The sequence below is a fragment of the Hyperolius riggenbachi genome, chromosome 12, assembly GCF_040937935.1.
Source record: "Hyperolius riggenbachi isolate aHypRig1 chromosome 12, aHypRig1.pri, whole genome shotgun sequence".
NCBI lineage: Eukaryota > Metazoa > Chordata > Amphibia > Anura > Hyperoliidae > Hyperolius > Hyperolius riggenbachi.
The window spans coordinates 21,141,531-21,352,106 of record NC_090657.1 but is presented as its reverse complement, the minus strand read 5'-3'; the positions used below and the strand labels follow the sequence as shown (position 1 = coordinate 21,352,106).

Sequence of the window (210,576 nt, the reverse complement as noted above, 5' to 3'; positions counted from 1 at the left end):
TTTGAAAAAGTTCCCTTCAGCCCAGGAGTTAGCGGATCTTTTCATTGAACATATCTTCCGCATTCATGGGATACCTGTTAATATTGTCTCAGATAGGGGAGTACAGTTTGTGTCCAAATTCTGGGAGAGCTTTCTGTCAACATCTGGGTATGACACTATCCTTCTCCTCAGGCTATCACCCTCAGACCAATGGCCAGTCTGAGAGGATGAACCAGTCTTTAGAGCAATTCCTGCGCTGTTATATGGCTGAGTCCCAACATGAATGGGCCAGGTTTCTCTCCGGAATGCCTCCTCAAGTGTTTCCTCATTTCAGGTGGTTACAGGGAAATCACCAAAATTGTGTCCGTTACCAGCGGCCAATTTTTTTTTTCCTGCTTTAGAGACGTGGCAAGTAGCATGTAAGAGAATTTGGGCATTGGTAAAAATCAATCTGGAAAAAGCCTTTGATGTCCAGAAGAGACAGGCCGATCGGAAGCGTTCACCAGAGTGGAGCTTTGCTCCAGATGACATGGTGTGGGTCTCTACGAGGCACATCGCTCTGAGACAACCTTCTGCTAAACTGGGACCTAATACATTGGGCCATACCCTATTGCTGAAAAGATCAATGAGGTAGCTTACAAAGTAGCACTTCCAGCTACGATGAAGGGAGTAAAATCCTTTCATGTGTCTTTGATCAAACCAGCAGCTTAAGCGGATTCCTCTCCCCCCCCCCCCCTGTGGTTATTGATGGAGAACCCGAATATGAGGTAGAGGAGATTCTGGACTCTCGCAAAATGCGAAACTCTGTGCAGTATCTGGTTCATTGGAGGGGTTATGGTCCTGAGGAAAGGTCTTGGGTACCAGATCGCCGTGTGCATGCAGAGGAGTTGAAACGGGAATTTCATGTTTTACACCCTGAAAGACCGTTCAAGGCATGTCCGGAGTCCATGCCTCAGTCGGGGGGGGGGGGGGAGTAATGTTATGCCGGGTAAAGATGCAGATAGCGGCGCAGCCGCCGCTTCCGCATCAGGCATCACGGTGTCTTCCGCCGTGACGTCTCTAGGCCTCCCACCGGCATCTGGGAGGTCCGGGCTGAGTGGTGGTGTGGGCGAGCATCAGGCTCGCGTGCGTGCGGACTTCCGCCGCACTTATTAGTTGAGGAAGCGTGTAAGCTGACCCGGTGGTCAGCTGACAGTTTTCTGCTTCCTGATTGGCTGGGCTTCTGGGCGGCGCTGGTGAGTGCTCCTCAGTATTTTAGGAGCTGCTGGTCATTTGCTCCTTGTCTGCTGTTGCGAATACTTAGATTAAGCGCTCAGACCTTTGATAGCTGTAATTTGTAGCATTCATTACCATTGTATTTCTTACTGTGTTTGAACTCTGCCGGTTATTTTGACTATTCTTCTGCCTGCCGATTCTGTACTTTGCTTATCTGGTGCCGATTTCCTGCCTGAAACCTTTGACTCTGCTCTCTGCCTCTTGATATTGTATATAGTACACACGTCTGATTTTTAATATAAACACAGTTATGACCCTGTTTTGAGACAATATTAAAAAGTAACTTTTAATTCACAATAGTATAAAATATAAATTTTATTTTTTTTGGTTTATTTTTCCTTTTATTTGTTTTACAAATATCCGGTTAGGCAGTAAAAATTGCGTATCTCCCCCATGGAGACCCTATGTACAGCTAGGTCACCTGGGGTTTCTGCCCATTACCAGATAAAAATGCTGATAAGATTCTACATAAATAAAGAAACCTCCACCTAAACCAACATGTTTCGGCTCATAAAGCTAGAGCCGTCGTCAGGGCATGAATAAGTAAAGTGCTAGGGTGCAAAGTGCATTATAGAAGAATCATATAGCCAATTATAAACATATAGACAAGGAAAACAACAAACGAGAGATGTACTCTCAAGCTAAGTCAGCCAAAAAAAATAAAATTTATATTTTATACTATTGTGAATTAAAAGTTACTTTTTAATATTGTCTCAAAACAGGGTCATAACTGTGTTTATCTTGATATTGTACTCTGCCTATCTGATTGTTGCCAACCCCGGACCGACCCTGCCTCTGAGATTGACTGCTGATTTTGTACCTCCGCTCATCTGACTTGTTACTGACCTTGCCTGTTTACCACCACTCTTTTGTCTAACTATTTTGTATTGCCTCTGACCGATCCGTTACCAACCTTGCCTGTACGACCAATATACCAGTGAAGGTCCCTACAGTCAAGGACTATCACGTAGGAGTACTCCTGTATTACTGTGCACAAAAATACATGTGTGATCACACGCTTATTAAAGTACTGACGTTTGAGCTAGTGCGCTGTACAGATCATTACAATTAGGTGCTCTAAAATCTCCATGATTTTGCACTTGATAAAACACAGTGGACCAACACACAGCAGATGACATAGATCCCAAATCATCATTGGCTGTGGAAACTTGACTTCAAGTAACTAGTATTCTGTGCCTTCTCACTCTTCCTCCAGACACTGGGACCTTGATGTCCCATGTAAATGCAAAATGTGCTTTCATTTTAAAAGAAAGCTTTGGACCACTAAGCAACAGTCCAGTCTGTTTTCTCCTTAGCCCAGGTATGACGCTTCTGACACAAGGAAGTTGTAACTCATGTCCAAGATACCTCTGTGTGTGATAGATCTTGAAGGACTGACTACAGCTGCAGTCTTTGTGAATCTCTCCAAATTTCGGAATGGGCCTTGCTTCAGAATACTCTCAAGACTGCAGTTATCACTGTTTGAGAACCTTCTTCTGCTGCCTTTTTTTCCCTTCCACTCAACTTTGCATTAATATTCTTGGATACGGCACTATGAACAGACTTTTTGTGGCTTACCCTTACCCATCTTGTGGAGGATGTCAATGTCTGGACAACTGTCAAATCAGCAGGCTTCCCCATGATTGTCCACAGGTCAAAGGAGGAATCCGCACACAGGCTTCTTGGCACACGAAGTAAAATGTATTGTTCCATCACACACATGCAATCGATATCTGACTGGATGGCCCTGCTCGCTGGATGCCATGTGCTCATGTTGCCCTGGCAATGTTATGGCGTGGCTAAAGTGTCAGCGAGGAGTGAACAGTTCCCATGGCAACAGGCACAGCGTGATGGTGTCATGAGTGATGCCGCATGTTGCCGTGCTGCAACAATAATGTGGCGATGTCCACATCACACATCGGAAATGGGCGACCAGCGTAAGTGTTGCCATAACTATCATGTTGTGAGGCATGGCGCACACAGGCGCCTCATTGGTGGATAGTGCAATTTCCCCACAATGTTTCCATGACGACAATTAAATCACGATGCTAGTCCCCTTGGTTGGTAGGCCAAGTTGAAAATGAACTGTGAAGATAAACAATTTCATCCATCCTACTCCTGCAAAATGGATTCATCTTTTTAGAACCTCCCAGTTTTAATTTTCTGTTTTAAAAAGCTAAAAAAGTAGGTTTAATGCTATTGTCTCATATGATGATGATTCAGCTTTTCCCATAGTCTCGCAGTTAGCAATCATGTGACCCCCAACAAGACAAATTCAGCAATCATGAGGCCCCCAACAAGACAAATTCAGTAACCATGAGGCCCCCAACAAGACAAATTCAGCAGTCATGAGGCACATAAATAGACAGCATTTCACATGAATAGGCAGAATGCCCCCTTAATATGGTAGACACCTCTCACCTGGCTTCTGAATTCTCCTCTCCTGGCTGCTGTGCCTGGCAATACTGTTTTTGGATGGCTTGGGGATGATGTGTGTGAAAGACCTGGCAGTGATGCTATGACCTGGCTGGCGTTGATGCTGGGCTGGCCTGGCCGGCGGTGATGCTGGGCTGGCCTGGCCGGCGGAGATGCTGGGCTGGCCTGGCCGGTGGAGATGCTGGTCTGGCCTGGCTGGCGGTAATGCTAGGCTGGCTGGCCTGGATAGTTTAGGTAGTGACAGGTGCCCTCCAGTTTAGGTAGTGACAGGGCCCCCCAGTTTAGATAGTGACAGGTGCCTCCTAGTTTAGGTAGTGACAGGGCCGCCCAGTTTAGGTAGTGACAGGTGCCTCCTAGTTTAGTTAGTGACAGGAGTCCCCGAGTTCAGGTAGTGACAGAAGACCCCCCAGTTCAGGTAGTGACAGGGCCCCCCCAGTTCAGGTAGTAACAGGGACCCCCAAGTTTAGGTAGTGACAGGAGCCCCCCAGTTTAGGTAGTGACAGGAGCCCCCCCCCCCCCAGCATTGTTGCCAACTCATCCCTTTAATTGCGAGGAGAACGCCAGCGCACACCACTAAGACTGCATCTGAAATGACCACCAGCTCAGTGTGCAGCACCTAAATAGATTTTCTGCACACTTCGCATTCAATACAGATGCAAATCATATGCAAATCTGCTACTAATCATGCAAACAGGAAATCAGAGGCCGGGGATCGCCGATCTCCTTTACAGTGCCGTATTGATGTAAACGTGTTTACAATTAGCCTGCGAGCCGCGATCGGAGGCTCGCAGGCTATTCACGGAGACACCCTCTGTGAAGTAACATGGAATGGCTCCATGTAAAACCACTAACGACCAGCCGCCGCCAATCAGCGTTAGCTGGTCGTTAAGTGGTTAAGGTACGCTTTTTCCACTGTTTCTCTCTATGGGTGGCCACTGATGCTTAACTAGATTTTTTGATATTTGGAGGTTACAGAAAGGTGGTTTTAGAAATGTATGGAGAAAGATGGTCTAACCAATGGATATACAGATATCCTGATTGACAATCAATTTAACCAATGGGAGAGAATATTTTGGTTGGGAGGTACTGAATGTCCGACCCCACCCACTCCTAGAAGTATATAAGGGAGGATGTGAGAATCCTTCACTTGATTGCTGACATTGCTAGAGAGCACAGCTCTCATTTTTTGTTTTTCTCGACCATGTATTTGTAAATTACTGCCTATATCTTCTGCTATGCACTTTGCAGCCTAAGCACTTTTTCATAGTTGCCCTGACGACGGCTCTATTTCTAAGGAGCCGAAACATGTCAGTTTATGGTGGAGGGTTTCTTAAATTATTTTGAAGTAGCTCAGCATGTATAGATTTTATGCCTAAATTAGGGCGGTGACGAGAATTGACCAAAAAATCCAGAGATTGGTCTTTCTTGACAGAATATATTTTTTCACCACCCAACTAGGTTTTCTGTAAAAGTTAAGAAAATAATAAAACAAAATATGTTTTATTAAAATAAAATAAAAGTTACGTTTTAGGAGGTCTCAGACAGGGTCTGAAATTGTGTTCACTGAAAAATCAGATTTGTATATTACATATGAATTATACAGGTTTTGTGGCTAGGTAGATGCAGTTAAAGAGACTCTGAAGCGAGAATAAATCTCGCTTCAGAGCTCATAGTTAGCAGGGACCCTGCTAAAACGACGCTATCCCGCGGCTAAACGGGGGTCCCTTCACCCCCAAACCCACCCCCGCAAAACTTGGTCGTAAATCTTCTCTTCCTGGAGGCAGGGCTAACGGCTGCAGCCCTGCCTCTCAGCAAGTCTTTCAGACGCGCATCGCCGTTTCCCCCCCTGCCCCTCTCAGTAAAGGAAGACTGAGAGGGGCGGGGGAGAGGCGGAAGTACGCGTCTGATAGATGCGCGGGAGGCAGGGCTGCGGCGGTTAGCCCTGCCCCAATGCGGAAGCGCTCCCCGGCTGTACGGAGGGGATTTGAGGGTGAAGGGGGGATAGCGGCGTTTTAGCAGGGGCACACATGCCCCTGCTATCTATGAGGTTTATTATCGCTCCAGACTCTCTTTAAGGCACTGATTATGCCTTTCTTTTTTAGCTCTTTCCATGCCTGTCTCCTATCTCAGTTGAATTGGCTGTATACTGCTGTTTATTAGAGCTAATTGGCGGTGTTCCAGGTTACAAGTTCCTCCAAAAAGATTTCACTTTCGTTGGGGTTTATTAGCAGGGCACCAGGATGGCCTATATGATTTCAAAAGATGTAGCTGTTGAAATAGAGGTGACATTTTCAGGAAATAATCAGGATGTCAGATCTAATGATATAGCTGATTTAAAAAATCTATTTAAAAAACATGGAGCCCTGCTTTACAAACAACGCAAACTAAAGTGGAATGTGTCACTCTTGGAATCATATTATAAGGCAGGTGTTATTCCTGGTGGCCTGTTGGAGCGGGTTATTCCTGCTGAAAATTTGTTGACTGAACGATTTGTGACTAATTCGAAGGAGCGAGCTCTGGCGCGTGGCCTGGAGGTTCTGCAAATGATAGCATAGGAGGAGAAATTACAGCTAGAGGAAGTAACAGAGGAGAACTCTGAAAGTTTTGAGGTTCTTAATGAATTTAGCAGTCATTAGGCATCTGGGGGTTTGAATGATACTTTGAGGCAATCAATTGAGCAGAAACAGGCAGCCATAAAGAGACAAAAACGTGAGAAGTTTCAGAAGGATCTAGCTGCATGGGATTCTGATGAGGCATTAAATCCTAAAAATCGTGTAAACAATAGGAATAAAAAGAAAAGGAAAAGGAAAAATACGGGAAGCAGCATAACAGGTGAACAGTCAAGAGAAGAGACAGATGTGTCAGTTGAGTCAACATCGAGCAAAAGATCAGTCTCCTTTTCTGGTGGAGACACAATTATAGAAAATTCAGGAGCCAATAACAAAAAACAGAGGAGGAAAAGAGAACAAAAATACAGGAAACCCCCCCAAAAAATTTAAAAAACGATGTGACAATAGACACAGAGCAGGACAGTTCGGGGGAAGAGAAAGAGGAGGACACGGGAGTGATGACACGCAGTGGCCAATCACAGAAACAGAAATAGGTGAGGATACAAAATCATCAGGGGTAGTGATTAATCTATCCAAATTTAAATTGGAAAAAAATCATGTCCAGGTGTTGGAGAGGGGCCTGTCTTTCTCACCGGCTTCTAAGGGTGATTTATTCGATATCTATAAAGATGTGTACATGTTTATAAGAAAAATAATGTTGAGGCTTATGTATGGCACAGGACAGGAGATGCCAGATAATGCCCCTTTGTACACAGGACTAACGACACGTGAGAGAGATGCTCTCATCACCCTTGAATCACTGTGGGATGAGGCCCATCCAATACCAGATGATTTACTACCATCCGCCCCTGAAAACACTGATGAAATATTCCCCCCTAAAACCCATCTAAAGAAAAAGTCCATGTTTATACCCCTTTGAATAATAATAAATACTTGTCAGTATTTTTGGAAGTAGTGGAAAGGGACCTGCGGAGTGGTGATTGGTCTATCCCTGTCTCTGGTTATAATCTAAGCCCTAAGGAATTTAAAGCACTGGAGGAATTACAGAAGGCTCCGGGTGTTATTATTAAATCAAGTGATAAGGGTGGCAACATAGTCTTGCTCGATGAGGAAGACTATGTGCGAGAAGCCTATAGACAACTTGGGGATTTGGATACTTACCAGAGACTGGATGAAGACCCTTTCCCACAAATAAAACACAGGGTAAATAATCTTCTGGATGAAGCCCTATATACAGGGATAATTGATCAAAAGGAATGGGAATACTTGAAGGTAGATGAATATAACATACCCACCATCTACTTCATCCCAAAAGTTCACAAACAGCTACCAAATCCCCCAGGACGCCTAATAGTGTCCGGAAACGGGGGACCTACAGAACGCCTTGGCCAATACATAGATATAAGGTTGAATCCCATTGTGTCATCACTCCCATCCTATGTCTTAGACACTGGAGATGTTTTACGTGTATTGTCTGATTTTGTGGCCCCGCCTGGGTCCCTCCTGGTGAGTATTGATGTAGAATCGTTGTACACGTCTATCCCTCACCAGGAGGGACTTAGAGCTTTGGAATTCTTTACATATGAGTTCTATCCACATGCATATGCCCATAATGCTTTCGTGGTGGAAGCTATGTACTTAATATTGGATAACAACTGTTTTTCATTTACAGGTCGTTATTACAGGCAGGTGCGGGGGACTTCAATGGGCGCATCGTGCGCGCCCATGTATGCTCGCCTGCACCTGGGCCTGTGGGAGCGACAGGTTGTCTACCGAGATGATGAGTTTCAGGGGGGGGGGGGGTGGCCCTATGGGTGAGATACATTGATGATGTGCTAGTGGTGTGGAGAAAAGGCGTGGACGAACTTGAGTGCTTTGTCGGCCGCTTGAATAATGTGGATAGGAATATTAGACTTACGTAGTATAACTATAGTGGCGAAAGCTTATCATTCTTGGATTCAATGTTAACTCTAAGTGAGAATAGGATAGTTACGTCGTCTTATCGAAAACCGACTGCGGGCAATAGCCTTCTCCACGCCACCAGCCATCATCCAGACCACCTAATTAAAGGGATCCCATATGGACAATTCGTCCGTTTACAGAGGACTTGCTCCACGGATGAATGCTTTAGAAATGAATCACGAGAAATGTATAAAAGATTTCAAGAGCGGGGTTACCCACACAAAGTCCTGCGGAGAGCCTTAAAAAGGGCATGGGATAGAAATAGACATGAGCTTATAGGTGTGGAAAGGAGAGCAGAAAGGGAGACATCAGAAAAAGGAAAAAGACAAAATGACAGGATTCGGGTGATAAGCACATATGGAGCACATTGGAAAAAATTGCATGAGATGCTAGATCGTCACTGGCATATATTAACAGGATCTGCAGAAATAGCGGAGATAATTGATCCAATTCCTAAGGTTACAGCAAGGCGTGCAACTAATCTGAAAGATATGTTGGTTACAAGTGAGTATAGGCGGAGTCCAGCACCGACAACTTGGTTAAATAAAATCTCGGTGGTTGGAATGTACAGATGTGGTAACTGCAAAGCATGTCCCTATATACATAAGGCCCAAACTTTTTTGGACAGTGGAGGATCAAAGGAATATAGGATCCAGTCATTTATTAACTGTAATTCAGAATGGGTAGTATATATGGTCACCTGTCCCTGCGGCCTTATGTATATAGGGATGACAGAAAGAGCCTTGAAGGCATGCATATTAGAGCACATGGGCAATATTGTGAACAAAAACATGGATACAACATTGGGCAGGCATTATGCAGAGCAACATGGGTCGAGATTGCAGGGTACGCTTTTTAAGGGGATTTATAGATTGAAAATTTCGGGGAGACGGGGGGACTGGAGGAATGAACTCCTCTGCAAGGAAAGTATGTGGATCTTTAAACTGCAGACTTTATCCCCATGTGGCCTCAATAATGAATTTAGTCTTAAACCCCATTTAAAAAAGGTTGCATACTCTTGAAATGGCTCTGACCATAGAAATAGGTGTGCCTGTATTTTTGAGGTATATGAGATATTTGCAAGTGGTAAATGTTTTGTGCTTAATGTTCCTTTCAAAAAATTGTCATGTGCTGTGTTGCCATTATCTGCCTCTCTTACCCTCCCCCTTTATGCTGTTCGCTGTCCTACAATGTCTAATAGATGCCTTTGCGTAAATTTGAGGCTGTAAAGAGATAAAAGTCTCTGCCAAATTGATGATCCATGCTGAAGCATTATACTTACATCGTATGTGTTTATGTGAACAGTCGGAATCAATGATATGCCTCTTTCCCCTAAATTATATAGGAGAGAACAGAGGCGCCAAAAGGATAAAAGGGGTTTTAAAGGAGCTTAAAAGCCAAAAATTTGGTAATTAGAGGAGGCAGTGGTGGACTTACCTCCTCCAAGCAGACACAACACGACTGTACATTCAGTCTATTTATTAATGAACTCCAGTTAAAACAAAGCAACGCGTTTCACGGGTCAGCGTCCGCTTCCTCAGGCAATAGAAAAAGGAGTTACAGCATCAAGCCAAACAAACAACACTCGGCACCTCTGTGCAGAGGTGCCGAGTGTTGTTTGTTTTGCTAGATGCTGTAACTCCTTTTTCTATTGCCTGAGGAAGCGGGCGCTGACCCGTGAAACGCGTTGCTTTGTTTTAACTGGAGTTCATTAATAAATAAACTGAATGTACAGTCGTGTTGTGTCTTCTTGGAGGAGGTAAGTCCACCACTGCCTCCTCTAATTACCAAATTTTTGGCTTTTAAGCTCCTTTAAAACCCCTTTTATCCTTTTGGCGCCTCTGTTCTCTCCTATATAATATTGTATCCACCCTGGGTGGAGGGTTGTGACCCTTTTCTACCATCTACAGAGAGCAACTTCTTATTCCTGAGTGGGGTCAGGATAATCTCCCCACCTGCCTTTACAGTGGTTGCCTATTGGTGACCCATGCTTGTGAGTATAACAACTATTACTCTTTGTCATTATCCCCTTTGTCAATACATACTACACTATTGGGGCTCTTGGTGTTCCTCTGTTTATCTCTTTCCCCTAAATGTCCTAGTGTACTGTACCGAATCTCCACAATGAGGCTGTGAGAAATACGTAGCTGGGAGGGGAGGGGCCAGCAGGAGGAGGAAGCTATAAAGAAAGACTGCTGAATACCTTAATCTACATCCTGACGAATCGCCCAACTTAGGGGCGGGAAACGTGTAGATGGGCGGAGTCTGTGCGTCCATGTTACTTGCTCCACACTCTGCACGCTGACCAATTGCGGAAGTTACCGCTGGCGTCTAGGTAATCTGTATGATACGAACACACGGGGGAGGGTTCAGCGCCTGGTTGCTGGAGTGCAAGTTATTGCACCGGCATATACAGAGCACAGCGGAAGTCCGTCCTGAAGACCCAAAACCCCAGTGGCAAGTTGTTGACAGTGTGGCTACCCACTGAAGGAACTACATGACAGAGGTGGTGAGATAAACAGCGTTATCATCTGCATATATGGTCGTTAGCTGCTGCTGTACTGCTACCTATTGAACTATCTCTGTGAGAAGTACAAGACTGCACTATACCTGCTGTTTACTGCTGTTATACAGTTGGATTCCTCTGCTCCCTATGGGATGCTTAATTGCTGGCCAAAGCAACTACCCACTGAACTGTAGCTATTGAAGTGTGTTTTGGCGCCCTGGCTGCAAGTGAGTGTGGAGGAGTGTAGGAATTGCCGGCTTAGATTAGAAGGTTATTGGTCAGAGCCACGTTCATTATTATAGTGCCGCACAGATACTCCAGCGAGTTTTTAAAGTGTTTTAGATGGCTGATTTTTGCATGTAATTAAGCCTTTTTGTACAGTGTCACAATAAATTGGTCTACCTGGCAACATATTGAGAACCCTAGCCTTATATGAAATTTTTGTAGAGGTCTCAGACAGGGTCTGAAATTGTGTTCACTGAAAAATCTGATTTGTGTATTACATATGAATTATACAGGTTTTGTGGCTAGGCAGATGCAGTTAAGGCACTGATTATGTTTAAGTAGCCCCAGAACCTGTATAACTTAGATGTGTCAGTAATTAAAGGGATGAGTTGGCAACACTGCCCCCTAGTTCAAGTAGTGACAGGGACCCCCAGTTCAGGTAGTGTCAAGGAGACCCCAGTTCAGGTAGTGACAGGAGCTCCCTCAGTTCAGGTAGTGACAGGAGCCCCCGAGTTTAGGTAGTGACAGGGACCTCCCTAGTTCAGGTGGTGACAGGGACCCCCCAGTTAAGGTAGTGACAGGGACCCCCCAGTTTTGGTAGTGACAGGAGTGCCCCCAGTTCAGATAGTGACAGGGACCCCCCAGTTTTGGTAGTGACAGGAGTGCCCCCAGTTCAGGTAGTGACAGGGACCCCCCAGTTCAGGTAGTGTCAACTGACCCCCCAGTTTAGGTAGTGACAGGAGCCCCCCAGTTCAGGTAGTGACAGGGACCCCCCACCCCCAGTTCAGGTGGTGACGGACCCCCCACCCCCAGTTCAGGTAGTGACAGGGACCCCCCACCTCCATTTCAGGTAGTGATAGGGACCCCCCAGTTATGACAGTGGTGGGGAAGGGGGGACGTCTCCGCCCTTCCCTCACCTTGGGGCTCACCCTTCCTCCGTTCCCTACACGAGAGGGAGATCTGTGCGTCGCTGGTCTGACGTCACTGACTAGACCAGACCAGCTGCGCACAGAGCCTACCACGCATGCACGGAATAGAGGAAGTGTTCCGCTCTGCTGCGCCCGCCGCTAAATTATGGAGTGGGGAGTGAGTAAGGGGGAGCCCCAAGGTGAGGGAAGAGGGGGAGACGTCCCCCTTCTCCGCTGCTGTGCCTGCTGCTCCCCATTCACTGCGCTGAGTTGGGTGGGGAGTACGGCGGGTGCGACTGATCCGGACGGAGGGCGGCGGGGGGGGGGGGGGGGGTTGGGGCAGCGGGCGGCCAGGGGGATGCAGCCGCCCCAATTTGCCCGCCGTGCGGACACCCATGGCTGCTTTACAAATTTGTAGAACAGAAGCAGAGTTTCTCTCTGCCCAGGAAGACGAGACAGCCCTAGTAGAATGAGCCTTTACATTCTCTGGCGCTGGCTTTCCTGCAATCTCATATGATTTCTCAATACAAAGTTTCAACCAATTGCTGATCGTACTTTTGGACGCTTTTAACCCTTTCCGGGCACCCTGAAACTGGACAAACAAATTATCTTCCTTTCTCTAGGAAGAAGTTTTGTCCAAATAAAGTAAAATTATTTTTCTCACATCCAGTGAGCTAAATGTTTCCTCTTTTTTGTTTGAAGGATTCTGACAAAAAGAGGGAATGAAGATTTCCTGTTCTCTGTGGAAATCAGACCTCACCTTCGGAATGAATGAAGGAGGTAATTTAATTGTATCTTCTTGGATAGACATAAAAGGCGGCTTGATACAAAGGGCCTGTATTTCTCCGATACGCCTGGCCGTACTGATCGCCACCAAAAAAAGAAGTTTTTAGGGTTAAATCCTTAATGGATATTTGATCCACAGGTTCAAAAGGAAACTGAATAATGGAGATCTCAAGGAGGGACGGTAGTTTTCTTCACTACTGTCTTCCTTTTAACACCCTTGATGAATCTTTTAATCAAAGAATTTGATGTGAAAGGAACATCAAAATAAGCCCCCAAAGCAGCAAGCTGTACTTTGACATTTTAACCCCATACCTAGCCCTTTCTGTAGGAAATCTAGGATATTAGGAATTGAGAAATTAATTAAATTCTCCGGAGAGTTTTTGTTAAATTCACAAAAAACTTTCCATACTCTAAGATAGATAGGAGGTAACAGGTTTCCTGGCATGAAGCATGGTTTCAATAACATCTTGAGACAAACTTCTGTTTAGAAGCAAGCACTGCTCAAAAGCCACGCCTTCAGTTTCAGACTGGCCACTGCAGGATGGTACACTTGTCCCTGCTTCAGAAGCCGATCTGAAATTGGTAAGATCCTCGGATCTTTTACCATCAGGGAGAGTAGAAACGGATACCAGGCCTTCTTTGGCCAGTCTGGAGCAATCAGGATCAAATTGGCCGGATCTTTTGCAACCTTCTGTAGAACCCTCCCTATCAACTTAAAGGGGGGGAAGGCATATGCTCTCTCTGGTTCCCAGTCCAACAGAAAAGCATCTACACATTCTGGGGAGCCTCTGGGGTTGAGGAAGCAGAATCTGGGTAGAAGCGTGTTATCCCATGCAGTAAACAGGTCTATGGATGGAAGACCCCAATTGTTGCAAATCATTTTGAACACATCTTGTTCAGACACCAGTTGCTCTGATATATTTTTTTGCGGCTCAACCAATCTGCTAGAACATTGTCTTTTCCTTTGAGTTGAACCAATTTCATGGAAAGCACTCTGTTCTCTGCTCAACCAAATATTTGGAGGGAAAGAAAGATTAGGGGTGGACTGAAGGTCCCTTCTTGTTTATGTGAGCAACAGCCGTCTGATTGTCTGACTGGATCATCAATTTTTTTGTGCAACAACAGGTCTTCCCATTTCTGCAGAGCTTTCCAGATCGCAAGCAATTCCCTGTGGTTTGAAGAGAACGTTTTTTTCTAGGGGAGACCATCTGTCCTGTAGGTAATACTGTTTCAGATGCACTCCCCAACCCCAGAGGCTTGCATCTGTTGTAATTACAAGGGGATTTGGATTTTACCAACTTACGCCTCTTTGCAGGTTTGGACGACAAGTCCACCACTCCAGAGAGAGTCTCAATGGATCCGACAACCATATCTTTTTGTCTAGATCCTCCTGTTTGCCCGACCACTGGCATAGGATCGCCAGTTGAAATATTCTGAATATTGCTTGAGCCCAAGCAAGGGCTGGGATACAAGCTGAAAATGTTCCTAGGAGACTCATAGCCTGTCTTGTTGTGACAAACTTTGTTCTCAGAAGTACCTGAGTACTTTTGATTAATGGATCGACCTTTTCTGGCAAGCAGGAGATCTGCAAGGTTGAATTCAGTGAGATTCCTAGAAAGGTCTTTTTCCTGTCCTGGAATTAGATTGGATTTCTGAACATTCAGAATCCATCCCAGATCCTTCAGAACTCCAAACACAATCTGGATATGCTCCTGGAGCTTATCTTTTGTTTGTGCCGCTATCAGAAGATCGTCTAGGTAGGGAACTAGAATAATCTTCTGCATTCTTATAAAGGCAGCGACCTCTGTCATGATCTTTGTGTTGTGAAGATCCTGGGAGCGCTTGAAATCCCAAATGGGAGAGCTTTGAACTGGATGAAAAGGATCTGGGATTGAATCTTTATGGCAGCTCTCAAATACTTCCAGTGCATTGGATGGATGGGGTTATGGTAGTATGCATCCATCGGGCCGATGGCGCCATGAAGTAATTCTTCCCTAGAAGGATTGTGGAATGAATGGACTCCATGCGGAATCTCTTGTACTTTACAAACTGGTTTAGAGACCGAAGATTTATGATAAGGCGGAAGTCGCCGTTCGGCTTCGGAACCAGAAAGAGAGTGGAATAGAATCCTTTCCTCCTCTCTGGTGAAGGAACTTCTTCCACAACTCCCTTCTGAAAAAGAGATCCCACAGCCTTGTCCATTGCCGCCTGCTGGATTGGACACTGAAAAGAGCCCGTTACCCTGAAAGATCTCGGGGGAACTTGCGTAAATTGAATTTTGTAACCATGTTTGATGGTTCTGCAGATGTATTTACTGTTTGATACCTTCTGCCATGCCGGAAAGACATTTTTTAGCCTGCCCCCCACCTGAGTATAGTCATTGTTCTGACTGTGATTTGGAGGGGTTTGTCTGAGAGTTTGGAGTTGAAGATGAAACCTTTTGTTTTTTCTTTTTTGTTTTGCCATTTTTTGCCAGAATCAGTTTTCTGACTCCTCCTAGGGGCCCAAAACTTCTTTTTGGAAGATTTCTTTCTCTTACCCACTGAAAAAACTTTTTTCCCTTCTCCTGCTCTTTTTCGAGTACCGACTCTAAAGCAGAGCCAAACAGCAATTTCCCTTCAAACGGGAGGGCACAAAGTCTTTGTTTTGTGACACCATCCCCATCCCAATTTTTTAGCCACAGGAATCTCCTGACAGAGTTAATTAACGCTAGACTGAGGGCAGAAATTCTGACTGCTTCGCTAGATGCGTCCGCAAGAAATTTTGCGGCAAGTTTTAACGTCGCCACCGACTGAGAAATATTCTTTGGCTGAAAACCACTCTTCAAAAGTGATTGCAATTCCTGCAACCAAATGATCAGGCCCCGAGCAGTACAGGTCGCTGCTAAATTTGGTGCACATGAGGAGGAAACTGCTTCCCATGATTTCTTAAGAAGAGCTTCCATTTTTCTGTCAGATAGCACTGGCGAACTGAGGGGGCTATTCCGGGTGTCTGGAACCTCCCCCCTGCACTGAGCTGTGTATTCAGCCAGGGAAGCCCGCATAATATAAACAGCCTCATTCTCCCTCCCTTCTTACTTCTGGTGCCTCCCTCCAGCTAATAGAATGAGAGAGGCAGCCCAGCTTCCCTCACAAGAAGATGCAGCCTGCAGTGAGAGAATGTTGATTATGGAGTCCTGGACTCTCCACAGCACAGAAGTGTCAGACATGATGAAATTAGAGTGCAGGCAAGCTGGTAAATATGCACAGCATGATGCAGAGCTTGCCTGGACTCAGGGTCTGTGGGCAAACATCTGTCTGGTCTCTCCCCATTGTTATAATGACTGCATGTGTGGGTAAGGTGTTTAACAAGCTGAAAAGTTTTTGACAGTCCCTAGACTCCAGGAGGGCTTCTTTCTGACTTGTGTGAGAGACTGACAGGGACAGGAGTCCGATTACAGGCAAGTAGCCTGTGTGATGTGGGACTGCAATACAGATAAGTTCTCTGCTCCATCTCAGGCTATTCTCAATTTCTCCACTCCTCTCTCTGGGCTAGTGCACGCCAAAATGACAATAGCAATCGCTAGCAATTTGTGAGTGTGATTTTGTGAAGTGATTTTCAGAGCGATTTTTTAATGAATTGCTCAAAAACATGCTACATGCAGTATACCTGCAATTTTGAAAAAATCACAACGCTGCTGTGGGAACACCCACATAGGGTAACATTAGCCAAGCGCTTTTCAAATCACTGTTGATTTGAAAAACGCTCAGAAGCACTCTTGGTGTGCACCAGCCTCCTTCATTCACCTTTGTTTCCCTCTTCCCCTAGAGCTGGCTGTGTGTTCTTGTCATACAGGAAAGCTAAATAAAAGTGCAATCCTGGTGAGGCACATTATTATTATTTAGTATTTATATAGCGCCGCCATCTTCCGCAGATGCATATATCCCTGCATCATATGGCTACCGCTTGCGCTATGTGACACTATGTAGCATATTCCACTGAATTGTCCAAACTAAGTCTATCTCCTGTTCCTCTCTTGGGGAGTTGTTCCAGCGCTGTACCCCGTTCAAATTTGCTGCTACCAGAAGCCCTCAGAAACACTCGTGTCCTTGAGTACTTCCAAAGATAGGCAGCTCCGTAATATGCCAGCGCACTTTTGTGCATGGGCAGTATGGAGCCACCTGTATTCGGAAGCACTCGGGGACATAAGTGCTTCTGGACCTTTCAGGAACCCCCCCCTTAAAAATCCTGCGTTTGCCCCTGGATATATCTCTGAGAGCACCTGTGTCTTTCAATGGGATGGGTGCATCTTTGGATAATTTTGAAATGTCTAGGTCTAGTATTGGACATTTTGCCCATTTAGGCTCCCTGCACACTGCAAATCCGTTTTCCGATTCCGATTCCGATTCCGTTTCCGATTCCGATTCCGTTTCCGATTTTCCTTGAATACATTCAACAGAAAAACGGATCAAAAAACGCAGCATGCAGTTAAGATTAAAAATCTGAATCGGAATCGGATGTAAAAACAGATTAAAAAGCGGAATCGGAATCTGAAATGCATGCAGTGTGCAAGAGGCCTAAGACTGTTCCTCTTCATTGAATGGATAGCGTCTTTTAAACACTTTGATAATTACCAGCTTTTTATCTGGTTCCTTCCACTCTATTTCCATCAAGTCACGCAGGGGCGTAGCTAGAAATGACTAGGCCCCATAGCAAATGTTTTCATGGGGCCCCTCCACCCCCCCTTGCTTCCGGACCTCCCACCCCAACACACACACTCCTCCCGGACCCCCAGCCCCGACAAAGATTTTACATCTAGTCCGAACAATATTTTTGATTGCTTTGTGGTTAAAGGAGTTATCAGCCAAATATAAAAAAATGAGCTTTACTCACCTGGGGCTTTCTCCAGCCCCTTGCAGCCAACTGTCCCATGCTGACCGCTCCGCTCTCCGCCACTGTCCCGGGCTCCCCGCATGCTGTTCAGGCCGACCTCAAGGTCATCCTTACTGCGCCTGCGTGAATTGCCACTGTCAATCAAGCCCACGTTGTACGCGGTTTACTGTGCAGGCGCAGAACTGCTACCACCTGCGCAGTAAGCCGCGTACAATGTGGGCTTGATTGACGGCGGCGGTTTGCACAGGCACAGTGCGGACGACCTCGGGGTCGGCCTCCACACCGTGCACGGAGAACAGGATAGCGGCACAGAGCAAAGTGGTTGGTGTGGGACAGTCGGCTTCAAGGGGCTGGAGAAAGCCCCAGGTGAGTAAAGCTCATTTCTTCCAAAAAGGCTGGGGGGCGAAAATTGTGGGCGTTTGCGCCGCACCGAAAAATGGGCATGGCCATGACATTGTATGGGCGGAGATAACATAATGATGTAACAGCGAGGCATAAGAAAGCAGCATTTCCGCCATGATGTGGTGAAACAAGGATTCGCATCATGGGTGTGCAGAATCTGTGTGATGCTATTTATTAGTATACCGTAACACCTAAGCAGCAAATATAGCCAACTACGACCGTTAAATAATAAATGCAGCAACAGTTTCTCCAGACACCAGAAAATAAAACACAATGTGGGCAACATTTCAGCAGTAAATAAACGCAATGTGGGCAACATTTCAGCAGTAAATAAACGCAGTGTGGGCACCAATTCAGCAGTAAATAAACGCAATTTGTGCAACATTTCACCAGAAAATAAACGCAATGTGGGCAACATTTCACCAGAAAATAAATGCAATTTGGGCAACATTTCAGCAGGAAATAAACGCAATGTGGGCAACATTTCACCAGAAAATAAACGCAATGTGGGCAACATTTCAGCAGGAAATAAACGTAATGTGGGCAGCATAACACCTGCAAAAAAAAAATAATTTACTCACCTGACATAAGTCCCCTCACGCGGCCGGCCTCTGGCATGCAGCTCCTCCGAGATCTTCCTCCTGCAGTCTCCCATACTGATGGAATAGCAGGGCTACAGGAAGATGGCGCCCGAAGCCCTGTACTGGAGACACAAATAGTCTACAGTACAGGGCTTCGGACGACATCTTCCCGTAGCCCAGCTCTGATCTGCCGAACACTATGCAGGCTGAAGCGGGGCTGCGGGCTATGAACTGGCGCGGCGTCTAATAGAATCCACTGCCAGTTGCAATTACGGTGGCCAGAGTCCCGAGGCCGGGACGTGCCGCTGCTTAAAGCTGGGACAGCAGACCCCGAAGGCGGGACGCGTCCTGGGTAAAGCGGGACGTCTGGTCACGCTACATACACATATCAGATGAAAATTGGCTGAGGCGGTTGCTTCCGCCTATCTCGGCCGGGAATCATGTGTGTGTACATTTGATCCCATCAGCCAGTGATCTGCAGGGCAGGTCAAGTTGACTGATAGCTGGCCAAGAGCATTTTCTCTCCACTCACCCCGTTGCTGCAACATATCACTCTGCACCGCGGCGGGGGAGCGTCACTATAGAGGACTTAGGGGAGCGGCAGAGAGTGACAGTTTACATGTAAACAGCCTGCACAGCGGTTTTATTTTGGGGGCACAGCAGAGCGCAGGGGTAGGGTGCTTGGGGGGAACAATATATTAAAGAGAACCCGAGGTGTGTTTAAAGAATGTTATCTGCATACAGAGGCTGGGTCTGCCTATACAGCCCAGCCTCTCTTGCTATCCCAAACCCCACTAAGGTCCCCCTGCACTCTGCAATCCCTCATAAATCACAGTCGTGCTGTGAGGCTGTATTTACATCTGTAGTGTCAGTCTCAGCTGCTCCCCCGCCTCCTGCATAGCTCCGGTCCCTGCCCCCGTCCCTTCCCACCAATCAGCAGGGAGGGAAGGGATGCAGGCGGGGACTGGAGTTCTGCAGGAGGCGGGGAGAGCAGCAGACTGACACTATAGAGATAAACACAGCCAGCTCTGACAAGCTGTTTGTCAGCAGCGTGGCTGTGATTTATGAGGGATTGCAGAGTGCAGGGGGACCTTAGGGGGGTTTGGGATAGCAACAGAGGCTGGGCTGTATAGGCAGATCCAGCCTCTGTATGCAGATATTATTCTTCAAACCCACCTCGGGTTCTCTTTAACAGAGGCTGGGCCCCCATGGACATTGCTCCCTCTTCTTGGCGTTGTAACAGACCCAGTCAGGCGAGCAAGGGGCGGGGCCATGCCCAGCACTGTGCGTGAGAGGTGGAGCCACGAGCAGGAGGGGGAGGAGTCACCCGCGGGGGGCGGGCACAACCAGCGCTGCTCTCCTGAGTTCCAGCGAGGCAGGCCGAAACTATAAATTAAGTGTCGGGAAATGAATATGCAGAGAGATGGCGGATGGAAAAATAGTCCCATTCCACCTGCCAGCCTCTCTTCAATGAGCGCAGCGGGGGCCCCTGAGGTGGGGGGTTTCAGTCTGGCAAAACTGGCCAGCTGTGGTCCCATAGATTAAAAAAAAAAAAAGGCATAAAAACAAAAATAGGCAGCAGCCAGCAGGACAGTCAGGCCCCCTGTTGTGATTAAGGGCTCCGGGCCCTATAGCAACGCTATGATTGCTATAGTGATCTCTACGCCAGTGAAGTCATGCATGGTTTTGTGAACCGGAAACACTAACCCTCTAGACACTAAATGTTCCGAATACATTTCATCTTCAACTGTAGAGGGTTTCAGAAAATCAGACTGAATATTAAGAGCGGAATAAATAAATTCCAATAATTCATCTGATTGTTCAGGGAGTAGTTTTACCCCTAGAGGAGCACCTAGGTGTCTTGTCTTCCTGGCCAGAAGACCCCTCAGCTGGCTCCGCTTCCTCCGAAGAGGATCCCAAAACCCTTAGCTGTTGAAATGGCCTAAGTAAGTCAGCATCCTCATCTTGCTGAGATACCTTAGACTAGGGGTCTCAAACTCAATTTACCTGGGGGCCGCAGGAGGCAAAGTCAGGATGAGGCTGGGCCGCAAAATGGGCGTGGTCATGACATCATGTGGGCGGGGCTAACTAATGTAGTTGCATAAAAAAAATATGAAGTAAATGCACATCATGACATACAGCGTTACCCCAGTAAATGCACATAAGAGACAGCGTTACCAGTCCAGGGGAGTGCTCACTCAGAGTCAGGCAGGCCTGATGGTGGTTGTTGGTGGTGCCTGCTGCTGGTGCTGCTAGGCCGCTCAGCACAGGAGGGCAAAAAAACAATTTGGAAGTTGGCTGGCTACAGGACAGGAGTCAGGAGGACACCCACCCACCTACCCACCGCACCCTGCACCCACCTTCTCTCGTCGGAGTTCCGACTTAAGTTCCGAGTCCTGCCTGCCTCTGCCTGGCTGTCTAGCTGAGCTTCCGGGGGGCTTCAATAGGGGCTAATGATGCGCCAGCCGGAGCTGAAGCCTGGGTAAGCCCCAGCGTGGCGCCACCCCTGGCTGCAGAGCCCCCAATTCCCCCGAGGGGCAATCTGTCCGGCATTTCCTGGAAAGGGCAGAGCTTTCAGCTTCAGCTCTGCCCCTCCTGACGTCAATCGCGGCGGATCGCCGCCTCTGCCCGCCCCTCTCACTCTTCCTTCACAGAGGGGCGGACAGAGGCCGCGATCCACCGCGATTGACGTCAGGAGGGGCAGAGCTGAAGCTGAAAGCTCTGCCCCTTCCAGGAAATGCAGGCGAATTGCCCCCCGGGGGAATTGGGGGCTCTGTAGCCCTCATCTTGCGGCGGGGACAGGCGGATTAACTATGGAAGCACTGAAGCGAACAAAAGTAGTTCGCTTCAGTGTCTTGCCGGCACGGGCCGCAAATCGATGTAACGAGGGCCGCAAATGGCCCGCGGGCCGCGAGTTTGAGACCCCTGCCTTAGACTCTGATGGTAAAGCAGTGGAAACATTTGCATTAAGAAAATGTTCAGATAACTGATCTTGACATTTTGAAAGCATACTATTAAACATGTCTCCCCCTTCATGCTTCACCACAGACAAAATGCAAGCCTTACATAAGGGTTTTGGATAGGAAACAGCAAGTTTTTTACGACAGATCCCACATATCCTGGATTCAGCTTCATCCATGGAAGAAGCAGGTCTTGGGTTCTGCAATACAACAGAACCATCATAACTGAGCTGTCACAAACTTGCTATTCCTTGCCAGTATCAAGTGCTTACCTGGCTTGTACTGGCTTGTGCGGCTGGCCCCATGGCCTGAGAGGAGGAAAGCTCCATGGTGGCAGAGGGAGCAGCAGATCTTTCAAGCAGCGTCAGTCTATGACTGCTAAAGCTGCTATTTCTCTCAAAAAAGTGTCTATTTGAATAGATGCCGCACAGCGCAGCGTCCCACGTGCAGCCTGGTCCACCCCCAGCTGGTGGAAGAGCCGGGATTGAGGACTTCCAGCGGATGCCATCATTGTGTGACGCACGACCGCCCTGGAACGCACGCACACGCCGCAACAGACGAATGAACTTCTGCATCCACTAAGTGGAGCGGAGTTCCGTGCTTAGGGGAGCGATGCGCCTGACCAAGAAGGTCGCCTGGGATCTCCTCCTAAGAGGGATGCTAACCAGGCGGCCACAGCACTCCCCCGGACTCACCCTCTGGCCCCGGCAGCCCAGGAAACTCAGTTTGTCCTTCCCGGGGACAGGAAGAACACTGAAGGTAGGCGGTGGGAGGTGGCTATTTAAACTTTCTGTTCTTCCTGTCCCAGGGATGGGAGTCCTAGGAGTCCTGCACCAGAATCCACCATTAAATTAAGTCTAAAAAATATTCCGCTGCACCAAATGGCGTAGTAAGGTGAAAAATCTTTATTCTTCAATCCAACATATTAACACACAGATAAAAGCTCACGCGTATCGGAGTGAGAATGGCTTCTTAATCATAGCTTACACAAACATGTATTGCACTGATTATATAGGTAGGTAGACACACCCATGGGTGTTACCCTAATTCTTAAAGAGACATATACATATATCATTAAAACAGTGTGATACACTACCTAATTCCATTAAAAACCTACATAAAAAAGACCTCCACCAAATATTGTTTGCATCCTATTATAAGTAAGATAATAGGTATTACAAAAATAGAACTCTGAACAATCCTATTATTATTCACCCCACCCCACACCAGTGCTGGGCCGAAATTACGCATGAGCGTAATTATGCATTGAAATTCAATGTAAATTTACGCGTAAGCGCTACGCGTAACTTGCGGTCTTACGCGTAATTATTTACGCGTAAGCAGTAAAGTGGTATCGTAATTACACCGTCTATTGCTAGGTATGCGTAATTTTATGAACACTTACGTAATTACTAACGTAAAAACTCCCCTTTTCTAAAAGTAGCCAATCAGTCAACATCCTAAGCAACCAATAGTATCTTCTCCCGCCCTTCAGTATAAGCGTACTTTTTGACTCATACGAATGATATGTACGCAATAACTGTCACATTGACGGCTATTGCGTACATATCGTCCGAATGCGTCAAAAAATACGCATTAATGGGCATTACGGCACTACGCGTAACATCGTAGTGTAAGCGCCTACATTACGGTATCCTTACGCGTAACTTCGTAAGTTTACGCGTAATTACAGTGATGTACCGTAGATAATTTCCTACGCCGTAACTGTAATTGCGTAATAGCGTAAAATTACGCGTAATGATCCGTAAGCGTAGATTTTTCCATTACGACCAGCACTGCCCCACACACATGAAATAGCAATCGAGGGAAATCCACTAGAGACGAGAGGAGAAAAAGTCCAAACAAATCAACACCATTTTTATGTGTTATAATACATGTTCAAATCTAGTTTAGAGTTCAGGCCCAAGGGGGTACGTGTCCCTAATTTCCATATCCAAAAGGCTTCTCGCCTCAATAGAATTTTATATATATTACCCCCTTTTACTGGGACAAACACTCTCTCTATACCCTGAAACCTAAAACCTGACATATCACCCGAATGGGCATTTAAAAAATGTTTTGATACACTAGAGATAGAAAGAGGAGAGGGGCGCCCTAAGTCCGCTGCATCACTATACTATGCATCAATAGGACAGGTCTCACCTGTTTACGATGGGGCTGGCACAGCGTACACAGCCCGGATTCGCCTGGTCCCTCTTAGCCGAGCCGGGGACTGAGCTCTAGCGCGGGGCGGAAGTGACGTCACTCGCTCCAGGAAGTGGTGGATCAATTGCCAGACGACGCTAGGCAGCTCTATACAGAGCTTCTGGTGCTGGAAAGCGTGTGTCACCAAACTATAAACTTCACAGGAGTGAAGATATGTGGACTGGGAAGTAGTTAGGATATAAAATTTTATTAAAACAACGCGTTTCGCGGAGATACAATATGAACTTCTGGACCACACCTACTGCAGTGCAGATTGGTTAATCTGGATTTTTGTAGGGAGGGGAGGGTATTTATTTCAGAGAGCACTTTTTGTCATATAAGCATTAACTTGAAAAAGCGGAGACTGTATCTCCGCGAAACGCGTTGTTTTAATAAAATTTTATATCCTAACTACTTCGACCAGGCGAATCCGGGCTGTGTACGCTGTGCCAGCCCCATCGTAAACAGGTGAGACCTGTCCTATTGATGCATAGTATAGTGATGCAGCGGACTTAGGGCGCCCCTCTCCTCTTTCTATCTCCACTACAGTGTTTTCAACGGGAGCAGCCGAGTTCAGACTGCGGGGGCCTGATCGCCAAATAGGGGCACACACTAGCTCCATATTTCCTTGGACTTGATACACTAGAGGCATGAGTAATATACATACTCTTATTCAAACAACGACCCGCCCCATTACAATGCTCATAAATTCTTTGACGCATGGGATTAGTGGTACATCCAACGTATTGAATCCCACAGATAGTGCACGTAACAAGGTAGACCACATTATTGATTTGACAATTTATATAATGCTGTGTGTGTCTACCTACCTATATAATCAGTACAATACATGTTTATGTAAGCTATGATTAAGGAGCCATTCTCGCTCCGATACGCGTGAGCTTTTATATGTGTGCTAATATGTTGGATTGAAGAATAAAGATTTTTGACCTTTCTATGCCATTTGGTGCAGCGGAATATTTTTTGGAGTTCGATATTCCGTGACATGTAATCTTCCTGCTCCCACATTGGGGTGAGTGTGTGTGTGTAGCGGCCTTTTCCAACCTTTTTTGCACCATTAAAGGAATCATCAGGCAAATGTAACAAAATTAGCTTTACTTACCCTGGGTTCACAGACAGCTTAGGAGACTGACCATCCCACAATCCTCACCAGAACATCCTTCTCATGTCAATTAAACACTGCTGTGACTCATAAGCATAATCAAAATATACATTCCATCATAACATTACCAGAATGTGTGGACTCATTCTCCCCAGAAAAGCAAGGCATCTCCTTTGCGACCAACGTGTTAGGGCACGTCTTTCCTTTGCTGCTACCAAACTGAGGCCAGCAGGTATCTACGAACAAGGAGATTAAGTCAACCATGTTCCATACCTGTTGTGGATTGGGCAATAGCAGTGTCATGGAGAAGACCTATGATAGGTCATGATTATTAGCCTATCAGTGTGGCCATGATTGTAATCCCGATCACAGACTGTTCAGCAGCAATGACGTGTTCGGGAAGCGTATGGGCTAATGTCCAGTCTTTGGTGTGTACAGGAAAGGTGACACTTTTTAGTGCTGGATGCAAGAGTGAGAGGAGCTGACCAAGCTCTAAGCAAGTTATTTTGGCGTACGCTCTTCCCCTGACCAGGTGCTGCTATAGACAAAGTTGTTATGTCTATGGCCATGCAGCAGTGTAATTTGGGTGACGGCGATCATCAGACCCGGAATTACTTTTTCCTCGGAGTTGCTATGAATCGGAGGAAGATTAGTAATTAACGCCACCCTGAATTTGTGTAGCAGCAGAGCGAGCAGTCATTTGGCTCACCCTGCGCCTCTTCACAGGTGGCGAACATCCACGTACGCAACCAAACTGGGGGACGGGAGGGTTTCATGGGAGGAGCATAGATTTCAGGTGTGATGGTGTCAAGAGATGAATGAATAGTAAGGGGGGGGGGGGGGGACTTTGCCAAGAAGAACATGAACAGAAGCAACCAGAGTGGGATGTGTGGTGAAGTTATGAACATGCCTATGCAACAGCAAACTTTTATAGAAGAGGAACACATAAAATAGAACCCACCTGAACAGCAACACTAGAAAGAGTACTTGAGAAAACAGTTCTTTGCATTTCTCTGTAGGCTATGCATTTACATCAGAGTAAAATGAGCAGAGAGGGTCTAGTGCTGTATCTACTGCACGGTGTAGACGAGTTCTAAACCACTGTTACTGTCCAGGGCTGCATGCTCTTATGGCTTATTCTGCCAAATTCAGATAATATTACAACATGTAGGGAGTGGGAATTGTATCTAGTTAAAAAGGGAGCTTGTAAGTTAACTTGAGCTTGTGTATAATATACAGTATATAAAACATACAGAGATTTGTATTAATGAAAGCTACTGAGATACAATCAGGTCAGCTGGTCACACAGTTATTAAAGTAGAACTTTAAAGTACAAAATAAAAAGTATTATTTAATAGTTGTGGTAACATCAACCCTATTTTTCATAGAAAAAAAACAATAGTTCCAAAAGCTGTACATTAGTTTGTGTCAGTCGCCGATCGTTTACGAAAGATTATTTGTATGATCAGAAATGAACGTTTGGAACCACAAATGGACAAAAATCTTCTAACCAATCTGATCAGATTGACGGGATCTATCCAAAAATCAGATTGATTGCATGAATCTGTAAACAGTGTGCATGTAAATGTGTCATCTTAGGAATAAGTAGTGCAAAAAAAAGGAAGGTGCTAGAAGATGTAAGGAAGGATAATAAGGAGTGAAGATGGAAGGAAGCAAAAGGCAGAAAGCAAAAGAAAAAAGATGGAAGACAGCAATGGTAAGCTTAACCCATTCGCGTTCCGTCGTTTTCACGTGAGAAATGTTCACCTCCCATTAATTAGCCTATAACTTTATCACTACTTATCACAACGAACTGATCTATATCTTGTTTTTTCCGCCACCAATTAGGCTTTCTTTGGGGGGTACATTTTGCTAAGAGTCACTTTACTGTAAATGCATTTTAACAGGAAGAATAAGAAAAAATGAAAAAATTCATTATTTCTCAGTTTTCAGCCATTATAGTTTTAAAATAATACATGCCTCCATAATTAAAACTCACGTATTGTATTTGCCCATATGTCCCGGTTATTACACAGTTAAAATTATGTCCCTATCACAATGTATGGCGACAATATTTTATTTGGAAATAAAGGTGCATTTTTTCCATTTTGCATCTATCACTATTAACAAGTTTAAAATAAAAAAATATAGAAATATTTCATCTTTACATTGATATTTAAAAAGTTTAGACCCTTAGGTAAATATTTACATGTTTTTTTTTTTTTTTTTATTGTAATGTTTTTTTTTTTTTTTTATAGTTAACATTTTATTTGGGTAGTTTTGGGAGGGTGGGAGGTAAACAATAGATTTATAATGTAAATGTGTGTTAATTTTTATTTTTTTTAACTGTCAGTTGTAGTATTACTTTTGGCCACAAGCTGGCGGCCATGAGTTTGTTTACATGACGTCATTCTAAGCGTAACACACGCTTAGAGTGACACATCGGGGAGGGAACAGCCAGAAAAACCACAGCTTCCGAGAGAAGCTGTCGCTTTTTCAGCGGGGGAGAGGAATCAGTGATCGGGCACCATAGCCCGATACATTGATTCCGTGGCTACCAAATCCGCGGCCGGGAGTGCGCGTGAACGCGCGCGATCGGCCGCGGTAGCGCGCATGGTTCCTGGACGTAGTTTCTACGTCCAGGAACCAAAATAGGTTAAAAAAAGAATTCAAGTATGTGTGTCATTTCAGAAAAAAAAGGAACCACACAAAAGAAGGAATATGCAAGTTGGAAGATGGAAAGAGAAGAAAAGGGAAGACATCAGAGGTTGTGTTGCATTGCGTGGGAACACATTTTGAAAAAAATAAAAAAAGTTGTGCTGTGTTGTACCACAGTTTGAAAAAAAAAACAGAAAAGAAAAAAAACAGCTGTGTTGTATTGATACATATTTAAAAAAAAAAACAGTTGTTCTCTGTCTTACCACATTTAAGAAAAAACAAGAAAAACAGTTGTGTTGTGTTGTATCACATTTTGAAAAAATAAAAGACTAAATGTGTTGGTATCCTTTTTGGAAAAAAAAAAAAGCGTTTTGTTATTATTTATGTACAGACTTAACAAAAAACTGTTGTGTAATTTTGGTTTATAATAAATGTAAAACCACTTTGGTGATAGGTGGTATGGTGGTAGGGGTGAGGGGAGGCCTTAAGTGTTTTTTTATATGCATGCATTAATATTCCCCTGAGTTTAGCACTGCAGTTTGCAGTACTTTGCAATAAAGACATTGGTCTTTACATTAGATACCAACATTGTGGCATTTACATTTTGTTTAGGAAGTGAAATAAAATTTTCTGTGTCCCTATAATAGGCCCATAATAAAGAAGGAAACGGAAACCCCAAAAGGTAAGTCAAAATGTAAACAGTGTGCATGTAAATGTGTTATTTTAGGATGAAGGAGCAATGCACAAGAAATGGAAGGTGCTAGACGATGCAAGGAAGGATATGGAGAGAAGGAGGAAGAAGGCAAAAGGAAAAAATATGGAAGACAGCAATGGTAAGCATGAAAGGAAAAAATATGGAAGACAGCAATGGTAAGCATGAAAGGAAAAAATATGGAAGACAGCAATGGTAAGCATGAAAGGAAAAAAAGACTGTGAATATGTATGTAATTTCAGAAAACAAAGAAACAAGACAAAATAAGGAATATACAAGTTGGAAGATGAAAAGAGGCCAGAAGAAAATGGAGGACAAAAGAGATTGTGTTGTATTGTATTGGTACACATTTTGAAAAAAAAGAAAAAGAAAAACCAGTTGTGTTGTACCACATTTTGTAAAAAAAAAAAAACAAAAAAAAAAAACAACAGTTTTGTTGGTACACATTTTTGAAAAAAATACAGTTGTGTAGTGTTGGTACACATATTGAAAATAAAAAAAGTGCCGTAATGTACCACTGAGAAAGATATACCCTGAACCTCCGCTCCTAGCATTTCAATATTGAACAAGGATACCAATTTCTTAAATTGGTATGAGGTTGATGATGATATTTAATGTAATAATTCTTTTTCAGACAGACTAATTGCATCCATTCTGCTTCCAGCTAACTCTTGAACTAGGAATGTACGATGCCTGTGTGCCAGGTAGGCTCAGTTGTGTGAGCATTTAGTAAACAAAGGGTCTTATCTGTTTGTAATATATCACCTAACAACCTCTGATCCTGTTGGGATGTTTTGTTTCAATGAAGGCATCATAATGACATGTATTTATGTTTTCTTAAACATGCATGTACAGTGGGATGCCAAAGTTTGGGCAACCTTGTAAATTGTAATGATTTTCCTATATAAATGGTTGGTTGTTACGATAAAAAATGTCAGTTAAATATATCATATAGGAGACACACACAGTGATATTTGACAAGTGAAATTAAGTTTATTGGATTTACAGAAAGTGTGCAATAATTGTTTAAACAAAATTAGGCAGGTGCATAAATTTGGGCACCACAAAAAATAAATTAAATCAATATTTAGTAGATCCTCTCAATGCTTCCTGTAGGTTCCAATGAGAGTCTGGATTCTGGTTGAAGGTATTTTGGACCATTCCTCTTTACAAAACATTTCTAGTTCATTCAGGTTTGATGGCTTCTGAGCATGGCCAGCTCTCTTTAACTCACACCACAGATTTTAAATTATATTCAGGTCTGGGGACTGAGGTGGCCATTCCAGAACATTGTAATTGTTCCTCTGTATGAATGCCTTAGTGGATTATGAGCACTGTTTAGGGTTGTTGTCTTGTTGAAGGATCTAACGCCAGCGCAGCTTCAGCTTTGTCACCGATTCCTGGACATTGGTCTCCAGAACCTGCTGATACTAACTGGAATCCATGCGTCCTTAAACTTTGACAAGATTCCTGGTCCCTGCACTGGCCACACAGCATGATGGAACCACCACATTTTACTGTAGGTAGCAGGTGTTTTTATTGGAATGCTGTGTTCTTTTTCCTCCATGCATAATGCCCCTTGTTATGCCCAAATAACTCAATTTTAGTTTAATCAGTCCACAGCACCTTATTCCAAAATGAAGCTGGCTTGTCCAAATGTGCTTTAGCATACCTCAAGCAGCTCTGTTGGTGCTGTGGGCGGAGAAAAGACTTCCTCCGCATCACTCTCACATACAGCATCTTCTTGTGTAAAGTGCACCAAGTAGTTGAATGATGCACAGTAACTCCATCTCCAGCAAGATGATGTTGTAGGTCTTTGGAGCTGGTCTGTGGGTTGACAGACTGTTCTCACCATTCGTCGCTTCTGTTTATCTGAGATTGTTCTTGGTCTGCCAGTTCGAGCCTTAACTTGAACTGAGCCTGTGGTCTTCCATTTCCTCAATATGTTCCTAACTGTGGAAACAGACAGCTGAAATCTCCGAGATTGCTTCCTGTACCCTTCCCCTAAACCATGATGGTGAACAGTCTTTGTCTTCAGGTCATTTGAGAGATGTTTTGAGAACCCCATGTTACTACTCTTCAGAGAAAATTAAAAGAGGAGGGAAACTTACAATTGACCCCCTTAAATACTTTTCCTTGTAATTGGATTCACCTGTGTATGTAGATCAGGGTCACTGAGATTACCAAGCCAATTTGAGGTTCAATAATTCGTTCTAAATGTTTTGGACTCAATAAAATGACAACAGTGCCCAAATTTATGCACCTGCCGAATTGTATTTTAACAATAATTGCACACTTTCTGTAAATCCAATAAACTTTATTTCACTTCTGAAATATCACTGTGTGTGTCTCCTATATGATATATTTAACTAACATTTTTTTTTATCGTGACAACCAACAATTTATACAGGAAAATCATGACAATTAAAGGGATACTGTAGGGGGGGGGGGGGTCAGGGGAAAATGAGTTGAACTTACCCGGGGCTTCTAATGGTCCCCCGCAGGCATCCTGTGCCCGTGCAGCCACTCACCGATGCTCCGGCCCCGCCTCCGGTTCACTTCTGGAATTTCAGACTTTAAAGTCTGAAAACTACTGCACGGGGGACTGTTAGAAGCCCCGGGTAAGTTCAACTCATTTTACCCTGACCCCCTACAGTATCCCTTTAAGGTTGCCTAAACTTTTGCATCCCACTGTATATAGCTATTGTGTAAGCATACAGAATTCAGTCTGATGATGGCTCAAAAGCCGAGAGCTTACTCAGATAGATATATATATATATATATATATATATATATATATATATCTTTAAGTTAGCCAATAAATGGCATCATCCTGATTCAAAACTTCTTGAGTTTATATTTATGTGTTTGATAGCCTTTTTTCATTCAGCATTGGTACTTTTTTAATTCCATCTACTGAGCTTAATATATTTACTCTAAATATTGATAATATTTCTTGTGTAAGGACTGCAGGGATTCTGATCACCTTCAGTTTGTGGGTATTTTTTAGGGGTTTTTAATATTTTATTCTCTAGTAGCATGTTCAATACAATGTGATACTATCTCCATTACATATAGAAATTTGTGATTTTGTTCACAGAGAGGCTCTTTATCCTGGAATTTATAAAAAAAAAAAAAAAAAAAGGGTGGGATCTGGCTAAGATCAATTTCTCGTATTTGTTAATACAGCTGGAGGTACAGAAATACCTACATGAGTAGGTAAGGCAATGCACGCTGACATATAATACACAGTGCATAACGCCAAAGGAGGCCGAGATGATAGGTGCAGAGATTGCAGGAAGCCTGTGTTGGACTATGGCCTATATGCAATTAACTTTTTCTCCAGTTTTCTCCTAGGATATATTTCATCTTCGATTTAGAATACATTTTCAACCCTTTGCAATGGAAAAAGTATCAAAAAGTAGATGAAAAAGTACTATTAAAATTACTGAGCATTTTTTTTTGCTTTCTGGTGGTTTAACCCTTTCCACTCTGAGTTCTTTCCTAAAGGAAGTAGTTTCTACTCGGAGTTTTTTTTAAAGAAATGCGCTCTCCCTCTTAAGGTGCGTACACACATGCGACTATAGTCGTTTGTAACGATCGTTCCCCGATCTTTACCAACGACGATCGTTATAAAAAACGAACCACCGACTATTTAGGCAAACGACGAACGAGCCAAATCGCTACAAAAGAAAGTTCTGTCTCGGCGGATTTTAACCAACGACGATCGTTTGCAAAAGTAGTACATCGTTGGAAACGGTCGTTCGTACTAGGCTTGACATGCGCATTTCACTATTTCTCCGTGAAACTTCTCATTTTTATGCGCAGGCGCAATAGTTGCTTTTTGTGATGGAATGTTCGTTCTAACGATCAGATCGTTACACACCTTTTAAAACTAACTTTACTCAGGTCGTTCTTTCATCAATTAAAAGCTCGTTCGTCGTTCTCAACAAACGATCGTTGTCGCATGTGTGTACGTAGCATTACTCTCTCTCTCATTTTAACATGAAACATAACACCGTAACATGGTATATCTTATTTCAAAGAATACATTATAACGTTTAATTTGATACCTTATTTGGACAGTTTGGCATCTTCTATTGGCTGGTAGCAGAGAAGAAAGCCAAGGTATGGTAAATTGAAAAACAGTTTCCTGGGTGTAATCCATGCCTGCGTGAGCAAGTTTCGCAATAATAGGTTGTTTTATGCCCGCCACCCAGGGTCTTACTGTCCCTTCACACAATGCAATTGTTGGTATTTCGATTGGGCAGATTAGCAACAAAATACTGGCTACTATTTACACCCTCCCTCAGTCCCTTCAATAGGATTCCATTTATTCTATGTGCAGCTTTGCAGGCAATCTGCAAGAAATCTGCAAAGGAATCTGCTTGGAATCTGTAGATTGAAATCAGCAACTACTTTTTATTAAAAAAAAAAAAAAGTAGTGACATTTAACCATTTCAGCCCACAGGGATTTTTCACCTTACGCATCGGAGCAATTTTCATCTCCCATTCATTCGCTAATAACTATCACTACTTATCACAATTTATTGATCTATATCTTGTTTTTTCCGCCACTAATCAGGCTTTCTTTGGGTGGTACATTTTGCTAAGAATTATTTATTTATAAATGCATTTTAACAGGATTAATAAGAAAAAAATTGAAAAAAAAATCATTATTTCTCAGTTTTCGGCCATTATAGATTTAAAATAATCCACGCTACCATAATAAAAACCTATGTATTTTATTTGCCCGTATGTCTCGGTTATTATACCATTTACATTTTGTCCCTATCACAATGTATGGCACCAATATTTTATTTGGAAATAAAGGTGCATTGTTTCCGTTTTGCATCCATCACTATTTACAAGCTTATGATTTACATTTTTTTGTAGTATATCCCCTTCAAATGCATATTTAAAAAGTTTAGACCCTGGGGCGTGGCTGGCGCGCTAAGGAGATGGCTGCTTCTTAGCTTCGTCCGCATGACCGACTGCTTTTGCTAACCTATTGCAGCTGCCCCGGCAACTCACCCGGCTTCTCTCTACCACCGATAGTACCCCGATACCTCCGTACCCCGATGGGTCGAAGCTCGCAACCCTCCAGGGAGAGTTCTCCCATCCCTCCAGCTACTAAGTCTAAGCGCCGCCACGGCACATCAAGCATGGCGTCTTCGGCTTCTTCTCGCTCTGATGCGACAGTTGCTTCCCGTCCATCCACCCGTTCCAGAAAATCTGGCCACAGGTCCTTCGATGCAACACTGGATTGGACCCCGAAAGATTCCTTGATGCTGGACCGTTTTAAGGCCTTGTTACATAAGGAATTGGACGCGGCCATGGTCAAGCTTACCAGCCATCTGAAGAAGGAGATCAAAGACCTCACTTCCCGCACCGGTGACCTAGAGGATAAGCTGGACAAGAATACCACAATCGTAAATGCCCATGAGAAAGAGCTCACGGAAGTTAAATCTGAACTCGCTGAGGCTAAGCTTCGTCTAGAAGACTCGGAAAACCGCTCACGGCGTGGCAACTTGCGGCTTCGTGGTCTCCCAGAGTCCATAGAGGACCTCACCTCCACTGCCACCGGGCTATTCCAGGAACTGACCCCCCAGATTCCAATAGAACGTTTGGAATTTGACAGGATCCATCGGGCCCTTGGCCCTAAGCGACCTGATGGCTCTCCCCGTGACGTGGTAATCAAATTTACCTATTATCGCACAAAGGAAACTATTCTGCAAGCCGCCAGAGAGAAGGAACCGCTCACCTTTCAAGGCCACACTTACCAGGTCTTTGCGGATCTTGCCCCGGTAACCATCCAGAAACGGAGAGTGATGAAGTCCTATACTACCGCCCTGCGAGCAAAGGACATTAAATATAAATGGGGGTTCCTCTTCAAACTAATCTTTTCGGTGTCTGGGAAGACCTACGTTGCCTCGTCCCCGGAAGAAGCACAGATTCTCTTTGAGCAGCTTCATCTTCTCCTGCCGGCTAACAACAACAGCGGATCCCACCCTGACGGAGCTCCGCGTAGATCCCCGTCCCTGCAAGATTCCTGGCGCCAAGCACAACCAACTCGGAATCCATCGAACCTCAGCTCAAGTCCCCGCAATGTGCGCCCACCATGAGGCTTCACTCCACCATCCTGCATCTACCTCCCATGATTCGCCCTTTCGATCTCCAGGACCGGACTCCTCATTTTCTTCGATAGGCTCAAGTTCTAAGCCTATTGCTACCGCCTACACTGTTATCACCTTTGCAAAAGGTTAAGTTACTTGTTTCCCCCAAGTTAAAGTTTTCTCCTCGGCACATGGTTAGTATCCACCAGAGAGGAGCGGTCCCCCTTCGCCGTTTTGACCTCGTTGGGTAAGACTTTATTTTATTACTATACGACACTTGTAACTTCACAAACAGTTTACCCCCTTCATTTTTTGATCGTTCATCTTGAATTATATTCTGAACTCTCCTTTTCCCACTCGAACACTCCCCTTTGGGCGCGCTTCCCCAGCCCAAGACGCTACGTATGCCCCGACTCATGGCCTAATGGGAACTTTAATAGCCAGCATCTGTTTAGAGAGCATAACGGACCTCGCTCCTCCAACACAGCCTTGGTCATGACCACCTCGTTTTTTATCGCTGTTCACTGCAGTATACCATCTCTAAATGTTCAGATGTTATTTGCCTTAATTGTTCAATGTATGGTTCTGGTTTAGCCCTACTGTATGTATATTAACCAATATATCTAGCACCTGTCCTAAACTTGTCCCCTCCCTCTTTCCCTCCCCCCATTTACTGCCTATACCCCAAGGTCACCTCACGAGGCCTTCCGTCACTGGGCACTCCTATCCCTCTCTCCCTAACCACCCTATCCCCCCCCTCTTCCCTCCCCCTTAAACCCCGCCTTTAGGGCGTAACCATAACGCTAGATCATACAACTGCCTGGGCTCAGCTTCTCTGACCGGCACAGGTTTACAGGTCACGCTAGACCCGGAATGTGGGTGGTCCACCGGCCCTCTGGTGCTATGAAAATTCCTCCCGCATCCAACGCTTAACTCAGCCCCGTCTATTGGCTTTTTAGCTAGGACACGGCCTTTGGTTTCCACTGGATGGAACCAAGGCGCCTCCATACCTTAAACCCCTACAGCTAAACTCTTATGATCCCATGAGAGATCCTTGGACTAAATCCAGGGATCTTCCATAACTGCAGCCCCCGTGGGGCGGGTGGACCTCCCACACTAATATTTCTCTAGTGCCTCACTGACGGTGTTCTTCAAACTTACGGACATTTGCTTTGATCCCCCCGAGGGGTGCATTTCCAGCGAGGCATTTGGTTGGGTGTCACAATATAAGCAACCTCAGATTCAGAACCCCCTCCCCCCCCCCCTTTTTTTTTTTTTTTTTTTCTTCTCCTCTCCCTCTCCCCCCCCCCCTCCCCCATCCCCTCTCCTGTCGGGTGAAAAGTTGCTAGGCTTCTATAGCACTTCTAAACTTCCATTTAGCCAGCAGAGCAGTCGGTCACCTCACGACCCCCTGATGTATTTACTAGAGTTCCCCACCATCTGGAACTCATCTCTCACCGAGATTACTCGGTACCTGTCCTGCTCCTGGTCAGTTGTACTGATACTTAGGGTCCTAGGACCCTTCCCTATTTACACATTGCTCTTTTTCTACTCTACCTCATGCTCTCTGTCCTCTCCTCCTCTTTTTCTCCTTTCTCAGTGGGTCTCCCGTCCTGTGGCCTCTCATTTGATTCACTTCCTTACATTGAACCTCCATGACCCCTCAAACCTTTAAAATTTTTTCGCATAATGTCCAGGGTTTCGGATCACCCCACAAACGCTCTAAAGCTTTCACCTACTACAAATCCTGCCAAGCAGATGTAATATGTCTACAGGAAACCAGATTAGATCAAACTTCCTGCCCCAAATATTTAAGTAGACACTTTCCCAATGTCTTCTTCGCCTGTGCCCGCACTAAAGTCAGAGGTGTTCTCATTGCCTTCAGGAAGCAATTCCCATTCATATGCGCTAAACAGATTGCGGACCCCACAGGTAGGTACCTTATCCTGACAGGCTCGATATATGACAGGGAAATAACATTTGCATCCTACTATGCCCCCAACGCCCACCAATCCAATTTCTATTCACACTTTCTTCAGGTCCTCACACGACATGGTGTTGGACAAATCGTAATGGCTGGGGACACCAACGTCACTCTTAACCCCAAGCTGGACAGACAAAGGAAGTCTGCCCCCAGCTCCACCTCGGAGGCCACAGACCCACATGGCGCAAGAATTAAGGCATTACTCGAAAAGCATGGCTACGTGGATGTTTGGAGGGAACTTCACCCTACCGCCAAGGACTTCACCTTTTACTCAAATGCCCACGACAGCTTTAGTCGAATCGATCATATCTTTGTCCAACAGCAGTTCTTACACCTAGCCCCAGCGGCTAAAATACACGCCACCCCCTGGTCCGACCACTCACCAATCTCAATCTGCTGCTTACTATCAATCCCAAACTCTAAAGCGTTTCATTGGCGACTTAATGACTCTATGCTTTCCAAAGAAGAGCTTGTCAATCAGCTAAAAGACAAAATCTCTGATTACTTTTCTGATAACACTGGCTCTGTCTCCTCCTCCCTGATCTTATGGGAGGCTCACAAGGCCACTATTAGGGGTTCTCTAATTAGCATGGCCAGCACACTAAAACGCCAACGTAACCAGAAAATCTTGGAACTTACAGCTAAATACGAGAGCGCAGAACTCACCTGGAAGCAATCTCCCTCTCGCATAAACAGAATAATTAAAGATAAATTCCGCACTGAATTGGATTTACTCCTTACGGATAAAGTGGAGCAACAATTACGCTGGAGGAACCAGCTTTACTATTATAATGCCAATAAGCCCCTGACCCTTTTAGCTAGACGGCTCAAAAATAAACCTCTCCATTCATCCATTCTAAAGGTGCGCGACAGCTCTGGCCAGGCCACAGCGAACCCCAGTAAAATAGTGGACTTGTTTGCCACATTCCTCTCTAAGCTTTACGCTAAACCTCTCGCTACTACTGATAGACAGATAGCTGAGTTTCTAGACCAAATATCCTTACCTAAGTTGGACCAATCCACAGCGACAGTTCTTAGCGCTCCTATCTCCACTCCTGAGGTTCTTTTTGCCATAAAGACTCTGAAATTAAGCAAAACACCGGGCCCGGACGGCTTCTCGGCTCAGTATTACAAAAAATTAGCACCTCTCCTGGCCCCCACTTTGACCAAATGCTATAATGAGATCTGGGAAGGTACACTCCCCCCTAGTTCCATGTTGACGGCACATATCTCTATGATACCTAAAGAGGATCAAGACTGTCATGAAACTCACCAATTCCGTCCCATATCACTCATCAATGTTGACCTTAAGCTTCTGGGGAAAATACTGGCTCTACGCCTCAATAGAGTCCTCCCAGATTTGGTCCATCGAGACCAAGTGGGATTTGTCCCAGGCAGGCAGGCAGAGGACAGCACTAGACGCGCGGTCCTCCTAACCCATTATTTACATTCCCGGAAAATCCAGAGCGTAGCCCTTTCCTTGGATATCTTCAAGGCTTTTGATACCCTCTCATGGGACTACCTAAAACATGCCCTGAGTAAGTGGGGTCTAGACCCTTTTTTTTTTAACTGGATTGGAGGCCTATATTCCTCTCCCACTGCCTCGGCGCGGTTCTGGGGACACAGCTCGGCGCCATTCCAAATACAACGTGGAACGCGCCAGGGGTGCCCACTTTCCCCTCTATTGTTTATCCTGGCCTTGGAACCCTTTGCATGTCTCCTCCGTGACAATGTTAACATAAGAGGGGTCGAAAGAGCAGGTATCTCCCATAAATTACTAATGTTTGCAGATGACACCCTTCTTTTCCTGACACAGCCCCATATCTCCATCCCAAATGCCCTACAAGCCTTTGAATCATTTGCTCGGGTCTCCGGCTTGAACATTAATATAACTAAATCCAAAGCTTTGGGTATATCTCTATCCCCGCACCTTTCTACGCAGCTTAGAGACTCCTGTCCCATGAAATGGGTCCAGTCCTTACCATATTTAGGCATCACCTTAACCCCCAACTATGCCTCACTCTTTGCAGCTAATTACCCTCAGCTACTCAGATCCCTCACTACGCTTACTGACAAGTGGTCCACATTCCCTCTCTCCTGGTTAGGAAGGATTAATTCAATTAAAATGTCCTTTTTACCTAAGCTCCTTTACTATTTCCGCACCCTCCCCGTTAAAGTCCCCAACCACTACCTCCGTATTTTTCAAAACCGGATACAATCCTTTATTTGGGGCCACAAACACCCAAGAGTTAACAAATCCACCCTCTTTGCCCATAAATTAGATGGCGGTCTCGGAGTTCCTCAGGTTAGCTCTTACTACCGGGCAGCAACCATTTCTCAGCTCACCAAACTATTCCAAATTCAGGACACTCCCTTGTGGGTATTTCTTGAGATTCCAGACAGCGCCCCTCAACTCCCAAGCACTCTCCTTTGGTTACCGCACAAATTGAGACCCCCCTCCCTCAGCCCCCCCTTACTACATAGCCTGCAGGTTTGGGACTCGATCCGATACTCGGCCAAACTCTTGTCATCCCATCTCCCTCTCCTACCACTTATTAACAACCCTCTCTTTGCCCCGGGCCTCGAGAACCCATTGGCATTCAAATGGTGGGACGAAAAGGGCCTCAATAAGGTTACGCACCTTCTCACCCCTAGAGGGATCTATTCCTGGCCTGCATTACAGGAAACTTTCCAGGCTCCTGCCAAAGAATTTTTCCGCTATCTACAGATTAAACACTGGGTACAGTCCTTAATCCACAGTATACACCCTCCATACGACACTACACCATTTGAAAACATCTGCCTACACCGACCCAACTCTAAAGGACTAACATCCACACTTTACTCTTTCTTAACCCGCCCTGACCGCCCTTGCATCCATGCATATGTTACCAAATGGGAGGCAGACCTGCCGGGCACGAAGGAGAGAGAGGACTGGTTGGGCATTTGGAGCAGAGTGCCCAGCTGTTCCTCTAATTTGCATACAATCGAGGCAGCCTATAAAGTGATGACCCGGTGGTATCTGGTTCCCGCTAGAGTAGCGAAAGTGTTCCCCTCCGCGAACCCTTTCTGTTTCCGTGGCTGTAGGGCTCTAGGCGACATGCTACACATTTGGTGGACTTGTCCACGACTTACCAGATTCTGGTGTCAGGTTTACAGACTTCTCTCTTCCATGTTTCACAAATCCATCCCCAAAGACCCTTGGCAAGCTCTTCTTCACGAGAAAGTGGGTTCTTTGACTACGCTTCAAAATAAACTAGCTTCCTTTGTTTTTTCCGCGGCAACCATGACCATTGCCGCTAATTGGAAAAAACCTTCGGTCAACATTTGTGAGGTAAAGTCTAGACTTAATTCTTTCATGATCAATGAAAAATTAACCAGCATCCTGAAGGACTCCCTTAAAAAATTTGAACGGATTTGGGACCCCTGGATTCAACTCGAACATGCATCAATGGATGGTTCTATGATAACGAGGCTATAGGACGGGACTACCCACTACTCTCTCTTTCTCTCTTCCTCTCCCTTCCTCTCCTCCTTCTCTACTCTTTTATTCTTTCCCTTTCTCTTTCTGCTTTTGTTACAACCCTTCTCTCTACCAGTAGAGCTAATATATGAGACCTCCTCGGTGGCTCGTCCATCGCTGGACGACGAGCCCCAGAGGCCCTGAAAGTTCCTGGTCTTTTGCCAGGTTTTCCCCCTCAGATACCCATAAGCATGTCTCAGGTAGTTGGGTTTAACCCCCTGGGACACATCCAACACTGTTCTCTGTAATTCCTACCCCGTTGAGTACTGCTGTTAATGTTAATGTACATCCTTATATGTTTTTGTATGCTCCATCTGGTTCCTACTGTTGATCTTTTGTATTGTCATCATTATGAAAATTCAAAAAGTAATAAAAATTTTGAAAAAAAAAAGTTTAGACCCTTAGGTAACTATTTATGTCTTTTTTTTTTTTTTTTTTTTAATTGTAATTTTTTTTTTTTTTTACCATAAAAAATTTTATTTGGGTAATATTTTGGTGTGGGACATAAACAGTAAATTTTTAATGTTGTTAAATGTGTAGATTGTAATGTAAAAATAAATTTTTCCGGGCAGAACAACTGAAGCCTCACGGGTGAGCACTTCGTTTTTTCTGCGGGGGACAGGGATCGGTGATCGGGAACCATGTTCCCTTTCACTGATCCCAGGGCTACCGGGGGACACCACAGGGACACGGGGGCGCATGCTAGCAGCCGCCCGAACGTGAGCTTCACGTCTGGGTGGCTGAAATGGTTAAATTAACATGTCACTTCCTGCCGGCCAGGATCGCGGAATTCCGGTATGGGGACGGGGGCACTATGTGTGTGGGCAAGTAGTATTACATGCCCACAAACCGGCGCACAGGGATCCCTGCAGCGGCAGTTTGCGGCGCATCGGGACCATCGCTGCAGGGATGTCTCGCATAGCGGGACATACGAGTGCAACGCGGAATTCGCGATGTCCCGCTATGCGGGACATAAGAGTGGAAACGGTTAAAACGCATTTTATTGACAATTTTGAAAATAACACCTGGGAGAAAACTCAAGAGAAAAAGTGAATTGCATATGGCCCTATGTCTCCAAAACATGCAATCTACTTCAACGCTGTTGTATGGGGTTAATGTATGCCCTGCATGACTTTGCAAATGCTCAGTAGCATTTGTATGCTATGCTGTCGGGTATGCTAAAATGTTGGAACACCGTACGGGGACAGCTCGGTCACTGAGCTGTCCCCTCGATTGGCCCAAAAAATGATTGCCTTTCATAGGCTTATGCCTATGCGAGCTGATCACACTGATTGGCTCTCTTGGGGAAGGAAGGGATGCTGGGTCGGGAAATGCAAGGAAAAATAAGATTTTGTATTAAAAAGTAATCACAATAGAATTAATTTACAAAACCACAAACAGTGTCATCTGATCACTGCTGCTACAACAGAAAGCTCTGTTGGTGGCAAGAAAAGGGGGCAAAATTCATTTGTGTGCTAAGTAGCATGGCCCTGCAGCAAGTTTTTAAAGCTGCAGAGCACTGAATTGTAAAAAATAGCCTGGTCACTAGGGGGGTGTAAGCCTGGGGTCTTTTGCTGTTCTAATCTGGATTCCCTAATTCAGAAATCCAGATAATGCCGTCTGCAGCACTTCTGAACCATTACTTGCGAAGAGCGTGACGAAGCTGCCTTCCACTTCGTGACAGATGCTTCCTCCTTACAAGCAAGAAAAAGGAAGCCTTTAAAGTTACGTGAAGGATGACGTGGAACGCAGTTGTATGACTCTCCGCAGGTAATGGTCCTGAAGTGCTGAGGACAGCATGGTTTGGGTTTCTGAATTAGGAAACCCAGATTCCAACAGTAACACCAATTAGACATACATAATTAGCATCAACTCAGTATTACCAGCATCTTATTGATCATCCCCACTAATAAATGAGATGCAAATTGTTCTGATACAGAATTATGAAAATGTATAAGGCTTGAAAATGCACCCGTCGAATTCTGCTAGGGTGGAATTCACATGGTGCATTTTCAAGCTGCATAAATTTGCATGCAACATCTGCATAATCCTGTACCTGAACTATTTGCATCTTATTGACTATTCGTAATTGTAAGACCTCAATCTTCCAAAATGAAACTACCTAGTCAATAAAGAACTTGAAGTGAACCTGAGATGGGGATACAAAGAAGAAATGTACATACCTGGGGCTTCCTCCAGCCCCCTCTGCGCAGGTCACTCCCTCGCAGTCCTCAGTCACCGCCTGGTTCGTCCGCAACTGGCCCCAGTAAGTCGTCCAGTCGGCTCAGGCACAGTCCGGCCGCGTGCGCTCCCTCGTCTCACTCCCACCTGGAGTGTTCTGCGCATGTGCAGTAGTACTGGGCAGGCACAGAACGCTCCCATCAGCAAGAGTGAGATGAGGGAGCACATGCAGTTGGCCCCGGACCAGAGAACTCTCTGTGGCTAATTGCAGAAGGTTGACAATGGCGGTGAGGGAGCGATTAAACCGTACAAGCCCCAGGTATGTATATTTCTTCTTTGCATCCCCATCTAAGGTTTACTTTGAGACTACATTCACAGTGGGATGTTGCATTGTAATGCAACGTTGAAGACGCAACGCATTAGGGCCTGTTTCCACTACACGCAGATTTGATGCAGAAAAACTGAAATTCCTATGGGCCTGTTTCCACTAAACGCGATTATTCTGATGCAGATTTTCCCATAGGCATTCATTGGAGTCAGTTTTTCTGCATCCATTCTGCATCCAATCTGCGTGTAGTGGAAACAGGCCCTTACAGCGCAACGTAAAAAAAAGTGGTAGCACAGATTAACACTTCGTTACCGTCACATTCAGTAGGTACAGTAAAGCATACAGAAAATTAAAAGTGTGCTTTCCTCTACCTGGTAACGTGTGCGTTTAGAGGTAACGCACTGCAGCAGCGCGTTACCATAACACTACACGTCACAATGCAATGCTAAAGTCGCACTGTGAACGCCCCATAGGCCTATCATTGCAGTGCGGTGAGCTGCATTATAAGACTTTATAACGAAGCTCTGCAACGTCCCACTGTAAATAAGCCCTAAGTCTGTTTGGATAAGTGCACAACTTCAGGTAAGCAAAAAGTACATAATAGGTTTCTGAATAGGAAACACTCAATACTTACAATTTATACTAATCCAGACTATTGAGTTCTTCTGTTATCAGTATTTTAGCTAAAGTATGGACACAACCACATACCTGTGAAGAAAATACGCACACACAAAAAAACCAACATTAGTTCTTGTTATATTAATTTTATTGTTCATTTGGCAGGTAAAAATCAGAGTGGCAGAACATTAGCTGCCATGTTTCCATGGTGGTCATGTGACCATGTACAAGGAAAGGAAGAGAACATCGCAGATAGAATTCCATTCCAATCAGCCTAAAATCACATGTACAGCAATCAGCACAACCTGTGTACTGCCATCTATACCTGAAAGCAGCAACTAGCTGTTGGGTTCCTGAGTATCAGTATCTCTGACCACCTCCTTCATTATTGCTAAACCTCAAACTAGCATCCACTAGAGATAAGCATCTCACAGACTATTTTTCCTAGTTAATTACGTTAAATGTTGTGCAGCTTGGAACTGTCCAATCACCGCTGGCAGGGTGTTTATTTCATTGGCCCAATTTCAAGCTGCATAGAATTAGCATTCAATATGACCGCAAGCAGGAGAAACTAGCATCTCACTAGCCATTTCTAGTATCCAACAGAATCCTATGCAGCAAGTGCTGTAGTGATTGGGAATAGAACTTCAGCCATGTCAACTGAACGAAGTAAGGGTGGGATCCTCACTTGTGATTGCCCAGACATTTCTAACCAAGCATCAGGCTGACCAACAGTTTCAAGTCTCTCCATCTCTCAGAAAGCTTCAGCCATTCACAGTCAATGCCTGATGGTGAATTCAGTCAAATCAGTAGCATGTGATATAATAAAAAGGGGTTCTCATAAAAACAAGTCACTGGATTTTTCTGTACATTCATCCAAGCAGCTCTGTATTTCCAGTTGGTTGCTTGGATACAATTACATGGCAGGATACACAGTGGAAGACTCTCATGCCCAGGGACATGTCTTTTTGTCATGTTGTACTCCTAACTCCTCCAACCTGGTCTTTATTTGATTATTTGCATCTCAATGACAATCTCTAGTCAAAGCATTTGTAAAAGGATAAATGCAATCTATACTAATGCCTGGTCCACACTATAAGATTTTCTGGCAGGTTTACTGCCAGATCAATTATTTCAACATGTCCGATCTGATTTCTGATCGATTTTCCGTTCAATTCTATGGAAAATCAGTTATCAGATGGAGTATGTTGGAAATAATCGATGGTAGAGATAAGAGACTGAATCCCATGGGTGACAGTTCGGGACCGAGTCTGTATAGATGCAACACTGGCCTATTGCCCACAGGAGGAGGAGTGAAAGGGCTGATGGGGCAGGGCACACCGGAGTGGGTGTGCTGAGGAGAACAATGCCCCTGTTTGAGACAATCTGGCAGGCGGATCACCTGCTAACACACCGAGGGAGATCGCGGGCTGCTGTACACATGCTAGATTCTCGACAGAGGCGACTAACTTCCTGCCTCGGTCCATTAACCATCTAGAATGTCAACAAGACCTAACTCAAAGGGGGGCTGCTAACACGGTGTCCAACATTTACTTCTGCTAAATTTTCACCAGAAATGATTATGAACAATGGCTGTTGCTGTATGGCTCATCATTATTACTCTGCTCTTCAGACTGCAAGGGGCAGAGCATAGACTCTTCTATCTGATAAGTATGCAGCCTATAGCTATACGGGTCTTTGAAGCAGGAAGTGGCTGGCAGGGGTGCTCTTGACCAGGTACCTTACAGCTAAACCCACACTAGTGTCAACCGCCAGCACTTACCCATCGGCGGGAGAACGCAGGGTAAAAAAATAATACAATAAATCTCTATGACGACATTCACACCAACATTCGCGCTCGATGTTGGATCAGTGTTGCATTTGGTGAATGCTACATGCAGTGTTTTTTTTGGCTTATTTTTGTGCTCCAGCACCATAAAGGTCCGTACACACGCCGGACTGCAGGCAACGACAAGTCTGTCGTCACCTCCCGCTGGGTGGGCGTGCCAGCGACAGTCCGGCGTGTGTACAGTTTGTCTGCAGACTGATACGGCTGTTTCTGAGAGATCCGCCGGGCAGATCGCTCAGAAACAGCCATATCAGTCCGCCGACAGACTGTACACACGCCGGACTGTCTGCTGAAAACCCGCCCACCCAGCAAGAGGTGACGACAGACCCGTCGTTGCCTGCAGCCCGGCGTGTGTACGGACCTTAATAGACCTGCAATGAGACTGCTGCCTTTGCAAGGACTGATATAGAACAAAAAAATTCCCATTAAGCCTCTCCCCGTCTGATTGATAAACACTATGGGCTTCACTGATCAACTGAGGATATATAATTCAACTAAAATGAATTTGATCCAAGTCTTAATTTAGATTGATTTTATGTTTTTTTTTACTGAATTTCTAATTAGTTTACAAAAGAAAAATAAATCATTTAGTGGACGGAGGCATTTAGTTTCTATCCTCCCCCCATCGGTTTCTCCATCTGTATCCCCTCATACCACCAGTTCCCTCCACACTAAACTCTCCCCACAAACCAGCCTCCCTACCTAGTGGCAGCTATGGGCAAAGGTGATGGGGTGGAGCTTAAGACATGGCCACACCTATTTCTATAAAAATTCTCAAATTATTTTACACTAAAGATAACCTAAAAAGACAACTCCATCATGCGCACTTTAATACCTCGCTCAATATTTGAAAGTGACACCATGGTCACAGGAAGTGGAAGGTGTGTGGTCCATGCATTTGCCTTGTGCAGTTTCTTTAAATATGACTGTTGGATCCTTTTTCGATCTATTGACATTTTTTTTTCTGTTGTATTACGTTTCACAGCTTACATGCTCAAAATGCTACACAGAGACCACAAGGAAAGATTGGTAAATGTCTTCAGGTAACCCAAAACAAGTCTTTAGAGAAGAAATCTTTCCATTTCCACAAAGCAAGGCCTCATTTGTGAAAAGTATTTGTCCTGGTTGCCCCAGCAGCCAGTTACCTTCCTAGCTTAATATTCAAACAAGCACTCGAGGGCATGACTTGAGAGCAACAGCCCCACCTACTAACCTTTCCTTCCTCGGAAACAGCGGACTATACTTCACATCAGGTATTTTGTGGCTACACCACTTGTTATGCGTTTGAAGATCATGATGGCCATACTTGTTTTATGACCCTTGTGAGATTGGCCTCAAGGCCGTGAAGGGCACCAGGGGGAGGAAAGGGAAGAGGTGAGAACATTGGGAAGGGGGGAAGCCCCATGAATTGTAGATACGTCACTGCCAGCACTGTAAAAATGACTGTTATAAGGACGATTCACCTTTTAGAGAAGCCAACAGTCATTCTTACATATGCTAAGGAACTCCGATGCAGAGGCAACACATTTCCCACTTCTTCGGACTACATTCAGAAATTGGAGACTTCAAACATGAATTTAAAAGCTTACCCATCACAACAAAAGAAAACCTGAAAAGTCTCACCTATCATTATCTGTACAAGCTTTTCTCTTGCGAGACACAGGAGTCACTTTAAACCAAGACAACAAGATAATAACCTCTGTAAATAGCTTATTTTTTTGGGCGATGCTTTCTTTTTGATCTTTAAGATGCCTTTCTGACAACTGACCATGTTCATATTCTGCTTTGTGCCATGTACAAACTATTAAAAAACATTGTAGTCGGGTCTATGTGAACATTCAGTAGCTGTCAGCAGAACATCAGAGATGAATGGAAATGGCACAGAGCAAGATGTGAACATATGCAGTAAGGCCGGGTTCACATTAGGACGCATCCGCCCGTATGCTTGCGTTCCGCTCCGTTAAGGGAGCCGCAACGCAAGCTCCCGACATGTCGGGAACGTCCTCTCTGATGAGCGGAACGCAGGGAACGGAACGTAGCAATGTGAACTTTCCCATAGGGAAAGCATTGCTGCGGCTGCTGCGTTCTGCTCATCGGAGCGGAACGTAGGCTGCAAACAGCCTAATGTGGACCGAGCCTTAGTCACAATGAATGCAGTATATGACCACTTCACCTTATCTAGTTTAGCACTGGGGGTCTTCTTCACTGAGGCCTCCCCAGCAGGGATAGTCGTAGTGATCCAGCAATCACAGAATGGATTTTTTTGGAAACAATTGTGGCGATGGGTTGTAAAAGCCTGCAGCCCTCTCCGGAGGTTTAATGAAACAAAATGTGGGGGTTCACAGGCACCTCAGCAGATCAGCAGTTTCATCCTGCTGCCTCATACAGGCACAGTGCAGCAAAGACTTATTTTTTCGGCCAAAAAATTAGGCCACCCTTGGGTTAATTAAAAAATACAGAAGTTCCATTGTGGATCCTGCATATCACTACAATCACACAGTCACTAATTCATTAACCTCTCAGCAACAATGACTAGGATTTGACATGACCCAGATGGTTGGATGATATCAGATCATGTCAGATTATAGATCATACCGTGTTTGCCCACAAATAAGACGTATATTATTTTTTGCTCCAAAAGATGCGCTGGAGCTTACGTTCAGGGGATCTCTTATGTTTCCATGATAATCAGTCCGCATTTGTTCTTGAAACAAAGCTGTTTATTCAAATAGTCGTGTCACCGCACTTCTTGTGACCATGTCCTTTTTCATGTACAACAATCTGCGTTTACAAAGAGCCCGCCACTAGCCAATCCTTATTGTTTTGGGTCTTGTGAGATCTTCTGAGCGTGATCCGTTCGGGGGTGTGCTTTTCTTGGTGAAGGTTCAATCTATCCTGCTGCATTCTACTGCCAACTGCTTTTTATTTTTTTTATATGTATACCAATAGCTGCCTGGACACTAAGTCTAACTAGGGCTTATTTTTGGAGTATTAACTATTTCCTGGGTAGGGCTTATATGCAAGGAACGGGGTATGTTATCAGCAGGCAATGTTTAGTTATTCCTGGTAAACTGGATGACTTTGGCTGGAGAGGTTTGGAGATCTCTTAGTAAAATCAGATCCATTATATCTTACAATGTGAATGGCTGCCATTGACATCTGAAGCCCACTCGCACACCTTCTACTGCCCCTTAATGACAAATACCCTGTCAATAATACTACTTCCACCTTGTTTTATACAGTTTTCAGAAATATTCTGTAATAAATTAAATACTTTTTTATATTATATCTATAAAATCCTGTGGCAGTTCGCTATTAAACCAAAAAAGGAAAAGTTAATGTGTATTAAAAAACAGAGAGGACACAACCCCCCTCAACTCCTTCCATTGTGCAGGTTAGCAGAAAAGCCCCAAATGTTTATTTCTGCTACTGGAACTAGTAGGATACCCTTTAACACCGGAGTGAACCAAGTCAACCAATCCCAGCTCACGAGTCGGTGTTACCAGATGTTGCTATGGAAATGGTTGCTAGGAGTTAACAGTAGAGCATCAGCCTTTGCATTTACATTACTGAGATGCAGATTGTGTCTCAATGGACACCATTCTTTAAAAATCTACAACAAAATGGCTGCCTGCATCACATGGAGACAAGTGGTTATCTATAGTGTTGTAAATAGAGTCTCTGTGGCCTTACTCTATGAGCAGATAAACATGGTCTCTAAAACACAAGCAGATAGACTAGGGCTTCCCTGTGGGGTTGTAAGCGTGAGACTAACCTCATGGGGTCAGCAAGCAGGAAGTATTAGTCAAAGAGGACACCATAGATGTAAAAAATATTTATAGAAATTAACCCTTAATGTACTGGAAGCATTGGTAGGAACTGATCCCAGCTTGTTGTGGCTGAATGAGGCTTCAGTGATCCTCTGCAAGTGGAGGGAGTGTCAGGGGGGTGGGAGTCAGAGCAGCATGGTTCCCTCTACATGGCCTTCACTTTAATTTGTTTCATCTTCATCTGCTTCTTTTCCATCTTCTTCTGCTCGCGGCGTTGTGCGGCCTCCTGAGACAGATGCAGGAAACAGAATTCAGCATGGCACAACTACAACACAGATCATAGCGGAACAAAATCTGCACTGCACGGCTTGTGGATCCTTCCACTCCAACACAAGAACGTAGTCACACACCTGTTCAATTCAAACTAAGTATATGACACAAATAATACCTTCACTGGAAGCTACGCACTAAGGAAGCCAATTATCATCGTAGGCGTAATGTACTAAATGCTGACAAAACTGAGGTTCTTGCTACTGGAGCTCAGCGTTCGACAGCAGAGCAGCTCCTGTCCCAGAGACCCAGCCAGCACCACTAAGGATAGGGAGTTCAGACCTGAAAGTTTGTGCGCAGCCTGGGTGTACTGATTGATGGAGAATTAAGCTTCAGGAATCAAATCTCAGCGGTTGTGAAAGATTCCTTCTTTCACCTAAGGGACATTGCAAACATTAAGCACCTCATGCCTCCAGCAGATCTTTCAACCCTGGTTCATGCCATCATCACATCACAGTTGGAATACTACAAGGTTCTCTATACAGGACTTCCAAACAAAGACCTGCACTGCCTGCAAATAGTACATAATGCTGCTGCAAGGCTGTTAACAAGCCAACCCCGCATTGCCACATAACACCAACTCACTCCACTGGCTACCAATCAAATGGAGAATTCTGTTTAAGATGGGCTTACTGACATTCAAAATTCACAATCGCACAATCTGGACAATGGATACCTGAACGACTTGATGTAACTGCATCATCATCACCCCCCTCAAATCTTATATCAAAAGGATCTAATACCTTGGTCATCTCCAGAGTCCACCTCAAAACCTTTGGAGACAGAGCCTTCTGTTATGCTGCCTCTACACTTTGGAACTCCCAGTCACACCCAATCAGGACATCTCCATTCCTGGAAGCATTTAAAGAGAACCTGAGGTGGGTTTGAAGAATATTATCTGCATACAGAGGCTGGATCTGCCTATACAGCCCAGCCTCTGTTGCTATCCCAAACCCCCCTAAGGTCCCCCTGCACTCTGCAATCCCTCATAAATCACAGCCACGCTGCTGACAAACAGCTTGTCAGAGCTGGCTGTGTTTATCTCTATAGTGTCAGTTTGCTGCTCTCCCCGCCTCCTGCAGAACTCCAGTCCCCGCCTGCATCCCTTCCCTCCCTGCTAATTGGAGGGAAGGGACGGGGGCAGGGACCGGAGCTATGCAGGAGGCGGGGGAGCAGCTGAGACTGACACTACAGATGTAAACACATCCTCACAGCACGGCTGTGATTTATGAGGGATTGCAGAGTGCAGGGGGACATTAGGGGGGTTTGGGATAGCAACAGAGGCTGGGCTGTATAGGCAGATCCAGCCTCTGTATGCAGATAACATTCTTTAAAACACACCTCGGGTTCTCTTTAAGTCCAAACTGAAAAGCCACCAGATTAACACACACACACAGCCTGTGCTCCACACTGCATGATTCGAAACAGTATAAAAAATAAATAAATATCTCTATCCATGGCTTGTCCTTACCTCCAGGCGGCGCTGTTTGTCTGGATCTTCCTCATTCATGATGCGTTCCTTTTCTGCACGTTTCTTCTCCTCCCTCCGGCTCTGGGCTGCCTCTTGGCGCTGCACATGGGTGAGTTTCAGGAAATTCTCTTCCACCCGAGAGCGGTTCTTATCAGCTTTCTGCTTGCCCTGAGGTAAATGTACAAGGACAGATTTAGAGAGCCCACCTGCTGACGTCACTGTGGACACAAATAAGAATGTGAAATCTGCGCAGAGCTGATGGTCAGACTGGCAACTCTATGATGCAGTTTATGGAGACATCTTCTCTTTAGTAAAGAAAATCAAGGCCTGGTTATCATCCATTAAAGAATGAAGACTATTCTCATTCAGAATGTGAGGTTTTGAAATCTCAATTTCTGTGAAATACATGTTCATAGCAGCTTGTGCTAGTATAGTGCCTGACACCAGCCTCTGCTCATCTCTTATGCATAAAACTCAACATGGATGATCTGGGAAGAGAACTCTGCACCAAACTAAAGCAATAATACCCCTTTCTCTGGCCTGTGCTACCACCTCCAACCATGTTTTATTACTGTAATGTTGGGAAAGGTTGTATGACCTCTAATGTTTTTCCTACTTTGGGAGTCACAAAGTCACTCCTTATTGAACCACCCCGCAGCTAAATCTAGAGGGCAGGAAACAAGCTGTAGTGCACTGGCATGCACATTTGATTTGTAAAAAGGGATTTTGGGGCAGGATCATGATGCTATAAAGGAGACCTGTGTTCACTTTTGTGGTCAGACAGTCATCACTTGGGAAAGGAGCTGCGCTCCGAAACGTTGTGTATTTACATGACTAAGCTGAATAAATAATAGCAACTGAAGACGGTGCCGACTGCTTTACTGCATATCTGATGGGATTGGTTGTCCTTCCAGCCTGGCACGTCACCTTCTAATTGTCAGGGAGCATAACTACATTTGAAGAATACTGTAATGTTGGGAAAGTTTGTATGACCTCTAATGTTTTTCCTACTTTGGGAGTCACAAAGTCACTCCTTATCGACCCACCCACCCACCAGCTAAATCTAGAGGGCAGGAAACAAGCTGTAGTGCACTGGCATGCACATTTGATTTGTAAAAAGGGATTTTGGGGCAGATTCATGATGCTGCGCTGCTATAGCAGTGCGATCTCCATGACAGCAGGACAAGCTAATACAGGGCTGCACACTACACTTGGTCATGCAGTGTAGCGTGCCTTCCTTAGTTATGCACCTTGTTATCATAGTCATGCGAACTCCTGGGTGCTGAGTTATCGCGACCGCCATACTTCACTACAGCGGCTGCTACTATGTGAATTAACATTTAGTTAAGTTACTATATTAGTAACTATGTTAAATAACAAAATAGCAGCTGCTCTAGTGATGTATTGCAATCGTGATACTTCACAGCACCCAGCAGCACGTGTTACTATGTAAACAGGACGCGTAACTAAAGACGGCATGCTACGCTGCATGACCGCGCGCAGCATGCAGCCCTGTATTTAGCTCGCGCTGCTGTCATGGAGATCGCACTGCTGTAGCAACGCAGCCTCATTAACCGGTTCAGGCTTATACCCCCCTAGTGAGCAGGCTATTTTTTTACAATTTAGTGCTCTGCAGCTTTAAAGGGACTCCGAGCACCTCTCATGGGCATGCCTTTAAGCCAGACGACTTCCAACAAAGTCTTGCTATGACCCCTCTGGAGGAGCCTCTTGCAATGGCCATGCGTGTCACTTCCTCTTCCTGCTTCATTCAGTGATGCACTTCTCTAACAGAGAAGACAGTGGTGACCCGGAAGTTATAACATAGCCACGATGGCAGCCGCGATGTCTAAACTGAAATCGAACGAAAACTATTTGGTGTAGAATGGCGATTCAGGCATCAAATGAAAGAGGAGAGCACAAGCTACAGGAAGGTATGCATCTAAGTACTCTTTGCAGTTCTGGTCGGAGTCTCTAGGCATACCCATGAGAGGTGCTCGGAGTCCCTTTAATAGCTTGCTGCAGAGCCATATCGCTTAGCACACAAGTAAATCCCCCCCCCCACACACTTTTCTGCCCACCAACAGAGCTTTCTGTTGGGGGGCTCTGATCGCTGGTGTAATGTTTGTTTATTTTTGTATTTATTTGTATTTTTTTTTTAAATAAATTTGTCTATTTTTTTTATTTATTTTTACCACTTCCTTCCCTCCCCCGACAGCCAATCAGAGCGATCCTCACACATAGGCATTAGCCTATGAGAGGGGATTGCGATCGGAGACTCTATGGACCTGCCGTGTGACACGGCTGTCCCCAGTACAGCGCTGCAGTAGATTGCAGCGCTGTACAATGTAAATAGATGGCGGTTTCGGCGTCTAACAGTCTACTAGCGGCGTTCACTGCTGGTAGACCTCTGTCACTCAAGCGGGGATGCGCGCGCATTGGTGCACGCAATCCCCTGTAAGACCCCGCCCCAGGACTTGACACCTTTCAGAGTTGGGCGGTCCTGGGGCTGCCACCTATCGGCGTTAGGCGGTCAGGAAGGCGTTAATCTGCCCCTTTGTCTACTACTTTCTACGCACTGTTTATATTAAAGCAAACTGAGCATCTATAATTAAACCCCTTTTAAAATGAACCTCCCCATATGGGGAGTGTTCCATAATAGTGGCTGTCGGGGAATGGAAGATGGTGCACATGTAGACAGACAGATGTGTGGGGAGTCACACATGCTGTACAAGAATATGTGTGCGCTCACCTCTCTGTTCAGACGGAACTTCCTCACTTTCTCAATGCTGTACATCACCATGTTCATCAGTGGCAGAAGGGCCTCCATGTCCTTTACACTTGCGTTTCCTCCTCCAGGCACTGCCAGAAGAGATAATGAGTCACTACAGAACAAGGGGTGTCACCTGATTTATAGCACACTGCCTTCTATCCTTACCATTAAATGTAAACAGAAGTGTCTTCTTAGTCTCTGGCAGTTTCAGTGGCTGCCCCTCCCTGAAAAAGAGAAGACAGTGTGAGCTGAAAACATTTCTGTCAGAGGTAATTAGCTGATGTGGATTTCCACAAAACATGTATGTTGATGGTACTTGAGGACAGAGTTGGGAAGACCTGCCTCAGAGCACCCCGTTCCTCTCTGCGTCCCCTTGTTCCAAACTCTCATCTACGGAACATTAAAGAGACTCTGTAACATTAAAAAGATCCCCTGGGGGGTACTCACCTCGGGTGGGGGAAGCCTCCGGATCCTAATGAGGCTTCCCACGCCGTCCTCTGTCCCACGGGGGTCTCGCTGCAGCCCTCCGAACAGCCGGCGACTGTGCCGACTGTCAGTTCAATATTTACCTTTGCTGGCTCCAGCGGGGGCGCTGTGGCGGCTTTCCGCTCCGAACTACACGGAAATACCCGATCTCATTCGGGTCCGCTCTACTGCGCAGGCGCAGGAAACTTGCGCCTGCGCAGTAGAGCGGACCCGACGGCGATCTGGTATTTCCGTGTAGTTCGGAGCCGACAGCCATCAGAGCGCCTGCGCAGGAGCCAGGAAGGTAAATATTGACGTCACCGCTGCACGGACTCCACGGAGGGCTGCAGCGAGACCCCTGACGGATGGAGGACGGCGTGGGAAGTCTCATTAGGATCCGGAGGCTTCCCCCACCCGAGGTGAGTACCCCCCAGGGGATCTTTTCATGTTACAGATCCTCTTTAAGGCAGGGGACACAAATGTCTTCGTTTTTTGTGCGCATTTTTCTGCATGCATTTTCTGCATGTTTGTATGCAGAGAACCACACACTTTTTTTTTTTACAGCAGCTAATGGATGTCAGTTTTTTTTCTGCGTACAAAAAAAACATGTGAACTAACCCATTGATTAACGAGTTCTCAGTTTAAGGCTTTCTGCACACTGCAAATCCGATTTGCGATTCTGATTTTCCATGAATGCTATCAACAGAAAAACGCAGGAAAAAAAAATGCAGCATGCAGTAACGATTAAAAACTGGAATCGCATGTAAAAAATGATTACAAATCGGAATCGCATGCAGTGTGCAGGGAGCTGTGTTCCCTGCCTCGAAGGGGGGGCTGGCGGTGAAACGAGACGGCGCAGAGAGAAACGTGGAGGCTCTAAAGGATCCAGACCCCTCCTCTTAGGTGTGTATCTAACTTTTGTTTTAGAACATTACAGTCCTTTAATGAATACTTCCAGGGGAACTGTAGTGAAAATAATTTAAAGTAAAAAATAAAAAAGCTATTTTATTCAATGTTAATTTACAAATTATGTAGTCCGTGTTTGCCCATTGTCATGGGAAAAGAATCTGTGTAAAGTCCTAAAAATACAAACATTTTAATAATCCTACAGAGGTCAGTCTTTGTTTAGGAGCTTTACCTGCTGGCTCCACATGGTAAACAAGAACTACTTATACGTTACATTTCAGACTTAAAGAAAACCTGAACTGAAAATGAAAAGTCAAAATAAGCATACACGGGTCACACTTACCTTCCATGTAGTCTACTCCTCAGTGTCTTTCTCCTGTGCCGCGTCCTGTTTGTTCACTGTGATCAAGGGAATTTTCCGTCCTCCATATTGAAAATGGCCATTACCCATAACAGCTTTCTGGTCAGCACACAGTTAAACTGTAACATTGCCCACTTGAGCCATAGGGAAACATGGACATTACCTGGTACCTCAGTTTTCCTCTCAGCTATAACTGACAGCAACTGATATTTTACTGACAGCAACTGATATATTTTAGATCTGACAAAATATTGTCAGAACTGGAAGGGATTATTGTCAGAAGAAAATGGTGCGCTTCTGAGAGGAACTGATGACAAGGTAACTATGTAATGTTCATTTGAAGTTACCTCATGTGTTTATTTTAAATATTTTTACTCAGTACAGGTTCTCTTTAAAGGACTACTGTAAGAAGGTAGAGGGAAAAATCAGATGAACTTACCCGGGGCTTCTAATGGTCCCCCGCAGACATCCTGTGCCCACGAAGCCACTCCCCGATGCTCCGGCCCCGATTTATTTCTGGAATTTCAGACTTTAAAGTTGGAAAACCACTGCGCCTCCGCGGCCGTGTCCTTGCTCCCACTGATGTCACCAGGCGCGTACTGCGCAGGCGCAGACCAAACTGGGCCTGCACAATACACTGCTGGTGACATCAGCGGGAGTGAGGACGCGGCAGCGCAGGTGCAGTGGTTTTCCGACTTTAAAGTTGGAAATCGCAGAAGTGAACCAGGGGCGGGGCCGGAGCATCGGTGAGTGGCTGCGCGGGCACAGGATGTCTGCAGGGGACCATTAGACGGGTAAGCCCCGGGTAAGTTCAGCTCTTTTTCCCTCTACCCCCCTACAGTAGTCCATTAACTAGTTTACGGCTACCTACACAATATAAGAAACAGAAGTACTTACTCTTGCATAACTTTTGGACCAGAAAATTGGTCCGAGAAATGGATGGATTCAATCTTATCAGCATAATGTGTTAGGAAATGAACCATCTGTGGAAGATATAGAAGGAGAGAACATGTAGCAGTCTCAGCAGAGGGAAGGAAAGAGAATGGCTATAAAGGAAACAGGTCCTCACCTTGGTGTCCAGGACACCGTCCGTCACCTCCCCCATCTCGGACAAGATGGCCAGAGACTCCGGGAGTCCCAGCTTGGCTGCAGACTTGGGCTTATCACTGCAGAACTCACTCTGTAGGAGAAGAATAGAATTATCAGCAGCACAGTAATTACCCAGAAATACCTGCCACCCATCAGGCCTGAGACCCTTACCAAGTCCTGCATCTCCTTCTGCAGCCGAGCAAGGGTCTTCCGAGTGCCCACAGCAAACACATAAGTGTCCATGTCCTCATCATTCATTGTTACTTTGACTTGCTGAAAGAGAAGCAGAAAACATATTTGTATCTTTAATGGATACCCCAACAGTGATACATGAAACCTGTATATAAACCAGCATGGGCCACAGAGCAGACAGACAGTATATATGGATCCCCAAGATGAAGATGTAAATACTGCCTGATGGTATCACAGCCTTTATCCATCTCTGCAAATGGCAGTTACAATACAGAGATCCTGATAGAGACTTTACCCACAGCTGTGAAAATACTTCATTTCAGCCACCTAAACTCTTAGGACTGTGGTCTGCCTCTGTCTAATCAGTCAGGTCTCCAGAGGTGTCTGGACTAACAAAACTGAGCCCTGCTATTTAGACAACATTTCTGTTTCCCTCCCATCCACACCTTCCTCCTTAGCCCTACACTGGAGAGAGGTTACATGCCGCACTGCCACAGTCCTTTTCATGGCATACATATTGCATGAGTTAGGCATTGAATGGTGCCGCTGGTTAATATATTGGTAATTTACTTTACCAATATAACCGCTATTGTATTGTGAAATTGTAGCTCCTTCTTCCTTCCCTACCCAGTATCCGTTGGCTACTTCTCTAGCCAGTTGGTTACCATTATTATTATTTTTATTTATAGAACGGCAAAATATTCTGTAGCGATGTACGTAGTCCAAAAGAAATAGTGGGGAACATAGATGGACGGGAGGTTCAGAACTCTTCACAATTAGGACATCCAGCAATAAAAATACAAACGTTGAGTGGTTTGAGACCTCACCAATACTGGTGCACGTTCATATGAGGAGTTACATCAGAATAAGAGACACTAGAGGGGGCTCCCTGCCCTTGCAAGCCTACAACCTAGAGCAGGGGGTTTCAACTCAATTGCGTAAGGGGCCAAAATCTAAAACATTTTCTAAGTCGTGGGTCAAATTATTTTTTAAGATTAAACATTTATTAAACATACGGTAAGTGGCATAACTATAGCAACCGTAGGATGCCTGCTCCTCCCCCTTCTGCAGAGTGGTGCACTGGAATATTAACCTGATCCAGCTCTGCATCAGGTTTCCTCTAATCTTCTAACAGACACGCTATGTGCAGCATACCTCTGGTTCTCAATGCATGCAACATGATTGGAAGCTGGAGGTATGGAAACACTGAGTGCGTGGCTGCTGGGAAGAACAGAAGCGACACAATGCATCGCTGGAGCTGGTAAGTCTGACATTGCTCCGCTGTCCTACTCTGCCATGTGGGGAGATGGTGTGTAGGTGTATATGTGTAGCAGGAGGGAAGTCTAGTAGGGAATAATTTGTGCACATATTATTTATACTGAAGCGAACGTCCTCCTTTGCTGTACCTGTTTTGAATGCATGTTGTGTATTTTAGTCCACAATTGTGGAGCTCTGCACATCTATTGCAGGTAGTCAATTCGGGTGCAGCCTCTGTTTGGAAGCGCTGCCAATGTCTCCTGCTGTACAAAACTTATGTAAGTATACTTATGGCTAGCTGCATCCATGTGCATTCAAATTATAGATTAGGACTAGTACATGATTTGCATCCGATTTGCATTCAAGGCATGTATTTAGCCCTGTGGGGCTCTGCATGCCTCTGTTGGTCTACAATTGTAGTTGCAGCCTATGAGCGCTGTCATATGTTTATGTGTGTTTTCTCAGTTACCTGGGGGTTAGGATCCAAGGGTTAAGTGGGGTATTGCTGCACACCAGCTCACACTGACCATGTTCCAATCACCTATCTGCTACTCTGCATGGGAAGGCAGCGTGCTGTTCTTTTACTGCTTACAATGATGAATATTTGAAGCTCTTGAGGGCCACCTAAAATGGCAAGGAGGGCCGCTTGTGTTTGACACCTGTGATGTAGAGGTAGGGGTTGGAGACATTAGTGAAGGAGCCTCTAATGCTATTAGTATCACATTGGGCGCCCACCGCACTACCTGGTTGCTGCATTACTGATACTTCTTTCAGGGGTCTATTAAAGGTCTGCTAATCCCTGCGCCCAAATCACCCGATCCGCTTTCCATGATGCTATATACCCTGTGCAGTGTAGCCAACCCTGCTATATATCCACACCCCTTCATGGCCAATAAATGGAGACTGGAAAAATGCCAAGGCCATGGGAGTTGGTGACTGGTATGTACAGAAAACCCCGTCCAAGAAGGCTTTACTGCCAGAAGACCCTGGAGACCTTGAAGTTATGGCCAAGAAAAGAAAATTCTTGGGTTGTTTGGAGTGCTTATGTGGTGGAAACCGTAAATTGTGGGTTCTACTGAACTGTGACTGAAGCTGTCAGACGATACTCACCACTTGATCACAAGTTGGGCGCATCATCCTGGCCAACACATTCAGCAGGTCCTGGCGTTTCAAAAACTGTGAGATAAGTAACAGAGAGAAGTAGTCAGCTTCAAGGACAACAGAAGCAGATCATTTGCACTGCTCACCATCGGAATGGACAAAATAAAACGTTTGATAAATCTAAGCCTGGAATTTTTGGTGGCTTTTTTTTTTTCCTTTCTAAAGAGCTATTTCACACTACAGACTCAAATTCAGTCAGACAACCTCTGGCCATATGCAAGATTAATGCAACAGTTGCATTTGAAAACAAATGTACATCTTTTCCCCATAATGCCGAGGGCTAGTTTACAAAGAGTATGTTTCAGTGCGTTTTAGCACAACACATGCACAATGCAGGGGTAACTAAGAATTCCCATGTTTCCCTATGGTGGGTGGAGTGCACGTTTGTGGTTTAAAGGAATCCTGTAGGTGGGGGTTGGGGGAAAATGAGTTGAAGTTACCCGGGGCTTCTAATAGTACCCCGCAGACATCCTGTACCTGCGCAGCCACTCAGTGATGCTCCGGCCCCGCCTCCGGTTCACTTCTAGAATTTCAGACTTTAAAGTCTGAAAACCACTGTGCCGGCGTTGTTGTGTCCTCACTCCCGCTGATGTCACCAGGAGCATACTGCGCAGGCCCAGTAAGGTCTGTGCCCGCACAGTACACCCCTGGTGACATTAGCGGGAGTGAGGACATAGCAACGCAGGCGTAGTGGTTTTCAGACTTTAAAGTCAGAAATTCCAGAAGTGAACCGGAGGCGGGGCCGGAGCATCAGTGAGTGGCTGCGCTGGTACAGGATGTCTGCGGGGGACCATTAGAAGCCCCGGGTAAGTTCAACTAATTTTCCCCTGACCCCCCTACAGTATCCCTTTAACAGAAAGTTTTTTCCCAATGTAATGCAATACATACAAAAGTGCATGGAAATGTGCAGCTGAAAGAAATATGGAGCTAAAACAAAATATACATACCTGGGGCTTCCTCTAGCCCCTTCCAGGCTGATCACTCCTGCACCATCCTCTGACTCCCCGTTCATCTGCAATTGGTCTTAGAAAGTCAGAGGCCAACTGCATGAGCAGCCTGGCTGCACACGCTCCAGCTGAAGGGAGCGTTCTACGCCTGCGCAGTACGCTACCAGCGACAGGAGCGAGATGGGGGAGTGTGCCTGGCCGGACTACACCTGCACCGACTGGCTGCAACTAGAGGATTTTCCGGGACCAGTTGTGGACGAACTGGGAGTCAGAAGAAGGACAGTGTGGAAGCGATCAGCCTGGAGGAATCCCCAGGTATGTATAAATGTTTTATGTGGCCCCATCTCAGGTACACTTTAAGACAGTACACCTGATTTGCATGCTTGTTCAGGGTCTATAGCTAAAAGTATTAGAGGCAGAGGATCAGCAGGACAATCTGCTTAGTTTAAAAGGAAATAAATATGGTAGCCTCCTTATCAGTCTCACTTCTGGTGTCCATAAAGCTTTTTTTGAATTTTATTAAAAATACACCATGACAAGTAACAAATGGTCATGACAGATCAGAGCAGCACCTTAAGCTGAATCAGCATGCCCTCGCAGCACAGTCTCCCTGAGCACCACAGATTGTAGATGTGTTCATTCTCTTGGTTAAGCTTTCCAGTGCTGACTGCTTCTTTACTCGTCCCGTCATCTCCTACAAACAGAAAGAGAATAGATCAGCTGACAATACTGATTCTGTAATCCTTATTACTAGCAGCCCATTCACACTGGGCCACTTTTCTGCAGCATTTCAGCCCTTTGCTATTCGCCGGAAATCAGCAAAAGCACTGTGCAGCTCTCCTCCCTTTCATTTGCCTTCAACTTTATCACTACCCATCACAACAAAATTATCTATATCTTGTTTTTTTTCGCCACCGATTAGGCTTTCTTTGGGTGGTATATTTTGCTAAAAATTATTTTCTTCTAAATGCATTTTAACGGGAATAATAAGAAACATTTTCAAAAATAAATGTGTTTTTTCTCAGTTTTCAGCCATTACAGTTTTAAAATAATACATGCTTCTGTAATGCAAACCTAATTATGTTATTTGCCCATTTGTACCGGTTGTTACACTGTTTAAATTATGTCCCTATCACAATGTAGGGCACCAATATTTTATTTGGAAATAAAGGTGTATTTTTTTTAGTTTTGCACCTGTCGCTAATTACAAGCCTTTATTTGCAAAAATAACAGAAATATACCTTCATGACATACATATTAAAAAGTTGAGTGCCAAATGTAAGTATTTATGTTTTTTTTTTAAAATAACTTTTATTTTAATAAAAGTGTTTTATTTTGGTAAGTATGGGAGGGGAGGTAAGGAGTTATTTAATGGGGTATTTTATGTAATTTTATTTAAAAGGATGCATGTAGGTGTAATTTTACTATTAGGCCACTAGATGTCCTTCCCCCATTTTATTCTTTAAGTTTACTGTGAACGGCATACATGTATTACAGGAAGTAACTCGTGTGTTCTTCACTTTCACTTTTGGCAATGACCACCGGCATCTCATTGATGCTGGTGATCATAGATCACAGGCTTTTAGATCGGAGATTGGGAACCGAGTGCCTATTCACTGATCTGTGTACCAACAGGCGGCGTCACACAATTGCGTCGTGGCGAGATACGTATAACAACAACGCCAATCACTGCACAACGGCTCTCACACATGCAATGAAACTGATACTCACCCACCAGGGAGAAGTTACTCTCCAGAAGCTCTCGGTGAGAGTTGAACCAGGCCTGTGCCAGGCGGCTGTTCTTGTTCTTGCCAATGATATAGTTCATGATGTATGCTAGAAGGCCAGTTACCATGAGGATTTCCATATAGTAGCTCTCCCAGCTGTTCTGTAGGTGAGCAGGGACCTACAAGCAAGAAACAGAGCTCAGCATATGCAAAGACACACCTTACAGCATACACAAATCAGGGCTATGAGAAACAAGTCAAAGATTTCACTAATGAGCAATAAAGACCATTGCTCCTTCTATAGAATAAAGGTTAGGTTAGAACATCAAGAGATTGACTTTATTTGGCGAGCGAAAACAGTGTGTCGATCGAAAGTAAATAGACTCATAGCCCACTCACTGCAAGCGAGATCCTGGCAATTCTCCTTCACCAATCGATCTGAACGATATTATGGCTCCATGCTCTGAAACCAAAAATCGATTCTGCGCTGACCAAAATCAAGTGAACATTATCAGATTCCTTTGTAATCGTCTGATATTTTCCATCCTGCTTGAACGGGTAAATTTGTTGATTCAGGCAGACATTGGCCAATTTCGATCAATTAAGCAGAATGGAACCTAAATCGATTCTTTGCTGGTCTGTTAAATTGATCGATCAAACAGGAAAACGAGCAGCACTACTGATCAATCATTCAGAATGGATTCTTAACAATGAATCTGTTGCCACAGATGAGAACTGGCTCTTCCAACTACTGCATGTTGTACATCATTAACCAGTGCTACCTTCACTGCCTTACTAAAGGAAATCTGAATCTTATTCATTTTACACAAATACCAGTCATCCGGCTGTGAAGCTAATCTTTTGGCTTCTGAGTCCCATATCTGAAACAAGCATGCAGCCAATGGAGTTGCAATACCCGATGTGCATGCATTGCATTAATGCTGCAAGAGCTTTGATCCCAGCGCACTGGAAATCCCCTAAGTTTCCCTCCGCTTCTAAGTGCTTTCAGAGGACAGACCTTGTTTTGCGGAAATGAAGGAGGTGGTACTTTCCGCTTAGGACCGCCTCGATCGATACATCCTCACCTGGTCAGTCTGGGAGGAATTTAAATATTCAGATGATTATTTAGGGCTCTTAAACAGATCCAGTAGATTGTTTCTGTAAGCCACTTACTGCTGCTCTCTTCTCTCTGCCATTATACTCCCATTGGGCACCAGAGATGGCACAAAATAATTCAGGAAGAATGCCAAGGCTCAAAGTTATTGTTCAGACTAGTGATATAGACCTCCAGGCAGCAATAATGGTAACCAGCGCTCACTGTAATTTTGGGCAGTGTTACACCCCAAAATTGGGGGAGCCTGAGGAGTGATATGGAATCTAGACAATAAATTTTGTATCACTCAGTCTGCAAATAACACATTGAATTTTATTAAATCTGCATACAACCCCCCCCCCCCCATTAACCCCCATAAAACATGAGCCTTAGAATGTATTACGACCTGGCATACACAGCCGGCCGTGTCACTCTCACTGTACAGTCATACACCACACACATTCAGATATTGCACTCCCGGGAGTAAAATCAATAGCAATATTCCTCTGTCATGTGTGGGTTGTTGCTTCAGATCCGACTAGCGTGACCACTGCTAATCATGGCAAGTGATGTATTGTCCCAGTTATTCCAGGTTAACAATCCACTTTGTATATATACTTTATGCACTATAAGCAGTTATAGTCATAGATGGACGTAGGGGGAGCGGAGATTGGCATGCAGCAGTGTTAGTCCATACAACGGGGGCCCCCGGATGTTAATCCGATATATATTCCATACAGAAAGCATGTGTCGGCATACTTAGCAAAGCAGTGTTCAGCAAGTACTGGAGGGCTCACACCACCTCCACGCAAAGCTCCTCAACTCAGCTCCTATGCACACTCTATATGCCATGCCCGGAGGGCTCTCACCACCTCCTTAGGACATTCAGACGTTCCTGTGCGCTCCTCAGGACTCCTCCGGCTGCTGCTCACTGCTCCTCTCAACCCCTCTCACACACATCAAAGTCCACGCTGAGACGGATCCATGCGCCCTCAAACGCGCAGCGGGTGACGTCACTCCAGGCTCACTTCCGTAACTAGTATCGCCCGCCCCTCGGGCTTCCTCAGACGGTCACGTGAGCGGCACCGTCCTATTTCTTTTAAAAGCCATCCTTCCCTGCTATATCTGCATATCTCCACCTCTACTCTTTGACCATTGGTCCGACCTCTCCTCCACAGTTAGTATATCGGCAAATACGTGCAACATTGGAAACTCCTCCTAGTAGTCCATTCACAATGGGCACATATAAGGATTAATCACTTCCATCTATCAAAAGGTAAGAATGAGGAATTCATGTCCATTTCACCTCCTTGTATATATAGCTATATTACTGTGAACAATGCAAAGCCTGCAGCGGATGTCCACTGAGTGAACATTTCTTAGGGGTCACAATATTAGCCACACACACGTTATTCAAGTTGCCCAACAGTAATAACAGCATCCAGTATTGTTTTAAAAGATCACTGTCAATAAAATAACATATTAATGCACAGCAAGAGGCACTCGTATATAACCACACATTCCTCATTCATGAGATCTCACTCCCATATCTAGGTAGGTAGAAAAGGTGCCAGAGGAAGTTCAGAATTTAACCCCCTGGGGATTACCGTAGCCAGTCTGAAAATCCAAGTTGATTCTATCTGACATAGTCGTCTATCCAGATTCCCCCCCCCCCCCCCCTTGATGGAATGGGCATCTTAATTATCCCCTTAAACCTTAGGGAGTCGGGATCCATTTGGTGGAGTAGTCTGAAATGCAAGCCCAGTGGGCTAGTTTCATCCCCTTCCTTAATATTGCCCACGTGTTGTTGTATTCTTTGTTTTAGCATACGCGTTGTTTTTCCGATGTACTTAAGTCCGGATGGCTTTTAAAAGAAATAGGACGGTGCCGCTCACGTGACCGTCTGAGGAAGCCCGAGGGGCGGGCGATACTAGTTACGGAAGTGAGCCTGGAGTGACGTCACCCGCTGCGCTTTGAGGGCGCATGGATCCGTCTCAGCGTGGACTTTGATGTGTGTGAGAGGGGTTGAGAGGAGCAGTGAGCAGCAGCCGGAGGAGTCCTGAGGAGCGCACAGGAACGTCTGAATGTCCTAAGGAGGTGGTGAGAGCCCTCCGGGCATGGCATATAGAGTGTGCATAGGAGCTGAGTTGAGGAGCTTTGCGTGGAGGTGGTGTGAGCCCTCCAGTACTTGCTGAACACTGCTTTGCTAAGTATGCCGACACATGCTTTCTGTATGGAATATATATCGGATTAACATCCGGGGGCCCCCGTTGCATGGACTAACACTGCTGCATGCCAATCTCCGCTCCCCCTACGTCCATCTATGACTATAACTGCTTATAGTGCATAAAGTATATATACAAAGTGGATTGTTAACCTGGAATAACTGGGACAATACATCACTTGCCATGATTAGCAGTGGTCACGCTAGTCGGATCTGAAGCAACAACCCACACATGACAGAGGAATATTGCTATTGATTTTACTCCCGGGAGTGCAATATCTGAATGTGTGAGGTGTATGACTGTACAGTGAGAGTGACACGGCCGGCTGTGTATGCCAGGTTGTAATACATTCTAAGGCTCATGTTTTATGGGGGTTAATGGGGGGGGGGGGGTTGTATGCAGATTTAATAAAATTCAATGTGTTATTTGCAGACTGAGTGCTACAAAATTTATTGTCAGTGATATAGACCTCAGTGACTTAGTTTACTGGGGCCTTTTCAGTGATCTCAGCACTGTGATTTTTTTGTTATGCATTGCCAAATCTAGCTATTGTAGCTAGGGACTAGAATAATGTGTTTTATTCTGTTTTCTAGTTTAAAATTATACTCTATGCAAAACAGTTTTCATTTTATTGTACGTGGAAGCTATTCTTTGTACGTTCACCTTTTACTTAATAAAGCTTTAATAATGAAAAAAACACAAAAACCAAAAAAAAACCAAAAAAACAAAAAACCCTGGTGTGCATCAGTGATTGACAAAGAAAAACAGGCAGGGGTTCGGTGTAAAAGCCAGGCAGCTGATTCTTTTTTAAATTAGCAAATGGGTCTTTCATATATTACTCTATTCTAGTTTACTCTACCATGTTAGTGTACTTAAAGTGGATCTGAGATGAACTTTTACTCATTGCAGAATTGTGTTCCTTTCCTATTGTTTATAGAGCATTCTTCAAGCCAAATACTTTTTTGTTTTTGTTTTAATACTCTAATGCCCTATAAACTAAGCAAGCCACGCCCACAGGTTTTCAGAGAGCCAAGGCACTTTCAGACAGTAGCAAGGGCTCATGGGAGCTCAGTCTGGGCAGGAGGAGGGGGAGGTATTACTAGCCAGAGATTTCAGAGGCAGAGGGGAGGAGGGAGGAGAAAGGGGGATTAGGTGCAGATAAGTCTGCCTCTGTGTAATGTTTACAAACAACATGGCTGCTGTCATTGTATCACAGGATTAAATAATCATATTCTATTAAAGCTGTTTGCAGCTAGATTTGCTGTGTAAACTATCTAAACATTTTGATAAGATATATAGACAAGTTACTTGTTCTAGTTAGTTTTTAATCTCGGATCCGCTTTAACGATATAAATATACATACATTACTTTTTTTAAAAAAATCTCAGTTATAAAATAAAAGCATGTCGCGCCTACTTGCTATAGTATAAAAATGACTCAAGGATGAAAAGGAGTGGAAGTGAACAATACTTACAAAGCACATTTTGCAAATACATCAGCACACACTGTAGTTAATTTACTATCAGTGTGATCACAGTTGCTTAAATTATATGTTTTGTGGATGAAATGTCCGCATTTTAAAAAGTTTCAACAACAACACTATACTGTAACTGCCTTGATTTTTACTGAATCCTGTTTTAAGGTACTTTAAACACATCCTGTAGAGCAGTGGTGTCATACTCCAATACAAAGTGGGCTTAAATTGAATACAGGGACCAAGTTGTGGGCCCACCTCAATGTCTAGTGGCCACCGCTTTCCCTTATAAAGTTCCCTGCTGTCTAATCCCCCCCCCCCATACAATTTCCTGGTGTCTAGTGCCCTCCTCCCAATATATAGTTCCTGTTTTCTAGTGGTCCTCCCTCCCTCATACCGTTGCCAGTGTCTAGTTGTTACAATCTGCATCTGCTGGTAGATTCCTGTATGTACTACCTCTGCTTCACCAGCAGATGCCACCAGCCTCTATGAATTTACAGCCTGAACTTTCCTCTGCCCACCAGCAGAGGGTGGACTCTCTGGATATCTCTCCACAGACAGGGAGGAGGCCTGGACTATCACATGGCCTTTCAGCATGGTATTTAGGCCACACCTGAACACTCAGAACTTGCTAGCTCTTTGTTCCTGATCCTAGCCATCCTGACCTGAGTTCCCTGTTCCTGGTGTTAGTTCCTTGATTCCCTGCTGTATTGATCTCTCGTGTTTTGACCTTGTGCCTTGTATACCGACTACTCTTTGCCTAGCGATTATTGTACTGTTTGATCTCCTGTGTATGACCTTGCTTGCCTGACTATCCGTGTGTCTCCTCCTCGATTGTTATCCTGCATATATATATATCTATTGTGCTTATTATTTTGATCCAGGTTCCGTGTGCACACAGTTCTATACACTGGACCTACTCTGCATAACTCGCTTATGCAGAGAGGTCCTTGTATAAACCCTGATTTTCATACCTTTCTGTATGCTTATTGTTGTATCTACCTGTATTATTGGTTGCAGTGCATGTATGTGTATAGAATACATTGCCTGCTAGTCTATGCTGATTGTTTTCATGCATGAGGTTAATGCACAGCATTATTCTATTGTTATTTAATAATAAATTCTTATTATTCATTTAATCCTGGTTTGTCAGTCTTTTCCTAAACCGTGACATCTCTGCCTGGTTGCGGGTTTGTGCGTTGTTTCTGTTTGCTCCAGGTGCAGCGCACAAACTCCATGCAAATCGTAACACTAGTGGCCCCTTCCTCTAAACAGTTCCCTGTTGTCTAGTGACCCCCCCATATACAGTTCAATGGTATATAGTGCTTTCCCCTTCCTTCCCCCATATGGATTTGTCTCCAGTGTAGCTTCCATAGAGGTCTACAGGGTGGGCCATTTATATGGATACACCTTAATAAAATGGGAATGGTTGGCGATATGAACTTCCTGTTTGTGGCATATTAGTATATGTGTGGAGAAGATGGGTGGTGACCATGGCAGCCATTTTGAAGTCAGCCATTTTGAATCCAACTTTAGTTTTATCAATAGGAAGAGGGTCATGTGACACCAAACTTATTGGGAATTTCACAAGAAAAACAATGGTTTTAACGTAACTTTATTCTTTCATGAGTTATTTACAAGTTTCTGACCACTTATAAAATGTGTTCAGTTGGCCACACATAATGCAAAGCTGGGAAACCACTTGCAGGCCAAATCTGATTCTGGCTGGAGTTTGACATGTATGCTGTAGAAGATTTCCATAACAGGATAGCGATAACAGTGGTATATCTAAGTGCAGCTTTGCCACCTTAGTAGTACAGGCTGCTGCCACTAGAGAGACTCCAAGCCCTGTAAGACCTGTAATTTGGATGGACTTCCTGGTTTGAAAGCCTAGTTACACCTACCTGCCTCAGTCCTATCCTTTCCCATGTCTACCTCATGTTGACCACACCCACTCCTGTTCCCCTGGTGATGTCACCACATGACTTGTGATCCAGAACGGCTAAAAGGCTAAAGTCTTGAAAATTTGTATGGGAAGGTAAAACTATCAAAAATGTATTAGAACACACTGTCGTCTCCCATTCATCATGGCGGATTCATGCTAAGTTGGCATCATCCTAGACTTTGGGGCCATCATAACATTAGGAGTATCAGTTGTAACTGCCTTTGAGCGATTAGAATTACCTTGTAAACACAAGAAATCTAACATTTGTACAAAGCATCAACCCAACAGTGTTCCTTGAGGAAACGTATGGATGGAAAGGTTATTTTGTGATATATTGTATGTCTGGCTGGCTAATTATTGTTCTTTATAATGACTTACATCCACAATGGTGATGGGGTCCTTGCTCTTGCTGCCGACTGAGTCAGGCTTATCATCATAACCTTCAAACTCTTCATCATCATATGGTTCTGTGTCTGTATCCGATTCCTGCAATCAAGATGCACAGTTTCAGGTTACCATCATAAAACACAGATAAAGGAGAAATGCAGTTCTTTTAAGCTGTTCTACCAGGGCTCATAGGTTGTCCCATTTCCAAGTTTCTGCTATGGGAGCTGACAGCCAAGTTTTCATATGCAGAGCAGATAAACCGAAACCAGGAGGTGAGCTGAATGCCAGTTTGCCAAGACCAGCACATGTATAGTGTAAAATAGAGTACAAGCAGAAACATTGGCTGCAGAAGAATATGAGTCTTTTATCAGAGATACACTAACTACTTCACCCTTACTGCCAAGAGCCATTTTCCCATCAGCGGTCCTCCAATTTATTTGCCCATAACGTTAACACTGCTTATCACACCTAAATGATCTATATGTTTTTGTAGGCGATACTTGTTTTCATTAATTACTTCATGTTTTATGCATTTTATAAGGGAAAAAAACAAGGAAAAATTAAAAAAAAAAACTACACCATTTCTCCAATTCCATCCCCTATAGTTTTAAAATTAACAATGCTACAGAAATTAAAACCTAAGCCTTTTATTTGCCTATTTGTTCTGGTTATTACAACATTTAAATTATGTCCCAAGTACAGTTTATGGAGACAATATATTGTTTGGATATAAAGGTGTATCCGTTTTGTGTTCTTTTAGTACCTCATCAATAATTAAAAGCCTTTTATTTGTTAAAGTAACAGTATCATACCCTTATTACATACATATTAAAAAAAGCTCAGACCCCAAGTTAACTGTTTATGTTTTTTTTTTAAACTGTCACTTTTAAAAAATAGTTAAGAAGGTTTTAATAACAATGAAATATATTTTTTACTTTCATTTTACTTTTTGGCCACTAAATGGTGCGATACACTATCCTGGAAGTTACCAGGAAGTGTTCGATCATTTTTGTAACTACGTTTCTTACTCTGTGTGGTGGCTGGATAGTGTACTGGTTAAGGGGTCTGCCTTTGACATGGGAGACCAGGGTTCGAATCCTGGCTAGGTCAAGTACCTATTCAGTAAGGCGTTCAAGGCAAGACTCCCCTAACACTGCAGGGTGGCCTCCTGAGCATGTCCCAGTGGCTGCAGCTCTTGAGCGCTTTGAGTCCGACAGGAGAAAAGTGCTATACAAATGTTTGGATTATTATTATTACTCTCACTTTGATGAATGAATATACCTTGTGATTTTAAGCATGCTTATACATTTACGGCACTTTCGACGTCACCACTTGCTGACGTGTAAATCCCGCATATGCATCCAGAGTGATTTATTGCAGCTCAAACTATGCATATAGGCATCCAGTTTGAATTAAAGACGATCTGTTATGCATTTACAGAGCCGGGACCAGGTCCTCCAGCACCCAAGGCTGAGACACCAAAGTGCGCCCCTCCACCCCTCCCACCCCAGCCGTCACACACTGATTGCTATTACACCAAGAGGTGCCACAGGGCCCACAACCTCCCCAACACCTTAATATCTAGTTATCTGGCTTGCAGTCACTGCCATGTATCCCCTTTTCTTATTTCTTTCTGCTTCAAACACAATTAGGAATGACAGCTGAATGAATTATGCGCCCCCTCCTACACTGCGCCCTGAGGCTGGAGCCTCTCCAGCCTATGCCTCGGCCCGGCCCTGTGCATTTACACCAAAGTAAAATAAACATTATCGTTTCCCCCGTCATTCCCCCTCTTCATTTTGCCTATTTTAGCCGCTCCTCGCTGCCAATAAATAGCCTAGTTAATAAAATATAACTTTTAATCATTTGGCCAAGATGGCCGCAATGCAAATTGTCTCCGGAAGTGCTTCCGGGTCATAGCAGATGATGACAGAGGATGAGAGGAAAGCTCTGTCCCTTACTATCTCCTTTACAGGGACGAGCTGTGCTGAAGCCAAACAAAGCAGCTCTCCCCCCTGCTGTCAGCCTTAAAGAGACACTGAAGCGAAAAAAAATTATGAAATTATGATTTGTATGTGTAGTACAGCTAAGAAATAAAACATTAAGATCAGATACATCAGTCTAATTGTTTCCAGTACAGGAAGAGTTAAGAAACTCCAGTTGTTATCTCTATGCAAACAAGCCATTAACTCTCCGACTAAGGGCTGGTTCAGACGGGCGTTTTTGTGGCGTTTAAGGCAGCGTTTCAGACGCAGCGTTTTTTGGGATCTACTGCCATCCCATGCAAGTGAATGGGAGCGTTTAGAGCTGGCTTTTGCAGGCTTTCATGAAAGCCTGGCAGTAGATCCCAGCGTTGCGTCTAGTCTCAAAAGCAACATGCTGCTTTCAGAGGCGGTAAACGCGAGGAAACAATAGCAGAGACCAGAACTGCTAGCCTTGAACGCTTTTCAAAAGCCTTCAAAAGCTAGCTTTTAAACGCTGGCGTTTGAACGCAATGCCAAGCAAAAGCTCAGCAGACGCCCGTGTGAACCAGCCCTAAGTTTAGTCGTGGAGAGGGCTGTTATCTGACTTTTATTATCTCAACTGTTTTCTTTTTCTCTGCTAGAGGAGAGGTCATTAGTTCACAGACTGCTCTGAAAGACTCATTTTGAATGCTGAGTGTTGTGTAATCTGCACATATTATAGAATGATGCAATGTTAGAAAAAACACTATATACCTGAAAATAAAAATATGAGAATATTTTCTTTGCTGCTAATCTTCTAGTAATTATTCATAGTACACAACCAATTCACTATATCAATTTTTTTTTTTCGCTTCAGTGTCTCTTTAAGGTGCGTACACACGGCCTACTTTTTCAAACGATGGGTCCATCAGACCCTCCCGCAGTGCGGTCGTTCTGCCGACAGCTGTAGGCAGACTGATAAAACTGTTTTTGACTGATCCGCTCGGCAGCATGTACTCACGTGCAACTGTCAGCAGAACGACCGCACCACAGGAGGGTCTGACAGACTCATCATTTGAAAAAGTACGGCGTGTGTACTGCGCCTTTACAGGAGAGAGGCAGACCTTCCCCCTGCGCACATCAAGGTCAGCGATGACTGATAGGATAATGTGCAGGGGGGGGGGGCCCAATATTTGTCTAACTAGACGAATAATTAGAAAGGAGCAGGAGAGAGACAGCACAGCTGTTTCTACACGAGACAGGGAGAAAAAGATTTGTATATATGAAAGGAAGATATCTTTTCATTTAAATTGCATTTTTAAGAAGTGCCACAGAACCCCTTTAAGTGGTTAAACAATGTTGACGTACATCTCATAATATGAATTGTATTTCTGCATGGACTAGGGTTTTAAAGGGAACCTGAATTGACATGTAGCAAGACGAGAACATGGTAGGTAGGGTATTAACCCTACTCACATCTTGCATGTATTCCTTTACTACTGGGCACAATTATCTCCAACGACCTGAGGTGGAAAGCCAACACTGCCTCAACACAGAGGAAAGCCCAACAGAGGCTTTTCTTTCTCTGCCAACTGAAAAAGTTCACTATGGACCAAAAGCTTCTGACAAACTTCTACTCTGCCACAATCGAATCTGTCCTATGCTTCTCCTTCCTGGTGTGGTACGCCAGCTCCTCCGCCAGCGACAGGCTCAAACTGCAGAGGATCATTAGATCAGCGGAGAAGATCATCGGGAGATTCCTTCCCACTCTAGACCTTCTCTACCACTCTAGGCTGAACTCCGGAGCTCTAAGGATCACCCAGGCTACCGCTTCTTTAGTCAGCTCCCCTCGAGACATAGGGCCCGGTTCCACTCCATCTACACCAGGATTCCTCCTCAAGACATAAGAACAGTTTCTTCCCCTTGGCTGTCAACCTTCTGAACCCTCTCCATGGAAATGCCCACCCCCACCCCAAATATCATGCCCGCACTGAAGCACTCTGCATATAGACGATGCTCCAGCTTAAAGAGACTCTGAAGCGAGAATAAATCTCGCTTCAGAGCTCATAGTTAGCAGGGGCATGTGTGCCCCTGCTAAACCGCCGCCATTGCGCCGCTAAACGGGGGTCCCTTCACCCCCAAACCCCCCACTGCAACACTTGGTCGCAGACTTGGTCGCTCCTGGAGGCAAGGGCTAACGGCTGCAGCCCTGCCTCCAGTCGCGTCTATCAGCGGCGCATCGCCGCCTCTCCCCCGCCCTTCTCAGTGAAGGAAGACTGAGAGGGGCGGGGGAGAGTCGGAGATACGCGCTGACAGACGCGCGTGGGGCAGGGCTGAGGCGGTTAGCCCTGCCCCAACCAGGAAGCGCTCCCCCGCTGCACCGAGGGGATTTGGGGGTGAAGGGACCCCCGTTTAGTGGCGGGATAGCGGCGGTTTAGCAGGGGCACACATGCCCCTGCTATCTATGAGGTCTGAAGCGAGATTTATTCTCGCTTCAGACTCTCTTTAAGTGTATTTTTTTGGTTATTCTGCTAGGTTTTTGTGTGGTTCTTATGCCACATTGTCTCCCTCTGTATAAATGCTATATAATGTTCTGTTCCTACTGCATGCCCTGTCCTGTGACTATTTCATGTACCAGTACCCCTGTACGTGCCAAACCCAATTCCGGGTTCCTGATTCTTTTTAATTCTAACAGTTATGAATCCAAGGCTATAAATCACACTTTCCCTGCAGCATAATTCTCTCTGATATCTAATTAGAGGTGATTAAACTTTTGTGCCAATTCACACAGGAAATGATGCCTGGCACTAACCAAAACGACTGCAATTGCCAACAATCCCTTGCTGTGCATGCTAACTGACAGCTGCATGTTTGCACTTGTAATGGATATTTTTTTTTTTTTTTTAATTGTCTACAAGGTTTTAGGGCTGGAACCCACTACGAATTGCTGCAGCGCTTTTAACTCATGCAAGTACTGTGTGCAGCAATTCCAAGGCCAATTGTGATGACCTCTGATTTGAATCACTGTATAGTAAACGGTACAGCGCTTCCGATTCGCTTTTTTTTTTTTCCAATAAAACTTATTATACTTACCAGGTCTGGTTTCTGTCTGTAGCCCCGCCTCCTAGCGGAAGAGGTCACAGGCGCTTCTCTATGACCTCTTGTGACCTCTTCTGCTAGGGGACAGGGCTACGGGCAGAAGCCGGACATTGAGACACTACAATTAAAATCACTTCTATACTTAGCATTGAGCGTAAACGTGTCCAAAATGCTTCATGTCCTGCGATTGTGATAAACCCTAATCGCAACCCCACTAATGGGTTCACCACCATTTATATTGGCAAAGTGTTTTTTGGAATCACCGGCGATCGTCAGTGGTCCAAAAACACTGCTCTAGTGGGTCCCAGCTCTTACTCATAGGCCTGATGCACTTTCACACGAGTTACTCATTTCTCCCATTATTTGTATAGTATCTTATCTGTATTATACAGTAAATGTAACAAAGCCGAGATAGGTTTTGTGTATACAGTGCAGCCATATCTTTTCCATTTGTAGCACTGAGGAAGGACAAAATGGCCCAAAAGAACGTTCTATAAGCAGAATTCTATGGACTCCTCTATAAAATGAAAAACTATAGGTGTACTATCTAGTGTCTAGCTAGTGGACATAATAACCACAGCATACAAGGCTAATTTTCAAAGCTCCACCCACTGTTTTGCATTATGATGCAGGTTCACCACTAACCTCTCATGAATTTTTATTACAACTTACTTGTCCTTCTGCGTCCAGGTCAAAGTCTTCCTGTCCCTCCACTTCTACTGTGGCCTCTTCATCGTCCTCCTCTTCCTCCTCCTCTTCCTCTTGTAGGTTCTGCTGAGGAGGATGGGCGGTGGTGGCCTCCTCTGGGCCATCCTCAAACTCTGCAAAGTCATTGTCATCATATTCAGCTACATCGTCACCGTCATCGAACTCTTGGAACTTGGCATGGGAGGTGGCCACCAATAGCATCAGGACGGCAAAGAGGAAGCGGGGCAACATCTTCACTGGTTGATGACTAAATAGGGGGGAAATTAATGTATAATGGTTATTTGTTAATTCTATTTTACATTTTTTTTTCTTTAGAAGGTTGAAAAGTATGTTTCATCTATATTTTGTGTTACAGAGCTGTGTTCTCCCCAGAATTGTTTTTCCAGCCAGGTGGCATGTAAAAGTAGCCGTGTGAGGTTTGGGGGTAGGAGGGGGGTGTTTGCAGGGCCAGTGCAACTCTGCTTACAACATAGGAGGAGGAGAAAGAGGAGGAGGTGAGCCGGGTCCTAACCAAAATTAGCCAGGTGAAGCACCTAGCTAAAAGGGCATGGGGAGAACTCCACAGGGTATCCAGCTAATCATAGAAATCCAGATCCCAATCTGGCACAGCAAGAGGAAGAAACCTAAACTACTGGTAAATATCTTTAAAACCCCCGTCACATAACTGCAGCATGGGGTCGGTATCACAACAGTGGCCCTGAATTCAAACATGCGCAGTTCTGGCTGGAGTTCTTTTGAGCCAATCCATTTTCTTTAATAAATAGGTGCCAGATTTGGAAGGCCTCCATCTCATTTTGGATCTAGGCATGGTGACAACTGTGGCAGTGTAAAGGATGCAGAAAAGCAGGTTAGGTTTCCGTAATGAAGCAATACCCAGAAGACCTGAACGACCTTCACAGAGGCCTTTCATTGTTCCTCTGTGCTATGAACCAGCAGTTCTGGTTACACACTTGTCTTTTTATAGACACTGAATAATGATTTCCATATTTTCTCACTGTGCTGAAGAGATGCATGATGGGGGTTATTGCTCATTTTTGAAGTTGGATACTTGCAATTACCTTTTAGTGCGACAATATTGTATACTTTCTATGGAACAAATTGAAATGATGGAAGATTGTATCAAAGATGCTTCTCCATGTACCAGAGATAGGCTGCAGCTGATGCTCCACATCTGAGCTGCCAGTCCACCTGCTTATGTCCATTCTTTGCTACAGAAGCTGTATATTAAAAAATCAATTCATTTAAAGTGGAATATAACCCTGCATTTCAACTTTGCTCTAAAACATTATTTACAGCATATTATATGCAACCAGCGATTTTTTTTACTAGACCAGCATTGTAAGGAGTAAGTCCTATAAACTGTGTCAGTGCTATGTAGTATTTTGGGAAGGGGAGCTGGATGTATGGAACTAGTTTCGTATATCTCTAGCCAGAGGCTACCCCGACACTGGCCTTAAAGTCGGAATATAACCCTGCATTTCAACTTTGCTCTAAAACATTATTTACAGCATATTATATGCAACCAGCATTTTTTTTTTTTACTATACCAGCATTGGAAGGGTTACACACAGAGCTTTAAAGTTCCGTGGAGAGAAATGCAGACGCATCCGAAGTTTAGATAGATACATTTAAAGGAAAACTTAAGTCAAATTAAAAAAATGACATTTACTCACCTGGGGCATCCCTCAGCACCCCAAAGCTGGATGGTGCCCTCGCAGCCCCGCTCCGATCGTCCTGTCCCCGCCGGCGGCTACTTCCGGTTCGGCGACAGCCGCCGACAGGCTGGGAACGCGGCTGATTTTCCGCGTTCCCAGCCGCTGCTATCACCCTCTATGCTGCTATAGCGTATATATAGACGCTATAGCAGCATAGAGGGTGATAGCAGCGGCTGGGAACGCGGAAAATCAGCCGCGTTCCCAGCCTGTCGGCGGCTGTCGCCGAACCGGAAGTAGCCGCCGGCGGGGACAGGACGATCGGAGCGGGGCTGCGAGGGCACCATCCAGCTTCGGGGTGCTGAGGGATGCCCCAGGTGAGTAAATGTCATTTTTTTTTTGACTTAAGTTTTCCTTTAAGTAAACACAATGTAACAAGTGGTGAATTTGACACACACACTGACTGTGCAGGAGTTGGAGGACAGCCAGAGAGTGTGTAACATTCTTCACTTGTTACATTGTGTTTACTTAAATGTATCTATCTAAACTTCGGATGCGTCTGCATTTCTCTCCACGGAACTTTAAAGCTCTGTGTGTAACCCTTCCAATGCTGGTATAGTAAAAAAAAAAAAAAATGCTGGTTGCATATAATATGCTGTAAATAATGTTTTAGAGCAAAGTTGAAAGGCTGGGTTATATTCCGCTTTAAGGCCAGTGTCGGGGTAGCCTCTGGCTAGAGATATACGAAACTAGTTCCATACATCCAGCTCCCCTTCCCAAAATACTACATAGCACTGACACAGTTTATAGGACTTACTCCTTACATGTATAGTAAAAACTAAACAAAAAAAAAACAAAAAAAACACCAGCACAATTCTGATTCAATTACTAAACACAATTGTTAACTCTATCGAGAGAGACTATCATTAAAATGTTTTTATTGTGATCTCTAAAATTGTGAAATTAACCAACAAGGAATAGGGGAAGGTACATATTCTGGATCCACATACACTTAAGTTCATTTAGTATGTGCTGGGATCAGAGCCTTGTTCACTAAGAAACTGCTATATAAATACATTAAACCTCCACCAACCCAACATGTTTCATGGGGCTTCATCAGGGGAAAAAAGTGCTCTGTGCTAAGGGTGCCAGTGCAATGTAGCATTAAATATACATTTCAAATAAATATCAAATACTGTAGCCGTTCAGCTCTGTCAACAATAGCTTTTCTGCTCCGATAGTCGGATCGAAGATTTGGCATCATGTGACCATGGGTAGGCTTCCTGGGATTTCAGCCAACTGGGCCATGTTGCCTCCAGCAGTGTAATTCGGAAGGGGTAAATGCCCTGACTTGTCCCTCTCCCACTACAATTGGTCGTGGGGAATGAGGGAGACAGCAGGAGAGAGCAGGAGGGAAACTGACAGCCAGCTAAAAGAAGCAGTCACATCTCTACAGTGTTTGAGGGCCCATTCACACTTTAGCGTTTTGCCAGTGATTTTGGCAAAACGCTCAAACGCTAGAGCTTTTCAAAGCACTAAGGTAATGAAAGTCTATGGGCCTGTTCTCATTTGGGCAATATGCGCTAATCGCCACAAATCGCCCAAAAACGTTAAACACAAACGCTTAGTCTGCACCATTTTCGAGCGATTTCCCGACGATCGCGGTTTAGTGCTATAGAAGCGCAAAACAAGATCGCTAAAAAATTGCCAAGTGTGAATGGGGATTTTTTGGCATTAATCACCAAAAAACGCCAGAGCAAAACGCTAGCAAGATAGCTAGCGTTTTGCGATTAGCAAGTGTGAATGGGCCCTAAGAGAGTGTGTGGCTACAATTCCATTAGAAGCATACAAATTGCCTGTGAATTTTCAGATGCAAAATTTGCATGTAAATTAGAAAAAGCATATGCATGTACGCAATTTTTACATGCGAATTTGCAACTTTTTGGGGTTTACAAAGCGGGAAGTCCTATTACAACTATTGATCCATATGTAAAAACTGCATCGCAGGCAATGTTTCTGCATGCAACAACTGAAATATAGCAACATGGTCGTAATTTTTTTTTCTGGATGCGCATTGCGCATTCAGTGGAAACAAGCACATAGGAAATCATTGCTGTGAAAATGTGTGCAAAAAATAAATAAAATAAAATGCACAAATGCATATCTAGTAGAAACAGGCCCTTAGACCAGTGTACCCCAACCCTGTCCTCAACGCCCACCAACAGTGCATGTTTTGTGGCAATTCACGCAGGTAGTTAATCAGCTCTGCTGAGACACCTCACCGTTGTTTGTGGTTTCCTGCAAAACATGAACTGTTGGTGGGCTTTGAGGACAGGGTTGGGGAGCTCTGCCTTAGACTGCATGGCTTGACTGGCATATGTGGTGGTGGAATTTGGTGCACAATTTGCTTTTCTTATACAGAATCTAGAGTTCCACAGATTCCATATCCTTTACAATCAATGCTAGCAATAATCCAACACACTAAGGCGGTGAATAAATCCATATAATCTCCTTAACGGTTAATCTGTCTGTGGCTCATTGTGTCCTACATAACACACCTCACCTGAGCAGTCACATAGTGATCGGCATACACTAGTGAGGATGTTTGGTGTGATCTCATACAAGCTTAAAGGGGTTTTGTGGACTGTTTAAATAAACAAAAACTGCCACTTACCTGGTGCTTCTACCGGCCCACTGCAGCTGAAAGGTCCCACGCCGTCCTCCTCCGATGCTCAGTTCCCCGCGGCCAGTCCCATTGTAATATTTGTCTAACAAGACGAATAATGCTCGCTCCTGCGTGCGTCATCGGGAGATTACTGCGCAGTACAAAGTTTTCTTGTACTGCGCCTGCCGCTCAGCCGCAGTCTAATCAGATGGCTGACAGGGACAGGCGGCTGGGAACAGAGCATTGGAGGAGGACGGCGCAGGACATTTCAGCTGCAGGGGGCCGATAGAAGCCCCAGGTAAGTGGCGGTTTTTGTCCTCAGAACACCTTTAACAGGTAGAAGGTTTTATTAAATCCTTAAAGTGCCCACACATTTATCAATTTCCCTGTTTGATTGCTTGCAGATTTGATCGATCTGCAGTGATTCAATTCCCCTAAAATGTTTGATCAATCGACTTTTGCTTGATTTTGACCAAAAATCATTTGAAAGTATTTATCGGACATGGCAGAAGACCTAGGTTGATTGGGGGTGGGGCAGGAGCGGAAGGTAGATTAATGACCCATGCAGGAAACTGCTGACAATTGATTTGCAGTGTGGTAGTAATCAATTCCTTTCAGAGAGGAATCAATTTATTTTGCCACATTAGGTGGTAATCTATACAGTGGCTTGCAAAAGTATTCGGCCCCCTTGAAGTTTTCCACATTTTGTCACATTACTGCCACAAACATGCAAACTAACACTGCACATCACTCTGAACACACCATCCCCACTGTCAAATATGGTGGTGGCAGCATCATGCTCGGGGGGGGGGGCATCTCTTCAGCAGGGACAGGGAAGCTGGTCAGAGTTGATGGGAAGATAGATGGAGCCAAATACAGGGCAAACTTGGAAGAGAACCTCTGCAAAAGACTTGAGACTGGGGCGGAGGTTCACCTTCCAGCAGGACAACGACCCTAAACAAAGCCAGGGCAACAATGGAATGGTTTAAAACAAAACATATCCATGTGTTAGAATGGCCCAGTCAAAGCCTAGATCTAAATCCAATCGAGAATCTGTGGCAAGATCTGAAATCTGCTGTTCACAAACGCTGTCCATCTAATCTGACTGAGCTGGAGCTGTTTTGCAAAGAAGAATGGGCAAGGATTTCAGTCTCTAGATGTGCAAAGCTGGTAGAGACATACCCTAAAAGACTGGCATCTGTAATTGCAGCAAAAGGTGGTTCTACTAAGTATTGACTCAGGGAGCTGAATATTTATGCACACCCCACTTTGCAGTTATTGATTTGTAAAAAATGTTTGGACTGATGTATGATTTTCGATCCACTTCTCATGTGTACACCACTTAGTATTGGTCTTTCATGTGGAATTACAATAAAATTCTTTCTGTTTTTAGAAAGCAAACTTTTGTTTTTCCAATAAAATGGATTCATGTTTCTGGCAGTAATGTGACAAAATGTGGAAAACTTCAAGGGGGCCGAATACTTTTGCAAGCCACTGTAGGTGTATGGCTAGCTTTAGAGGACAACTGTAGCGAGAGGTATGTGGAGGCTGCCACATTTATTTCCTTTTAAGCAATACCAGTTGCCTGGCTGTCCTGCTGATCTTCTGCCTCTAACAACATACATAATAACCGACAAGAGCAGTTATTCAGACACTACTGTAGCCAAAGTGATCAGCAGGGCAGCCAGGCAACCGGTATTGTTTAAAAGCAAATAAATATGGCAGCCTCCGCACTCATATCGCTACAATTGTCCTTTAAAAGACACAGCAGATTTTCCAGATGGCTCCTCAACGCAATCACTCTGAGTAATTTCCCAATCTAATTAATAGGACAGGAAAAGAAAAATTGCATGATAGCACTTCCATCCTATGCTCTATTCCTGAGTTTCCTATTCCTGTCGTCTTGGCCTCATTCACTAAGCTTTACAACGACACCACACATCAAGATTAGCGGGCATTGCAATAAGTGTGTGACACACATTACACAAACAGCGTAACTCCCAACCTGCACACTGTAAATGTTACAGCTATCACATGTGTTACTGGTATACAGACAATCAGTAAGGGCCGTTTCCACTACTGTGGAAAACGGGTCAAATCCGCAGAGTTTCCCCGCAGGCAAATCGCTCGGGGAAACTCTGTCATAGGAAATAATGGCGCCGCCGGCTGAATCGCTTGCCCTAGCGATTCGGCCGGCATTGCCCGCAGTTTTCGCACGGGAGGCAGCGAATCATGCACGGCTTCTGGGATTCATCTGTGTTCCCGCAGACCCGGAAGTGCAGCTGCACGCGGTGGCCAGTGGAAACGGGCTCTAACCCTCTGCACCCAAGACACCCACAGCAATCTGGAACTGTAGCAGCATTAAAAACGACTAAATTATGCAAATTTAATTTTTTTACCTGCAAAATTATGTGATTGCAGGTTATGAGCATGAAATGTTTGCTTGCTTGCTGACTATAGGTAGAGTAGGGACCCTTCCCATAAGGGAAAACCTCATCGCTGATGAAAGGGTCTAGAACGCAATGCTTTAGCATGCAAGCTAATGACCCCTTTTGGCAAACGCATAATTTTGCAGCCTAGTTTTTAATGCTGCTAGTGCCAGCTTGCTGTGTCTTGAGTGCAGAGAGTTAATGATTATTTGTATGTAAACTAAACACTCCCCTCAGCACCTGCTTTTTCCTATAAAATCATGGTCCTTAAGGCAGACCTAAACACAGACCTTCCTCTCTGCTCTAAAACATATGCAACAGCATAATAGCCTTTAAAGAAAAACATTTCTTTGTTAAAGGGGAACTGAAGTAAGAGGTATACGGAGGCTGCCATATTTATTTCCTTTTAATCAGTATTTCTCTGCGCTTTGAGTCCTATTGGAGAAAAGCGCTATAGAAATGTTATTGTATTGTATTGTATAGTATCTGAATAACACCAGAAACAAGCATGCAGCTAGTCTTGTCAGATCTGACTTTAAAGTCTGAAACACCTGATCTGCTGCATGCTTGTTCAGGGGCTATGGCTAATAGTATTAGAGGCAGAGGATTAGCTGGACAGCCAGGTAACTGGTATTGCTTAAAAGGAAATAAACATGGCAGCCTCCATATACCTCTCTCTTCAGTTCCCCTTTAATGCTGATACAAATCCTGCAATAAATCTGCAGTGTGTATACTTCCAGCTTTCATGGGAGCAGACATATTGTTAACATCCCGTGCTTTCTAATTGGCCTCTCTGCCATGGCTGTCAGCTGACACAACTGAGAGATCAAATTACAACCACTACTTGTGGTTAGTCACAAATGAGGAATCAGACAGGCTAAACTCTCTGAATACATACAGGGTGCATTTCTCTATGTTTTCTTTCTGTCCTGTACAAGAGTTCAGGTCCACTTTAAGCAGGAGCAGCATAACTCTCCTCCTTTTGTATGCATCACTGGTATAAAGAACATACAATGCAGCACTGCAGCAGCATATATATTGGGTGTATAACGCAAATTACTTTATGTAATGCCCCCCTCATCTTTAGACATGCTGTCACTAGTGCATTAACACCACTTTCTTTTGGGGGTTCAAGCGTTCACACAATGCCACATGTGTGATCAGTCAATATTTTCCCAACCTCTAATCACTCAGCTGACTGTCTGATGCTGTGCAAGCAGCCACTAAAATCATGCAAACTTGGCCCTGTAATAAAGGAGGGGGGGGGGGGGGGGAGATGCAAGGATGTCCTATTTCCCCGCCATCCCGGTAGACATGCACAGTGTTCTTTCCAGAAATTTGTTCCACCCGGGTGGCATGAAAAAGTAGCCGGGTGGGACAAGATGAGAGAATGCAGGGTTAGTGCTTTTCTGCTCAACTCTGCTTACAGCAGAGGAGAAGTGAGCTGATGACAGCCGGGTGCTCACCATAACTAGCCGGGTGGAGCACCCGGCTAAAAGAGCCTGGGGAGAACACTGCATGCATTTGCTTTATTGTCAGAAGGGTTCAAAAGAATAAAAAAAAGGAAAGTGCAGAAATACTAATCAATCTAAACATTACTGTATTTGGAATGCTTATCCAGAATGCTCATCAATATTCCCTCCACTCTCTGTCCAGAAACAGAGTGTCATACAGCTCAGTACATACAGCTAGCTACAGAGTGCTGCATCCAAGCCCTTGTGAACTCTGCCTTCAGTACTGTCACACATTAACCTGCATGGCTGTACAGCTAAGAGGACTGCTGACCTTGTGTGCTCTATATGTGACTCCACTAATGAGACAAGGAACTGATCTGGAATCATTATAACCTGAAAGCACAAATAAAACCAAACTAACACATAAATGAATATCAACAGTAAAGAGAAGCAAATTGATGGAAAGAATACCAGTTTCACAGGCCCAACACCCCCCACTTCAGCTCTCTTTCATTTATTGTTTTTTTTTTTAAACTCCCAAATTCCTATTGGTACAGATAAATACACGGAAAAAATACTACAAATCATCATTTATAAAGCTAAATCCTCACCACCTGATGGAGGAAGATGGATCCAGCGACATCCCTCTGACAACGAGCGTTTGTTTCACCATCCATCTTTCTGCCGGTACACGCGACAGGCGCAAAAGGGAAGTCAAGTGATTGCGGTGCTTTGCGCGGAGTCGATGTGGATCTTAAATATCCAAGGTGATGGTCGCTGTTGCCGGGTGACATGGGAACAAACCCGGCTAATTGCACGCCAGTACACATGTCAAGAGGTCGCGGAAACAATCGCTCCTCTGGAAAATCTCATAGTTGGTACGGGCTGGAGTTATCACAGGTGTTGCCTGGTGTCTGACACAAAGACCAGGTATATTTTGTACTGCCCTAGGAACTCTCAGTAAACAAACATCCCACAGAGATCACCAGTGATAGGGCTGGTTCACACGGACGTCTGTCCGGCTTTCTGTGGCGTCACGTTTGGTAGCGTTGCGGCGGCTACGCATTCGGGCTTTCAGCAGCCTTCACGTAGCTTTCGAATGCGGTCGGCGTTTTTCTTCCCCTAGGGGAACATTACCTGTGGCGGTTAACCGCCCCAGGACGCTACATGTATCATCCGGGGGCGCCTTGAACGCCAGGAAAATCGGGACCCGAACGCCGCGTTCGCGTAAATGCCCGTAAAAGCCTGGTGCAAATGCTCCTATTCACCTGAATGGGAGCGTTTAACGCCAAGTCCCGAACACTGGCAGTATACGCTCCGCAGACGCCCGTCTGAACCAGCCCATAGATTCCAGAATGTAAATCAGGGAGAGGAAGGATTTTAGAATAGGTAAACACTGACTAAATCATTTATAAATACTTTATAAATATTGCAAAAAATAACAAAAAAAATTATTCACTACAGTTCCTCTTTATGGTGCTGTTCCCCTCAACAAGCAATCATTTACTTAGCTGCACTACAGAAATAACAGGAGAATTAATTAGAAGCAACAAAATCTCTCCCAGTTTATATACAATAGCCAAACCGTGTCTAAGAAATCAAAGGTCTGGAACTAAAAGCTATGTAGTACACATATATAAAGCCATTACACGTTTGTTGCCCATATAAGTGGCAATGAAAAGCATTAGCTCAGGGTGTGACCACAGACTAACGGCATATCGATTCCTCCAAATGAATGACACAGAGAGACAGCTGTAGTCTAAAAACAGACACAGAATCCCAACAATCACTGAGAAGACACTCTGAGGCTCAGGGGTCACCAGACCAGGGGAAAATGGCCATAACCCACCAATCACATTACAGACCAGGCGGAAATGGCCATAACCCACCAATCACATTACAGACCAGGCGGAAATGGCCATAACCCACCAATCACATTACAGAATAGGGGAAAATGGCCATAACCCACCAATCACATGACAGACCAGGGGAAAATGGCCATAACCCACCAATCACATTACAGACCAGGGGAAAATGGCCATAACCCACCAATCACATTACAGACCAGGGGGAAATGGCCATAACCCACCAATCACATTACAGACCAGGGGAAAATGGCCATAACCCACCAATCACATTACAGACCAGGGGAAAATGGCCATAACCCACCAATCACATTACAGACCTCACTGTTTAATACAGCAGGGACAGCCATACTATCCTAGGAAAAAAAACACATATACAAGTAGATAACTACTTGTTCTACTTACATAACAGATGTATTGGACTGTCCATGTTGATTTCAGTGAATTTTATATAGTAAATAAAGAGAATTCTGTTCCTGGCATTTTGCATCTCGATTCCCTCTGACTGAAGCCAATCCTGATGTCATTTCCTCCCTTACTTTTTCCCCCCGTAGAAACTGCACTGTCATATCTAGCTTGCTTTGTAAACACATGTGAGCACAACATAGATCAGATTTCAGCAGCTCACTGAACTGCCCTCAGCCAATCAGTGAGGAGCAGGAATGTGGGAGGGGTGAGGAAAATCTTCCTTTTCGTTGGCAATGGCAAAATAGAGCCAGACTGACTGAGATAAGATTTATTACGGCAGAAACATTTCTGAATATATTAGAGTGCTTGCGATGCAGGGGCAGGTTGCAGGCTGCATATTAAAACACAGCGAAGGGGGTAAATGAAATTTGATTTTGTGGCTGACAATCCCTCTTTAAATAGACATTCTACCTTTTTTCCCACAAAAAGATAACCCCTACACATCAGCTCTATTAATGCAACACGTTATTTCAGACTTACTTTGTATAATTAAATTCAAATGCTCAGCCGCGCCACACAGAATGGAACAAAGTGTGACAAAACGAAGTGTTGGAGCTTCCCGCCAGTCACAGGTGTGGAAAACAAGTAACATTTATTCCTGGTCTGTCCAACTAATTATTCCTGCATGGAGGAGGGTAATGTAAATACGCTGTCTGTACTGAAAACAAGAGGCACACAAGTACGGAATCCAGATTAGAAAATGAACACAACTTGGGTGTAAAGTCAGTTTGAGCAGGTGTGGAAAACAAGCATAACTGTTTCTGGTCAGTGTTGGAAATTCACAGACAACTGCAAACTGAACTGTAAAGCTAATTTTTAATAATATTAATGTGCAAAGTCATTTCTGCAGCACAGATATAGCTTTATAGCAATTTTTTGTAGTTATGCAGTTATTAACTGTGCCAAAAGACAGCTGCACACCTGCACACCTAGGAAAAACACTCTGCAAATTAGTTTCTATATTGACTTAATTTGACAGATTTTTTTTAATCACAACTACCTTTGTAGCTATATATGAATATTTAAAGAATACCGATGAGAACAGTGACTTGATTTAGAAGTATAGGGACGATGTTGTGGCCACAAAAATGATTAAGTACAGGTGGCTCCCTGGTGGGGGGAGAGAGTACTTATGATCCGCAAGATCCTTCCCATAAGATTGCACAGGAAAGGAAGGAAAATGGGATCTCTCACGGTCGAAATGGGGAGGCTGGATCCACATCAGCTCATTCCAAGCAGCCAGGTGGTCAGATAGGAGCCAACTGACCTGACGGAATACCACTGCAATATTATTTATTGAATTTATATAGCGCCAACATATTATGCAGTGCCTCTGGACAATAAATAAGGTTACAGATAACGATAAAAGGGGTGACAGACAACACAATTCCATGAATAAAATGTAAGATAAACAATGCCAGATCATACACTGGAGTAGTAGTCCCAATAATACAAATTTACACAACTCTGTGGGAAGAGTACACAATCAACTGGGATACACAAGGAGGGGGGTTCTGCCAAAGGCCTACAATCCAGGGCTGTGGAGTTGGTACAAAAATCCACCTACTCCGACTCCTCGACTCCGACTCCTCTAATTTGCATATTACGATCTTGTTGATTGAAAGTATGTAACATGAAATTCGTCTCTTAACTGCCAACGCTTAGGAATTTCAAAAGTCAACTGAAGTGAGAAGGATATGGAGATTGCCAAATTTATTCCCTTTAGTCATAGACTAAAACTAGTCCTTGGTAAGAGTACTTGTAAAAGGTACAAACTGGAACAAAGAACATCTATCAGGCCCTAGGCAATGTGACTGTGAGTACATGTAAGAGTGATGTGCAGGTACTCTGCAGGGGAATGAGGAGATTCTTCCTCTATTACACATTCTTCATGCACAATCTGAACATGGATCAGGCCCTAGGCAATGTAACTGTGGGTACATAAGAGTGATGTGCAGGTACTCTGCAGGGGAATGAGGGGATTCTTCCTCTATTACACATTATTCATGCACAATCTGAACAAGGTTTATGGGTGACAGACAACACCTCTCTGTTCAATGTGCACAACATTCTCAGTGGATTCCCTGCATATCTGTGGGGGTGCATATGTAGAGTATAGTACTACTGTGTAACAAAGTAAACCTGAGACAGATGAAATTAAAGTTTTATACATACCTGGGGCTTCCTCCAGCCCTCTTCAGGCTAATCAGTTCCTCGCTGTCCTCCTCCGCCACCTGGATCTTCTGCTATGAATCCCGGTACTTGAGCCAGTCTGGTGTAGTGTGCATGCACACACTCTGCCGCCGGGAGCATACTACACCTGCGCAGCACTATTGCGCAGGTGCAGAACACTCCTGGCTGTGGAAGCGGCAAGTGGCCGGACAGCGCTGACTGGCTGAATTACCAGGACTCATAGCAGAAGATCCGGGTGGTGGAGGACAGCGAGGGACTGATTAGCCTGAAGGGGGCTGGAAGAAGCCCCAGGTATGTATAAAACTTTTCTTTTCATCCTTCTCAGGTACCATTTAATTTGTAGTCACCAAACCACATTTTAACAACATATCAAATTATTTGATTTAATGAGCAAAGAGAATGCATACATTTGCATAAATCAGAATCAACACAGAATTATTTCCATCTCATTGACCATCTTTATTAGTGACACGGCTACACATCAGGCTTTATACTTACAGCATAGATGTTATTTAGTATAGAAGAGATTCCTGTGTACACATCATATATACTGTGCAGTCACAATCAGATATGTATATCTGACTTTAAAAATACGGGGACTGCTTTATTGAAGCAGCACAAGTAACTAATTTTGATTGGTTTATTTCATTTTTGTGGACTAAGCACAGCTATTACTGTATGTATAAATTATTTATGATGACTATTATCTGAGAAATAGAACATTTTATCATATTTTCTATTTTAATTACAGTTTAAATTCATTAGGAGTCGGAGCCGGTGCATTTTTTCCCGACTCCGACTCCAGGCACCCAAAATTGCTCCGACTCCAACTCCACAGCCCTGCTACAATCTAAAGGTAGCCATACACTGGTCGATTTGCCATCAGATCGACCGACAGATAGATCTCTCTCTGATCAAATCTGATCAGAGAGGGATCGTATGGCTACCTTTACTGCAAACAGATTGTGAATCGATTTCAGCATGAAATCGATTCACCATCTGTGAAGCTGCCGCTGTCTCCACCTCCCCCTCCCCCCCCCGCTATACATTAACTGTCCGGCCGGCGCGTATCTCCGGTCTCCGCTGTCTTCTTCTCCACGCTCGGCTCTAGCTTCACTTCCTTGTCCGCGGGGGTAGAGGGCGCTCTACTGTTTAAACTTCCTGCCGGGACAGGAAGAAGTAAAGCCTGCCGGACTCGAAGCCCAGCGGAAAAGGAGCAGCGGTGACACGCGCCGGCGGAACAGGTAATGTATTGCGTCAGTCGTCGGACATTCGAACACTGCTATCGACGCACTCCTGACCCGCCAGCGATCGAGGGAAATCTTTTGCACGGACAGGAACGACGGGAACGATCGATTTCGGTCGGAAAACGATCGTTCGGTGTACATTTGCGCGTCGATTTCACAGCAGATTCGATCAGTGATCGAATCTGCTGTATATCGGTGGGAAAAATCGCCCCTTAAAGGGGTGGGGGTGACACGATAAGAAAGGGGCTGTATAAAGAGAAGAAAGGGGCTGAATCAAGAGGTTTTCAACAGAGAGTTGGGCAAGGGCTTCTTGAAGAGGTAATTTTGAGTCCATACACACATTTGAGTACATACACACTGCTGTATGAGGCCACAGGTTGATATACAGGGGTACAGCAGTGGTAGCTACAAGTCACATGACTCCTGTCCTGTACACTGTACATACACACTGCTGTATGAGGCCACAGGCTGGTATACAGGAGGTACAGCAGTGGAAGCTACAAGTCACATGACCCCTGTACACTGTACATATACACTGCTCTATGAGGCCACAAACTGGTATACAGGAGACAGCAGTGGCAGTTACAAGTCACATGACTCCTGTACACTGTGTACACACACACACACACACACACACACACACACACACACACACACACACACCTGTATGAGGCCACGGACTGGTATACAGGAGACACAGCAGTGGCAGCTACAAGTCACATGATCCTGTACACTGTACATACACACTGCTGTATGAGGCTACAGACTGGTATACAGGAGACAGCAGTGGCAGCTACAAGTCACATGACTCCTGTACACTGTACATACACACTGCTGTGTGAGGCCACAGGCTGGTATACAGGAGACAACAGTGGCAGCTACAAGTCACATGACTCCTGTCCTGTACATTGTACATACACACTGCTGTATGAGGCCACAGGTTGGTATACAGGAGACACAGCAGTAGCAGCTACAAGTCACATGATTCCTGTACACTATACATACACACTGCTGTATGAGGCCACAGGCTGGTATACAGGAGGTACAGCAGTGGCAGCTACAAGTCACATGACTCCTGTACACTGTACACACACACTGCTGTATGAGGCCACAGGCTGGTAAACAGGAGGTACAGCAGTGGCAGCTTCAAGTCACATGACTCCTGTACACTGTACACACACACTGCTGTATGAGGCCACAGGCTGGTGTACAGGAGACACAGCAGTGGCAGCTACAAGTCACATGACTCCTGTACACTGTACACACACACTGCTGTATGAGGCCACAGGCTGGTGTACAGGAGACACAGCAGTGGCAGCTACAAGTCACATGACTCCTGTACACTGTACACACACACTGCTGTATGAGGCCACAGGCTGGTGTACAGGAGACACAGCAGTGGCAGCTACAAGTCACATGACTACTGTACACTGTACATACACACTGCTGTATGAGGCCACAGGCTGGTATACAGGAAACAGCAGTGGAAGCTACAAGTTACATGACTCCTGTACACTGTACATACACACTGCTGTATGATGCCACAGGTTGGTATACAGGAGACACAGCAGTAGCAGCTACAAGTCACATGATTCCTGTACACTATACATACACACTGCTGTATGATGCCATAGACTGGTATACAGGAGATACAGCAGTGGCAGCTACAAGTCACATGACTCCTGTACACTGTACATATACATTGCTGTATGAGGCCACAGGCTGGTATACAGGAGATACAGCAGTGGCAGCTACAAGTCACATGACTCCTGTACATTGTACATACACACTACTGTATGAGGCCACAGGCTGGTATATAGGAGGTACAGCAGTGGCAGCTACAAGTCACATGACTCCTGTACACTGTACATACACACTACTGTATGAGGCCACAGACTGGTATACAGGAGATACAGCAGTGGCAGCTACAAGTCACATGACTCCTGTACACTGTACATACACACTACTGTATGAGGCCACAGGCTGGTATACAGGAGGTACAGCAGTGGCAGCTACAAGTCACGTGACTCCTGTACACTGTACATACACACTACTGTATGAGGCCACAGGCTGGTATACAGGAGATACAGCAGTGGCAGCTACAAGTCACATGACTCCTGTACACTGTACATACACACTACTGTATGAGGCCACAGGCTGGTATACAGGAGGTACAGCAGTGGCAGCTACAAGTCACATGATCCTGTACACTGTACATACACACTACTGTATGAGGCCACAGGCTGGTATACAGGAGGTACAGCAGTGGCAGCTACAAGTCACATGATCCTGTACACTGTACATATACACTGCTGTATGAGGCCACAGGCTGGTATACAGGAGGTACAGCAGTGGCAGCTACAAGTCACATGACTCCTGTACACTGTACATACACACTACTGTATGAGGCCACAGGCTGGTATACAGGAGGTACAGCAGTGGCAGCTACAAGTCACATGACTCCTGTACACTGTACATACACACTACTGTATGAGGCCACAGGCTGGTATACAGGAGATACAGCAGTGGCAGCTACAAGTCACATGACTCCTGTACACTGTACATACACACTACTGTATGAGGCCACAGGCTGGTATACAGGAGGTACAGCAGTGGCAGCTACAAGTCACATGATCCTGTACACTGTACATACACACTACTGTATGAGGCCACAGGCTGGTATACAGGAGACACAGCAGTGGCAGCTACAAGTCACATGACTCCTGTACACTGTACATACACACTACTGTATGAGGCCACAGGCTGGTATACAGGAGGTACAGCAGTGGCAGCTACAAGTCACATGATCCTGTACACTGTACATATACACTGCTGTATGAGGCCACAGGCTGGCAGTGGCAGCTACAAGTCACATGACTCCTGTACACTGTACACACACACTGCTGTGTGAGGCCACAGGCTGGTATACAGAAGACAGCAGTGGTAGCTACAAGTCACATGGCTCCTGTACACTGTACATACACACTGCTGTATGAGGCCACAGGATGTAAATAAAGGAGAATAAGCAGTGGCAGCTATTAGTGATGAGATACATGGAGAAGTAGTGTGATATTTCCCCCAGCAGAGTTGTAGTGAATACAGCTCACAGCAGTGCTATCAGCAACATACACTGACTCCCCCCTCTTTATAAGTGGTACGTTCCGGTGACTGTGCTCCCCCTTTCCCTGCCTGCAGTGTCGCCCGACCCGTACCGCGTACATCGCCAGTCATATTCCAGCTCTCACCTCTGCTCTCCTTCTGCTCTCCCAGGCCACACTGGATGTGACGTCAGCGGCCCCTGCCCTCCCTGCCGGGGTCATTTCCGGGGCAGAGCGGAAGCGGCGGCTTGCTGGGCAGACAGCAGGAGGGGGTGTGTATGCTATTTACTGGGCAAGAGGGGGTCCTATTCCATTCTATATTCTCTGACCGCTGCAACTTCCGGCATGCACCCGGGGGCTATGTGGGCACTACAACTCCCAGCATGCATGTGTAGTTCCCTATTCAGTAACCTATTCAGTAACCTATTCAGTAAGGAGTTCATTGGGCAAGTCTCCCTAACACTGCTACTGCCTACTGAGTGCGCTCTAGTGGCTGCCTCGCAAGCGCTTTGAGTCCGACAGGAGAAAGGCGCTATACAAAAAAAGGAATTATTATATGTCTGTATTGTTATGGGGGACTATAGGACAGAATGTAGGAGGCTGCTATTATTATTATGTGTGGTTTGTAATCACTCTCTGCAATGTTATGAGGCTACAAGACACTGCATGCTCCCTGAGGGTGATATGTCTGTATAATGGGGAACTACAGGTCCCAGCATGCAGAGGGAGTTCATATGTCTGTATTGTTATGGGGAACTATAGGACAGAATGTAGGAGGCTGCTATTATTATGTGTGGTTTATAATCACTCTCTGCAATGTTATGAGGCTACAAGACACTGCATGCTCCCTGAAGGTGATATGTCTGTATAATGGGGAACTACAGGTCCCAGCATGCAGAGGGAGTTCATATGTCTGTATTGTTATGGGGGACTATAGGACAGAATGTAGGAGGCTGCTATTATTATGTGTGGTTTATAATCACTCTCTGCAATGTTATGAGGCTACAAGACACTGCATGCTCCCTGAGGGTGATATGTCTGTATAATGGGGAACTACAGGTCCCAGCATGCAGAGGGAGTTCATATGTCTGTATTGTTATGGGGGACTATAGGACAGAATGTAGGAGGCTGCTATTATTATGTGTGGTTTATAATCACTCTCTGCAATGTTATGAGGCTACAAGACACTGCATGCTCCCTGAAGGTGATATGTCTGTATAATGGGGAACTACAGGTCCCAGCATGCAGAGGGAGTTCATATGTCTGTATTGTTATTGGGTACTATAGGACAGAATGTAGGAGGCTGCTATTATTATTATTATGTGTGATTTATATCACTCTGTCCAATGTTATGAGGCTATAAGACAATGCATGCTTCTGAGGCTTATGTCTGTATAATGGGGGGCTACAGGTCCCAGCATGCAGAGGGAGTGCTATTATCACGTGGTGTCTTTATTTTCCAGGTGATGGGGAACAACAGGTTCAAGGCAGCATGCAAGGGAACTACTGTTGTCACTTGATATCTATATGTCAGCCCAAACTAATGGGGGGGGGCTTCAGGTTTTAGGATGCAAGAGAACTGCTTTAAATCATTTGGTGTCTGCATATGTGTGACCCCTAACAATGAGAAGTACAGGGGACTGCTGTTATCCTACAATATGCAAATATATCTGTCCCAGGTTATGGGGTACCACAGGTCCCAGCATGCAGGGTAAATGCTGTTGCTACCTCTTGTCTGTGTATGTCCTAGGTTATGAGGGGCGGAGCAGTGCTTTTCAGCGCTGCTAGATTTGGGCGCAGCCGGCGCCTCCATAGACTTCAATAGGAATCCCTCCTATTGAAGCGCTCAGTGAGTAACGTCGGCTCCGTCAGAAGACAGAGCCGAAGTTGCTTAAAAACATAATAATTCAGCCTCCAGCAATCGCTGGAAGCCGAATTATTTCATTCCCCCTCTATTAGTGGTCGCAGCATGCAGGAGAATATCAATATATGCCTGTCTCAGTTTACAGTGACTTGAGCTGTGAAATCACATTGCTTGCAAGCAAATGAATGGCAGTGATGTTCCTGTTTGACGTCATTAGATATATTTAACAGATTTGATTGCCCTAAAAAAGCAATATGTGTATACTGAATACATGAATATACTAAGTATGGAAGTTTGAGTCTGCATTTGTCCTAGATTACTGCAGGGCTGTGGAGTTGGAGTGGAAGAGCAATTTTGAGTACCTGGAGTTGGAGGTTTCATAAACTGAGGGGTCAAAGTCAGGAGTCAGTCGGCTGTTTTTTTTACCAAGTCCACAGCCCTGGTAAGTATTAGACCAGTGGTTCCCAACCTGGGGGCGATCGCCCCCAGGTGGACGATTTGGGTTCTAAGGGGGCGGTAAATTTGTGGGGGGTGACAGGGGGGCGATAGGGGGGGGCGATCAGTATGAAAAGGCAGAAAAAATAAAGTGTCGCAGTTTCACTCGTTTTTAAGAACATTATGGGCAAAGAATATGATCTGTATAAAATATGCAAGTGTGCATGATAGAGTTGCGTAATTCCTCAGGGCTTGGTCACGCGCCGGTGTAATGTCAGATATTGCAGCCCAGAAGCAGCCTTCCTCACTGAGTATCGCACATGCTCAGTGGGAAGTTAGATATTATTTACCTGAAATATCTCCGCTTCCGCACCACGTACACTCCCGAAATTTTCAGGGGAGGGAGGGGACCCCCAGATCTAGCTCTGTGTCAAATTGCAGCCCCCGAGCCCCGCTAGTTCCCGAGATAGGTTTGCTGCAATCAGTCTCGGGAACCAGCGGGGCTCGGGGGCTGCAATTCGGCACAGAGCTAGATCTGGGGGTCCCCTCCCTCCCCTGAAAATTTCGGGAGTGTACGTGGTGCGGAAGCGGAGATATTTAGGACGTTTTACGTGGCTGCACAATTTAATGGGGCGCAGGCTCCTACTTCGCATGCAGGGCTGCACAACGTGCGGGGCTGCAATAGCTGACATTACACCGGTAAGGGAATTGGCGCAAAGTAGTTGAGTCACCGGCTGTTTTTAGCTGGCAAGGTCACAGCGCTACCCCCTCCACTGGCACCACCACCTGGCGTAAGGGTATACTGTACTAAGAGAAGGGGGGCGACAGGGGTGAGTTGTCTTCCCCTAAGGGGCGATACCTCATAAAAGGTTGGGAACACTGTATTAGATTAGTCAGAGTCAAGGAGTCCGAGCCATTTTGGGTACCTGGAGTTTGAGTCAGTGGTTTCATAAATTAAGGAATTGGAGTCTGATAATTTTTGTACCGACTCCACAGCCCTGGATCACAGGGATGGCAAGGCACAGTGTTTAAAAAAACTTCTTGTGGGATTCATATATCAGTTCCAGATGATAAAGGATACAACTTTCAGCATGCAGGGAACTGTCATTGTCATGTGTGAAGGTCACTATCCATCTGGTTCAGAGATGGAGCTTGTGCCTGTAAAGCAATATGCACTACTATTCAAAGCAGTGGGGGCATTATGCTTCCTAAAGTCTCGACATTTAACAGGGTTACTTTTGCTACTTTATGGTATGCATTGCAAAGGTGCCAGCACAGATTTTTTGCTGTGTCGCTGCTATCGCACATCACCACCCAATGTTTTCATAGTGAGTGTCACATAATGAATTCCTACCTGTTTCTGTTCCTAGTAGGTCAGCTGAGAGATGCAATATTATCCTGCCAAAACAAGTATTGTCCTGGCTGTCTCAGTTTACAGTGACTTGAGCTGTGAATGTACATTGCTTGCAAGCAAATGAATGGCAGTGATGTTCCTGTTTGACGTCATTAGATATATTTGACAGATTTGATTGCCCTAAAAAAGCAATATGTGTATACTGAATACATGAATATACTAAGTATACTACAGTATTGAGCCATGACCCAAGAACAGGCATGGGCAAACTTGGCCCTCCAGCTGTTAAGGAACTACAAACCCCACAATGCATTTGCGTTTGAGTCATGACTGTGGCTGTCAGACTCCTGCAATGCATTATGGGACTTGTAGTTCCTCAACAGCTGGAGGGCCAAGTTTGCCCATGCCTGCCCTAGAAGAAGCAGCTATGAGATCTTAGTCAAAGCCATGGAAATGCCAATTTTTAGGCTTCTTTATGATGAAAATAGTCTCATTCACCAGCTGGGTGGTTGCTAGCACTTGGCATGGGCAATGTATTGGCAGCCCCTCTATGGAGTTGCATATGAGCACGGTGGTTGAAGTCCTCAGACGCGGCATGAGACGGTTTCTGGCCACTGGGTTGGGCCATGCCAGCAAGGCTGTGGAGTTGGCTGCCATCCAAATTGCATGCGAAGAAAAACCGCACGGCATGCTTCACATTCCCGACTCACACATGTGAATCCCTATAGCCGTGTTAGCTTAAAAGGAACTTTAAGGCCTCTTTCACACCAAGATGTTGCGTTTTAGGGGACGTTAAAGCCGCATAACGTGCCCCTAACGCAACGCATGGTGGTGTTGAAGTTGGACGTCAGATTGAGCCGCGTTATGAGGCTCTTGGTGCTATCCTGGGAAGTCCGGATCTTTTCAATGATTCGGATGATTTAAATCGGATCATTGAAAGATCCGGATCTTTGAACCAAATTTTGAATAATTTTACTAGGGAAGCAGGGGGTGCAGCAGGGTGAGAGATGCAGGAGAATGAAGGCACATTGAGGGTGCAAATGGGGAAGGGAGAGATGCAGCAGGAAGATTGTGCTTGTGCTCAGAAGCTGCAGTTCCTGTTTCTTCCAGACATCCGCTGTGAACCAAATCCTTCATTGTGGTGATCCCGATGATTCGACTCTCAAAAAAGATCCAAAGATCCGAATTGTTCATGATCTGGACAACACTACAGTGCAGTGAAAATTAATTAGCCATGTGGCTAGGAACAATAGCGGACTCTCCCCTTACTGAGCATGTGCAAACAGGCTAACGCAGCTAAAACCACATATAACGCACAGCATGCTGTAACGCAACATGGGCACTGTGAAAAGCCCATTGATTTTTCATTACTGTGAGTTGGGCTGCGTTACAGGCTGCTCTAACGTGCGCCTGTAACGCCCCACTGTGAAAGCAGCCTAACTGAGAGGGATATGGATGTTTTCTTTTAAACAATACCAGTTGCCTGGCTGTCCTGATCTCTTTGGCTGCAATTGTGGCTAAATCACACACCTGAAACAAGCATGCAGCTAATCCAGTCTGACTTCAGTCAGAGCACCTGATCGGCATGCTTGTTGATGGGCTATGGCTAAAAGTATTAGAGACACAGGATCAGCAGGAGTGTCAGGCAACTGGTATTGTTTCAAAAGGAAAAATCCATTTTCTTCTCAGTTAAGGTTCCCTTTAAAGCAACCCTAAGGAAGAAAAAAAAATTAGATACTCTTCTATGTATGCCCTCCCAGTCCTCTCTTCGTGCTCTTGTTCCTTCGCTGTCCCCCCCCCCCCCCCCACAGTTATTACAGTTTTTCAAGCTGTAGGTCAAATACGTCTTCACCCCTCCTCGGGCAGCCTTCAGAAGTATACACATGAAGAAAAACACCGCTCATCGCCACTTGTGCCTGTAAGTACTTCTGAAGACGATCAGATCCATACTGCCAGTTTGAGCTTGCGCAGTATGGATGTGCCTGTCTTCTGAACCACTCGGGCTAGGCTAGGTTTGCAGTGGGACGGTGCAGTGAGGTTTTATGGGGGCATCTTAATGCAGAAAGTCGCACTGCAATAGTAGGTCTCGGTAATATTCACTGTGCATGATTTTTGTTGGGGTTCAATGCACTACAGTATCCCAACACACTGCATAATGCGTCCACTAACCGAGGCAGTGAAGCATATTTTTCTGACTGTATGTCACCTAAAGGTCACGAAATGTGCAGTGCAAGTTTCTTGTTGCGTTCCTGTTATACAGGAAGCCCACAGCAACATCCCACTGTGAACCTAGCCTGCGAGTGCTTCCGAAGTGTTCTGAGGACTCCCAAAGTCACAAAATATGAACGGAGGACAGGTGTGGAATGAGGGGACATAGCAATGACCAGGAAGGCTCAATGCCTTCCTTCTCCATAGGTGAGTAGCTAACTTTTTTTCTTTAAAGATGGCCAGTCAGTCCTTAACTGGAAAAATGAGGACCCTCCTTCCCTGTCATTCTGGAAAAAACTGGTCAACGACTCTGTTCACCTATACAAGGCCGCATATATTGCTAGGGGTTGCCCCCAAAAATTTGAGAAAGTATGGAAGCCATGGACGAGCAACAAATTAACGGCATAAGTGACACATGAGTAAACAGTTTAACACATTGTCATATAGCTAGTTAATACTGTAAAATACTGTGATAAGCCTATGGTAGTACATATGTAATTCCCTATATTCTGCATTTTGGTGATGTGCTGGGGGGGAGGGGGTGAAATGCTTTATAGGGCTAGAGTCTTGTAAGTCTGGTAAATGTGTATGGAGTATGTACCCCACCTGCGAGTGGGAACCTTCTATGTTCGTTGTTTAATTTTAAAACAAATAAAAAGAATGTTTAAAAAAAAAAAGATGGCCAGTCAACCAGAGAAGTAAATCCTTTCTACTTGCAGTAAAATGCTGTTAGGAGAACATTTTTAGCTGCTGCTGTAGTTGGTTTATAGCGAAATGACTACTTTTTTTTTTGTTTTGTTTCAGGTTCTAGTTTATGGCATCTGAATGATCATTTGACATAAAGAGGACCTCATGTCTTTTCTGGTAAGTTTTCCTCTGGCATATTTGAGTTAATAACTGTACAGTCTGGCAGGTTATTTATTGTACCTCTTCTGATGCAGTTCAAAGCTATGTAAGGCTAGTCAGACTATGTAGCCTGCTGCATCGTTAATAAAGTGTAAATGAACATATCCTGAAGAGCAGAGCTTCGATTTCTACAATGCTGTTGGTAGATAACTGGGTTTGTGGATATCTAGCTCTCTTAGCGGTCTTACAGGTTCCTCCTTTATCAATGCTTGCCGACATGTACATTGTATGTCAGTTACCAGGTACCTGTTAAAGAGACACTGAAGCAAAAAAAAAATGATGATATTATGATTTGTATGTGTAGCACAGCTAAGAAATAAAATATTAAGATCAGATTTATTATTATTATTATTATTATTATTATTATTATTATTATTTAGTATTTATATAGCGCCGACATATTACGCAGCGCTGCCGACATATTACGCAGCGCTGACATCAGTCTAATTGTTTCCAGTACAGGAAGAGTTGAGAAACTCCAGTTGTTATCTCTATGCAAACAAGCTATTAAGCTCTCCGACCAAGTTAGTTGTGGAGAGGGCTGTTATCTGACTTTTATTATCTCAACTGTAAGTGAACTGTTTACTTTTTCTCTGACAGAGGAGAGGTCATTAGTTCACAGACTGCTCTGAAAGACTCATTTTGAATGCTGAGTGTTGTGTAATCTGCACATATTATAGAATGATGCAATGTTAGAAAAAACACTATATACCTGAAAATAAAAATATGAGAATATTTTCTTTGCTGCTAATCTTCTAGTAATTATTCATAGTACACAACCAATTCACTATATCATATTTTTTTTTTCGCTTCAGTGTCTCTTTAAAGGATAACCTGTATTGCTTAAATAGGAACTTGAGCCTAAACAAACATACGGTCATTAAGTTACATTAGTTATGTTAATTAAAATAGATCGGTAATATAATCTCTTACCCACCCGGTTTTAAAAGAACAGGCTAATGTTTGATTTCATGAGGGCAGCCATCTTTTTGGTTGAAAGGAGGTGACAGGGAGCATGAGACACAGTTCCAACTGTCCTGTGTGCTGATCATGCCTCCCAGTTGCTAGGCGACGTGAATAACAACATAGGAAATCCCATCATGCTTTGCACAGCATCAGGGAAAAAAAGCCCGGGCAGTTTTCTTTGATGGGTGGAGCAGCTAAAAATTATGCTTTGGTAAGAAAAACAAAGTTCTGGTGCTGTGAAACTGATAAAGAAACCCCAAGCCTTTTCAGTGCTGCTGAGTAGATTTTTAGTCCGGAGATTCACTTTAAAGTGAATCCGAGGTAAACTTTTAGTCATTGCATAGTTGTATTCCTTTCATATAGTTTATAGGGCATTCCTCAAGCCAAATACTTTTAGTTTTTTTTGTTTTAATACTCTTCCCTCTAAACTAAACAAGCCACGGCCACAGCTCCTTTTGTCCTTTGGCACTCTTAGAGCAATGTAGCAAGGACTTATGGGAGCTCAGTCTGGGCAGGAGGAGGAGGAGGAGGAGGAGGAGGTGTTACTAGCCAGAGATTTCAGAGGCAGAGGGGAGGAGGAGATGGGAGTGGACCTTTTACAGGCTGAGGGCTGGGGATGCTATCAGCTTGCCTGTGTGTAATGTGACAAGCAGAACATGGCTGCTGTCATTGTATCACAGGAAGAAATAAACATAAACTATTAAAGCTGTTTGCAGCTAGATTTGCTGTGCAAACTGTCTAAAACTGTTAAATTTTAGATAAGCTATATAGACAAGTTACTTGTTATAGTTAGTTTTTTCATCTCGGAACCGCTTTAAAGCTGTGAGCAAACATTAGAGTCTCCTCAGCTGAAATGATCATAGCAAATTCTTTCAGATGGAAGTCTTCAGTATAAAAGGACAGATATCTTTCAAACAATGTAATTTGATAGCAGTGTGATACCACTTGCACATCCACCCCATAGAACAGCATGCCATGCCTGCATAGGAGACGAGCAGCATCTACAGAGTCAGAAACCGGTAAAACAAAAAAGTACCCCAACAATGGTTTTGGGTGACAAATATTTCACAAATATTTAAAGTTTGTACCTAGCTTACTTACACCGTACTTACACCGCCGAACTAACCTACATCCTACTGACTTTACTATCCCCTCCCCCTTCCTAACGCTAACCCTAACCCTCCTGCCTATGCATTTGTCAGTGCATGTAGGCAGATTCGATGGGTAGGCTATTTCGTCTGCAGACCGGTAATAACTATAATTTAGGGCCTATTTCCACCAGGTGCCGCATCTGTTTCCGAATCGGACGCAGCACCTATGCTGCCGCTAAGCCACAGCTGAGTGTCTGTAGCTGTGCCATACACAGCTATAGGGACATATAGATCTTCAGTAATGTTTGCCTCAAAAGTCTGAACTAAGAACTACCTCTGTGCTCTAAAAGATAAGCAACAGCATAATAACTTTTACACAAAAACGTTTTTTTTGTTACAGCTGATAGAAATCCTGAAATAAATCTGCACTGTTTCTATTTTCTGCTTTCATGGAAGCAGACATATTGTCAACATCCTGCGTTTAAAAATTAGCTTATCTGCAATCTCTGCTGTGGCAGTCTGGTGACACGGGAGAGATAAAAGTACACTAGTGATTAGTCACAGATGAGGCGGAACAGGCTAAACTCTCTAAATACATACAGGGTGCATTTCTCTCTGTTTTCCTTCTGACCTGTGCAAGAGTTTAGGTCCACTTTAAAAAAAAACAAAAAAACAAAAACAAAACACCCGAAACACTTGACCAAGCATTTGAGCATGCCAAAACGAGTTGCCGGCCATGTGAACTGGCCCTAAGAAACCAGGACAATAATGACCTGAACATTGCTATGTTTTTGTCCCATTAATTCCTGTCACGCCATAAGCAATAAAGTTGCATTCACTTTGAACACAGATAATGTTATGGAGGCTCCTGTTCTGTAGAATTGTATAACATTGCATCACTGATCTCTCATGACTTTATTTCCACAGCGCTGGGTTTCTGACCGGATCCTGGTTGATGGTTTAAGGGAACTGGAGTTTTTCGGAGGTTAGTAGTGTTTGACAAATCCCTAGTATGTGGAATTGCCAGTCCTCCCAGTATATTTGTGTTAATCTGTGTATCTGCTGAGATGGATTCATGTTCCAGGCCTGCTTCTTGTCTTTTGGCCTGAAGAATACAGTGGGAGCTCGCTCTGCATGCTGAGAAAGTGGTCAGTGCTTTGGTACACAAGTACTAGAATTGTGAAGCAGAAATAGTGACCCCTCGTTATCCTGACCCTTCTGCCTCATATATAAAATGTAAAAGAGCACAGAGTAGATTTTATTACCCAAATGAGTTCAACCTTATTAGGAGTTTTACTTGGCTGCTTAAAGCAGTAGTATCAGCCATACTATGCCAGGGAAAAAACACATATATAAGTAGATAAATACTTGACCTGCTTACATAACACATGTATTATACTGTCCACGTTTTGATTTCAGTGAATGTTCTATAGTAAATTACGATAATTCTGTTCCTGGTGGGGGCCATGTCTTTTGCCCACTGTTAAGGCTAACTCGTGATGTCATTTCTGCCCTTTACTTTTTTTCTTGTCTCCTCCAATCGCTGAGTCACCTCAGCCTTGTTTGTAAACACAAGTGAGTAGGGGATTAGGTTTCAGATAAGAAGCTGGCAGGGAAATAAAGGGAAGAGGAGGAATAGATTATAGATAAAAAGAACCCCCAGCATGCAATTCTTTGGCACGACTACTAAAGGGCCAGTGCTCCTTAAGTATCTGATAACTCCAAATCATAACAGCAGAAAAAGTTTTGAATGCAGGATTAGCATCTTTATCACTTAATACACTCAGACCAGTTGCTGTTGAAATTTGATTTTTATGGTGACGATACCGCTTTAATGAACACTGGCAACACAACGCTGGCAGCGCTCGGTCTCCGGTTCAAATCCCAGGGCCCTCCCTGCGCAGAGTTTGTATGTTCTCCCCATGTGTGGGTGGGTTTCCTCTGGGCACCCTGGTTTCCTTCCACAGCCCAAAAATATACAGATACGTTAATTGGCTTCCCCCTAAAAATTGGCCCTAGACTACCATACATAGACCCGATGATATATGTATAGACATATGATCATGGTAGCAATTTAGATCAGCCTTTCTCAACCTTTTTACCCTGGAGGAACCCCTCTAAGTAATTTTTGCATCTCAAGGAACCTCTGAATTTAATTTGCAGGTGGCATGGTCTTTGAAAGCTGGTGTCGCCATTGATGACCTGTTACAGTGCCCTTTATTATAATGTCCCTTTATTCGAATGCTTTTTATTAATGTGTTCATTATTATTCTGACCACCAATTATAGTGTGCTCTCTATCATACTTCCCTCAACACCCACGATGGGGAAAAATGCCAACTCTGCAGAGTACTCAAGGAACCTTGGTTGAGAATCCCTGGATTAGATTGTGAGCCCCTCTGAGGGAAAGTTACATTACAAGACAATAAACTCTGTACAGCGCTGCAGAAGATTTCAGCACTATATAAATACTAAATAACAATTGTATACAGCTCTGAGGTGCGCTGCCCTGTATTCCAGCTGTTTGCAGCATTATTGTTAATGCTGGAGAAGGTTTATGCATTTCCTCATAAACCCCAAAACTGAATAAGGCAGATTGTTAAAGCTTTCATGTTGATTAGTGTGAATTATAGAAGTATTACCTTACTTGCTGGAACTGAATTTTTCAGGTTAAAAAAGCATTGTGTAGCTGATTATGCCTGCAGCTGTGCACCTTTCCACAGTGGCTTATAGTCTACCGCAAACCTCATTTTGATTTATTTTTAGTAAAAAGTATTTGTATGTGAAAGGGGAACTTCAGCCTAAACAAACATACTGTCATAAAGTTACATTAGTTATGTTAATTAGAATAGATAGGTAATATAATCTCTTACCCACCCTGTTTTAAAAGAACAGGCAAATGTTTGTGATTCATGGGGGCAGCCATATTTGTCATGGGGGCAGCCATCTTTTTGGTTGAAAGGAGGTGACAAGGAGCAGGAGACACAGTTCCAACCGTCCTGTGTCCTGATTACCCCTCCCAGCTGCACACCCTAGGCTTCAAATGTCAAATTCAAAATGTAAAAAAAAATTTGCACCTAAACAGCAGAACGAGAACAAAATCAGAAATCCCATCATGCTTTGCACAGCATCAGGGGAAAAAAGCCCGGGCAGTTTTCTTCTGTGCAGCTAAAAATGAGGCTTGTATAAGAGAAACAAAGTTCTGATGCTGTGAAACTGTTAAAGAAACACCAAGCCTTTTCAGTGCTGCTGAGTCGATTTTTAGTCTAGAGGTTCACTTTAAATTATGTATATTACCACTTCCTGTCTGTAGAGAATACTGGCAGGAAATAACAATATGGAAATATATGTGGTGGGACGCCAAAGAGATCTAGTAAAGGTATGTATCTAATTCTGCTTCAGATGAGAACATACAAACACCTTTTACTTAAACTCTGGAACACTTAAAAGTGTACCCCAGGTGAACCTCAGGTCAAAAGATGGATACTGAAAGTACCACTATAAGGGGAATTTTTTTTTTAACTCGGGGCTTCTACCGGTCCCCTCAGACGTCCTGTGCCTCTGCGGCTCACTTCCAGCTTTTGTGACTTAAGTGTCGTGGACCACTGCGCCTGCATGGCCCTGGCCCCGCGCGTCTTAGGCTCCCGCAGACATTGCCGGGGGCGTACTGCGTCTGCATGGCCCTGGCCCCGTGCGTCTTAGGCTCCCGCAGACATTGCCCTGGGCGTACTGCGTCTGCATGGCCCTGGCCCCGCGCGTCTTAGGCTCCCGCAGACATTGCCGGGGGCGTACTGCGTCTGTGCAGGACGTTTGCAGGGGGCCAGTAGAAGTAAGTTAAACTCTACTGTCCTCAATACCACTGTTGCCGCTCCTGAACCCCAAAGAAATCCGATAAGAGATTGTTGGATTGGATGCTTACCAGGTGATCACTGTGAGCCAGTCACAGTGATCACTGATTGTACGCATGAAAAAAAAAAGGCTTCGGTCGTTAAAGAGAACCTGTACTGAGTAAAAATATTTAAAATAAACACATGAGGTAACTTCAAATGAACATTACATAGTTACCTTGCCTTCGGTTCCTCTCAGAAGCTCACCATTTTCTTCTGACAATGATCTCTTCCAGTTCTGACAACATTTTGTCAGAACTGAAATATATCAGTTGCTGTCAGTTATATATCAGCAGCTGTCAGTTATAGCTGAGAGGAAAACTGATGTACCAGGTAATGTCCATGTTTCCCTATGGCTCAAGTTGGCGATGTTACAGTTAAACTGTGTGCTGACCAGAAAGCTGTTATAGGTAATGGCCATTTTCAAAATGGTGGACGGAAAATTCCCTTGATCACAGTGAACAAACAGGACGCAGGACAGGAGAAAGACACTGAGGAGTAGACTACATGGAAGGTAAGTATGACTTGTGTATGCTTATTTTGACTTTTAATTTTCAGTTCAGGTTTTCTTTAAGGGGCCAGAGCATTGCGGTCCAAGAAGAGTTAAGCAAGGCTAGTGTTACCAGCTCTGTATATCACCTCTGAAGGAAGGAGCTAAAATATAGAGTCAATAGGATGAGAGGTACCAGTGGCTTTCTTATTGTACCTGCTTTTGTACCGGTCCAGTAAGGCAGAACTGATTCAGGTGTCCAAGGGCAGTGATCACTGATGAAAAGCATATTACTTCACAAAGAGCTCCTGATTGGATAGTTTGTCAGAGCATCATTACCCCAAGCTTCTTGCAGAGATCACAAAACCACAAATACTCGTCACTTGACCAGTAGAGATGATTGGGGAGATGCTCATTTTTAGTGTTGATACAAATGGTGTTGCGCATTGCAGGCAGCTTGGAAGTGAGTAACTACCCTTGATTGGCCGAGCTTCAAGCTTTGTGCAATGTGCCAAAGAATTAGCAAAAAACGCAAAAAATCAGCATCTCCAATGATCATTTCTAATGACAAACACTGGACGGAGGTAGAAGCACTAGATTTCAGGGTCACTATTATTATGTGAGCAAGATGGCCACGAGAGACGCTCTTATTTTGCTGAAAGTCTGCTTTAAAGAAAACCAAAAATGAGAAGAATATGGAAGGGGGCATTGAAGATTTCTTTTTAAAGGTCAACTGAAGGGAGAAGACTATGGTGGCTGCCATATTTATCTCCTTTTAAGCAATACCAGTTGCCTGGCAGCCCTGCTGATCTATTTGGCTGCAGTAATGAGTGAATCACACCAGAAACAAGCATGCAGCTAACCTTGGCAGATTTGACAATAATGCCAGAAACACCTGATCTGCTGCATGCTTGTTCAGGGGCTATGGCTGAAAATATGAAATGCTGAGGATCAGCAGGAAAGCCAAGCAACTAGTACTGCTTAACCACTTGAGGACCGCCCCCAGCCGATGGGCGGCGGCAAAGGCTGGGCCTAAACGACCGCAATACGCCCATCAGCGGCGGGTCCTCATGTGGCTGCTGGCCGGGGATTGCGCGCTGTTATGCGCGCGCATCCTCCGGCAATAGGCTCCGCCCACCCGCGTCGTCAACCCGCCGGGCAATCGGAAGCGCCGGCGGGTTGTTGACCCGACGATCGCCGCATAGGAAGCGTATAATACGCTTTGTAATGTATACAAAGCGTATTATACAGGCTGCCTCCTGCCCTGGTGGTCCCAGAGTCCGAAGGACCACCAGGGCAGGCTGCAGCCACCCTAATGTGCACACAAGCACACTGATCTGCCCCCCCCTGCCCCCTGATCGCCCACAGCACCCCTCAGACCCCCCCCCGCCCTGCCCACCCCCCAGACCACTGTTTGCACCCAATCACTCCCCTAATTACCCATCAATCACTCCCTGTCACTATCTGTTAACGCTATTTTTTTTTAATTTCCTAAACTGCCCCATGGGGACTCCTGATCACCCCCCCAGACCCCCCCCCCCCTGTGTACTGTATGCATCTATCCCCCCTGTATTAACCCACTGATCACCTGTCAGTCACCCATCAATCACCCCCTGTCACTGCCACCCATCAATCAGCCCCTAACCTGCCCCTTGCGGGCAATCTGATCACCCACCCACACCATAGGATCGCCCGCAGACCCAACGTCAGATAACCTCCCAAATGTATTGTTTACATCTGTTCTCTCCTCTAAACACCCACTAATTACCCATCAATCACCCATCAATCACCCCCTGTCACCACCTGTCACTGCTACCCATCAGATCAGACCCCTATCTGCCCCTAGGGCACCCAATCACCCGCCCACACCCTCAGAACGCCCTCAGACCCCAGCCCTGATCACCTCGCCAGTGCATTGCTTGCATCTATTACCCCCTCTAATCACACCTTGAGACACCCATCAACCACCTCCTGTCACCCCCTAGCACACCTACCCATCAGATCAGGCCCTAATTTGCCCTGTGAGGGCTCCTGATCACTCGGCCAAACCCTCAGATCCCCCTCAGAACCCCTTCCGATCACCTCCCCAGTGCATTGATTGCATCTATTTTCCCCTCTAACCACCCCCTGAGATACCCATCAATCACCTCCTGTCACCCCACTAGCACTCCTATCCATCAGATCAGGCCCAATACAACCTGTCATCTAAGAGGCCACCCTGCTTCTGACCGGTTCCACAAAATTCGCCCCCTCATAGACCACCTGTCATCAAAATTTGCAGATGCTTATACCCCTGAACAGTCATTTTGAGACATTTGGTTTCCAGACTACTCACAGTTTTGGGCCTGTAAAATGCCAGGGCAGTATAGGAACCCCACAAGTGACCCCTTTTTAGAAAAAAGACACCCCAAGGTATTCTGTTAGGTGTATGACGAGTTCATAGAAGATTTTATTTTTTGTCAAAAGTTAGCGGAAATTGATTTTTATTGTTTTTTTTCACAAAGTGTCATTTTTCACTAACTTGTGCCAAAAAATAAAATCTTCTATAAACTCGCCATACTCCTAACAGAATACCTTGGGGTGTCTTCTTTCTAAAATGGGGTCACTTGTGGGGTTCCTATACTGCCCTGGCATTTTAGGGGCCCTAAACCGTGAGGAGTAGTCTAGAAAACAAATGCCTCAAAATGACCTGTGAATAGGACGTTGGGCCCCTTAGCGCACCTAGGCTGCAAAAAAGTGTCACATGTGGTATCGCTGTACTCAGGAGAAGTAGTATAATGTGTTTTGGGGTGTATTTTTACACATACCCATGCTGAGTGGAAGAAGTAGCTCTGCACGGCGATACCACGTGTGGCACTTTTTTGCACCCTAAGTGCGCTAAGGGGCCCAAAGTCCAATGAGTACCTTTAGCATTTCACAGGTCATTTAGAGACATTTGGGTTCAAGACTACTCCTCACGGTTTAGGGCCCCTAAAATGCCAGGGCAGTATAGGAACCCCACAAGTGACCCCATTTTAGAAAGAAGACACCCCAAGGTATTCTGTTAGGAGTATGATGAGTTCATAGAAGATTTTATTTTTTGTCACAAGTTAGCAGAAAATGACACTTTGTGAAAAAAAAACAATAAAAATCAATTTCCGCTAACTTGTGACAAAAAATAAAATCTTCTATGAACTCACCATACTCCTAACGGAATACCTTGGGGTGTCTTCTTTCTAAAATGGGGTCATTTGTGGTGTTCCTATACTGCCCTGGCATTTTAGGGGCCCTAAACCGTGAGGAGTAGTCTTGAAACCAAATGTCGCAAAATGACCTGTGAAATCCTAAAGGTACTCATTGGACTTTGGGCCCCTTAGCGCACTTAGGGTGCAAAAAAGTGCCACACGTGGTATCGCCGTACTCAGGAGAAGTAATATAATGTGTTTTGGGGTGTATTTTTACACATACCCATGCTGAGTGGGAGAAATATCTCTGTAAATGGACAATTGTGTGTAAAAAAAAAAAAAATAAATCAAAAAATTGTCATTTACAGAGATATTTCTCCCACCCAGCATGGGTATGTGTAAAAATACACCCCAAAACACACCCCACAAATGACCCCATTTTGGAAATGTTAAGCTTGGAGGTGTAATCTCCACAGTCAGCATGCAACACATAAGCTGACGTGAAGGAGGTACACACACCAACGCAAGGAATCAGGATATCCCCAGTTTAGTGGAGGAGAGGACTGACTCCAATAGGAGATTGTGGCGCACAGAGCCGGTGCAGATCCGAACAGCCACAAACAACACTTTCGTAATAACGTCTCAGCGCAAGGTAGCGCTTAGAGCATAAACCAGGACTGAGGAGATCAGGACAGGTAGACAGAATGAACGCTTGCTTAACTAGCCACTACTTAGTGACAGCAAGCGTCCACAATAAAACAGACTGGAATGAGGTAGCCAATGCGTTTGCAGCAATGGCGTGCCTCACCAAGACAGGACAGGATAGTCAGGAAATAGCAGGATCAAGATAGATGAACGTAACACAGATAAATATACAATAAGTATGATTTCCTAGCGTATTACAATTACAGCTATCAATGAAACTATTTGTAACGTCTGACTAACATATGTATATATTGGCAATGAACCGATATATGACATAAGCAGGAACTCTGACTAAGACTGGAGCAATACAGGGAACAGGACTCAGAAGGATTCGCTATCTCTTCGCAGAGATGAACGCAATCCACAAACAGGACCAGGAACAGGATAACTAGCTCAGCGTGCTGGAACGCTGACTAACGGAACACAGGATATAAACAGTTCGTGTACGTATATATCAGCGACACTGATGTATCAACGTAACACGAATACAAGGAAAATAATAAACGTGCAAGTATGCGTATATATTGGCGATGAACCAATATATGACACAAGACAAGCAAAGTAACAACTTCTAGAAACAAGAGCAGAACTAGGAGGACTCGCTGACCCCTTCGCAGGAGTCAGCGCAGTCCACACGGTCTAGGAACAAGGTGGGGCACGAGCAGAGTAACAGACAGAATCTGAGACTATGGTAGCCCATGAGGCATTGCAGGAAGCAGTTCTTTATACTGAGGTCATCCAATGGGAGCAGACCTGCAGATTCCCACACAAGTGAATGGTAATTAATCACAGGCTGATAGCAGGAAAAGGCAGACAATGATATGCAGCCTGCAGGAAAGGGATTGCCCCTCCATTGCAGCAGACAATGTTTGTTTACACAAAAGCATATTAAACTGTCATTAACTACAGAGTGACTGCAGATGGAATCAGCAACTAGTTTAACCACTTCCCGACCGCCCACTACACAGGGGCGGCGGGGAAGTGGAGCCCTGCAGGACGGCCTCACCCACAGAGGCGGCGGTCCATTTAAGGGCATGGGCGGAGCGATCGCGTCATCCGTGACGCGATCCTCCGCCGGCGCCTGTCACCGCTCGCTCGCCGCAACATCCCGCCGGCTATACGGAAGCGCCGGCGGGATGTTAACCCCGCGATCGCCGCATACAAAGTGTATAATACACTTTGTAATGTTTACAAAGTGTATTATACAGGCTGCCTCCTGCCCTGGTGGTCCCAGTGTCCGAGGGACCACCAGGGCAGGCTGCAGCCACCCTAGTCTGCACCAAGCACACTGATTTTCTCCCCCCCCCCGCCCCAGATCGCCCACAGCACCCATCAGACCCCCCCCCTGCCCACCCCCCAGACCCCTGTTTGCACCCAATCACCCCCCTAATCACCCATCAATCACTCCCTGTCACTATCTGTCAACGCTATTTTTTTTTTTATCCCCCCCCCTGCTCCCTGCCCCCTCCTGATCACCCCCCACCCCTCAGATTCTCCCCAGACCCCCCCCCCCCCAGACCACCCCCCCCTGTTTACTGTATGCATCTATCCCCCTGATCACCTGTCAATCACCTGTCAATCACCCGTCAATCACCCATCAATCACCCGTCAATCACCCCCTGTCACTGCCACCCATCAATCAGCCCCTAACCTGCCCCTTGCGGGCAATCTGATCACCCCCCCACACCAATAGATCGCCCACAGATCCGACATCAGATCACCTCCCAAATCCATTGTTTACATCTATTCTCTCCTCTAAACACCCACTAATTACCCATCAATCACCCATCAATCACCCCCTATCACCACTTGTCACTTTTACCTATCAGATCAGACCCTAATCTGCCCCTTGCGGGCACCCAATCACCCGCCCACACGCTCAGATTGCCCTCTGACCCCCCCTTATCAATTCACCAGTGCATTAATTACATCTGTTCTTCCCTGTAATAAACCACTGATCACCTGTCAATCACCTGCCAATCACCTATCACCCATCAATCACCCCCTGTCACTGCCACCCATCAATCAGCCCCTAACCTGCCCCTTGCGGGCAATCTGATCACCCACCCACACCATTAGATCGCCCGCAAACCCGCCGTCAGATTACCTCCCAAATGTATCGTTTACATCTGTTATCTTCTCTAAACACCCACTAATTACCCATCAATCACCCCCTATCACCACCTGTCACTGTTACCTATCAGATCAGACCCTAATCTGCCCCTTGCGGGCACCCAATCACCCGCCCACACGCTCAGATTGCCCTCAGACCCCCCCCCCTTATCAATTCGCCAGTGCATTAATTACATCTGTCCTTCCCTGTAATAACCCACTGATCACCTGTCAATCACCTGCCAATCACCTATCACCCATCAATCACCCCCTGTCACTGCCACCCAACAATCAGCCCCTAACCTGCCCCTTGCGGGCAATCTGATCACCCACCCACACCAATAGATCGCCCGCAGATCCGACATCAGATCACCACCCAAGCGCAGTGTTTCCATCTATTCTCTCCTCTAAACACCCACTAATTACCCATCAATCACCCATCAATCACTCCCTATCACCACCTGTCACTGTTACCTATCAGATCAGACCCTAATCTGCCCCTTGCGGGCACCCAATCGACCGCCTACACGCTCAGATTGCCCTCAGACCCCCCCTTATCAATTCGCCAGTGCAATATTTACATCTGTTCTCCCCTGTAATAACCCACTGATTACCTGTCAATCACCTATCAATCACCCATCAATCACCCATCAATCACCCCCTGTCACTGCCACCCATCAATCACCCCCTGTCACTGCCACCCATCAATCACCCGCTGTCACTGCCACCCATCAATCAGCCCCTAACCTGCCCCTTGCGGGCAAACTGATCACCCACCCACACCAATAGATCGCCCGCAGATCCGACATCAGATCACCACCCAAGCGCAGTGTTTCCATCTATTCTCTACCCTAAACACCCACTAATTACCCATCAATCACCCCCTGTCACTGCTACCTATCAGATTAGACCCCTATCTGCCCCTAGGGCACTCAATCACCCGCCCACACCCTCAGAATGCCCTCAGACCCCAGCCCTGATCACCTCGCCAGTGCATTGCTTGCATCCATTCCCCCCTCTAATCACACCTTGAGACACCCATCAATCACCTCCTGTCACCCCCTAGCACACCTACCCATCAGATCAGGCCCCAATTTGCCCCGTGTGGGCTCCTGATCACTCGGCCAAACCCTCAGACCCCCTTCCGATCACCTCCCCAGTGCATGGATTGCATCTATTTTCCCCTCTAACCACCCCCTGAGACACCCATCAATCACCTCCTGTCACCCCCCTAGCACTCCTATCCATCAGATCAGGCCCAATACAACCTGTCATCTAAAAGCCCACCCTGCTTATGACCGGTTCCACAAAATTCGCCCCCTCATAGACCACCTGTCATCAAAATTTGCAGATGCTTATACCCCTGAACAGTCATTTTGAGACATTTGGTTTCCAGACTACTCACGGTTTTGGGCCTGTAAAATGCCAGGGCGGTATAGGAACCCCACAAGTGACCCCATTTTAGAAAAAAAAGACACCCCAAGGTATTATGTTAGGTGTATGACGAGTTCATAGAAGATTTAATTTTTTGTCAAAAGTTAGCGGAAATTAATTTTTATTAGTTTTTTTTCACAAAGTGTCATTTTTCACTAACTTGTGACAAAAAATAAAATCTTCTATGAACTTGCCATACACCTAACGGAATACCTTGGGGTGTCTTCTTTCTAAAATGGGGTCACTTGTGGGGTTCCTATACTGCCCTGGCATTTTAGGGGCCCTAAACCGCGAGGAGTAGTCTAGAAAACAAATGCTTCAAAATGACCTGTGAATAGGACGTTGGGCCCCTTAGCGCACCTAGGCTGCAAAAAAGTGTCACACATGTGGTACCGCCGTACTCAGGAAAAGTAGTATAATGTGTTTTGGGGTGTATTTTTACACATACCCATGCTGGGTGGGAGAAATTTCTATGTAAATGGACAATTGTGTGTAAAAAAATCAAACAATTGTCATTTACAGAGATATTTCTCCCACTTAGCATGGGTATGTGTAAAAATACACCCCAAAACGCATTATACTACTTCTCCTGAGTACAGCGGTACCACATGTGTGGCACTTTTTTACACCCTAAGTACGCTAAGGGGCCCAAAGTCCAATGAGTACCTTTAGGATTTCACAGGTCATTTTGCGACATTTGGTTTCAAGACTACTCCTCACGGTTTAGGGCCCCTAAAATGCCAGGGCAGTATAGGAACCCCACAAATGACCCCATTCTAGAAAGAAGACACCCAAAGGTATTCCGTACGGAGTATGGTGAGTTCATAGAAGATTTTATTTTTTGTCACAAGTTAGCGGAAAATGACACTTTGTGAAAAAAAACTATTAAAATCAATTTCCGCTAACTTGTGACAAAAAAATAAAAACTTCTATGAACTCACCATACTCCTAACGGAATACCTTGGGGTGTCTTCTTTCTAAAATGGGGTCATTAGTGGGGTTCCTATACTGCCCTGGCATTTTAGGGGCCCTAAACCGTGAGGAGTAGTCTTGAAACAAAAATGACCTGTGAAATCCTAAAGGTACTCATTGGACTTTGGGCCCCTTAGCGTACTTAGGGTGTAAAAAAGTGCCACACATGTGGTACCGCCGTACTCAGGAGAAGTAGTATAATGCGTTTTGGGGTGTATTTTTACACATACCCATGCTAAGTGGGAGAAATATCTCTGTAAATGACAATTGTTTGATTTTTTTACACACAATTGTCCATTTACATAGAAATTTCTCCCACCCAGCATGGGTATGTGTAAAAATACACCCCAAAACACATTGTACTACTTCTCCCGAGTATGGCGATACCACATGTGTGGCACTTTTTTGCACCCTAAGTGCGCTAAAGGGCCCAAAGTCCAATGAGTACCTTTAGGATTTCACAGGTCATTTTGAGAAATTTCGTTTCAAGACTACTCCTCACGGTTTAGGGCCCCTAAAATGCCAGGGCAGTATAGGAACCCCACAAATGACCCCATTTTAGAAAGAAGACACCCCAAGGTATTCCGTTAGGAGTATGGTGAGTTCATAGAAGATTTTATTTTTTGTCAAAAGTTAGCGGAAATTGATTTTAATTGTGTTTTTTCACAAAGTGTCATTTTCCGCTAACTTGTGACAAAAAATAAAATCTTCTATGAACTCGCCATACTACTAACGGAATACCTTGGGGTGTCTTCTTTCTAAAATGGGGTCATTTGTGGGGTTCCTATACTGCCCTGGCATTTTAGGGGCCCTAAACCGTGAGGAGTAGTCTTGAAACGAAATTTCTCAAAATGACCTGTGAAATCCTAAAGGTACTCATTGGACTTTGGGCCCTTTAGCGCAGTTAGGGTGCAAAAAAGTGCCACACATGTGGTATCGCCGTACTCAGGAGAAGTAGTATAATGTGTTTTGTGGTGTATTTTTACACATACCCATGCTGAGTGGGAGAAATATCTCTGTAAATGGACAATTGTGTGTAAAAAAAATTAACAAATTGTCATTTACAGAGATATTTCTCCCACCCAGCATGGGTATGTGTAAAAATACACCTCAAAACACATTATACTACTTCTCCTGAGTACGGCAATACCACATGTGTGGCACTTTTTTGCAGCCTAACTGCGCTAAGGGGTCCAAAGTCCAATGAGCACCTTTAGGCTTTACAGGGGTGCTTACAATTTAGCACCCCCCAAAATGTCAGGACAGTAAACACACCCCACAAATGATCCCATTTTGGAAAGTAGACCCTTCAAGGTATTCAGAGAGGGGCATGGTGAGTCCGTGGCAGATTTCATTTTTTTTTGTCGCAAGTTAGAAGAAATGGAAACTTTTTTTTTTTTTTTTTTTTTCCTCACAAAGTGTCATTTTCCGCTTACTTGTGACAAAAAATAATATCTTCTATGAACTCACTATGCCTCTCAGTGAATACTTTGGGATGTCTTCTTTCCAAAATGGGGTCATTTGGGGGGTATTTATACTATCCTGGAATTCTAGCCCCTCATGAAACATGACAGGGGGTCAGAAAAGTCAGAGATGCTTGAAAATGGGAAAATTCACTTTTGGCACCATAGTTTGTAAACGCTATAACTTTTACCCAAACCAATAAATATACACTGAATGGGTTTTTTTTTATCAAAAACATGTTTGTCCACATTTTTCGCGCTGCATGTATACAGAAATTTTACTTTATTTGAAAAATGTCAGCACAGAAAGTTAAAAAAATCATTTTTTTGCCAAAATTCATGTCTTTTTTGATGAATATAATAAAAAGTAAAAATCGCAGGAGCAATCAAATAGCATCAAAAGAAAGCTTTATTAGTGACAAGAAAAGGAGCCAAAATTCATTTAGGTGGTAGGTTGTATGAGCGAGCAATAAACCGTGAAAGCTGCAGTGGTCTGAATGGAAAAAAAGTGGCCGGTCCTTAAGGGGTAGAAAGCCCTAGGTCCTCAAGTGGTTAAGTGCAAACCAAACTATGCAAGCAAATGCATGTAATGACATTAGAACTGCTTGGTTTGCAATACCACTGAAGTCAGCAGTAAACGCTGCAGAAGCGATCATAACAGGAAAGTAGACACTTCAAGGTATTCAGAGAGGAGCATAGTGAGTCCGTGGCAGATTTCTTTTTTTTTTTTTGTCGCAAGTTAGAAGAAATGGAAACTTTTTTTTTTTTTGTCACAAAGTGTCATTTTCCGCTAACTTGTGTCAAAAAATAAAATCTTCTATAAACTCACCATGCCTCTCAGTGAATACTTTGGGGTGTCTTCTTTACAAAATGGGGTCATTTGGGGGGTATTTATACTATCCTGGAATTTTAGCACCTCATGAATCATGACAGGTGGTCAGAAAAGTCAGAGATGCTTCAAAATGGGAAAATTCACTTTTGGCACCATAGTTTGTAAACGCTATAACTTTTACCTAAACCAATAAATATACACTGAATTGATTTTTATTTTTTTTTATCAAAGACCTGTAGCACAATAAATTTGGACAAAATGTATACAGAAATGTTACTTTATTTGAAAAATGTCAGCACAGAATGTAAAAAAAAAATCATTTTTTTGACAAAATTCATGTCTTTTTTTGATGAAAATAATAAAAACTAAAACTCGCAGCAGCAATCAAATAGCACCAAAAGAAAGCTGTATTAGTGACAAGAAAAGGAGGTAAAATTAATTTAGGTGGTAGGTTGTATGACGAGCCATAAACCGTGAAAGCTGCAGTTGTCTGAATGGAGAAAAAGGCTCTGGTCCTTAAAGTGAACATCCGGACTAAAAATCGACTCAGCAGCACTGAAAAGGCTTTGTGTTTCTTTAACAGTTTCACAGCATCATAACTTTATTTCTCTTATACAAACCTCATTTTTAGCTGCACAGAAGAAAACTGCCCGGGCTTTTTTCCCCTGATGCTGTGCAAAGCATGATGGGATTTCTGATTTTGTTGTTCTCTTTCTGCTGTTTTGGTGCAATTTTTTTTTTTTTTACATTTTGAATTTGACATTTGAAGCCTAGCGTGTGCAGCTGGGAGGGGTAATCAGGACACAGGATAGTTGGAACTGTGTCTCCTGCTCCTTGTCACCTCCTTTCAACCAAAAAGATGGCTGCCCCCATGACAAAGGTGGCAGCCCCCATGAATCACAAACATTTGCCTGTTATTTTAAAACAGGGTGGGTAAGAGATTATATTACCTATCTATTCTAATTAACATAACTAATGTAACTTAATGACAGTATGTTTGTTTAGGCTGAAGTTCCCCTTTAAGGGGCGAAAAGACTGTGGTCCTCAAGTGGTTAAAGCCAATGGGTACCGTATTAAAAAAGAAAAAGTCAGATACTCACCTAAGGAGAGGGAAGGCTCGGTCCTAATGAGCCTTCCCTCTCCTCTCCCGGTGCCCTCGGTGCTGCGCTGGCTCCCCCGTTCGCGTCCGCCGCCGCAGGGACTTCGGAGGTCTTTGGGAGCACTCGGGCTTCCGAAGACGGGCCGCTCCATACTACGTATGCGTGAGTGCATCATAGAGGGCGCTCGCGCATGCGTAGTATGGAGCGGCCGCGTCATTGGGAGCCCGAGTACTCCCGAAGGCTTCCGAAAGCTCCCGAAGGCATGCGGAAGTGGCAGTATTTGACCGAACTGGTCGAATACTGCCACGGGGGATCCTGCGCGGGACCGGGCACCGGGAGATGAGGGGGAAGGCTCATTAGGACCGAGCCTTCCCTCTCCTTAGGTGAGTATCTGACTTTTTCTTTTTTCATCCGGTAAACATTCACTTTAAACAGAAATAAATATGGCAGCCTCCATATCCCTCTCCCTTCAGTTGCCCTTTAAATAATACAATCCGCCTGACTTGTTTTCCACCGGTACGGTCTGACTCCTGCAGATCAGGTGCTCTGACTGCATGGGCTGCTTACTTGTGGCAGTCATGTGACTCCGAACCTACGGAGGCATGATGGGCGGCACTTTCAATTTCATGTCACAACAGGTTTTCTGTAAAGAAAGGGAGTGCTTTCATATTGTGTTCTGTTACTGTGCTGTCATACGCTGAGCAGGTCCTCCTCTCCCTTCCTCCAGACTCGCATTTAGGGGACTCTCGAAAGAAAGTAAGTGGGAAGCTGTGTTGCTGCACCAAGTGTTTGTCTGTGCTGCATGGAGGCATTCGGATGTGGGGCAGCCTCATCTCTAGTAACCTGGTCTTCTTCAAGGCAGTTCAGTGGCAGGATGTTCATTTACTATTAACTGTTACCCCCTTCCATGCACTTGTTGTCCCAGTGCTGCCTAACTCCATCCTAGCAGGCTGTGACCTGGCTGCACTCTTACTGGTTATCAAACAATTATTACTGTAATCCAGGTATGTTAAAGGGACACTTAAGTCAAACAAAAAAAATTAGTTTTACTCACCTACGGCTTCCAATAACCCCCTGCAGCTGTCCGGTGCTCTCGCCATCTCCCTCCGATCCTCCTGGCCCCGCCAGCAGCCACTTCCTCTTTCGGTGTCAGGAGCTGACAGGCTGGGGACGCGAGTGATTCTTCGCGTTCCCAGACACATTAGCACCCTCTATGCTGCTATATGGTATATGATATATGCTATAGCAGCATAGATGGCGCTATTGTGGCCAGGAACGCGAAGAATCACTCGCGTCCCCAGCCTGTCAGCTCCTGTCACCGAAACAGGAAGTGGCTGCCGGCGGGCCCAGGAGGATCGGAGGGAGATGGCGAGGGCACCGGACAGCTGCAGGGGGCTATTGGAAGCCCCAGGTGAGTAAAACTCATTTTTTTTGTTTGACTTAAGTGTCCCTTTAAACCAGTCCTTCGAGGGCTGAGATCCTCACACATTTTTGATATAGCTCAAATGAATTGATGGGTCTAAATCAGGAAAGGCGTGGTCTATCAGGTAGAACACATTGCTTCCTTTCTCAGTCCATCCTAAACACTGGCATGGATCTGGCCCTCCAGGCCTGGAGTTTGACACACGTGCTGTAATCACATGAGGCTGAGCTTACAGCCCACTTTACATACCTTTTATCCATAATTTCATACAATAAATATGCAATTATAATAGTGTACTAAAAACCCTGCTGTTTGTAAAATAAATAAATAAAGGTACCCAGGGAAGTGGGTCATTCAACCTCCCCCTATTTCTCCCCACCCCATTTTGCAAATACAACACACTGTAGAGATCTTGGAGGTGTGGCTTCAGCAGGGAATACCATCAGACCTGTCTAAAAAAAATAATAATGGAGTAGTGCTGACTTTTCTCCCCAGAATAGAAATGAACAACCATATGAGACCTATTATTTAGACTTTTCCATGCCATTAAGCAGTTGGGGAGTAATTGTGATAGTGTTTTCTGTGAGGTTTGTGAAGGCCACATTGGGACACTCGGGGGTTGGGGGGGGGGGGTTTGTCGTACAGTATGTCAGTCTGTTCCAGTGCTGGGACCCCTGATGAGTGGCCTCCCTGCGCATGCGCACTAGCACCATCCTGCCCAGTTGGAAATAGACGAGCCTGATTGGGTCCACACTACTTTGCAGACACTTCGCTCCTGCACAGTAGCGTGGATCCGATCCATCCTGACTTTTTCCAGAGAAAGCCAAGAGAAGTTTTGGGGTTCCTATGCTGGAACGGGCCGGCAGAGGAGGACGAGGGAAGCCTCTTTAAAGGATACCTTAGAACACCATAAAATAAAAAATGTGGGGAGCAGGCATGTTTAGTGGGTTCTTTTCATGCCCACCTCCGGTACAGCCTACCAACCCCCCGCACTGCAATGTCCGGCAATGCGTGTCCTTATTTGCATGGCCGGGAGTGCTGTGCGCAGGCGCACTGCTTATTTGTGATGCCCCCAGGCCTGTTCTGATCATTGCTTTTCATTACGCTTGACTAAGAGCTTGCACATCCACAAGGCAACTGAGGCAGGTGTATAAGGCCTGACTACCAACTCCCCTCCAGGTGGTAAGCAGGGAAAATATTAGCTCCTCCCTCGCCTATGGCCTCCTCTCACCTTTATCTTTGGGTCTGTTTGCTAACTAAGCTATGTACATCTGCTATACAAAAGTCGCTGGAAACATCAGATGAACTACAGATTTTGCTATATTGCGTGACAATCGTCGCGAAAAATGAAGCTGATCAATGATCGACCGATATCGGGCATTGTGCCATATCCATCGAGCGGAACTGTTGGGCAGATATCATGGCTAGATATACTGTATTTGGCTAGGTGTGTACAATGTCGTTCAAACTGCATTTTTATACAGCATGGGCTTGATTCACAGAGCGGTGCTAACTGTTAGCATGCCTGTGAAAACCCCCTTAGCACGTCTAAACCAGCTTTTCGAGCATAAAACTTTACGCGCGTAAAACTATACGCGCGCACTGCGCAGGGCGCTCCGTGCGAAGTGCCCATTAAAGCCTATGGGACTTAGCGCGCGCACAGGACTTTGCGCGCGGTACTTAGCGTGGGATCTGATTGAGAAAACCGGTGCTAACTTACTTAGCACCCTGGTTAGCGTGCCTAAAGACTTTAGACGTGCTAAGTAGGTTAGCACCGCATAGTGAATCAAACCCCTTGTGTGCATATAATGCGAAATGGCCCTTCTACGTGCACATGCAGTATTTACATGACTTAGTGATTTGCAATATCTATGTGTGGACAATACCATTGAAAACACTCATTGTTTGGTAAAGTCGTTTCCGTGTTGTTGCTTGCTCGTTTGTGGCAACTTTTGTATAGCATGTGTATGGACCTTTAGCAGATACTTGCCTACTCAGTCTACCCGTAGACACAGCTTAGCAGATCTGTCGTCTATATTGCGGCCAATATGCAGCCCCCCAAGGACAAGGACTGGAGGTGGACAGCTCTGTGCTGTTATTAGTGGGGTTGTGGTACAGAACCATACTGAAATGCGAAATGGGATACATTAATAATATCCAAAGAACGTTAGTAAGGAATAGGCAATATCAAAAATATAGATAAAAAAATTGGGTGAAGATTTAAAGGCCAATCAGTAATTTTCAAATGTTATAAAACAGAACCTTTAATTACAAACTTAATAGATTAATATATATGACACAACATTGTAAAAACATCCATATGCCACGTAACGATTTTGTCAGTTGCCTAACGCATTTTTCACCACTAACAGTAGCTGCTTCTTCAGAGGCAAAGCATTGTAATAACAGATCGTGACAGAAGGCAGTTAAAAACATCTGCAGTATCAAAACAGAAACAAATAATGAGAACGATAACGGAGTTTCAATTTTTGCTGAAAGTCAGAATAAACTTTATATGCAAGCAGTCACAGTGTGCAGAATACAAGAGACCTCATATTGTTCTAATTATTGGTGTGCAAGGTGTGGCCACCTTTTGAGAGATTTCCTCACTTCCTGTGATGTCACCACAACATTGAGAGTTTGGAATAGACCAGGTTGCAGAGATGAGACTGGGGAACCTACAATAGTGATGCCTGTTTTGTACTCTTGTCCACCCGTCACTTCATAGTCATGAACCTGCTTGGCACCTACAGTCCTCCCAGGTACTTAGTGTGTGTGTTGGGTGCGTTTATGATCAGCCAGTTTGCACAAAAAGACTGCCTTTGGTTTTGTATCTTGCCTGTGGTTGCTTAATCTTGTGCTCATGAGGAAAAAAATCTACCACCTGCTGCCAGTTTTCCTTTTTTATTTTAAATGTTTCCTTCATGTTGTCTCTTGATACTCATATGTGTGAAGTTGGAGCCCAAATTCAGACACTTTCTTTTTTAATAGAATAGTATTTAAAAGTTGTAGATGTTGCAAAATAAAGGAAGATTTGTGCTACACCTATTAATAGGTCCTCCTATCTTTCTGGGTAACCTTAAACTGCCTGCTTAATACCAGTCACTGTAAACCATGGGGTTTTAAACTGAAGATAAGTTATACCTTGTATGTTATCACCTGTATTTTCTTGCAATAGCTTAGTAAAAAACCTCAATATTGCCACATTCCCTGTTTTGGGATTGCATCAAATGTGTGTTCCTGGGATTTTACCCCTTCTGGTGTCACCTGATCATCGGCTGCACTACAGTATGACATCAGGCTTTACAGTCACTGCTAGGCATCATGGGGCGTGTAGCCCTGTGTCGGACAGCTTGTGCATGTGGCAACTTCATATCCTCCTTATAATCTTACTGCTAGGTTAACACAAGTTTACAAATGCTGTCATTAGCATATTCTATGATACAAATATTCTTAAATGAACTTGATCAAAGAAGAATCCGCATATACCCACAAGGTTTTCTAGGACCCCAGAGTTCCCCTTTCAAAGTACTACTATTGTAAACAAAACATTGAAAAAATGTAAATACATGGGGGTTCCTCAGGGTTTTTTTTAATCTTTAAAAGCATATACTGAATTGCAGTTGGTGGCATAATTGTATACAACCTTTCCAGGGAGTGCTTTTGTAAAGAACAAAGGAAATACTGAGAGTCCCTCATAAGGAGATGGACTAATCGAAAATCTGTCCGTTCTGTCAGTCTTTTACTGTTACTGTTAATGGAGAGACAGTGACATAGAAGAAAAGTCATTTATAGACTTCACTCTGGGGAAAATGTATGTAATTTTTTTTTGGGGGGGGGGATAGTGGTCCTCTAAGGCAGGAGACACATTTTTAATCTAGACCGCATGCTTAAAACAATTTGCATGAATTAGAAATGTAATTGTGACATAATACTAGTTTATAATCACAGCTTAGTTTGTACAAGAGTTGCCAGAGCCCATCCCATTCTAATATAAGCATGAAATGGCCATAAAAACAGTTAGTTGTGTACAGCTTGAATTGGGCCAGTGAAATGCACTTCCTGTTGGTTTTGATTGGCCCAATTCCAAGCTGCAAATTATTTGCATGTAGGTCATAAAGATTAGCATGTGTTGTGTTATGCAATGGTGTCCCTATCCCCCTTGGGCGCATAGGGAGTAACTTTGACGGAGCTGAAGTTTCTTTGAAAACACAATAATTCGTATTCCAGCAATTGCTGGAAGCCGAATTACTTCATTCCCCACCATCCATGGCGGCCTGGATGGGGAATAGTATTTGACACGGCCGGGACTTGTGCAGCAGCAGGATCAACCATATACCGGCTGTATCCTGCGCCCAAGTCTCCCGGCGCCGATTTCTCTCATATGCTTCCCCCCCATCCCGCTGGAAGGTGTATTTCACGAAAAAAGTCTAGTAAAGAAAAAGTGAAATTGAGAGGGAGCGTAAAGGTATGAGCAATTCCTACTTAACACCCCTATCTACCACCATAATGGTATTGTCCTTCCGAACTTGGGTTCATTGTTGGGCTGGGAGAACGCCACAGGGTCTGCCCTAGTCCTGGCTGACTTTAATGCTGATGATATATTTTCTATTATGTTTTAAAACTGACACTTAGCAAATCATTTTTGTATTATCCACTCTCTTGACAGCGCCTTTTATTTTCCAGTTGTGTTTAAATGAGTGTTTATAATAAACAATGAGTCCAGGCAGCAGATAAGACAGCTCTGCAGTATAGTCCCCTTACATCTGTGGACGGTATTTCCCTCTGCTGTGGCACCATGTGACTTCCCTTTGCAAGTGTTGGCGGGCAGGTTGTGCTGTGGCTTGTGGGTATATGGGAGCTGTAGAGCCCATGCGGACATTCACTTCACGTAACTGCCATCCACATTACGTCATTATAACTTTGTATCTGTAAATGTTAGAAATATCACAGTATGTTATTTCATTTGTAGGCATACTTGTCAAGTGTTGGATTTCATCATAAAAGAGTCATTGTTCCAGTATCGTCCTTTCCATTTCTCTGCTAATGTGATACCAATGGCTGAGGGGAATTTATCAAGGCAGGTGTGGCATGACTTGGACTCTCATGCAGTGCAAGAGTGCTTTGAGGGATCGTCCAATGAATCGCCTGCCTTTTGTAAATTCTCACGTTCTGTCCAGTGAGAGATTCTAGTCTAATGAAGTCACCTTGTTTCCATGTTGTGTCTGTGTCTACCTGGACAACCTGTCCCTCCATCTGATCTTCAGACCGATGAAGGAGCCAGCGCAGAATCCATAGCGTCGTGCCGCGGTCCGGATACCATGGGGTTGTACACTCCGGACAGCAATTGTTACGATCTCCTCACTATCATAGGTAAGCAAACACATCATCTCAACAGACTCTACTGAGAACCTAGTGTGTGTACAGGAACCCCTTGATGCATCTGCAAAAAGATGGTGGATCTTCTCAGCCAAGCACAGTGTTCTACCCAGAATTTTTTTCCAGCCGGGTGGCATGAAAAAGTAGCCGGGTGGGGCGCAACAGGGGGAATGCAGGGCCGTGTACGCTCCGCTTACAGCATAGGAGAAGGAGGAAACGAGCCGATGTCAGCCGGGTGCTTACCAAAATTAGCCAGACGGAGCCCTGGGGAAAACACTGAGCCTCCATAAGACTCTTGCTTTAAGATATGCACCATCTGTCTTAAAGTGAACCTGTTAAGTCAAAACCAGGAAAAACTGTTTTTTGGTTGTTTTCAATGTACTATTACAGTGCTTTTTGTTTGCTTTTTAAAAAAACAAAAAATAGGCTTTATTTGCAGTACACAAATCTGGTTCACAGTGCAGGTGAAATAGACATCATATTTTTCACACATGTCCAGAGCTAGACAGTTATACGTATTGGGCATCATTAATGGTACCCATCAACCACTATTTTTCCGTCAATGTTTTTTGGGTTGATTCCTCTACCAATCATCTGATTGGTAACGTGTTCCTTGTTATTTGTGGACCCCATTGTTGTAGAACCACAAGGCTCAGCATGTCCTACAGATCAGATTAGACTGAGAAGCTGCAAACTCACACACAGATATGAGCTGGGTTTTTTGTTGTTGAGAAAATGCAAAGTTTAGCATGGTCTGAAAGGACATGCTGGCCCCTTGAGATTCCAGAGGTTTATTAGTGTATCCTAAGGGTTAAAAAAGAGGTGGGGATAAACGTCAGGACAGAGCTTTGTGTGCAAGCTGACCTAAAGCCCAATCTACACGATACGATTCTTTATATGATTCGATTACGATTCTATTTACGATCCGATTAAATCCGACATGTCCGATCAGGATTTGAATCGATTCAATTCGATTTGCCATTGTTTTGCAATGGCAAATCGAATCCTGATCGGACATGTCTGATTTAATCGGATCGTAAATAGAATCGTAATCGAATCATATAAAGAATCGTATCGTGTAGATTGGGCTTTAGGTCAGCTTGCACACAAAGCTCTGTCCTGACGTTTATTCCCACCCCTTTTTTAACCCTAAAGCTGGCCATACACTAGCCCGAGTTGCCGCCGTTTCGACAGCAGATTCGATCACTGGGATCGAATCTGCTGCCAATCGTTCGTGCTACACGCCGAATTTCGATCCATTTCGTCCGATCTCGTCGAGCGCTCCGTGCGGAAAATTACCGTCGATCGCCCGTGGGTAGGGAGCGCGCCGCTAGCGGCGTTCGAGTGCCCGACGACCGACGCAATAGGGCGGCAATACATTACCTGCTCCGGTCACCGCTGCTCCGTGTCCGCACTGGTCTCCGGTATGCTTCAGTTCCTCCTGCCCGGCAGGAAGTTTAAACAGTAGAGGGCGCTCTACTGTTTAAACTTCCTGCCGGGCAGGAAGAAGTAAAGCATGCTGGACCTGGAGACCAGAGCGGAGAAGACAGCGGAGCCCTGGGGACTGGAGTCGCGCTGGCGGAGCAGGTAATGTATGCGGGGGGAGCGGCAGCAGCACCACCACCACAACAGATTGTGAACGGTTTCAGGCTGAAATCGATTCACAATCTGTTTGCAGTAAAGGTAGCCATACGATCCTTCTCTGATCAGATTCGATCAGAGAGGGATCTATCTGTTGGTCGAATCTGATGGCAAATCGACCAGTGTATGGCTACCTTTAGGATACACTAATAAACCTCTTGAATCTCAAGGGGCCAACATGTCCTTTCAGACCATGCTAAACTTAAGGCTTTAGGTCACAGCTTTTTTTGCCTGTCAGATCAGATGGCTTTTTAACCTTCAGTGCTGCTGTCTGTGGGCTCTGCTCTCTGAGCAGCCAAGACATCCCGCTCTCTGCAGCGAGTGGATATCTGCTCCGTACGTCTGACACCCGGGGAGGAAGTGAGTGATTGTCTGCACTCCCCTCTTCAGTCATAAAGATGTGCCGTAATTCACAGAGATGGGCAAGTTAGTACGGCAAGGAATTACATGTACAACTTCGGTGGGGAGGGAGAGAGACAAGTGACACAACTGTGAGGAGAAAAGGAGGCACTGAATACCCGGATTACAAAGCCAAACGGGCTGTAGTTTGGCCAGCCCTGCCTTAGCCACACAGGCTCCAGTGTCCCTTCCCTGTGATCGTGCAGGCAGACTGATAGTAATGTGCCTCGTTCCTGGAGGAGCACTACGCCGTCAGTAGAACAGATGGTTACGCCTATTACCATGCAGAGCCAATGACTGTACAAGCCCGCTGGAAAGGCGAGATCTCGTACACAGAGGAGTTTGCTGGGCAATCTGCTACAGAGGAGTCAGAACAGCGCTGGTTTTTCTTAAATGCAAGAAAGCCAGCTGCAAAAGCAGCCGGGCGGGAGCCTTATCTCACCTGGGCGGCCCGCCCACTTAATTGATCCTGGAGAGAATACTGAAGCACTGGAGCATTGTTCTACTTACAGTACTTCTACCTCTCCTTGTCACTCCATTATGTGCCCTGTTGTTCACCTTACTCCACCCCCCCTTGTTACCCCACCCCATAGCAACAACGCATCGGTAGCCTGCAGGATAGTGACGCACCTGTACAGAACTCAGCCCTAAACTGTCGCCCAGGGGATCGAATCCCAATCCCTCCAGGCTAAAGTCCTCATACTTGTCTACAGGGCTTCACTCTGATATCACTGCTGAATGAACAGCTGAATTTGCACACTTACTTGTTGTGTGCAATAGCCTCATCCTCTCCAAAATGACTTGCAGTGCCCAAGCAATGGTATCTCACAGCCAGTAGCTGATGATTCCTCCTGAGAAGTTGGGACGGGGTAGCTAAACCGAGGAGCTCCTTAAAGTGGTCTGAAAGTCAGCATTTCTACTTTGCTCTAAAGGTGTGTATACACACAGTATTGTGACAAACGACGGGTCCGTCAGACCCTCCCGCAAGGCGGTCGTTCTGCTGACAGTAGTACGTTGAACGGCAGTAGAGCGACCGCCCCGCTTGTGTATGCACCTTAAAAGATTCCTCACAGCTTGAAAGCTACTATCCCAGAATTTTTTTTTTTTTCAGAACATCACTGAAATGGTTAAACTAAGCACTTTGTCCTGCTACTCAGCTTCAATCCGCATCCAAACTGTAGATAACAGTATCTTTGTTCACATTCCAATTTTGATATAATGTGTGTAAACACAGTGTAGTAGCTCTCCGTGTGTGCCTGAAGCACAGAGAGCTTCGCACAGTTCAGATTAGCTCATTAGAAGATGTTAATATATAATAAAAAGCAGTTTGAATTAAATGCAATGCCATCTTTCAGGGTACGATAATCTACACTTACGAAACTTGTAATTTGTAAGCAGACAATATTACTTACAGTGGTTTGCAGAAGTATTCGGCCCCCTTGAAGTTTTCCACATTTTGTCACATTACTGCCACAAACATGAATTAATTTTAATGGAATTCCACGTGAAAGACCAATACAAAGTGGTGTACATGTGAGAAGTGGAACGAAAATCATACATGATTCCAAACATTAACCACTTGCCGACCGCACACTCATACCGTGCGGCGGCAAAGTGGTAGCTGGAGGACCAGCGACGCAACTGTGCGTCGCCAGGGGCCTACCTAATTATTCAGGAAAGGCCGCTCGTGCGAGCGGCCGTTTCCTGTTAGATCACGGAGCGGGTCTCCGTGAATAGCCTGCGAGCCACTGATCACGGCTCGCAGACTAAATGTAAACGTAGGAGACATTTGTCTCCTTTGTTTACATTGTACGGTGCTGCTGCGCAGCAGCGCCGTAAGGCAGATCGGCGATCCCCGGCCAGTCAGCGGCCGGGGATCGCCGCCATGTGACAGGGGACAGCCTGTCACTGGCTGCACAGGACGGATAGCGTCCTGTGCAGCCCCGATCACCGGGGATGAGCAGGTAGGAGAGGGAGGGGGGAATTTCGCCACGGAGGGGGGCTTTGAGGTGCCCCCCCCCCCCCACCGCAACATGCCTGCCCACCGGAGCGATCAGACCCCCCCCCTGCACATCATCCCCACAGGGGGGAAAAAAGGGGGGCGATCTGATCGCTCTGCATGAAACATGATCTGTGCTGGGGGCTGCAGAGCCCACCCAGCACAGATCACAAAAAATAACGTTGGTCCTTAAGGGGGGGTAAAGGGTGGGTCCTCAAGTGGTTAAAAAAAAAAAAATAATACAAAGTGGGGTGTGCGTAATTATTCAGCCCCCTGAGTCAATACTTTGTAGAACCACTTTTTGCTGCAATTACAGCTGCCAGTTTTTTAGGGTAGTTGTCCTATGGACAGATTCCCCCACCTGAGCTGTAGATCTCTGCAGCTCGTCCAGAGTCACCATGGGCCTCTTGACTGCATTTCTGATCAGCACTCTCCTTGTTCGGCCTGTGAGTTTAGGTGGATGGCCTTGTCTTGGTAGTTTTACAGTTGTGCCATACTCCTTCCATTTCTGAATGATTGCTTGAACAGTGCTCCGTGGGATGTTCAAGGCTTTGGAAATCTTTTTGTAGCCTAAGCTTTCTTTCAATTTCTCAATAACTTTATCCCTGACCTGTCTTGTGTGTTCTTTGGACTTCATGGTGTTGTTGCTCCCAATATTCTCTTAGACAACCTCTGAGGCCCTCACAGAGCAGCTGTATTTGTACTGACATTAGATTACACACAGGTTACACTCTATTTAGTCATTAGCACTTATCAGGCAATGTCTATGGGCAACTGACTGCACTCAGACCAAAGGGGGCTGAATAATTACGCACACCCCACTTTGCAGTTATTGATTTATAAAAAAATGTTTGGAATCATGTATGATTTTTGTTCCACTTCTCACGTATACACCACTTTGTATTGGTCTTTCACGTAGAATTCCAATAAAATTGATTCATGTTTGTGGCAGTAATGTGACAAAATGTGGAAAACTTCAAGGGGGCCGAATACTTTTGCAAACCACTGTATGCACAAAAGCAAATATGATAACTGTATGAGTAATAAAAGTAGGAAAACACATTTTTGTTGAATGTTATGTCGGAGTTTCAAACCACTTTAATCAGTTTACACAGTTTACATCCTGCATACAATATATTCACTTCGTTGCAAGTGGCCGATTAAAGTTGCTGTGATATAATGAGCACAGCGGGCGTGCTAGCATGTGCCTGGGCTCATTAACCCCCCTCCCCCTAACTACACTATACTGGCATCCCTTCCAAGAGCTCCGATTCACTCCACCCGATCTCCTGTAATAACCCTCCTCCCCCTCCATGCTGCGATCGGGCAGCATGGAGCATTACAATGTAACAATCTTTACCTGACCTTGTTCCACCGACTATCGCGATCCTCTCCCTGCGGTCCCACTGTCAGCCTAACTATGCTGAATGAATCGGGTCCCGGCTTGATAGCGTCATCAAGCCGGAACCCGATCCGGTCAGCTTAGTGAGGCTGACAGCGGTAGTGCAGGGAGGAGATCGCGATCGTCGGTGGAACAAGGTCAGGTAAAGATCGTTACTGGTAATGCTTCTCTGCGCCCAACTCTGCAGGGGGGGGGGGGGGGAGACACCTGGCATTTGGGGGTAATAAGGTAATTTAAAGGGCCAACACCTGGCTATCCATGGGGGGACACTAATTAAAGGGCACACAGTTGGCTATCAATGGGGGGTGGGGTGGAGACAATGGAGCACACACCTGGCTATGAATGGGGGGAAGGGGATAATAAAATAAAAAAACATCTGGCTGACTATGTGGGAGGGGGATAAACATGCAATTCTGGGGTGGGGGTGGGGAGGGGTACAGAGTGACATGGCAAACTATGGGAGAGGGGGATATAAAAAAAAGCACATCTGGCTAACTTGGGGATGGGGAGGATTAAAAAGTGGCCCATCAATTAAAGAAAAACCCAAAGACACAAAATGGAAAAATGCACCTTTATTTCCAAATAATATATTGTCACCACACATTGTACTAGGATCATACTTTAATCACTGTAATAACCAGGACAAATGGGCAAATGTGTGGGTTTAATCTACAGTAGCACTTATTATTTTCAAACTATTATGGCTGAAAACTGGGAAATTACTTTTTTCATTTTTTTCCCTTATTACCTTTTAAAATCCATACAAAATAAAACAATTCTTAGCAAAAAGTACCACCCAAAAAAAGCCTAATTGGTGGCAAAAAAACAAGGTATAGATCATTTGTGTGATAAGTTGTGATAAGGTTATTGGCTAATGAATGGGAGGAGTGTGAAATGTAGAAAATTGCTCTGGTTTTTAAGGGGGAAAACCCCAGGGACGCGAAGTGGTTAAAGGACAGCTAAATTGAGAGGGAGCTGGAGGCTGCCATATTTATTTCCTTTTTAAACAATACCAGTTGACTGTTGATTTCAGCCAAAACACCTGATCTGCAGGCTTGTTCATGGTCTGGGGCTAAACGTATTGCAGCGGATGAGCAGGACAGCCAGGCTAATGGTATTATTTGAATGGAAATAAGTATGGCAGCCTCCATATACCTCTCAGTTTAGGTGTCCTTTTAAGGCTTATTGGTTGAAGTTCAGTTGAAGAGCCAGGCTTTTGTGAGAAGATTGAGCACCTGGTAACTTGGTGTGTCTGTAGATGAACTGCACATGCTCTGCAAAAAAATAACTCCATTCACTACACAGTGTACTGCTATCATGGCTGCAAGTAACTATGCTTTGAATCAATTGCCACATCTGTAAAAGTAGAGCTTTCAGCAGTCTAAAATGTAAAGTAAATAATCTTAAATTACATTTTCGCTTTTGTAGCGCTGATAGATATTGTATCAAAATGTCATTGGAATGTTTTGGTTCTTTGTTATGCATTATGATTACTGTTTATGTTCCAAGAACATTAAAAGTCCTATAGATTCACATTAAGAAATAAAGAACAATTCCCGACTCTTGTTCAGTCTTGTTTATCAAATGCATTTGTACTTTTTAGGGCTAGTTATTTCACGTGAGCTATTGATGCATCTCTTCCTCAGGGAAAGGTTTTGAGGACCTGATGATCGTCAACTTGGCAAGGTACAAACCATCAGGAGAGTGTGTCTGCATTAGAAGAATCAACTTGGAGTCCTGTTCCAACGACATGGTGGCCTTCCTGCAGGTAACCAATATCTGTGAGTGCTTCCCGCTTGTCTGTTTCTTATGTGCATCTTAGTGATTTCATCTTTTTATCTCTAGACGGAGCTTCATGTATCTAAGCTCTTCCACCACCCCAACATCCTCCCTTACAAAGCCACATTCATAGCAGACAATGAGCTCTGGGTGGTCACCCCGTTCATGGCTTATGGTGAGTAAAAGAAAGTCTGAAAGTCTTACTCTTTTAGGCAGTCTAAAGGTGCGTACACACGCCTGACTGCAGGCAACGACAGGTCCGTCGTCACCTCCCACTGGGTGGGCATTCCAGTGACAGTCCGGCGTGTGTACAGTCTGTCTGCAGACTGATACGGCTGTTTCTGAGCGATCTGCCCAGCGGATCGCTCAGAAACAGCCATATCAGTCCGCCGACAGACTGTACACACGCCGGACTGTCTGCTGAAAACCCGCCCAGCGGGAGGTGACGACAGACCCGTCGTTGCCTGCAGTCCGGCGTGTGTACGGGCCTTTACTCTTTTAGGCAGGCCCAGAGTAGTGTGCAGATAGTGGCTGCCAGCCCGCCCACCGCCCATACTGACGTATGACGCATGCGCCTGCCTACTTTCCACTACAGCTGGATACAGAATACTGCAGGGGTAAAAAAAAAACAGGTTTACTATAACAAGTTCTATTACAGTATATCAGCGTTTACTATACCAGGCTTTCCTCTCCTATACTTATAATGGGGCTTAGATGGGACCTGGACATTAGTATATTATACCCAAATGTTTACTATATCAGAGTTTGCTATAAGGATGGTCATTGAGCTGCAATTTTTATTCTAATGTTGTGGAAATGTATGCAGCTTGGAAAAGCCGTTACCAGCATAGATCCCTTGTTACGCAATGGATATCTGGAGACTTCAGTGTTATTGAATAGACTTCATCCACCCATACACTAACAGTCTTGCATTGTCCCTCCTTGCAGGATCAGCCAAAGACCTGATCTGCACACATTTCACTGATGGAATGAGTGAGCTGGCTATAGCCTACATCCTGCTGGGGGTACTGAAAGCCTTGGACTACATCCACCACATGGGATATGTTCACAGGTAAAACTGGGGCGAGGAAAATGCTGTATGTGTTCATCCATATGCTGTGGTGTGGATGAAACTACTGCAAACTTAATTATCAATTAATTATCAATTTAGTTACATTGTTTTGGCTTTTAAAGAGTATAAACCTTTATAAAACTGCTTTTCATAGATTCCACAGTCCCAAGCAAACTTTCCTTCATTACAACAGTCATACCTTCCTCTTCCGGTGTCTCTTAGGATTAGTATGCAAGCTCTGGGTGTCACCAGAACAGGAAATGAGGCAAAAGAAAAAAAAAATAAAGAGCAACAAAGAGCTTCTAATACATTTCACTTTATCCATAGCCAAAATAAGTGCCTTAGCTAGAGAATGTTTGTGAAGTATGTGCAAAGCTTAGCTCCCACAGGCTTCCGTAGAAGCTATCACTATACTCTCTACCCTGTATTACAAGACACCCCAGACTACACCTCTCTACCCTGTATGACAAGACACCCCAGACTACACCTCTCTACTCTGTATGACAAGACACCCCAAACTACACCTCTCTACCCTGTATGACAAGACACCCCAGTCTACACCTCCCTACCCTTTATTACAAGACACCCCAGACTACACCTCTCTACCCTGTATGACAAGACACCCCAGTCTACACCTCTCTACCCTGTATTACAAGACACCCCAGACTACACCTCTCTACCCTGTATTACAAGACACCCCAGACTACACCTCTCTACCCTGTATTACCAGACACCCCAGACTACACCTCTTTACCCTGTATTACAAGACACCCCAGACTACACCTCTCTACCCTGTATTACAAGACACCCCAGACTACACCTCTCTACCCTGTATTACAAGACACCCCAGACTACACCTCTCTACCCTGTATTACCAGACACCCCAGACTACACCTCTTTACCCTGTATGACAGACACCCCAGATTACACCTCTACCCTGTATGACAGAGACCCCAGACTACACCTCTTTACCCTGTATGACAGAGACCCCAGACTACACCTCTACCCTGTATTACAAGACACCCCAGACTACACCCCTCTACCCTGTATGACAAGATACCACAGACTACACCTCTCTACCCTGTATGACAAGACACTCCAGACTACACCTCTCCACCCTGTATGACAAGACACCCCAGACTACGTCTCTCTACCCTGTATGACAGAGACCCAGACTACACCTCTTTTTTTCCTTGTATGACAAGACAACCCAGACTACACCTCTCTACTCTGTATGACAAGACACCCCAAACTACACCTCTCTACCCTGTATGACAAGACACCCCAGTCTACACCTCCCTACCCTTTATTACAAGACACCCCAGACTACACCTCTCTACCCTGTATGACAAGACACCCCAGTCTACACCTCTCTACCCTGTATTACAAGACACCCCAGACTACACCTCTCTACCCTGTATTACAAGACACCCCAGACTACACCTCTCTACCCTGTATTACCAGACACCCCAGACTACACCTCTTTACCCTGTATTACAAGACACCCCAGACTACACCTCTCTACCCTGTATGACAGACACCCCAGATTACACCTCTACCCTGTATTACAAGACACCCCAGACTACACCCCTCTACCCTGTATGACAAGATACCACAGACTACACCTCTCTACCCTGTATGACAAGACACTCCAGACTACACCTCTCCACCCTGTATGACAAGACACCCCAGACTACGTCTCTCTACCCTGTATGACAGAGACCCAGACTACACCTCTTTTTTTCCTTGTATGACAAGACAACCCAGACTACACCTCTAACTCGGCATAAAAGAGACCACAGACTAGAGACCACCTCTCTACCCTGCATGACAAAGGCCCAGATTACACCTCTACACTGTATGACAAGACACCCTAGACTACACCTTTCTACCCTGTATGACAGAGACCCCAGACTACACCTCTCGACCCTGTATGACAAGACACCCCAGACTACACCTCTCTACCCTGTATGACAAGACACCCCAGACTACACCTCTCTACCCTGTATGACAGAGACCCCAGGTTACACCTCTCTACCCTGTATAACAAGACACCCCAGACTACACCTCTCGACCCTGTATGACAAGACACCTTAGATTACACCTCTCTACCCTGTATGACAAGACACCCCAGACTACACCTCTCTACCCTGTATGACAAGACACCCCAGATTACACCTCTCTACCCTGTATGACAGAGATCCCAGATTACACCTCTCTACCCTGTATGACAGAGACCCCAGGTTACACCTCTCTACCCTGTATGACAGAGACCCCAGGTTACACCTCTCTACCCTGTATGACAGAGACCCCAGGTTACACCTCTCTACCCTGTATGACAGAGACCCCAGATTACACCTCTCTACCCTGTATGACAGAGACCCCAGATTACACCTCTCTACCCTGTATGACAGAGACCCCAGATTACACCTCTCTACCCTGTATGACAAGACACCCCAGTCTACACCTCCCTACCCTTTATTACAAGACACCCCAGATTACACCTCTCTACCCTGTATGACAGAGACCCCAGATTACACCTCTCTACCCTGTATGACAGAGACCCCAGATTACACCTCTCTACCCTGTATGACAGAGACCCCAGATTACACCTCTCTACCCTGTATGACAGAGACCCCAGGTTACACCTCTCTACCCTGTATGACAGAGACCCCAGGTTACACCTCTCTACCCTGTATGACAGAGACCCCAGATTACACCTCTCTACCCTGTATGACAGAGACCCCAGATTACACCTCTCTACCCTGTATGACAGAGACCCCAGATTACACCTCTCTACCCTGTATGACAGAGACCGCAGATTACACCTCTCTACCCTGTATGACAGAGACCCCAGATTACACCTCTCTACCCTGTATGACAGAGACCCCAGGTTACACCTCTCTACCCTGTATGACAGAGACCCCAGGTTACACCTCTCTACCCTGTATGACAGAGACCCCAGATTACACCTCTCTACCCTGTATGACAGAGACCCCAGACTACACCTCTCTACCCTGTATGACAGAGACCCCAGACTACACCTCTCTACCCTGTATGACAGAGACCCCAAACTATACCTCTCCATCCTGTATGACAAGACACTCCAGACTACACTTTTCTACCCTGTATGACAGAGACCCCAGATTACAGCTCTCTACCCTGTATGAAAGAGACCCCAGATTACACCTCTCTACCCTGTATGACAGAGACCCCAGATTACACCTCTCTACCCTGTATGACAGAGACCCCAGATTACACCTCTCTACCCTGTATGACAGAGACCCCAGGTTACACCTCTCTACCCTGTATGACAGAGACCCCAGGTTACACCTCTCTACCCTGTATGACAGAGACCCCAGATTACACCTCTCTACCCTGTATGGCAGAGACCCCAGATTACACCTCTCTACCCTGTATGACAGAGACCCCAGATTACACCTCTCTACCCTGTATGACAGAGACCCCAGATTACACCTCTCTACCCTGTATGACAGACACCCCAGACTACACCTCTCTACCCTGTATGACAGAGACCCCAGATTACACCTCTCTACCCTGTATGACAGAGACCCCAGACTACACCTCTCTACCCTGTATGACAGAGACCCCAGATTACACCTCTCTACCCTGTATGACAGAGACCCCAAACTATACCTCTCCATCCTGTATGACAAGACACTCCAGACTACACTTTTCTACCCTGTATGACAGAGACCCCAGATTACAGCTCTCTACCCTGTATGAAAGAGACCCCAGGTTACACCTCTCCACCCTGTATGACAGAAACCCCAGACTACACCTCTCTACCCTGCATGACAAAGACCCAGACTACACAGACCAGAAATTCTCTACATACATCCATGCACTACAATGAAGGAGCATCTTTGCAGTGCAATCCAAACTGTGTTTACGCAATTGTGATTGTACCAGCTGATTGTCATTGTTTATTCTCTCTGCAGGAGTGTGAAGGCCAGCCACATCCTCATCTCTGTGGACGGGAAAGTCTACCTGTCCGGTCTGCGCAGTATTCTTAGCATGATAAACCATGGGCAGCGGGTCAAAGTGGTTCATGACTTCCCCAAACATAGTTCCCAGGTCCTCCCCTGGCTGAGTCCAGAGCTGTTACAGCAGGTGAGAGGACTCTGCAGTACACAAAGCCAGGCACCTCTCAGGGGCGGAGCAGCAGCAAGGACTCAGTGTGAAGCAGACCTTCTGCACATGTATTTTTATTTGGGGTCAGAGATTCAGAAAATATCACAGAAGAGCTATACAGCAGTCAGGCAAATAAGGGAGTTGGGAATGGAAGTTTCCATATTCCTCTCAGTTTTCTTTAAAGGACAGCTGAAGTGATAAGTATAAGGAGGCTTCCATATTTATTTCCTTTTTAAACAATACCAGTTGCCTGGCAGGCCTGCTGATCTATTTGGCTGCAGTAGTGTCTGAATAACACCAGGATCAAGCATACAGCATGTACGCAATTTTTATGTTTATGTTCCAGCTACTCCTGTTGCATTTTTGCCTGAGGAAGCAGGCTTGAGACCCGCGAAACGCGTTGCAGTTGTCTTTGGAGTACTTACTAAATTTGATTAAATTTATTGCATTATACACAGCGGTTGTGTTTTCTGTGGGGGAGACGAGTCCACCCTCGCCACCCACATTTTAATTGGTTCTAATTGGTATCATTATTTTATTCTGTTGGCGCCTCTGTATCTTCTTCATACGTTGTGATCCACCTGGTGGATGGGTGTATACCCTTTTTTCTTCTACGGAGAGCAACTCTTTTAGCCTGAGTGGGGACAGGTCTAATTTCCCCATACGCATTGAGAGTGGTTGCCCGAGGCCGGCAACCCAGACTTGTGAGTATAATCGCATATATTATTATTATTTTTCCATTTATCCATCAATAATACACGATTGGGGGCTCTCGATTGTCTTTTTTTCTCCTTCTCTGCATACAGCTAACGTTGTCAGATCTGACAATGATGTCAGAAACACCTGATCTGTCGCATGCTTGTTCAGGGTCTAGGACAAAAAGTATTAGAGGCAGAGGATCAGTAGGATAGCCAGGCAACTGGCATTGCTTGAAGGAAATAAATATGGCAGCCTCCATATCCCTCTTGCTTCAGTTGTCCTTTAAAGAGGAACTTTGATCCAGGATATCCTTTTACAATCAGTAGGTGATGCGCCCTTTTCCTCGTGAAATCTTTACCTTTTCTCGAATAGATAGATCATCAGGGAAGTTTCTATGGCTGATATTGTGATGACACCCCTCCCACCGTGTGATGTCACTTTCATGGCCCTCACAATTTCCTCACTGTGAACCTCATTGCATTGTGGGAAATAATGGCTGTTTCCAACTGTCAAGCAAGCAGTCTCTCCCTCAAAGATGTTGCCACCTGTGATACATTTCAGAATGTAAATTGGGGAGAGGAAAGATTTTACAAGGGACAATCACTGAGTGAATCCTTTATAAGTGAATATTGTAAAACAGGTTTAAGACACTATAGAGTAGTGGGGGGCACCAGGTACAATGCGGCCACTACAGAACAGTGGGGTCACCAGAGACAATGGTGTCACTAGAGAGGAGGCTTGTACCACCATAGAATAGTGGGGTCACCAGAGACAATATAGAGTAGGCTTATAACACCATAGAGTAGGGTGCTCAGCAGAGACAATGGTGTCACTAGAGAGTAGGCTTGTACCACCATAGAATAGTGGGGTCACCAGAGACAATATAGAGTAGGCTTATAACACCATAGAGTAGGGTGCTCAGCAGAGACAATGGTGTCACTAGAGAGTAGGCTTGTACCACCATAGAGTAGTGGGGTCACCAGAGACAATGGTGTCACTATAGAGTAGGCTTGTACCACCATAGAATAGTGGGGTCACCAGAGACAATATAGAGTAGGCTTATAACACCATAGAGTAGGGTGCTCAGCAGAGACAATGGTGTCACTATAGAGTAGGCTTGTAGCACCATAGAGTAGTGGGGTCACCAGAGACAATATAGAGTAGGCTTATAACACCATAGAGTAGGGTGTTCAGGAGAGACAATGGTGTCACTAGAGAGTAGGCTTGTACCACCATAGAGTAGTGGGGTCACCAGAGACAATGGTGTCACTATAGAGTAGGCTTGTAGCACCATAGAGTAGTGGGGTCACCAGAGACAATATAGAGTAGGCTTATAACACCATAGAGTAGGGTGCTCAGGAGAGACAATGGTGTCACTAGAGAGTAGGCTTCTACCACCATAGAGTAGTGGGGTCACCAGAGACAATAGTGTCACTATAGAGTAGGCTTGTACCACCATAGAATAGTGGGGTCACCAGAGACAATATAGAGTAGGCTTATAACACCATAGAGTAGGGTGGTCACCAGAGACAATGATGTCACTAGAGAGTAGGCTTGTACCACCATAGAATAGTGGGGTCACCAGAGACAATATAGAGTAGGCTTATAACACCATAGAATAGTGGGGTCACCAGAGACAATATAGAGTAGGCTTATAACACCATAGAATAGTGGGGTCACCAGAGACAATATAGAGTAGGCTTATAACACCATAGAATAGTGGGGTCACCAGAGACAATATAGAGTAGGCTTATAACACCATAGAATAGTGGGGTCACCAGAGACAATATAGAGTAGGCTTATACCACCATAGAGTAGTGGGGTCACAATAAATAATGGTGTCACTATAGAGTAGGCATAAAACACCATAGAGTAGTGGGGTCACAATAAATAATGGTGTCACTATAGAGTAGGCATATAACACCATAGAGTAGTGGGAGCACCATAGACCATGGTGTCACTACCAGAGTAGGCTTATAACACCATAGAAGTGAGGTCATTAGACCTAGCATACTCACTATAAAGAAAGGCTTGTAACACCAAATTGTTCTGTCTCCAGGCACAAGGCCATCGCTACAGAACAGGCTGTTACATTCAGCAGTGAAAGGGCAAGAACAAGGTGAAGCTACTGCTTTAATATGCTTCTATTGTTTTTTTTATTACATTAACTTAAAGGAACACTGTAGGGAAGTCGGGGGACAATGAGTTGAACTTACCCCAGTAAGTCCCCCGCAGACATCCTGTGCCCGCCTAGCCACTCCCCAATGCTCCGGCCCCGCCTCTGGCTCACTTCTGGAATTTCAGACCGTGTCCTTGCTCCCGCTGTTGTCACCAGGAGCGTACTGTGCAGGCTCTGACCATACTGGGCCTGCGCAGTACGCTCCTGGTGACGTCAGCGGGAGCGAGGACAAGGCAACGCAGGTGCAGTAGTAATCAGACTTTAACCACTTGAGGACCACAGTCTTTCTACCCCTTAAGGACCGGCCACTTTTTTTCCATTCAGACCACTGCAGCTTTCACGGTTTATTGCTCGCTCATACAACCTACCACCTAAATGAATTTTGGCTCCTTTTCTTGTCACTAATAAAGCTTTCTTTTGGTGCTATTTGATTGCTCCTGCGATTTTTACTTTTTATTATATTCATCAAAAAAGACATGAATTTTGGCAAAAAAATGATTTTTTTAACTTTCTGTGCTGACAATTTTCAAATAAAGTAAAATTTCTGTATACATGCAGCGCGAAAAATGTGGACAAACATGTTTTTGATTAAAAAAAACCATTCAGTGTATATTTATTGGTTTGGGTAAAAGTTATAGCGTTTACAAACTATGGTGCAAAAAGTGAATTTTGCCATTTTCAAGCATCTATGACTTTTCTGACCCCCTGTCATGTTTCATGAGGGGCTAGAATTCCAGGATAGTATAAATACCCCCCAAATGACCCCATTTTGGAAAGAAGACATCCCAAAGTATTCACTGAGAGGCATAGTGAGTTCATAGAAGATATTATTTTTTGTCACAAGCAAGCGGAAAATGACACTTTGTGACAAAAAAAAAGAAAAAAAAAAGAATCCATTTCTTCTAACTTGCGACAAAAAAAAATGAAATCTGCCACGGACTCACCATGCCCCTCTCTGAATACCTTGAAGTGTCTACTTTCCAAAATGGGGTCATTTGTGGGGTGTGTTTACTGTCCTCGCATTTTGGGGGGTGCTAATTTGTAAGCACCCCTGTAAAGCCTAAAGGTGCTCATTGGACTTTGGGCCCCTTAGCGCAGTTAGGCTGCAAAAAAGTGCCACACATGTGGTATTGCCGTACTCAAGAGAAGTAGTAGAATGTGTTTTGGGGTGTATTTTTACACATACCCATGCTGGGTGGGAGAAATATCTCTGTAAATGACAATTTTTTCATTTTTTTTACACACAATTGTCCATTTACAGAGTTATTTCTCCCACCCAGCATGGGTATGTGTAAAAATACACCCCAAAACACATTGTTCTACTTCTCCCGAGTACGGCGATACCACATGTGTGGCACTTTTTTGCACCCTAACTGCGCTAAAGGGCCCAAAGTCCAATGAGTACCTTTAGGATTTCACAAGTCATTTTGCGGAATTTGATTTCCAGACTACTCCTCACGGTTTAGGGCCCCTAAAATGCCAGGGCAGTATAGGAACCCCACAAATGACCCCATTTTAGAAAGAAGACACCCCAAGGTATTCCGTTAGGAGTATGGTGAGTTCATAGAAGATTTTATTTTTTGTCAAAAGTTAGTGGAAAATGACACTTTGTGAAAAAAACAATAAAAATCAATTTTCCGCTAACTTTTGACAAAAAATAAAATCTTCTATGAACTCACCATACTCCTAACGGAATACCTTTGGGTGTCTTCTTTCTAGAATGGGGTCATTTGTGGGGTTACTATACTGCCCTGGCATTTTAGGGGCCCTAAACCGTGAGGAGTAGTCTTGAAACCAAATGTCGCAAAATGACCTGTGAAATCCTAAAGGTACTCATTGGACTTTGGGCCCCTTAGCGTACTTAGGGTGTAAAAAAGTGCCACACATGTGGTACCGCCGTACTCAGGAGAAGTAGTATAATGTGTTTTGGGGTGTATTTTTACACATACCCATGCTAAGTGGGAGAAATATCTCTGTAAATGACAATTGTTTGATTTGTTTTACACACAATTGACCATTTACATAGAAATTTCTCCCACCCAGCATGGGTATGTGTAAAAATACACCCCAAAACACATTATACTACTTTTCCTGAGTACGGCGGTACCACATGTGTGACACTTTTTTGCAGCCTAGGTGCGCTAAGGGGCCCAACGTCCTATTCACGGGTCATTTTGAGGCATTTGTTTTCTAGACTACTCCTCGCGGTTTAGGGCCCCTAAAATGCCAGGGCAGTATAGGAACCCCACAAGTGACCCCATTTTAGAAAGAAGACACCCCAAGGTATTCCGTTAGGTGTATGGCGAGTTCATAGAAGATTTTATTTTTTGTCACAAGTTAGTGAAAAATGACACTTTGTGAAAAAAACCCAATAAAAATCAATTTCCGCTAACTTTTGACAAAAAATAAAATCTTCTATGAACTCGTCATACACCTAACAGAATACCTTGGGGTGTCTTTTTTTCTAAAATGGGGTCACTTGTGGGGTTCCTATACCGCCCTGGCATTTTACGGGCCCAAAACCGTGAGTAGTCTGGAAACCAAATGTCTCAAAATGACTGTTCAGGGGTATAAGCATCTGCAAATTTTGATGACAGGTGGTCTATGAGGGGGCGAATTTTGTGGAACCGGTCATAAGCAGGGTGGCCTTTTAGATGACAGGTTGTATTGGGCCTGATCTGATGGATAGGAGTGCTAGGGGGGTGACAGGAGGTGATTGATGGGTGTCTCAGGGGGTGGTTAGAGGGGAAAATAGATGCAATCAATGCACTGGGGAGGTGATCGGAAGGGGGTCTGAGGGGGATCTGAGGGTTTGGCCGAGTGATCAGGAGCCCACACGGGGCAAATTAGGGCCTGATCTGTTGGGTAGGTGTGCTAGGGGGTGACAGGAGGTGATTGATGGGTGTCTCAAGGTGTGATTAGAGGGGGGAATAGATGCAAGCAATGCACTGGCGAGGTGATCAGGGCTGGGGTCTGAGGGCATTCTGAGGGTGTGGGCGGGTGATTGAGTGCCCTAGGGGCAGATAGGGGTCTAATCTGATAGGTAGCAGTGACAGGGGGTGATTGATGGGTAATTAGTGGGTGTTTAGGGTAGAGAACAGATGTGAACACTGCACTTGGGAGGTGATCGGACGTCGGATCTGCGGGCGATCTATTGGTGTGGGTGGGTGATCAGATTGCCCGCAAGGGGCAGGTTAGGGGCTGATTGATGGGTGGCAGTGACAGCGGGTGATTGATGGGTGGCAGTGACAGGGGGTGATTGATGGGTGATTGATAGGTGATTGACAGGTGATCAGTGGGTTATTACAGGGAAGGACAGATGTAAATAATGCCCTGGCGAATTGATAAGGGGGGGTCTGAGGGCAATCTGAGCGTGTAGGCGGGTGATTGGGTGCCCGCAAGGGGCAGATTAGGGTCTGATCTGATGGGTAACAGTGACAGGTGGTGATAGGGGGTGATTGATGGGTAATTAGTGGGTGTTTAGAGGAGAGAATAGATGGAAACACTGCGCTTGGGTGGTGATCTGATGTCGGATCTGCGGGCGATCTATTGGTGTGGGTGGGTGATCAGTTTGCCCGCAAGGGCGGGTTAGGGGCTGATTGTTGGGTGGCAGTGACAGGGGGTGATTGATGGGTGATAGGTGATTGGCAGGTGATTGACAGGTGATCAGTGGGTTATTACAGGGAAGGACAGATGTAATTAATGCACTGGTGAATTGATAAGGGGGTGGGGGTCTGAGGGCAATCTTGGCGTGTGGGCGGGTGATTGGGTGCCCGCAAGGGGCAGCTTAGGGTCTGATCTGATAGGTAACAGTGACAGGTGGTGATAGGGGGTGATTGATGGGTAATTAGTGGGTGTTTAGAGAAGATAACAGATGTAAACAATACATTTGGGAGGTAATCTGACGGCGGGTTTGCGGGCGATCTAATGGTGTGGGTGAGTGATCAGATTGCCCGCAAGGGGCAGGTTAGGGGCTGATTGATGGGTGGCAGTGACAGGGGGTGACAGGGGGTGATTGATGGGTGATAGGTGATTGGCAGGTGATTGACAGGTGATCAGTGGGTTATTACAGGGAAGAACAGATGTAATTAATGCACTGGCGAATTGATAAGGGGGGGTCAGAGGGCAATCTGAGCGTGTTGGCAGGTGATTGGGTGCCCGCAAGGGGCAGATTAGGGTCTGATCTGATAGGTAAAAGTGACAGGTGGTGATAGGGGGTGATTGATGGGTAATTAGTGGGTGTTTAGAGGAGAGAATAGATGTAAACAATGGATTTGGGAGGTGATCTGATGTCGGATCTGCGGGCGATCTATTGGTGTGGGTGGGTGATCAGATTGCCCGCAAGGGGCAGGTTAGGGGCTGATTGTTGGGTGGCAGTGACAGGGGGTGATTGATGGGTGATTGATGGGTGATTGACGGGTGATTGACAGGTTATCAGGGAAGATAGATGCATACAGTACACAGGGGGGGGGGGGTCTGGGGGGGGTCTGGGGAGAATCTGAGGGGTGGGGGGGTGATCAGGAGGGGGCAGGGGGCAGGGGGGGGATAAAAAAAAAATAGCGTTGACAGATAGTGACAGGGAGTGATTGATGGGTTATTAGGGGGGTGATTGGGTGCAAACAGGGGTCTGGGGGGTGGGCAGGGGGGGGTCTGAGGGGTGCTGTGGGCGATCAGTGGGCGGGGGGGGGGGCAGATCAGTGTGTTTGGGTGCAGACTAGGGTGGCTGCAGCCTGCCCTGGTGGTCCCTCGGACACTGGGATCACCAGGGCAGGAGGCAGCCTGTATAATACACTTTGTATACATTACAAAGTGTATTATACACTTTGTAGCGGCGATCGCGGGGTTAACATCCCGCCGGCGCTTCCGTATGGCCGGCGGGATGTTACGGCGGGTGGGCGGAGCCAGTTGCCGGGGGAAGCGCGCGTCATCAATGACGCGATCGCTCCCCCGGCATGCCTAAAGGACGCGCCGCCTGAAGGCGTATTGCGGTCCTTTAGGCGTCCACTTTGCCGCCGCCCATGGGCTGTGGGCGGTCGGCAAGTGGTTAAAGTCTGAAATTTCAGAAGTGAACCGGAGGCGGTGCCGGAGCATCAGTGAGCAGCTGCGTGGGCACCGGATGTCTGCGGGGGACCATTAGAAGCCCTGGGTAAGTTCAACTCCTATCCCGCCAACCCCCCTACAGTATTCCTTTAATCTTTACTAGTTCAGATTTTTAATATCCGTGCTTAATTTTTTATTTTATTTTATAGAACTTACAAGGATATGATGCCAAATCTGACATCTACAGTGTGGGGATTACAGCTTGTGAACTTGCTAATGGCCATGTGCCATTCAAAGACATGCCAGCCACACAGGTACGGGAACGTTGGGAACCAATCACTTTCATGTTACTGTATAGGCAACAAGGCTCAGAAACTCCAGGAGGTGCTCTGTACAGACCTTTGGTGTGTGCGTTAGCAGGAATTTTTATTTCAGAGACTTTGGACTACTTTACACTTTTGGCTGTGCAATGAGGTCCCCTGCCAGTTGGTGGCTCTACAGCCATTGCTCAACCAGATCCACTTACATTGCAAAATATCAATTTTACCTTCTTGCAGTTATACAGCTTTGTATGAGCAAGAAAGATCTCCCATCATGGCCGTATGGGTACGCATTAAAGCCTCGTTCACATATTTGAGGACTGTCTTCTGGCATTGGATGGGACTCGATTGCTCGGGCAACCCTGTGGGGTGGAGGCTGTACAGATGTGTCAGTAGCCTGAAGGCTAGCGATGCATTATGTGCGGGAAGGAGGAGCACATATGAGGAGTATCAGTAGATGGCGTGAGTGGAGAGAACACACACAGTGCTAAGCCTGTGCAGCTATGACGTAACACCAAGGATGCAGTGCAGCTACACCTGCTTGGTCTTTGGGTTTTTGAAGGGCCTCCAATTTAATACGAGGTAACTTTTTGTTTCAAATAGTTTCCCTTAAAATGGTGCTCAGAGATATAGCTTAATAGGGAAGCTGTGTAAAATGTGCAGTAGCTGAGGCATGAGGATCATCTTGACCAAATTAACTCGGGCCACCACTAAGAGGGATAACTTAGACCAAGCTCTGGAGCTCTCTCTAAACCTAATAACTGGAGTAATCATTTGTTCTTCATACTTACTAATATCTGGGGAGACATAAATGCCAGGATATTTAATGCTGGTGACACATTCCAGGGGGTAGTCACACAAAAAGGGGAGACCGCGGTCTTCAGTTGGCGCAGCCACATGCGTACATGGCTAAATATCTCAGCTGACCAAGTCCCACCTCATAGATTCACATTAATCCATGCTTTGCACTGATGAGGAGAAAATCTCTGAAATGGCTTTATGCATTATGGATAAGTATGGGTCTGTGAAATGAATACATCATGTAGGCACACACTGGATATGTGTCTGGCTTTCAGGAACACGATGTAATGATTTGTGTATTGAGCAGTGATGCATCATGGGATATCTTTCCTGTTCACCTCAAGCTGAATACTTGGAAATGCCTTCTGTTCTAATGGGGCAAAATAATGTTTGGCATAGATTACTTTAGTAAGAGGACTCGTTCATCCCTTTGGACCACTTATAGTGATTGTGAGAAACGCTGTATGCAGTGTCCATCAGCCTGTTCTGCTGCTATATGCCGGAATGCTGAATGCCTGGTGGTGTCTGGGAGCGAGTCAGATGATTTGTGTTTGTGCGTAGGAAAATATACCCTACCACAACCCAACACCTGCATGTTGAAATGATTGTAAAGGTGTTAACTATTCTGCTCCCTAACTGTCTGCGTGAACCCACTAGATGCTCCTGGAGAAGCTGAATGGTACAGTGCCCTGCCTGCTGGACACAGCAACCATCCCCGCCTCTGAGCTCACCATGAAGACCTCTCGTTCTGGGGCAGATTCTGGCATAGGGGAAGGGACTTCCTGTCGCCCATCTAATGGGGAAGCCAGCATGCACCCTTACAACCGCTCCTTCTCGCCTCACTTTCACAACTTGGTGGAGCAGTGTCTGCAGAGGAACCCGGACCTCCGGTGAGCAACAGACCCATTATACTCTGAACAGCTCCAGGAAAGCCAGTTTTGTGTTTAGTTTTTTTCTTCTTTGTAGGAACCCATTTACTGTAGTTATAAAGCGCCAATATATTCTGTAGAGCTGAACAATAGATAACTAGGGAGACAGACAAGGTACGAGATCACACAGCAAAGCATTTAAGTCTTAAGCCCCATCTACACGATACTATTCTTTGTGCGATTCGATTACCATTCTATTTACGATCCGATTCAATCCAACATGTCCGATCGGGATTCGATTCAATTCGATTTGCCATTGTTTTGCCATGGCAAATCGAATTGAATCGAATCCTGATCGGACATGTCGGATTTAATCGGATCGTAAATAGGATCGTATCGTGTAGATTGGGCATTAGTGTCCACATAGTTCCAGTCCAAGACGGTCCGCAAGAGGGTACCGGATGAAGGAATGCATGATCAAGTTAGATTGGGGGGGGGGTGTTAACGTACACAGTGTGTCCACCTCGGGCGATGCACTCCATTCACGTCCCACATCATGTTTCACGTCACTCCCATGCTTCCTTTTTCAACTTGGGGCAGCCTGATCTGATTTTGATTTTGAGTAGCTATGTACTCATAGCTACTCTGTACGATCACCACTAGGGCATTGATGCTTGGGAGGTGCATTTTGAGGGCTTGTTTGAAGGTGTTGAAGGATGGGGCAAGCCTGATGGATAGTGGGAGTTCCATAGAGTGGGGGCAGCTCTTGAGAAGTCCAGCAGTCTCGCATGGGAGTGGGAGATGCACGGGGCGGTCAGGCGCAGGTTATTGGAGGATTATATATAATGATCAGCCACAACATTAAAACTACCCGTTAACCTTGTGTAGATCCCCCTCGTGCTTCCTAAAACAACCCTGACCAACTGAGGCATGGACACCACAAGACTTTGGAAGGTGGCAGTAAAATGCTAGTCTTTTGTCTTGCAAACAAATTTATTGCAAATTGTATGCAGCTCTGGATTGGATCCGATGCACTTCCTGCTAAAATTAATTGGCCCCGCTCCAAACTGAAGTGACAAGTTAGTGACAAGTGGTATGTGGCATCATGTTCAGTAGCAGCAGGTCCTTCAAGTCATACATCCCACAGATGGTTTATTGGTCTGAGCTCTGGGGATCATGGTCCAGTTCTGATGCTCATTTATGGGACTGGGATCAGCATGAGTACCTGACTGCTCTGCACAGCCTCATATAGGGCAAGGTGAGTTGTACTGTTTGCATTACATTTTTCAGCAATTTGTGCTACACAAGCTGTAGGCTCAAGCTTGATAAACTAGCCTCCACTTGCCAAGAGGCAGTGTGGATATCTAGTAGGAGTGCAATTTGGTCCTAGGACAAAGGGGAAGTGACCTAAGTTAGCGCATATGCTTGACAGAACAAGTGAGTTTTCAGTGACCGTTTAAAGGTAACAAAGGTTGGCGAGTGACGGATGTGTTGTGGGAGGGCATTCCAGATGAGGGGTGAAGCGCGTGCAAAATCTTGCAAACGTGAATGTGAGAAGGTAATTCTAGAGGAGGACAACAGAAGCTCATGTGATGATCTGAGATTGTGATTGGGTTTGTATCTGGAAATTAGTGAGGAGATGTACAGGGGGGAGAGATTGTGGAGAGCTTTGTAGGTTAGGGTTAGGAGTTTAAACTGGATCCTCTGGTTAATTGGCAGCCAGTGAAGAGCTTGACAGAGAGGGTCAGCAGAGGAAGATCCAGAAGAAAGATGAACGAGACAAGCAGCTGAGTTCAGTACCCACTGGAGTGGGGCCAGTCTGTTAGTTGGCAGTCCACAAAGTAGTATACAATACAATACAATACAATAACATTTCTATAGCGCTTTTCTCCCATAGGACTCAAAGCGCTTAGGCTCTCTCAGATTCAGTAATTAGTAGGATGAAGTATTCACACAACAAAAGTTACATTTCTGCAAATGCCAGACTGAACAGGTGGGTTTTCAGTCTGGATTTAAACACGTCCAGGGATGGGGCTGTCCTGATCTGTTGAGGTAAAGAGTTCCAAAACGTAGGGGCAGCATGACAGAAGGCTCTGGGACCAAAAGTTTCTAAGTGGACTCTGGGTATGACTAGATTATTAGAACCTGTGGATCTGAGAATGCGGGGATTGCTACGCAGCTGTAACATATCTTTCATGTATCCAGGGCCTAGATTATTCAGGGATTTAAATGTCAGTAGGCCGATCTTGAATAGGACCCTCCATTCTATAGGTAGCCAGTGAAGGGAATGCAGGACTGGCGTTATGTGGCAGTGACGGGGTTGGTTGGTTAGCAGTCTGGCAGCAGTATTCTGTATCAGCTGTAGGCGGTACAAGGCCTTTTTTGGAAGGCCAGTGTAGAGAGCATTGCAGTAGTCCAGTTGGGATGTGATGAAGGCGTGGACTAAGGTTGGCAGATCTTCTGGGGGTATGAGGTGCTTGATTTTTGCAATGTTCTTCAGGTGAAAATAGGATGATTTCACCACAGCAGAGATTTGAGTTCTGAAGTTTAAATCCCCATCAATTATAACTCCCAGGCTACGCACATGATCAGAGCTGCGTAGATCCGTGCCTCCTATTCCCAGTGGTGAAGACTGCAAGTTCAGTTGCTTTGTTATCATGCTCTGCCCTCCAATCAGAAGGACTTCAGTTTTGTCTGCATTTAGTTTCAGCCAGTTGTCATTCATCCATTGCTGTAGTTCACGTAAGCAGGCGTTTATAGTTGGAGTTGGGTCTGTCACACCAGGCTTGAAGGAAAGATATAGTTGGGTGTCGTCTGCATAGCAGTGGTATGTCAGGCCATGTTTTTGGATTAGTTTTCCCAACGGTAGCATGTAAATCGTGAAAAGCAGGGGAGAGAGGATGTTACAATAGTCCAGACGAGATATTATAAGAGCATGAAACCTGTATTAACATGTATTAACATGCTCGAGCACTTGCTACTTAATTTATCCTTCCTATTGACACATATCATTGTAATGAGATAATCCATGCTATTCATGTCACCTGTCAGTGGTGTTAATGTTGTAACTAATTGGTGTATGTGTGCAAATGGTGATAAAGACATCAAAAAATATTGATGCAATTTTGAACCATTTACTGCATCCTAATTCATGAATCTTCTGTGTTTTACAGGCCCAGTGCTGGTACTTTGCTAAATCATTCCTTCTTCAAACAGGTAATGCTCACCCCTTGTTGGCTCTATAAAGGTGGCCATAGATCAGGCAACTTGGCGGCCGATCGACCATCCGATTCTATTATAATTGGAATCAGATGAAAATCGGTGCTGCCAAGTGCATGTCCGATCGCCAATGCGACCAATTTGGGGCCGTAATTGGTCGCATTAACCGGTTGGGCATGCTGAGAGTAGTAGGACCCAGTTGCTCGACCTGGTGCGCGGCGGTAAGACGTACAATATTGGGACGAGCAACGAACGTTGACAAAACCCCCGACGTTGTCCCCTGCCAATGTGCAATGGAACACTCCGGCCACCCAGTGCACTGTACATTACCAGGCCTTGGTGCTGCTTTTCCTCCGCTACCTCCGGCCTGGGTACTTCATTCATACACGTGGTTGCCAAGTAACGCTAACGCGTTACTCAGCAACCATGTGGGACGCGTGTATGGATGAAGGACTCAGCCCGGATGCAGCGGAGGACAAAGCAGCGGCCAAGAACGGGGGATACATTGCACATTAGGTGGATAGCATTGAGTCGTCACAAGGTCTATTCCAGATTGACTGCAGCATGAAATTGATCTGGAATCAGCCTGCGTTGTATGGGCAACAGACAGATCTCTCATCAGATCCGATTAGAGAGAGATTTGTCTCTTGGTTGAGTCTGCCCATCATCGCTAGATGTATGGCTGCCTTAACAGATGCTCAGTAGAGATTGGTCAGATCAGATACTGTGGCTTACACAATGGAATTTTTTTAAAGGAATACCTGAATCGATTGATGAAGAAACCTCAAACCTAAAAGGACCAGGGCAGAGAGGAGCTGCTGTACTATTTAAAGAGACACTGTAAACTCAAAAAGTTCCCCTGGGGGGTACTCACCTCGGTTGGGGGAAGCCTCAGGGTCCTAATGAGGTTTCCCACGCCGTCCTCTGTCCCTTGGGGGGTCTCGCTGCAGCCCCCCGAACAGCCGCCCAACAGACCCGACAGCCAGTTCTATATTTACCTTTCCAGGCTCCAGCGGGGGCGCTGTGGCGGCTTTCGGCTCCGAAGTAGATGGAAATACCCGATCTCAGTCGGGTCCACTCTACTGCGCAGCCGACGGCGATCGGGTATTTCCTCCTATTTCAGAGCCGAGAGCCGCCACAGCGCCTGCGCAGGAGCCGGGAAGGTAAATATTTACATCGCCGCTGTACGGAAGGCTGCAGCGAGACCTCCGAGGGACGGAGGACAGCGTAGAAAGCCTCATTGGGACCCTGAGACTTCCCCCTCCTGAGGTGTGAACCCCCTAGGGGAATTTTTGATGTTACAGATTCTCTTTAAGGATACCAGGAAAATGAAGTGTGATGTGATGTTATACTCACAAAAGTGGGTTACCACCAGGGATGCACGCTAAGGATTTGTAGGCCCGCCACAGCTCAGGACTAGAGTTGGGCGAACAGTTCGGCTGTGTTAGCCGAACTGTTCGGCTGCCCAAGATAAAAGTCTCCAAATGGTCTTTTTCGGGGATGGAAGTAGCAAGGAAACTACTACAAACCCTTGGCTAGGGTATGACATGTAATACTAAGTAGAATATGCCCCAAAACACTCACTGTGTCCTCAAGCCTACCCGAGCTGTCCCATACCTGTGAAACTACACATGACCGTTAGTGTAGTATGGTGCACAAGCAACACTTCTGAAGTACACGTGCTCTGAACACTCCCAGGCATGGCTGCTGTGGCTGAGCGAGTGTGCGGACCTATAGGGAGTGTAGAGTGGACTCGGCATGTGCCCATCCAGCTCTATTTGACTGGCTCCAGTCCGAACCACTAATGAGGTCAGCCAATACTAACAGTGGGTATTATTATTATTATTATTTAGTATTTATATAGCGCCGACATATTACGCAGCGCTGTACTATATATTTATATATATACACACGCACACACACTCTCTCTCTCTCTCTCTCTCTCTCTCTCTCTCTCCCACACCACACACACCACACACACCACACCACACACACCACACACACACACCACACACACACACCACACACACCACACACCACACACCACACACCACACACCACACACACACACACACACACACACACACACACACACACACACACACACACACACACACACACACACACACACACACACACACACACACACACACACACACACACACACACACTCTCTCTCTATAGTCTTGTCACTAACTGTCCCTCAAAGGAGCTCACAATCTAATCCCTACCATTGCCATATGTCTATATTATGTAGTGTAAGTACTGTAGTCTAGGGCCAATTTTAGGGGGAGCCAATTAACTTATCCATACGTTTTTTTGGAATGTGGGAGGAAACCGGAGTGCCCGGAGGAAACCCACGCAGACACAGAGACCATACAAACAAACTGCCCTGGCTGGGATTCGAACCAGGGACCTAGCGCTGCAAGGCGAGAGAGCTAACCACTACGCCACCGTGCTGCCATACTCCACATATTACCATGTGTAGTTTACAATGCAATTTGGTTGCTATGTAGTTCAACTAAATTAAGTCATTCAGAAACTATGTTAGTACCAGTGGTTGACATGCAGTGCACTTAAACTGTTTATATCCTGGACATGTAACATCTGACAGATGGTTACCACTCACTGCGGTGTACACGACTGGGACAGCACCATACCACTGCCAGCCTTAAACATCTAGCAGTTCCATGAGGGCAGTTGACAAGTTGTTAATCCACCACTGTCCACCTTTTGTGCAAACTAGGCCTCACTTCGAGACCTGATTTATGTAATATAATCTTATAGAAGTGGGTGAAGGTCCAGTTTTAAGTATGAATATGAACCATTGAAGCCAACAAATGAAGAATGAAGCTGTGCACCAATCTAATTGGGATACTTTATTAACCTTCATGACTTATAGGGTGAGGGTAAAGAGTGATTTGGCCAGATAGCTGTTTTTTGGGCTTCACAGCTTCTTCGGAGGCCACAAAACAATGTAGCCTCTGAAGAATGGGGAAGCTTGCAAAATGGCTGTCAGACCTCATCACAATTTACCATCACCCTTTATGCTGTGCTTGCTGAAGGTTATGAACGTGTACCAGTTGGATTGGTACATAGCTTTATGCATTGGTGCTGGGCATTGTTCTTTCTTGTGCTGCTTGTTCGATGGGCACATTTAGTTAGTGCATTGACTGGAGCTTTTAGTGCCAGGCACTCTGTGTCCTTTTTACAGTACAACTGGAGATTAACCACCTCACCTATTTTATTTTTTTTTTTTGCCTCGTGTATTATTTAAAAACTAAAGCAATTTTTCATATTTCAGCACTCCTTCCATTCATTTGCCAATAACATTATCACTACTTATTCCACCGGAATGATCTATACATTGGTGGTTTTTTTTCACCACAAATTAGGCTTTCTTTGGGTGGTACTTTTTGCTAAGAATTGTGTGCAGGAAAGGATGAGTATCAATTAATTATTTTTCAGTTTTCAAATAGGAAAGGATGAGTATCTACGTCCTTGGGAGCACAAGTGCGGTTTTCAGGGACATAGATACTCATCTTGCTGGAGGGAAACCGTTTTTAAAGGTGGTAAATTTAATAAACCCTCTCTGCTTTTTGACAGATAAAACGCAGAGCATCAGAAGCCCTCCCGGAGCTCCTCCGTCCGGTGTCCCCCATCACCAATTTTGAGGGAGCCAGAAGTACTGAACCCCAAGGAATGGAGGGACTTGTGTCCAACATGGAGCAGCTGGATGTGGATGACTGGGACTTTTAAGGATAAAAGGAAGGGAGAGGGGAGGGATCCAAATCCCGTTAATGTTTACACTGCACATGCCCTGAAGGGGTCTTGCTCATTGGTGGTGCATGGGCATACCTACAGCCACGAAGGTTAGGAGTCCATAAAGACAAGCCAGCACTGGTGTTGGCAGCAACCTCATCTCACTGTACATGGTGTTTGTTCCCCAGAGAGTGGCGCACTATGCTGGAGTCTGTCATGTATATACTTAGTTAACCTGCTTAGCACTGTATAGACATTGAACATACCTCTGTTCTTTTGGTTGTCTGGTTTTGTTACCGTTTCGTTAAAATAGTTCACAGGTGTCATGTTGATCTGCCTGTCAGTCTTGTGGGAAATTGACAGGGATTCTCTCATACTGGTACATTTCATTAAGGAAGTTCAACTATTAAGCTACAACAGAGTTAGGAAAAGTAGCTGTCTGTAGATGGCAGTCTTGACCCAAAATAGCTTTATACAGATTTGGGACTTGGAGCTGAAGTTTTAGCTAGTGGTGAAGGAACTAGTGGAGTTGGTCAATCAGATAAGTCTTGCTTACACATTTTACACATTGTATCTAGCTTAGAATTTGGCTAATAAAAATGGTAAAAGTGCATTTGATTAGCCCAGTTTGCATGTAAGCCAGACTTCTCAGCATCTTGCTGACCATCTCTATTGTTTAGAGATTCTAGGTGGCCTGAGCTTGTGCTGAAACAGCCTCTTTTTTCCACTAGCCTGCGATTTGCTTCTGATCGCAAATCTCAAGGTACATTAAACTAATGGAAACTGCAGCAGCAATTTCCATTAGTGCGATCCGATTGCGATGCGAGTTTGGTCAAAGCGCAATCGTCGTCCTGCCGCGTTTTGTATGCGATTGAGCTGGACTATAATGAGTATAGTAGCTCAATCGCAATCGCATAGTGGAAATTGAAACGCGATTGCGATCGCGATCGCGATCGCATTTCATAGTGGAAAAGAGCCCTTAGTGCGATCCGATTGCGATTTTGGTCAAAGCGCAATCGTCGTCCTGCCACGTTTTGTATGCGATTAAGCTGTACTATAATGAGTATAGTAGCTCAATCGCAATCGCATGGTGGAAATTGAAATACGATCGCGATCGGATTTTATAGTGGAAAAGAGCCTTAGGGCTCCTTTCCACTATGAAATGCGATCGCGATTCCGATCGCAATCACGTTTCAATTTCCACCATGCGATTGCGATTGAGCTACTATACTCAATCGCATACAAAATGCGGCAGGATGACGATTGCGCTTTGACCAAAATCGCATCGCAATCGGATCGTACTAATGGAAATTGCTGCTGCAGTTTCCATTCGTTTAATGTACCTTGTGATTTGCGATCAGAAGCAAATCGCAGACTAGTGGAAAAAGGCCCTCAAGGTGGCAATACACATCAATTTTACCTGTTAATATCTGGTAGATTTAATCACTCTGATTAAATCTGCTAGAAATTGAGGCTGTGGGCAGCCAAAATCAATCCTATTAGTCCATTGCACCAGATGGAAGATAATGATTGGTGGTGAGTCAGGAGAGGTGGCAGATTGACATAGCATTACACTGCATGGAACACTGTTAAGGTGGGCATAAAGCACTCGATAAAAACATCAGATAGATTCCTCTGATTGAATCCCTCCACACACTACGCACATATTTTCAATAGATTTCAGCATTAAAGCCAGTGAGAAGCTTTGCACACTGCTGACCTTGTTTGCAGATCTTCCTCCTTACACAGGGCATGCTGAGTAGTCAGGGAATGACCTCTCTGCCAGCATGTCTGCTATTCACCGCTGTGCTTTCCTTTGTTTTTCCTCTCCCAGGCGCCTGTGTCATGTGATAAACGCTGCAGGTCCCTTATGTTACCACTAGAGGCCTCTAGTGTTTGACGTTACACAGGCGCTCGGGAGAGAAGGAGAGCCTGGCGGGGGACAGAAGCTGCGCCAGCGGATAGGTGAGAGAAGGTGCTGAATTGGTCGTTAAAAATTGAATGCTTAACCGCTGCAGATTAAGTGACATTTGCCACGATTTACTGAATCGATTTTCTGCATCAATTCCTAGCAGATTCGCTGGATATAGATGCAAAAATTGACCAGTGTATGGCCACCTTAACATTGCGGTTAGATTTTTTTTTATAGATTTCATGGTAAAATATGTGTAGTTTGTTGCAGTAATAGATCTCTCTCAGATCAGATTTAATCTAACAGGGCCTTACTTGATAGTCAAATCTGGCTTTTAGTTTGGTTGGCCCAGTTTGGTTTGGTTGTAGTACCCCCTGGTAATACAAATCACTTGGGCCAGCCTATCCTGAGGTGACATTGAGCAAGCAGGCCTCTGAGGCTGGACCTCTGATCCCAGAATCCTTCACAACCATCCCCATTATTAGAGACAAATGGCTTGGTCTTTTCCTGGATATAATGAAAGCTGCTCACACCCACTGTAAAGACAAACTTCATGACGGACTGATTCAGAAGATGTGTAGTTTGTACCTTCTTACATTTCATTTTCTTCAGAAGTATTCATTGTTTTTTCAGTAGTCTTCAAGCCTTCTTTTCAATCAGCTCTCCATCTAGTTCCTACGGAACGAGTTATACGTCTCCAAATGCTTTTACAGCTCTAAAGACAACAGAATAAGCAGGTTCTGGCTGGCAAAAATACTACTACAAAATTGTCATTTATTTAGTTAGTCCATCATGGAGTTCTTTACATTTAGAATTTGCCTTGCTTGTTTAGATCAACAACGTCCTCTTTTTGACATCCCATTTTCTGGCACAGTTACAGAGCCTGGAACAGTGGAATCATCAGTGTTGTAAAAAACAGGACTATGAGTGGTCTAGTTTTACTATCTGGTGTACGAGCTTTTGAAATTTTCCTGGCATCCATTTTGGGATGATTGTTGTACAGACACATTGCCAGGCAACCCCTAAGCAAATTTTGTATACTTTGACAACTGTGGCCAAAGCACACAATTTCCAAATAACTGAAGCAGAAAGATATTTATTGAAGCTAGCCCTTGATGTTTGGAAAAGGTGAATGTCCATTAAAGTTTTTACAGAAAATGCGGCCTTGTCTGATGACAATAGGATATTTTAAAGCCAGTTCGGCTAGATCCATTCACAGCTCTAGAGCAGGATGCATACTAGGTACAACAATGATCATTTCCTCAGCCTGCCTCACACAGTGGCACAATACAAGACAGTCTTTGAAAGTGTTAAATGCTGTGCAGTTGTTAAATATGTGTCTTTTTCTAGCTCTCCCATTTTTATAATTGGCAAAAAAACGCTACTACTCCTGGTTTTATCTGTCACAGTGACTTCTGGGTAGTTGCTGAGCTTGGCAGCACATGAACTGGAATTGCCATGCTGTTCATCTGGAATTGACTTTTGAGCGCTGCTGACACAGATGTGATGAAGTCTCACAAAGCCAGTTTTAAACTGAATCCAGCTAGATAAAGCTGACGCCTTTAGGTTAGATTCACACTACTGTTTGCAAAGGTTGGGAATGGCTGAAGTATCGCTGTTGTCACACATTGGATTAGATGTGTGCGAAGTTTTGTTTTCAAGCATCTGCTGAACATTGGAGTGAATGTTGCCAGTTAACCCAGAGATGGATTAAGGTGTAATGTAGCCCCAGGCAAAGTAGTATATTTTGGTAAGCTGAAGTAGAGAGAGGTCAGTGAAGGTGGCAGGCAGGCCCCAGGCTCCTGCTTAGGTTGCCTGGTGGATGATCCTGCTTTGAGTGAACCCCCTTGTCTTAATTTTCCTCCATTTCCCATTACTCCCCCTTTAAAGGGAACCTGAAATGAGAAGAGTACGGAGGCTGCCATATTTATTTCCTTTAAACAATACCAGTTTCCTGGCAGCCCTGCTGGTCTGTTTGGCGGCAGAAGTATTGGAATCACACCAGAAACAAGCATGCAGCAAATTGGTCAGATCTGACAATAATGTCAGAAACACCAGAACTGCTGCATACTTGTTCAGGGTCTATAGCTAAAAGTATTAGAGGCAGAGGATCAGCAGGACAGCCAGGCAACTGGTACTGTTTAAAAGGAAATAAATAGGACAGCCTCCCTATACCTCTTGCTTCAGTTTCCCTTTAACACAGAAACACTGGGTATAAACCTTAGTGTGAAATTAGCTCTTACCTTTGAGTCAGGCAAAATACATTGAAGAACAGCCCTACTGAATGTTGTTTTTTGCTTGGCATAGTTGTTTCTTTTTAGCAAAGCTGCCAGTTGCATTTTTTTGTCTTTGCCCACCTAATCCAGAATTGTCTAATCCATGCTGGACAGTTTATGTTCCTTGAACACTGCGGTGTTGTGATACCATCGCAGACGTGCTGAATAGTGGCATAGCACATTAGACAGGTGGTGCAGCCATGCAGTGAAGCATACAGTATAATGTGACATGGAGATAGTGTAGTGCACACCAATGCACCCTATTAGACACACAATACACAGTTGCAATGCAACATCCAGATAAGGAAAAAACTGCTATAGAGCTAGTTCACACCAAGAGCAGTTTTAAAAGCGCTTTGCTAATGTGTTTATATGGGCTAGTTCACACCAGTGTGATGTGATTTTTTTTTTTCAGAAACAGAGGTCCTGTAGCATGTTGGAGGTTATTATGCCTCAATGTAAAGTATAGGAACATGTAAAATTGCTTTAAAAAAAATCACTTAAAACAGATTCGAGATGAAAAAAAACTATAACAAGTAACTTGTCTATATAGCTTATCTAAAGTTAAGATAATTTACACAGCAAATCTAGCTGCAAACAGCTTCAACAGTTTATGATTATTTCTTCCTGTGATACAATGAGGGCAGCCATGTTCTGTTTGTCACAGGCTGAGGGCTGGAGATGCTATCAGCTTGCCTGTGTGTGTGTGTGTGTGTGTGTGTGTGTGTGTGTAAATTCAGTCCCCTCTCCTCCCCTCTGCCTCTGAAATCAATGGCTAGTAACCTCCTCCTTCTCCTGGTCAGACTGAGCTCCCATAAGCCTTTGCTACAGTGCCAAGGCACTGTGAAAACGCTGTGGGCGAGGCTTGTTTAGTTTATAGGGAATTAGAGTATTTAAAAAAAAAAAAAAAGTATTTGCCTTGAGGAATGCCCTATAAACTATATGAAAGGAACCCAATTATGCAATGAGTAAAAGTTTCTCGAATCCACTTTAACAATGCTATTTTCAATGCAATTGCTGTTCTTTTCCAGGTTAAAGTGTATTTCCTGTTTTGCCACAAGGTCTACAAAATCCCTAAACACAAATGCTCCAAAATTACTTGGTATAAATAGAAAATTGGTATTTGGGAGCAACGTTTCACAAGCCAAGAAAAATGTCAATCGTTTAATAGTTCAAATCAAAAGGACATACGAGGCTCTCATCTAATTTTTCTCTTGGACAGTAACTCGGTCAGGAGCTATTTTCATTGGCTTGTGACCACTGTGAGCCAATCAGGTAAAGCTCAGGAAGATAAGGAAAAAGCTTCTGGTCCTTAAAGGGACCACAATTTCAGCCAGTGTGTTCTCTGCCTCCTCAGCACCTCTTCTCTCTATCATGTGCTGATAAGTATGGTATATGTACTTTTATTTGCCTTAAGGACATCCGAGGCGAGCTTTAATCTATTTTTACTTACCTGGAGCTTTCCTCCAGCTCCTAGCAGTCATTTCACTCCTTTGTCGCAGCTCCGGTCCATAAAGATTGACGACCTGCAGGGGTGTGTACTGCGCAGGCACAATATGCACCAGATGACATGGGCGCTTGCACACGCATGAGCTAAAGTGCTGACCGACCGAAGGGTCGGTGATCTTTATGGGCAATCTGAGGGACACCCAGGGGTACCGGAATTGTGGCGAGAGAGTGAAATGACTGCTAGGGGCTGGAGGAAAACCCCAGGTGAGAAAAATGGATTAAAGCCTTGTCTTGTATGTCCTAAAGTATGTATACCGTACTAGTGAGAAGAGGTGTGGCGGAGGCAGAGCGCACACTTGCTGAAAAAGTGTTCCCTTTAAACAAAACCTGTAATGAAAAAACCTCCCCTGGGGGACACTCACCTTGAGTGGGGGAAGCCTCCGGATCCTATTAAAACTTCCCCCGTTCTCCTCGGTCCCACGGCGGCGAGAAACCTCCCGGAACGGCGGCGATGTAAATATTTACCTCCCCGATTCCAGCGCAGGCTTGGCTCTCCGCACGGAGATAGGCGAAAATATCCGATCTCAGTCGGGCCGCTCTACTGCACAGGCGCAAGTCTCCTCCGCCTGAGCAGCCCGACGGAGATTGGCTATTTTCGCCTTTCTTCGTGTAGAGCCGCAACAGCGCCACCCGCTGGAGCCAGGAAAGGTAAATAAATCAGCGCTTGTCAGGCTTGTTGAGGGAGGATTCTGGGACACTTCGGGGGAGCCAGCGCTGGACTGCCTGCAGCTACAGGGGAGGGGGAAGCCTCATTGGGACTCTGAGGCTTCCCCCTCCCGAGGCGAGTACCCCCCAGGGGAACTTTTGTTTTTTTTTTGTTACAGGTCATCTTTAAGGATCAGGGACTTTTTTTTTTTTTTTTTTAATTCCTTCACTTCCTTATCACTGTGATTGGCTCCCAGTGGTCACGAGCCAATGAAAACAGCTTCTTACCGATGAGAATAGCAGAGCCATGCTGTCTTAGTTGGCACATACCAATGGCAGCTTAAGTTTTTTTTTTTATTTACTAAGGTTTTAATAGGTGGTGTTAAAACCTCATTTCCTCAGCAGCACAGGCTGCTCTGTTGCTTTTCAGTCTGTTTTAGGGCTGGTTGATACTGCAAGAGCTTGTTCTAAGCACTTGTGAATTGAAAAGCTCTTGCTAATGTAATGTTTGTGATTCCACTTGAGGGATGCGATTTTATAAACAACACCCATAGCATTGCATTAGCAAGAGCTTTTTCCAATCACTTGCACTTAAAAAGCTCATACAGAGCGCTAAGCGTTTACTGGCCTTTTTTTTTACAAGATTTTTTTGTTAACTATTTTGTGTGCAGACAAACCGGTAGTAAGCTCTTTCACCGAGAACTTTTTTTTAAAGCAATTTTCACTGAAAAACACTCACAAAAATCGCTGTTCAAGGAGATATGTGATTTTTTTTCTAAACCTTGCATTGAAGCACAATCGCCCAGAAAATGGTGCAGCACCCGCGATTGTCACTGGAAAGATCGCTCATGTGAGAACACTCACATTGGATTTAATTACACAAGCGCTTTAAGAAACAACTCAAAACTCTTGTAGTGTGAAGCAACCCTTACACGGTTTTGCAGATTATTTCCTTGTGTTGAATAGCAGGTCTGCTTTAATGGTTGAACAGTCAGATGTGCAACAATCTATTACAAGAGCTCATTGATACAACTGTGACGTAGGCTGGGATGACTCCTAAAGATGACTTCTGTTGGGCTTTACAAACTTTATCTGCATGTCCACATTGGTCACACTTTAATCTGACAAACCTGTTGTGAACAAGTGCACAGTAAACACGTGATCCGGAGTACTCTGTTACACTATTTTGCCAAAATGAATAAATTTGAAATAATTTCACTTAATTCTTCCTAATCTTTAGTAATGATCATTGCATAGTGTATATATATCACCCAAAGGTATAAAGGAATCTGACACAGGATCAGGCCCTTTTCAGACGGGGGGCTGAAGTGCCAAACAGTTCAGTCTCATGTCTGCCACCCACCAGTGCAATTCGGGCACAATTTATATGCAGCTGAATTGCAGCGGTTGTAACATCACAGGTGTTAAGCATTGACATGCGGTGGCATTACTGGGTGGAGGAGAAACGCGACATGTGAAGGCGGAGTGCAGCTGCAGCAATGCTCAGATCTCACTCCATGGGGGAGGGGGGGCTACCTGCCTGCAGGAGACTGGCTGACATGCGGTGACTTCACCGCTTGTCAGCTGCCCGTGTGAAAGGGCCCTAATGGTACCAGGTACTGCTCATCCCCCCTTTCCTATGACTTGACCCTGAACAAGCATGCGGCAGATCAGGTGTTTGACATTACGGTCAGATCTGACAAGATTCCTTCCATGCTTATTTCTGGTGTTAGTCAGACTTTACTGCAGCCAAATAGATCAGCAGAGCTGCCAAGCAACTAGTGTTTAAAGGGAAATAAACATGGCCACCTCCTTATTTTTCCTCACTTCACTTGTCTTTTTAAAGGAATCACAAGGTGAAAACAAATGCAGTCCGAATAGAACTTTAAAGTCAACCTCCGGACTAAAAATTGACTCAGCAGCACTGGAAAGGCTTTGTGTTTCTTTAACAGTTTCACAGCATCAGAACTTTTTTTTCTCTTATACAAGCCTCATTTTTAGCTGCATAGAAGAAAACTGCCCGGGCTTTTTCCCCTGATGCTGTGCAAAGCATGATGGGATTTCTGATGTTGTTCTCGTTCTGCTGTTTTGTATTTCAAAGATTTTATTGAGTTTTAAAGAATTTTAGATTGAGTACAGCACAACAGAAAGAAAAAGGCTGACAATCAATCAACATGACATACAGATGGATAATGTGCATCACATCAGTATAAACGGCAGAAGTTATGTGAACAGTTATATGCGATTAACATGGGGGAAGCATAAGAAAGTTGAGAGTGCACCCCAGAGGGCTAAGCCCAGCTGTCTGGGGTGTGCTGTAGGTCCATGGGGAGGAAGTCCTGGATTGTGACCAGGAGTAATTGGGACCTCTGGTGCCCATCGTCCAGCGATAGATGAGGCACCGGGGAAAGAGGTCGCTAATGTTGTCTCGGCAGGAGAAGAAGAAAGACGGACAAAACCAACGAAAAAATGAAGAGAACAAGTGGGAGATAGCGAGGGGGGGGGGGGGGGGGGGAGGAGAGAGAGAGAAAGAGAGAGAAGGAAGAAAGTGGAGTCCCGGCTCACAGTCTAGTTATCGAGGAACTCTCCATGTGTGGGTGTTCGAGTTGAATCCAGGGGTCCCAGATCTTTCCAAATTTTGTATGGGTGTCATTTAGTATGCTAGATAGTTTCTCGTTAGTCATGAAGGAATTAAGCCTAGATTTGACCTCGTTAATGTTGACCGAGGGTTTTTTCCAGTTGGCGGCTATGGTCATGGTAGCTGCTGAAAAGACAAGAGAGGCTAGCTTGTTTTGGGAGGAGGTCAATGACTCCACCTTTCCGTGTAGAAGAGCCTGCCAGGGGTCTTTGGGGATGGAGGTATGGAAGAGAGCTGAGAGCAACCTGTATACTTGGCACCAGAATCTCGTCAGGCGGGGGCAAGTCCACCAAATATGCATCATGTCGCCTAAAGTCCTACAGCCTCGAAAACAGAAGGGGTTGGCTGAGGGGAACACTTTGGCTATTCTTGCCGGAACTAAGTACCAGCGGGTCATGACTTTGTAGGCGGCCTCAACTGTGTGTAAATTAGAGGAGCAACGAGGTATTGTACTCCAGATATCTAGCCAATCCTCCCTGTCCCTTGTACCTGGGAGGTCTGCATCCCATTTAGTGAGATAAGAGGGGGTATAGGGGTGGTCAGGGCGAGTGAGAAAAGCATAGATAGTGGAAATTAGTCCTTTTGAGTTTGGGCGGTGTAAGCATATATTTTCATAGGGTGTGGTACCGTAGGGGGGGTCTTTATTCCGAATGAGAGATTGTATCCAATGTTTTATTTGGAGATAACGGAAGAATTCTCTGGGAGGGGCTTGAAAATTTTCTTGTAGGGCAGGCCATGAGTATACTCCCCTAGGAGTAAGGAAGTGTGTAACTCGGCTAAGACCCTTTCCCTCCCACCATCCGAAGGCCGCCGGGTTGTTTGGTGCAATTTTTTTTTTTTTTAATTTGACATTTGAAGCCTAGCGTGTGCAGCTGGGAGGGGTGATCAGGACACAGGACAGTTGGAACTGTGGCTCCTGCTCCTTGTCACCTCCTTTCAACCAAAAAGATGGCAGCCCCCATGAATCACAAATATTTGCCTGTTCTTTTAGAACAGGGTGGGTAAGAGATTATATTACCAATCTATTCTAATTAACATAACTAATGTAACTTAATGACAGTATGTTTGTTTAGGCTGAAGTTCCCCTTTAAAAAGGTCTGAAGTGAAAATAACAATAAAATTGCTTACTTTTTACAATATTCATTTATAGATTTAGTTCTGACATTTAGTTCAGAATGTTCTGACATTTATCACTGGTGATGACACCTTTAGTCTTGCCAAGTGATCTGTACGGGATGTTTGTAATAGAGTTCTATGCACAGAGAGAGATATTGCTTGCTTGGCAGTTGGAAAAAGCTGTTATTTCCCACAATGCAACGAGGTTCACCAACTGAAAACTGTCAGGACCATGGTCATGACATCACAATGTGGGAGGGGTTTCACCACAATATCAGCCATACAGACCTCACTGGTTATCTATTTGAGGAAAAGGTAAAGGTTTCTTGGGGGAAAGGGGGTAGTAACTACTGATTGGGATGAAGTTCAATTCTGGGTTAAAGTTCCTCTTTAAAGGGACTCCGAGCTCATCTAAAAAATAAAAGTTGTACTCACCAGGGGCTTTCTCCAGCCCAGTGCTGGTCGGGAGGTCCCACGCCGGCGTCCTGGCTCCTCTCCTTCTCCCCGCTCCGGAATGGCTGACAGGCCATGCGCAGTACTTTCACGCCGGCCGCCGTGATGACGCGAGGCGGCCGGCGTGTGACGTAATCTGCGTCATATGCGGAAGGAGCAGCCCGACACTCGGGAGAGTGTCGCTCGGGCTGCGGCCTGTCAGCCATTCCGGAGCGGGGAGAAGGAGAGGAGCTAGGACGCCGGCGTGGGACCTCCCGACCAGCACTGGGCTGGAGAAAGCCCCTGGTGAGTACAACTTTCATTTTTTTGATGAGCTCGGAGTCACTTTAAGGCCTGGTGCACACCAAAACCCGCTAGCAGATCCGCAAAATGCTAGCAGATTTTGAAACGCTTTTTCTTATTTTTCTGTGGCGTTTCAGCTAGCATTTTGCGGTTTTGTGTAGCCTTTTTGGTGTAGTAGATTTCATATATTGTTACAGTAAAGCTGTTGCTGAACAGCTACTGTAACAAAAAAAATGCCGGCAAAACCGGTCGTAACAGGCGTTTTTCAGAGCGGTTTGCGTTTTTCTTATACTTAAAGGGAAGGTCCAAGCAAAATAAAAAAATGAGTTTCACTTACCTGGGGCTTCTACCAGCCCCATGCAGCCATCCTGTGCCCTCGTAGTCACTCACTGCTGCTCCAGTCCCCCGCTGGCAGCATGCCGACCTCGGAGGTCGGCGGGCTGCATTGCGTACATTTTTACGCATTCTTGCTAGTGCAGGAACATAAACATACATTTTTACGCGTTAGTTAGTGGTGGTTAGCATTAAACCACTAACGCGTAAAAAATGTATGTGTTAATGTTCCTGCACTAGTCGGAATGCGTAAAAATGTACGCAATGCGGCCCGCCGACCTCCGAGGTCGGCAAGCTGCCAGCGGGGGACTGGAGCAGCAGTGAGTGACTATGAGGGCACAGGATGGCTGCAGGGGGCTGGGAGAAGCCCCTGGTAAGTTAAACTCATTTTTCTATTTTGCTTGGACCTTCCCTTTGACATTGAGGCAGAAACGCATCCGAAATCCAAAAAATGCCTCACCCCGGGAATATGTGTTTCTGCAAAACGCCTCCTGCTATGGTGTGACCCACCCCATTGAGATACATTGACCAAGCGGATCCGCAGCCACAATCGGCTGCAGAAACGCTAAAAAAGCTGCTCGGTGTGCACCAGCCCTAATAGAGAGGAATACAGAGGTGCCCATCTTCATTCTCTAATAAAAAAAAATGCTAGCTGCGTGACTTCTGCTCTGATGCTGTACGTAATGAGATTGGAGAATGATCTGGAGGGAACATTTCTGTCCACACTAAGTTATGCCTCCCCTGCCCATATTCCCCCTTGCTAGCACCAACAGACAGGCTGACAAAGGTGGAGGGGCAGGACAATGCGGGCAGATCGGACCACTGCATCCAAGTCCAACTCCATGCAACCAGGCCTTGGGTTTGGATTGGCACTGAGGTAGCCAATAGGTTATACTAAGGCCACATACACACATCAGACCATAGCCTTTGGAAAATGAAAGATCACAGACCAATTTTACCCCCTTCCATGTAGTATGAGAGCCATACTCTACACAGTCTATTCTATGGAGCTGAACTCCCCATCAGATACAAATCTTTGCAAGATGCTGCACACACAGATGCTGTACAGACACAAAAGATCAGTATCTGCAAAAGATCTGTTCCTGCAAAAGATCCGTTCCTGCAAATTGCATTCATAGTCTATGAGATCTGCAGATCATCATACACACCTTGTTTAACTGACACTCATCTGCAGATCAGACAATCATCTGCAGATCGGAAAATCCATCCTGGTGGATCTGCTCTGCAGATGAATGTCTGTTAAACAAGGTGTGTATGATGATCTGCAGATATCATAGACTATGAATGCATTTTGCAGGAACGGATCTTTTGCAGATACTGATCTGTTGAATGTGTACAGCATCTGTGTGTGCAGCATCTTGCAAAGATTTCTATCTGATGGGGAGTTCAGCTCCATAGAATAGACTGTGAAGGTATGGCTCTCATACTACATGGAAGGGGGTAAAATTGGTCTGTGATCTTTCATTTTCTAAAGACTGTGGTCTGATGTGTGTATGAGCTTTAAGAGTCAGTCAGAATCGTCACTTACCTCATCTACACATGAAGTGGTGTTTACATTTAATTATCACTACAAGATCCCTTTACATTTAGCCTATCAAAGCCTTTAGCTGCTGATTAATTGACCATCTAACTGATCAACTGCTGACTTTAATGAGCTCAATTTCTTTCCCTTCTGGGTATGGACATTTTGCACACGGGGTAATTATTTTTGCTCCTTGCTACATCATGTATAGTACTTAAAAATATAGTCTTGTTATACAGTTTTTGCTGTAGGTAGTCAGGCGATTCACTTTACCAGCATAAGTTTTCCCTATTGTTTGCAAACTGACTATTTCTTCTTACCATAATGAAAGAGTGCAGCAGCCACACTGTAATGCCTGGTAAACACGATGAGATTTTCAGGAAGATTTCCTGCCAGATTGATCCTTTCCTATCTCATTTTCGATCGATTTTCCGTAGAAGTGAAAGGAAAATCGATCATAAATCTGATCAGGCATGTTAGAAATAATAAATCTGGCAGGAAATCTGCCAAACAAAATCTCATTGTGTGTACTATGCATAATAGCATTACCCATTTGTCAACGAGGGTGGAGAGAAGAACTTTGAGTTGATACAACTTTATTGGACAATTTTATGCAGTTATGTGCAGCTTGGAATTTTATTACAAATGCAGTAGCTGATGATTTTGATTTAATTCCAATCTTCATACATTTACATAAACATTTGCATGATCTTGAAATTATTAGCATCTTATTGACCAACTCAGCTCTAGTGTGTTGTTGAAAAAGCATATCCGGATACAAAGTTTCTAAATAATATAAAATCTTTATTAAAAAGGAAGTGGGGTGGGGCGGTCTAATTATGACAGATGCTAACCCTCCTCTTCAGGTGAGTCACTGTCCTTGTGCTCTTCCCTGTGCTTCTCCATCTTTGCAATCAGTTCTAAAAAAAAAAAATTAAGAGCAGAGATTTAATATTACTAAGTGCAGATGTGGCTCAGTTTTACTCCCACTGAATTATGTCTCTTTTTGTCACCTCTTCCCCCATCCCCAAGTGAGAATGCGAAGAACTCAGCGGGCATGGTACACACCAATCACTGGCCATCTGCTACCTGAAGCAATAGTGAAAGATCGGTTTAGGTTACAGCAATTCCTAGCCTGTAGCAGTGTTAGAGACACTGAAGCGAGAATAAATCTCGCTTCAGAGCTTATATTCAGCAGGGGCATGTGTGCCCCTGCTAAAACGCCGCTATCCTGCGGCTAAATGGGGGTCCCTTACCTCCCAAATCCCCCCCTGTGAAATCCGCCACCAACTTGGTCGTAGATTTTGCTGCTCTTGAGGCAAGGTTAACGGCTGTAGCCTTGCCTCTCAGCGCCGTCTATCAGCGGCGCATCGCCGCCTCTCCCCCGCTCCTCTCATCGAAGGAAGACTGACAGGGGCGGGGGAGAGGCGGAGATACGCGTTGATAGACGCGCATGGAGGCAGGGCTGTGGCCTTTAGCCCTGCCTCACCAGGAAGAGATCCCCCGGACTCCACGAGGGGATTTGGGAGGTAAGGGACCCCCGTTTAGCCACGGGATAGCGGCGTTTTAGCAGGGGCACACACGCCCCTGCTGAATATAAGCTCTGAAGCGAGATTTATTCTCGCTTCAGAGTCTCTTTAAAGGCTCAGAGACACTGAAATCTCTTTTTTTAATATTTTTTTTCTTATAAAGTCCTCTTCAGCATTAAACTCGAAGCGGATTCGCCACATTCCCGCGGCAGAACGAGTTATTATGGCCCATAAATAGCCCTGCAAAGTTCCAGGGCTCGCAGATTTTTCTTCCTGTAAGAGGCAGAGCTTTGCGTAGTAGCTCTGCCTCCTATCTAGTCAATCTCCACCTCTACTCACCCCTCTGTCTTCTTTCACTGAGTGGGGCGGACATTGACTAAATAGGAGGCAGAGCTACTGCGCAAAGCTCTGCCTCTACCAGGAAGAGAAGTCTGTGAGCCAGGCTATTTCTGGGCCATAATAACTCGTTCAAGATTTCAGTGTTTCTTTAACGCGATGCACATTTTGACACTACTGCGACGTGCGGAACAACCATACTTGTATATATATTTAGAACAATGAAACCGTGTTCTCCCCAGGCTCTTTTAGCCGGGTGCTCCACCCGGCTAGTTTTGGTGAGCACCCGGCTGTCATCGGGCTCACCTCCTCCTATACTATAAGCAGAGTTGTGTAAACAAGCACCAGCCCTGCGTTCTCTCATATCGCCCCACCCGGCTACTTTTTCATGCCACCCGGCTACTATTTAATGCCACCCGGCTGGAAAAAAAATTCTGGGGAGAACACTGATGAAAGTATGCTTCACCACCATTATAAGCACGGACATTAGTAAACGCACACCATCCTGCATGTTAGTCTAATTGGAGCCACTGCACCTGATGTGAATGTACCATAGAAGTATCACTACATCACATTGGGATGCGATATTGTTCATTGCGAAGGAATGCAATGGATTCTGTGTGAAAGGACCCTAACTACCATATAATTAGGCATGTACGTTTTTTGTTGTTGTCCTCAGCAAAACATCTGGCTACTGTCGCCTAGTACAAAAACAATCCACAATGGCAATCTCTTGTCTATCCAAAGAAGCTTGGAGGTAGACAAAGTAACAGAGCAGTGGTAGTCTGTGGCTGTAATGCGGACAGTATCTGGACATCACACACACCAAGCTACGTACCTTTGGCCGGATTAAAAACTCCATTGGTCTGTGTGTTGCACACGTAGCAGCGCTTAGACTTCCGGTAATGCTGAAGAGCGCAGCTTTCACAGAAATAGTGCTTACACCTAAAAGAGCAAAACAGCAATATAATCCCCCATCAGCCAAACCCTCACATGCAGTGTGACAGCTTTACTCCAGCACAGCTAGTAACATCCCTATTCCCCATATCCCCAATGTACTGCTTGTGGCAGCTGCTGGGCATATGGCAATATAATCCCCCATCAGCAAAACCCTCCCATGCAGTGTGACAGCTTTACTCCAGCACAGCTAGTAACATCCCTATTCCCCATATCCCCTATGTACTGCTTGTGGCAGCTGCTGGGCATATGGCAATATAATCCCCCATCAGCAAAACCCTCCCATGCAGTGTGACAGCTTTACTCCAGCACAGCTAGTAACATCCCTATTCCCCATATCCCCTATGTACTGCTTGTGGCAGCTGCTGGGCATATGGCAATATAATCCCCCATCAGCCAAATCCTCCCATGCAGTGTGACAGCTTTACTCCAGCACAGCTAGTAACATCCCTATTCCCCATATCCCCAATGTACTGCTTGTGGCAGCTGCTGGGCATATGGCAATATAATCCCCCATCAGCCAAATCCTCCCATGCAGTGTGACAGCTTTACTCCAGCACAGCTAGTAACATCCCTATTCCCCATATCCCCAATGTACTGCTTGTGGCAGCTGCTGGGCATATGGCAATATAATCCCCCATCAGCCAAATCCTCCCATGCAGTGTGACAGCTTTACTCCAGCACAGCTAGTAACATCCCTATTCCCCATATCCCCAATGTACTGCTTGTGGCAGCTGCTGGGCATATGGCAATATAATCCCCCATCAGCCAAATCCTCCCATGCAGTGTGACAGCTTTACTCCAGCACAGCTAGTAACATCCCTATTCCCCATATCCCCAATGTACTGCTTGTGGCAGCTGCTGGGCATACAGGTGCCCTCATGGTGCAGTGTAACACTACAGGGAGAAAATATGCAGCTAAATACAGATGGGAATCAAAATTCTTACAAAAAAGATTTTTTTAATTCATAACAGATTTTTAATTCTATGACATGGAAGGTTACTGTCTTTAAAGTGTACCCTTTCGGGGGGATGGGACACTGAGGCATGTTCCCTGCTGCAGGATGTGCCTCTATGTACACCCCCCCCCCCTCCCCCACGCCATCACCCCCTTGGATTGGCGGCATGCGATTGTTGCCAATCTCGAGGGAAAGGGAGGAGAGGTACTGCCCACTGGGGGTGTTTCTGCAGGCCTTCCCCAGCTGTCATTGGGGAGCTCTGTCTCTCCCTGGCTGCTCCCTCGCCTCCCTGCATGCTGCTCTGTGTGTCAGCAGCTCTTCCAGAGTCATGACCCCCAGGAGTCACGAAAACGAAAGTAATGGATGGCAGAGGCGGGGATTGCGACTACCTGATCCGATCAGCCCCCTGGATAAGGCAGCATTGCTTTGTTTTCTTTTTTTAACTATAATCCCCACGTCAGGTCTTCTTTAAAGGCTTTTACGTGAAAACACTTGCTTAAAGGATGCCCAAAGTGACATGTGACATGAGATAGACATGTGTAAGTACAGTGCCTAGCACAGAAATAACTATGCTGGGTTCCTTATTTTTCTTTCTCTGTCTGAAAGAGTTAAATATCAGGTATGTAAGTGGCTGACTCAGTCCTGAATCTGACAGGTAGTGACTACAGCGTGACCCTCACTGATAAGAAATTCCCCTTTTTATCTCTATCTTGCTCTCAGAGGCAATTTTTGCTAGGAAAGTGTTTAATAGTTGCAGTTTGTGATCAGTGAGGGTCACACTGTAGTCCCTTCCTGTCTGAGTCAAGACTGAGTCAGCCACTTACATACCTGATATTTTACTCTTTCAGGCAGAGAAAGAAAAAAAGGAACACAGCACAGTTATTTGTGTGCTAGGCACTGTACATACACAGGTCTATCTCGTCATGTCACTTTGGGTATCCTTTAACAACATTAACCACTTTGTCCTCCTTGACGTATAAAAACGTCAAGGAGGACATGCGCGCTCCCACGGCCGATCGCGCGTGTGCACGCACACTCCCGGCCGCGGATTCGGTAGCCCAGGAATCAATGAATCGGGCTATGGTGCCCGATCACTGATTCCTCTCCCCGAGTCTATGTCCCTCTAAGTGTACATTGAACGCTTAGAGTGACGTCATGTAAACAAACTCAAGGTTGCCATCTTGTGGCCAAAGAGTAAAACTACATCTAAAAGTAAAAAAAAAAATTACACTACACAAATTTTTCCCTAAATAAAACACTATTTACTTCCCACCCTCCCAAAAATACCCACATAAAATGTTTAATAAAAAAATAAAAAAAAAAACGTTACAATAAAAACAAAAAAACACAAATATTTACCTAAGGGTCTAAACTATTTAAATATCTATGTAAAGATGAAATATTTCTATTTTTTTTTTTTTTTTTTTTTTTTTAAAAAAGCTTGTAAATAGTGATGGATGCAAAACGGGAAAAATGCTCTTTTATTTCCAAATAAAATATTGTCGCCATACATTGTGATAGGGACATAATTTTAATAGTGTTATAACCGTGACAAATGGGCAATTACAATACGTGGGTTTTAATTATGGAGGCATGTATTATTTTAAAACTATAATGGCTGAAAACTGAGAAATAATGAATTTTCTGTTTTTTTTCTTATTCTTACTGTCAAAATGCATTTACAGTAAGGTAGCTCTTAGCAAAATGTACCACCCAAAGAAAGCCTAATTGGTGGCAGAAAAAACAAGATATAGATCAGTTCATTGTGATAAAGAGTGATAAAGTTATAGGCGAATGAATGGGAGGTGAACATTTTTCGGATGCATAAAATGAAAACAACTGAGAGCTTAAGTGGTTAATAGCCAATAATGAAGCTCCTCTTCATACACAACTTATTGTAAGTAGAGAAGAATCACACATTAGACAACCAGATGTTAGTGTTGCAGAAGTTTTGTATCTTAGCTGGTAAAGGACACCTGAAGTGATAGGGATATGGAGGGTGCCATACTTATTTCCTTTTAAGCATTGCAAATTGGTGTACACCAAAACCCGCTAGCAGATCCGCAAAATGCTAGCAGATTTTGAAACGCTTTTTCTTCTTTTTCCGTAGCGTTTCAGCTAGCATTTTGCAGTTTTGTGAAGCGTTTTTGGTGTAGTAGATTTCATGTATTGTTACAGTAAAGCTGTTACTGAACAGCTACTGTAACAAAAACCGCCTGGCAAACCGCTCTGAAGTGCCGTTTTTCAGAGCGGTTTGCGGTTTTCCTATACTTAAAGAGAATCTGTATTGTTAAAATCGCACAAAAGTAAACATACCAGTGCGTTAGGGGACATCTCCTATTACCCTCTGTCACAATTTCACCGCTCCTCGCCGCATTAAAAGTGGTTAAAAACAGTTTTAAAAAGTTTGTTTATAAACAAAATGGCCACCAAAACAGGAAGTAGGTTGATGTACAGTATGTCCACACATAGAAAATACATCCATACACAAGCAGGCTGTATACAGCCTTCCTATTTAATCTCAAGAGATCATTTGTGTGTTTCTTTCCCCCTGCAGCTATCTTCCACTGAAGTGTCAGGCTGTTTCTTCCTGCAGAGTGCAGACAGCTCTGCCTGTATGTAATTCCTCAGTATGTGAAAGCCCAGCCAGCTCAGAGGAGGATTTATCCAGCTTGAAAAGATAAGAGAGAAGAGAGAAGCTGCTCTAATCTAAATAATACACAGGCAGTGTGCAGAGAGGGGCCTGGAGGGGGGAGATGCATCACAGAACCACAACACTGAAGGACTTGGCAGCCTTCCAGACACAGGCCGACAAGTCTGACAAGAGAGAGATAAGTTGATTTATTACAGAGACTGTGATAGCAGAAAGTGCTGCAGTAAGCCAGAGCACATTAGAATAGCTTTTGGAACTTGTAGGATGATAAAAAACAGGATGCAATTTTTGTTACGGATTCTCTTTAACATTGAGGCAGAAACGCCTCCGCAATCCAAAATCTGGAGCAGCCCGGGAGTATGCGTTTCTGCAAAACGCCTCCCGCTCTGGTGTGCACCAGCCCATTGAAATACATTACCCTAGCGGATCCGCACCCGCAAGCGGATCGCAAACCGCAGCAGAACCGCTCTGGTGTGCACTAGGCCGTAGTGTTTAAATAAATATGGCAGCTTCCCTATACATTTCACTTCAGGTGTCGTTTAACCACTTTCGGATTCCGGGTGGTTTGGCTGATCTGTGCTGCGGGGGCTCTTCAGCCCGCAGCACAGATCAGAAATCAGGCAGGGCGATCAGACCTCCCCCCTTTTTTCCCCACTAGGGGGATGTCCTGCTGGGGGGGGGTCTGATCGCCGCTGCGCTGCTGTGCCTAGCGGGGGGGGCTCCTCAAAGCCCCCCTCCGCAGCACTAGTCCTCCCTCTGCCTCCTTCCCTCCCTCTCCCGTCCTCTGTGTGCGGCGCCGGATAGGATAGGCTTTAGCCTATCAGATGCCGGCGATCCCCGGCCAATCAGAGGCCGGGGATCACCGATCTCCGTCACGGCGCTGCTGCGCAGCAGCGCCGTATGTATGTAAACAGCGGGGAAGATCTTCCCCGCCTGTTTACATTTACCCTGCGAGCCGCGATCGGAGGCTCGCAGGGTGTTCACGGAGACACCCTCCGTGAACTGACATGGAACGGCCGCTCATTCGAGCGGCTGTATCCACGGAAACCGCTTCAGAATTCAGGGGCGTACTTATGCGTACGCAGAATCCTGAAGTGGTTAAAGTAATACGGTAGCGACCTGGGAAGAAACATACAGATACTCCCTTAAGGAGAAGGAAGGTTCTGGATCCTATAGATCCTTCTCAGTCCTCTCTCTCTGTGTCCTAGCTCCAGGACTGTCCCCCATTTGAATTTGTCACCTCTGGGAGCCCTCGGAAGGCTTTGGAAGACTGGCTGCTCCAAACTGAGCATGCACTAGTATGCTTGCACATGGACAGTACAGAGCTGCCAATCTTCTGAAGCACTTCTGATACCAAAGGCATATACAAATACAAACACACAATTACCACAAGTTATAACAGTGTGACTGGAAAAAAATTACCACTTGCCAAACAGAGTTGTGGAGTCGGAGGAATTTTGGGTACCTGATGTCAGTGGTTTCAATAAACTGAGGAGTCGGATGGTTTTTCAGTTTTGTACCAACTCCACAGCCCTGGTAAGATTTAGGCTAAGTTGTCAGAATAACTTTGGGTACCTGGGGAAAGAGTTTTCTAAACTGCGGAGTAGGATGATTTTTGTACCGACCCCACAGCCCTGGTGCCAAATCCTGGTTTTGTTGATTAACTACACCCATTTTCTGAAAAACTGCCATGGCAGTTTTCTGCCTTTGCAAACACTAAGAGATTGTGTCATCTGTAGGTGGGAGGTGCCTCATATTCTTTCACAGAGAGAAGTAGTGCAGGCCAGCCATGACATTTGCATTGTTTAAAAGGAAATAAATATGGCAGCCTCCAAATACAGAGCTTGTCTTCAGTTGTCCTTTGACATCTCAAGGGCCTTTCCACCTGGGGGGCATTCGCGTGATGTGTGAAGGCAGCAGGGTGGAGAAATTAATCTTTTGGGAATCACAAAGAAATAGGTCGAATTTGCACGAATGTTATTCTTAGCAGCCCACTTACTTTGTTATAATTGGGTTTTTGAAGGACTCTCTGCAGATGAAGCATTTGAAAGGCAGGTCCTCATCATCACTACTCACTTCGTAGTTCTCTTCATCTGCACAGCATAAGAAAAGAATATGATGACATAAGTCAACATCTGCAAGGAGTTTGTATGTTCTCCCTGTGTCTGTGTGGGTTTCCTCCGGGCACTCCGGTCCCCCCCCCCCCACACACACACCCCAAACACATAGAGATAAGTTAATTGGCTTCCCCTAAATTGGCCCTATACTACGATCCATACATTACACAATATATACATAGACATAAGATTATGGTAGGGATTAGATTGTGAGCCCCTCTGAGGGACAGTTAGGTGACAAGACAATATACTCTGTACAGCGCTGCGGAATATGTCGGCGCTACATAAATACTTAAATAAGTGCAACATTTTATATGTCTGCATTAGTGCTTATTTAATACTATCACGTCCTGTAGTGCTCTCCACCAGTTATTTTTTCCCAAGCAGTCTTAAATACACCAACCGATTTAAAGAAAAACTCCGACCAAGAATTGAACTTTATCCCAATCAGTAGCTGATGCCCCCTTTTACATGAGAAATCTATTCCTTTTCACAAACAGACCATCAGGGGGCGCTGTATGGCTGATATTGTGGTGAAGCCCCTCCCACAGGAAACTGAGCACCGTGGTACTCCTGGCAGTTTCCTGTCTGTGAACCTTGTTGCATTGTGGGAAATAGCTGTTTACAGCTGTTTCCAAATGTCAAAAAAGCATGCAGCAGCTACATCACCTGTCAACAGTAAAAATGTCACCATGTGATAAATGTCAGAATGTAAATCAGGTATTTAAAAGATTTTACAATGGGCAAACACTGACTAAATCATTTATACATAATTATTGTAAAAATGAAGCACTTTTTTATTACATTATTTTCACTGGAGTTCCTCTTTAAAGGAATAGAGATAGAGATATAAAAAGAGATATGGAGGCTTCCATATTTATTTCCTGTTAAACAATACCAGTTGCCTGGCTATCCTGCTGATCTTCTGCGTCTAACACTTTTAGCCATAGACCCTGATCAAGCATGCAGCAGATCAGGCGTTTCTGACATTACTGTCAAATCTGCCAAGATTAGCTGCATGCTTGTTTCTGGTCTGATTCACTCACTACTGCAGCCAATTACATCAGCAGGGCTGCCAGGCAACTAGTTTTGTGTAGCAAATAAATATGGCAGCCTCCGTATTCCTGTCACTTCAGTTGTCCTTTAAAGCCCACATCAAAGTAAAAAAAACACCCAGCAGAGCTAGTACAAACTAACTCAGGACTACCCTACAATACTGCTCAGTGTCGGTAACCACGGTGATGTGCACCCTCCTCCCCCCCCCCCCCAAGGTGCCTACCAGTGGTTAGAAACTGGGATGGTAAAGCATCCAAAGGCAACCCTTCCCCATTTCACATTGGGCTGGTTTCCCATCCGCTCCCTGACTGCTGAGCAGTGAAGAGCCCCAGTGTGACCTGTTAGTAGTGTGATGCATGTGAAGGAATCTCTCACCGTTGGCTCCGTATCGCCCCTCTTCCAGCTCTCGCTCCAGCTGCCACCCATGCTTGTAGTCAGAGCGGTCATGAAGGAATTTGCAGCTATCTGGTCGAAACAAAATATACAGTGTAAAGTGATTTGAAACATAGGAAGGCAAATAAAAAATATACATACAGTACACACGGACATACAAATGCATACAAGCTGAACATCACTACCAGTAAGCCGATATGTGCGGGAGCCCCATATGCAGAGCTGGCACTGGACATTGGAGCGTGTTGCCGCTTGTATATCTACCAGTCGTCGCTCCGGCTTTCATCCACGTGTCTCCCAAGCAATTTCTCAACTGGCCACTAGAGCTCCAGGCTCATTGCAGTCACATGACGGTAACCTGGAGCTCTACTGGGCAGCTTAGAAGCTGCTGGGGAGACATTGCAACTGGAGCAAGGACAGGTAGAAATATATGCGTCACCACGCCTTAACACGCACTGCAGCCACCAACGTGCGCTCTGCATGGAGGACTACGGCGGCGGCCTTTCGTCGGGTCATAGCTTTTGCCCTATGTTTTAGGCTAAAAGTGGGGTGCGGGTCAGGGCTTATCCATGGGTATATGTTTCATATTAAGTTTAGAGACTCAGATGGGGTCTGCCAGTCTCCTGCATTGCATACATGTTCCGGGGTACTGGCTGCACTGGCCCTGAAGCAGGCAAGACCAGTATACGAGTAGTACAGGAATCAGAGTGGCAGCTTACAGCGGAGGCTATGCAAACAGGAATTATGGATTGCCATTCTTAGGAGTTCTCACCTCCAAACCCACAGAATCCCGTCTCCTTGTAATCTTTGCAGATGTCAGGCTGGTAATCCCACCGCACAGTGGCTCGCAGATGTTCGGGTGCCCTAATTGGGCCTTTCCTGGATGAAACACATTAACAGTGAAAATGAGGAATGTCAGTTTGATAATCAGAATCATAGTGATAGAAGTATAACATGAAAGCAAATAACTTGCAATAAGAATAGCAGAAGTGGAAGTGCTGAGACTGTTGCCCCGGGACACCATGCCTCAGGAGGCTGTATAGACGCCTCGCTAGCCTGCAGGCATAGTTCTGTTGCTATGGAGGAGGCCAATAAAACAGCACTGAGCAGGTGGGGTGAGTGAGGTGAACAATGACCTTGGCAGCACATGGTAAGTTGATCCACCACTGACTGCTCACTGGCGCTCTGAGAGTGCTCGAAGGTTGCTTTCCACATGCTAGATGCTTGCCCGCAGTGGTCCTTATCAGCCACCTAGGCCAGGTTTAATCAAGCAGGTGTAGTTCCCCAGAAGATGATCAGTGATGGGCTGGCATACCTCACCATACCAGAAGACGCATTCCCCAGAGACGTATCTTTAGGCTTGACAAACTTCTGATAATTATGAATTCCACGATAGATCTTATCGTCCTCTTTTCCTTTCAGCTCCTGATGACCGAGGAAACAAACAGAAAACATTAGAGGAATGTATAGAGAAGGTGGGATTCAATTACTAAGGCAACCCTAGAGGTTTCAAACCCTCTCCGGTGGTGATATATCACAGGTCATCCAGCACACCCGGAATGAAGTATTTAAAGGGAACCTGAGATGAGGAGGATATGGAGGCTGCCATGTTTATTTCCTTTTAAGCAATACCAGTTGCTTGGCTGTCCTGCTGATCCTCTGCATCTAATACTTTAAGCCCTGTACACACTTACAATTATGATTGACCAATCACTGACAAATTTTACCACCTCTATGTAGTATGAGGGTTTACTACACAATCTGCTCATAGTATTCAATATCGGTTTATTTAGGTGGTAAAATTGGTCAGTGATTGGCCAATCATAACTGAAATTGTGTACTAGACTATAGTCCCTGAAAAAGCATGCAGATCAGATGTCTAGGACCAATCTGGCAAGATTAGCTGCATGCTTGTTTCAGGTGTGCGATTTAGACTCTAATGACCAGAAAGATCAGCAGGGCAGCCAGGCAACTGGTATTGTTTAAAAGCAAATAAATATGACAGCTTGCATAGGTCTCACACCTCAGGTTCCTTTTAACCACTGTCTGCTATTTTGCAGTAAAAGATTGCAGCCCTTATCTGGGAAATAATGCAGCTTAGTGGGGCCTGATGAAGGGTTAGTGATCTAGCAGTATTTCCGTTCAGTCTCGAGCACTGAGAGTTTTTTTTAATCAAATGAGGATGTCCTGGGTTTATTGGGGAAAAAAAGTGCCAGACATTCACATATTTTGCATGGGTATGGAACAAAGATCTGATATGACCCAGGCAAAGACTACTATACAACTGGAAATTAGAGATGCTCAATAAAATGTAAAACATTCCAAGTTGATGCAGAATTATGAAGATTTGGTATGCAAGTCTGGATGCCATTATCAGCAGGGCTGATTTCAATTCATTATACAATTTTTTACATCTGAAAGCTGCAGAGCATTTGTAAAGATGTGTGATCACGGCTGCATTAAAGGGAACCTAAACTGAGAGGGATATGGAGGTTTCCTTTTAAACAATACCAGTTACCTGGCAGACCTGCTGATCTCTTAGGCTGCAGTAGTGGCTGAATCACACACCTGAAACAAGCATGCAGCTAATCCAGTCTGACTTCAGTCAGAGCACCTGATCTGCATGCTTGTTCAGGGGCTGCGGCTGAAAGTATTAGAGACACAGGATCAGCAAGACTGCTAGGCAACTGGTATTATTTTAAAAGGAAAATCCACATCCTTCTCAGTTTAGGTTCCCTTTAAAAGGGACCCTGAGCAGGAGCTGAAAATGCTCATATGAACTTACCTGGGGCTTCTTCCAGCCCCTCGTAGTCTGTGAGGTCCCTCGGTTCCCTCCATTCCTCTGGCGGCTCTGTTAGCCTGCTGACTACATGAGGAGTCTTGTGCACCTGCGCGGCTCCTCTGCACACCTGCGATTCATTATTTCAAGAACTGCACATGTGCAGAATGCTCACAGCGGCGGGCGCACAGAGGAGACGCGCATGCGCATGACTCCTTAAAGGTCACTGGGCTAACACAGCCGCCAGCAGAAGAACGAAGAGAGCCCAGAGGATGCCGGGGGACCTCACAGACTACAAGGGGCTGGAAGAAGCCCCAGGTAAGTTCATATGGGCATTTCCGGTCCTGCTCAGAGTCCCTTTAACTATTGTGATAATACGTCTTTAACAGAGCCGCTCGAAGCTCAACCTGGATGCGAAGCTATTCCTCCTCCCATCTCCACTCAAACAGCGATGCAAATCCACACCATCCTTGTTAGGTTTGCTTTACCCAGAGTTTGACAAATGAGATTACAGCACTCCACTAACGAAGATAGAAAAAGGATAAATTGACTTTTATGGTCAACTCTAGGCTAACTTTAACCACTTAACATCTCAGTCGTTTTCAGCTTATGCATCCGAGCAATGTTCACCTCCCATTCATTAGCCTATAACTTTATCACTACTTATCACAATGAACTGATCTATATCTTGTTTTTTCCGCCACCAATTCGGCTTTCTTTGGGTGGTACATTTTGCTAAGAGCCACTTTACTGTAAATGCATTTTAACAGGAAGAATAAGAAAAAAAATTAAAAAATTCATTATTTGTCAGTTTTCGGCCATTATAGTTTTAATACAATACATGCCTCCATAATTAAAACCCACGTATTGTTATTGCCCATTTGTCACGGTTATTTCACCATTTAAATTATGTCCCTATCACAATGTATCGCGACAATATTTTATTTGGAAATAAAAGAGCATTTTTTCCGTTTTGCATACATCACTATTTACAAGCTTATAAAAAAAAAAAATAGAGAGAAATATTTCATCTTTACATAGATATTTAAAAAGTTTAGACCCTTAGGTAAATATTTATGTTTTTTTTTTTTTTATAGTAATGTTTTTTTTGTTTTTTTTTATTAAACATTTTATTTGGGCATTTTTGGGAGGGTGGGATATAAAAGTGTTTAATTTGGGGAAATATTGGTGTATTGTAATGTTTTTGGGAATTTACTTGTAGTTTTACTTTTTGGCCACAAGATGGCAATCTCGATTTTTTTTACATGACGTCACTCTAAGCGTACAATGTACGCTTAGAGGGACACAGCTTCAGAAAGAGCGGAGCTTCCGAGAGAAGCTGTCGCTTTTTCAGCGGGGGAGAGGAATCAATGATCGGGCTCCATAGCCCGATAAATTGATTCCGTGGCTACCGACTCCGCGGCCGGGAGTGCGCGTGCACGCGTGCGATTGGCCGCGGGAGCGCGCCTGTCCTCCTTGACGTTTTTATACGTCAAGGAGGACAAAGTGGTTAAATAGGATTTTAAATAGTTTAAAAAGAGCCTAAAAATTCCATCTTACCTCTTGAACTTTCTGGCTTCTTTCAAATATTGCCTGGGCGTCCTTGTCCTTCTCTGTGTCCAGTTCATACGTGGCAGTGGCACCCATGTCGTCAGGGCCTACTGGTTTCTGGGAGGGAGACGGGAACAAGAAGATACATATTATAGAGGCAGATGGAAAACACATGTAGTTGCTGAGAAAATAATTGTGTGTGTGTCTCTGGAGAGATTAGCCTGTCTAATTAGGGCTCAACAGCAAGTGGAAATCGGCGATATCAGCAGTGCTATTGTTCTGAGCGAATATGAATACACTGGAGGTTACCCCTTTCTGTGCTCCCATGATACCAGGAAATAAACAGTGCAGGGTTTTTATAAAAGTGGCCATACATCTATAGATTTGGCAGCCGATCGACCATCCGACTCGATAATTGTCGAATCGGATGAAAACGGGTGCCAACAAAAAGCATGCCCTATTGATGTAACCAATTTTGAGTCGAAACTGGTTACATGCATCGATCCAACATGCCGTAAAATCTTGGGCGAACATACTCATTGGGTGCGCAGAGGTGGCAGCATGTGATAATTGTAAACAATAAACGTGACAGAAACCCTGGCCGCTGTCCCCCCTAATGTACATGTACCCTCTCCCTCCCCAGTGAGCCATGCAGGCCTGGATTTATCTCACAGAATCCTATAGGCAGAGATGTCCTGGCATCCTAGACTTCACACCTACAAAACCCCACCAAACCGCACCGCAAGTGTGCTGACTGTCCCAGCGGTCACTTCTCCCTTCCTTCTCTTTCCCAATGCCCATCAGGTAGCTACAGGTGCCCGCTAGTATTAGGTAGGCAGAAGTACCCTCAAGTATTAAGTAGCTAGAGGTTCCCTCAAGTATTATGTAGCTATAGGGACCTCAGTATTAAGTAGCTAGAGGTGCACCTGACTGAAGGAAGATCTTGTTAGTGGAATGCAGAGAGCAGTATGCGTAACCTCTCATTTACACTGTCATTATAGGGTAGGAAGGATAGAGGCTTTTAGGGAGTGAGCCACCTTTCTATCATCAGGCGCCTGTAGACACGTGCCTACAGTGACTTATAGTAAATCAAGCCTTGCCCCAGTGCAGTTATTTGAACAAACAAAACAAAACAAAAAGACAGAGCCCAATATAGTGTAAAACGCAACGTCCTGGTGTGTAAGTAGCCTAAAGGATAAAGGTTCTAGTCCTTTCCTACTTACAGAAACAGAGCAGGAGCTGAGCTTTAAGCTCTTCTATTTCACATGAATACAAAAAAAAGAAATAAAAAGACTACTTCCTACTTAGACCTGACGTGTCCAAGCAAGAGGATTGGATTGGATAAGAGCTGAAGAAGAAAGGGTGTGATTGGCCAGTAACAGAAGTAATTTCTAGCTGTGGTTCAGTAATAAATGCAGGTGTCTCACCGCTGATCTTGTGGATTTGTAGGAGACTGTTATGGACTTGGAGGAGGCTTCCTCTTCCTCACTGCTGCTGGCCTTGTATTCAGCTTGCTCCCTGGTGCTCTGCTTCGTCTGCAAAAAGAACACACAACATGGATTAGGAAGCTGTACATTGTATTACGGATGCAGTAATGCCATGACCTGTGCATGAGGTGCTGTCATTATGCAGCATATCTGTATATAAAAGGCAATAAAGTCTGACTTATTTCCTGCCCGAAACAAAAAGGTTTCAAGCCGTCATTCTACATCTGTAAAGCAACAGTGAATTGAATATCTATTTGCAAAACTTCATTCAATAAGCCTGCCGGCTAGCAACTCTTCTGTACAGCAGTGGTATAGTGACCTCCCGCACACCAAACATGGCATGAAAATATGAATTGTGACATACAGTGCCCCTAGGACCCTTCACCTACAACACACAATGTCATGGAGGGATGACCACACCCCCTCCATGCCCATGGCACACCCCAAGATCTCTGATTGGCCACAGCAGACAGTCTAACATCCTCTGCTAGTACTCCTCCGAATCTACAGTCAGTGATCCCGGCACAGGGCCACAAATGGAGTGAGGTATGATCAGAGGCCTCTGTTGGAAAAGATGCCGGGAAATTTGGGCGTGGGTAAAGCCTATAGTAAAAAAGTTGGCAATACTTATGCAATAAAAGCTTGACCCTAATAGACGTTTGGTGTGCAGACTACTAATACCATTTCCGTTACCCTTGATCTTATCTGAGATCATACAGTCCAGCGCTCACCAGAAGTCTGCTGTTCTCCACAACCATGCTACTGTATAGGACTTGGCTCTGAAATGACACCCAAGGGCTTGAGCCCCGTCCTCATACAAAAGTAGCTGAATAGTGTACTGGTTAAGGGAACCACCTGTGACACAGGAGACCAGGGTCACATCACGGCTGTTCCTATTCAGTAAGCCAATGACATAGGCGGAAGGAGAGAGTGAGCCTCCGCAAGTGTTGAGAGCCGCTGCTACTGAGCATGGAGCGGCGACCTGTTACTGCACAGCAGACTTCAGGAGGAGGACTAAAGTACCGTTCTCGAGCGCCGGGGAAACTGCAGCTTTGACGATCACGTGATCATCTTGCTCCAAATCATGATTTTGGTTTAAAGCCGATAAATCGTTCAGCCCTATTGCAGATCCCCCCCCTCTAGTCTCCACCTCGCAGCCACTGGTACCTGCTCTGCTCCCTGCCCTTCCTCCAGGAAGTCCCAATACCCCTCGCCGCATTGCCGTGAGCCGTTGTGTAGAGGCACTGAGTGATGCTCAGCAACGGTGGGGCCTGTAACAGGAAGTGACATCACTTCCTGGCGGCTGCTGTTACTGGGCAACGCTCGATACCACTGTACAGAGGCTTACCGCTGGGCAATGCAGCGAAGGGGATTGGGACTTACTGGAAGAGGGGGCCAAGAGCAGAGCACGTACCAGCGGCGGCCCAGAGAAAACCTCAAGAAAACCGCAGCTTTGACGATCACGTGAACAGCTTACCGAAAATCACGATTTCGGTTTAAAACCGATAAATCGTTCAGCCCTAGTACACAGTATGGCTGCTAAGAAGTTGGCACTCTCAGCTTGCACAGCTGGTTTCCCAGGTTCAAATCTCAGGCATGCCTTTCTGCATGGAGTGTGTGCACAGAATACATTCTGAGAATGGGAGTCCTCCAGTATCACAAAACCATATTAGCTGCTTTATCAGCCCTTTCCTAAGTTGGGCCAAGACCGTGGCAGGGACATTACACTGCAAGAGCTTCTGAGGGACAGTTAGTGATGTGAAGCATCAAGTTACTTAGCAAGGTAATAGCCAAAGAAAAACATGCAAGATTCTGGACACCTATCTCTGTTCTAGGAGATGTTTCAGCAGGTCTTACCTGGGGATTAGTTTTATGTTCTCTGTAAAACACTGCAGTGTATTAAAGAGACTCCGTAACAAAAATTGCATCCTGTTTTTTATCATCCTACAAGTTCCAAAAGCTATTCTAATGTGTTCTGGCTTACTGCAGCACGTTCTACTATCACCATCTCTGTAATAAATCAACTTATCTCTCTCTTGTCAGACTTGTTAGGCCTGTGTCTGGAAGGCTGCCAAGTTCTTCAGTGTTGTAATTCTGAGATGCATCTCCCCCCTCCAGGCCCCTCTCTGCACACTGCCTGTGTATTATTTAGATTAGGGCAGCTTCTCTCTTCTCTTTTACAAGTTGGATAAATCCTCCTCTGAGCTGGCTGGGCTTTCACATACTGAGGAATTACATACAGGCAGAGCTGTCTGCACTCTGCAGGAAGAAACAGCCTGACACTTCAGTGGAAGATAGCTGCAGGGGGAAAGAAACACACAAATGATCTCTTGAGATTCATAAGGAAAGCTGTATACAGCCTGCTTGTGTATGGATGTATTTTCTATGTGTGGACATACTGGACATCAACCTACTTCCTGTTTTGGTGGCCATTTTGTTTGTTTATAAACAAACTTTTTAAAACTGTTTTTAACCACTTTTAATGCGGCAGGGAGCGGCGAAATTGTGACAGAGGGTAATAGGAGATGTCCCCTAACGCACTGGTATGTTTACTTTTGTGCGATTTTAACAATACAGATTCTCTTTAACTATATATACATAAGAATGCGTACCCTCTGCACCATGGGGTTACTGAATTCTCTCTTCTTTCTCCGGACCACAGAGGCTCCATCATCATCCTCGCTGCTCTCTGCAGAGACAAACACAAGAGTGAGAAGGGTCGGTGTTGCCTGTAGACAGCAGCCAGTATGCAGAGGTCATGTTTTCCTGCAGCTTTATGTGTCATTGGCCTCAATTCACTAAGCTTATCTCCTGTCTTTAATAACTCTTCTAGAGTTGTTACCATGGTGATAAGGCATGTAGTATTCAGGAAACATTTTACCTCAGGCAAACCTAAAGTTAACTCTTCTGTCTTTAAGTTAACTCTTCAACCCTTAAAATAACTCCAGAGTTAAAGACAGGCCGTTCATTAACTGCATGTGAAAATAACTACAGAGGAGGTAACTTAACTACAGAGGAGGTAACTTAACTACAGAGGAGGTAACTTAACTACAGAGGAGGTAACTTAACTACAGAGGAGGTAACTTAACTACAGAGGAGGTAACTTAACTACAGAGGAGGTAACTTAAGGAATGAAGAGATAAGATAACTCTCTCTTATGTGGAGGTAAGTTTTCTCTTGCCTTATCTCCAGCATGATCTTAGTGAATTGAGGCTATTGGCCTCAATTCACTAAGATCATGCTGGAGATAATAAGGCAAGAGAAAACTTACCTCCACACAGTGAGAGAGTTATCTTATCTCTTCATTCCTTACGTTACCTCCTCTGTAGTTAAGTTACCTCCTCTGTAGTTAAGTTACCTCCTCTGTAGTTAAGTTACCTCCTCTGTAGTTATTTTCACATGCAGTTAATGAACAGCCTGTCTTTAACTCTGGAGTTATTTTAAGGGTTGAAGAGTTAACTTAAAGACAGAAGAGTTAACATTAGGTTTGACTGAGGTAAAATGTTTCCTGAATACTACATGCCTTATCACCATGGTAACAAGAGCTAGAAGAGTTATTAAAGACAGGAGATAAGCTTAGTGAATTGAGGCCATTGTCAGATCTGACAAGATTAGCTGTATGCTTGTTTCTAGTGTGATTCAGACATTACTACAGCCAAACAGATCCGCAGAGATGCCAGGCAACTGGTATTGCTTAACCACCCCGGCATTCAATTTCCCCAGGATTTCAGTGCAAATAGTGATCCAATTAATTTTTATGACTTTTTTTTCCCTGTAAGTTGCCAAACTGTGTCAAGCAAAGGTCTAGTATACAGTGCAGGAGAGTAGTGACGTGTATGTACATCAATACCCTTCACAGCATGTTTTGTATTGACGTGTATAACCTTCAATATCGCCAAGAAATAAATATGCTAGCCTCGATAATCTTCTTACTTCAGTTGTCCTTTAATTTCCACAAAAAGCGACAGGAGCGCTGAAGATACTAAGAATAAGGCAAAATTAACGGCATACTGGGTTAGATGCGTACCTAAACAGACAAAAGGCTCCGGATACAATGCATTCTAAGGGAATACGTAACTTAAAGGATACCAGACCTCAAATCTTTTCGAGAAATAGGGGGGCGACTAGGTCGGTTATGGGTGGGCTAAGAGGAGAACAGGGGGAGCGGTAGGTATCAGCACAGGTAACAGTATATGCCTGCTCCCCCCATTTCTCAAAAAAGATTTGAGTCCTGGTGCCATATGCAATTCACTTTTTCACCTGAGTTTTCTCCTAGGAGAAAATTTTTCATCTTCGATTTATAATAACTTTTTAGCACTTTGTAATTGTAAAAGTACCAAAAAGTAAGTGTAAAAGTACTATAAAAATTATTTTGAGTATTTGTTTGCTTGCTGGTTGTTTAAAAAGGCATTTTATTGACAAGTTTGAAAATTTCACCTAGGAGAAAACTCAGGTGAAAAGGTGAATTGAATATGGCCCCTGGTATCCTTTAAAGTGAACCCGAGGTGATAGTAATATTGAGGCTGACGATTTATTTATATCCCTTAAAGTGAACCTTGAGCATAAAAAAATTAAAAAAGTTTTACTCACCTGGGGCTTCCCTCAGCCCCCTGCAGCTAATCGGTGCCCTCGCCGTGTCCCTCCGATCCTCCTGTCCCCGCCGGCGGCTACTTCCGGTTTCACCGTCACCGGCTGTCAGGCTGGGAACGCGAGTGATTCTTCGCGTTCCCAGCCACAATATCGCCCCCTATGCTGCTATTGCGGCAAGGAAGGCTTTGCGTCCATCACTATTTACAAGCTTATAATTCAAAATAAGAATAGTAATATACCCTCTTTGACATGCATATTAAAAAAGTTCAGACCCTTACGCCCGGTTCACACTGGCGTTTATTTTCGGACCGCAGCTGGAGGGACGATTAAGGGTCCATTGTTAATCAATGGACCCGTGCGCACTCGTCCGTTCCTCCGGATCCGGTCTGGCCTGCGGTCCAGAATTTTCCAACATGCTCCAATTTTCCGGACCGGTCCTCTATCCACCGCCGCCGGACCGGATCCGGACAAGAAATCCAGCACAACAGGAACTGAGGGGAAACGGAAGTGCACAACACACTTCCGGATGAAAGCCGGACGTCCTACCCCACTTCCTGTGGGGTTCTCTATGATGCAGGCGGCCACGTGGACGTGCACAGCGCCGGACAGCCCCCAGCCTCTCCAGAACACAGCGGAGGACAGAAGGAACTGATCATCCAAACGCAGGGCCCCACGGGACGAGGAGGAAGGTGTCCGCACAGCAGGCTCTCCCCAAGAAGGACTCCAGCGCTTTTCCAGACCTTCCAGGCCCCTCTAAAAACTGAACGTGACCGGATCCTGATGGCCTCCTGATGGCGAACGGATGTTCTCACAACGGAACGGACCCGTGCCACCGGTAAGTATTTCATCAAAACGCTAGTGTGAACCGGGCCTTAGGTAGCCATTTATGGTTTTTTTTTTTACTTAAAAATTTGATTTGGGTATTTTTGGGTGTGTGTGAGGTAAGCAGTTAATTTTAAATGTAAAATTGTGTCTATTCATTTAAAAAAAAATGTATGGAGATGTAGCTTTACTATTTGGCCACAATATTTTTTTTTTTGGGGGGGGGGGGCTTCCCGCTTACAAGAAGTGAAGAGGGGATGTGTAACAGAACGATTGTGGCTTCTCCATAGAAGAACGATTGTTCTAACAGGGACTTAGATCAATGGATGGGAACTGTGTTCCCATTCATTGATCTCCCGGCTAACGGGCGGCCCTGTGCACCTCGGTGGTTGTGGTCCTGCGAACCCTCGCGGCTCTGTTTTTTTCATGGACGTAGCTCCTACGTCCAGCATGCATTTTTGGACATAGGAGCTACGGCCTAAAAGCTAGAGTAGTTAGACAATACCAGTTGCCTGGCAGCCCAGCTGGTATATTTGGCTGCAGTAGTGTCTGAATTACATCAGTAACAAGTTTATCAGATCTGACAATGTCAGAAAGACCTGACATGTTTCATGCTTGTTCAGGGTTTATGGCTAAAAGTATCAGAGGCAGAGTATCAGCAGGATAGTCAGGCAACTGGTATTGCTTAAAGCAGGGGTCTCAAACTCGCGGCCCGCGGGCCATTTGCGGCCCGCGATACAATATTTTGTGGCCCCAGGGCCCCAGAGCTTGTAGGGGCCCCCAGTGGCTACAAGAGGAAAAAAAAATTTTTCAAATCGGCCTTATAGTTTTTGAGAAAATCGATTTTAAAGTTGCAAAGGAAAAAAATACACATTTAAAAACCCGCCGACTTTAATGGTTAATAGCAAATCCACCTTAAATGCTAGAAACCCTAAATTTGCAGGATATGTTAAGGAGATCATTAGGAATAAGAGGAAAAAACAATTTTTCAAAAAGACCTTATAGTTCTTGAGAAAATCGATTTTAAAGTTTCGAAGGAAAATAGTATACTTTTAAATGCGGTAAATGTCACTTTTAGTAGCAAGCCTAACGGTAGTGTAATTTTACATGTATCAAAAGAAAGAGCAATACATTTCCTGACAGAGTTTCCAGGGGGTCCATACGCAGCCGCAGCGCTTTGGCCAGGGATCGCTATACAGCCGTAATATGGCTGTATGAAGATTCCGGGCATTTTTTCCTATTTTCCCAATTTTTTTTTTTATGTTTAGAGTGGGCGGGCAGAGGCGGCGATCCGCCGCGATTGACGTCAGGAGGGGCAGAGCTGAAGCTGAAAGCTCTGCCCCTTCCAGGAAATGCCGGCGGATTGCCCCCGGGGCGATTTGGGGGCTCTGCAGCCCTCGTTTTGCGGCGGGGACACGTGAACTCCCTTATGCGGCCCAGCCTCATCCTGACTTTGCCTCCTGCGGCCCCCGGGTAAATTGAGTTTGAGACCCCTGGCTTAAAGTGAACCAGAGACGAAGCACCCTCATGTATTTTACCATATGGGAACATTAGAGAAAACACCTACCCTGCTCTCTGTTTCATCCTTTACTGCTCAGCCTGCTTCTTAACAGCCCTGATAAAATCCCCGACTGAGCATTCACTAGGACTACTGTATTTTATATGAAGGTTGCTGTAGAGCCTAGGTTCTCAACGTGTGGTACGCATACCCCAGGCGGTACTTCTGATGGTTCCAGGGGGTACTCAGGCTTGATATACTTAACCAAGCATAACAAATTTAGAGTTTTAGAAAATGATAAATCTTATTTAAACAACACCATATTAGTGTTTTAGCTATTTATAAGCAATATTAAAATCTTGGAAATTGTTTAGAACCAATTATCATGTACTTTGCTTAAATATTTATTTGTCAAGGGGTACTTGTGATAATGTTCACTATGCTAGAGGGTACTTGGTAAATACAGGGTTTTAAAAGGGGTACATAACAATAAAATGTTGAGAAACACTGGTGTAGAGCACCAAGACTTCCCACTGAATATTATCAGGGCTGTGGAGTCGGTCCAAAAATCCACCGACTCCGACTCCTCAGTTTAGGATTCCACCGACTCCGACAATTTGCATATTACAATTTTGTTGATTAACAGTGTGTAACGTGAAATTCGTCTCTTAACTGCCAACACTTAGGAATTTTACAAGATGACTGAAGTGAGAAGGATATGTAGACTGCCATATTTATTCCCTTTAGACTAAAACTAGTCCTTGGTAAGAGTACTTGTAAAAGGTACAAACCGGAACAAAGAACATCTATCAGGCCCTAGGCAATGTAACTGTGGGTACATGTAAGAGTGATGTGCAGGTACTCTGCAGGGGAATGAGGAGATTCTTCCTCTATTACACATTCTTCATGCACAATCTGAACAAGGTTTATGGGTGACAGACAACACCTCTCTGTTCAATGTGCACAGCATTCTCAGTGGATTCCCTGCATATCTGTGGGGAGTGCATATGTAGAGTATAGTACTACTGTGTAACAAAGTAAACCTGAGACAGATGAAATTAAAGTTTTTATACATACCAGTGGGGCTTCCTCCAGCCCCATTCAGGCTAATCAGTCCCTCGCTGTCCTCCTCCGCCACCTGGATCTTCTGCTATGAGTCCAGGTACTTGAGCCAGTCTGGTGTAGTGCGCATGCACACACTCCGCCGCCGGGAGCATACTACACCTGCGCAGCACTATTGCGCAGGTGCAGTACGCTCCTGGCTGTGGAAGTGGCACGTAACCAGACTGTGCTGACTGGCTGAATTACCGGGACTCATAGCAGAAGATCCAGGTGGTGGAGGAGGACAGCGAGGGACTGATTGGCCTGAAGGGGGCTGGAAGAAGCCCTAGGTATGTATAACACTTCTTTTCATCCGTCTCAGGTACCATTTAATTAGTAGTCACCAAACCAAATTTTAACAACATATCAAATGATTTGATTTCATGAGCAAAGGGAGTGCTTACATTTGCATAAATCAGCATCAACACAGAATTATTTCCATCTCATTGACCATCTCTATTAGTGACACTATAAGTGTTTATATTCATTTTCTTTTATGTAATTTATTGTCTAAGGAAGTAGATTTTATTATGTTTTTATTGTAACTTACAAAGGAGAAGAGTTTCCTGTGTCTCAGTGCCCTGTCTGTTCTATCTCTTAAAGGCACACTACACGACCTGATGGCGGCGGCGGTTATCCAGGCGTCCTTATCTCTCCTCCATGTAAGTCCTTCTGCTCTCACTATTCTTTGCGACCTTGGCGTCCCAATTTCCTACACCCCAGGTGTTATGGCACATTGTTTTTAGGGCTGGTCCCTCCATGAAATCACTCATTTATTCATTACTATTCCACTATATCACGTTGCATCTCTCCCCACAGGACCCATTTTTCATTCATGGTTGTTATATGTATCTTATATAGGACCTACTCTTGATTATTATTATTCATGGTGATTCACCTATGTATTATATTTGTATATCATTATTGGAGTATTAGGACAATCTCATTGACTGGTTTGACCATTATTTATTAACATATTTATGGATACCACTGCTATCACCATGTGGTGATTTTTATTATTGTTTTTATTATGGTAGGTTTCATCAAATAAAGATTTTTCAATTGGAATATAATTGAGTTGTCTGGTGCTGTATATTGGGTACTTTTCTCCTTTGTGTGTACAATGTGTAACATTACCCAACTAGCACATTCCCTCCTGTATACTAAATGTGATTCTTAGGATGGTGCTTTTCCTTCTTGTTTAGTCATACACGACCTGATGAAGCGGTTCTAACCGCGAAACGCGTTGTAATTTTTTCAAGTGCCTCATTAAAGCTTTTTCTACCGTACACAATGGGACTGACTACTTATTTAAGGTAGGATCTGTCCATATACTCTTATCCGCATTAATAGCTTGCTCAAACGGTCAGTTTTACGTCTAGGGTATATATTGATACCAATCACTACCAGTTTACTGATTTATTGAGCTCTATCGATATAGTTTTAACTGTAGACTTTTCTTCTTATATTCACCCGTTATTTTGTCCTAAACACCACTCTTTAAGTACCCTCCAGGCCGCCTCCTACCCTCTCGTAATTTAGACTCCCCCTGGGACCAGGGGACACACCTTGATAGGTGTCATCTTTTCCGGAGGAGCAGCGACCGCCGAACCAACAACACAAGGCCGAATGGGGACGGTACTTCCCCACATGCAAAATACAGTGGCTGCCTTACATGCAACCCGGCTTTGTGAGTATAAGCGATCTTTTCTTACACTTTGACTTGAATCGCATGTAAGATAATATACCAGATCGGGCTCCCGGTGTCTTTTTCCCGTTCCCTTTTTTCTACTCCCCTGGTACATACTATTAGTGACACGGCTACACATCAGGCTCTATTCTTACAGCATAGACGTTATTTAGTATATATAAGGGATTCCTGTGTACACATCATATATACTGTACATTCACCATCAGATATGTATATCTGACTTTAAAAATACGGGGACTGCTGTACAAGTAACTAATTTTGATTGGTTTATTTAATTTTTGTGGACTGAGCACAGCTATTACTGTATATATACATTATTTTTAATGACTATTAGCTGAGAAATAGAACATTTTATCATATTTTCTATTTTAATTACAGTTACAAATTCATTAGGTGTCGGAGTCGGTGCATTTTTTCCCGACTCCGACTCCAGGCACCCAAAATTGCTCTGACTCCGACTCCACAACTCCGACTCCACAGCCCTGAATATTATATTCATACAAGTAATCATATCCTGTTTAAAGGACAACTGTAGCGAGAGTTATATGGTGGCTGCCATATTTATCTCCTTTTAAGCAATATCAGCTACCTGGCTGTCCTGCTGATCCTCTGCCTCGAATACATTTAGCTGCAGACCCTGAACAAGCATGCAGCAGATCATGTGCTTCTGATATTGTCAAATCCGAAAAGATTAGCTGCATGCTTGTTTTTGTTGTGTTATTTAGACACTATTGCAGCCAAACAGGCCAGCAGGACTGCCAGGCAACTGGTATTGTTTAAAATTAAATAAATATGGCAGCCTTCACATACCTGACGCTACAGCTGTCCTTTAAAACATACATTTCCTCCATTGTTACATAGTGACATAATTCCTGCATTGCCTACACAGCACTGTGCACCTCCACAGAGACATGTTCTACTGAAGCTCAGATATCTTCTTATCTACCAAGCAGTCAGCATTTCTTTTCAAAGTGAATACACAACTTCTAAATGTTAGTGTTCGTTTGTTCTTAACCTCCCTGGCGGTAAGCCCGAGCTGAGCTCGGGCTATGCCGCCGGAAGGCACCGCTCAGGCCCCGCTGGGCCGATTTGCATAATTTTTTTTTTTGCTGCGCGCAGCTAGCACTTTGCTAGCTGCGTGCAGTGCCCGATCGCCGCCGCTACCCGCCGATCCGGCGCGCCGCAGCCGCCCCCCCCCCCCCCCCAGACCCCGTGCGCTGCCTGGCCAATCAGTGCCAGGCAGCTCTATGGGGTGGATCGGAATCCCCTTTGACGTCACGACGTCGATGACGTCATCCCGCCCCGTCGCCATGGCGACGGGGGAAGCCCTCCAGGAGATCCCGTTCTTTGAACGGGATCTCCTGATCGCCGGAGACTTTGTCTCGCTACATGAAAAAACAAAAAAAAAAAAATTTAAAAAAAAGAGATTTGCTGCCCCCTGGCGATTTTTTAGCAAACCACCAGGAGGGTTAAAGGGGAACTGAAGTAAGAGGTATACGGAGGCTGCCATATTTATTTCCTTTTAATCAATACCAGTTGCCTGGCAGCCCTGCTGGTCTATTTATCTGCAGTAGTATCTGAACAACACCAGAAACAAGCATGCAGCTAGTCTTGCCAGATCTGACTTTAAAGTCTGAAACACCTGATCTGCTGCATGCTTGTTCAGGGGCTATGGCTAATAGTATTAGAGGCAGAGGATCTGCAGAGCTGCCAGGCAACTGGTATTGCTTAAAAGGAAATAAACATGGCAGCCTCCATATACCTCTCTCTTCAGTTCCCCTTTAATACTATTTTCTCCTCACTCAAAATGTTTATTTCATAGTTCCCTCTAAACTCAGCTAGACCAAATTTAGTGGTGTCCTAAACTCTCCCTAATTCTGCATCAGTTCACAAAGCCCTAATTCTCAACATCATTATAGTAAGGATTTATCAATTTAATTCAATGTAAATAGAATTGCAGGGTTTACACCATACCACAGCGGTACTGGATCCATTTTGATGGACGCATCGTACCATAGGCATGATGCATTGCAGAGTTCACTGCCACTTTAATATGGCGGAATGGCACTCATCAAATAAATGGTAGTTCATTCCAGTGTCTGGAAAAATGCTCACAGTGGGATTTTTCCACATCAAAAATAGATGTGTGAACTGACCAGGGCTGTGGAGTCGGTCCAAAAATCCACCGACTCCGACTCCTCAGTTTAGGATTCCACCGACTCCGACTCCTCTAATTTGCATATTACAATTTTGTTGATTAAAAGTATGTAACATGAAATTCGTCTCTTAACTGCCAACGCTTAGGAATTTTACAAGGCAATTGAAGTGAGAAGGATATGTAGACTACTATATTTATTCCCTTTAGACTAAAACTAGTCCGTGGTAAGAGTACTTGTAAAAGGTACAAACCGGAACAAAGAACATGTATCAGGCCCTAGGCAATGTAAGTGTGGGTACATGTAAGAATGATGTGCAGGTACTCTGCAGGGGAATGAGGAGATTGTAAACAGACAACACCTCTGTGTTCAATGTGCACAGCATTCTCATTGGATTCCCTGCAGCTCTGTGGGGAGTGCATATGTAGAGTATAGTACTACTGTGTAACAAAGTAAACCTGAGACAGATGAAATTAAAGTTTTATACATACCTGGGGCTTCCTCCAGCCACCTTCAGGATAATCAGTCCCTCGTTGTCCTCCTCCACCACCTGGATCTTCTGCTATGAGTCCAGGTACTTGAGCCAGTCGGGTGTAGTGCGCATGCACACACTCCGCCGCCAGGAGCATACTACACCTGTGCAGCACTATTGCGCAGGTGCAGAATGTTCCTGGCTGTGGGAGCGGCATGCGGCCGGACAGCGCTGACTGGCTGAATTACCAGGACACATAGCAGAAGATCCGGGTGGTGGAGGACAGCGAGGGACTGATTAGCCTGAAGGGGGCTGGAGGAAGCCCCAGGTATGTATAAAACTTTACTTTTCATCCGTCTCAGTTACCCTTTAATTTGTAGTCACCAAACCAAATTTTAACAACATATCAAATTATTTGATTTCATCAGCAAAGGGAGTGCATACATTTGCATAAATCAGCATCAATGCAGAATTATTTCCATCTAATTGACCATCTCTATTAGTGACACGGCTACACATCAGGCTTTATTCTTACAGCATAGATGTTATTTAGTATATATGTTACGGCCAGAACCCGAAGTTTGGCCAGAACTAGAAGTGGCCGGCCACTTCGGGTTCTGGCCGGCCAATGTGCGAACTGGCCGCTGCGCTGCGGCCAATGTGAGAAATGCAACAATTCCTGTAAGGTTAATGTGATGTTGTGGCCGCAGCGCAGCGGGCAAATGTATCACACATCTTACTTTATTCAATGACATTAAGCCGCCCGGCTTTTTCTCTGCCTCTCTCCTCCCCCCCGCCTCTCTCTCCTCCCCCGCCTCTCTCTTCTTCTCTTATGGGCAGCCGGGCGGGGACACGCGTGTCCCTCCGGAGTCGTTCGTCGCGGCAGGGGAATCCTGCCGTTCTTGCAGAGCGGGTGCTGGCAGAAGCGATGTCTGCAGCCTCCCCGCTCTGCTCTCCTGCCGCGACGAACGACTCTCCTGGACACGCGTGTCCCCGCCCGGCTGCCCATAAGAGAAGGAAGAGAGAGAGGCGAGGGGAGGAGAGAGAGGCGAGAGGAAGAGAGAAAGCGGGGAAAAAGCCGGTCGGCTTAATGTCATTGAATAAAGTAAGATGTGTGATACATTTGCCCGCTGCGCTGCGGCCACAACATCCCATTAACTTTACAGGAATTGTTGCATTTCTCACATTGGCCGCAGCGCAGCGGCCAGTTCGCACATTGGCCGGCCAGAACCCGAAGTGGCCGGCCACTTCTAGTTCTGGCCAAACTTCGGGTTCTGGCCGTAACATATATAAGAGATTCCTGTGTACACATCATATATACAGTCACAATCAGATATGTATATCTGACCTTAAAAATACGGGGACTGCTTTATTGAAGCAGCACAAGTAACTAATTTTGATTGGTTTATTTCATTTTTGTGGACTAAGCACAGCTATTACTGTATATATACTGTATATATACATTATTTTTAATGACTATTATCTGAGAAATAGAACATTTTATCATATTTTCTATTTTAATTACAGTTACAAATTCATTCGGAGTCGGAGTCGGAGCATTTTTTCCCGACTCCGACTCCAGGCACCCAAAATTGCCCGACTCCACGACTCCGACTCCACAGCCCTGGAACTGACCCACAAAAATTAACTGAAGTCTATGATCTGTTGATATTACGTCCACTGCCCAGTCAGTCAAAATACAAGGCAGCACATGCAGTGTCAACTGAGTAAGACTGGGTTCACACAAAAAGGGTGTACAGTACCTTTCCAGTCCAGTCAGTTATCAGTTTTCTATGGCTGGGTTCACACATACATTTGTACAGTTTTATTCCGGTCAGGAAAAACTGGTAAAAAACTGACAGGACTGGAGTGGAACAGAACTGTACAGATGTATGAGTGAACCCAGTCTTAAAAGTAACCTGAACTGAGTGGAATATGCAGGTTGCCATAATAATTTCCTATTAAAACTACACCTGTTGCCTGGCAGCTATCTAATATTAAAAGGAATTAAGTGTAGACCATTAAAGTGAATGGGAACCGCATTTAAAAAAATGAGACAGATACTTACCCAAGGAGAGGGAAGGCTCTGGGTCCTATAGAGCCTTCCGGCTCCTCTCCTGGTCCCCTCGTTCTGGTGCTGTCTCGCCCGGTAGCAGTATTTGACTAATTTAGTCAAATACTGCTTTACCCGGCCGAAGGAGGCATCAGAAGTCTTCAGGGAGCCCGAGTGCTCCTGAAGAAGGGCGGCCCTGTACTGCGCCTGCGCAAGCATGCTCTCTTGCACGCTCTTTTGCACGCTCACGCCTGTGCAGTATGGAGCCGCACGTCTTTGGGAGGACATGGCTCCAGAAGACTTCCAAATACCCTTTCGGTGGGGGATTAAAACGGGGGGAGCCAGCACAGGATAGAGGGCACCGAGAGAGGAGACGGAAGGCTCTATACGACCCAGAGCCTTCCCTCTCAAGTATTTGCTTCATTTTTTTTTAAATGCGGTTCGCATTCACTTTAAAAACATTTATTACATATCCCAAACAAGCTAAAAGGTACCCATACACTGGGCCGATTTCCCGCCGATATATTGCAGATTCGATCACTGTGAAATCGTTAACACAAACGCTGACCGATCGCCATCTGACATCAACCGATTTAGTCAGTCCCAACAGAATATTTTGCTCGATCACCGGTAGTGCATCACTAGCGGCATTCGATTCAGCAACGACCAACACAAAGCGGCAGCAATAATATCACCTGTACGGCCGGTGAGAGTCCCCGGGATACGTACAGTCTCACTTCTTCTGGTTGTTGTTATTCCTGTCTCAAATTCACTTCCTGTCATGTCCTGTGACAAGCCAAAGTTAAACCAGGAGAGCGCCATCTACTGTTTGAATTTCCTCTAGTCACAGGACAAGACATGAAGAGAAAAGGCTGGACAGGTAATGTATTGCTACTGGCCGGGGTAGCCCGAATGGAGTGGAGGCCAGGGAACAGCAAAACAAGCAGCAGCTCCACAGGTTTTGAATCGATTTCATGCTTCCTCCTAAAAATTGGCACTAGACTACGACGCATACACTAAATGATACATAGACATATGACTACAGTAAGGATTAGACTGTGAGCCCCTCTGAAGGGCAGTTAAAGTGGAACTGAAGATCATATTAAAACAAACAGTTTCACTTACCTGGGGCTTCTGCAAGCCCCCAGCAGCCGTCCTCTCCCACGCTGGTGCTCCACGATCCTCCGTTCTACTGCGACCTGCTTTTTTGTTTCTCAACTTGTAAGTCAAGGGGCTTCTGTGCCTGCGCAGCTCTGCCAAGCATATCCTTTTTCCGCCTTCCCGTCTGCAACAGCGCTATTGCGGACTGGAACGTGAAGAAGGATACGCATGGCCAGAGCCACGCAGGCGCAGTGGCCCGTCGGCCAAACAGAAAGTAGCTGGTGGTGGGATAACGGAGGACGGTGGAGTTCTGGAGCAGGACAGGACGGCTGCTGGGGGCTTGCAGAAGCCCCAGATAAGTGAAACTGTTTTAATATGATTTTCAGTTCTGCTTAAAGTAACTGGCTGTACTGCTCAACTGGCATCTCTGCACTGGCTGTACTGCTCAGCTGGCATCTCTGCACTGGCTGTACAGCCCGGCTGGCATCTCTGCACTGCCCTGCTGGCATCTCCGCACTGGCTGCACTGCCCGGCTGGCATCTCCGCACTGGCTGCACTGCCCGGCTGGCATCTCCGCACTGGCTGCACTGCCCGGCTGGCATCTCCGCACTGGCTGCACCGCCCGGCTGGCATCTCCGCACTGGCTGCACCGCCCGGCTGGCATCTCCGCACTGGCTGCACCGCCCAGCTGGCATCTCCGCACTGGCTGCACCGCCCAGCTGGCATCTCCGCACTGGCTGCACCGCCCAGCTGGCATCTCCGCACTGGCTGCACCGCCCAGCTGGCATCTCCGCACTGGCTGCACCGCCCAGCTGGCATCTCCGCACTGGCTGCACCGCCCAGCTGGCATCTCCGCACTGGCTGCACCGCCCAGCTAACATCTCCGCACTGGCTGCACCGCCCAGCTAACATCTCCGCACTGGCTGCACCGCCCAGCTAACATCTCCGCACTGGCTGCACCGCCCAGCTAACATCTCCGCACTGGCTGCACCGCCCAGCTAACATCTCCGCACTGGCTGCACCGCCCAGCTGGCATCTCCGCACTGGCTGTACCGCCCAGCTGGCATCTCCGCACTGGCTGTACCGCCCAGCTGGCATCTCCGCACTGGCTGTACCGCCCAGCTGGCATCTCCGCACTGGCTGTACCGCCCAGCTGGCATCTCCGCACTGGCTGTACCGCCCAGCTGGCATCTCCGCACTGGCTGTACCGCCCAGCTGGCATCTCCGCACTGGCTGTACCGCTCAGCTGGCATCTCCGCACTGGCTGTACCGCTCAGCTGGCATCTCCGCACTGGCTGTACCGCTCAGCTGGCATCTCCGCACTGGCTGTACCGCTCAGCTGGCATCTCCGCACTGGCTGTACCGCTCAGCTGGCATCTCCGCACTGGCTGTACCGCTCAGCTGGCATCTCCGCACTGGCTGTACCGCTCAGCTGGCATCTCCGCACTGGCTGTACCGCTCAGCTGGCATCTCCGCACTGGCTGTACCGCTCAGCTACCATCTCCGCACTGGCTGTACCGCTCAGCTACCATCTCCGCACTGGCTGTACCGCTCAGCTACCATCTCCGCACTGGCTGTACCGCTCAGCTACCATCTCCGCACTGGCTGTACCGCTCAGCTACCATCTCCGCACTGGCTGTACCGCTCAGCTACCATCTCCGCACTGGCTGTACCGCTCAGCTACCATCTCCGCACTGGCTGTACCGCTCAGCTACCATCTCCGCACTGGCTGTACCGCTCAGCTACCATCTCCGCACTGGCTGTACCGCTCAGCTACCATCTCCGCACTGGCTGTACCGCTCAGCTACCATCTCCGCACTGGCTGTACCGCTCAGCTACCATCTCTGCACTGGCTGTACCGCTCAGCTACCATCTCTGCACTGGCTGTACCGCTCAGCTACCATCTCTGCACTGGCTGTACCGCTCAGCTACCATCTCTGCACTGGCTGTACTGCTCAGCTGCCATCTCTGCACTGGCTGTACTGCTCAGCTGCCATCTCTGCACTGGCTGCTCAGCTGGCATCTCTGCACTGGCTGTACTGCTCAGCTGGCATCTCTGCTCTGGCTGCTCAGCTGGCATCTCTGCTCTGGCTGCTCAGCTGGCATCTCTGCTCTGGCTGCTCAGCTGGCATCTCTGCTCTGGCTGCTCAGCTGGCATCTCTGCTCTGGCTGCTCAGCTGGCATCTCTGCTCTGGCTGCTCAGCTGGCATCTCTGCTCTGGCTGCTCAGCTGGCATCTCTGCTCTGGCTGCTCAGCTGGCATCTCTGCTCTGGCTGCTCAGCTGGCATCTCTGCTCTGGCTGCTCAGCTGGCATCTCTGCTCTGGCTGCTCAGCTGGCATCTCTGCTCTGGCTGCTCAGCTGGCATCTCTGCTCTGGCTGCTCAGCTGGCATCTCTGCTCTGGCTGCTCAGCTGGCATCTCTGCTCTGGCTGCTCAGCTGGCATCTCTGCTCTGGCTGCTCAGCTGGCATCTCTGCTCTGGCTGCTCAGCTGGCATCTCTGCTCTGGCTGTACTGCTCAGCTGGCATCTCTGCTCTGGCTGTACTGCTCAGCTGGCATCTCTGCTCTGGCTGTACTGCTCAGCTGGCATCTCTGCTCTGGCTGTACTGCTCAGCTGGCATCTCTGCTCTGGCTGTACTGCTCAGCTGGCATCTCTGCTCTGGCTGTACTGCTCAGCTGGCATCTCTGCTCTGGCTGTACTGCTCAGCTGGCATCTCTGCTCTGGCTGTACTGCTCAGCTGGCATCTCTGCTCTGGCTGTACTGCTCAGCTGGCATCTCTGCTCTGGCTGTACTGCTCAGCTGGCATCTCTGCTCTGGCTGTACTGCTCAGCTGGCATCTCTGCTCTGGCTGTACTGCTCAGCTGGCATCTCTGCTCTGGCTGTACTGCTCAGCTGGCATCTCTGCTCTGGCTGTACTGCTCAGCTGGCATCTCTGCACTGCCTGTACAGCTCAGCTGGCATCTCCGCACTGCCTGTACAGCTCAGCTGGCATTTCTGCACTGGCTGCTCAGCTGGCATTTCTGCACTGGCTGCTCAGCTGGCATTTCTGCACTGGCTGCTCAGCTGGCACCTCTGCTCTGCCCCTGTAAGCCCCCACAATAGTCTCGGGTCACCTCTTACCCCTATCCTCCTCTCTGCGTTTCCTGCCGGCAAACTTCTTGATGCTTTTTTTAAACGTAAAGCTGCACACCGGGCGCTTCACGTCCGCCGACTGCTCCTTGTCCGCCATCTTTCCGGATCCTGATAGCACAGTCTAGCTCGTCGTGACGTCACCAATAACTCTGCCTTGCATCTGCGCGCACAAGTGACGTCACCATACCCCGGCTGAGGACATTGGCCAATGGCCACTAGGGCATGCGCAGGTGAGAGAACGTCCTCAGGCTGTCCTGTGTGTGGTATTTGTCTGAAAGGCTTGCACTGCAGTGTTGTTTAGTTATGCTACCTTTTGTCAAGTTGTCCTACCATCATGTAGTGCTAAACAGAAGTTTGCCTTCTTACAGCATAAAATGTGTCAGAATATGCTACTCTGTCTAGTTGTCCTACAGGGTAGGAGAAGGGGGAAATACCTTGGTTATCTTTTGGTCCCACTCAGACAGGTAGTTGGATACCATGGGCCACATTGTAAACTTTGGGTGTTCCCAAAACAAATTGTAAAACACACCTTGTGTCGCTGTCCCATCGCACACACACAGTTGAGGGTTTTTGGTGTGTGATGGTTTTTGGTGCGCCCAAGATCAGCGGGTTGCTGTGGTCATGCTGGTGGGGATACCTGGACACGCTAGAGCCTGGAGAGGGGGTCACTTCTCTCATGCTGCACTGGCGCTGCTCTGCACCTCACTGGACCTGCCCTGACCGTCCCCCTGTAGACACCTTCTTTTTGACAGAAACTCACACCATGCTCCCCCCTCCTACCTCGTAGCAGTCGCTATGGCTGATAATGATATGGCCTCTGATCCCACTCCTCTTCCTTATACAACAACAATTAAACATTTGTAAAGTGCTTTTCTCCCTGAGGACACAAAGCTCAAAAGCTTGTCTCAGATCTGTACATAGTGAGCCGCCAGTCTACTTTAGGGGACCTAGCAGGAAACCTCATAGAGAACAGTTCTCCAATCACAACGCTCTCTACATCGCAAAGTGTTGTGATTGGTTGAATAGTGTGGGCATAATTTACTACAACCTATCTGAAACCTAGCAGTACAAGGGGGTGCTGTTCACCCAATCACGCTAGCTGAATTTCCCTATAACGTTTCCTGCTTGGTCCCCTAAAGTAGACTAGCGCCCATGGTGATGTAAATGTTACGGCCAGAACCCGGATACAAATCCTGCAATGTGCAGGTCCGAATTTAGGGCCCAAATGCTCAAAGCTCTCTTTTTTCACACACCTCCACGTGGTCTTAAAAGTGGCTCAACACTTTATTTAACTGACTTCCAGGTGTGTTTTCTAGGGTTTGGGGACCAACTTTGTCAAACTAATTTTTTTTGTCAATTGTGAAATATTTTTAAAATTATTTAGCCTGTGCACACTTGCTGCTGGAATTAAAGAAACTTTTCTCTTTCACACTCTTTATTGCACAGCCACCACACATTACACTGACTACAACCTTTGCATGTGTATCAAGTCAAACACAGGGACCACATGGCAAGAATCAATCAAGTTTTTTACAAATCAACAATACTTGCATGTCTATGCCTAGGATGGCCCCTCCTCTTTTCCATCTACATGCACAGTCTTGGTAACTTAATCAACTCATTTGGGTTTCAATACCACTTATAGTTGAACGATACACAACGGTACCTCTCGGGTCCCAGATCTTAAAGAAAACCTGAACTGAATATTAAAAGTCAAAATAAGCATACACAAGTCATACTTACCTCCTGTGTAGTCTACTCATCAATCTTTTTCTCCTCTCCTGCTTCCTGTTAGTCTACTGTGATCAAGGGAATTCTCCATCCTCCATTTTGAAAATGGCCATTACCCCATAACAGCTTTCTGGTCAGCACACTGTTAAACTGTAACATTGCCCACTTGAGCCATAGGGAAACATGGACATTACTGGCCATAGCAGTTGTCCACTCAGCTTTAACTGACAGCAACTGATATATAACTGACAGCAACTGATATATATTTCAGTTCTGACAAAATGTTGTCAGAACTGGAAAGGATCATTGTCAGATGAAAATGGTGAGCTTCTGAGAGGAACTGATGGCAAGGTAACTATGTAATGTTCATTTGAAGTTACCTCATGTGTTTTATTTTAAATAATTTCACTCAGTACAGGTTCCCTTTAAAGAGACTCTGTAACGACAAAAAGATCCCCTGGGGGGTACTCACCTCGGGTGGGGGAAGCCTCAGGATCCTAATGAGGCTTCCCACGCCGTCCTCTGTCCCACGGAGGTCTCGCTGCAGCCCTCCGAACAGCCGGCGACTGTGCCGACTGTTCAATTCAATATTTACCTTTGCAGGCTCCAGCGGGGGCGCTGTGGCTGCTTTCGCTCCGAAGGAGGCGGAAATACCCGATCTCAGTCGGGTCCGCTCTACTGCGCAGGCGCCGGAGACTTGCGCCTGCGCAGTAGAGCGGACCCGACTGAGATCGGGTATTTCCGCCTCCTTCGGAGCGAAAGCAGCCAGAGCGCCTGCGCAGGAGCCTGCAAAGGTAAATATTACGTCACCGCTGTACGGAGGGCTACAGCGAGACCCCCGAGGGACGGCAGACGGCGTGGGAAGCCTCATTAGGATCCTGAGGCTTCCCCCATCCGAGGTGAGTACCCCCCAGGGGACGTTTTAACGTTACAGATTCTCTTTAAAGGGAACCTAAACTGAGAAGGATATGGATTTTTCCTTTTAACCCCCCTGGCGGTCTATTAAAAACCGCCAGGGGGCAGCAGAGCACTTTCCCTTTACAAGAATAGTTATTAGACTTTTGGTTGCTATAAAAAGATGGTTTAAACTAAATCTTTCTTGTAAAGGGAAGTCTATGATATGAATATGAAGGATGGCTATTTGATGCACTTCTTAAAACTTAATATGAGTTAAACAGAACTAATCATTTTTCCACCGTCTCTATCAACTTCTCGGCCTGATATAACAATCAATGTTAATAACACCCCTATAACTTCAGTTCCCAAAGCACGGTGCTTAGGGGTAATATTTGACTCCTCTCCCTTTTTCCTCACATTCACGCCCTATCTAGCTCCTGTCATCTCCAACTCAAAAACATTTCTCACTCAGGACAATTAAAATGTTAATACGTGCTCTTATAATATCTCATCTGGACTATTGTAACATACTACTTTGTGGACTACGAAGCGGAGTGGAACTGAGCTATATGCTATAGCAGCATAGAGGGTGCTGGAGGGCTGGATAGTGTAATGGTTAAGGGCTCTGCCTCTGACACAGGAGACCAGGGTTCGAATCTCTGCTCTGGCTGTTCAGTATGCCAGCACCTATTCAGTAGGAGACCTCAGGCAAGTTTCCCTAACACTGCTACTGCCTATAGAGCGCGCCCTAGTGGCTGCAGCTCTGGCGCTTTGAGTCTGCCAGGAGAAAAGCGCGATATAAATGTTATTTGTCTTGTCTATGACGGCTAGGAACGTAAAGAATCACTTGCGTTCCTGGCCTGTCGGTTCCTGTCACCGAAACCGGAAGTGGCTGCCGGCGGGGGTCAGGAGCATCAGAGCGAGTCTACGTGGGCACTGGACAGCTGCAGGGGGCTGGTAGAAGCCCCAGATGAGTAAAACTCATTTTTTTCAGTTGGCTTAAGTGTCCCTTTAAAGAAAATCTAAAGCCAATGAAAAAAATCCAGATCAACTTACCTGGGGCTTTTACCAGCCGCCTTGTGCCCATGTCGTGACAAACTGATCATCCGGTCACCCGCAGCAACCCAGTTTCGTTTTCGGTGGTGCCTGTGAGGCCCTGGCTGCGCGGATCCTTGTATCACGCTCCTGTTCCCTGATCAAGGACGTGTGCAGCCAGAGCTGCACAGGCACAGTGGGCTGAGCCTCCGAAAACGAAACTGAGTTGCTGTGGGGGACCGGAGGATCTTTTTTTCACAGGGCGGCTGCAGGGGGCCAGTAGGAGCCTCAGGAAAGTTAAACTAAATTTTTTCATTGACTTTAGGTTTCTTTTAAAGTAAACCTGAGATCAACAAAAAGAAAAAACTGATACATACCTGGGGCTTCCTCCAGCCCCGTTTAGGCTGATCAGTCCCTCGCCGTCATCCTCCACTGCCTAGATCCTCCAGTAGATGCTACGTTATCTCAGCGAATCAGGGCATACTGCGCATGCGCTGCATCCACCGGAGGATCTAGGTGGTGAAGGATGACGGGGAGGGACTAATTAGCTTGAAGGGGGCTGGAGGAAGCCCCAGGTATGTTTAATTTTTTTTTTGGGGGGGGGGGTCATCTCAGGTACACTTTATGCCTTGTCTAGTACAGCAATCCCAAAACTTAAAGTGTAACAGACAAAATATACATGACATACTGGAAAGAAATTTCTCTTTTTAGAATATATGTAGATATACACTAGTGGCAGCTTTTGTCTGGATTACCCCAGCCACATGGCAAACCCCAGTTCAGTGTAATTCTTTGGTGGACTTTACAGAAACAAAACCTTATAATTTGTGAAATCCACTTTAATTGCACCGCAACGTTGCATCTTAACCACTTAAGTACCAGCGGTCTCTGCAGGTACAATAACGGCGGAATCCTGACGAATCGCCGCGCATACCTGCCACAACCGCCGCACGCCGGGATCCTCCTGACATCCACTCTGCCGTCTCTATGACGTCAGAGCCATGTGAGCCGGTCAGGAACTGCTTTCATTGGCTCCTGACCGTGTATCAATGTAAGCCTATGGGAGTGGCTTACATTGATAGACACAGCCGGGAGCCAATGAAATCGGCTCCTGACCGGCTCACATGACTCTGCCGTCATAGAGACAGGCAGAGCCATTGAGCTGCGGCGAGAGACGTCGTTATTCAGCGGCGAGATTGGCGGGGAGCGACGGAAACGGCGGATGCGCGCTGCGACTGTGATTGAAATCTTCGCCCTGCCAGCCAGGTGACCACCAAAACAGGGCGTAGATTTCAATCACCATGGTCCTTAAAGGGAACCAGAGAGGAACGTTAAGAAAAAATAGAAAAAGCTTTTATACATACCTGGGGCTTCTTCCAGCCCCATAAGCCTGGATTGCTCCCACGCCGCCTTCCTCCGCTTCCTGTATCGGCGGTACCGGGTCCCGTCACTTCCGGCGGACGTGGCCAATTGTCCGCATTACAGGGGCTCCCTTCATACCCGTACGCATGCGGCTGGGCAGTAGGCAGCCACACGCGTACGTATATGGAGGGAGCCCCGTGTGATGCGGACAATTGGCCGCGACTGTGGGCAATGACGGGACCCGGTATCCAGACAGCAGAGGACGGCGGCGTGGGAGCGATCCGTGCGTATGGGGCTGGAGGAAGCCCCAGGTATGTATAAAATCTTTCCCCCAACGTCTCTGGTTCCCTTTAAGTAGTTAACATGTGGTGTGGCAAGCAGTACCATTCATTTATGCCTCACTTCCCATGTAAAAGCGCATGTCGTACTATTCACACACTACATGCAGTGCATGACCTGGGCATGACCCAATTAGGCGACCCCGCCCTTCACCAAACAAGACGCTGTGACACTCCAATAGCGTTAAAGGCCACAGCTTCCTTAGTATTTTATTTGTCAAAACACAGTTATACATAATACATTCATAATTTTGTATAATCATAATGGTAAGCACGCGCTATACAGGTCCTTTCACAATTCCTCCGCTTTACACAACGGTCGTACCAGCCACTAGCCATCCTGTTTCTTAAATAAGCACAGCGGGTACGCATTTAAAGATGATGTGGGGATATCCACCATTGATCCTAATGGTACAATAAGGAACTGCATTAGCAAGGAACTGCCTTCTTGCTGTGACGAACTGTGGAGAGATGACACAGTATATGTTAGTAAAATGTTGTGTGCCCCAACACCCTTCTGGGGGGTGGGGACTACTTTGCTTGTGTTCGAAAGAGGCTATTTCCTGCCTCCTCCTGTTTATATTGCAATCTGTCTGCCCAGAACACTCCACCTTTAATCAACACTTTGTGGACCTATAGCTTCCAGGTTTGGTCACCTCTGGGCCAGCTTAAAGGGAGCCAGAGACAAAGGAACCTTAAAAATGGAAAAAGATTTTATACATACCTGGGGCTTCCTCCAGCCCCATCAGCCTGGATCACTCCCACGCCGCCTTTCTCCTCTGCCTCTATCCGCCGGTACCGGGTCCCGTCACTTCCGCCAGACACGGTCAGTTTTCCGCATCCACAGGGACTCCCTCCGTCTCTTTACGCATGCGCCTGCGCAGTACGGAGGGAGCACACTGCGCTTGCGTCGACTGGCCCTGACTGGCCGAAATGACGGGACCCGGTACCGGTGGATAGAGGCACAGGAGAAAGGCGGCGTGGGAGGGATCCAGGCTGATGAGGCTGGAGGAAGCCCCAGGTATGTATAACATCTTTTATTCATTCGTCTCTGGTTCTCTTTAAGGTCATGCCCCCTTTTGCCTATGCTACATCCTGCTCTGGGGATCCTCTACTGTGGCAGTACCTGCCATGCCCCACCCCCTCCCCTAATGTGATCAGACTATCATTGCTTTTGTGTCAGGGTGCATCGATTTGTGTGATGCAACAGCTGAAGTGTGAAAGGACTCTTAGAGTTCAGTAATAATTGTCTTATACAGGAATCTTAGTTCCCTATCTTTATCCATACAGCGGATGGGTTATCATTACTAAATACAGCAAACGCAGCATGAAGAGGCTCAGTGAAGTTGGCGGTGAAGGTATGGAGGTGCTGGATTGGGACACAAAGCTCATAAAAAGACAATCGCCCAGCCTCATAATCCAGATAAATCCCAAATCTGTTACAGGAGACTTTGTGATGTACGTCACTGCAAACACTGTTATGAGCTGCCACTTAGGTATTTTGGTTACGAAGATACCATTTACACAAACACCAGGACTTGGTGTCACTCCCAAAGCCAGAGTCTCGCTCTATGCTGGAGTATGCCACACCAAAAGCACAGTCCCCTAGTTCACTGGCCTCCACCTCCCAGTAATGTCTCCCAGAGGAGAAATGCCCAGAGCTGAGGATCTGCCTACAGTCTTGGAACTTCTCTGCAGATTCTGCCCAATTCAACATTACTTCAGAAAGTAAAACAGTTTTCAGGTCATCTGATACACAGACATTATTAGCAGCTGTCTTTATATCCAGCACTACATTGGCAGGGCCCTGTGCGTAGATCCCCATCTTCACTTCAGTTATAATATTCGATAAACCTGTGTGCAGTATTTCTGAGATCAAACCCTCGTCCAAGTCATCAACACACATGTCCTCTACAGCGTCTCTCTCATGCATCTCTCCATCCAGGTCCTCTCTGTGCAACCCTCTGTCCTGCAAAATGCTTAGGGGGTCCAGGCTGGAACACAGCTCCTCAACTTGGGTTATCTGGCTGGACAGTTCATCCCTCTGTTTCTTCAGCTTCTGGATCAGATTGGAGGCAGAGTGCAGAAGTTCCCTGTGGTCAGAGATCTCTTTCAGGACTCTCTTCTCCAGATCATCCAGCTCTCTTTTGAGATCTCGGAACAAGGCAGTAACTCTCTCTGTCATCCCTTCTGCTTTTGCTTGTGCTATATTCGAGCTTTCCTCCAGCCTCTGGATCTTTTTCTCCTTCTCCAGCCGCATTGTAGAGAATTTCTGCAAAACTTTTCTGAGGTGGCTTTTTTGCATCTCTATGATGGTATCTAATAGTTCCACCTGGTGTCCCTGGTGCTCCTCATCTAACCTGCAGGACTCACAGATACAGTCACAGTCCTGGATGCAGTAATACTCTTGGACCTTCCTGTGTTTTGGACATTTTCTACTTTCGAAGGCATTGGTGGGAACAGACAAGACGTGATGAGGTGACTTGCTGTGGACTGTCAGGTGGTTGTCACAAAGAGATGCCTCACAATGTAGGCAGGATTTCAGAGCAGGTACGCGAGCATGGATGCAGTAGCTACAGAAGATTGAGGCCTGTCTTGGCTCTATCTCACAGGGGTTGAAATATTCTGTTATGTTTGCCAGCCTCACATTTCTTTCTAGTGCAGGCCGCTTTCTGTAACTCCTGTAGCATTCCGGGCAAATGCAATCTCCTTCGTCTTTTGTGTCCCAGGCCAGTGTGATGCAGCTCTGGCAGAAACTGTGGCCACACAGCAGAGTCACCGGACCTTTAAACATCTCCCTGCAGATGGAACAAGTCAGCTCAGATCTGGGGTCAGCAGATGCCATGGCTGGATGAGATGCAGAGGGATTAGTTGCTATATATTTTCCTGTATGTAGAGTAGGTTTTCTGTTTGTCATACCTGGGGCAGTTTCCTGTAGTGTAACGGGACAATGAACTTCCTTGTCTAATCTGGTCTAACTAGTCCCCCTTCCCTCAACACCTGTATGACGTCACGTGCCTGCAACACAGTGTTCTCCTATTACAGGTACAGCCAGACTGCAGTGTACCACCTGCAAAGATGCAGCCCGAGCTCTTAGGCCTGAGACCCACTACAGATCACTGATCCCAGTTGCAATCTTTTATTTTAGTGCCAGCGACTGCAAAAGCGATTGCAATTTAGCAATTTGCAGTTTAGAAGTTCTGCAAGGGATTTTGGGTAAGCTGGTGGTGTCTGGGTAGAGCTGCAAAATTGCTTTGAAATTGATATAGCGATTTAAAATCAATTTTGCAGTTATCTTAACCTTGTTTCACAATCGCTAGCAAAATGGTGTAGGCAGTGTGATTGTGATTTGGCCAAAACGCAATCGATCCAGCAAGCTCCCCTCCATCACCGTTCAGTGGCATAGCGGTTTTTGGAATCGTTGCAGAAAGCGAAAGCGTTCTAGGCTTTACTGTCGCCCAGAAATCACTGATGTCACTTGCCTACTAATGAATGTAATACCAAAATGACATCTCATGGACTGATAGGTGAAAGCTTTCCGATGCTCCAGTATTGAACCATTTTCAGGTGATACTCAGCATATCAGAGAAAGCAAAGCGGGACCTGTAGGATTGGCCAAAGGAATTGACGATTAGTGTGTGTTTGGTCAAATAAATGAATATCATACCTAATAAATGCCCTGGGCCTGCGTCCATGGGCTGCGTCCGTGTCAAGCGCTGAGTGCGCAGGTGCAGAGCCACGGCCATTGCTTCCCTCGTAGGCGGATGTGGGCGTGCATGGACGTAGGCGGGAACGGCACTGGCTGTGAATTTAGCGCCCGTTTTTATTATATTCTGAAATTATAATCCTTAGGGCGATCTAAGAGTGTCCTCTTTCCTCCTACCTGACAGCAGATGCTTTTGCTCCTTTAGATAAGGGAGGGAGGCTTCCCCTGTTCCCCTAGACTAGAGATCACCATTCCAGTGCTGGGACCCTGTAAACCTATTCTACAAAGCGTTCATCTAATAGGTTATTGTGGCTACGCTCCCATCCATGTACAAGTGCAGGAGCAGATACGGCCTATGTACTAGTGCAGGAGCAGAGACGGCCTATGTACGAGTGCAGGAGCAGAGACGGACTATGTACGAGTGCAGGAGCAGAGACGGCCTATGTACGAGTGCAGGAGCAGAGACGGCCTATGTACGAGTGCAGGAGCAGAGACGGCCTATGTACGAGTGCAGGAGCAGAGACGGACTATGTACGCGTGCAGGAGCAGAGACGGCCTATGTACGAGTGCAGGAGCAGAGACGGCCTATGTACGAGTGCAGGAGCAGAGACGGACTATGTACGCGTGCAGGAGCAGAGACGGCCTATGTACGAGTGCAGGAGCAGAGACGGCCTATGTACGAGTGCAGGAGCAGAGACGGACTATGTACGAGTGCAGGAGCAGAGACGGCCTATGTACGTGTGCAGGAGCAGAGACTGCCTATGTACGAATGCAGGAGCAGAGACGGCCTATGTACGCGTGCAGGAGCAGAGACGGCCTATGTACGAGTGCAGGAGCAGAGACGGCCTATGTACGAGTGCAGGAGCAGAGACGGCCTATGTACGAGTGCAGGAGCAGAGACGGCCTATGTACGAGTGCAGGAGCAGAGACGGCCTATGTACGAGTGCAGGAGCAGAGACGGCCTATGTACGAGTGCAGGAGCAGAGACGGCCTATGTACGAGTGCAGGAGCAGAGACGGCCTATGTACGAGTGCAGGAGCAGAGAAGGCCTATGTACGAGTGCAGGAGCAGAGACGGCCTATGTACGAGTGCAGGAGCAGAGACGGCCTATGTACGAGTGCAGGAGCAGAGACGGCCTATGTACGAGTGCAGGAGCAGAGACGGCCTATGTACGAGTGCAGGAGCAGAGACGGCCTATGTACGAGTGCAGGAGCAAAGACGGCCTATGTACGAGTGCAGGAGCAGAGAAGGCCTATGTACGAGTGCAGGAGCAGAGACGGCCTATGTACGAGTGCAGGAGCAGAGACGGCCTATGTACGAGTGCAGGAGCAGAGACGGCCTATGTACGAGTGCAGGAGCAGAGACGGCCTATGCAGTAGCCCAGAGCCGCTAGTGCACAGCGGTTTTTATTGTGCACGAGCAGCTCGGTGCTAATATGTAGGCTGTCCATGCTCATTCATGGACAGGGGTATGACTGAAGAGGAGGAGGATCTGGTGGGCTGCACAGGGTCTAAGGCTAAACGTATTGGTGACAGATGATAAACTGGACAGCCAGGAAATTTGCATTATTTACCTCTCACTTTAGGTGTGCTTTAATTTGCAACCTGAAGGCGCTCCTTGCCCAACAGATCGGCGGACGGCTCACACAGCAAGCATGCAGTTCAGGCATCAATTTAAAGTGTATCTGAAGGGGAAAAGTGCCCTGCAACTCACCTCAGGAGAGGGAAGGAGAGCAGGATCATCCACAAGGCAACGTAGGCAGGTGTGTAGGGCATAGTGGGTGTCGGGACCCAACTGTCACTTTTTTTCTGAGCCCTTTCCCTTTTCAGATTACCAAAAGGACCATAAGGAGGAGCCAAAGCTGCTACCTTGCCTAGGACCCTTCTCTGGGGGGAAGTCTCTGGATCCTAATGAGGCTTCCCCATCCTCCTCTGCAGCCCCTATTGCATCTGTCATAGACCTCAGATCAGAGCGACCTGTGGCTGCTGTGAAGTGGAAGGAAGCAGGACAGCAGTTCCCCTGGTAACGGCGATATACAGTACAGGAAGTAAGTACGAGCTGCTGTCCTGCTTACTTC

General features: G+C 45.5%; 4 protein-coding genes across 6 annotated transcripts; 1 reads left to right on the top strand and 3 right to left on the bottom strand.

The window, feature by feature from the left end:
* Window positions 1-48,579: 48,579 nt before the first annotated feature.
* CCDC47 (coiled-coil domain containing 47) lies at window positions 48,580-91,380 on the bottom strand. 2 transcript variants are annotated; one of them, XM_068262850.1, is made up of 13 exons: window positions 91,298-91,380; window positions 74,044-74,326; window positions 68,321-68,428; window positions 61,210-61,384; window positions 60,051-60,172; window positions 58,481-58,546; window positions 56,093-56,194; window positions 55,902-56,012; window positions 55,730-55,815; window positions 53,266-53,324; window positions 53,080-53,189; window positions 50,331-50,498; window positions 48,580-48,815 (listed from the first exon to the last, which is right to left on the bottom strand). In XM_068262850.1, the coding sequence occupies exons 2-13, from the start codon at window positions 74,308-74,310 to the stop codon at window positions 48,735-48,737; spliced, it is 1,455 nt and encodes a 484-aa protein (XP_068118951.1). In that variant the 5' UTR covers window positions 74,311-74,326; window positions 91,298-91,380; the 3' UTR covers window positions 48,580-48,734. The 2 variants fall into 2 exon arrangements, with proteins under 2 accessions (XP_068118951.1, XP_068118952.1); XM_068262851.1 differs by lacking the exon at window positions 91,298-91,380 and adding an exon at window positions 85,093-85,259.
* Window positions 91,318-155,340, top strand: STRADA (STE20 related adaptor alpha). 2 transcript variants are annotated; one of them, XM_068262852.1, is made up of 13 exons: window positions 91,318-91,422; window positions 97,816-97,875; window positions 100,902-100,959; window positions 116,860-116,888; window positions 122,823-122,928; window positions 130,022-130,143; window positions 130,221-130,329; window positions 131,103-131,226; window positions 135,189-135,360; window positions 143,509-143,613; window positions 145,078-145,310; window positions 148,463-148,505; window positions 152,115-155,340. In XM_068262852.1, the coding sequence occupies exons 2-13, from the start codon at window positions 97,864-97,866 to the stop codon at window positions 152,265-152,267; spliced, it is 1,266 nt and encodes a 421-aa protein (XP_068118953.1). In that variant the 5' UTR covers window positions 91,318-91,422; window positions 97,816-97,863; the 3' UTR covers window positions 152,268-155,340. The 2 variants fall into 2 exon arrangements, with proteins under 2 accessions (XP_068118953.1, XP_068118954.1); XM_068262853.1 differs by lacking the exons at window positions 91,318-91,422; window positions 116,860-116,888 and having other exon boundaries at window positions 97,842-97,875.
* Window positions 155,341-165,760: 10,420 nt separating this feature from the next.
* RNF113A (ring finger protein 113A) lies at window positions 165,761-199,592 on the bottom strand. The gene is made up of 10 exons (XM_068264255.1): window positions 199,419-199,592; window positions 183,407-183,483; window positions 180,735-180,842; window positions 179,317-179,424; window positions 176,293-176,402; window positions 175,750-175,856; window positions 174,960-175,049; window positions 173,411-173,504; window positions 167,681-167,787; window positions 165,761-165,897 (listed from the first exon to the last, which is right to left on the bottom strand). The coding sequence occupies exons 1-10, from the start codon at window positions 199,525-199,527 to the stop codon at window positions 165,827-165,829; spliced, it is 981 nt and encodes a 326-aa protein (XP_068120356.1). The 5' UTR covers window positions 199,528-199,592; the 3' UTR covers window positions 165,761-165,826.
* A 6,693-nt stretch (window positions 199,593-206,285) lies between these two features.
* LOC137540903 (E3 ubiquitin/ISG15 ligase TRIM25-like) lies at window positions 206,286-207,638 on the bottom strand. The gene has a single exon (XM_068262086.1). The coding sequence runs from the start codon at window positions 207,636-207,638 to the stop codon at window positions 206,286-206,288; it is 1,353 nt and encodes a 450-aa protein (XP_068118187.1).
* Between the last annotated feature and the right edge of the window lie 2,938 nt (window positions 207,639-210,576).

Bases quoted from the DNA above. Each gene is read 5' to 3' on its own strand.
- LOC137540903 (XM_068262086.1), bottom strand. From the start codon at position 207,638: ATGGCATCTGCTGACCCCAGATCTGAGCTGACTTGTTCCATCTGCAGG.
- CCDC47 (XM_068262850.1), bottom strand. From the start codon at position 74,310: ATGTTGCCCCGCTTCCTCTTTGCCGTCCTGATGCTATTGGTGGCCACC. The intron at 61,385-68,320 runs GTAAGTCATTAT...TCTTGCTTGTAG, and splicing joins ACCCCATCACCATTGTGGAT to GTCCCTGCTCACCTACAGAA. The intron at 56,195-58,480 runs GTGAGTATCGTC...CTTCTCTTTCAG, and splicing joins GCCCAACTTGTGATCAAGTG to CAAGTCAAAGTAACAATGAA.
- RNF113A (XM_068264255.1), bottom strand. From the start codon at position 199,527: ATGGCGGACAAGGAGCAGTCGGCGGACGTGAAGCGCCCGGTGTGCAGC. The intron at 180,843-183,406 runs GTACGCATTCTT...TTCTTTTTGCAG, and splicing joins GTAACCCCATGGTGCAGAGG to ACGAAGCAGAGCACCAGGGA. The intron at 167,788-173,410 runs GTAAGTGGGCTG...TTGCTCTTTTAG, and splicing joins AAAAACCCAATTATAACAAA to GTGTAAGCACTATTTCTGTG.
- STRADA (XM_068262852.1), top strand. The intron at 100,960-116,859 runs GTTAGTAGTGTT...CCCTTCCTCCAG, and splicing joins GGAACTGGAGTTTTTCGGAG to ACTCGCATTTAGGGGACTCT. The intron at 130,144-130,220 runs GTAACCAATATC...TTTTATCTCTAG, and splicing joins ACATGGTGGCCTTCCTGCAG to ACGGAGCTTCATGTATCTAA.